At 53.9% G+C, this 211,689-nt stretch overlaps 3 protein-coding genes and 1 long non-coding RNA gene across 19 annotated transcripts; 2 read left to right on the top strand and 2 right to left on the bottom strand.

Moving 5' to 3' along the window:
* Positions 1 to 2,693: 2,693 nt before the first annotated feature.
* Positions 2,694 to 73,904, top strand: ARHGAP23 (Rho GTPase activating protein 23). Of its 5 annotated transcripts, none has more exons than XM_020280935.2 (24): positions 2,694 to 2,790; positions 27,668 to 27,829; positions 30,036 to 30,063; positions 31,274 to 31,369; positions 31,569 to 31,647; positions 31,806 to 31,860; positions 34,749 to 35,913; positions 37,537 to 37,692; positions 37,916 to 38,027; positions 38,178 to 38,235; positions 39,261 to 39,404; positions 44,299 to 44,613; positions 45,808 to 45,869; positions 46,140 to 46,270; positions 46,798 to 46,919; positions 47,638 to 47,793; positions 51,327 to 51,405; positions 54,795 to 54,868; positions 55,116 to 55,205; positions 55,889 to 56,014; positions 61,774 to 61,815; positions 62,054 to 62,150; positions 64,204 to 64,235; positions 71,701 to 73,904. In XM_020280935.2, the coding sequence occupies exons 1-24, from the start codon at positions 2,728 to 2,730 to the stop codon at positions 72,742 to 72,744; spliced, it is 4,488 nt and encodes a 1,495-aa protein (XP_020136524.2). In that variant the 5' UTR covers positions 2,694 to 2,727; the 3' UTR covers positions 72,745 to 73,904. The 5 variants fall into 5 exon arrangements, with proteins under 5 accessions (XP_020136524.2, XP_075850637.1, XP_075850638.1 ...); XM_075994523.1 differs by lacking the exon at positions 2,694 to 2,790 and adding an exon at positions 23,752 to 24,179; XM_075994522.1 differs by lacking the exon at positions 39,261 to 39,404.
* An 8,390-nt stretch (positions 73,905 to 82,294) lies between these two features.
* Positions 82,295 to 150,413, bottom strand: LOC105872139 (SRC kinase signaling inhibitor 1). Of its 10 annotated transcripts, none has more exons than XM_075994528.1 (22): positions 150,043 to 150,413; positions 141,638 to 141,700; positions 126,278 to 126,582; positions 122,878 to 122,976; positions 116,253 to 116,273; positions 112,499 to 112,694; positions 111,728 to 111,926; positions 111,218 to 111,311; positions 110,147 to 111,009; positions 109,112 to 109,204; positions 108,813 to 108,856; positions 108,317 to 108,504; positions 107,017 to 107,192; positions 102,200 to 102,330; positions 101,922 to 102,069; positions 101,391 to 101,637; positions 100,670 to 100,904; positions 98,192 to 98,346; positions 97,721 to 97,873; positions 96,960 to 97,082; positions 92,990 to 93,136; positions 84,624 to 85,661 (listed from the first exon to the last, which is right to left on the bottom strand). In XM_075994528.1, exons 1-22 carry the CDS (start codon positions 150,164 to 150,166, stop codon positions 85,527 to 85,529), a joined length of 3,939 nt encoding a protein of 1,312 aa, XP_075850643.1. In that variant the 5' UTR covers positions 150,167 to 150,413; the 3' UTR covers positions 84,624 to 85,526. The 10 variants fall into 10 exon arrangements, with proteins under 10 accessions (XP_020136511.1, XP_075850643.1, XP_075850642.1 ...); XM_075994527.1 differs by having other exon boundaries at positions 116,253 to 116,276; XM_075994530.1 differs by lacking the exon at positions 141,638 to 141,700 and having other exon boundaries at positions 116,253 to 116,276; positions 126,278 to 126,579.
* On the bottom strand, positions 93,161 to 96,176 carry LOC142861886 (uncharacterized). Its single transcript, XM_075993978.1, is given in 4 exon segments — positions 93,161 to 94,609; positions 95,653 to 95,748; positions 95,751 to 96,047; positions 96,147 to 96,176. Coding segments are annotated over 4 exon segments (1,323 nt in total). The 3' UTR covers positions 93,161 to 93,709.
* Positions 150,414 to 195,623: 45,210 nt separating the features above from the next.
* Positions 195,624 to 198,728, top strand: LOC105872137 (uncharacterized). Of its 3 annotated transcripts, XR_012912978.1 has the most exons (4): positions 195,624 to 195,788; positions 196,812 to 197,085; positions 197,880 to 197,994; positions 198,624 to 198,728. It is a non-coding gene; the product is annotated as an uncharacterized LOC105872137 (long non-coding RNA). The 3 variants fall into 3 exon arrangements; XR_012912977.1 differs by lacking the exon at positions 197,880 to 197,994; XR_002221591.2 differs by lacking the exon at positions 197,880 to 197,994 and having other exon boundaries at positions 196,897 to 197,085.
* The last annotated feature ends 12,961 nt before the right edge of the window (positions 198,729 to 211,689 follow it).

Below are 211,689 nucleotides of genomic sequence, written 5' to 3' on the forward strand. Positions count from 1 at the left end.
CGCTTCTCCAGCCGCACTTTGCTCCTCTGGGATCTCACTACAGAGCCCTGGAGGGAAGGATCCGGGCCTTTGCTATTTCTCCAGGCCCAGCCCGCCCACTGCCCTCCGCTCCCCACCCCTCATGTATCAGGGCTCCCAGTAAGCATTTGGGAATGAAGGAAGGTGACTGGGCTGGGGGCTCAGAAAGAGGGGGCTATAAAGAGCGTCCTCATGAGGGACACGCTCCGCTCCAGCCTATGTTGGGCTCCAGTGCCCCAGAGCCCAGAGGAAGGTGAACCAGGGCTAGAGTGGACTTGGGTGGACGGCGGGATGCAGGGAGTGAGACACCAGAGTCAGAGGGGTCGGGGAGGCAGATGGAGAGGAAGGGTGGGAGGAAGGTGGGCGGGAGGGCAGGGACAGGATGGGGGTGCGGGTCAAGGTGCAGGAAGGGGTGGGAAGGGCAGCAGGGTGGGGGAAGAGCCACACACACTTTCTGGGAAGTGGGAGTGGGTGGGGGAGGTGTGCGTAGTGCATTGTGGAGGGAGGAATTCGCCTGCCGGTCACTGTGAGCTCATTTCCTCTCACCGACTCCTGCAGGGTCTGAGGGCATCAGGCTCTGGAAAAAGTGAGCCAGGGGCACCCCAGAGGCCACCACCCTCCTCTCCTCCCCCACAACCTCAGGGCAGTCTGGATTTCAGATGCCACCCCTTGCCCTTTACAGAGACAACACTTTGTTATGGGAGGAAAGGACCCCTGAGCCAGGGTGGCAACAAGCCTTGGACCACTGGAGGAGCCGCAGGGCAGAAAGAGGCAGGAACAGGGGACCTGGCTGAAGAGTGAGCAAGAAAATCCAGACAGTATGATGGATTACAGTTAGACAGCAGGAAGGACTTTGCAGAAGTGGGGGATAACTGTGGCTGCACATGACCTTGATGAGGAAGGGAGAGGAGTTATTAACTGTCCCTCCATCATTATAAATAAGAATTCCTTTCTATTGCCTGCCAGGGCATTTAAAATAAGTTAAATAAAGCATATGATTTAAAAACCAGTCAGGGCCGGGCGTGGTGGCTGACGCCTGTAATCCTAGCACTCTGGGAGGCCCAGGCGGGCGGATTGCTCAAGGTCAGGAGTTCGAAACCAGCCTGAGCAAGAGCGAGACCCGTCTGTACTATAAATAGAAAGAAAGTAATTGGCCAACTAATATATATATAGAAAAAATTAGCCGGGCATGGTGGCACATGCCTGTAGTCCCAGCTACTCAGGAGGCTGAGGCAGGAGGATCGCCGGAGCCCAGGACTTTGAGGTTGCTGTGAGCTAGGCTAATGTCATGGCACTCTAGCCTGGGCAACAGAGTGACACTCTGTCTCAAAAATAAATAAATAAATAAATAAATAAATAAATAAACCAGTCAGTATCTCGTCCTCAGGCTCACAGGAGTAGGGGTGGCCTAATTGGTGTCTAGGCCACCCCACCCTCTTCAGGACACAAGTTCCTGACCCTGATTAACAGCAAAGGGGTAGTGGGCGGTTGGGTCTGACTGGCTATCAGGAGTCAGAGTGGTAGTGGTGACACAAGCCGATTTCATGAGGTCTTCTCACCACAGGAGGGGGTGACTCCAGTAGGCAGAGGTGGCCTTCCCAATTTATTGACTCCCCTTCCCAAGACCTATTTCTATGTATCTGTGGCCTCTGCCTTCATTTCTGCATAATCTGGGAAAAGGAATACAGAAGCCCCTTAAATCTGCAAGGCAGCCTGCGAAAGAGGTAAGCATCGGCTGTAGGAGATAAGGAGTAGGAAGGATGAGAGTTAGCAGAAAGAACTTTCCAGCAGAAATGAAGGACAGAAGGACTGTCCTTCCTTGGACTCTCAGGGGATGGGCTGGGGGACAGGGAAATAAGAACCCAGCTCAGGGCGCAGGATGTCTCTTTGGACCCAGCTCAGAGTGAAGCCAGCGAGGGTGGCTATGGGGAGCTGGTGACTCAGTCCCTGCTGTCACTGTTGTCTACTGCAGTGGGGTCTGTGGGCTGGTCCTGAGACCTGAGCCACAAGACTGGCTGGGTAGGGGTCCCAGGAGCTGGGGCTCCTGCCAGACTCTTTTCTAGCTGCAATCCCCCGCCTCTTTGGCGCTGAGACTGTCCTAGATTCCGGGGCAGCCCCCAAGCACCGTAAGTGTCGCACTTCTATGAGTCTCTAAAGGGAGGGCTTCCTAAGCTTTTTCTGTCATTCCCTCTCTTCCATCCTGGGTCTCACCTTTGTTTCCGACTTCTCTGCCTTTCTCTCAACTCTCTGTCTTGGCTCTGCCTCCCTCATGCCCCCCGGGCTTCTATGTCTCCCATTCTGACCATCCCTGTCTGGCTGTTTCTCTTTGCTTCCTTCTCCCTTCCTCTCCCTGTGCCAGTTCTGGCTTCAGCGCCCTTGCCCTCTTTCCTGGGCCCGGATCACCGTCTATCTGGAACGGTACCCTGGAGGCTGGCACAAGCTGTCTCCTTGGGACCCCTCTCTTCCTCAGGCTGTGTTCTGACCTCCAGCTCTGCTGCCAGCACAAACCCCATTATCGGTGTGCGGCCCTTGGGAGAGGCCGCCCGTGCGCCCCGACGGGAGCGGGGGTGGGCTGGGGGAGGGGCAGGAGCGAAGGGGCGGGACTTGGGGGCCACCCGCGCTCGGCCCCGCCCCTCCGGCCCCGCCCCTCCCGGGTCCCTGTCGGCGCCCCCAGCCGTGCCCCGGCCGCAGAGCCGCCGCTGCCGCCCGATGAATGGAGTCGCCTTCTGCCTGGTCGGGATCCCACCCCGCCCGGAGCCCCGGCCCCCCCAGGTGAGGGCGCTGGGCCAGGGGAGGGGGCGGGGCCGGGCGCTGTCGGGGAGCGGGCAGCAGGGCCCGGGTCGCTGCGCCCCAGCCCGCCGGGCACAGCCTGGAGCGCAGGGCGCGGGCACCGCGGGCACCGCTGCAGGGAACTTCGGCTGGTGTCGGGCAGGGGAGCAGGGGAGCCGGCCGGGGCAAGAGCTGCTTCGGGCAGGGGGGAGGGAAGGAGGGAGGTAGGCAGGGGGCCAGGACGGACACCAGGCTGCCAGGGCAAGGGGCGCCCACCAGGGTGACGGTGCCAGGCCCCCCGCGGCCGGGCAGCGGGGGCGGGAGGCCCGCGCCTTTTGTCCGGGATTTTCAGGCGGGGCGCCTGCCGCCGTTTCCTCTGCCCGAGTTTTCGTTTTCCGTTGGCGAGGCCCCTGCACAGCTGGAGCGAGAGGGAGTGGGGGAGGGGGTTCCCGGAGCGGGACGTCCTCCGCCTAGGCGGCCGGCACCCGCTCCCCGCGCCACACTCGCCCCCTGCGGGCTCAGACTGCCAGACGGGCTTCCAGGCACGGGTCCGCCGCCCCGCTGGGTCCTGGGGAAGAGAAACGGGCCCGGGACCCCCGGACCGGACCGCAGGCGCGGCTGCCCTCCCCTCTGCCCCCTATGGCCGGCTGTGGGTGGGTCTGGGCGCGGGGTGCCAGGGGCATTACTCAGCGCTGGGCTGCTTTGCTTGGGTTCTTTCATCTGCCAGCTGCTGAGGCTGGGGAGGGGCCAGCAGGGGCCTCATCCCTTCATCAGGGCCAGTCCCCTGCCTCTGAGCCTGGCCGTCTATAGCCCTACTAAAGTACCCAGTGCTAACTCCCTGCATCCCAAGATGAGGGTTGAACACTGTCAGGCCAATAGTTTTCCTGAGCTTGGAAAAGAGGTTCCCTAGGGTCCAGGCTGGGGTCAAGGCCTTGGCTGAGGCCTCTGCCTTTTTTGATAGGGCTAAAAGACCTGGGGACCCTCCTCTCTAGCCCTCCCCCCAATATTGGAGGTGGGGTCTGGTGCTTTGAAAACTTTTTCTGAGACTGATGTGTTTCTCGGGTGCTGGATATGTTCAGTTCTCCCTCAGTCTGCATCTCTCTCTCTTCAGCCAAAGTGTGTTTCCTAATTACAAACTTGAAATTCAGGATGGACAGGGGGCGGGGGTGGAGGTCATTAAGCATGAGTCCCTTGGATTCAATCCCCCACCAACTACACATACTTCACCTCTATCCCCTTACAATCTCTGCCCCCACCCCGTGGCCCAGCTGGGGGTGGATGGCTTTTGATTCCACGTGGTTCTCTCCTCCTGCCAGAGCAACAAGCTCCATTCCCCAAAGTGGTGGCTGTCGCTGAGATGTGCTCATTGGCATGCGATTTGAATCTCAGTTATATAACCAGTCATTTTGCCTCCAAACACAGCCCAGAGGTCCCTAGCCTTTTCTTCCACTTGCCCACAATGTTGTTGGGTCTACCCCAAGGTGGCAGGGAACTCCAAGGTCCTGAATCCAAGGCCCTGCCCTCTCCTTGGGAACGAGGAGAACAGTAAGTCCCCTACATTCAATGCTGGATTTGAGGGCCTCAAAATCCCCTGTAAGTGGGCAGGTGTTGGCATCCCATTTTACAGAGAGTGTCTGAGCCTACACAGTGACAGTGCCAAGGCTAGAACCTGGGTCTCCTGATGGTAATTATGGCTTAAGATGAAGTTTGGGGAAGAAAGTTGCTAGGAAGGTGGCTTTGTGACACCCTAGGGAATGAGGGAGGCTTCTGTGGATACCAGCCCAAGCAGAGAGGTTCTAGACGTGGGGACTAGCCTTTGCGCTGGGCAGCCTGGGTGGGGCCTCTGTGTTCCCCTCCTAAGGACAACCTTGAACTCACGTGGAAGGAGTGCAGCATTCTTGGTGTGGGCAGGAGTGAGGATGAGTGCAGGAGTGGGCAGTGGATTGCTTCATCTTTCATTGCAGGGATACTTAGAAGGACTTCTTGATGTGTAAGGTTAAAAGAGAGACTACAAAGCAGAAGGATGGAATAAGTTACAATGTGAGAGATTGCAGTTAGATATTCAACAGAACTTCCAAGAAGAGATTTGTGAGCTGCACGGTCCCAGGCTAGCCTGGAGCATCATGCAGGGAAGTTTTCTTCAGTACAGTGGGTCAGGTGGATTCCTATGATGTTGGATTCTGATGTAGAAATCTGGAGCTATTCATTGGCCTGCACATATAATCAAATGAGCAGATACATTGGTGCCTGGGAAAAAATGTGTTTTTAAGGAAGGGGAATTGCTTTAATTGTATAGCTAATAACTAATATAATACATAGATAGCAATTACTCTGGGCCAGCATTTATACAAATTACCTCATTTAATCTTCACAATATACCACGAGGTGAATACTATTATCCCCATTTTACAGTTGAGGGCACTGAGGCAGAGAGAGCTAACAGTGTGGCCAAAATCACGTTGCTAGTAGGCTGTGGAGCCAGGCTAGGAGCCCTAGTAATCTGGCTTCAGAGTCCTGCTCACTGTCCAGCTTTTTAGGACCTACCGTGTCCCACTGTCACTCCCACCCTGAATCCTGGGCCACCGTGGACACAGCCCAAGATCAAGGTCAACATCTCGCTGGAACGGAGCTTGGTTGCTTGTCTTTCTGCTGGGACAGGGATGGGGAGCACTGGCCTCAAGGGTGGCGAGGCCTCAGGTGGCCCCTGCCCCCATGGTTGATGAGTGGGAAGCAGCCCCTCCTTCAACCTCCCCCACCCACCCTGTGCCCACAGCACTTGGGCGAGGGCTCAGTTCATTGGTGGTTTCCCTCCAAAGGGGCACCAGCCCAGCTCTGTTGGCTGCAGGGGTTCAAAGGTGAGATATTGGCTTGGTCAGGGATTTGGACAAAGCCTGGTTTTAATTATCCTGCTCTCTCACCCTCCCCAGAGTGAGCTGTGAATAGGGCCTGTGGGAGCTGGTGCTGCCTTTCTCCTAGCACCCCACCCCTTCAAACAACCCCCCCTTTGATCCAGGGCCCCCTGTTTCTTGTGAAAGTGCGCCAACTCGTCAGCAGGGCAGTGCCAGTGTGTACCAGGCAGCCATCGCCTCCCCACTGCCTCAGTGGGACAGCAGGCTGAGAGGCTTTGGGGCTGGGCTTTGGGGAGAGTTTAATGGCCTGTGTGGGTGGGGTGTATTCATCACCTGTTAGAGTGATCAAGACCAAAGGGGTCATCTTGTCCATCTCCCTCCTGTGGGGAGACATGCCAGCGAGCACCGAGGTTCCTTAGCCGTGGCGGGCAAGACCCCAGGTCTTCTGACTCCCAGGCTCCAGGCCCTGCCTTCCCCCCATGGCTGCTTCTGTCCTTGGTGGCCCCTCAGTGCAGGGTTCTTGGACTGAGCCCCAAGAGGGAGAGGGAGGGCAGGGAGGAGTAGGGACAAGTGGACAATGTGTCCTGTTCATCTCTGTGTCCCCAGTGGCCGGCACAGCGCCTGGCACAGAGCGGCTCTCCATAAATGTTTGTGAAGTACAAACCAGGCAGCAGCCCCTCCCCGGGCCTCCCAGGGCACTCCATGCCAACTCTATCTCTGGCATTGTGCTGGGTGAGCCACATGTCAGTCTACCTCACCACTCTGGAGTTATTTGAAAGCAAGAAAAATCATAATGGCAACTGCTTCCATAGTACCTACCACTAGTAGTCACATCACCATCACCCCATTCAACAGATGACAAAACTGGCACAAAGAGATGACATGGCCTCCTAATGTCACACAGCAAGTAAGTGGCAGAGCTGAGGAACTGACCATGTTCTTAACCTCATCCCAAGAGGCCCTAGAAATGTCATTTTTGTCTTGGTATCTACAGGGCTTGGCACACAGCAAATACTCAGAGAATGTTTGTTGACTGACTAAATTTATGAATGATGGGACAGTGTATGGAAAAGCCACAGAATCCTGTAACCTAACCCTTTGGAAGTAGGTGGGGCTGGGGTCTTCGGAAGGCAGCCTGGAGGTGCCTCACTGCGTTGTCTGAACCAGCAGTCCCTGAGCCAAACCTAGAGAGGAAGGGAGAGCTCACTCACCCATAACCTGTCCCCTGTCACCACTGCCTCCAAGGCTTGGCAGGGGCCACCAGGGCTCCTCCTGTTTTCTGGGGTCTCTTTTTCTCTCACTCCCTTCCTGCTTCCCCTAGCATTCTGAGGGGACAATGATGAGGAAAGGGGACGTGGGAAAAGACTACAGGTTGGCATGAGGAAGCCTGTTTGTTTTTTCTTTCTGGCCCTGAGATATTCAGTTCAACTCATCACTAGGTGGTGGAAGATTCTGTCCCTTTCAAGTTGGAAGGTGGACAGAGCCTGGTTTGGGGCAGGGTCTGTCCTGACTGTCAATTCTCCATCTCTCATAAGAAAGGGTCTTAGATTTCTGACCACCTCCAATCCTGAACGTTAAGCCTAGGGACATCTCCAACCTTCTTGTGGAGCTGAGGGGCCTGGGCCTGGTCTAGTCCTCAGCACCTGGGGAGGCAGGAGCAGCACCCTGTGGTTGAGTGTATGGGCCCTGCCTCTGGCCTGCTGGGGTTCAAATTTCAGCTCTACCCCTTATTCACTGTATGACCTTGGACAAGTGACTTAATTGTTTTGGCTTCAGTTTTCTTATTCCTGAAATGATCCCTCAAAATAATTGGGAGGACTAAGTGACATTTGGTAATCTCAACTATTGGTAGCAACTATTATTAAACAAACCATAAGCAATAGATAGAAATGAGAACAACACACTTTTTTTTCTTAATCCAATCCCTAAATGGAACCGGAGCAACACACTTTTGACCCAGTAAAAGGAATCTTTTATGGTCAACTAATCTGAAGAGGAAATGAGCTGCCTCACTGCAGGCAGTGAGCATGCATCACTGGTGGTAGGCAAGCACAGGCTAGACAGTGACGTGGACCAGAGGGAATTCAGGTATTGGGTGAGGAGGGATTGGTACAGAAAACCTTAAGGGTCCTGCACTGGGATCAGCACTATGTGATAGGAAATTAGAAGAGCAGGTGAGACCTCGTTCCTGCCATGGGGATCAGGAGAGAAGGCAGATACCCCAGCCTTCTGGGAACATCAGAGGTTGGCTGCCATAGTTTGGGCTCCGAGGAGGAGAGGTAGTCCTGACAGGCTGCCTGGAAGGATGGGTATGGTTCTGATGGGTAGGAGAAGGTGGGAATATATTGTAAGCCCAGGAAGGGCTTGGTGGCCAAGGGGCAGGGAGGAGGCTGGGCCATTGGTCCTGAATTCAACCCCAGGGTTGCATCATCATCCTGGGTGCCCAAGGGGTTTGGGTGTATAGTGGTGGCGGTGGGGAAACTAGTAATTCCCTGTCCTGCCACCCCCCAGCCGCTCCTGTAGGAGGGGCCAGGGCTACTCGTGGTGGCAAGGAGCCCGGGCCTGTAAGGAGCGGAACTGGGGAAAGAAAGACTTCTTATGCCCAGTGCCTTTGGGGGCGTCTGGGGGTCGGGGGAACAGTGGCGCCTTTGTCCCCAGCCGCCGGGAATCTGGCCGAGGAGCTGGCCCTGGGTCTGGCTGGGCCCTCGGCAGGCAGGTCCTCTTTGAAGTGACCCTTTCACAGCTCAGCCTGAGTCCCTGGGAGGGGAGACAGCCTGGGGTGGGGCGTGGGGATGACAGGCCCACAGGCTAAGGCCTGAGGGCTGGAAGCAGACCCAGTGCTGGCCTTCTGGGGCCAGAGGAATGTGGTGGGCTGGGGGACATGTGGGGGCCATGAGGCAGGACAACCACTCAAGGGGTCTTGGCCCCAAGTGGGGGTCCGACGGGGAAGGCACAGTCCATTTCGGCCCCATGCCTGGTTTCTATCAGTCTGCAGTGTGATTTCTGTCTGACTCTGGGCTCCTAAATCAGCAGCTGCTTCTTCCTTTTAATTCCCTCAAAAAGTGTGAGAAGTCCTTGGAAAGAATTGGGTGTGCATGCAAGACTTCGAGCCCTTGGGAGGAGGTGGGGCGTTTCCGGCTCCCGAGAGCCACCAAGAAGCTGGAAGGGGAGGAGGCTGAAGTGGAGACCCCCACCCTCCACCCCAGAGGTCCACTCATTCTCAGTGTGGAGAAGCTCTGTGTTGTTCCCAAAAAGGGAGAGGAGAAGCCACCCAGAGAAGGGACGCCTGCCTGTGTTTCAGCTGGAGGAATATGACAGGCCACCCCTTCTCTGGTCTCTCTATTTGCATCATGGGGAAACTGAGGCCTAGAGAAAGGACAGGTCAAGAGCATAGAGGCAGAGAGAAAGGGCCAAGCAGGCATGGGAGGAAGAGAGAGGGCAGAGCCAGGCAGGAAGAGGAAGGGGTTCAGGCTGCTGGAGAGAAGTGCGGAGGTGCCTTCAGCTCCGGCCTGCTGTGAGTCCATGGAAAGGGGGAGAGGTAGGGGGTTCTGTTGGTGGGTTCCTGAGGTTCAAGTAGGAAGGGGGACTCCAGGGTCGTGGACTGAGCAGTGGACAGGGGAGCCCTTGGCAGCCCAGGTGAGAACCTGCCCCCCATGCTGTTTCTAGTTCTGCCCCCACATTCCCACATGACACTCTCTGTACTGGGGAAGATTCTTCTAAATCTCCCTATCCTCTTCCTGAGGTGCAGCAGGGCTGGGGGGGGACGGATGGGGGGGGAGGTTCCTCCCAGAGAGGGGGATGGAGCTGCCTGACTCTGGGCTCTCCTGTATCTTGTGCTGGCATCTGCGGAACTGAGCCCTCATTAGCTCTAATGAAGCCTTGGCACTGTGTCCCCCGCCCCCCGCAGCACCTGGGGAGGGGAAGGTGAGGGGGCAGCTGAGGTTGGGCCCAAAGCCCAGGAGAGGGGGGCATGTCTGCGAGAGAAGAAATGGGGGCTACCAACCAGGCTGGGCTGCTGACAGGAGAGAGAGACGGGCCCCTCTGCTTCCCACTGAGACCCTTTCCTCCTCCAGAGGCCTCCCAGGTGCTAGGGAAAGCCTTATCTGAGAGGTCGGGTGTGGCCTGGGGACCCTGAGGACATTCCCAGGCCGGGCTTGCATAGAGTGTCCCTCCTGCCTGATCCTTAATTGCAGCCTGGGACAGAAGGACCTGACACCCACACGAGAGGCTCAGTGCTTGGGACAATCAGGCGGCAGGCCAGATCTGAATGCACACTGGCCTTCAGTGTGTTCCAGGCTCTTTCTGCAGCTCTTGGGAACTGGGTGAATACGAAACAGCCCTGCCCTTAAGGGGTTCCTTGTCTGCTTCTCCTACCACCCAAAAGACAGACAAAAAGTCTCCACTAATATTTTATAACCATGGGTTCTGAAATTTTCACTTACACTATCTGCTAGTCCATAACACCCCTTGCTACCCACCCCTGCCAAAAATAATAATGTATTAACAAAAATGGCCCGGTCTGACTGGGGACACAGATCCATAGCAGACACAAGCTAGTGTCTTCACTGTGATCATCATTTGAGTGTGAGTGTGGTCACAAAGGTGTTAACAGGAGTTTAAAGATGGAAGCAGACTCTCCGGGTGGAATTGCCATGGGGCTGGTTAAAAACCAGTTGGTGATATGATTAATCTCCTTTCTCTCATCTCTTATTTCCAAACCTGTCATTAACTTGAGGATTCTATAGTGAAATGCCTTTTGATCAATTTTCAAGGGCCATCATGAAGTGGTTGTCCATTTGAAGACGCACGAACTAGCCCCTGAGCAGGTGAATAACTTCACCCAAGATCACCCAGCATCAAATTTAAAGCTGGATCTTTGAATCCTAAGCCTGTCCTTGTGGTCACTGCTATATTCCCTGACAAGGAAGAGGCTGGGAGGACACCCCCCACCCCAGGAAGGTGGTCCCTCCTCCCCATAGCTGAGCCTTGAAATCCGAGCAGGGCTTGGCACAAGGAAGGTGTGGGGAGGGCAGACGGAGTTGAAGGTGGATGCAGAGAGATGTGAATTATGTTCTGCTTCTCTGTGACTCTTCTGTGACTCAGGGTGGAGTCTGGGTTTGCCTGAGTGGCGTGGGGGACCCTAGGGCTCTGTCAATAGACATGGCTTAGCCCCTGCGTCCTCTAGAGATGCTCCAGCTCTGAGAGGAAGAAGGCTTCACTGAGGAGGAGAGGCTTGGCAAAATGTTTGCTGGGACAAGAGAGGGACAGATTGAGAAGGGAGAGAAGGGCATTCCAGGCAGAGGGACCCAACACAGCACAGGCAAGGAGGAGTGAAACGGCCTGCCCTCTTAAGGGATGGATGAGTGCAAGACAGAGTAAGGAGCGGGGAGATCTTCAAGACCAATGAGGGCCAGCTCCTGCCCCGCCCGCCGCATCATGGTGTAGCCCTCCTGCCGTGCTAAGGAACTTGACTTATTCCCATAGCTACCATGGAACTATGTAAGGGTGTCAGGTGGTGGAGGCAGCAGACTGGGTGAGAGAAGATGAGAACTGAAACTGGAGTTGGAGGTGGAGAGGACAGAGCAGTAGTGGAGTATGTCACCCTCTTTCCCTTTCCAGAAACTTGCCATACCATCTCTTTCCCTTGTCTGGAATTTTCTACCCTACCTTTTCCATTTCTCAAGCTCCCAGTCATCCTTCAATACCCAGTTCAAATATCCTTCTCTATGAATCCTCCCTTCACAAAACCCCCTCAAATATCCAGGGACTTCCTCCTCTGGGCACTAGACCTTAAGCCACATGAGGATAGGGACTTTGTCCTGTTCACTGCTCCATATGCAGCTTCTAGGCCTTGTTGACTGAATATTGTGGAACGATGGACTGAATGTTTCCATAGTACTTGGCACTGCATTGCAAGAACCACAATAATAATAATAGGAGTGCTAGTTAAAGCTAACATTTACTGAACACTTCAGTGCCAGACACTGCTGTGCTGAGCGCTTTACACACACTATCTCTTTAATCTGCACAACAAGCCCACGAGCGATGGATTATCTCTATTTTATAATGCTGAAACTGAAGCTCAGGAAGGTTAGTAACTTGCCCAAGGACACACAGCTAGGAAGTGGGACTGAGTTGGGATTCAAACCCAGGTTCCTCTGAATCCTGTTTAGGAACTTTTAACACTATGTGTTCCAGCTCCTTTATTTGTTGCATTTTTGTCTCTTTGATCTGTATAAAATCAAGGACTGCTTTTTTTTTTTTTTTTTTTTTTGAGACAGAGTCTTGCTTTGTTGCCTAGGCTAGAGTGAGTGCCGTGGCATCAGCCTAGCTCACAGCAACCTCAAACTCCTGGGCTCAAGTGATCCTTCTGTCTCAGCCTCCCAAGTAGCTGGGACTACAGGCATGTGCCACAATGCCCGGCTAATTTTTTCTATATATATTAGTTGGCCAATTAGTTTCTTTCTATTTATAGTAGAGACGGGGTCTCGCTCTTGCTCAGGCTGGTTTCGAACTCCCGACCTCGAGCAATCCGCCCGCCTCGGCCTCCCAGAGAGCTAGGATTACAGGCGTGAGCCACCGCGCCCGGCCTGGGACTGCTTTTATTAATTTTTGAAAATCCTTTGTGGACTACTGAACTAGGATTTGTTGTGCAGCTCCTACGTGCCAGGCCCTCGACCCTGAGTCTTCTCAAGGACCCCATTTACAGCTGACAAGACTGAGGCTTGGAGAGGGAAAGGACTTACCAGGGTCACATTGTTGGAACCTGAGGCCTGGTCTCTTTGACTCCTTTTTCTCCAGTGTCACTATGTGTCGCTGGGCCCCCCGACCCAGTGTCAGGCCCTTGATCACACCCACTCAGTAGTCCCGGAATAAAAGAAAGAGGAGTCAGCTCTGAAGTTGGCTGACTTGTTTGGGGGCATGCAGAGGCAGGATAGACAGGGCCATGGACTGGGTCTACTGCCCCTAAGTTCCGTGCTGTGCAGGGGCTGCACAGCATCAGTGCAATTTTGGCCATGGGGTGACCAGAAGGGACTTCCAGGCGTGAGCAATGCGGTCGCGGGGATGGGGGTGGGGTGAGAGCGGTGGGGGAGAGACGCTCGTGTGGGCCGGGGCGGGGGCACTGCCTCTTGTTAAGTGCCCATTTAGCCCAGGTTCGCGACCAGCAGGGATCCACCAATCAGAGGCGCCTGCGGCTCTTTATTTGCATGACCGCACCCCTTCGTTTCGGCCCTTCAGCCTGTGTTCCTAAAAGTGTGCCTCCTTGGCCCTCTGTGCGTTTCAGGGCCCCTGTGCAGAGCTGTCATGGGAGCGCAGGGGTGGGGGCGGCGGGGCGGCGGGGCGGGAGGGCCCACCTGGGCTGCAGCCTGGCGCACTATTCATAGCTCAGGGGCTGGCGTACTTCGCATACTTGGCGTTTCTTACGTCTGGCGGGCGAGGCAGCCGCCCCTCGGTTGTCCTCCCCTCCGCCCTCTGCCTCCTCCCCCACCTTCGCCCTGGCAGCCAACCGTCCTGCAGTCTACAGATGTCCGAGCTGCCCCATCGTGGCTGGGCCTACATGAAGGAACTGGGAGGCCCCAGAGAGGGCCGGGCCGAGAGGGAAGATCTGGTAGAAATGAGGCGTATGATGAGGCTGCTCTGCCCGCAGCTTCTTTCCGGAGCTGACACTGGCTGGGCCACCCCGGCAAGGTCCTTAGCTTGCCAAGTTAGGGAAGCTTTTCAGAAGGTCAAGCTGAGACCTGGAGGATAAAGGATCAGTCACGGGAAGATGGGGGAGGGCACAGGCAAGCACTCTATTATATTCCAAGGAGAGGGGACCCTGGATGTGGTAGGCGGGCCCTGAGTCTGGGACAAGGGCTTGGCATGTTTGAGAACCCACGAGGAGGGCTCGTGGCTGGCACGTGGCCAGCTGGGGCGGGCCACAGACCTGCAAAGAGGATTAAAGCAGCTCCCCTTTCCTCTCCACTCCTTACTCCCGCACCTTAACCTCTTGGATCTGGCTTTCACGGCTGAAGGAGTGGGGGTTCAAAAAGACAAAGATCTGCCCGTGGTGGACTCCTCGTGGGGACAGGGGTCTGGCCACCTGAGACTCTCTCAGAAGCTCATTTGTTCCTCAACATTCATCCACGCTGGGCCAGGAGCCAAGGATTCGACCACCAACAAAACAGACATGGCATTGGCCTTCCAGGACTCACAGCCCAGGCAGGAGATGTTGGTGAAAATAACCTCAGAAATAAACAGATACCAACGAGAGGGTGTGCAGGGATCTGACCTGGTCTGGGGCCAGTGAAGCTGTGTCTTGGGCCATGACAGTTTTGTAGGAGTTAAATAGGGTGTAGGTTGCATTCCAGAAACAGCATGTGCAAAGGACCTGTGGCTGGAAGGGTGCCTGGTCATCACAGGAACTGGAAGAGGGCCAGGGTGGCCAGAGCACAGAGCAAGGGGGTGTGGTGGATGTGGAGGCTGAGGCACATCCCATAGGGCCTGGCGGTCATAATACTAGAACCATCAATCTGGTCTATTGGAGGCCAGAGGGGTGAGGGCAGCTTGAAGTGGGGCAGTGGATGTGCTAATGTGGTCGGCCTCCGGGGACATTTGGAAAGCAGAGTCCACGGTGATGGTGGGATGTAGGGCTGGGCCATAACATCCCCCATTTCGTGGTTCCCAGCAACTTTGTAAGGCTGCTATTCATATATCTTCTTTTTTTTTGAGACAGAGTCTCACTCTGGTACTCAGGCTAGGGTACAGTGGCCTCATAATAGCTCACTGCAACCTCCAACTCCTGGGCTCAAGCAAGCCTCCTGCGTCAGCCTCCCGAGTAGCTGGGGCTATAGCATGTTACTGCACCTGGCTAATTTTTGTATTTTTTGTAGAGTCAGGGTCTCATTCTTGCTTAGGCTGATCTTGAACTCCTCACCTCAAGCAATCCACTTGCCTCAGCCTCCCAAAGTGCTAGAATTATAGGAGTGAGCCACTGTGCTTGGCCCATTTTGTAGCTGAAGAAATAAGAAAGCCTGTGTGACCTGGACTGATGACCTTGAAGTCACACAGCCAGAAAAGGGACAGGGTCAGGGTCAGGGTCAGTACCAATGGCAAGTGGCCCTTTCTTCATATCAGCCTTCTTGATGCTGGGACAGTGGTCTCTTTCTCACCAGCCTCCTATCCCCTACGCCTCAGTGCCCCTGTGGGTTAGCCTGGCATTCCCTACCTAGCGCAGACGGGGTGGGGGGCCAAGAGGTCCAGGTGGTGGCTGCTATATGCCACCTTTATTTCCACAGGCTGTTCTGCCATTAAGTGAGCTAGTGCTTGTGCAGTGTGCCTGGCATATAGTGAGCACTAAACAAGTATTAATGACTGTTATGGCTGTTATCATGTCCCCAAATGCGAGGCCAGGCAAACTGGCAAGGGGGGAGGGTCTGGAGCTGAAGATGATGCCATCTGTCCTCTTCTGACCAAAGAGCAGCCCAGAAACCATCCCAGCTCCCTCCTGGGCAGGAGCCCAGAGGAGGCTGTCCCTGCAGAGCCACCATCCCTTCCACCCCTCCAGCTGCCTCTGGGGCATCACAGGCTGGATTAGGCAGAGGTTCCGTTCATAGGCAGGGCCACGTGTGAGGGGGAAAGCCGAGGTAACCCGGGTGAGTTGGGCTGGGCTGGGGTGAGGGGGTGGGTGGTTTCAGGGGTGGGGCTGAGAGCCTCTCCCTGCAGGGAGTCCCATGTGCCCTGGGGGAAACTTTCAGAATCTGTTGAGACCTGCCCTGGGAGGGGATGTGGTCTCAGTTTGACTGAGACTGAGCTCTCCCCTGAAAGAAACCAGTGTGTGCACCTGTTGTCTCTGCCCAGGTGGTCAGACAACAGGAAGAACTTCTGGAGAGGGGGACTATAGAGTGATTCACACCCAGATCTCTCTCAGTCTTTCTGAAACGAGCTGCGCACGTGTGGTTGGGGAATGGATCCGATGATTTTGGAGAAGAGTCACTGCAGGCATTCTGCTTCCAGGAAGTACTGTCCCTAACATGGTCTAGTGTCTGAAAGGGGGCTCTGGCCTCTGTCCAGTACTCCTTGGCCAAAGGAAAACCCCAAGTTTCCTCGGTTGATCTGTCCTTCTGCAGGGGACCCTTCTCCTCCGTGGGAGATGGGGAGGGGGTGATCCCCGGGCAGGGTTGGAGCTTCAGGGTCTGGAGAATGCAATTGGTGGGGAGCCAGGTTGAGGGAATAAGGACCCCTTGCCCCCTCTGGGCTCTAAGGGCGATCAGGCATGCCAGCACTGGGCCAGCAGGGGGCTCTGCAGCCCAGGGGACCCGCCTGCCGCTGTCTCCAGCAAGCCTATGCCCCTTCAGTGTGCCGGCTCATTTTCCTTGGAGTGCTTGTGAGGACAGGGACGCGTCTCTGTGTGCACACCCTGGTGTGAATATGTTACAGGTGGTGTGTGAGCGTGTGGGGGGTTGGAACAGATGTGTGTGCTCAGTGGGGTTGGGTTTCAGGGCGCAGGACCCCCACACTGAGCCAGGCTTCTGTCAAGAAAACTCCTCCAAGGTCCTGCCATCTTGGCGTGTGGCAAGCAAGACCTTGGAAGGGTTTGTGTATCCACTGGTCCAGCCTCCAATGCATAGTGGGTCCCCGTCGAGGCCAAGGACCTACTGTGTGCCAGGTTCAGACTCCCCTGAGGCCCCAGAGATGACAGCAGGGACTCTGAGAAGATGCAGTGGAGAAGGGTGCCAGGGAAAGGTCCTCCCGACAAGAGGTGCCCAGCTGTCCTGGGCAGCCTCTATGGGCAGGGCCTGCTCCTGGGTGCCAAGGAGAGACCTGTGCATTTGTTCCATCTTCTTTCAACTTTTTTTTTTTGCATTTGAATTCTGACTTTGCCTTTTTAAAAAATTGTGGTAAAATATATATAATATAAAATTTACCTTTTTAATCACTTTTAAGTTTACAGTTCAGTGGCATTAAGTACATTCATATTGTTGTATAACCATCACCCCATCCATTTCCAGAACTTTTTCATCGTCACCAACTGAAACTCTGTACTCATTAAACAATAACTCCCAGCTGGGCATGGTGACTCACGCCTGTAATCCTAGCACTGTGGGAGGCCGAGGCGGGAGGATCACTCAAGGCCAAGAGTTCAAAACCAGCCTGAGCAAGAGCAAGACCCCGTCTCTACTAAAAATAGAAAGAATTAATTGGCCAACTGAAAATATATAGAAAAAATTAGCCGGGCATGGTGGCACATGCCTGTAGTCCCAGCTACTTGGGAGACTAAGGCAGAAGGATCGCTTGAGCCCAGGAGTTTGAGGTTGCTGTGAGCTAGGCTGACGCCCCGGCACTCTAGCCAGGGCAACAGAGTGAGACTCTGTCTCAAAAAAAACCAAAAAACAAAACACCACAATAACTGCCCATCCTCCTCTCCCCCTAGTCCTTGGCAACTACCATTCTACTTTCTGTCTCTGTGGATCTAGGTACCTCATATAAGTGGAATCACATAATATCTGTCCTTTTGTGTCTGGCTTATTTCATTTAGCATAATGTCTTCAAGGTTCATCCTGTAGTCATGTGTCAGAATTTCATTCTTTTTTAAAAGCTGAATAATATTTCATTGTATGGATGTACCGTATTTCCATTGTATGGATAGACCTCATTTTGTTTATCCCTCCCTCTGTAGATGGACACCTGGGTTTCTTTCACCCCTTGGCTATTGTGAATAATGCTGCTATGAACATGGGTGTACAAATGTCTATTCTAGACACTTTTGTTAGTTATTTCGGGTGTATACCCAGAGGTGCAGTTACTGGATTATATGGTAATTCGAGGTGTAATATTTTGAGGAGCTGCCATACTGTTCTCACCATCTCACACTCCCACAAGCAATGCACAGGATTGGAATTTCTCCACATCCTCTCCATCAACGAATAATTCTTGAGACTCTACTATGCACAAAGCCCTCTAGTAGGGCAAATCCAATTCTGAAAAATTCAGCAGCCATTGTGGAAGCTGTTGGTCTTAGTCTAATGGGGGAGACTCAGGCCATGCCCTGAGCACTCTCAGTCTTAGGGGGAAGACACAGCCCTTGCCCTCTGGGAGACCCTACACCCATGTGGGGCAAAAAGTCCGTGCTCTCAGGGAGCTCCCCGTCTGATGGGGGAGGCACAGCCTCTTCCCTTTGAGGAGTCCTCAGACAGGCCCGCAGGCCAGAGTGGGTGCATGGAGGGCCAGGGGGCTGCTGAGTGGGGTAAATCTGGGAGTGGAGAGGGTCTGGGCCGGGCCCTGTCCTACGCTGGCCTGCGGTTGCCGGGGCAATGGCCCTCGTGTTTACTTTGTGGTTGGCTCCAGACTCACCCTTTTCTGCAAGTGCTCATTTCCCACCATGAGAAAAGATACTCGTCTTTAGTCTCTCCTCCCCCTGGTGTCCCTGAGGAGGGAACTGGCTCTCTTGCCGGGCGGGGACCCTGCCAGCCTGGCACCTTTGCCATATTCCTTGCCTGCTGGGCTCTCACGTTGCCCACCCTTTCCCCACTCCTAAAGGGGCCACGAGACAGTGCTCTGGGCTTGCCAAAGTTCTGCTAAGGCAGGGGGAGGCTCGTCAGAGCCTGGGGTTGGCAGGGGCAGGTGGGGGCTGGGTCCATGAGCATGAGTCTGTCTGGGTCTGTGAGCGTCTGCATGTGTCACTGCGTCTTTGTGTATACGTGGCCGAGTGTCTGCATGCCTGAGTGTGAGTGTGACTGAGTATGACTATGCCAAAGGCAATCAAAACAGCTTGCATTTATTAAACCCCGACTGTGCGCACTGGGTCTATGCTAAGACTTTCTTTAACTTACTTAATTCTCCCAACAAACTCTGAGGTAGGAATTATGTCATTCCCCATTTTATTGGTGAGGAACCAAAGCTCAAAGAAGTTAAAGAACTCACCCAAGGTCTCACAGCTAGAAAGTGGTAGGGATGGGACGCCATAGGACTCCAGAGTCCACGTGCTGCCCCTGGAAGAACTTGGGGGTTTGTGCGGCTGGGGATTATCTCTGCCCTCCCTCGGTGGGGGCGGATGTCTGGCAGGGCAAGTGCTTCCTCCTCCCCTCCCTCGGACTCCCTGGGCTCTGGCCCAGTTTGAAGGACAGGGAGTGGCATGTCACAACCCAAACCAACCAGGGCAGGAGTGGCCCTAGAGAGGGAGAGCACGGGGTCTAGGGAGACCCTATGACCCCCTTTCCCCAAGGCCAGACAGAGTGCCAGTGCGAGGTCCCCAGCGATGTGAGGCTATGTGCCCACTGAGGGTGCTGGGGAGAGCAGGCTCGTTTGGCCGGCTCGTCAACTTGGCCTGTTGGGGCACGTCAGGCAGCAGCCTGCACACAGGCAGTGCTGGGAACCAGGCACCTGAATGGGGCAAAAGGGTGGAGGAGGCCCGAGGGGGCAGCAGCCCTTGACTGAGGAGACGGAGCAGGGCTCGGAGGCGCGGGCGTGGGCGGGAGCATGCGTTGGGTATCGCATTGCCCGCGTGCCTGGGATGCACGGACCGGCAGCATGATCTGCACGGTCTGTGTGCAAGGTTGTGGGGCGGTTACGGGTCTGTGTTTCTTGTGCCACCCATGTATGGGACCAGGCAGAGCTTTAAAAATGCCGGATAATTCTCTTGGGATGGGGTCATTGTCACCTTGTGGTTTGGGGCCTATATTCTGTGAGGGGTCGCTGAGCAAACCTAAGGAAGAAGAAACAGACAGAATGTCCCTGAGCGCCTCTCTCCCTTCCTGAACCACATGGCCTGCGATGATGTCAGTTTCCCTCTTTCTTTTTTTGATTTTTTTGAGACAGAGTCTCACTCTGTTGCCCGGGCTGGAGTGCCATGGCGTCAGCCTAGCTCACAGCAACCTCAAACTCCTGGGCGCAAGCGATCCTACTGCCTCAGCCTCCTGAGTAGCTGGGATGACAGGCATGCGCCACCATGCCCGGGTAATTTTTTTCTATATATTTTTAGTTGGCCAGTTAATTTCTCTCTATTTTTAGTAGAGACAGGGTCTCACTCTTGCTCAGGGTAGTTTCGAACTCCTGACCTTGAGCGATCCTCCCGCCTCGGCCTCCCAGAGTGCTAGGATTACAGGCATGAGCCACCGCACCCGGCCAGTTTCCCTCTTTCTGACATCCCCTGACCCCCAGGCCCCAGAACCTCCTCCCCTTCCCCAGTGCCTACTTGTTCCCGCTCCTCCAGCCCAAGAGCCCCTCTCCTGGGAGAGCTAACCTGGGAGGTATCTGGCTCTACCCTCAAAACTGTCACCTTTCAGAGAGAAGAGGCCCTCCATACCAGATGTACCGGTATGTGGGGGTCTCCCTTGGTTGGGAGGTGAAGGCTGCTGGCTCCTGCAGGAGTCTGGGACTTGGGGACCCCCAAAGGTTTCAGGAAATGGGACAATACTCCTGAAAGAACTGTCAGTGCCCTGAGGGCAGAGTCTGTGCTGGCCTTGGAGAACAAGGCGTCCCAAAGACAGGGTTGCTGAATGGATAAATGGGAGGGTGAGGGACAGAGACCTGGCAAGGGTTAGAACCAGTCACTCGTTCTCTTTGAGCCTGTTTCTTTCTTTCTTGAGACAGTGTCTCACTCTGTTGCCCTGAGTAGAGTGCCCTGGCATCAGCCTTGCTTACAGCAACCTCAAACTACTGGGTTCAAATGATCCTCCTGTCTCAGCCTCTCAAGTAGCTGGGACTACAGGCATACACCACCACACCTGGCTAATTTTTCTTTTCTTTTTTTTTTTTTTGAGACAGAGTCTTGCTTTGTTGCACAGGCTAGAGTGAGTGCCGTAGCATCAGCCTAGCTCACAGCAACCTCAAACTCCTGGGCTCAAGCAATCCTCCTGCCTCAGCCTCCCGAGTAGCTGGGACTATAGGCATGCGCTGCCATGCTCGGCTAATTTTTTTCTATATATATATTAGTTGGCCAATTAATTTCTTTCTATTTATAGTAGAGATGGGGTCTCACTCTTGGTCAGGCTGGTTTCGAACTCCTGACCTTGAGCAATCCGCCTGCCTCAGCCTCCCAGAGTGCTAGGATTACAGGCGTGAGCCACCACGCCCGGCCTAATTTTTCTACTTTTAGTAGAGATGGATCTCCCTCTTGCTCAGGCTGGTCTTGAACTCCTGAGCTCAAGTGATCCTCAAGCCTTGGCCTCCCAGAGTGCTAGGATTACAGGTGTGAGCCACTGCGCCCAGCTTGAGCCTCAGTTTCTGTAACTTAAAAATGGATATAAAAATAGTCCTTGGTTATCCAGCTCTTAGGGTAAGGGTCAAATGAGAACAAGTGCAAGTGCTTTGAAATAATAAAAGATTATTATCTCTTTCAGAGAGAGGGGAGTCTGGATGCCCTCCCTTTGGGAGGAGGTAGCCTCCAAGCCCCTACTCCAAGGACCCTGGGCAGGATGAGGCTGAGTGGATTTTGCAAGCTGGTCAAACTGGAGGGGAATGGGAGGGGCTGCTCAGCAGGGTGATTGCTGATGTGGGGGAGGAAGCTGGGCAGGGTGTGGGGGGAGGACTCACACTAGGCAGGAAGGCTTGGAATAGAATCTCAGCTACGCCTGGTATTTCCCAGCCCGAGGCCCCCTCCCCCACTGCCCTCTGGGGCCCACCCCACATTCCTTTCCTAGAGGAAATGGGGGAGGGAGCAAAGAGGCTCCCCAGGCCTGGAGGATCATTTATTCGAGCTATGTATAACTTTGAGGCCCTACTGTGTGCACCCAACTTCCGAAGTCCTTGGGTGTGAGGCAGCTGGGTGTGGAGGGGGTGGGAGTGGGGAAGGTGTGGGTTGTGCTGGAAGAGTCTGTCACCTCCTTTGCTGGGCCTTGCTGTCCCTGCCAGGTTCCAGGGCAGGAAATGGACATTGTATATGGCTGGCTGATGCTTTTCAAGGTCTCTGCAGCCCTGGCCCTGAAAACCCATGCTGTGTCTCCACCTCCCCTCCCTGCAGCCCCTAGAACCCTCAGAAGTTTTGAGGGAGGTACGTTCTTCTTGATCTGGGGACACAGCAGCACCTGTCGGCCATCAGTGGCTCCCTGAGGTGTGAGAATCACTCCTTTTCCTCAGACCAGGGGCTGGACTTTCAGCAAGAGGAAAGCAAGTTAGACAGCTGGAAGGACTTACTGGCTGCTTGCTGGGAGAGCAGGCCACCCTTGGAGCCGTTGCCCTCCACTTGGTGCCACAGAGTCTGACATGGCTGAGGACATCTTGATGGTGCTTCCAGCTGGTCTGTGAGGGTCTGGCCTTTGGGGAGTGTGACAGGGAGGCCCAGGGCTGTCAAGGGCAGGAGTGGTCCTGACACAGAATCCTTGGGTTTCTGGCGACTGAGGGGCAGGGAGAGGGTGCAGAGACACACGTGGTGTCCCAGTCTCCCTAACTGCCGTCCTTTTCGTCCTTTTCCGCTCTCCCCCAAGCCCTCCTGACTCAGCTCAGGGCAGCCTGGCTCTTCCCGTCTGGCTTCCGCCAGGGTGGGGGTGGGGGTCCAGCTCATGCATGGGGGGCCCAGCACATGGCAAACAGGAAACAGGAGAACAAAACCCGCTCCCTGGCTGACACAGGCAGCCCCCACGGGCACCTCACCCTCACCCTTCCTCTCCCTTCCTTCTCTCCCTCCCTTGATCCTGCCCACCCCCACTCCCCACTGTGGTCTGCAGCCTCCTTTCCCATGCCTTTGCTCCTCCACCTTCCCAAAACTTGTCACCTCCCAGCCTCCTCCCCCTCTCTGCCTCTCCTCCTCCCCTCCCCTTTCTGGATCCTCCCAAATGGGCCACCCTACTGTCCTGGCAGGTCCTGCTGGGGACTTCAGATGATGGAGTGGGACTCCTGACTCCTCTGCTTGGTTCTCCCTCCTGGTAGCTGCCCAGGAAGGCCCAGCCCCTAGACAGGGAAGACCCCTCCTAGATTCAGGAGCAGGGCTGGGCTACAGTTGACCCCTTTCCTGGCTGCTGGCTGGGATTTGGGTGTGGGATCCAGAGCTGGAATGAGCACTCTGGAGTTCCAGGCCTCCGACTCCTTCTCTACAAATTGGGCCATAGTAATGGCCCCGGGCCACAGCGAGTGGCTGTAGTGACAAGCACATTGTTCAGGAACAGTCACGTGGGATAGAAATGGTGGTGGTGACTATACACCTACTAGCCAGGACCTCTGCCAGCTCCACCCGGGAAGGGTCCTGGGAAGGAGGAGAGCCAGGAAAGGGGGTGGGGCAGGGTCTGCCACCAACAGGGGCTTCCTGTCTGACTCACATGTGTGGGGGGGATAGGGGCCAGCTTGGAGCCCATTGTCAGCTTGGTGGCATCCCTTCTAGGTAGACCTAATGGACAAGGGGTCCTGGGGACGAGAGTGGTCACGCTTCTCCCTGGGAGTGGGGGCTCGCTGTAGCCTTAGGGTGTATGGTTTTTGCTGGTGTGGGTGTTGTGGGGGCGAGCACTCACTCTGGGCTGGGCAGTGTGTGTGTGAGGCCTAAGGGGTGTGGCATCAACGCCTGGCGCCCGTGCTGTGCTGTGCAGTGTGTACGTGCCGCCTACCTGCCTGCGTAGGGTTGGTGGTGTCCGCAGTGTGGGTGCGTATGTGGGGTCTGGTGTGCTCTCTGCGCGATGCTGTGCTCGCAAATGCGGCTCTGCAGGGGGAGCGTGGCCCGTGCATACACACATAGGAGGGTGTCCGAGGTGTGTGATACTGAAGGGTGTCACAACACATGTGTGCGAGAGGAGAATAGCGTGTTTCCATGGGGTAGGTGGACGGGGCGAGAGTGTGGGTGGGGTGGGGGTGTCAGGTGTGTGGACGTGTGTGTGGTGTGGGTCTGTCCAGAGCGGGTAGGCTGTGTGGCTGTGTGAGGGACAGGAGTGCACCGGGACTGTGTGTTTCTCTGGGGTATACGAAGCCGACGTCTGAGCCGTGCTGGAAGGGGCACACGGGACACAGTGTGTGTTGGTGTGCGGGGTGGTCTGTGAGTGTGTGCGGTGGGGTGTGAGGGTGTGGCTGTGCGGGGACTGTGCAGCGCCTGTGGTGTGGGGGGTGTGACTGTGGGATCTGGGCGGCTGCACACAGGGGCCGCCCCCGAGGGGGAGGTGTCTGCCCTGCACGACTCACTGGCTGGCGTGTCGGGGCTCAGGCGCCTTCAGCCGAGAGAGGCGCAGGAGGCGCGGAGCCCTGCCAGCCGTCCTGCCGCCCTCCGCGCGGGCCGTCCGTCCCCTCGGGGCCCCTGGGCCGCGGGCCCGAGGCTCCGGGGGGCGGGCGGGGACCCCAGGGGCCCACCTGCCGCCCCGGGGGACGAGGACACCGCCCGCCAGGACTCGAGCAGCGGCCCCGCTCCCCCGAGGGGCGCGCCCCGCTCCGGAAGCCCAGCCCGGGGCGCGCAGGGGCCGGGCTCGGGGGCCCCCGCCGGCCGCTGCGCTCGTGGGCAGCGCCGTGTGGCGCGTGGAGCGCGCGGGGGCCGGGGGCTGGCGCTGGGAGCGCGCCGTCGGCGTGGACTGCAGCGCCCCGGAGCCGCGCTGCCTCTGGCTGCCCTGCCTCAGCCACTGCGACCGCCGCGCGCCCGGGCCGCGCCGCGCCAGGGTGAGCGCCGTGGGGCTGGGGCCCAGGCCAGGGCAGGCCTAGTTGGGGGCTGGGTGAGACGGGTCACCACCTCCCTGCGGACCTTTGAGCTGTGTGCGCCCTTCTTTCCAGGACCGAAGCCGCTGGAGTGGAGAGTGAGGAGCTTGAGCCATGGGGCTGAGGGTGGTATTGTGTCTTGGAGCTTTCTCAGGGCTTCTGGGATGACAACCCCAGCTGAGTTGTGGCCTCTAGTGGGCTCAGCCCTCTCAGTTTACAGGCAGTGTCAGGATGGAAGGGGCCAGATTGTTTGAAGAGCTGCTAGGACATCTAGGAATCCTAGAGAGTCTGGGCCGGCAGGGACCCTGAGTCACAGCTAGGCAAGGGTGCCACTAAATGGAGCAGTGGGCGTTACCCCACCCTCCTCCTGATAGGAGGCCAGGACAAGAGGGCACGTGAGGGTTTCCTAGTGGGCAGAGGAGGCCAAGGTGACAGAATGGGCCCCTGTAGCTAGTGAGTGGCCTCAGGGTGAGGACCCACAGGGCTGGGGGCCGGGTGCAGTGTTTCTGATGTCCGAGATCGACCAGGCTGGTAGGGCGTGAGTCACAGTGGGCGCCATGCCCAGCCCAAACACTGTGCTCCCTGCGGTGACCTCTTTATGCTCCCGGGGGGAGGAGCAGTTCTCCTGGGTTCTAGTTCCTGGTGTTGCCAACCCACCAGGTGTCCACTTCTGCCTAATTTGTGTCCTGGGTCGTCTGCCCTCCTGCCACCATTGTTGGTATTTCTGGATGTCTCTTTCTTTCCTGACATGAGGGTGTGTTTGGAAATAGATCTAAGCCAGGAAAGTTTAATCAGTAATGTCCCTGTGCCCCCTGAGTGGGTCCCTCTGCATCTCCTTGTCTCTGTGCATCTGTCAGAGAGGCAGAGCTGTGGGTATGTGAGCTGTACTCCTCCTCAATCCAATCACCTTTCTTGTCGTCGCTGGCTCCTTCTCTGTTTCTGCGTCTATCACCTCCCTTCCCCTCAAGATGAGAGCAAGACCCAGAGTTGTTCCATGTCAGAGGGGAGGAAAGGAAACATGCATGTATAATAGCATGAAGGACTGAGGTTAAACCTAAGGAAGAACTTCCCACAGGGGAGACGCCGGCTCTGGCTGTTGATAGGGCCTGTGGAGTCTCATTTTCAAGCAGGGGTGTGGTAGTTCTGGCAGGGGGATTACTGACATTCTCAGGAGCCTAGTTGGAAGCAGTGGGTGGAGGGGGGCTGGAAGGAAGGAACAGAGGAAAGGGAGAGGCAGAGATAAGGGAGGGGTCGCCAGTTGTACTTGGGTGAAGAGGGGACCTGGGAGAGGAAGGCGTGCCTCTTGCCCTGGATTGCATGCAGCCCCCCCAGGGAACAGCACCCCTGGCAGCTGGCAGCTCCAGGCAGGATGTGGGCTGGGGGAGGGGTGGGGGGCGTGCGGGGACCTGTCCCAGCCACTTCTCATCACTGGGGCAGCTGGTGGCTTAAACCTTAATCCAGGACACCAGCAAAACAATGGGCCCTGCAAACAGCCTCAGCTCTGAGCCCAGGTGGGGGACAGGCAGGGGGGCAGCCCACACTGGGGAGGAGCAGGGGCTTCTAGCTGGAGAGGGCAGTGGGGGTCCCCCGGACCCTCTTTGCCTCCTGATCAGTTCCTTGCCAGGTCAGCAGAGATAGGAAATCCAGGGGATTTCAGACCTCAGCAGAATTCCCAGAGAACTCTCTCCTCTGGGCTCCCGAGGCGCCATGGGGATGTGGGCTCAGTGGGGGAGGCTAGGCTGGAGCCACAAGTGGAAGGAGCTGAGAGATGTCGCTGGACTTCCTTGTGTTTTGAACCTGGCCCTGTCCTCTGGGGCTGAATGAAACAGGCGTATTGCTTCTGACACATTTTTCTATAATCTGCTGAGAATTGAGGATATATCCCCTTCTCAGGGCTGATTGCAGCCCAGGCTCCCACCCTGTGCAGAACTCGCTTGCAGGGTGCTGGGCATGTGTTCTAGCTTCCCCTGCCCTGGATGTGTGAATAGGAGGGCGGGTGGATACATGAATGAACATCTTAGCGTCAGTACATTTGAGTGGCAAATGTTTTTGAGCTTTCTCCAGCTATTAGGAGACAAAAGGGACCTTAATAGTGAAGTGGGCCCTCCACCCCCAACCTGGTGGGGCTCTTCCCTCAGCACCCAGCCCTGAGCCTCTCTCCCCTCGGCTGACGGCTCCTGCCTGGCACCAAAGAGGAGTGAGGGGGCTAAGGACTGTTGAGGGTGGAGGTAACGGCTTCTTGCCCTCTGAGAGGTTTGGATGAGGGCAGCAGAACCTGAAGCTAGGGGTGAAAGGGTCCCCGAGGAGGCCTCCTGGCTTTTCAAAACCAGGCAGTCCCCACTCCCCACCTCTTCCCCAGCCAGCCTCTCTGGGCACGATCTGTCTGACCCTTCCTGCTGCCCAGTTCCCCCTCTCTGTGTCCCAAAAGTGACCTGAAGGGAGCCCTCTCTCAGGCACTGTCTGTCCTTTTTGTTCTCTTACTCCCCAGACCCTTGTCTTTAGACTCCCTCTGCCATGTCATCTGGAGGAATCCCAAGTATTCCTGCAGGTCTGACAGAGGGCAGAGTGTCCCCTACCCCCAGCCTTTCTGGTGAACCAGCCAGGCCTCTGGGCCGCGTTCTGGAGCCTCAGGAAGTCCCTTCAGTTGTCTGAGGTCCAGTCTGCTCCATGCAGCTCTTGGTCCCCTGTGTGTTCCTGCTGCTGCTCCTGAAGGATGTGTGCATGCCAGTGTGTCTGTGTGTCTGCGCAGGTCTGTCTGTGATGTATGTGCGTGTATCTGTATGTGCATTGTGTGTGCAAGACTCTGGTTATGTGCGACTGTGCATGCATGTTGTCTATGTGTCTGCGTAAGCGTGCACATGTATACTCATTCGTGCGTGCATCTGTGTCTGTATGCATGTTTCACATGTGCTTGCCTGTATGTTTGTGGTGGGTTCTGTCCTTATGAATGCATATGGATGTGTCTCTGTTTGCGTGTGTGTGTATGTGTCTGTGTGAGAGTGTGACGTGCACGTCTGTATGCCCGTATCTGTGGCTGTGGGTACATGTGTGCATGAGCGTGTGTGTGCGAGACATTGTGCACGAGCTATGCAGCAACAGGCACTCCCTAGGCAGGAAGGCCGTGTGCCCAGTGTCCGGCACATAGGTGCTCAGTGAGCATTTGCTGAGCTGAACTGAACTGAAGGAACTCACTGCAGCAGGTTATTTCCCTGGAGGCAAAAACATTGTGAACTGAGAGGAAAAGAAAGAAGGAAGAAGCTGAGCTGATGGGGGTGGGAGAGGCAGGCAGGGGTGAGGAGGAAGTTAGGGGCAGGGAGGGTGCCTAGCACCCTTAGGGCAACGGGCCCCTTCCAGTGCCCCTTGGGTCCTCTGGGCTGCAAGAGGCGGCGTGCAGAGCCAGGAGTGCCAGCCACACGAGCGAGCGCTCAGCCTTGTGTCCCCGTCTCCCACAGCTGCCGCTGGGCCCGAGAGATGGGTGCTCTCCTAGGCGCCCCCTCCCCTGGCAGGGGCCGAGGACGCTACTGCTGCACAAAAGTCTCCAGGATGGCTTTGGCTTCACCCTGCGCCACTTCATCGTGTACCCACCTGAGTCAGCCGTGCACTGCAGCCTGAAGGTACGCCCCCGTCGCCACTGCCCTGGCTTGTTCCTGGAAAATTTAACAGGGGTGGGGAGAGCCCTTCTCGCTAGTCTCTGCCATGGTATTTTGACCTTCCCAGAGAAGCAATCCTTCCTGGGGTCCAGCCTCACTCCCTTCTGCTGGGGCCTGGGGAGGAGGGCTGCAGGGGGGAGTGCCAGCCCTGGCTGGGCCATTTGCGCTGTGTGCCAGTGGACAGACCCCCCCGACCACTGTGGACTGGGTCTTCTCCGGAGAGGTGGAAGGGTGGCTGGTTCACGGCAAGGGACCTAGAGGTGGGGAGCCAGCACACCCCAAACTCTTGGTCTCTGGACAACTGTCTCGGGAAAGATGGAGTTCCCGGGCCCTCCTATTTACTGGCTGTTTTTAAGCTGAACCTGCTGCACTCCTCCCTAGCCTGAGCTCTCAGGGATCCTATCCTAACATATCTTTGGGACCCTTCCCAGAGTGCCTCTGGGGTCATCCTGCACATCTGCTGGGGGACTCTCGCTTGGGGACTTTGGTCCTACCTGCCAGAGAACCAGACATGGGATTTCACTGTGTGTGTGCTTGCATGTCTCTGTGTGCACACGTGCTTGCCCTGTGTGCTGGGCATGGACATGCATGTGTGCACATATAGTGTCTGTAAATACGCGTCACCTGTACATGTAACTGTGCCCCTCTCATATGCTTGTCTGAACGCGGGCACCCCCATAACTCTACCAACTGGCTGCAATTGTGCTTAAGAATGTGAGTGGGGCTGATGGTGTGTGGGAGGGGGCACCGCCCCATCCCTTGATGCCCAAGGACACTGGCCCCTTAGTTCCCTGGAGCCCCTGTCCTTCCTTCCCTCCTTCCCCAGAATGCCACTCCTTCTGGTGCTTGCCATCTTCTCTCAGGGGACCCTGCCGAGGGGTGACAGGGGCACAAGCAGTGGTTGAGGCTGGTGGGAAGCCCTTGCTACCATGGGGAACTGGAAGACCCTGGGGTAGGGCAAACTAGGGACAGGCTCCATCTTTTTTCCAGAGCATGCCCAGGGCTGGGAGGGGCCTCGGCCTGGAGGCTGGAGGAGGCTGAGTTCTTCCCTCTTCCTGCTGCCGGCCTGGGAGCCTGCAGGGAGCTCAGCCGTCCAGACGCATCCGTCTGTCTCTGCCACCCGCTCCCCGTGCTGTCAGCTCGCATTGGTGTGTGCACCCGGCCCGGGAGGGCACGGGCACAAGGCCCCTCCCCAGCAGTGCCCGGCGGTCTTGCTGCGGCCCACCCTGTCCTCGCCAGGGTGCCAAAGAGTCCTGGGTTCCTGCCCTGGCTCTGCCACTGAGTGGCCTTGGACATGTCGTGCGCTGTGATCTGCGCAATGGATGTATCTGTGGGGAAGGTTAGATGAGATGGCCAGAAGGTCCCATCCAGCATTAACACGCCACATCCTGCTGGCTCGTCCAGTCTCTCTGACCTTGTCCTCTTCTCAATTCCAGCACCCTCCCTCAGTCACCAGCATGACCCAGAGCCCTCCCAGTGGGTCTCCTTGACCCCTGCCCCTAGCTACCCCTAGCTGCCAGAATCCGCTCCCCTCCCCTCTCTCCCATAAAAGAACCTTCACTGGCTCCCTCTTTCTCTCCTTTCAAACTTGGGTGCTTTAGTCTGACTCTGTCACTTGTTGCTATTGACCTGTTCATGTCACTCAGCCGATCCAGCCCTACTTGTGCTTGCGTGTTCCTGCCACCAAGCATCAGAACGCGCCATCCCCCTCACCCAGAGTGCCTTCTCCCTGCTGTCCTCAAACTTGCCTCCAAAGTCCCTTCCCCCAGAGGACCCTAATCAGGCCTTCCCTTCACATTCTCTAAGGGCTGATAGCGCTGTTTTGCACTTGTCACCACTTATCTGTGCCTGCCTGGGCCTTCAGTGTGGAAGGGAGTGCCTGTGGTACTCCTCCATCTAGCTGGGAGCTCCGAAGGGAAGGGGTCGTGGGTCCCCTGTTGGATTGGAGGTTCCCAGACGGCTGGGATGCTGGGGTGGTGGGGTCAGCAGGGGTGAGAGAGGGGAGCATGTGCTGCTGGTGAACATTGCCTGGGACTCGATGCTGCAGTTGACACCCAGCCACCCTGTCGCTGCTGGGCCAGTTGGGAAGAGATAAGGGGTGGCTGCAGCTCAGCCCCCCCTGCTGCTGAGGGCTGGGCGAGGCCCACACCCGCCTTTCTGTTCCCTGCAGGAGGAAGAGAATGGAGGCCGAGGAGGAGGTAAGGAGGGAGTGGTGGAGTTGGGACCATCCTTCAGCTTCTGTTTCTCTCCTCCCCCAAGTCAGCCTTTGCTTGTCTGTGTCCCTCCCCCCTGATTCCTGTCCCTGTCTTTGGCACCTCTGGGCATCTCCTCTTCACTCACTCTGTCCTCCCTCTCTCTTCCTCACGTTGGTCTCCCTCGGGGCCTGTCCACGTCACACACGTGGTGGGCGGGGCTCTGGGCAGCGGATGGGCATCTGCGACCTGGCCCCTGCCCTCGAGCTGCCCCAGCCTAGACCAAGGCAGAGGCAGGGGCTGCAGGCCTGGGCGCTGGTGGTGAGTGCATGACCAAGGGCTGTCCTTGGGGGTAGAGACAGTGGGGTTCTCTTGGGAGGCAGGGGCCCAAGGTCACTCTCCTAAGATGTGAGCCTGACTCCTCTTGCTGTGGACTTTGCTGCCCCCAAGGGCCCCTTGCTGGGGCGCTGGCTCCTGGGGTGTTCAAGGCAGAGCTCCTTAGGCGGCCTTCCTGCTCAGCCACTGGGCTTCTGTTGGGCCGCCACGAGGACAGTGTCCTCTGGAGTCCCCACCCTGAGGCCTCAGGAAGTAGAGGGAGGAGCCAGCTGACTGAGAGCAGGCTCGTTTCTCTGATAGAAACAGTTCGTAACAGAGCAGTCGTTGGGGGTAACACAATGTGTGCCCATGTGGGGTCTTCAGTCCTCTGCTTGGAGCCCCTCGACCCTGGCAAAGTGAGTGGGTGGCAGATGTGAGTGTCGGCTGTGTCGCCAGGTCTGTGGGTGTGGACATCTCTGTAGGGGCGTCTCTCCCCACCATGTATCTTCAGGACTTGCTATGGGCCTTTGTCTAGTGGTGCGTGTGTGTATTTGTGTGTGTGTGTGTGTGTGAGAATCTGTTTCTGTCACTAAACAGTGAGCTGTAGTAGCGCCAGGACTGCGTCTGTCCATCCTTTGTAGTCTAGTTTCTAGCACGTGATGGGGACACAGTAGGCATTTCCAGAGCAACTCCGTGTGTGTCTGTGTAGGCTTCTCTTCTCCCAGGTGTGTGTCCTCTCGTCTGGTTCTATGTACCTGTGGATGTGTGGGCTTGTGTGGGCCTGTGTACCTTTGTGTCCAGGTGAGTGTGACCATTCTCTGAGTGTGTGTCCCCTGTGTGTAGCTGTGCATGGGTGTGGCCTTCAGCAGCCCCCCCAGCTAACCTGGCTGATGCCCACCAGGATCCTCCCCCCGGCCCCGCCTGGAGCCCATGGATACCATCTTTGTCAAGAATGTGAAGGATGCTGGCCCTGCCCACAGGGCGGGGCTTCGCACAGGTGAGCTGTCCAAGTTACCTGGCTCCCTGCACCCTCTGGGGCTCTGTTCCCTACTGTCTGGTTAGAATGGGATTCTTGGATCCGGGCATTAGGGAGGCTCCTGTGCCCCCACCTCATCCATACCTGGTGCAGGGGTTCTCAGGTGGGGCCGTTGACACCCCTTGGCCTTCTCACACGAGGCCCCACCCCATGTCCCCAGGAGACCGGCTGGTGAAAGTGAACGGGGAAAGCGTCATTGGGAAGACCTACTCTCAGGTCATAGCTCTGATCCAGAACAGGTGAGTGCTCCCTGCTGCCCTCCTCTCAGAATAGCTCCCGCCCACCTCGTCCCCTGCGCACCCACCCGTTGGCCCTGGGGCTGCCTTGGCCACCAGGATCCCTGTTCTCCCAGACCCTGTTGCCCCAGCCCGGCCTGACCTCTGCCCTATCTCTGTAGTGATGACACTTTGGAGCTCTCCATCATGCCCAAGGACGAGGACATCCTCCAGCTGGTGAGTCCTGCCCCTGCTGTCTGAGTGGAGGACCCCCGAGCCCTGGGGGGCAGCATATGGCCCTCCTCTGTGGGCCCTCATTCCTGCATTGCACCCCTGGGAAGCGGAGAAGGACGTGCAGGGGTGGCACAGGACACCGTTGCCCAATCGGAGATGCCAGGCCCGTCCCTGGGCTGGCGCTGGTTGTTGCTTCAGTCAGGCTGCTCTGTGCCGGGGGAGAGGGGAGGCGCTGGCCTTGGCAGGCAGAATTCCTGCCAGGGTATCTGGAAGGAGGGTGGCCCAGCGGGCCCTGCCAGACTGGCATGTTCTTTTTGGCTCCTATGGAAGATGCCTGTTCCCTGCACCCACTCCCTGCTGGCCCTGAGTGAGCATGTCTGGGGTAGGTGTGTCCCCACACACACGAGCACACCCCAGATACCCTCAGCACATCCCACCCCGCCCATCGTCATGTGCACCACTCAGTACATACGCAGAACACACCAGACACACGGCCACACGCACAGCCCTGCAGCCTCACCCTTCACAGAGCACGCACGACACATGGTGTACCGGGCGTGTGCCACCATAGCCAACCGCCAGTGCACCGCACAGGCACCCAGCACCACAACTCGCCCTCAGCCATCACAGCACACAACGACGCGTATAGCCACAAACGTCCAAACACCGCAACACGCTCCATCCTCTCGATTCCCCGCAGCACAAACAGAAGAGCGTTTCACAACGCCTCTACTGGGACCTCCCACCGCCGTGATGTAAACACACACGGCCGCGTTATCACAACACGCATGCCCGCAAACATCACGGCGTGTCCCAGCCCATCTCCGCGCACGCCCTCACCAGTGTCCCAGGATCCAGTGTACACAATCGCAGTGTGCAGTCTGAACTCGCTTCCCTCCGGACACCTCGGCGTACCTAGAACACAGCATCCAGCCCGCCACTCAAAGAGCGGGTGCCACAGACACTGCAGGAAGCATGCTTTGAACTCACAAGTGCACCCGTTTACACACACACGCGCACACACAAAATCACGTGCCCGCGCGCTCTCTCTGCCCAGTGCCCATTTCCCTAGTCTCATGGGTGGCAGCCAGATGCCAGCTTGCTTGCCCCTGAGGTCATTGCCCCAGGGGAGGCCCTGGGAGCCGCCACTCTGGCTTCTGCCTTGGCTGTGCTCTCGTAATCACTGTAATCACAGTGCCACGCTTGGCACGGTGCCCTTCTGGGAACCTCCACCCCTGACCTCGATTGTCCCCTTGGTCTTCCTGGGGGGGGGAGATAGGAGAGGGAGCCCCAAGAGGTGGACAGCTCACCCCAGGTCTCAGAGGCCCTTCCTGTCCAGCTCCCCGCCCCGGGTGGAGGTGAGGCCAGCCATAGGGGGATGGCAGGGCAGGACTTAGGGTGTCCCCCACTCTCTAGCCGGCAGGAGCAAGGGGTGAAGCAGTAGCCTTGAGCTGTGCCACCCAGGCTCAGGTGGGCCCAGATGTCAGCATGTGGGGCCCTCCACCAGCCCCACATCTCCAAAGGCGAGAGGGTGGGGCCCAGGCATTCCTGTGGTTGGGAGCCAAGGCTGGAGGCCAATCGGGCCGCGGCAGCTGCTGACGCCACCACCGACGCGGCGAGGGCCCTCCACACCCATCCTCCCCTCCCTCTGCCTCCCGCCAGCCGAGAGAGCCGGGTGGGGGCCGAGGGGCAGTGCAGGGAGGGCAGCCGGAGGGGGACGGGGCCCTGGCTAGGGCACCGCCACGGTCTGTGGGGGGTTGTCAGGGCGGGGGGAGGTGGGGGCGGGCCGGGATGCTGCCGCCACCGCAGCCGTGATGCAGGGAGCCCCGGGAGCCGGCAGGATGGCAGGAGGGAGAGGTATGCATGTCCCTGGCCCTGTGAGCGGGTCTGGAGGGGCTGAGTGTGTGGGGGTGTGGCTTAGCTTGTCCTTGTCACATGATGTTTGTGTCTGGGACTGGAGGTGTAGTTATTCGTGTGTGTGTCTCATTGTGTTTTGCTGTGTGTGTGAGTGTCTCTGGGTGTGTGTCTTCCTGTGTCTCCTTGTGGCGTGGAGTGTGTGTGTGGTTTGGCTTCGCCCTCCTGCCCTGTGATACTTCACCCTGAGAGAGGCCCCCGGGCAGCCCATCAAGGGCCAGGCTGGGCCAGGGCCACAAGGCCGCTGTCCCTGGGAGCTGCCTCCTTTTTTGGCTGGCCTGGGCGCTGGCCCTGTCACTCCTCAGCAGTGCAGCGTCAGCCTCAGCTCCCAGCGCCAAATTCCGGGCCTAGGGGTGGCAGAAGGTGGCCCAAGGCCCCCCGGCCAGTCTGGCCCCTCCTCCAAGCCTGGCCTGAGGGCGCAGGAGGCGGGCAAGTCCCTGCTCACCCGGGGCTCAGGAGCCAGGCCAGTTTCCCATCGAGGATGGATGAACAGCTGGGCTCTCCCCGCCTCTGCCTGGCCCAGCCCACCCCACCCTGGACACGCCCCTGGCCGGCTTTCTTCTGTCGGCTGCCACCTTGACTGGTCTCTGCTGGGGTTTCCCAGCTCTGCCCATGGGGCTGTGGGCATCTATGGACAGAAGGGAGCAGGGAGGTGGCAGGACAGGGGGAGCCCCAGAAAACAGATGGTGGAATGTTTGTGGCTAAGGGCAGTCCTTGTCACATGTCTTAGAGAAATCCTGCTCTTTCTCAAGTTTGTGCGCGTGCGTGTGTGTGTGTGTGTGTGTGTCTCAAAGGCCTCTCTCTTACTTCTTTGTCCTCGCCTGGACGTGCCCGTCCACCCCCTCCTGCTCAGGCCTCCTGCTGCTGGGTCCTCTCCCTTCAGGTCCCTTCTGGGGTCCTTGACCTTCCAGGGCTGCTGCAGCCCTGCCCTGTGGCACCTGTCTAGCCTGCTCACCTGTCTTTGTGTCCCCGGCCAGGCCTACTCGCAGGACGCCTACCTGAAGGGGAACGAGCCGTACTCTGGAGAGGCCCGCAGCATCCCAGAGCCGCCCCCGCTCTGCTACCCCCGCAAGACCTACGCCCCGCCAGCCCGGGTCTCCACCTGGGCCACTATGGTGCCTGAGCCCGTCTCAGCACTGCCTGGTGACCCCCGGAGTCCTACTGCCTGGAGTGACCCGGGGCCCCGTGTCCCGTCTGCCACCCGTGCCCACCTGGACAACTCTTCCTTGGGGATGAGCCAGCCCCGCCCCAGCCCTGGTGCCTTCCCCCACCTTCCCTCGGAGCCCCGGACGCCCCGTGCCTTCCCGGAGCCTGGCAGCCGGGTGCCCCCCAGCAGACTGGAGTGCCAGCAGGCCTTGTCACACTGGCTGTCGAACCAAGTCCCCCGCAGGGCGGGGGAGAGACGGTGCCCAGCCATGCCTCCCCGGGCCCGCAGCGCCTCCCAGGACCGGCTGGAGGAGGTGACTCCCCACCGCCCGTGGCCCTGCTCCACCTCCCAGGATGCCTTGAGCCAGCTGGGCAGGGAGAGCTGGCACCGGGCTCGCTCAGACGACTACCTGAGCCGGGCCACCCGCTCAGCTGAGGCGCTGGGGCCAGGGGCCCTGGTGTCGCCCCGCTTCGAGCGCTGTGGCTGGGCTTCCCAGCGTCCGTCTGCCCGCACCGCTGCCTGCGCATCTCGGGACCTGCCGGGGCCCCAGGCCCCACCCCCACCTGGCCTGCAGGGCCTGGATGACATCGGGTACATCGGGTACCGGAGCTACAGCCCGTCGTTCCAGCGCCGGACTGGCCTCCTGCATGCACTGTCCTTCCGGGACTCGCCCTTTGGGGGGCTGCCCACCTTCAACTTGGCCCAGTCCCCTGCACCATTCCCGCCAGACGCCGCCGAACCACCCAGGGGTGTGCGGCCAGAACCCAGCGCCCGGGCCCTGGAGCCTCCCGCTGAGGACCGCCGCGATGAGGTGGTCCTGAGGCAGAAGCCTCCGACGGGCCGCAAGATCCAGCTGACCCCTGCCAGGCAGATGAACCTTGGACTTGGTGACGAGTCCCCAGAGCCAGAGGCCAGTGGGCGAGGGGACCGCCTAGGCAGGAAGGTGGCCCCTCTGGCCACTACCGAAGACTCTCTGGCTTCCATCCCCTTTATCGGTGAGTGATGGTGCAGGTGGCTGTCGTGGGAGACCTGGGAGTACCTGCTGTACCCCATCTACCTGTCTACTGTGGGAAAACTCTGGGCTGGGTGCTGATGGGTCATCTTGTTTCTCTGTCCATCCACCCATCCTTCCTTCCATCCATCCTTCCATCCTGTCATGCTTTCTTCCACCCTGCTTCCCATTCCTTTATCCTCCCAGCCATCTCTCTATCCCTTCTTTTCTCCCTCCCTCCCTCCTTGCTTCCATTCATCCATCCATCCACTCTTCCTTCCTTCCTTTCTTTCCTCCCTCTCTTCCTCATTCCTTTGTTCATTCATTCATCTGTTCCTTCCTTCCTCTTCCATTCATTCGTCCATCATTCCTTCCTTTCACCCTTCCTTCCATCCTTCCATTCTTTCTTTCTCCCAACCTCCCTTTGTATCTTTCACTCTTTGTCCCTCCCGTCCACCCCCCACTCCTCCCTCCACCCACACCCATTCGTGCCAGGCCCTGTGCTGGGCTCCATGCTCTCCCAGAGTGGATGGTCAGGCAGGAACAGCCCAGTGGCCTGGGTGTGGGGTGCAGGGAGCTCGAGGAGGACAGGGGAGGGCTGCGGAGCCCAGACTGGGGCGTGGCAGCCACAGAGAAAATCTTGAGAAAACATTTTGGCGAGACTTAAAGGATGAGAAGGCGTGGGTCAGGGGGAGAATGATCAAGGAGTGATATGCAAAGACCTCGAAGTGAGAGAGGCAGGATGACGCCCAGGCTGTGAGGACCCGTCTGGGTCCAAGGGGGCCCATGGGTCTCCAGGGGTGCACTCTGTCCTGAGAGCAGAGGGAGCTCCCAGAGACCTGCCTGAGAGTGGATGTTGGAGGGGAGCAGCGGGAGAGCGGAGGCTTGTGGTGCTGGGTCTCTAGCCTGGCTGGAGGGCTCCCCGCCTCACACTGGGGTTCAGGGGGGCTGGGCGGGAGGAGCAGGAGAAAGTTTAGGGCTTGCTGAATACGAGGCGCCCATGAGGGAGCAGGGCAGGCCGGGCTGGCTCTGGGGCTTGGAGGAGACCAGGACGAGAGGCAACAGGCCTGGGAGCCAGAGGCCAAAATAGGGGCCGGAGCAGGAGGTGAGCTGGCCTGGGGCAGCCTGGGAGTGAGCGAGAGGGGCCTCCCCTGCCAGCCTTCAGTCGGAGGGAGACACAGCCCCTTCTTTTAGTGACTCCCCGACTGAGTGGGAGGTAATGTCTCTTCTCCCAGAATATTCTCTGTCTGGGGGCAGATGTAGTCCCTGCCCTCAGGGAGCCCCCAGCTGAGGCGGGAGACAGTCCCTGCCCTCAGGAGGCCCCAGTCAGATGGGGGCGTTTCGGCAGCGCCCTCGGCAGCCCGGGCTAAGGAGGGCGGCTCGGCCCCTCCCGGGAGCCTTGGTGTGAGGGGGGAGGCCAGTCCCTGCTGAGGGAGAGCGTCCACGACCACAGTCTGGGGGCCGGTGCCACCTGGCAGTGGACATGTTGCCAGCAGGATGCTGGAGGACACAGGCCCTGTGGGGTGTGGTCTGAGCCTGGAGGCGGTGGCGGGTGGTCTGGCCAGGCTGGGAGGGGAGGCAGGTTCCTCTCTCTGCCACCCTCACACCTCGCTCCCCCCTCGCACAGATGAGCCCACCAGCCCCAGCATTGACCTGCAAGCCAAGCACGTCCCCGCCTCCGCTGTGGTCTCCAGTGCCATGAACTCAGCCCCTGTCCTGGGCACCAGCCCGTCCTCCCCAACCTTCACCTTTGCCCTTGGCCGCCATTACTCGCAGGACTGCAGTGAGTGCTGGCCCCCAGCCCCACCCCGGCCCCACCCTGTCCCTTGCTGCCTGGTCCCCAGGGGTCCCTGCTGGGCCTGCTGCCTGATGTCCGGCTTCTTCCAACTGGCTTCTGCTCCCCGCGGGGCCGTGGGGAGAGTCGCCCCTTGGCGCTGACCGGAGGGAGGGCTGAGGGAAGGCCCTGGCCTGCCTCCTGGCTGACCCCGATGTGGGCGGCTTTGCAGGCAGCATCAAGGCTGGCCGCCGCTCCTCCTACCTGCTGGCCATCACCACAGAGCGCTCCAAGTCCTGCGACGACGGGCTCAACACCTTCCGGGACGAGGGCCGGCCTCTGCGGTGAGGCCTTGTCTGGACGTGGGGTGGGCGGCTGCCCCCTGGGCGGGCCGGGCCGACACACAGGGAGGGCAGTGTGCCGCCGCCCTGGAAGGCCCTGGGCCTGGAGGTGTGCCTCCCGCATCCCTCACCCTGCCCCTCGCTGCTCCCCAGGCGCCTGCCCGACCGAGTGCCCAGCCTGCGCGTCCTTCGCAGCTTCTTCACCGACGGGGTGAGTGGCACGTGTGCGTGTGCGCAGGACGGCGTCGGGGAGGGGGGCACGGCCTTGACTCCGGGACCCGAAATGAGCTGCTCTGGCTCCTGCCTCCTTCCTCTCGGCCCCTGCCCACCCCCATGTCGACCCCCTGACCCATCCTCTGCTGTGGCTCTGCTGTCACTTAAGGACGCTGCACGCCCCCAAGGCTGTCGCACTTGTCCTCCCCCCATCTGGAATGCCCCTTTCCAGGCCACCCCCCATGACCACATGAGTCACTTCTCCACTTTCTCCAGGATTTTTTAGGCCTTGACATTTCAGCCTCCGCTTCCCTACGCTACGTCTGTCTCATGTCGCACAATTTCTGTCTGTCTTCTTTATTGCCGGCTCCTCGGCTACGACACACTCAGGACCTGGGGAGACAGGATCAGGTGTGCAGTGGCCTCATCTCTTTTTGATTACAGATGGACTGGAAAAGCCGTCTTGATTTCAAACCCGCCATATCTCTGGTTATTTTAACACCTTGATGCTACTGTCACCTGGCCTGTTCCTATCACTTCCTCTGCTTACTTAACTCCCCCTAGACGTGCATCTCCGTACTGAGTCCTGTTGACATTATCACTTCCTCTGTTTAACTCCTTGTGGACATGGCTACCTGCTCCCCTAGCGTGGTCTTTGTTGATGTTCCCACTTCCCCTGTTTATTTAACTCCTTGTTCACACCATCACTTCCTCTGTTTCCTTAATTCCTTTAAGTCTATAAAGTGAAGGGAGGCTCCAGATTGGCTTTCCTAGCGTGGTGAGGCATGTGGTCTGCAGGCGGGTTGTAGCCTTTCCTCCTTTCTGGCTTCTCCATTACATATGTCTTATGACCCCAACACAAGTGGACCAGAGAGGGCAAACAGAGCCCATGAGGTCACACAGCACGCCAGGGTGTGGCACAGACATACGCCAGGCTTGTGTGGCTGTGAGTGGTCCATGGGGTTCCTGAGATGCCGGTACTGTGGGAGCCACCCTAAATTGTCCTCTGTGGTCTCCCTGCAGTCCTTGGATAGCTGGGGCACCTCTGAAGATGCTGACGCCCCTTCTAAGCGACACTCAACCTCTGACCTCTCAGACGCGACCTTCAGCGATATCAGGAGAGAAGGCTGGTTGTGCTATAAACAGATCCTCACCAAGAAGGGGAAGGTAGGATGAGTGGAGGGATGAGGTGGGGGTGGACGGAAGCTGTCTCCGGCAGGACTCTCCAGCTTCTCCTGCAGACACCCCTCCAGCTCTGGAGCCGCAGAGAACCAACTTAGGTGGTAGCATGGAGGACAGAGGTTAGATGCCAGGAAGAACTTCCTGGGGGAGACTTAAAGAACTCATGAAAAGGAGGCTAACAGGAGAGGTGGTCTTTGCCGTGGGATGATCTGACCAAGTCGTGCTCGGAATTCTGACAAAGCCATCCCATGGTGGTCGTCGGTGGGCAGACCTCCTGCAGTGGCCCCTGGCGCTCACGGAAACGAGGGCAAGGCCATGGTGAGCCTCCTCGGGGAGCTGAGGCCCGAGAGGAAAGCCCGGGCCAGTCTTTCAGGGCCTTGCAGGGCAGCACGGGGTTTACCCTGTGTCCTGAGGGCAGCTGAAAGATCCCGGGCTCTGCTGTAAGGGAGTCAGGGGCCAGGCTGGAGGCAAGAAGACCAGTTAGGAGCCACCAGTGAGATCAGGTGAGGGATGCAGGGGGCTTGGACCTGGGGGCTGCGGGAGCCTGGGGTGTGAACCTCGGCCCCAGGCTGTGCCAGGGAGCTGGGGAGGAGGGAGCTGGGGAGGAGGGAGGAGAGAGGGGCGGTCTCTGCGGCCCCACTGCTGTCTCTCCCAGCTGCCAGGTGAGGACAAAGCTGGGTGTGACTCCTGTCTGTGCCACCTACAGCTCTAGAGCTCGGGCAGCTCACCCACCATGACTCAGTGTCCTTGTCTGTACCCGGAGCTCGAGGTAATCCCCGGCTCAGGAGCCCAGCGCTGGGGATTAAAGGAGATGATCTCAGTAAAGGGTTTGCCCGGCGCCTGGCACCTGGAACTGCTCTTCCTCCACTTACTGCCATTCAGTTTCTCACCCTGCTTTCCGGAGTCTGGGGGTACCTGGAAAGAACATAAGCTTTGCAGCAGACAGACTTCCAGTTCCTGTTTGGCCACATATCAAACACGTGGCCCTGGGCGCGCCCCTTAACTTCCCTGAGCCTCCCTTTTCAGATCTGTAAGATGGGGACAGGGTTATTCCACTCCAAGGGCTGTTGTGGATGAGGCGAGACACGTGGTCTGGGCAGGACTGGTTCTCTTTCACTTGGGGGTCCTCCTGTCTCTCCTCCACTTGGGGGTCCTCCCGTCTCTTTTGAGGTCCTGGGGATTTAGTGGTGAGCGCGCCAGGCTGGCCCTACCCTCCTGGGGCTTCTGATAAGCAGGGAAAGCACTTGCGGCCTGATGGTCCCACGAGCACAGAGTGCTGTGATGGGGAGCTCGGGAGTGGGGTGGCGTAGGGGAGGGGAGGTGTCCAGAGGCCAAGACATTTCTCGTGGAGCATGGAGGGGCAGAGAGAGAGAGGAGCAGGCAGACGCCGTCTTGGAGGGTGTGGGTGCGGAAGGTGCAGGAGGCGGGGAGGGGCATGCTGGGAGGCTGTGAGCCAGGGTGCCTGGAGCGTCCTGGGCAGGAGGTGGAAGGCCGGGTGGGGATCGGGCACCTGCTGTGGCTCGTGGGCCCTGGCACCCAGGAAAAGCCCATCCAGGATTTTAACTGGGGAGTGGGGAGGTATGTGACGCCAGGAGACAAGTGTTGTGTCTGTGACAGGAGGAGCCGATGCCATTGCTGGTGTGTAGGTGAGCAAGGCAGCGGGTGGGGGAGCCCTGGCCAAAGTCAGGCGTGGGGCTGGGTGGAGGGGACCGTTCAGGGAGCAATTCCAGGGGAAGGCCTTGCTTGATGGCTGGGAGGGCAGGGGGAGGAGGGGGAGGCAGCACGGTCCCTGGGTTCCTGGCTCGGGCTGTGGGAGGATGGTGGGTGGTGGACCCTCCCTTGGGCCACAGGGCACTGGAGGAGCAGGTCTGGGAGAGGAAGCCAAGGGGTTCCCTTGGGGTTGTGGGACAGACCCCAGTGGAGGTGTCCGGGGGACAGAGGCTCTGAAGCTGTGGCACTCGGCGGGAGGCCCGCCTGGGCAGGGCCTTTGTCCGTCAGCGTGCACTGGGCACCTTGGCCTTGGGTGCGAGAGCATGAAAGGAGAAGCAAGTGCCCCACTGAGCCTCGAGAGGAAGGGGAGCACAGGGAGGTGAGGCCGGCGAGACACCAAAAAGAGAGCCAGTGACACCGGGGGTGCCCTGAGTGGAGACAGCCGTGTGTGTCGAGCAGGGAAGCCGCAGGTGGACCAGCCCTTCCAGTCCAATGTCTGAGCCCCATGGGGGCTCGTGGAAGCAGCTGACTCACTCTGCCAGGGAGCCCATCCCCCACCTCCCAGGGTCCCTGGCGGCCCGGCCTCAGTGTTTCCCGGGCAGGGACGGGAGCTGGCCCCTTCCTGCTCACTGGCTGGTTCGGGAGGCCAGGGCCTCCACTCCCTTGCTGGCCAAAACCCGATGTCCCTCATCCCCTTGGTAGCCTGGCAGTTAGAGGAGGGTCCTGGAGTCAGCCTCAGGCCCTTGGTCTGTCCAGGCTCCTGTTTCCCAGGCAGATGTCATCTGCCCCTGCAGCGCAAGCCTCTCTGTACCCCTCCCGGCCCCTAGCTTCTTTCAGGGATCGCTGACTGTCAGGCAGAGGAGGGGAGGGGAGTGTGCCTTGTCCCTGAAGCCACAGGCCCAGCACTGGAGCTGGATGCAACCTTGACGCCCAGCTCGTTCGTTGTCCCTTACCAGCTGGGGACACTGATGCCAGGGGAAGGGGCTTGACTTGTGCAAGGTCACGCAGCTGGTTTAGTCCTAGAGCAGTGCTCTTGTCACCGCTCACTCCAACACTGTAATCTCCCTGCCGGCTCCTGCTCTCAGCGTCCTTGTCGGGGCCCAGCAGCTCTGTGCTGGGCAGGGCTGGGCAGGGCCACAGCACCGATCCACTTGACGGGAGGCCAGACTCAGCCGTGCTCACCTGCCAGCCAGAGGTCTCCTCTCTGGTTTGCCCCAAGGGCGGAGGCTGGGAGTGGCCCACCAGCGGAGAGGAGCCGTAGGTCTGAGTGGAGATAGAGTCCCTGCCCTCGGGGTGCTCTAAGGACCATTAATTCATTAATTCAGTAAATATTGATGAACACTCGGCCTGCAAGTGAGGGGACAGACATGTCCCTGCCCCCAGGACAGCCCGAGGTTGCAGTGAGCACTCAGGGGAAATGAATGGGCTGGTGTGGCCCATGCAAGTCGGAGGGAAGGGCGAGTGGCCTTTAGGGAAAAAACTGGTCAGAGAAGGCCTCACTGGGGAGGTGATCTTGGTGATGTCCGGGCTCAGATCTGAAGGGGAAGAGGGAGGCAGCCACATAGAGAAGACGAGGAAGGGGCCTCAGGCTGGGAGCAGCAAGTGCAAAGGCCCTGAGAAAGGAAGCGTTTAGCTTTGTCATTGGCAAAGGCTTTGAGGCGTGACATAGTGAGAAAGAAGCAGGGAAGATGAGTTTGGAGAGAGGCAGGGGCTGGGCCACAGAAGACCTTAGATTTGATTCCAAAGGCTCTGGATGGACATGACCTCCTTTTCATTGGGAAATGATGGCTGCAGCTGCCAGCTGGGCATGGCTGCAGGAGGTGAGAGTGGGGGCTGGGAAGATCTGTGCCTTGTCCAGGCAAGAGGTGTTGGTGGTGGGACGAGGTAGCAGGGAAGACGGAGACAGGTGATGTTTTGGAGCAGAACAGTTGTCACTTTCTGATGGGTTGGATGTCAAGGGCAAGGATAAGGGAGGAGCCAGGGGCAACTCCCAGGTTTCTGGGCAACTGGGTGGATTGAGCTGGGAAAGATGGGGGTGGGGGCGGAGAACAGGTTTGATGGTGAGAAATGGTGTGGCCTTAAGTGAGCAAGGAGAGTGTAAGGTGCCTGCGGGACATGCAAGAGGAGACACGAGTAGGCAGTGGGCTGTGGCTGGGGCAGACGGTGACCAGGAGTGTACATCTGGGAATCATCAGCAGCAGATGGACTGGGTTAAGTCCACGGGCGTGGATGGTGTCCCTGAGGGAGGTGGGCGGGAGAGGAGAGCTCAGGACAAAGTCCTGGAGGTCCTTTAGCACAGGGCTCTTATCATCCACTCTTTTGACATGTAGGGCCAGACAGTTCTGTCTGGGGGGCTGTGCAGTGCATTGTGGGATGTTTACGAGCATCCTGACCTTGCCCGGCTATCTGCCAGTGCAGCCCCGCCCCCATGTCTCCAGACAAATGTCCCCTGGTGATTCACCCGGTTGGGACTACAGGTGTAGAGGGTGCAGGTGGGCAGTGGAAGGGATTAAGAAGGAGCCTGTGAAATTTCAACGAAAACCAGGGGGCGTGGGGGCCCAGACGCCAAGACAAGGTTTGGAGAGAGAAAGAGGGGCCGGCTGTCAGGCGCTGGCGAGAGGTTTGCAACAAGGGCAGGGAAGCGGCCGCTGGCTCTATAGCACGGTGGTCTGGGTGCCCTTGAGAGCAGGGGACGCTGAGTGCAGTCCTGGGGCAGAGGCGGAGAAGTGGGGAGAACACCCTGCAGTGTGGACAGCTCTTGACTAGCTTTGCTGGGGGACAGTACATGGACGGGCTGTGGACTAAGGGTGGCTCTATGAGGATTTTATGTACGGTGGGCTATGCCGGGCAGGGTCCCCTGCTGGGTCTCTGGGGTATTGCCAATACCCATAGGTGCCGATGCTGGTATTTAGAGTGGGAGAAGGTTGGGGTCCTCTGGGGGGATTGAGAGTGATGGGTAGGGCTGCCCAGGCGGGCCAGGGCTCAGAGAGAGTTGGTGGACGGTGGGCAGGAGGCCACCTGGGTTCGGCCAGGTGGAGGAGTAGAGGGGCGCCTGGTGGGCAGTGGGGGGGGGTCCGTCCCGCTGCTGTCCACTGTCTGCTGCTCCGGGGGTGGTGGCAGGCCTGGCCTCTCACCATCCCCGTCTCCCCCACCCCGTGTCTCCCTGCAGAAAGCGGGCAGCGGCCTGCGCCAGTGGAAGCGGGTGTACGCCGCGCTGCGGGCGCGCTCGCTCTCGCTGAGCAAGGAGCGGCGGGAGCCCGGGCCGGCGGCGGGGGCTGCGGCGGCCGGCGCAGGTGAGGACGAGGCGGCGCCCGTCTGCATCGGCTCCTGCCTGGTGGACATCTCCTACAGCGAGACCAAGAGGAGGCACGTGTTCCGGCTGACCACCGCTGACTTCTGTGAATATCTCTTTCAGGCTGAGGACCGGGATGACATGCTGGGCTGGATCAGAGCGATCCGGGAGAACAGCAGGGCCGAGGGCGAGGTGAGGGCCGGCCCGGCTCAGCGACCGGGGCAGGGCAGGGCGCCCCCCACCCGCTGTGGGCCTTCAGTGGCCGCTCTGAGCCTCACTTCCCTCTTCTAGAAAATGGGGCGGCAGGAGTGGACCTGCAAGTGCATCCACCCAGGTTTCAGTGTGAGGAACAATGCAGGGACAGTGGCTCAGAGCACCTGGCCTCCCTGGCGTTCAGTGTCCGGCAGTAACCATGATACCTGCAGGGACAATAGCGATCGTTATTGTTAGGACTGCCCTGGCAGGCGCAGGCACAGAGAGCTCAGTTGCAGGCCAGTCCCAGCCTTTTGCAGGAGTGGTGGGAGTCTCCCCTGGGGTACATTACGGGAGGCCCTGCTCCAGAACTGGGATAGGGCTGGCCTGTGTGCAGGGGGATAAACAGTGTGACCGTGGCCTTTGGCAGCAGCCGGGCAGAGGGCGAGCCAGGGGCTTTGGCAGAGATTTGGGGAGAATGTTTTAAAATGGCGCCCCCTTCTGGGCAGCAGTAGCTGCACCCAGTCCGGGTTCCATGCAACTCGCCCAGGAACCTGCACACAGGTGCCCTGACACCCCCGCACAGACTTACGTGGGGGCTTGGGGGCTGGTCTCTGCCAAGGGCCAGTGGGCCTGGGGCCTGGTCCAGGTGGGCTCCTGCCCTGGCCCCGGGAGAGGTGCTCGCACACAGCCCCCGGGGCCACAGACCCTCCTGCTGAGGACACGTCCTCTCGCTGACCAGGACATATCTGTCCTCAGTGCAGGGAGGAAAGTACCTGGAATCTGGGCGCTCTGCTCTGGGGCCTGGCTGGGCTGTCCCCAACAGGGCATGGTCAGGGTGTCCCAAGTCCTCTTCTTTGTGCCAGTAGCTGTCCCTCATGGGGCACCTCCTCCCTGCCTGCCAGGACTGTGATGAGTGCTGTGTGCATAATCCTGCACCCAACCCTGAGGTTGCCTTACTAGCTCCCCATGTTTATTGCTGAGGTGACTGAGGCTCAGGGAGGCCAAGTGGCTTTCCCAAGGCCACACAGCTGGTGAAGGGGTGCCCAGGAGTCCAGCCCTGGTCTTTCTGGCTCCAGGGTCTGTGCTCTGCGCCTGGCCGGTGGAGGAGAGGGGTGTGGGGGGCAGGGATGAGCCTGGGGCTGGCGGATGTGGGCACTGACCCGGTTTGCTCTCTCTCTCCTGCTGCTGCAGGACCCCGGCTGTGCCAACCAAGCTCTGATCAGCAAGAAGCTTAACGATTACCGCAAAGTGAGGTGAGGCTTAGCTCTTGTGGAGCAGTCCCCACCTTGGGGGCAGTGGGGGACTCCAGGCAGAGGTCATTCTCCTGGCTCCCCCAAGGCCAGAGGCAGCCCGCCCCCCCGGTTGCCCTCTGCTGGGGACAGGGGCATCCAGGGTCTCCAGTCCCCAGACAGGCAGAGACGAACTGCCTCAGGAGGGGGAGGGTCCCACGTGGCGGGAGGCTGGGGCGGATGGCATGCTCGGCCGCCCCAAATGAAGACCCTCCTCTCTTCTTTCCTGCACAGCCATAGCTCTGGGCCTAAAGCTGATTCCTCCCCAAAAGGCTCTCGTGGCCTGGGGGGCCTCAAGTCTGAGTTCCTCAAACAAAGTACGGCACGGGGCCTCCGCGCTCAGGACCAGCCCACAGGGAGCAAGGGTAGGAAGGTGGCTGCCGAGACGGGGTGGTGCACGTGTCTGCGTGGGGCTTGTGCCCGTGTGTGTGCCAGGGTTACCCCGTGTGCCTGTCCACAGTGCATGCCTGCCAGGAGGGTCTCAGGGCTAGAAGGGCCTGGAGCCTGTTCCCCATCCCTGACACCCCTGCTGGGTGGTCCTCCAGTCTTGGCTTGTGTCTGGGGCAGCCTTTTCCATCTTTATGCACTTTTGGCTGTTAAAAGGTTTGTGCTTTGGTTGTATCAGAACCTATGGCTCCTGCCTGTGGTTCTAGCCCTTGAGGCCATACAGAAGTCCTTACGTGGCTCTGAGCTCCTCTTCTCTGGGGTAAACACCCCCACCCCTTTGGCCTGCTCTCTTGTGACATAATTTCCCATCCTCTCACCGTCCTGGTCGATTCCTCGATGGAGTCCCCCATGTGTCCAAATGCGTGAATGTGGCAGTGAGTGCGTGTGCCCCCCCCCCCCCCGGTTGCCAAGCTCACTCTGGCTCCCTCTGGCTCCCCCACCCCAGATGACAGTGCTGCTACCTCCAAAACCCCCTGGAGCATCAACATCATCAAGAAGAACAAGAAGGCAGCCCCGAGGGCATTTGGGGTCCGGCTTGAGGAGTGCCAGCCGGCCACGGAGAACCAGGTGGGTGTCCAGTGTCTCTAGAGCAGGCAGGGCAGGGGGAGACAGCGCCAGAGGGTCAGAGTAGCAAGGGAGGGACATGGAACCGGCTCTCGCCACCTCATTGTGCAAGCACAGCTGGGGAAACAGTGCAGGGAGGGAACATCTCCCCGCCCCCCCGGGTCTCCCCCGAAGGGAGCAGCAGAGCTGAGGCTGAGCCTGGCGCCTTCTCAGCCACGACCAGGCTTTGGTGCTGTTCGTAGCCCCTAGACTGGAGGCAGCAGGGCCTTTTTTTTTTTTGAGACAGAGTCTTACTTTGTTGCCCAGGCTAGAGTGAGTGCCATGGTGTCAGCCTATCTCACAGCAACCTCAAACTCCTGGGCTCAAGCAATCCTGCTGCCTCAGCCTCCTGAGTAGCTGGGACTACAGGCATGCGCCACCATGCCCGGCTAATTTTTTCTATATATATTAGTTGGCCAATTAATTTCTTTCTATTTATGGTAGAGACGGGGTCTCGCTCTTGCTCAGGCTGGTTTCAAACTCCTGACCTTGAGCAATCCGCCCGCCTCGGCCTCCCACAGTGCTAGGATTACAGGTGTGAGCCACCGCGCCCGGCCCAGCAGGGCCTTTTGGTCCCCCACAGGGTTCCTGGCAGCACTCTGGGCCTTGCACTGTCCCCATCTCGGCCTCCCCCTCCTCTGGCCCCCAACACCCCTAACACCCGCCCTGCCTGTGTCCCCAGCGTGTCCCCCTGATCGTGGCTGCATGCTGCCGCATCGTGGAGGCACGGGGGCTGGAGTCCACAGGCATTTACCGAGTGCCCGGCAACAACGCCGTGGTGTCCAGCCTGCAGGAGCAGCTCAACCGTGGGCCGGGTGACATCAACCTGCAGGATGAGGTGGGTGCGGCTGGGGGCTGTGGAAGGGGCGCGGGGCGGTGCGTGTGGGATCCTCTGCTCGAGAGTTCTGTGGTCTGTTGTGTTGTATTCACTGTGCCCTGCGATGTGCCCGGTGCTGGGCCGGACCACCAAACGGGCAAGATGGGACCTGCCCTTGCAGGCCAGGCCTGGCGTGGGTATCAGCCCAAGGCTGATACGCAGCTGAATACGGCCCAAACGCAGCCATGCCGGGGAGCTCCCAGGCAGAGCCTCCCAGGCAGTTTTGTCTGAGCCTTTAGATGAGCAGAGTTCTCTAAAAGCCAGTGGAAGCCAGGTAAGGGCTGCAGGCAGAGAGGTTGCCTGGGTGATGGCCCAGGGGTCCTCAAACTTTTTAAACAGGGGGCCAGTTCACTGTCCCTCAGACCGTTGGAGGGCCGTTGGAGAGTGTGGCGCGCATTCCACACATGTTCATTGTGGGCCTGGGATGAGTCGGCTGCTAAGCAGGACAGGCAGCGGCGGCAAACACACTGGCAAAAACACCGGTGGGCCAGATAAATGTCCTTGGCTGGCCGCAGTTTGAGGACCCCTGGCAGACTCTGGAACTTTGCCAGGAATCAACAGATTTCTCTGTAAAGGGCCAGATAGTAAATACCGTGGGTGTTGGTTTGCTCTGTTGCAGTCTCTTCTCTTCCTGCTCTTCCTCCACCTCCTCCTCCTCCTCTTCTTTTTCATAATCCTTTAACAATGGAAAAACCATACTTAGCTCAAGGGCCACACAAAAGCAGGCAATGGCTGGATTTTGCCTGTGGACTGTGGCTTGCAGACCTCTGAGTTAGAAAAAGGGAAATCTATGATGCTTTCTAGACTGGCCAGCAATTTGGGTGGCTGCAATGTGGGAAGAGAAGCAGCTGTTCGGATGAGACGAGCCCAGCTTGTGCAGAAATCGGCCGCAGGGATAGTGGCTCCCAAACGGTGTTCTCCAGGGTGCTAGGGTTCCCAGAGAGGCTACGGGAGGCCAGGGGCAGGTCAGGACCGCCTGTCCTTACTTAGACTAGAGCAACCCCACTTTGCTCAGTCTGCCATACTGGGTTTTCATGTACAATTTTATTTGCCAAGAGGGGCCCTGATGAAAAGGATTTTTTTGGAAGCCGTGCATCTGGGCAGTGAAATCCGATGAGTCACAACCTGTGAAGACGCACATAATATACAGCAGTCTTCCCATCCTTGGGAAATGGGGGGCAACACAAGTCCCTGTGAAGTCGTGGACCAGAGAAAAGGACAGGCTCTCGTCAGGGACCAAACTGGAACGAAGGAGAGGATGCTGAGGGCTGGAGCAGGCGGTCGGATCGAGGATTTGAGTCATTGCAGGATGGGAGGAGACAGGTAGACAGGAAGGCAGTCCAGGTGGCGATGATGGTATATTCCAGAATCCCAGAGAAAATCCCCTAATCCCGGAGGGTTGGGACAGAGAGTGGACCCACCTCCTGGGGTTGGTGGGGAGAGTGAGACCCAAGGGACAGAAGGTTTTTGTGGGCTTCACTAAAGTCTTTGACCTTGACCCAATGGACAATAGGGAATGTTTGATGGTTCTTTTTATTATTATTATTATTTTTTATTTCAGCATATTACAGGGGTACAAATGTTAAGGTTATGTATATTGCCCATGGCCCCCTCTCCCCTCCCACCCGTTTGATGGTTCTTAAGCTGGGGAGGCATAAACCAGTGAGAGTGATGCTCCCACTTGTGCCCAGTGGGTGCACATCGGGAGCGCAAGTCTGGCAGAGAAGTTACTGGTCCACGGGACACACCAAGGGTCAGGCGGACTCGGTGGTCTGGGGAGTGGAGGATGGGAGCAGCTCTAGGACTTGGCTGCGTGACAGGGAGAAAGGCGGGCAGGGAAGAGCTCAAAGTCTGAGCCGGGGCTGGTACTGTCTACCCCTGGCGGGAACTGGGAAGTAGGCAGCTTGAGGAGGCTTGGGAGGGAGGGCGTGAGTCAGGGTGCACCCCGCTTGATTCGGGGTGTGGAAGTCACCTATGCAGGGAGACAGCACATCCGGGCACTAGACCAAGAGTGGACCACAGGGCCGTGGAGTCCTGCTGGGGCTTGGGGGTGGGAAGCAGGAAAACAGGGCCGGGCTCTGAGCGGGACAGGAGGGGACACCCGGGCATTTCACTCAGGAGGAGGCAAGAAGGATGGGCCCCGACCCAGGCTGGCAGCTGGGAGATGAGCCATGCAGGGTGGGGGTGGGCACTCAAGCCAGGGCTCAGGTGGGGGTGTGCCAGGTCGCTGTTCTGTCTGGGACATCATGGTGTCATTGTTGCGGGCAGTGCTGGAAGTGTGGTGGGGGGAATCCAACTCCTGTCCTGTGGGGACCATATCGTTTGTGGGATTGTCTGGCATTGAGCTGTGACCCACTGTAATGGGTGTGTGCATCTTTGTGTTGTGTCTCTTTGTTGAAGGTATTACGTCTTTCTGGGCGCGAGTTGCTCTGAGCGGTTCTGGGCAAGGTGAGGGCGCCTGACTGTGCTGTGGTGCGGGGCGGTGGTGCCCCCTAGTGGACAGAAGGGGCAACGGCCTGGCTGTTCTTTCTTCACTCTTGTGTGCGGGAACCATTTATGTACACCCCGGATTCTCAACCTTGGCACAACTGACATTCTGGGCAGAATGTTTATTTGTTGTGGGGAGCTGTCTTGTGCATCTGGAGGAAATTAGGCAGCGTCCATGGCCTCTATTCACTAGATGTGAGTGGCACCCCCAGTTGTGAAAATCAAAATGGCTCCAGGCATTGCCTGAAGAATCACTGATTCTGACCGTGTAAGTGCCAGGCTAACTGTCCCAGCTAGGTGACAGGAATACAGTGTGGGGTAAGAAGACAAGATCCCTGCTCCTCACGGAGCGTACAGTCCTGTGGGGAGAAAGGCACGAACAAGGAAACAAAAGCATGAAATAATGACAAGTTGGGGTCAGCTCCACGGAACAAAGTCAGGGCAGGGATGCAGATGACAGGGCGTCAGGGAAGTCTTCTCTGAAGAGTGACATTTAGGCAGGATGGGGGGTGGGGGGAGGAAAGTTCTAGTCGAGGGAGCCGGCAAGGGCGGAGGGCTGAGACAAGAAGGAGCCAGGCACGGGCATCTGCTCTGTCACAACTGCGTAGGCTTTGGGGGACGGAGAGTGTGTCTGGGGGTGACCCCTTGATGAGCAGGGAATGCTGGGCGGCAGGAGCTGAGCCTGGCCCTCGTAGTAGGTCTGGTGGAGGTGCGGTAGGCAGGAGGGTCTCGGGGTGGCTCTCGCTCACTCCTGTGCCCCACGGTGCCTGGCGCAAAGAAGGTAGCTGGTATTTTCTGTGGGTGGGTGTGTTGCGGGGGTGGGGGGCAGGACCTAGCAGGGGACTCTGTTCTGCTGCCGTCACCCTGATGAGTACAGATCCCTGGTCTGGGTGGAGCTTGGTGTCATGGATCCCAGGGAGGGCCTGGGCCAGGCTCGACTGGACCCTGGGGTGGCCGAGCGTGGAGCCTGGGCCTGCCTGTGGTCTGACGTGTGCCCCCTCCCCCAGCGCTGGCAAGACCTCAACGTGATCAGCAGCTTGCTCAAGTCCTTCTTCCGGAAGCTGCCCGAGCCTCTCTTCACCGATGGTGAGTAGGCGGTGGAAGGAGGGAGGGACGCCAGTCTGTGCTGCACCCTGACCACTTTTTTATTTGGTTTGTTGGCTTTACTTTTGGGTGTTTTTTTTTTTAAGGCACAAAAGAAACACATGCTTGTAAAAAACTTAGATAGCACAGATGCGAATAAAGTAAATAGCAGAGTCCTGTACGCCTCCCACCCCCTTTCTCCGGAGGTTACGGTGAACACTTTCTGAGCATTTACTGCACGCCCGGCACTGCTCCCAGCAACAGCTCCACAAGGCAGGTGCTGTTATCTCCCCTCTACAGAGGAAGAAACTGAGGCTCAGAGAGGTTAAATGCCTTGCTCAAGATCACACAGGTCGTAAGTGACAGAGCCAAGATTCTGCCCCAGGCATCTGGCTCCAGAGCTGAGCTCTTGGTCATTTGCTGAGCTCCTTATTAACAATTTGTCGTGTTTCCTTCCTGACCCTCTGAAAGATACGACAGAGATACATGCGTGCTTGCACAGGGCTTAGAGTCGGATGTGTCCAGTGCTGTGCTGTGCTCTCCAGGGGAAATAAAAAGCCTTGACTTATAGCGTTTTCCAATTTCCATGGTGTAAATACTTCCACCGTGGCTTATTCTGAGCCACCGAAATGCTATCGCCAACGTGGAAGTGGGAAGAAATGCACACAGTCCGCTCCTAGGAGCCAGTGTGAGTGGGCTGCAGCACACCTCTGGTGGAGTTGTTTCTAAACAAAAGCAGAGTTGTAATTCTGAGATTCATTCTTGTCTATACAGGAAGCTCTACCTCATTCTTTTTTAAAATTGACCACATAGTATTTCATAGTTTGAACAAACTATAATTTCTTTAATCACTCCCCTGTTGATGTTATTTAGATCATCTTCAAATATTTGCTATTACAAAACCTGTTGCAATGACTTTCCTTGAATCAGGCCTTGCACGTCTGGGTCTGTGCTCTCTAAGTAGATGCTTAGATGTACAATTTCTACATCTAAGTCCCAGTAAACACATTTGAAAGCTAATGTCAAATTGCACTCTGAGAAGGAGGCCCCAGTTCAGACTCCCACGAACAGCATGAGAGAGAGTTTGTCTCCTCATGTCCCCATCAGCATTGGATATTATTAATATTTTAAACTTTCACTAATCAGATAAGGGAAATGGCATCTCGTTATTGCTTTTTATTTTCATTTCCCTCATTACTAGGGAGATTAAATCTTTTTTTATTAGTTTATTGGCTTTTCCTATTTTCTGTATAATTGCTTGTTCGTACTGCGTGCCCATTTTTCTGTTGGGTTATTTACGTTTCTTTTGTATTGATTTGTGGGAGACAAGCTCTTGATATATTACAAATATTAGCCCTTTGTTAGTTTTTGCAAATAGTCTCTGCTCTGCCATTTGCCTTTTCACTTTTCATTACAGAAACTGAAAACAATTTTTTTTTTTTTTTTTTTTTTTTTTTTTTTTTTTTGGCGACAGAGTCTCGCTTTGTTGTCCAGGCTAGAGTGAGTGCCGTGGCGTCAGCCTAGCTCACAGCAACCTCAAACTCCTGGGCTTGAGTGATCCTTCTGCCTCAGCCTCCCGAGTAGCTGGGACTACAGGCATGCGCCACCATGCCCGGCTAATTTTTTATATATATATCAGTTGGCCAATTAATTTCTTTCTATTTATAGTAGAGACGGGGTCTCGCTCTTGCTCAGGCTGGTTTTGAACTCCTGACCTTGAGCAATCCGCCCGCCTCGGCCTCCCAAGAGCTAGGATTACAGGCGTGAGCCACAGCGCCCGGCCTGAAAACAATTTTTTAAAATGCAGTCAAAGCTATTAATCTTTCTATAAAGGATTCTGTACCTCATGTTTAGGAAGGCCTGAGGATTATAAAAATATTTTCTTATTTTTTCCCCCAGTGCTTTTATAATTTTTACATTTGGCTCCTCCATGCAATTAAATTTGTGTATGATGTAAGGTAGAAGTGGATTTTTCCCTCGAATGATAGCCATTTGTCCCAGGGCCATATATTGATGCGTCTATCCCTCCCCACTGATTGGAAGTGCTGCCTTTATCATATAGTAAATATCTGCGTGGCCTGTTTCCTCTCTTTTTGGACTCACCATTGCTCTGCTTTCCCTGCCAAGGCCAGACCGCTTTCACTGCGCCATTATTTTTTTTTTCTTTTAGTACGTTTCAGTCCTGTAGGGCAAATCTTCCTGCATCATCCTTCCTTTAAAAACCATTCTTAGCGGCTGGGTGTGGTGGCTCACGCCTGTAATCCTAGCTCTCTGGGAGGCCAAGGCAGGCGGATTGCTCAAGGTCAGGAGTTCAAAACCAGCCTGAGCAAGAGCGAGACCCTGTCTCTAACATAAATAGAAAGAAATTAATTGGCCAACTAATATATATAGAAAAAATTAGCCAGGCATGGTGGCACATGCCTGTAGTCCCAGCTACTTGGGAGGCTGAGGCAGCAGGATCGCTTGAGCCCAGGAATTTGAGGTTGCTGTGAGCTAGGCTGATGCCACAGCACTCACTCTAGCCTGGGCAACAAAGTGAGATCTGTCTCAAAAAAAAAAAACACAAAAAAAACCCCCATTCTTAGCTATCTTTGTGCATTCACTTATCCAGGTGAATTTTATTTTTATTTATTTATTTTTGAGACAGAGTCTTGCTCAGTCACCTGGGCTAGAGTGCCATGGCGTCAGCCTAGCTCACAGCAACCTCAAACTCCTGGGCTCAAGCAATCCTCCTGCCTCAGCCTCCCAAGTACCTGGGACTATGGGCACGCGCCACCATGCCCGGCTACTTTTTCTATTTTTAGTAGAGAAAGAGTCTCTACTAAAGAGACCCTTTAGTCTCTTGCTCAGGCTGGTCTTGAATTCCTGAGCTCAAGTGCTCCTCCCACCTCGGCCTCTAAGCATGTTAGGATTACAGACGTGAGCCACCGCGCCCAGCCCAGATGAATTTTAGATCAGGCTTATCATGTTCCTTCTTTTAAATTTCCCTGTGCATGTCTTCTGAAGGCAGTTGGGGGAATCCTGTTGGGGGGATATCTGAAGGCCCCCCTTTAGAGACAACCTTCTCTTTTAACCTGCCAAACATTGGTGTCCTGGTCCTGGAGATGGGGCAGGGACCCCTTTTGTGGGATCAACATGCAGTGCAGCTCAGATCTTATTTCTTCCCAGCGAACACACCTGGGCTGCCCCAGGTCAGGTACACACCTGAGTGCAGCTGTGGGGGTTTGGTCACATGAGCACAAGGCCACAGAGCCCCCAAGCTGGAACAGCACGGGCACAAAACTCAGGCCTCCCAGCAGGGCCTCGGGCCGTCATCCCGGGGCGCAGCCTGGCTGGAGGGTGGGCGGAGGGGCTGCCCCCCACCTCTCTAAGGAGCCTTCCCTGTGTTCTAGACAAATACAACGACTTCATCGAGGCCAATCGCATCGAAGACTCGAGGGAGCGGATGAAGACGCTGCGGAAGCTGGTGAGGGGAGAGAGGCTGTCAGGCTGACGGGGTGTGGACGGCAGAGCAGCCTGGTCCCACGGGTCCCCCTGTGATTTTAGAGCAGCCTTTCTCCACCCAGGGCCTCAGTTTCCCCATCCATACAAGGCAAGGGCGATTAGAGGGTGGATTCCAGATCCCTGAGGTATGGCAGCAGGAGCCCCTGTGGGGGCGCAGGGGGCAGGGGTGGCCTTCACAGCTGTTCCCCTGCCCCTCTCTCACCGCCCAGATCCGCGATCTCCCAGGACACTACTATGAGACGCTCAAATTCCTTGTGGGCCATCTGAAGACCATTGCTGACCACTCGGAGAAAAACAAGGTGGGTGGCGGCCGTGGCATGGAGCCTGGGGGAGGGAGCACAGCACCCTCTGGGAGGGTCTCAGCTTGTTCTGGGCTCCTGCAGTCAGACAAGGAGCCTCTGTGGCATGCCCTCCTCAGGGCCACTCTGTCCCCACCCGGGCTGTGCTCGCCAGTGCTTTTCCCCACAGAGATGTCTCCTGAGTTTCTGAGGGTCTTCCAGAGGCAGAGAGCCACAGCCCCGCATCTGATGGATAGCTGTCCTCTGATGTACCTCAGACCCCTTGCACTGCATTTTCCTCATTCAACCCCTTATGTCTTTTGGCTCTGCAGTGGGGAAAATGAGGGCAGTGATAGGATTTTTTCTCAGGCCTAAAATACCCTTGGGATCTACATGTCTCTTACTCCAGGATCTCCCAGTGCTAGTGCTGACCATTCAGGGCTGCCCTGTACAGGTGTGCGGATTGGGCACTGCTCAAAGCTGCTGGGCCTGGGGATGAGTGGGGCTGAAATCTGGCCTGTGCTCCACTTGCCAAGTACCTCCATGGCCACACGTGGGGGTATCCAGTCCCTAAGCTGGGAAGATAGCTCAGGACGTGGTCGGGGATGGAGGCCTTAGGGGCCTGGAGTGAGGGATCACTGGGAGGAGCAGAAGAGGTCAGAGTTCAGAGTGTTGACCCTGACCTGCTTCACTTTCCTGCCCAGATGGAGCCCCGGAACCTGGCCCTGGTCTTCGGACCAACACTGGTGAGGACATCTGAGGACAACATGACGGACATGGTGACCCACATGCCTGACCGATACAAGATCGTGGAGACGCTGATCCAGCACGTAAGCAGCTGCTCTGTGGCTGCACCCCAGCAGCCCCTGGGACCTGGGCGTCCCTCCGAGCACCTCACTCCTGCTCGGCCTGGCTGGGTGTGCTCAGGGAAGGGCTCTGCAGCCCAGGAAAATGCCACTGGGGGGAGCGAATGCCCTTGAGAAACAACAGCCTGCATTTCAAGGCAAAGTAGATTCTAGGAATGGCTCCCAGAGTCCCTTCATTCTGGGACATTGGGTCCCCAGCGGGAGAATCAGGAGGCCCAGAGCTTCCAGGATGCGTATGAGAGTCAGAGGGAGGAGGCCTGCAGGGCAGGGCAGCTTCTGCTGCGGTGGAGGGTGGGAGGGGTGAGGGCAGGAGGGTCTTCAGAAGCTGGCCCCCCGGAGTCCCCGGGCAGACAGTGCAGAGCAGACAGGTGCAGAGGCGGGGCAGAGGTGCCGCCTGGGAATCGGGCCTGGGCTCGCTTTCCCTGCCGGCCCCACTGAAGTGCTGGGGAGGTAGGGAATGGCGAATGGGGCAGGGCGCAGAGCACGGGCCTGAGGGGGGATCCTGCGCTGGTGCTCCGTGTGTCTTGGGCTGGTCACCTCCCTTCCCGTGGCTTCCTGGAGACACCGGGAGCCCTATGGTTCTGCGGATGCCCTGTGATCTGGTGGATTCTTCTTGTTGTCCCTGAAGGGAGGAGAACCCTGAGCGGCCAGCAGAGGGCACAGGAGGCCTTGGTCTTCCAGAGCCAAACCCAAAGGCGGCACCACCCACTTCTGGGGCGCTCAGGGATGTTTTCATGAATCATCTTAGATTTTCCATTTGCAAGTCTTGTTACAGCCCACAAAGGATGGGAACAGACCCTCTCCTGCCTGGAGAAATAAGATTGGCAGCTCGCCAGAGGAAGGTGGCTTGGCTCGCCTCACATCATAGACACTTTAGGGAAGGAAAGCGTCACAGGCTCTCCTCATCCTGGTATTGGGACCACCAGCCTGGACACCCACTCTAGAGCTCTCGAGGAGGCCAGGGCCACCGGGCAGTGCCAGGGATCCTGCTGTGGCCCGAGTAAGGTGTAGCTCCCCGGGGCAACAGGGAGCCCTGGAGCCGCCCAGCAGTGTGCGCTTTGGGGGACGGCAGTGGGGAGAGGAGGTGTCTGGGACTGCGGCTCCTGTGGAAGCCACTGGAAGCCTGAGGCCTGTGGTCAGCTGAGGTGTCAGGAACAGCAGCCATGAGGGAAGAGGAGGGCTGAGGTGTGTCCACTTACTCTCAGCCAGACCCCAAGGGAGAGTTCCCTCCCCGCAGGGCGGGGGAGGCGGAGCATGTCTGTCCCAGAAGCGTACAGACTAGTGCTTGGCACATGGTGAACACAGTGTCTGTGGGTGAATGAATGAATGAGCAAATTGTAACTGAGGTTATGTCAGGCTGGCTTTTCCACTCACGCATGCATTCCTGAGAACTGTCGAGCTGGTGGCTTCCATTCTCTGCCTCCTTGACCTTGGACCGTGATCAGCCCTAGGTGATTGTTGAGGGAATGAGCTACGCCCTCCGCAGGCCCCTGGAGCTGGCCCGTGGGAGCGCGTGTCCAGCCCAAAGGCGCTGTAGCCAAGGAGCCGTGTTGTCATGAACAGCGGCTGTGAGTGGACGTGTGGCAGAGATAGCTTTGGCCCTGTCTCTGGGCCCTTGGCCTGTCATCAGCTCCTGCTGGGAGTGTCTGTGCAGCCGCACCTGGCCTGGGGCTGCTGTAGACCGTGGAACCCTTGGATAGCACAGCTGGAGGGGCCTTCCGGCACTCAGACCAGCCCTCATGTCAGACAGAGGGTGACATCCAAGGTGTAGAGAGGAACAGCGACTTGTCCAGGGCTGCACAGCAGGATGATGGAACAGCCGAGATGAGAGCAAACCCAGGTGTTTGCCCTCCCAGAGGGCAGTCACCACAGTCCGTACCTGTGTCGCCGAGTCAGCTGGAACCCGGCAAAGACCACCTCAGGGCATCTGTTCACTAACGTGGTAATGCCTGTGTTTCCCAGCCTCAGCACTAGTGACCTCCAGGACCAGATAATTCTTTATTTACTGTGGGGGCTGCACCCCTGGCCTCTACCCACAAGATGCCAAGAACATCCCCCCAGTTGTGACAATCAGAAGTATCTCCAAGTAACCCCCTGGAGGAGCAAAATTGCCCTGATGTAGATGCCGAGGGCCCTGGAGCCAGCCTGCCCCTTACATGCTGTGTGGCCTTGGACAAGGGACTTACCCTCTGCCTCGGCCTCCTCATGTGTAAAGAAGAGATAATAATAGTACTAACCTCATAGGGCTGTTGTGAGGGCTACATGAGTTAATGTCTGTAAAGCACTTAAAATGGTGCCTGGCAGTTAGTAAGAGTGTAAGAATCAGCCATCATCATCATCATCATTGTCATCATGTTTGTCATGGTCATTATTCCAGGCCAGAGGCAGATGCAGGTGCTGGGGACACAGACGAATGTGACCCAGCTTCTGCTCTGAAGCAATACTGCCAGTGCCGGCAGCGTTTCCCATGCTCTGGGCTGTGCCCTGGAAGCCCCAGAGAAGGACCCACCCCAGGCCTAGGTGTAGGGGGTTCTCGAACTGTCTTGGAAGGCCACAAGGAACTTAGCCAGGGCAGAGAAGGAAGAAAGGGCATTCCAGGCAGAGGGACTAGCACAGACATGCAAAAGCAGGGTGGCATGAGCTAGTGTGAGTTCTTCCTGGCAGCTGTGGGCTGCCCGAAAGCTTCCTGTAGACTCCCTGGTGTGCAGAGCACTCTGGTTAGAGGCTGATTCTTTTGGGCCAATCCTCAGGCTCCCTTTGCTCAGCCTGTCTCTGGAAGCTGCACCTTTTACTAGTAACAGCTCACATTTATTATACGATAACAGCGTGTCGCACTCAATGCCTTACATATGGTATTGCATTTTAATCCTCATGACAAGTCTAGAAGTTGGTACTTATACCCATTTTACAGATAAAATAGACTCACGGGGGAAAGTAACTCACCTAAGGTGAACTTGAACCAAAACAGCTGACTCCAGATCTTGAATTTCTTTCTTATCTTCCCTTGCTCGTGTCTCTTCTGTCTCTTTCTTGTTTTTCTTTGTATTTCCAGTGCCGCTTGTTTGAGTCAGTCATGTGCTGATCATGATTAATAATAATAACTGGGCTCACGTGCGTGCCTCCGCAAGTCCCCTGCTTTCCCCCTTCACTCCTGACCCCCGCTGCTCCCCCTCCCCAGAGTACCCACTCTAATAGGAATATATTTCAGTCCACCTTCTGATATTTTCCTTTTTTGTTTTTTTAGAGACATGGTCTTGTTCTGTCACCCAGGCTGGAGTACAGTGGTGTCATCATAGCTCACTGCAAACTCCAGCTCCTGGGCTCTGAGTATCTCATCATTACTTTCTGATTTTCTCTTTAATCCAAGGGTTATTCAGCAGTGTCATTGATATGTTTCCAAACACATGAAGACTTAGGGAGTGTTTAGCTCTTTTTTGTTTTTCTTTCTTTCTTTCTTTCTTTCTTTCTTTCTTTCTTTCTTTCTTTCTTTCTTTCTGTCTGTCTGTCTGTCTGTCTGTCTTTCTTTCTTTCTTTCCTTTTTTTTTTTTGAGACAGAGTCTCGCTTTGTTGCCCAGGCTAGCGTGAGTGCTGTGGCATCAGCCTAGCTCACAGCAACCTCAAACTCCTGGGCTCAAGCGATCCTCCTGCCTCAGCCTCCCGAGTAGCTGGAACTACAGGCATGCGCCACCATGCCCGGCTAATTTTTTCTATATATATTAGTTGGCCAGTTAATTTCTTTCTATTTTTATAGTAGAGACAGGGTCTTGCTCTTGCTCAGGCTGGTTTAGAACTCCTGACCTTGAGCAATCCGCCCTCTTCGGCCTCCTAGAGTGCTAGGATTACAGGCGTGAGCCACTGAGCCTGGCCTGTTATTTCTAATTTTATTTTATGAGCAGAGTATATAGTGTGTATGATGCTGACTCCTGGGGAGCTATGGAAAGTTTCTCTGTGGCATAGGATATTGTTGGTTTTAAATGATTCAGTGTGTGTACTAAAAGAATATATTTTCTGTAATGGTTGAGTGTAATGTTCTAGATAGATCCATTAGATCAGACTTCTCAATTGTGTTGTTCAGAGTGTCTACATCTTATTTTTTTAATCTGGTTGATGAGCTACAATATTATATTTAATCTTCTCTAGTCTCCTTGTAATTCTATCAATTGTTGCTTTATATATTTTAAAAATGTGAAATATATATATGCTATGATTGATTGATTGATGATTTAGGGGTAAGAGTCTCCCTCTGTTGCCCAGGCTGTAGTACAGTGGTGTCAGGCTAGCTCACAGCAACCTCAAACTCCTGGGCTCAAATGATCCTCCTGCTTCATCTTCCCAAGTAGCTGGGACTACAGGTGTGCACCACCACACCCGGCTCATTGTTCTGTTTTTAGTAGAGACAGGGTCTCGCTCTTGCTCAGGCTATTCTCAAACTCCTGACCTCAAGTGATCCTCCCACCTCGGCCTCCCAGAGTATTAGGCTTACAGAGTGAGCCAGCTTGCCCGGCCTGAATTTTATTTTCTTCACATGAAAATTATACATTCTGTGTTTCATCTCCTGGAATTTACTACCTACTCACAGGAACTCATGTTTAATTGCCACTATCAATTTCTAAGGTTTATCACTATCTGTCTTCCTTCCACCACATCTAAAAGCCAAAAGTGCCTTAGTTACTTTCTCCCGTCACTGTTTCCTCCTCTGACTTTGCATTCCAGGTTGTCATGGGTATAGGATATACTTTGTGTGTGTTTCGTTGCTTATTTTGATAACAACAGCCTTTTAAACCATGCTATTTATTCATCCTTACTTCTCCCAGCTTGTTGCTCCATCCTGGGTTCATTTCCTTACTTGCTCAAATGCTTGGTTAAGAGTCTGTGTGTAGTTAACTTTCTGATGTCTTAGAACAGCTTTATGTCACACTCAAATTTAGATTAGGATTTAGCAAGGTATAAAATTCTAGGTTCAAAATGGTATTCCTTCATCATATTGAAATTATTACTTCCTTGTCTTCCTTGTGTCTGTTGTTGCTGGAAGTTCTAAGTACTTGTTCATTTGTAAGCTATCTGGTCTTTTTTTCTCCCACAAAACTTTTAGAATTTTATCTTCAAGATTCTCAAATTTCACACAATATATTTAAGTGTGGGGGTTTTACTTTATTTTTCTATCCAGTTCTGCATTTATGAGAAAGCTCTTACCTGTCTACCCCTCAGGGAACCTCCTAACACCTCTCTCCGGGCATTTTCCTTTTCTGGGCTGGGCGTGTGACACGCCCCCTTGTCTGTGTGGCACCCACAGGTGGTGTGGGACACACTCAGCCCTCACAGCCGTGGACCTAGCCGGTGCTAAGCGTGCTGCTGCCTCCCTGCCTTCCGGCTCGTGTGGGGTGTATGAATCAGTCATGTGCTGTGATGGTGCTTACTGAAAAACAGGCAAAAAGAGCAGCTCTCCCTGCGCCTGTCACCCATCTGTGGTGGGCTTTCTCCCGCCCCAGGCTGTGTTCCCCTCACAGTGGTCCCACCTTGTCTCGCCCCAGTGGTTTTTCATGGCTCGTGGGTCTCCCTCAGAGCCCGCCCCACAGTCCTGCTGGCCTGGGGTTTGTTGACAGAGGAGGGACAGATGCCACTGAGGGGTCCCCTGGGCCCAGCACATTGAGGAGCTGGTGTCTCCTTGTCTTCCCCCAGCCCCTGCCCACACTGACTTCACCCCTTCCTTTGTCTCTCTGCAGTCAGACTGGTTCTTCAGCGACGAGGAGGACAAGGGAGAGAGAGTAAGTGACCCAGGGATTGGAGGGGGTCTGGTCCGAGGTGGGCCCTAGTCCTGGGGGGGCAAGACTCACCCTCAGGACTCACCCAGCCCACCCCTCATCCCCAGTCCCGTAAGAGAGACACAATCGGTGCTTTCATGAGCCCCCAGTCCTATGGGGGAGACACGGCCCTATCACCAGATGGGGTGCCGGCAGTCCAGCCATCTGAGGTCAGCCAGCTGACCCCTCCTCCTGTTTGCAGACCCCTGTGGATGACAAGGAGCCTCAGTCAGTGCCCAATATCGAGTACCTCCTGCCCAACATTGGCAGGACAGTGCCCCCTGGTGACCCGGGTTCAGGTGAGTGCAGAGGCCTGGGAGGGGACTGGGGCTGGGGGTGGGCTCTGCCTTCCTGAGGGTCCCAGATGTCTGGCCAGACACCCAGCTTCTCTGCTGTGCCCCAGCGGGGCCCTCCCCTGCCCCCACCGCCTACATGGGGCATGCGGGGCCTTCTCCCTCCCCGGGAAGCGCGGCCTGGTGTCTGCGCAGCTGCCCCGCGCTGCTGGGTGGCAGCTTTGCCCTCTCACTGGTTTCTCTCCTGAGCCTTTAATTTCTCATGGGCTGCTGTGTCCTGGGCATGTTCCTCTTTCTAATTTTTCTTCCTCTTCTCCTTGCACCCCCGCCCCTCCCGCCTCTCTCCCCGTGCTCTCCTCCCATCCCCCATCTCTCTCCCTCTCTTCCCCACCTCCCTCCCTCCAGCGGACCTGTTGGAGATTTAAAGGGTACAGTGCGGTGTCGCGGCCTCGGTCACTAACAGTGGCGGGTGATTATAAGAGGGCTGGGCAGGCAGAAATGCCCCGGCCATGAGGACCCCACCCCAACATCCGGGTTACCCACACTTGTCACAGCTCACCCCGCCACCCCCGCCTCAGCCTCTTTCCATCCTAAAGCCCCTTCTCTGGAGGAAGGAGGTGCTCACTGGGGCCTGAGCCCTTCCCCTAGCCTGGAAGTCTGGGCATGGTATGGCTGTGCTCTCGCAGTCCCCCAGCCTCTGTGGCCTTCTCTGTGCCAAGCCTTGCCATTGTGGGCCAGGGGAGACTTGGCTGGGGACCCAGGCTCTCGGTAAACCAGGGATGCCACTCCCACGAGCCTCTCTACAGCTACAGCTCCTGCCTCCGTCGCCCCAAGGGGCTGCCTCTTCTTGCTTCAGAAACCAGGGCCCCTGTCACTCAGCCCCTAAGACCTGTTTCCGGGGCCTCTGGCCCCTCATGGCAGAGGACGAGGGTTGACGTGCTCAGAGACTAACGCACGGCCCCTCCCCTCTTGGCTCCAGCCTCTAGCTCCTCCCCCGCCGTGTTGCCCCGCCCCTTAGTGTCCCGCGTCCCTGGCGGACGCAGAGCCCAGCTCCGCTAGTTGCCAGAGGCAGGCTGGGGGAGGGGTCAGAGGACCTGGGGGTGGGATGGCAGCGAGGAGCGCCCCGTCTCTTCTAATCACCCGCCGCGCCGCCCGCCCCGTGTGTCGTGTGTGGTCAGCCCATCTTGCTCTTCTCACCGTGTGCTGGGGGAGGGGCTGGAGAGGGGCCTCTAACCTGCCTGCCCGAGAGTGTGGATTAACCGCACCTGCCCACTGCCCCGGGCCCCTGGAGACCCTTGGATCAAGCTGCTCCCTCTCCAGACTTGGGGAGGACACTGTCAGGACTTGTTTCTGGTTCCTTCTTTACCCCAGTAACAAGGCAGTGGGACCCAAGTCCCATGGATGTGATGATTTTACATGCCTTCATAACTCTGATTATAACCTGGGACCTTGCCCCATAAGGGCAGTTTGACCCCAGGTGTGGAGGTGGAACCTATCAAGGCTCTAATCGCCAGCCCACTGTACCTCCTGCGTCCTACCCACTTCATTTCTGCCCTTTTATCCATCATTCACATTGTCCCTCTTCCTTCTCATGTCCTGGGGTGGGGTGTCGGGCACCCAGCTGTCTTTGCACTGTGTGGTCTCCATTTCTCCAGAGCATCTGTGATTTGCTGTGTTTCACTGTGGTGGTTTCCGTGGACTGCATCTGATATTTGGCATTTTCTCTCCAGTGCTTCAGAGTAACAGGGATAGGAGGGGGAGGGGAGAGGAACCTGGCCCAAAGAAAATCCCCCTTGCCCTTAACCCTGGGCAAGTGAGGGATGAGTGGCTGGCAGCCTGATGTCACTTCCTGCCTCTAAAGGAAGTGGTGATTGACATCATTCCATTATCCCACAGAAAATGACATCAGAGGTCCATCATACTTTTAGGGCCTGTGGAGATCACAGGTTTCTTAACTCCTTGGTTTCTGAAGCCTTTGAGGAGAGGGAATTGTGTTCATAAGATTCAGCCTTCTCCTTCTTTGATCCAACTTTCATTTTTTTCTGTCTCTCACCAACAGATTCCACCACCTGTAGTTCAGCCAAGTCCAAGGTAAGTACCAAGGCAATTCTGAAGGCTTTATCCCTATACAAGCCATTCCACTTTGGTTTTTTTGTTTGTTTGTTTGTTTGTTTTGTTTTGTTTTTTTTCAGAGACAGGGTCTTTCTCTGTTGTCCAGGCTGCCAGTCTGGTGTACAGTGGCATTATCATAGCTCTCTGCAGCCTTGAACTCCAGGGCTCTAGTGACCCTCCTGCCTCAGCCTCTGAGTATCTGGGACTATAGCACACCTGGCTAATTTTTCTTATTTTTTAGAGTCAGGGTCTTGCTATGTTGCCAAGGCTTGTCTCAGGCTCCTGGCCTCAAGTGATCCTCCTGCCTTAGCCTCCCAAATCACTGGGACTACAGGCATGAGCCACCATGCCTGGCTCCCCACTTTGATTGTTGATCAAGGAAATAGGGAGTGTGGCAACTGAACTGTAAGGAAAGTAGATGGTGTGGGACCCGAGAGGGAGGTGGGCAATACTGAGTGTCCAACGTAGACTGAGAAGTTGCTCATTTGGCAACTTGATGAGGCATGTATCGTAGTAGAAGAATCTGGCCTGGGAGTCAGGTGACTGGGAGGCAGTATGGCTCAGTGAGTAGAAGCACAGGCTCTGGAGTCACACAGTCCTCAGTTTGAGTCCTGGCTCTGCTATTATATTTAGTGGCTTTGGGACATTGGGCAAGTTATTTAACCTCTTTCAGCTTCCTCATCTGTAAAATGTGGATCACAACAAATATGTCTGATTGATACAATAAACATTCTTTAAGGTCTCTGGAGAGCACAAAGCAGGCAGAAAGAAGGAAATAATAATAAATAAAATTGATAAACCTGTACCCAGACAGAATAAAGAGAAAGACAGCACAAATGATCTTTACCAGGGACACAAGAGGGATATCACCACAGACCCCACAGATATTAAAAGGGTAATCAGGGAATACTATAAGCAACTCTATACCCATAAATTCAATAACTTAAATGAAATAGACAAATTCTTTAAAATATTAAAACTACCAAAACTCACTTAATAGATAACCCGAATCGTCCTTTACCTGCTAAAGAAATTGAATTTATAATTAAAAACCTTCTAACAGGCCGGGCGTGGTGGCTCACGCCTGTAATCCTAGCACTTTGGGAGGCCGAGGCGGGTGGATTGCTCAAGGTCAAGAGTTCGAAACCAGCCTGAGCGAGACCCCGTCTCTACCAAAAATAGAAATAAATTAATTGACCAACTAAAAATATATATACAAAAAAAAAAAATTAGCCAGGCATGGTGGCGCATGCCTGTAGTCCCAGCTACTCGGGAGGCTGAGGCAGTAGGATCGCTGAGCCCCAGAGATTGAGGTTGCTGTGAGCCAGGCTGACGCCACGGCACTCACTCTAGCCTGGGCAACAAAGTGAGACTCTGTCTCAAAAAAAAACAAACAAACAAAAAAACCTTCTAACAAAGAAAGCTCTAGGTCCAGATGGTTTTACTGGTAAATTCTACCACATGTTTAAGGTATATTTGCATTTCAAATAATTTATTATATCGTAATAATTTTAAAATATTTTAATTATAAAATGGTACAATTTAAGATATTAGTATTTTTAGGTACTTATTTAAATGACACTTTAACCATTTAAATAATTATTTGAGAAATAATACCAATTCTCCACAAACTCTTCCAGAAAATAGAAGAGGGAGGAACACTTTCCAACTCATTTTATGAGGCCAGCGTTGCCCTGATACCCAAACCTGGCAATGTCTCTGGCAAAGATAGGGTAATTCATTTAGTCCTACCACACATACTTGCTAAACGTTTGCTACCTACCAGTCCTGTGCTGGGTACTGCGGATGTAATAATGAGCCCAGCAGCTAAGTCCCTGGCCTCATGAAGCTTATCCTGTAACGGAGACAGACATTGAGCTAATGGGCACATGAGGACTGTGCATCTGGCGGGTCCGGGCACAGGGACGGCAGCAGCCAGGTGGACTGAGTTAGAAGCACTTGGTGAGGGAGGGAAGAGCGCATGTGAAGGCAACTCCTTCAAGCCGCCTGACTCTGAAAGATGTTTAGAGGAGCAAAATGAGGAAATATGTGGATGGAGGGACACTTTCATTAAAAAATAAACTCCAGCACGTACTTGCCAACAGGAATGGTCCAGGGGAGAGAAAGAGAGAAAGTGGCGGGAATAGCTGGGCCGGGAGGGCTGGGGGTAGGAGTGGCCTGTGGAGTGGCCTGTGCTCAGAGCAGACGCTGCCTGGGCGTGGCTGGATGAGAGGGCAGGGGCAGGGTGGGCACAGCTGCAGGCGAGGACTTGGGGGCGTTCCCAGCCAATGCTCTCTTTCCTCAGTAAAGTAGGAGGTGACCTCCTCAGCTGAGCATGAAGGAGGCAGGGAAAGTTTAAGAGGGTGAAGGAAGTCTGAAATGGGTCCCAAGAAGCGAGGCGAGTTTCCTGAAGGGGCGGGGGAGCATTGTGGGCAGGGTGAGGAGCCAGTGCTTTCCCGGGGGCCCTGGCCTGGCCTGCGGGGCTGGCTCCTCCACACCCCCGGGAGAGCCCCTTCCGGCCAGAGACATCCTCATTTGCTTCCTGTGACTTCACCTTGTCTCCATAGACTTGGCACTGACCTCCACACAGCTCACAGGCCAGCTCCTCCCTGGAGCCTCCTGGAGGTGGAATTCCTTCTTCCTGAGGCACTAGCAGCTTCTGCTTCCCAGGCTGGGCCAGCCTGACCCCACATTAGCCTGGGAACCGCCTCCCCCCTGCCGGAAGCCCTCTTCTTACTCACAGGCTGGAACAATAGAACACACTTCTCAGAAAGTGTGTTTGTATTGGAAACTGAGTCAGAGACTTCACTGTGACCCCAGTGAGTTACTCAGAATCACTAGTGTGAGACAAAAGAGAAGGAAATGCACATTTATTGAGAACCTACTAGATGCCAGCAACTATGCAGAGAACTCTTGACAAATACCTGTGTCATTCATCTTTACAAAAGACCCCGGGGTTTTGTACTATCCCCATTTACAGATGGGAAAACCAAGGCTCAGAGAGTTTAAGTAGCTGGAAGTTTGAGCATGTTTTCAGGTATCAAGGGGTGGGGGCTGAGTAGGCGGCCTCTTTCCTTGGTGAATGCTCTGGGTCGTCGGAGGTCTGACTGCCTTCAGGTGCGAAGTATTTCTTGATTTTTCTGGCACAGGAACTGGATCTGTCCTGAGCATGAGCCCAAACCAGCCAGCCAAGCCCCTGAGAAACTGAGGCATGGACCAGGCTGCCAGTCTATTAAGGCCAATAATAGAGAGGAATAACTGTCATGGGGACAGGTACATTGAGTGGTGTGTGTAGCAGGTGGCCTCAGTAGTCTGATCTGCTGGGGACACGGAGTCAGAGCCAGAGAGGAGGCACCAGGTGTCTGAGAGCCTGCAGCGTCCTGTCTCGCTGTGGGGAAGGGGCTGCCTTGGGCACCAGGGTCTGGCCCCTCACTGGGCTGTGAGCTCCTGAGGGTGGGGACGAATCCTGCACAGTACTGGCCACTCATCACTGCCAACCTCTGGCTCTTTTGCCTGACTCTAAAATCCAGGTCATTGTCAAACTTTGTTCCTTGGAGCCATCGTGGGGTCATTACCACCAACAGGTACATGAGAGGACGGATAGGGCAGGGCTACAAGCCTCCCTCTCCGTCTAAGCCACTCTTTGTTTGGTTTTACATACAGGGTTTCTGGGGAGCATTCTATTTGAGCAGAGGGCTCCCAAGCTAATAAAAAAAAACATTGTTCTAGATGTAACAACCCTGTTTCCAGTCTTTCTCCAGGCTGTCTCCACGACACACAAGAGGTGTCAGTGCCCTAAATTGCAGCCACAGTCCAACCCTGTCTCCCTGTGAGGCTGGTTTTGACTGTGGGTGATGGGAGCGTGGCAGGCACACGTCACAGAGCCTCTTGGCTCTGCTGTGGGGGGTGCAAGCTGGTCTAATGCTCAGAATGCTCCCTTATCATCTTAATTGCAAGTTCTCGGGGAAGGGGGCCCCTTTGTCTTCTCTGGTGGTGCCTCATCCCCTGCCCAGCTCGCAGTTACCAGCCCAAGGCCACCGCTGGCGAAGGGGAAGTCTGGCTCCCAAGTGGCCCCGTCTGGTTTCCCCAGCCCTGCCTCATTCCATTTCACCACAAGTTCTTCAGATTCCTGACCCCAACCCCAGCCTCAAAAGTGACCTCTCCATGACCCTGACCCTGAACTAACTGGCCACATGAAAACATTTGAATTGATCATAGACACTGGAATGCAGGGATTCCCCATCTACTTTGGGTGTCAGGTTCCTCCAGGAATCAGAGGGCGGCTGTGCACCCTGGCTCTAAAAGGACACCTACATGCAAAAATACTGTAACCAATTCAAGGATTTTGTGAACCCCTAAAACCTGCCCAAGGACTCCAGTGAAGAATCCCTTCTCTAGAGGAATTTAGATGATAATTAGCTTGTTGGGCAAAGGTTGTCAGTTCAGTCATCACCAACAATGCCTTCAATCATCACGGATTCCTGAGTTCAGAATACCCAATAATATTAATCTCTACCATTTATTGAGCATTTGCTATGTTTCTGTGTTCAGAATTATTAATCTTCACTAATGCCCTGTGAGTTAGAGATAGCATTGTCCTTATTTTGCAGTTGAGGAAACAGAGGCTGGAAGAACTTCTAGAACTTGCCTTGGTCTCACAGCCAGCAAGTCGAGTGCCCCAGAGCTTGCCCTCTGGGACAGAACCCACTACAAGATGAGGGCTGCCCTGGGGGAACCCTGCCCAACTGTTAAATTAGAGCTTGAGCACCAAGATGGGTGTATGAATCTGTACTGTTGTAACAAAATACCATAGATAGGTGCCTTAAACAACAGAAATTCATTTGTCAATTTCTGGTGAGGGTTTCCTTCCTGCTTTTAGATGGCCACCTTCTCACTGTATCCTTATGAGGCAGAGAAAGAGAGTATGAGAGTGAGCATGACAGTGCAAGCTCTCTAGTGCTTCTTCCTAAAAGGGCACCAATCCCATCATGAGGGCCCCACCCTCATAACCTCATCTAAACCTAATTATCTCCCAGAGGCTCCATCTCCAAATACCATCTCATTCAGGGTTAGGGCTGCAACATGTGAGTTTTGGGGGGACAGAGTTCAGTCCACGGCAGTGGGTGAAGCCAGCTAATCATTGGCTGGTTGAGCTGGGCTCATTTTTATCTCTAAGCGTTGGCCAGGTTGCAGTGAGCACACTCCAAATGCATGTGCCTGACACCCAGCAGGCACTCAGGATGTGTCAGATGAACACACTGGACAAAAGAAAAAAGGCTGCTTTAGTCTGATGCAGGGGTCCCCTGTGACCTCTCCATGGAACCTCTGCCAGCACACCTCTGGAGGCAGGGAGCTCACTCCGTCATGAGATCGCTATGGCAGAGAGAAAGTTCATTATAGTGACCCAAACCCAGCTCCTTGTCAGTTTCACCCATTGCTCCTCTTGCCCCCTGGTTTCCTGTAGCCTCTCCTGCATTGACTCATTGGTCTTTATGTGAATCTGCTGCCTCCACATTCCCTGGGAGAGATCATTCTGACCTCATTGCTTCTGGAACCAGCTGGGGTGAGAGAGTAGTTTGATCAGATGATCCTAGTGGCCTCTCAAGTCACTCAGAGAGCACTAGCCAGGAAAGAAAGCAGTACTGGCCACCGTATGCCTCGGGCTGATTCTAGCCGTGCTGCCACATTGCACAACTTCAGGGGGCGCCTTCTGGAGTTGTGCACTGTGGGCAGCCATGACCCAGGAGCCACCTGTCTACGAATCCTGGATTCCTGCCATGCTCTGGCCTTCTTAGAACTAATTCATGTGTGAGAGAGGACAGTGGCTGCAAGAGGCATCTCTGTGTCTCCGTTCATTATTACACCATGGCTGAAACAGGAGGTGGCCTATGAGGAAGGGTCAAAGGGTAGTGTGACCTTGGCAGGTCATTCCAGCCCAGGAAGGGGACCAGTCCAAGTATCTGCTTATACAAAACTTCTTCTATTGGAGGACTCCATTCTCCCATTTGTTCCTTTGTTTAACATTTATTGAGCACCTGCTCTGTGCCACGGAGAAGCAAATAAGTCCCAGACCTACCTCTCAAGGAGGCAGTTTGGAGCAGGGGTAGGTAGGATAATGTGGCTCCACATAGGTAAGTTTTAGGTGCCTGCAGACTCCCAGGTAGAGATGGATTTGCAATTGAAGAAGAGTTCTGGCACCCCAAAGAGAGTTGGGTGTTGGACAAGGAGGTCTAGGTAGTAGCAGTGCCGTCTGGGATGGTATTCTCCAGAGAACGTGAATGGAAAAGAGAAGGGGCTAAGAACAGAGTCCTGAGGACACTGATTCTTCAAGGGGAAGAAGGGGAAAAAGAGCCTCCCAAGAGGCAGAGGAGAGGCCAGAAAGGGGGGGGGTGAAAGCCAGGCTCCAGGAGGCCATGTCATGCAGTGTAGGTTCCGCTGGGAGAGCGGAGAGCCAAGACCAAAAACAGCCATGGGTTTAGCGGTGAGAGCTGGTTCTGGTGAGAAAAGCAGCAGGAAGTTGCCATCAGATTGTACAGGATCTTTTGGTTTTTTTGTTTGGTTGGGTTTTTTGAGACAGGGTTTTGCTCTGTTGTTGCCAAGGCTTGGAGTGCAGTGTCGTCATCATAGCTCACTACAACCTCAAATTCCCGGGCACTAGCAATCCTCCTGCCTCAGCCTCCCACGTAGCCACCACGCTGGCTAATTTTTAAGTTTTTTGCAGAGATGGGGTCTGCTATGTTGTCCAGGCTGTGTACCAGATTTTCCAGCCATTTTCAACAGCAGGGCTAGCAGCCAAATTGACCTGGGGTCGGGGATTGGCTGGGCCGCGCTGGTGGGCTGCCAAGGGACAGGGAGGAAATGAACTTGGGCGAGTTGCCCTGGAGAGGCAGGTACTCACTGAGTAGGTGGGAAGCAGGTTTCCCAGCTGGGCGTGGGCAGAGAGCGAGAAGCGAGAAAGGTCCCTGCCAGGGCTCTGGGGCCTGGTCCACGGAGGCTCGGGATTACAACCCACGACAGTGTATGTGAAAGGGGTTCAAACTGGCAAGTGTTACTCCTTGTTGAGAGACTATTATTACCAGAGCTGTGTCTAAAAGGATTTATCCAGCGCTGGGTATGGAAGACGGAATGGAAATGGGGCGGCGGGCAGACCAACCAGCCCAACAGGAAAGAGCTGGGAGCCTGGATCAGGGGCAGAGAGGGCTGGAGCAGGCTTCAGGACGGAGCTTGGCTGGGGTAGTCTCTGCCCCAGCTGGGTGACACTCCAGCTGGCTCAGTGTGGAGGAGGCACGTTTTATGATGCCAGTGTCGGTGTTGGGCCTGGTCTGGACGTGTCGCGGTAGGGTGCAGTGGCGGTGGGGGGTGTGCGGGTGGGAAAGTGGCGGGGAGAGCGCGACACTGGCGCGAGTCTGGGCGCCTCCCGCATCCCGACCTGTCTCCCGCACAGGGCTCGTGGGCGCCCAAGAAGGAGCCGTACGCCCGGGAGATGCTGGCGATCTCCTTCATCTCGGCCGTCAACCGCAAGCGGAAGAAGCGGCGGGACGCGCGGGGGCTGGGCAGCAGCACCGACGACGACTCGGAGCAGGAGGCGCACAAGCCGGGGACGGGGGTGTCGGCGCCGGAGGCCCAGGGGCGGCCGGAGGGGCAGCTGCCGGGCGCCGCTGTCCCCGAGGCCCCCGGGCGCCTCAGCCCCCCGGCGGCGCCGGAGGAGCGGCCGGCCGCGGACACGCGCTCCATCGTGTCGGGCTACTCCACGCTCTCCACCATGGACCGCAGCGTGTGCTCGGGCGCCGGCGGCCGGCGGGCGGGCGCGGGGGACGAGGCGGACGACGAGCGCAGCGAGCTGAGCCACGTGGAGACGGACACGGAGGGCGGCGCGGCGGGCGCGGGGCCGGGCGGACGCCTGACTCGCCGGCCCTCCTTCAGCTCGCACCACCTCATTCCCTGCGACACCCTGGCGCGGCGCCGCCTGTCCCGGAGCCGCCCGGACGGCGAGGGCGCGGGTGCGGGCCGGGGGGCTCCCCGCGCCGCGGAGCTGCCGGGCTCGGCCTCGTCCAGCAGCCAGGAGTCGCTGCGCCCCCCGGCGGCGGCGGCGGCGCTGGGCTCGCGGCCCTCGCGCATCGAGGCCCTGCGGCTGCGCCTCCGCGGCACCGCCGACGACATGCTGGCCGTGCGGCTGCGGCGGCCGCTGTCGCCCGAGACGCGGCGGCGCCGGAGCAGCTGGCGCCGCCACACGGTGGTGGTGCAGAGCCCGCTGACCGACCTCAACTTCAACGAGTGGAAGGAGCTGGGCGGGGGCGGCTCCCCGGAGCCCGCGAGCCCGCGGGCACACAGCGACAACAAGGACTCTGGCCTCAGCAGCTTGGAGTCCACCAAGGCGCGGGCCCCGTCGTCCGCGACCTCGCTGCCGCCCGCGCCCGGGGACCCCGGGGCCCTGCAAAGCCAGCCTCTGCGCCGCTCCGCCACCTCCCGCCTCCACCAGTGTCTGTGACACCCCTCCCTAGAGCCCCTTGGGAAATGGGCGTCTCCTCTGACCCGTACCCCTCTTCTGTTGCTCCTGGGTGCATGGGGTGAGGGAGGGGGGCTGTGTGCTGAGTTGGTGGGCGCGGCCGGAGAGTGGACGGTTCCCGAGGGAATGCCAGGGAGAGGAGAGGGGTGGGCTGCTGGGGTCTGTGTCCCTACATATGCCCTGACCGGGCCCTCTGGGCCTCCTGTGGCTGGACTTAAGTACCCTTGTGGACCATGGGTGTGGCTAGGGAACCCCCAAGTTTCAGACTGAAGATACTGGGTGATGCTGGCTTTTTGCTTTCCTCTCCTCCCCGACCCCACTAGCTCCTAAGGGAGGGGGGTGTGTGTGTCTGGGGAGAGGAGGTGCAGGGGGATGGTGTCCATGGGGGAGGGGGACTTCTGTGTGTGAGTGTGTGTAGTCACTGTCTAAAGGTGTTCCAGTAGCAACTTCGACACCCCTGCCCCCTCTCTCCCCCTCCTGAGCTCCCAGCCTTAGGTGCACGCAGGGATCCTGCCCGGCCTTGTCAGAGGCAGAGAAGGGGGTTGGGACCCCTCCAAGGAGGCAGGACTGAAACCCTCACCAGGGTTACTCTACCCCCCCATCCTTCTGCCAACCTCTAAATCACACCCCCAAGTGCTGTCCCTTGGCTGGGGGACAGTCAAAAACACCCCTGGTGTCTCGTTTCACACACACTAATTTTTAGGGCCTGAGCTGGGCTGTTCCTGCAGGATAGGTGGGACCCAGCCCCCTCTTCTCCCCACACTTTGTAAATAGACCTCAGATCACCAGGCGCCCCTACACCCTCACTCCTCCCAGGGAAGCCCAGGTGGAGCTGTGGACCCCGCCACACATCTGTCAGTCCTGTAAAGTCCACTTCTTTCTCCTTCCTCCCGATCCTTTTATTGTAAATATTGTCTCTAAATGTGTAACATATTATAAAGAATTTATAAGGATTTTTAAAGATGTTTTGCTCATTTACAAAAGTGTTGTAACAGTGTTGGATAAAGCCTCCCACCCCACGTCCGCATGGTTCCTTTCACTGTGTCCTTGACACACCTCTCTGGCGACAACTAAAATTTCCTGCTTCTGAAAAGTCCTGTCTTAAAAGTACAGTCTATATCTTGGAAATAAATGGCCTTCCTTGAGGCACGAGTCAGCCGTCTCACTTGTTTTGGAGGGAGCAGAGGGCCAGAGCGGGGCTGGCAGACAGTGGACGCACCTGGTATCTGGTCCACAGAAGGAGGGTGGCAGGGTGGAGGCAACCCTCTTCCTCGTGGTTACTTTTTGTGAGCATCCTTGGAGGCTGGTATGAACACTGACATGGGGACAGATGCAAGTTGGAAGGGCGGGTGGCTCTCATTGCTACAGGAGGTTTCCAGGCACCTGTGCTCTGTTGTCCTGCAGAGCCCAGACAGGTGCACAGGCCCCTTCTTCTCAGGCCTGCCTGGACCTTCAGAATGGCTCCAGCAGTGCTGCCAGCACATAGGAGGCTTGGGCTGGTGTCACAGGCACTCCAGACCCAGATAATATTGCAAAGGACAGTATAGGTTTTGCCCCATGTCTTACATGTGTAAGCTTGCAACAAGGGTGCACTTCTTTCTATCCTGTGGCCTGTAGTTAGTTGCCCCAGCCAGCTTATAAGCTGCAGCCAGTCAGCCTAGTGTCCATCTGTAGGAAGAGCAGGTGACATTCATCGAGGAGAATCTCGGAGGTGCTCTGGAGCTAGGGAGAGCTCAGTTGCTCACTGAATCCCATCCCTGCCCCCATCCTGGGTGGTTTTTTGTTGGGCAAATGAGCTTATAGCTAGTGTTATTGTAGCCTTAGCACCTGCTTCCAGGGCTTTCCATGTTGTAAATCAATCTTCCAACAGTTTTGACCACAGCACCATTATCCCCACTTTATATGTGACAAAACTGCGGCACAGAGTCGCGACATAACTTGCCCAAGGTCACATAGCTAGTAAGTGGTGGAGCCAGGATAAGTCTAATTCCAGAGAAAGGACACAGGGATGGGGTGACCTGCGCATTGGGCCACTGTCTCTAAACTGTAGTAGGCTTTGGGTAAGAATGGATCAAAACCCTGTGCTCTCCTTCAAAAATAAAGGATTTCCCAAATTTGTAGGATCAGAGAAAATTTTAAAAAGGAGACATGAAGACATCTCTAGATAAGTAAAAACTGAGAGAATTAATCACTAGTAGATATGCCATACAAAATACTAAAGGAAGCCTTCAAGTTGAAATGAAAGTACACAAGATGGGAACTTGAATGCACATGAATAAATAAAGAATGCCAGGAACGGTGACTACATAGGCAGTATGAAAGACAAGATAAACATTTTTGTTGCAGTTCTTTTCTTTTTTGTCTTTAATTCTGTCTCTGAAGACGACTGCATAAATTACAAAACTGCATTGACATACAAAGGTGTAATTTGTATGACAAGGAGTGGGGAGGGTATGGAGCTATATTGGAGCAAAGTTTTTATACACTATTAAAATTTGGTTAGTATTAATGCAAACTAGATTGTTTTAAGTTATAATGCTAATTGTAATCCCTGGGGGCAACCACTAAGAAAATAACTGAAAAAAGTATTGTAAATGATTCAAAAAGTGAATTTAAAAGATACATTAGAAAAAAGGAGGCCGGGTGTGGTGGCTCACACCTGTAATCCTAGCACTCTGGGAGGCCGAGGCGGGCAGATTGCTCAAGGTCAGGAGTTCGAAACAACGCTGAGCGAGACCCCATCTCTACTAAAAATAGAAAGAAATTAATTGACCAACTAAAAATATATATACAAAAAATTAGCCAGGCATGGTGGCACATGCCAATAGTCCCAGCTAGTTGGGAGGCTGAGGCAGGAGGATCACTTGAGCCCAGGAGATTGAGGTTGCTGTGAGCGAGGCTGACACCATGGCACTCACTCTAGCCTGGGCAACAAAGTGAGACTCTGTCTCAAAAAAAAAAAAAAGAAAAAAAGAAAAAAGGATATATCTATTTTACGCACAAAAAGGCAGGAATCAAGGAACAAAAAAGACATAAGATATATGAAAAAATAGCAAAATAGCAAACATAAAGCCTAATTTATCAATAATTACATTGAACATAAATGGATTCAACACCCCAATCAAAAGGCAGAAATTGGCAGAATGGATTTTAAGAAATGATCCAACTAGAAGCTGATTCAAAGAACAGGAGTTGAAAGCAGAAGGATGGAAAAAGAAACCATGTGAACAGTTACTAAAAGAGAGCTAGGGTGAAGCAAAATAGACTTTAAGACAAAATTGTTACTAGAGTTAGAAGGACATTTCATAGTGATAAAAGAGCCAATATATCAGGAAGATAAAATGATTGTAAACATATATACTTCTAGTAGCAGAGCTCAAAATATATAAGGCAAAAAACCTAACAGAATGGAAGGGAAACGAGACAATTCAATGTAATAATTGGAAACTTCAATATCCCACTTTTAATAATGGGTAGAACCACTAGGCAGCAGATCAGCAGGAAGTAGAAAACTTGAACATTATAAACCAACAAGCTCTAACAGATACCGAGAGAACACTCCACTCACTAATGGCAGAATACACATCCTTCTCAAGTGCACATGGGACATTCTCCAAGATAGACCATATGCTAGGCCATAAAACAAAAACGAGCCTCAATAAATTTAAAAGGATTGAAATTGTACAAAGTCTGTTCTCCAACCACAATGGAATTAAGTGAGAAATTAACAACAGAAGAAATTTTGGGAAATTCACAAATATGTAGAAATTTCAACACACACTCTGAAATAACCAATGGGCCAAATAAGAAATCACATGAAAATTAGAAATTACCTTGGGATAAATGAAAACTAAAACATGACATGACAAAACTTATGGGGACATAGCAAAAGCAATACATAGAAGGAAATTTACAGCTGTAAATGTCCATATTGAAAAAGAAGAAAGATTTCTAATCAATAACCACCTTAAGAAACTAGAAAAAGAAGAGCAAACTAAACCAAAAGCAAGTGAAAGGAAGGAAATAATAAAAATGAGTAAAAATAAATAAAATAGAAAATAGAAAACATCAGTAAAACCAAAAGTTGGTTCTTGGAATAGATCAACAAATTGGCAAGTATTTACCTAGATTGAGCAAGAAAAAATGAGAGAAGACTCAAATAACTAAATCAAGTATGAAAAGGGGACATCATTACTAATCTTATAAAAATAAAGAGGATAATAAGGGAATGCTATGAACAATTACATGCCAGCATTTAGGTAATTAGATGAAATGGACAAATTCTTAATCTTTCTTAGAAAGACACAAATTGCCAAAACTGACTCAAGAAAGAAAACTCATAGATAATCTGAACACGGGAATAAGTTTTTTGTTTATTTTTTGAGATAGGGTGTAGCTCTGTCACCCTGGCTAGAGTTACAATGGTGTCATCATAGCTCACAGCAACCTCAAATTCCTGGACTCAAGTGATCTTCCTGCCTCAGCCTCCCACGTAGCAGGGACTACAGGCATGTGCCACCATGCTCAGTTAATTTTTCTATTTTTTGTAGAGACGAGATCTCTTGAACTTCTGGCCTTAAGCAATCCTCCCACCTTGGCCTCCCAAAGTGCTAGGATTACAGGTGTGAGCCACCACACCCAGCCAGAAAAAGATTTAATTAGTAATGTTAAAACTTTCAACAAAGAAAAGCCCAGCCTTGGGCAACATAGTCAGACTCTGTCTTTAAAAAAAGAAAAAAACTCTTTAAATAGACAAAAGATTTGAATAGATATTTCTCCAAAGAAGATATACAAATGGCTAACAAGCACATGAAAATGATGTTCAACATCATTGGTCGTTAAGCAAGGGCAACCCAAAACCACAGGAGATACCACCTCACACCCACTAGATGGCTTAAATCAAGAAAATGGAAAACAAGTGTTGATGAGGATGTGGAGAAATAGGAACACTCACACATTGCTGGCGGGGGTGAAAAATGGCACAGCCACTGAGGAAAAGAGTTTGATGTCTCCTCCAAAAGCTAAACAGCATTACCATATGATCCACAAATTCTACTCCTAAGTATACACCCAAGAGAAAGGAAAACATATGTTCACGCAGAAACTTGTACATGAATGTTTATAGCAGCACTGTTTATAATAGCCAAAAGGTGGAGACAGCCTGAATGTCCATAAATGGATGAATGGATAAACAAATCACTGCAATTTACATACAACAGACTATTATTTAGCCACAAAAAGGAACACTGTACTGATATTTATTACCATTTGGGTTAACCTGGAAATATGATGCGAAGTGAAAGAAGCCAGACACAAAACGTCACCCATCATATGATTCCTTTTGTATAATAAATATATCCAGAGTAGGCAAAACCGTAAAGACAGAACAGAGGTTACCAAGGGATGAAGGGAGGTGGGTAATGAGGAGTAATTGCTTAATGGAGATTTTTTTAAGTGGTGTAATGAAAAAGCTTTGAAACTAGACAGAACTGGTAGCTGCGCAACATTGTGAATACAAATACCATTGAACTGTGCACTTTCAAATGGTTAATTGTATGTTGTCTGAATTTCACCTCAATAAAAAAATTTAGACACTTATTTAAAATTAAGGATACTCATAAGTATAGATTAGAATAGAAACTGAGGTGAATAATAAATTCAGAATATGCCAGGCACAGTGGCAAAAGTAAATCAGAATAATTTTGGAAGATCTTTTTTGAAAAAAGAAAATCCTTAAGGGCCCCTCCCTCCACACACAATCAATTTGATTTCTATAAGCAGTGAATAATCCAAAAATAAAATTAAGAAGACAATTCTATTTATAATGGCATCAGAAAGAATAAAATACCTAGAAATAAATGCAAAACTTGTACACGGATAATGATAAAACATTGTTGAAAGAAATTAAAGCGGATCTAAACAAGTGAAAAGATATTGTACGTTTTAAAAGACTTAACGTTGTTAAAATGGCAATGTGCCTTAAATTGATCTACAGATTCAAATCAATCCCAATTAAAATTCCCCCTTTTTTTTTTCCTGCAGAAATTGGCAAGCTGATCCTCAAATTCCTATGGAAATGCAAGGGACCCAGAATAGCCAAAATATCTTGGGGGGAAAAAAAGTTGGAGGACTTAGACTTCCTAATTTCAAAACTTACTACAGGCCGGGCGCGGTGGCTCACGCCTGTAATCCTAGCTCTCTGGGAGGCCGAGGCGGGCGGATTGCTCGAGGTCAGGAGTTCGAAACCAGCCTGAGCAAGAGCGAGACCCCGTCTCTACTATAAATAGAAAGAAATTAATTGGCCAACTAATATATATAGAAAAACTTAGCCGGGCATGGTGGCTCATGTCTGTAGTCCCAGCTACTTGGGAGGCTGAGACAGAAGGATCGCTTGAGCCCAGGAGTTTGAGGTTGCTGTGAGCTAGGCTGACGCCACGGCACTCACTCTAGCCTAGGCAACAAAGCGAGACTCTGTCTCAAAAAAAAAAAAAAAAAACTTACTACAAAGCTAGAGTAATCAAGATATGTAGATCAGTGGAATCATATTAGTAGTCCTGAAATAAATCCTTCCATTTAGTGTAAAACTGATTTCCAATAAGGGTACTAAGATGATTCAATGGGCAAAGAATAGCCTTATCAACAAATGGTCCTGGGACAATTGGGCAGCCATCTGCAAAAGGAATACATTTGGACACCTCTCTCATGCCATACACAAAAATTAAATCAAAATGGATCCAAAATCTAAATGTTAGAACTAAATTAAAAATTCTAGAAGAAAACTCCCTCCTTGCTAACAGGTATGAAGAAAACCAAACAACTTCTAGAAGAAAACACAGGAATAAATCTTGGTGACCTTAGGTTAGATAATGGTTTCTTGGTTATGACACCAAAATCACAAGCAATAAAAGAAAAAAATTGGAGATTGGGCTCCATCAAAATTAAAAACTGTGTGTGTCAAAGGACAACATTGAGAAAGTGAAAAGACTGGCCTCATGTGGTGGCTCATGCCTGTAATCCTAACACTTTGGGAGGCCAAGGCGGGAGGATCACTTGGGGCCAGGAGTTCGAGGTTGCAGTGAGCTATGATGACACCACTGCACTATAGCCTGGGCGACAGAGCAAGACTGTCTCAAAAAACAAACAAACAAACAAATAAATAAAAATAATGGGACAAAATATTTAAAATATTTGCAAATCCTGTCTCTGACAAGGGACTTATATCTGGAATATATAAAGAACTCTTAAATCTCAACAATAAAAAGACAAATGAACCAATTTAAAAATGGTCAAAGGATTTGAATAGACATTTCTCTCCAAAGAAGATATGCAAATGACCAATAAACACATAAAAAGATGTTCAGCATCATTAGCCAACAGGGGAATGCAAATCAAAACCACAATGAACTCCCTCTTCACATACATTAGGATGGTGGAAGCAAAAAAAGACAGTAACAAGCACGTGGAGAAATTAGAACCCTGGAACATGGATGGTGGGAATAAAAAATGGGACAGCCACTTTGGAAAAGTTTGGCAGTTTCTCAAAATGTTAAACCTAGGGCTACCATACACCCAGCAATCCTACCCATTGGTATATAACCAAGAGAAAGAATTGAAACATATGTCCACACAAAAAACTTGCACATGAATGTTCAGGTATTAATTACCTAAATGTCCATCAAATGATGGGTGGATAAGTAAAATGTAGTAGATCCATACAATGAAAAATTATTCAGCATTAAAACGGAATGAAGCCCAGGCACGGTGGCTCACGCCTATAATCCCAGCACTCTGGGAGGCCAAGGCAGTGGGATTGCTTGAGGCCAGCAGTTCAAGACTAGCCTGGAAAACATAGCAAGACCCCCCCCCCGCCATGTGTACAAATAAAAAAAATTAAAAATTAGCTGGACATGTTGGTGCACGCCTGTAGTTTCATCTACTTGGAAAGCTGAGGCAGGAGAATCACTCGAGCTCCGGAATTCAAGGTTACAGTGAGTTATGACCAGCCACTGCATTCCAGCCTGGGTGACAGAGCAAGACCCTGGCTCTGAAAGAAAAAAATAAAACCAAACAAACAAAAGGAATGAAGTACTGCTATATGCCATAACATAGATGAACTTTGAAAACATTATGCTAGAAAGAAACCAGTCACAAAAGACTCCATGCTGTGTGATTCCATTTGTGTGAAATGTCCATATAGACTTTAAATGGGTGGATTTTATGGTGATGTGAAATATATCTCAATAAAGCTGTAAAAACAGACAGCAAACTCTGTACTCTAAAACTCACTCTGTCAGGTGGGGTTTGATATTATTTATAGGAAATATTTCTTTGGGGAACCTCCAAATCTATTAGAGTCAGAGTAAAAGAAATAGAGTTTTCCCTGCCATTCTGGTGAGGGCATGTAGGGGAACTGTGACTGTAGCCCCGAACTAGAGCCTAGAGTCTTGAGTCTGGAGTGAAGATTTCTGGGATGATGACCATGGTAGGGTGTGGGACCTCCTACCAGGTGTCATCTTGAGTGGCACCCATCAGTCAGCATTGGTGAGCTCCCAGGGAGCCTGTTGTCAGATAAGGGGCATGAGGCCACCGGCTGAAGCCCCCGCCCTGTGGATAGCTCAGTCATCCTGTGAGCTCAGGGACTGCTTAAGCCACTCAGAGATCAAACAGGAAGGGGGGACCCGAAAGAAGGTGCAACCCGGGCTCCAGGACACTGTCATTACCTTATGGGATACAAGTGATGATGTTGCAGGAGGTAGAAGAGATTCAGTAACACCCCAGGTCTCAGCCAAGCAGAAGAGCAACTGAAAGGGCAGCCTCAAGGACCCTTAGAACATTCTGGAACAGTGGCATAGCCTTCAGAATTCCAGGAAAACTTGAAAAACCCACTCAGGATGTGTGTACTCAATGGTGCATTGTATGTAGTAAGTGCCATTTCACTACAGGTGTGTGTCAGTGCCCAAAGCTTTGAGGTGTGAAATGTATTTCATACAGTTAATTACACAAGTTTGCAGGCTGCTGCTCTGGAAGGGATGGGTGGACACCACAGAGGGTTAGCCCACCCAAAGGGCAGGAGGCTGGGACCCATCACTGGGGACTGCTGGAGGTAATCAGCCTCTACTTAGTTTTGGGGGGAAAGCATTGACTTTGGGGTTAGGCAGAGCTGGATTCAAACTTACTAGTTTGTCTGCAACTTATTAGTGGTATGACTCTGGGCAAGATGCCCAATGTCTCTGAGCCTCTTTGTCACTTGCTGGTGTAGGTAGTGCCCGTGGCTACCTCACAGGTGGTTGTGAGGATTAGATGGGGCATATCTTAGAGTGCCAAGCTGAGAGCTGGCTCCTCGAGAGTCCGTGGTGCTCCTCTTCAGTGGTGTTGGTTCCCATGGGTGCTCAGGGGTAGCGCCAGCACCAGGGGCCCTGTTCTACCCCCACCCCTTTGTGCCCTGCCTGCTGCAGGGTCAGCCCCATCCATCCCCGTGCCTTCCAGGCCCTCGAGGGTGAAGCTGAGAAATAAGGAGACAGCAGCCCATGGGAAGGTGATCCAGGAAAAAGAAACAAGTTTTATTAAAGCCCCAAACACTTGGCTAGAAAAACCAAAAGGAGAGAGCAGGGAGGTGGGAGGAAAAAAAGGACATTAAAAAAGAGAGACAGAGAAAACACAGCAACCCTTTTCCATTTAGAAATTGTCAAGTTACACCGACAAAGGTCACAGAATATCCACAGAAGCCGTCACTGCTACACCAACACGGGCCCTACGGGGTGGACGGGGTGGGTGTGGAGCCGGGGCCCACCGGGGACCCCACTCAGAGCCTCGGGCCTGAGGCTCCTGGGGAAACAGCATATTGTGAAGGGGCGGGAGAGAAACCCCCCATGCGAGTAACACAGCACAGTGGGCGGGGGCCAGGGGGACCGGGTACAGGGGTCCCCCAGACGTCTTAGTTTGCTCCTGATCAAGCACACACTGATGGACAGCAGCGAGGCGCATGCAGCTGGGGGCACCGGCGTGCGGCGGCTGTGAGACGGCCAGTGGGGACGGGGCTCAGGAAGGGAGCCGGAGCGAGTGGTGCAGGGATGATGGGACACACACACGCGTGCACACGCACACACACACACGCCCACACACCTGAGTCTGCACCAGCACACACCTGGGCATGCGCACACACCCACCGCAGACACAGGTCACACGCACTTCCATGTTCACACCTCTGTCCACAGACACATGGCCCCCACACTGACAAGTCTCTCGCGCCTAGGCATGTCTGCACACACACCACACGTGTTCTCACGCAAAGCTCCTCTCACGCTAACATGCAGGTGGGCACGTGCCAATGCCCAAACAGGTTACATACAGCTACATGCACAGGCCTCCCCACACATGACAGGCCGTGCCTGCGGACGTGCGTCCCATGCATCTGCACACACGGCTGGGTGGGCTTGTGCCTGCGCGCACACACACACACGCACACACACGCAGGCTGCACACAGTTCACGCAGATGCCTCCCATCCCACACATGTGCAGGAACCAAAGCGAAAGAATGATGCAAATCCCACTGGGCTCTACTTGAGCGGGGGGCGGGGCACATGGCTCCCTCCATCTGCCCCTTCCAGGGTGGACACTGCCCCTACCCTCCTCCCCCCACAAAGGGACATTCAACTCAGGACAATGACGTGGGGCACACGTTCTGGTCACAGGGCCGAGGGTAGAGGTGGGGGCGAGTGAAGGGTAGCAAGCGAAGAGGAATGGAGTGGAGGGAGGAGGGGGCACCACTCCCCCCTCCCCTCCCAAGTCAGGGGTCTCTGTACAGCCAGATCAACCGAACCTTCACTGGACCACATGAGCCAGGCCGATGCGCCCACCCCAGCCCCTCCCCCGCCGGACAGCGGCAAGGGAGAGAGTGCCGTGGTTTTCTTTTTTTTTTTTCTTTTTTAAATATTTATATATATTTATATTACGTATATTATATATATATAATATGTAAATATATTTTTAAAACAATATAAAATGTTAAGACACTTCACTTAAATGTAAAGAGTTGCCTGCAATTAAAAGTAATTGCATCATTTATGAGGTCCTTTTTTTGTTGTTTCCTATTTTCCAGGGTTTCTTTTTTTTTTTTCTGGAGGGATTTTTTTTTTCCTCTTCTTTTGTTATTTTTCAAAAAGGCTTGCTTGCCTTGGTACAAAAATGATCCAAAGCTAGAAAACAAGGATGAACCAACAGAAGCAAAAACAAAAGAAATGAAGAAACACAGCCCAGTTTCCCTCCCTCCCAAGCCTTCAGCAGCCCCCTGGCTGTCCCTCCCCGCCCCCCCGTATCTTGGGGGCGCTGTCCTCCTGCAATGGCTTCTTGCTGTGCTTGCTGAGGAGGCTGATTCCAGTTCCCCTCCCCTGTGCTTACGCCACTTTGTGCTCCAAATGGGGACCCTCTGCCTGGGGACCCCCACTCCATCCTCCTCCTCCTCCCCCCTCTCACCATCTCCCTCTGACCCCTCCCTGTGCCCTCTTGGGGGGCCAGGAGTAACAACCAAAATTGGTCTCCCTCTCCCCATCCCCAGGACCACGACTTCCAGCAGCCTCTGCAGGCGAAGCAGGGCATCCACGGGCCACAGACTGGTGGGCCAGGCCTTGGGGACCTTCAGACATCTCGCCAGGGTCACCAGATCCCCATTTAAAACCACATCTCACCTCACCCCTTCCCTGGAAACCCTCAAGTCACAAAGAAGATGGTTGAAGGTCAAGTCACCCCACCTGTGGGCTGGAGCTGCCTGCCCCGCCCCTCCCAACCCTCCCTGCTCTCCCCTGCCCTCGCAACCAGGACCCTTCCCCACCGCCTCCAGGCCTCAAAATCTCATTTCTGGGCCCTTCATTCTTGCCCACCCCACCCCCATTAAATAAGTTAATGTCATTTAAAGTGCTAAATTAGGAAACTAAAAGTACCAAATGCCCCTCCCAGGGCTGCCCTCTCCCTAGGCAGTGTCCCCAGTGTCAGGCCCCGGTGTCAGGCCATCTGCACAACCCACCCCCACAGCCAACAGTCCAAAGGGCCTCCACCCGCTCCCCACAGGACAGAGGCCAGCTGCTCCCCAGGGACACAGACTCCCAGCCTCACCCCACCCCGAGGCCTCCTAGCCCCTGCCTCCGTGTCCAGCCCGTCCATCTAGACTCCAGGCCCACTGGGGTGAGTGGAAGGATCAGAGCAGCAGCAGAGGTCAGTCTTGTGCGAGGTTGGACAGGGAGCGGGGTGTCTCCAGGCCCCGTCTCCCAGCGTCGCGTCCCCAGGCCTGATGCTGGGGCTGGTCCAATGTCCAGGCGTTCCTCCAGGAGGTACCGAGGGAGGGGGAAGGTTTCTCGCTGCTCCAAGTCTCCGTGGCTCAGAGTTTGTTTGGAGTATTCTTGGGAAGTGGGGGGGGGGAGGGAAGGTGCGGGGACTTCAGGATGGACTTGGGAGGAAGAGTGGTGAAAGAGAAAAGGGACAGAGTGACAGGAAGTGGCCCCCAGAGGCCCTCTGGGAACAGGAGACCAGGGGGAGGTGGTGTGTTTGGTTTTTAGTTTTACTGTTTAAAAAAAGATAATTAAAAGTGAATCATTTAAAAAACCAAAAACACCAACAGAAGATGGGTGTGGGGAGCTGAGGGCCACCCCCTCCTCTGAAGGGCAAACCCCGCAAGGGGTCTGGCGACCAGGGTGGGGGTGGGTGGAGATGAAGGAAGAGAGAGAAATGGCAAGGGTCAGGGACAGGCAGGGGTGGAGACGTGAGGGGCCTTCTAGAAGGAGATGGAAGAATTCCTTGCCCCAAAGGAAGTCAATACAGGGATAGAGGTTCTGGAAGCCGAGGGCTTTTCTGAGACAGGGCTCGAGGTCTCATTTGACCCGCTCATCTCTTTAGATGGTTTAGTGGCCTGGAACAAAAACAGGGGTCAGGGGTCAGAGAGAGGAAGGGAGCGCCTTCGTGCTGGCCCCCAGCTGACATTTTAAAAATGGAAAACCTCTACAAATCCAAGAGAAAATTAACTGCAAAAGGAAGAACCAGAGGGGCATCTGCAGAGAGCGGTCCTCTGAACAGGCTGGGGGGTGCAGCGGGGGCAGAAAGGGGGTGTGGGGAGGGCCTGGGAAACCGGAGTGGGGGGCAGGCCCACAGTCACTGATGGGAGAGAGAGAAGGTGGAAGAGAGACCAGAGCAGCACAGGAGAGACCATGCCCAGGACAGGCAGGTGGGGAAGCAGGGCAGGGGGAGGAGGGGAGGGAAGGAAGAAGAAGTGAAAGGTTAGCCGAGGCAGGGGTGCATGGGCGGGTCTTAGCCCAATTGGTCAACAGCACAGTTCTTTCTGGCCTCAGTGCCGTGGCAACAGAGAAAGGAGCTTGTCCTCCCTGGCGAGCACTTCAAGGAACCCCAGTCTGGGACTGTGGGAAGAAGGCGCTCACTGCACCTAGCCTTGCACCCCTGCATAGGAAGCCCCACAGCACCCCTGCAAGTCTCCCTCCAGCTCTGAGTAGGGAATGGGGAGGCCACTGCCTCATGACGTGTCCTGCACTCACTGGTCAGCTCTGACAGTCAGAACCAGCCCCTCACCCTCCTCCCCACCTCCAACAGACTCCCTGTGTCTCTATGCCTCCGGAGCTGTGGTCTCCAAAGTGGGGAGCTATCTGCATCACTTGTGGGGGGAGGGAGACAGCATGTGACATGCACTGAAAATGCAGATTCCTGGGCCCCTGTGCAGGCCCAGGAAGGTGCATTTTAAGCAGGCGCCCCAGGTGGTTGTGCTGCACGTTTACAAATCCACTGGGCTAGTGGGACACAGACCAGGTTTTCTCCCGCAATTGTATTCACTGTCCCCTCTGGCCTTGCTTAGCTACTAGTGTGAGAACTGAATGGCCTTGCTAAAAAAGACCCGAAGGCTAAAGCTGGACACAGTGTCTGTGGCACATCACCACGTCAGCACAGGGTCGCCCATTTCCCACGGTCCTACCTTATCACCTGCCCTGGGGCAAGCCCACCCTGCTCCTGAACCCACCCCCTTGGTGGTCCTCATTTCTTCTTCCACGGTGCAGGTGGTCTGCTCAGTGATCCACCCAGGTTTTGCGTACCACACTGCTGTTTGCAGCTCCCCTTTATGGAAATCCAAACAAGTGGTCCCCATTTGGGTCCTCTATTCCCTCTCTTCTTCCCAAGGCTGCACGTCCATCTATTACTAAAAGGGTATCTAGAGCTGCAGCCATGGGATCGCTGGGGTCTGAAGTCCTGTGCCTGTGTCAGGCGTGGGCCCTGCCCTCAGGGGGCACCCGGGACCTGGGCCCAGAGGCAAACTCACTTAAAGGCAACCAAGGGCTCTCTTATACTCCTGGCTTTCCTTGGGCTCAGTCCCACTCCTACCCCACACTAGTCTTTCTCATTTAAATTCTTTCCCCCAAAGCCAGGTGGGAGGGGAGCACAGTGAACTCTCTCTGGTGTCTCTTAACATCTCACCACGTCCCCAAGCATGGTGTCCACTCCCTCCTGCCTGTCCTCTTTGTTCCGAACCAGCCTCAGTCTATTCCAAGCCTTGGTCTTTGGAACACCTACCTTCCGGCTGGCGCCTCCACGTGACGCCGTATTCACGTGGCAACATGTCCTCACCCAGGCAAGGCGCCCCTTCTCCCTCCCACAGCCAGTGCCAGGCTTCTGCCACCCGGCTCTATCAGTTTATGGGAATGCCTGACCTCTGCCCTGGCTTCTTCGTGGGGACCACGCATGGTCTCTCTGCAAGCATTTGTGTTACAAAGTCCTCTCAGGCCCCCTTCCCTCCCGGGAGACGCTGACCACTGCACCACTCAAAACCCATTCTCCCCAAGCTGAGAGGCACCACCAGCAGTGCCCAGAGACCCCCTCCTGCGAGGCTCTCGTGTGACACAGCTGCTGTCTCTCAAGGTTCTTTTCACTTCCATTTCCCCTACCAGTCCTCCCACATTGGTCCCAATTATGTCCAGAGAAGCAGGACTCACTCACTTTTGTGGCAAAGGGGAAACCTCACAGACGTTCAGCTTTGGGGGGGGAGACGTAGGTCCGTCACCCAGGCCCTGAACCCTGCACACCTGCCTCCTGCCTGGGGATCAGAGTCTGCCACCTGCTCCCTGCACCAAGCACACTGCCCCGTCCCCCATGTTCCGCTCCAACACATACGTCACCACACAGGTGTGGGTCCTCCTGTCGCCTGCCTCCTCCAGGGCCTTTCCCAGTGCCACGCCCTCCCCGGCCCTGCTTTTGCTGACTAAATCCTGCCTGGTTCAGGAACTGGACTGTCAGGAGAAGCTGGGCTTTTCCCCAGCACAGGGTGGGCGGTGGTGGCGGGGATCATGATAAATGCACAGCAGCGAGGGCAATTCCTTTCTCCTCCCAAAAACTGATCCAGGAATAGGCAATGCAGAGATGGGGGAGGCCTGTTGGGGCCTTCTGGAAAGATTCTCCTAGTTCTAAAAGAGTTGTGTGCCCAAGACCCCTGGCATGAAGTCAGCCACGAGAGGGAGGGTGGCAGGATGACAATAGGGCCTAAATGCACAAGGAACCTGGGTCCTGATGTCCATGGGTTGCTGAATTCCCCAACTCTGCAACCTCCCTCCTTCCAGACTTCTTGCTTGGTTAGACGACACCTTTCCTTATTGTTTAAGCCATTTTGAATTGGGGTTCCTGCCCTCCCAGCTAAACCCATTCTAAGTGACACCTGTGAGGCCCAGCGCCACTCCTCTATTACTCTAATCAACATTCTTCTTTTTTTTAAAGCTATTGCCTTCTAGTGTTCCCACTCTGAGGGTGATCTCACCAAGGCTGCGCTCAGGCTATGCTCCCGGCAAAGCAACAGAATCCAGCATGAAGACAGCAGAATTTGCATTAGGCAGATCTGGGTTTAAGTCCCAGTCCTGCCACTTTTTAACCATGTGACCCTAGGCAGATGTCTCTCTGGCCTTCAAGTCCCATCTGCAGGGCAGGCCCACAAGAGATGATGCAAACAGGGCACAAGGCCCAGTGCCTGACACAGCAAGAGGACAGAGTGGCGGCTGTCACTGTGATTATTGTGTCAACCTCTCAGGTTTGCTGCGTCTATTTCCATCTGGATTGCACCTGACTGGCGGCAAACTCATTAGATCATTCACCCACCCAACAAATATTTACTGAGCGCCTGTCTATGCCAAGCACTGTTCTAGGTGCTGTGGGGCTGCAGCCGTGACAACACAGATGAGTTTTAAAGTACCAAGTTGTTAGGATTGAACAAGACACATGAACCTGGCTGGCTGTTTCGAATCTGGAGTGCTGGCTGTTTCGAATCTGCCTCCCCTTCCCCTAGAATCAGTTTCTGCCCTGCTCTGTGCCCTGGGAGTGGACCCTGCCATCCCTTTGCCGACTGGCCTCTGGCTGGGTTTGGCAATGGGGGTGTCATGGCAGGGTGGACAGAGAGAAAGGGGGGGGTGAAGTTTCTTCCCTACCCCCTCCCTCTGGGAACCGTGTCGCAGGCAGGAGCTGTGCCCTCCACAGCTAAAGCTCCTGCTGCTGCCGCTCTCCGGGGCACGCTAGACACTGTGCCCCGGCTCTTCCCCTAGCGAGGCCACAGAGAGGGGGTGTCCATGGCTTCACGTCTACACCAAGCTGACATCCTCATCCCGCTGGAGTCTGGCTCCCACCCCCTTGTCTCTCAAGCACAACAATCAAGGGCTTTCTCTCGGTCATTCCCTCTGACTTCTCTGTAGTGTCGGGCTCTGTTCTTGGAACTTTCTTCCCCCAATTTCTGGGTCTGATCCTGGCACTTCTATTCCCCTCTGCTGTAGTTTGGATATTTGTCTCCCCAAATCTCATGTTCAAATTTGATCCGCAGTGTTGGAGATGGGGGCTGGTGGGAGGTGTTGGGGAGGGAAGGGGGCTCCCTCACCAGGGCCAAACACCACCATTCTGTTAGAAAAAGCCCTGCTCTCTCTCCTCTCTCTCTTGCTCCCTCTCTGGCCCTGTGACACGCCTACTCCCCTTTGCTTTCTGCCACAACTGGAAGCTCCCTGAAGCCCTGGCCAGCAGAGGCTGGCTCCACACTTCTTATGCAGCCTGCAGAACTGTAAGCCAAATAAACCTCTTTTGTTGTTGTTGCTGTTTTGAGACAGAGTCTCACTCTGTTGCCCAGGCCAGAGTGCCATGGCATCAGCCTAGCTCACAGCAACCTCAAACTCCTGGGCTCAAGCGATCCTCCTGCCTCAGCCTCCCAAGTAGCTGGGACTACAGGCATGCGCCACCACGCCTGGCTAATTGTTTCTGTATATTTTTAGTTGTCCAGATAATTTCTTTCTATTTTTAGTAGAGATGGGGGTCTTGCTCTTGTTCAGGCTGGTCTTGAATTCCTGACCTCAGGCAATCCTCCAGCCTTGGCCTCCCAGAGTGCTAGGATTATAGGTGTGTACCACCGCGCCAGCCTCAGGCACTCCTATACAGCTACGTAAAGGGACTAAGCCACCCTCCATCTCATCCTTGTCAAGGAGTGTTGGAATCACTTGAAGAGGGAGAGGCCTCAGGCACCAGCCTTGTCCTGATAATGCACAGTCCCACCAAGGCCATCTCCAGACCCCTTCCCTTTGCAGAGCAGCGTGTGGTGTCCAAAGCTCTCTCCTACATCTGGCATTATATGATCCCAGAAACCTGCTGAGTATTTTTGTCCCTGTCCCCATTGTACAGATGAGGAAAGAGCCTGAGAAGACAGAGGACTTTGACCAAGGCCACAGGCTAAGCTGGACGGAGCGTGTCCGCCCAGGTGACTCAGGCAGCTGGAGCACAGGGGGGGCATGGGCTGGGGGGAGGGGGCAGCTGGAGAGGGAAGAGGGCTGGAGGGGGAGGGGGTGCTGGACAGGGAGGGGAGGTTGGTGGGAAGGGGATCCTGAGCTGAAGGGCCCCAGGCAGCACCAGAAGGGATTCAGGCTTATCAGCCGGAGATGGGGTTTAAGCTGGCTAGTGTGCGTGCGTGCGTGCGTGTGTGTGTGTGTGTGTGTTTGTGTGTGTGTGTGAGAGAGGGAGAGAGAGAGAATCAAATCTGGATTGTACAAAGTTCCCTCCCCACCCTGCAGGTCATGGAAAACAGGTTAGAGGTGACAGAAGTCCCAGGGAGACCACAGAAAACCATGTAGTGAGACATAGATGGGTCCCCTGCTTCTTTATACTATACTTTAAAAAATTTCCACAAGGAACATGCATACTTTACCAGGAAGAAGGAATATTTTTAAGACAGGCTACTGGAGCAGTGGGAGTGAGGGGTGTAGCTAGGCCAGTGGCCGCATGTGGCAGGTCGGGAGAGAGCACAGCCGCATCTGCCCAGGAGGCGAGGGGTGGGGAGGAGCTACTGGGGAGGGGGTGACCCTTCCCCAGGGGACAGCAGTTGGGGCAGCCACCGGCCGGGGGGTGAGGGCGCACTGTGTCTGGACGCACGTGTGCAAGGCGCCTGGGGACAGCCGGGGGAGGCACACGTGGGCGACCAGAGCTCAGAACAGACCTGGGCGGGGACAGAGACTGGGTGATGCCCAAGGAGGGGAGGGGATGTGTGAGGAGCCAGGCGCGGAGAAGGGAAGAGGTGGGCAGAGCAGCCAGGAGGGCCGCAGAGGATGTGGGACTGGGGGTTCTGCACAGCCCCACGGGCATGGGGGGTCTACACGGCACATGCTGCAGGGAGGCAGGGATGGAGGGGAAGAGCCCGTCTGGAGGCCACTAGAGACCTCACGAGGCCCGTGGGAGATGGAGAGAGGGCAGGGCAGGATGAGGAACAAGCATGGAGGGGTGAGGCCCTTGGGCTGGTTTGGGGAGCCAGGGGTTGGGGGGGACCCCCCCAGGAGAGTAACTACAGCCTCGGGAGGGGCCTGCTGGGGAGGCTGCAGCACCGGTGGGTGGGGGAGGGGAGGTAGTGTGGACCGAAGCCCGGTCCCCACTTGCCATCTGTGTGGCCTTGGGTAAAGCCTCAGTCTCCCCACCTATCACACAGGGACAATAAGGACCCACCCCCTGCTGACTAGAGTGGTGAGTGTGAGATGAGATCGCACCCGTGCCTGGCACAAGCCAACACCCTTTAAATTCCAGCTGCTCTTCTGGGCACCAAGGAGGCACCAGCCTGGACAGGATAAGGGGACTCAGCCATGGGGGTGGCAGGAAGAAGGGCTGAAGGTGGCACTCACAGGGTGTCTGGGGACCACGAGGAGGGAGGTGGGGAGCTGCTGAGGCTACCTTCCTATGCACCTTTGGGAAGCCCCTTTCCTTCTCTGAGCTGTCCCCTTGTCTGTCCAGGAGGTGACTGAACTCATCCATCTCTAGCCTCTTGCCTCTGAGCCTAGAACCTTCTTAAGTGGGAGCCACCACCCTCACACCCAGGCTGGGCCTGGTGTACTGAACCAAATGAGCACCCCCAGGTGTCTCTCTCACAGCTAGGCCCGGGGACCGCCCTGCACCCACCGACAGGCCACGTGGGCAGGCCACAGCCGGGGCAGCATCTCCCACGGGTGAGGTCTGTCTACTCTATATGCTGCCCCCAGGCCCACTAATAAATCTGAAAGAGCTTGTAGTGCCCCTGCAACTCCTAACACACCCCTGCCCCTCCTGGGGGCTTTAGTACCTCCTGCTGTCCTCACCCCACGCACCTTGCGAAGGTCAGAGGTGAGCCCACTGAAACCCCAACGCAAAGCTTAAAAGCAGATGCAAAACTCCTTTCTCCCTCAGCCAGGGGCTGGCCCAAGAGCTAAGAGGGAGGCTGAGATTAGAGTGGGGACCCCAAAGAGTGGGGGGGTCCCTGAGAAGAGGGAGAAGGAAAGAAAAGAGAGGAAGGAAATGGCAGGAAGAGGAAGAACACAAAATTCCCCCTTCTACGCCCCAGAGCAGGCTGGGCCTTAGAAGGGACCCAGACAGGGGGCTGGTAGAGTCAGGAATCTGCTCTCTGGCCCCCTCCCCCAGGGGCCAGTGAAGTGCAGCTGGGGACAGGGTCTTCCCTGCCTCTCAGCAAGGGGCTCCTGAGAGAAGGGCCCTTGCTGAGCGTGCATGCCCTAAACCACATGCAAAGCGCTGGGATTAGGGGGAGGAGGGGAACTAAGGTTCAAGGATGGGTGGGGTGGTCCTGGCAGGGTCTCTCTGAGCAGCTGGCGGGTGCATGGTCCTGGGACTAGTGGCAGGAGATGCCCAGTACACAGCAGGAGCTCAGCGCACAACACCTAGGGGCCCGGTGGGGCCACCCCCCACCCCCGCCCTCACCTGCTGCTGGGCCTGGATCCGCATGTACTCGGCCCTCTGCTTGCCGTGCTTGCTTTTGTCAGGGCTGCCTGCCTGGCCCTGGGCCGCCTTCAGCCGAGAGGCCCCCGGAGTCACCACCTTCATGGGTGGCACGCCACCACTGCCACTCTGCAAGAAGATGAACAGGGCTGGTGTTGGAGGGTCCTGTGTGGAGTCACACAGAAACCCTAGGCACACACTGGGTGGGGTCTCTGGGGCTGGGACCTCCTTTGCTGGCCATTTGAAACCTGGAGACGCCTCTCTGGCTCCACATCCCAGGCCCCCACCGAGCTGAGCAGGGTTTAAGGCCTCCCCGCAGGAAAGGAGTAGGGCGGCCAGCCAGTTGCCCAAGAGCTCCCGAGAGCTTTGGTGGCTTCCTTGAGCAGCTCAGGGGCATCTGGTGCCCTCCGGGGGGCCACTTCCAAAGTGAGGGTCCCCAGCACCACCCCGCTCCGCTCCGGCAAGGGGCACTGCCGTGGACCTGGGGCGCATGCCTAAGTTTGGGGCTGGGGGCTTCTCTGCAATGGCAGACACTGGGGATTGGCAGCCCCAGGCCGCATCTGCCTCCTGATGGGAGGCTGGGGTGGGGTCTCCCCAGAGACAGGCAAGCCTGGCCCCTCGAACCCCCCAGGTGTGAGACCTGCGCAGAGGGGCGCTGGGCATCCAGAGGCGCGAGCAGAGACATGACAGAGACAGAGAGAGTCAGAGACAGGAGGGGGAGGGGAGCATGGGGGGAGGGGACAGAACTTTATTTGCTGGCTTACAGATACAGAGCAGAAGGGGAGAGGACCTGGTTCTTGCCAAGGTTGGGGGGCCAACCCCTGGGTAGGCCAGCTTCCCAGCCGCCCCGGGGCTCTGCCTGCAAACCCCTGCTTGGCACAAGGGTCCCGGGAGGGGAGCAGGAGCTGAGAGAAGGCCAGTGGGAGGAGGGGGCTGGTGTGGCTCCTGCAGCCCCCCACTCCCTCCAGCCCTGAAGAGGCAGAGACAGGAGTGTGAAGTGGGGGAGAAGGCAGCCACCTGGGGGCTGGGGGGCAGGGATAGGGGACAGCCTGGGGACCCTGCAGTGGTGGCTGTGCCCATCTCGCTGATGGTGGCTTCCAGCTCCCGGAGCGTCTCCTCCAGGCTGTCCATCCCCTGGGTGGTGGTGCCCTGCACTGTTCGGCCTGCGCTGGTGGCAGGCTGGCCCCGGTGCTCCTGGCTGCAGGTCTGGGCATTGTGTCCAGAGTCCTTGGCAGTCTCCTCTGGGTGGGTCTCAGCAGGTGAAGGCTTCTGGGTCCCATCTGGGGCTGCTCCCCAGGAACAGAGTACCCCGGCTCCTCCATCCTCTGGGCCGTAGCCTTCTACATCCAGTTTCTTGAGAGCTGTCCCTGCCTTCTCAGGTGTCACGCTGCTCCTCTGCCAGGGAGGCTCAGCTGCTCCCCCCCACAGGGTGTGTGGGCCATCCCAGCCCCTCCCGCTGCCAGCCAGGGTCCTGGGTCTCGGGGTGGGAGCTGTCCTGGGACCCGGCTCCTCAAGCCTGGCCTCTGGAAGGGAGGGGGAGTTGGGAGCACACTCTGTCAGGATGATCCGAGGGACGCAGAAGGCCCCGGGACCGGGGGCGGCCTGAGGGGAGAAGGAAGATGAAGAAGAGTGTGATCCCTGCAAACCACACTGAGCTGGGATGGGGGTTAGAGTTAGGTGAGCTCATCCCTTCCTTTCACAGATGGGAAAACTGAGGCAGGGAGGGCCCTGACTGACGTTACCCAGTAAGTTAGAGGCAAAACTGGGAGTAGAACCCGGGTCACTTCCACCATCCCCCACGGCTTCCTACGTTCTAGTAAAGATGCCAGTTTACGTGGAAGCACAGACACATGTTTATTTGGTGTCGCCGTGTCACACTCTGGGAGCAGGTCTCGTGGTTACTCCCATGAGTTTGCCCATTGGTGCAAGGGGACGCGCCACCGTGGGGTTGGTGAAGTAAGCAAGCTCACGTGGGCACATCGTGAACGCTCTGTAAATATCAGCTGTCGTGCTAAAATGAGTGACCCAGGCCGCCAGCCCTGCGCGGGCAGAGACCACCTGCCAGCCTCTGTCCCCGGAGGAGGAGGCCATCGCCCTCATCTCAAGCCAGAGACTCCTGGACCCCTGCTACTTCGTGAGCTGTCCCCAGGGGCTTCGCCACAGAAGGGGCGGGGCTCAGCCTTTGCCAGGGTCCTCCGCTGCACATGCCCGGGCAACGCGCCCTCGGGCACCTGCTTCTGTGCCAGCGACCCTGGGCCTGGCCTAAGTGGGGGCACAGAGAGACGCCCCAAGTACCGTGCCCCAGTTGAGGGAATCCTGGTCTAATTCTGAGCGCCAGTCATGTGTCAGGTGCTGTCACATCTGTCCTCACCTTTAATGTCTACTGTGACCCTTGACATGGCTATTGCTCCCATCATGCCACTCCACAGCGGAGGAAGCCAAGGGTGAGGGAGGTTTCGTGATTCACCCAAGGCCACTCACCCATAGTTACTTAGTGGCAGAGCCAGGATTTGAACCCAGATGGTCTGACTCCAAGTCCAGTGCTCTTTCCACTAAAAGGAGCCATGGGGAGATGCGTGGGGGGGCAGCAGAGACTCCAACCATCCCCTCCCCTGGCGAGCCGCCCAGCCTTGCCACCTGCTTACCTGGGAGCGAGAGGTGTAGACTGGGAAGGCAGAGAGGGTGACCTGACGCTCGGCCGGCTCCACTGCCTGACGGTGCCGTAGGATGCAGAGGGTCAGGCAGGCCCACAAGGCCAGGGGAGGCCTTGCCCACAGGGCCCTCTCAGGATTGGCTCCCAGAGCCAGCAAGGGGCAGGTGCGGGGTTAGGGGGCCACAGTGCCGAGGGCACAGCCAGCCAGGAGGCACCCCGCCCACACTGCTCATCCCAGACAGCTCTATGGGCTGCTCTGTGCCCGTCCCTTGCCCAGCAGACAGCACTGTGCCCCCATCTGATGCCTGTCTGCTCCCCCTGCCAGGAAACCAAAGCACCAGCAGGCCCCCAGCCAGGCCTGAAATCGGGTGGTGGCCAGCATGGAGCCTACCGTGGGCCAGGGAGAGCCAGACAAGGGAGGTGAGAGTGTGTGTGCACAGGGGGCTGTCCCCCCGCATAGCAGAGGGCCCTCTTGGCACACCTGACCAGGCAGAGACTCCCAGCCCCTCCCCCCATCCTCCTCCCCAAGCACCGCACAGTCCTACAGTAAGGAGTGCAGGAGACAGGTCCCCCAAATTCCCAAGAAAGAATAAAGAGGAAATAAGTGCAGCAGGACAGCAGCAAGGACTGAAGTTAGAGAGAAGGAAGAACTTCCCAATGCTGAAAGACAGAACCAGCAGCCAAGGAAGGGCATGGGTTTCTTCCACTCCAAGTCCCCTGACCAGGGGGCCGAGACAGGGCGGAGGCTGCAGAGGAGCCTTTCCTGGGTGTCCAGGCCCCCAGTGCAAGGCACGGATTGAGGGAGAAGCAGAGCCTGTCACCGGCACAGGTGGCAGAGCAGCACGGACAGAGGTGGGGTCCAGGCAAGTGCTCAAGACAAGGTCAGATTCTGAGCTGGACCCAAAGTCGTCTGTGAGCAAGATCCAGCCTCCAATCTTGGCCCAAGACAGCACCCAGGCTTCGGGCCAGACCTGGACTCAGGCCACAAACTGGACCAGAACAGCAGGCCACGTGCGCCAGACTTGGACTCAAGCCTGCGGGGACGGGACGAAGCCTCAAGGGTCACAGACACCTGGGGTGCTGGAGTCCCGGGGAAGTCCCGCCTGGGAGGCGGAGGGAGGAGGGGTTATGCGCCTATCCAGGAGGGTGGTGAGTCGCGGGTGTGTGACGCTGTGGCAGTGGCAGGACAAGACCGTGACTGGCGTTTCAGCGGGTCAGCGTGAGAGGTGAGGAGAGGAAGCGGTGGAGGGTGGAGGCACAGGCAGAGAGAGAGCCGTGAGAGGTGGGCAGCCCCGTTACCTTCCGTGTGGGGCCCGGGGCTGAGCCCCTGGGGGGCCCCAGGTCCTGGGGGGACAGCAAGGTGGGGATCTGCTGGCAGCGGGGCGTGGGGGGAAGGGAAGACACTGAGCTTCTCTCAAACACCTGAGGAGCAGAAGGTTGGGGCAGGTTTGGAGGAGGGGCACCAGGAAGGAAGGGGGTGCAGGCACCCAAGGGGAGGGTGGCCTGGATGGCATTGAGCCCCCCGCCTCACCCCTGTCCCTTTACCACGGCCACTGGCCCAGCCTGTCCCAAATGGTCTCCTCCCACAGAGACCCTAGCAATCCAGGGCTCCAGGCACCAGGGCTGGGGTGGACACTGAGCATGGTGACTTCCAGCACCGGGGGAGTCAAGGCACTTGGGCATGGGGGTCTCAGAACACTCAGGTGTGGGGGTCTCAAGCTCTAGCTGTTCTCAGCACACTCAGCGATGGGATCTCAGCACTCAGTGATCTCAGAATATTCAGGTATGGGGCTTTGAGACTATAGGGAGTCTTGGGGCACTTAGGGGGTCTCAGAGACTACAAGAAAAAAACTCAAACCTGCAAGGAGAGACTTTAGACCCCCCCCATTTTACAGTGGAGAAGAAATGGAGACAAGAAGGTGGGGGTCCTGCACAGCCAGCACTCGGTGTGGGGACCCAGCATCCATCCAGCGGCCCAATCCGGCCACCTCGCCTGCGGGCAGCATGGCAGGGGAGGGGGCCCGGCTGAGGCCTAGGGGGCCAGGCACGCCCTGACCCACCTCCAGTTCTGCGATGATGCGATCCTCATCGTCCTCGTCCTTGACGGCAGAGGCCATGATGGGCGGGGTGGAGGCCGGGCGGGCCACCTCGGACACGGCCCGGCGCAGCTTCACCTGGGGCTTCTGCACCTCCAGCTCCTCGGACTCGGCCTTCTGCAAGGCCCGGGACCCCTGTCAAGACCAGGCTCTGCCCCCACCCCCAGCCCCAGCTCACCCCGTGGGCCCCATCTCTCACCCAGCGCAGCTTCTCATCTGTCAGGCTACTGTCCCATGTAGGGGCCTGGGGTGGACTTAGGGCAAACACACACACCCAGGATGCCACGCTAGAAGGACAGTCACCACTGGCCAAGCCCTCTTTCCTTCCTCTTCGTGAGAAAGGGGTCCCTCTCCCAGCCCAGAGGGTCTCCAGAGATCACTTAGGGCTTTACCCCAACTCGACCCCCGGTCCCCTGCCCAAGGCAGGAGCAGTACCTTGATGAAGGCGGAGTCTTTCTTGCTGGTGACCACCACCTCTCCCGTGCGCGTGGTGGTCAGGCCGTGGGAGGAGGGGAAGCTTCGGCGGGGAGGGGGCGGCGGGGGCGACTTGGAGGGCTTCTCCGTGCGGTATCGGGGCACTGTCAGCTCATCTGCAGACGGCCAAGGGGCTGGGGGTCAGGGGACCTGGGGGTCTAGCGCACTACATCTGACTCCCGGGAGGACCAGGAGGAGGAGAGAGGGAAGCTCAGGGGTGAGGACAGAGCCCCCCTCCCACCTCCCCTGCACTCGGCTCTGTCCCACCGCCCCTTAGAGCACTCTGACCCCTGGCTACTAAGGGTGGCCCCTGGGCCAAAGCAGCTTGTCTAAAACGCAGCTCAGGCCCCACCCCCCTGCTGCTAAACCAGAGTCCGCAGTTTAAGGGGCCCCGGTGACTCCCCCACATGCTGAGCTGGAGACCCTGCTCTAATCCCGTTAGTCCTTTGCCCCTCAGCCCTGGGCCCAGCTCTGCTGCTTTTCCACATTGAACCCTGCCCCGCCCACCCGGCTCTCCCTTAACCCCAGTTCCTCCTCCAGCCCTGTTTCTAGGGCAACCTGCTGAGCGGTCACTCTAACTGTGACACTCCCCACCTTGATCCTCCAGCAGCTCCCCATCACCCCAAACCCTGTCCAAGCTCCTTAGCCCAGCACCCTCTGCACCTGCCTGGTCCCTCTCCCTGGAACGGCCTCTCCCACTGGCCAGGAAAGGGCCTTCTCATTTCCAAGGCTCCAGTGGAAAGTCTCTCCCTCCGTGAAGCCCTCCTGCCCTCGCAGGGCCTCCTCTAGGACTGCACAGCACCAGGGCTCGGCTTTGCTGCTGCATTTAGCACCTGCATTCTACCCCTGCTTTACAGGCTAGGTATGGCTTGGGACAGATCACTTAACCATGCTGAGCCTTGGTGTCCTCATCTGTAAAATGGGAATAATTACCATATCTGCCTGCTGGTTGTTGTGTAATTATAAGGATTAATACATAGAAGACATTTGGAACAGTTCTTATTGAATAGTAAGTGCATGATAAACAGCAACGTTAGTATTATTTCCCTCACTAAATTTTTTTTTTTTTTGAGACATTTCTTGCTCTGTCTCCCAGGCTAGAGTACAGTGGTGTCATCATAGCTCACTGCAACCTCACATTTCTGGGTTCGGGCAATCTTTCTGCATTAGCCCCACAAAGTACTAGGATTACAGGTGTGAGCCACCTTGCTGAGCCATCCCTTACTAAATTTTGAGCTCCTTAAAAGCAAGCATGTCCAGGCTGGGCGTGGTGGCTCACGCCTATAATCCTAGCACTCTGGGAGGCTGAGGCGGGAGGATCACTCAAGGTCAGGAGATCCAAACCAGCCTGAGCAAGAGCGAGACGCCGTCTCTACTAAAAATAGAAAGAAATTAATTGGCCAACTAAAAATATATAGAAAAAATTAGCCAGGCATGGTGGCACATGCCTGTAGTCCCAGCTACTTGGAAGGCTGAGGCAGGAGGATCACTTGAGCCCAGGAGTTTGAGGTTGCTGTGAGCTAATCTGATGCCACGGCACTCTAGCCCGGGCAACATAGTGAGACTCTGTCTCAAAAAAAAAAAAAATGAGGCCGGGCGCGGTGGCTCACGCCTGTAATCCTAGCTCTCTGGGAGGCCGAGGCGGGCGGATCGTTTGAGTTCAGGAGTTCGAAACCAACCTGAGCAAGAGCAAGACCCCGTCTCTACTATAAATATAGAAAGAAATTAATTGGCCAACTAATATATATACAAAAAAATTAGCCGGGAATGGTGGCACATGCCTGTAGTCCCAGCTACTCGGGAGGCTGAGGCAGAAGGATCGCCTGAGCCCAGGAGATTGAGGTTGCTGTGAGCCAGGCTGACGCCACGGCACTCACTCTAGCCTGGGCAACAAAGTGAGACTCTGTCTCAAAAAAAAAAAAAAAAAAATGCAAGCATGTCTTTATCTCTCTATCCCCAGCACCTAGCACACAGTAGGTACTTAACAAATAGGTATTGCAGGAATGAATTAATGAATAAATGATGACTGCCACTTCTGGCCCGGATTTCTGCCTCTCCATGAGCTCACAGGCTGGGGAGCCTGGGAACGGTGTGAGTGCCATTATCAGTGTTCCAGTGCGTCCCCAGCACAGCCTGGTTGGTGGCACATGCTTAGTCAAGACATCCAGGCTGATGGCTCTGACTGGACCTGCTCATCCCCATGCATGGTCCTCTCAGCAGCTCTCAGGGTAGTGGGAAAAGCCTTGGGTGGGGTCCAGCTCACCCTGTCCTTCTCGGCTTCCCCTTAGCAGGTGGCTGATGTCCTAGAGCCACCCTCTCTGGCAGCCTGACCACAATGATTCCCACTCCCCTGTCCCCCCGACCCCCATCATGCTGACAGTGCCTGGGGTTGGGGCTCCCCTGCTCTGGGCTCTTCACCAGCCCCTGCCACCCCTGTACCTGAGCCCCTCCTCCCGCTGGGCTCCGTTCGGGGAGCCGCCTTCTGGCTGTGAGGGACTTTGGGGGGCTTGTGGTCTGGGGTGGGGGCTGGGCCCGGGTGGGCTTTGCTCGCACAGTCCAGGTCAGGGATGGCCTTGAGCAGCTCCGCCTGCGTCTCCTCCAGCAGCCGGTTGATGTCCTTGGCGCTGTACTGGGTCAGGGCTGCCCTCTTCTCCTCCCAGTCTCGCTCCGCAGCCTGGAGAGGGGGCCGGGAGTCAGGACTCAGGCAGTTGCCCTGCTCAGGGACCTCTGGGGCCTCACTTCTTCCCGCCAGCCCCATGCAAGGAACAGAAAAGGAAGCCTCACATGTGATCCTGCCCCCACTCCCCCAGCACCCTCCGCCTTCTCCGCGGGTGTCACACATTGTCTCCACAGGTCAGGAATGCCACTTCATTAGGTACCACCTTCTTGACAGGCTGAGACCTGTTTCTGGACATCCTGTTCTGTCTCACTGATCACAGTCCGTTCCTATGCCACCACCACACTGCTTTGATTATTACAGCTTTAGAATCTGCTTGCTGTCTGGCAGGACTAATGTCACCCTTCTTATGCTTCTTAGACTTCCATTAGGGAACTGACCCTCCTCCTCCTACAGGAAGGACCTACACGTTTGGCGCTTCCCACCCTAGGGTGGTGAGAACGTGTGAACCCGGCCCCTACCCCCAATCCCAGGCCCCAGCACCTCAACAGACACGGCCTTGTCTGTGCTTCTCTTGCCAGGAGTGTCCAGGCCTTTGGTGGGGTTGCCCCCCTTGGGGGTAAGAGAGGCTCCCTCGGTCGGCCCACTCAGCTCATGGAGGTTCAGCGGGGGGCTGGGAGGTGGCATTTCAAAGTCCAAGCTCTTGTTGAAGTCAGTCTCGGCCGTCACCTTCTTGGGGGACTGATTCAGAAGGTTGTTGGGGGGTGGCCACACACCCTCGTCCACTTGCCTGCGGTTGGGAGAGTGAGGAGCAGCTGTGAGGCCCGCAGGGTGGCGGCCCCCTCGGACGGGAGGCTGGCCTGAGGGAGGTGGGTTCGACAAGGCCTCTGGGATCTTGCAGGGGAGGTGGGAGGGCCTGGGGAGGGGCGACTGCCCCCAGCATAAGGGAAAGCCGAAGTCACAGGTCAGAGGTGACCAATGTCTGGGGGAGTCGGGATAAGGGGTCAAGCTGACCTATGGATCTGGGCCGGGTCTGTGACCCCACGGGAAATCAGAGGTCAGGGACAGAATGACCTTCGGATCTGGGCCAGCGTGTCGGTGACCCCGCGGCAGCGCTTGAGGAGCCCATCCAGGCGCTGGGGCTCCTCCTTCAGGAACTTCACCGCCTCCACCTCCACACGCAGCACCACCCGCATCTTGCTCTGCAGGCCTGGGAAGTGAGCTGGGGGACAGGAAGGAGTGAGCTGGGGCCAGAGGTACCACTGAGGATGGGGAGGACAGAGGTAACGGCAGGAGCGCTGCAAGGACCCCCGCCCTGGACCTTGTGCCACACTGGCTGACCCCAGACGCACCCTTGAGCTCCGTCAGCGTCTCCCCAAGCTGCTTCAGCACCAGCGCCTTCTCCTCCAGCTCGGGGCCGGGCACCAGCCGGTGGTTGTGGGACATGTCCCTCTGGATCTTCTCCACCGATTTCTCCAGGTCACTGCAGCCACAGAGAGACCCTCTCAGCCCCTCTGGCCCCAGCCCAGCCCCCTGAAATTGGGCAGCTGGAAAGAAATCAGGCCACCGGTTAGATCAAAATTAAAAGCCAGCTATAGGCCACGTGCCCAAGTGAAATCAGCAACGCCGAGCCTCAGAGGGGAGGAGACCTCAGAAGAGCTCGCTGAGAGGTACCCTGAGCGCCCCGGGAAACTCTACTCTTCTGCAACATCAGCCCAAACATCCCTCCCATGACTTGCAGCCCCCAGTTCTCATTCTGCCAAGGAAGCAGCAAAGAACTTGGCAGCCTTTCGGAGAACGGGAGGCAGTGACACCTGCCCCCGAGGGGTCTCCTGTCTGAAGGGACACTATCGTGTCCACCTGCCTTTTCTCAAATGATCCAGCCACTCAGCCTCTTTCCTTGAGGCCAAAGCTGCTTTTGATTTTCATTGATTTCTGCTGAGCTTGTGTCATTTAAGACCCCACAACTTTCTAAAATGTACACCAGAGTCACCACCCTTTCCATCGAACCCTAAATGGATCCCATCAGCCTGAGGCTAAAATCCAAAGTCTTCAGTGCAGCTGGGAAGGGCAGGAGGGTCATAGTTGAAAACCTGGCTCTAGAGTCAGATAGATCCAAGCTCCAATCCCAGCTCTGCCCTTCTCAGCGAGCGATCTCAGGCAAGTTACCTTGCCTCAATATCTCTGGGCCTCAACTTCCTCATCCAAAAACTGGGGATGGTAAGAGCTCCTCACTCACAGGGACATTAGGAGGATGAAATAAGCTAATGCAGATGGCAAAGCAGGCGGCTAAGGTTCGTCCCTGGAGCTTGCTCTCCATGGAGCTGCCCACCCTGCCCCGCCTGGCTTGCTACTATTTAGAGCCGGTTAGAACTTCCCTGAGGTCCCTGCATGTGGCCCTCTCTCACCCTTTATAATGCTGCTTTCTCTGCCTAGACTATTCCACCCATCCCTACACACACACACACACACACACACACACACACACACACACAACCCACAGGCTAATTTCCACTTGTTGTCAGGAAGCTCTCCCCAGCCCCTCCACTTAGAGTTGGTGGTCTGCTTCCTGCTTCCCAAATCCCTGAAGCTCCCATTTGCTGTGCTCTGCAGCCTTCTGGACCACTAGCGCCAGGCAGGCAAGGGCCGCGTCTTCCAGATCCATCACCGATTCCCAGCACCTGGCACGATGCCTGGCGCAGAGTAGATGTCTGGTAAGTAATTGTGCAGGGAATGAACAAGTGAAAGAAGGAGCTGCTGCCCAGGTAGGCCATCTCAGTTCTGGGCCTGAGTCACTGACATCCCTGACCCACATGCGGGATGTTACATCCATTCCTGTCAAATCCCATCTGTTGGAGTTCAGCTCAGTCCAGGTGCGAACAACTTCTGAATCTCAGTTCTACCATCCAACAGATTTGCTCCCCCTTAAAGCTCTGTGTCATCAGTAAATCTTATCAGCATGCCTTGTACATCTTCATCCAACTAGCGGAGGAAAAGACAGACGAGGTTGGAGTCAAGGGCAAAATCTCTGTGACTCAGCACTACCAGTTAAACAGCTATCTTGTATTAAGCACTTACTGCATGCCAGGTGCTACACTCAGCCCTTCGGTTTCATTACCTTAATTAATCCTCAAAATCCTGGAGGTGGGAACAGTTATTAACTCCCATTTACACAAGGACAAACAGGGACTCAGACATGAGACTGCATTTCCCAGCCTCCCTTGTATAAACGGCCATTCGACTGCGGTCTACCCAATGGAATACAAGTGGAAAGGGTACATGCCACTTCCAGACCTGGCCCATTAAACGTTCCTACATAAGCTCCTCCATGCTTGTTTCTTCTTCTGGTGGGTTGGAAACTCGCTGTGTGATCATGGAAAGCACATGATAAAGATGGCAGACCTCCACCAGCCTAGATCCCTAAATGACTGCATGGAGGAGAGCCAACCTGTTAACCTACCCAATACTGTTTGATGTGAAAGAAGAAAGATATGTCTATTATTTTTGAATCATTATACAATTGGGGAGCTTATTTATTATAGCATTTAAGCTTAACTAATGAATTAGCTACCCTAACTAAGACTTTGGCATAAAAAAAGGAATAAAAGAGGCAGAGAGATTAACAACTCCAAGGTCACACAACTATTTTGTGGCAAAGCAGGATCTGCTCACATCTGACTTCTGCCACTGGTTCTGCTGCATCTCCCTTCCACACTGGACTAACATCACTCTCACGCACTCCCCCACTGTCCTATTCCAGCCTTTGCTCCACCACATAGGAAAGAACAACTCTCCCCTGCTTGTAAGTGTGACACCAGACTGGCCCAGGCTGTGCTGGTTTTGTAAAAGTGTCACTCCCCAACATCACTTCAAGGGGGAAGAGGCCTCATTTAAAGGACTCGAAGAAGCCTTCAGGAGGAGGCAGCATTGCAACCTTTAGGCAGAAGGAACCAGACCACCACTAAGCTCAGTCAGTGCCTTGATTTTCTAACCATCCAATCTGTTAAAGTTTGGGGGCCCCTAACTCGGGCAGGCTCTGCAGATGAGTCCCAGACCAGTTGGTCTAGTCACTGGATCAGAGAGTGGCTGTGCTTTTCAGACCCAGTTTAGTCCTGGAGGAGTCAAGAGGGGAGGGTCAGGACAGAACCAGCTAAATAATTTGCAAGGTCCCATGCAAAATGGAAATGGTGCCCCTAGTTCAAAAATTAGTAAGAATTTCAAGACAGTGAAGCAGAGCATTAAACCAAGCATGGGGCCCTTCGGAGCATGGGCCCTGTGTGACTGCACAGGTTGCATGCCTATAAAGCTGGTGCTGGGTTCGGCAAAGGTTGATTCAAGGACTCCAAAGGTCTCCTTCAGCAGAGGCTGCCCTTTTGGGCCATGTCCAAATAAAGCTCAAGTGTTGGGCTGGATGAGCAGGTGAGTGAGCTAAGAAAAGTGAAACTCAGAACCAGCCTTAACCTCCAGCAGGATGCCAGGAAAGAGGAAGGGGCACAGCAAAGCGCAAAAAGAGTAAGCATGTGTGGGCTGTAGCCAGATTGGGGCTCAGCAGGGCCTGCAGGGTTAATACTTGGGGTGCCTACGGGAGCTGGGGGGCGCTTCATGGCCAGGCCAGAGCCACACCGGGGCCAGTAGGCAGCCCAGCTCCCGCCCCGCCCCAAAGAGGCAGCAGCCACATTCCAGAAGCAGTAGTGCAGGTCCCCAGCTCTCTCAAGTGAGCAGTCTGAATAATGGGTTTTATAACAGGCGTGGAGGGTAGGGGGGTGCTAGGCCCCCAGGAACCAAGGATCAGACACTTAAAATGATGGTAGCAGAAATTCATTCTTTTATCTCATCTGCCTTTGTGCTTTTATATTTCCTTTAATTTTTCTTTAATGTCTCAGTAAAGTTCCTTTTGAAAATTCCAACCCAGCTCCTCTGGGCTGAATGGAAAGGAACAAGGACAGGACAGGAAAGTCAGGTAAATGGAATGCCCTGGGTGAGAAGGATAGCGGCTGCCAGTCTGCTTGTAGATCTGGCTGGAGTTGTCACTAAGCTATCACACCTAGAGTGACAGGGTAGCTGCTGCTGCTTATTTCCACACGGGGTGGCCCTTTACTTCATTTCAGCCACATGGTGTCATGGGGATCTTTGCCTTGTGCCCTGCATGCACCATCAGGCTGAGTGCGACCCAGGCTGAGGGGCAGTGACCCTTCTCAAGGAGCCTCTGGCAAGAGGTTCATTTATGACTTAGTGAGGAAGCTGGGCAGCCTCTCCCGGGTCCCTGAGCTGCTAGTCAGTATAACCCTACCCCTTTCTGAAAAGAACCACAAAAATCTTAGTATTGAGCACAAATGAGGATGTTGGGGCACAGAGAGGGGGCAGGTACTGCCCTGATCACACAGCCCCTCAGTGCTGGAGCTGGACCCCAGGTCCCCTAGTGCCCTGTGCCATGATGAAGTGGGCGCGCAGGAAGGAGCAGTAACTGACAAGGGAAAGCAGTGAGGTGGGGGTGCTCAGTCCCTGAATGGCCAGTGAAAGGCAGCTTCTCCTTTCAAAGGTGCCAGACAATGGAATCATGGCCAGACAGCCATTTGCTAAATTTGGATCAGAAGACTGTCTTCTGTTAACCCCTCCGTGTCTAAGCATTTGGAGGCCGGGTGTTCTCTGTTACACTAGAGCCCCGTTTCAGCTGCACTAAGAAGAAAGAGGGGTTTCCTTGGCGAAACCTGTCTCGGAGCTCAGGGAATTAGATTCCCAATGGTGGCTGGTAACCACCAAGCTGCATGGTTGGCAACACCTGACGCTCCAACCGAATGCTCTACCTGAGGGTCGGTTTACACAGGTCACAGGCCAGCAAAAAAGCAGACAGGGCGGAAGGGAGCCGCGCAGGTGGCCACATGAGAGTGAAGCTTCAGCCACAGGAAGGCAGACTGTGGACCATTACCGAGCAAGACCAGAGCAAAAGCAGGCGTCAAGCCAGAGAAACAGAAATCAGGACTTATGCCAGCCGGTCAAAGGTCTGTGGGTCACAGAGAAATCAGGCCAGAGAAGAATGAAATCGGGCTTCAGAACAGACCAGCGTCTCCTATGACTCAGAAGGAAGGCAGGTGCGCCTCCCAGTGAAACCAGGTTGGAGGTCACCGCGGCCGCACCCCGCGCGCTCCCTCCGCAGCGGGCCCCGCCTCACTTGAGCTGCTGGGTGATGAGCTCCTCGTCGTTGAGGTAGCGCAGCCGCTCCTCCTCCACCAGGGTGCGCTGCCGCTGCAGCGGGTCCTCCTGCCGCCGCGCCGCCTCTGACACGCGCATGCTCAGCTCCGCCTCCGTGCGCTTCAGCAGCGCGCGCACCGACTCCTGGTTCTGCAGCTGCGGGACGCGCGAGGGGCGGATGGGCCCGGGTGGGAGGGAGTGGAGCGCGCAGCAGGGCAAGGGCCGGCAGAAGGCGGCTAGTGCACAGCCCAAGGCGGGGCGGGGCTCCGCAGAAGAAGCGGCTGCTAGGCTCACCCCGAGCCGCAGCGACGGGGTGGGATGGCGGGGGGCAGGGACCGAGAGCTCAGTTCTGGGGAACTGAGGCAGGATGGCGGTGCAGAAGGTGCGGCTGCATAGCTGTGGCCACGAGCAGCAGCGAAGGGGTGGGATTGTCGGGGTCGGAAGACAAGGTTAAGTTCCAGGGAAATACAGAGGCAGGAGGGAGAAGGGAATGGGAATATTTGAGGGACGGGTGGGCCCATGTAGGGCCCTGATTACAGGATGGCTGCTTGGCTGTGGCTTGAGCAGCCCTGAACGGGGACGGGACTGGAATGAAAGACTCAGGCGCTGGGGTTTGGTAGAGTTTCTGTGGCTGGGACAGGAAGACTAGCTTAACGATGGATCTAACGCAAATGGCGGGGGTGGGCGAGATCTTACTGGTTGCCCAGATGGCAATTCTCTGCCCCATCCCCAGCCTGTCTCTGTTCATTATCCTCACCTGATGGGCCCTGGGCCCGCTCGAGGAGAGGGCACATTGATGCCAGTCTCCTGACAGGTGGGACCATCTGTCGGGCGGGGGGAGGGAGGCTGTCCCGGCTCAGGAAGGGGGAGCTGAGGGGACTTGGGGGAAGGGCTCTTGCCCGCCCGAATGGGGAAAAGGGATGCTTGGCAGAGAGGTACTGTAACTCCCCTCAGTATCCCGAGGGATACTGAGAGGGGGAGGGGTCTCAGTGGGTGGACTGGGGCTCCAGGAGGGCAGTGGAAACTTGGGGAGGGAGGGCTCAGTAAGGGGGATATGGGTGAGGAGCCGGGGCTTGGCGAGGGAGCGAGGTTCAGCGATGGAGCGTGGGAGGAGGGCTTGAGGAAGAGGAGGAGGAGAAAGGATTCTGAGAGGGGCCAGTAAACAGTGAGGGACGGCTCTGTGGGGGGTGGACGAAGGAGGAGGGGATGAGGCGCGATTTGTGGGAAGGGGTTTTGGCAAGTAAGTGGGTTGGGGTGGGGGAGCTGGGGAGGGGCTGTACCTGGAGCTTGCGCAACTGCTGCAGCTGGCCGCGCAGGTCACTGGCGCTGTTCTGCAGGCCGCGCAGGTGCAGCTGCATCTGCAGGCGGCTGACGGCAGTGGGCTGCCCTGCAGGGGTGCTGCTGGCCGAGGGCGGGGGAGGGCCGGACACTGGGGTGGCCCCGCTGCTCCGGCTGCCTGAGCCTCCGGCTGCAGAAAAGGACCACGAGGATGGGAGAAAGGGAACAAATTGTGAGCCTGGGAGGCGCTGGACAAGGTCTCACTCACTCCCTGACCCGACACGGTTGCCTGAGAGGCACATGGCTCTGACTCCCTGTCCCAAGTGGTGATCAGTCCTAACTGTGGGGATCAAAGTGCCAGGGAAAACACATCTCCGGCTAAGGTGACTCCTTATTTATCCATTGAAAACCCAATGTAGTTATTGTTTAAACCCCACTTACAGATTAGGAAACTGAGGCTCTGAGAGGACAAGGACCTGTGGGGGGAGGGTCACTCACGTGCTGAGGGGGTGGCTGCTCCATTGGAGCCTTCAATCTTCTCACTGTGGCACAGGGGGGGAAAGAGAGCCATCAGTGGGGCCAGGCCAGCCCCAGACTGTCAAAGCTGGGTAGGATCTTAGCTGTAATCTTCTCCAGCTCTCTGATCTCAGGATGGAGTCCCCAAGCAGGGAAGGGACTCACCCAGGGTCACCCAGTGAGACATTGGCAGAGCTCAGCCCAGGGCTCCTGATGCCCATCCCTGCTTTTTCCTGCCCCAACCCCAGCCCCTGGCAGTGGTGTTGGGAGAGGGGCCTCACCTGGGGGTCTCAGGCTCTGAGCCTCGCAGTAGAGCACTCTGTACCAGGCCTGTGAGGCTGGCAATCTGCTTCTCCATCGCCTCCATGCGCTCCCTAGGGAGTAAGGGAGCTCTGAGCAGTCTCTCCTTTGAGCATAGGGTCCCTCTTACCCAGTCCCCTGCCCAGCCCCCCATTGCTAAGATTGATCACCAGAACAAACACCATTCCCTACTGGGTGACCAGCACACAGACAATTCAAAGGGCCCCAAAGCCTAAGGATCAAGCCCATAGCACCCCCCTCATCTCTCACCACTGCCTCCCTAAGGCCCACCCTGACCTCTCCATGCCCTGGCACATGCTTCCCCTGCCTGCTGCTGTGCCTTTCTTCTGGCTTGAAAGCTTCAGTAGCCCTGAGGAACCCTATACCACCCAGGGGAAGTGCAAGCATTTTTTACTATGTCTCCCCACTAGACCAGGGTAGAAACTAGTTTTGCCCAACCTGGTATCAACAGTACCCAGGGCAGTGCCTGCTATGTGAAGGCGAATGGGCTCTCCGCACCTCTCAGCAGTGCTGCCCAAGGGCAGAGGTTACCTCCTCCAGCCCTGCACCCTTAGGAGAGGACTGCATGCTGGCAAGGGCTCCCTATTCCGGAAGCTAGGCAACCAGACGTGCTGCTCTTGCCGTCCCTATTTCTCACCGGCACCCTCCTCCCTAGTGGACTTCAGCTGGCCCTGTGCTGGACAGCTCTCATGGCTGCAAATTCTGTGTCCCTGCTGGAAAGGCACTAAAAGGACTGGTTCAGCCCCTCAACTTCACAGTTGGAGAAACAAGCTCAGAAAACGGATGCAAACCCCAGTCTCCAGGGTCCTCATCTTGAGACCTCTCCCCCACCCCTTCAGGTGTTGCAGACAGCAGGAAAATGGCAGGTGGGTCTTCCCAGTTCCCTCCCTGCCACATCCAATACTACTCTGAGTCCAAGACGCACACCTGCCAAGGGCTCTGTCCTGCCCCCTTTCCCCACCCCCCAGCGCTGAGGTCTGGCGAGTGTCCCTCACCTGGTCTCCGTGTCCTTGGCTGGCACTGGCGGCCCGAACCCAACGAGCGAGCGCTCCCCAGGCCCGGGGAAGAGCTCGGGAGGGGGTGCTCCGGCCGTAGAGGCGCTGCCCACGCTGCGGGTCTTGCCTCCAGGGCTCTCGGCAAAGACAGAAGAGGAGGAGTCTTTGCGGAATGACTGGCGCACGGGTGAGCCACGGCTAGGTGGCCCCGAGTAGGGGCTGTGTGGCGGAGGGGGGGCTCCAGGGGGCGCCGCCACGTCGGCCAGCTTCTGCGGCGACGAGGGCGGCAGGCGGAAGCCGTAGCCGTCGCCGTAGAGCGGGCCGCCGCCGCTGGCCGCCTTGTACAGCGAGTCCTCCAGGTCGGACTGCAGCGCGGCGGCCGAGTAGGTGCTGAGCGAGCGCACCGAGCCGCGCTTGTAGAGGCCGCCCGCCCCGGGGTAGGCGAACGGGTCGCCCGCGGCCGCCGCCAGGCTCAGACGGCCCTCGTGCAGCAGCCCGTAGGGGTCGGCGTAGAGGCCCTCGCCCTTCACCAGCACCATGCCGCCCGCCTTGCTCGCCAGGTCCTCGTCCGGCTTCACGTCGCGCCGCTCCAGGATGGCGCTGGGGCTGGGACTGACGCCCTGGGCGGCCGGGGCGCCTCCTAGCCGCTCGGCCGCGTGGTGCACCGGGCTGCCGGCATACGAGGGCGGGCGCCCGCCCGCGTACGAGAGGCGCGAGCGCGACGGGGAGCCAGACTGCAGCCCCGACGGCAGCCCCGACGGTAGCCCCGGCGGCGGCGAGCTGGAAGCCAGGTGCGGTGCCGGCGACAGGTTGTTGAGGCGCCGCGTGGGCGACGACTCCCGCGACGCGTACACCATTTCTCTCTGCGCAGAAAACAGCCCAGGAACCCCAGAGGGCTGGTCACAAAGGGGACCACTGCCCCTTACTCGAGGAGCCAGCATCTCCTCCCTGAGGCTTAGAAAGTCCCTTCCACAAAGCTGGCCTTTGTTCCCAGCGACGACTGCCCAGATTCCGCTCGCCTGAACCCCATCCACCCAGCCTCCCCAATGCCCTGGGCATCCCCAGCCATACCCGGAGGTCCCCGTTGGTGAGGTGTGAGCCAGGGAAAGCAGCATAGAGTGGCTCCTTCCTATAGATCTTGATAATACTGCGGTCCTGGATATCCCTGGGAGGTTAGGGGGAAAGAGAGGGTCACCATCCATCTTCCAGCGGTGCACACTGACGAGGCTACTCCAGGCAGAGAGAAGAGGGGTGGTGGCAAGAGGCACCAGGACCCCAGCCCCTTCCTAAGTCCTTCTCTCAGTGGATCTGGTGCCTCAGGCTGCCCGCCACCAACGCACACACCCAGCAGCTCCACACAGTCCGCTTCCTCGGCCTCAGGCCTTTTTCAAGTTAGCGCAAACCAAAGGGAACTAGCAGGGGCGTATGAGTTAGGCAGGAGGGGGCTGGGAGGACCGAGGAAGGGGGGCGGGGCGGTAGGGCTCCGGGAGGCTGAGATTGGGTCAGGACTGGGCTGGGGAAGGCCAGCAGGGTCGAGCAGCCCCGTGGGGAAGTCCACCCAGGCCCTGGGGCCCCGCCCACCGGACGTCCTCCAGTTCGTAGAAGACGTTGCGAGCCTCGTCTTTGATGAGGATGGCGGTGTTGGGCGACTTCAGCATGCCCATGGTGAGCTTCTGCGGGAACATGTGCGCGATGAGTGCGTGCAGCGTGTCCAGGCTGCTGACCTCGTGCGTGATGTGCACGCGCCGAGTCTCCTCCCCGAACTGCAGGAACAGCACCCCTGCGAAGGAGACGCCGTGCTCGCTGTCACCGCTGCCGCCACGCCGCCCGCCAGGAGAGCGAGGGGAGTCTTGGGGAGCTGCGCCGGCCCCGCAGCGGCAGGGTCTGAGGCCCGAGGCCGCCCCCGAGTGCAGGTGCACCCAGGCACCCCTCATGCTGCGGGCGGGAAGGCCAGGCACCCACTGGACCCCAGGCAGGTGGAGCTCGGACAAGGAAATGGAATTGGGGCAGGAGCAGGTGGGGCAGAAACTGAGAGGGAGTCAGGAAGGTTAGAGGCTGGTAAGAGAGAGATTGGAGAGAGTTTGAGATGGAAGAGAGGGGAGAAGTAAGGGATGAAGGGAGAGGGGGCTCTGCCCAGGGAGAGAGGCGTCGTGCAGAGAGAGGCTAGGCAGGGGGTGCTGAGGGAGAGGGGCGGGGAGAGAGTGAGGGGTGGAGGGTTGCCGGGGCAGATGGGGCTGGAAAGGGCAGCCGAGCCTGAGGAGAGACCGGGTGGTGTAGGGGATGAGTGCGGAGGGGAGAAGAGCGGAGGGAGGAGCCTGCGGCCCGGAGGGAGGGTGGATGGGCGCGCAGTACCTGGCGAGCGCAGCTTGGTCTGGCTGGCAGAGCGGGAGAGAGGCAGGCTCTGTCGGAAGCGGTTCATCCTGCTGAAGCCCAGGGGCAGCTCAGCCTCCGACATGGTCTCCAGCGACTCAGCTGAGGCGTAGGACAGCTTGGCTGCCTGGTCTGCCAGCCCCGGCTGGGCTCCCTGAGTGTGGCGCGAGCTGCGGGTCTGCAGGGCAGGGCAGGGCAGGGCAGGGCAGGGCAGGGCGAGAGGAACCAGGCATGAGCCCCTCCTTGCCTGCACTGCCCCCCATCCAGGCCCTGGGGAGACTCCGCCAGCCAGAGACACCCACACACATTCCAGACTCGCTGTGTGGCTACTAGAGAGTTCCCCAGCCTCTCTGGGGCCTTGGCTTCCCTGGACACCCAGCAGGTAAGGAGTGGGAAAAGGACTCAAGCACGCCAGAAAAGCACACAAGGAACCATCTGAGCTGAAGCCATGGGCGCACCTGCTATTTTAAGCTTCCGAAGAACAACAACAACACAAATTTGTTACCGAGGTGAGCAGCAGAATCGTTGAACAAATTGGGGCATTAGTTCCAGACATTAATTAAGTGGCGGGTTTGTGAGCGGCAAATTTATTCTTCATGGAGTTCAGAGGGTGGGGGTGGGGGCGGGAAGCAGGGCTGGTGGAGAAAGCAAAGAGAGCTAGGACCCCAGGACCCCAGCTTTGGGAGGTGGGGCTCCTTGCCTAAATCAATGTCTTTGGTTTAAGGTAACCCCTCAAAGCCAACTGGACCCCAGTTCCGAACAGATTCCCTGCCCAGTGCACACAATGTACATGCTAAGCCTGGTGTTTCAGCCCCTCCCTGTAAGGCACATGCTGCCACAGCCAGCCAGCCCCAACAGCCTCCCCAGGAGCCCCAGCCACAGCCTGTCCCACGGAGCTAGAGCTGAGGCTGATATCGGGCGGGGGAGGGGGGAAGAAGGATGTCGCAGGACAGCCTGATCACTCTCTCCTTTGGGGGAGAGGAGTCACAAGATGATTTCAATTGCACTTTAAGAGCCTACTTTTGGCTGCAGGCTGGGTTGTCACTCAGAACCAAAACCCCTCCCATTCTACCCTCATCCCTCCCCTCAAACCTGGTTGCTATACAGAAACTCATTTAAGGGAGAAGATAGTGGATCAGACCTACATCATTCCATGTAGGCATATATATATTATATGTAATGTATATACATGTATCATCAGGAAAAAATCATGCTGCCCAATTGTATTTTTCTGTAAAATAAATGGTCTATTTTAACAACAAATCACTTAAAAAACCATTAACATTGGTTATCTCAGAGTTGAGACACAGCTTTCTTTTTTCCTCTATAAATTTCTCTACAAAATTGTATGGATTTTGCACAATCAGAACATATTATTTTATAATTAAAAAAAGAGAATAAAATATCTCTTAAAAGGAATCATTTATTCTCCTCTTCAGCTCCCTCTTTCCCCAAATCCTAATCAACCCCTAATTAATCTCCATCTTCGTATTAACTCAATTTAACGTTCCAATTGCATCAGCACTCTTGAAAATAGACAGCATCTTCCTCTGATGGGCAGTGTGCCCTGCTGTCCCCAAGGTGGCCTTGAGGGCTTGGGGACATGGAGGGTCAGATTTGGGGATATCACAGGGCTTCCAGTGTCCAGCACCATGCCTAGACCAGCGGCGGGTGGGCGTGGGTCTTGGGAGAAGGAAGGTGGCATTGGAACTGGGCCCACTTGGAGGGGATGTTTGTGCCCAGACTTTAGATGCTGTGGCTCAGCCCTAGGCTGACCACCAGTGCCAGCCTGTGTCCCTTGCTCTCACCTCCAGCCCCAGCTGAAGGGCAGGGAGCTCTGCAGCAGTGTGGGGAACCAGGTCTGGTCTGGTGGTCACTGGGTTGCCTGGCAACTGAAAGGTCAGTGGTTGCCAGGCTGGTGGATGAGGGGCTACAGAATTCAAGCAGAAAGAGGCAACTGGCGAGGATGAGAAATAGGGGGTGGCCACAGTGCCAAGGGGGTACCAATGAGGTGCCAGTGAGAAGATGGAATAGGGGCCAGAATGACCGGGGCGGGGCAGGGATCCTGGGGGTTGCTGACTGCCAAGAAGGCAAGAGCCCTGGGGGAAGAGATGCCCACATCCCCTGCTCCACCAGTTCCTGTCTAGAGGAGCACACCTTCCATTGCCACAGCCTTTGTAGAAAACCCTCTTGAAGAGTGAGAACCTGTCAGCACTTCCCTCCATCCCTGGGCTGAGACAACAGGGAAGAGGAGAGTGAGACATCCAGAAGGACTTCCGACCATGGGGGAGATGGCAAGAGAACAGAACAGCTTTTCAAGCAAAGACAGGAAAGGGGCTGCCGTGGGAGGTAGTAAGCACCTGTCCCTGGAGGTGTTCCAGGGAGCAGTGATGACTCCTAGTAGAGGTCAGACAGGGGAACCTGGATTGGGAGGTCAGACTAGGATCTGAGGGTCCCAGAGGCTGTCCATGGACTTGGGGAAGAATCCCTTGGAAGCTTTTAAAAACACTCTTTCCAGGACCCCATGTTCACTGAATCAGAATCTCTGGGGTTGGGGCCTTGGGGTCAAGATCTTTGACAAGTTCCCATGGAGATTCTGATTTCCAGATCTGAGAGTCAAGTCAGCAGCCATGATTCTGGTAGCCAAGGAGGCTGGCTACCAGGTAAATGCTTGACAGGAGCCAGACACGTACATTATTGTAGTTTTTCTATCTTTATAACAACTCTGTGATACAGGCATTGTTGTCCCACTTTGCAGAGGAGAAACTGAGGCTGAGATTATGTAACTTGCTCCAGGTCACCAAGTTGGTGAGCAGCAGACTGGAATTCGGTACCAGGCAGCCTGGCTCTCAGACCCATGCATTTAACCACTGCCCTCTCCTGCCTCCTCCAAAGCGGCTGTGCTTGACACCGCCATTCTATGATTCTGGGGTCCTCTGGTTCCAGGATTTTGGCGGTGCTGGGGAGAAGGCATGCAAGTGAGACACGTGGGGAGTCTGGGAGGGACGCCTCCCAGCCCTTGTCATGATGCCTAGGACTTGAAGGGTCAGAGACTCTAGTAAGATGGCAGCAGTTGGTTCACTCAGCTCCGGGCCTGGGTGCCAGGGAAGATGGAAGAGGGGCCTGAGGGTGCTCCCCAGGGGTCCGCAGGATGCCCTTGCAGGGGGCAGACAACTCACCCGCTCATGAAAGTCCAGACTTGCCAGAGGAGGCAGCAGCCACCCATCCCTAAACTTAGGCCTGCACTTAAACAGGTTTGGGGGTGAGGGCTGCAAATCTCTTGCCCAGCACTGAGCAGCTCCCCCATCATGGGGAGAAGGGGATGAGAGACCCCTAGTAGTCACAGGGCCTCCCTGGGAGGTGAAATCTGAGTTAAGAGAGCAGGGCCCTCAATAAGATCACGGGGTCCAGGTCCCTAACACAGAGCCCGCAGTCTCTCCAGGCTGGGGAAATGCCAGGCAGCCCTTCCCATTCCAACACACCCCTGTGGGCTGCGGAAGCCTGGGGACTGAGCATCTCCAGCCCGCATTCCCACTCTGGATCCACATGCCTGGCAGGCAAACCCAGACTCTCCCAAAGCAGCAGTCACAGCCTGCAGCCCCAAGGCCCACCGCCCACACCAGGAGGTGCCCGTGCAGACGCGCACCCCGGTGCAAAGCATGTGCAAGGGAGGGGCAGGCGCAGGGGAGGGAGAGCACATGCAGTTGTCATGGAAGCAGAAGCATCACACACTGACCTTGAAACTCCAGTAGTTTGGCTGCTGATGGAAATAAGAGAAGAGATGGTTATGAGAGGGCTGAGAGGGTAGAGGAGGGGGGCGGTTAGAGACCCCTGGAGCCTGGCACTGAGCCCTGAGACATGGGCCCTCTACCCTCCCAGGAGCAGGAAGCAAGTCATGCCTGCTACATCCCGTTCTCTGCTAGGACCTGGAACACCGTAGTGTAGCCAGGATGGCCCTCAGCAGGCTGCAGGCTTGCTGGCCACGGCAAGGACCCCTTGCTGCTGGGGGAGGACCACTCCAGATCTTCACCAGCCACGCCTCCTAGCTACAGTAAGGGCCCTCAGAGAGCTACAGGTAGGAAAAGGCACAGAGGACTGTGACCATGACACAGGGAACCCATGAGACACAGTCAAAAGAGGGGCAGAGATAACACTGAACTGTAGGGTCAGAGAAATGACCTGTGGTTATGGCAGGCCAGGAAAAATTTCCTGGAAGAGGTGGCATTTGGGTTGGGTCTTGAAAAATGAGCAGCTGGAGACTGAGCAGAAAGGCACGCTGACAGAGAGGACGGCGTGGCAAGTGCCAGGCGCAGGCGAGTGAAGAGCGGGTTGACGGAATACTGCATAGTCCGTGTTGGCTCGGGGGCAGCCTGGGAAGGTGGCAGGTTAGACTGCAAGGGATGGGGGGAAGGGACTGAGGCCAGATGACAAGTGGCCTTAGATGGTGAGAGAAAGTATGTAGACTTAACTGGGTGGACAAGCAGGAAGAGCTGAGTGGGGCAGAACGGGATCAGAACTAGGCCCCAGGAGGGCTGATGGGGCAGGGAGTACAGGAGAGAGGCTGCAGCCAAGGCCAGGGCAGGGAGCCATGTCCATGACGGACCTAGATTCCAGATGCTGGTAGCCTCATGTACTGGGCGATGCACAGGCAGCTGGGGGGGACAGCGGACCTGACAACGCCCTGTGGCTGGCTGGATGAGAGAGGAGGTTCTCCACATCCCTCCTAACTTCCCCAGGACATGCAACCTCAGATTCCTTCTCACAGTGACCCAGAGTCACCCCACCCTCCCTCGAGACCAGAAGGCCCTTCCAGATGGCTTAGGACAGGGCAGGAGCAGCCCTGAGGCCGGGTTGGTTCTTGGCAAAGCCGAGGACACCCTGCTGACCGGTGCCAGCCTCAGCAGGAAGACAGAGGCAGCAGATGGCCTGGCCCTGGGGTGCCTGGCACAAGCAGACAAGATTCCCCTAGCCTCAGAGCCACTGGTAGAGGACAGGGACATCAAGGGTCCCTGATGGGGGAAGGACACCATGCCAGGGTGTCCTGGGCACCTGAATGGTTTCCTGGCAGGGAGGAGTCGAGGGGCGCTGCGGGATGGAGGCTTTACCTGAAGCAGACCTCTGGGGTGGGGTGACACAGGGCTAGGGCTGAGATGAAGAGTGTAATTTGCAAAGGCCCCCCCACCTGAGCCACAATCCCCCCAGCATTGGCTCCAAAATACAAAAAATAGTCACATGCCAGACAGGAGAAACAGACAGCAAAGTCTGTGCCCCAGCCAATGCCTGGGATAATCTATGGACAGAAGCCACACCCATGAGTGCCAGGGTGCCCACAGGTGCCGAGGGGAGGGGAGGTAAGGGGCTGAAGTAACAGGCCAAGCCACAGCTGCCTGCGGCTTGGGAAGGCGAGGTGTGACAGAGGGAGTGGACACGTGGGTGGCAGGCAGAGGGCACGGGAGGTTTATGATGAGAGCCATGTCTGCAGACCCGGCAGTGATGGACATCTGCAGGGGAGGCTTCGAGTCCCTCACCCACCACTGTCCTTACGCCAGGCACAGGCGGCACACGCATGGGCCACCCACAGCCCCTTGCCACACGCCAGCTCACGCACAGAGCCACCTTGGACTCTCAGACACATCCTTAGATAAGGACATCTCCACAAACAATCAGCACAGCAAAAACACACCTACTGAGGACCACAAGCGCTGAGACAGAAGCTCTCCTCAGCCACAACCAGCCCCAGGAGCAAACAGCAACTGGGTGACAGAGACACCCCAGGTAGACCACCCCCACTTGCATATGAAGGTGTACCCCTCCCCTCGGCCCCGGACTGTTTGCACGCACTCTCACAGGCACCCCACAGAGTCCCAGAAACACAGAGACACGATCCCCACCCCACTTGCACCGAGACACACACACGCCAGCCACAGAAAGACACAACACACACACGTGGCCTCAGAGCCACGCACATACAAAGAGAAAATCCATCCCTTCTTCCCCTGCTAGCCAGGTCAGGATGCCTCTGGCCACCTTGTCACTGTCCCATGCCTATGAAATCCTAGACATCATGTGTCAGGGAAGTGATCTCTTGATTCAAAAGACTCAGAAGATGCCCTGTCCCCTACCCTGTCACCAATGTCAACATGCTGGCTTCAGGGTACCTTGTACAGACGACTGGGACCCATCTCTTGCTCTTGGGAGGGAGACAGGCCATAGCCACACTGCCAATGGCCTCAACATGGGCCTGCTCCAGGGTCCCAAGGTTGTGTACATCTATGGGGCCGTCACCTACAAGGGTCAGGTCACTAGCAATGGCCAAGGGAGGGGACTAGATGGCATCAGTGCCATAGGAAAGGCCAGCTGAGCCCCATTAAAGGGTAAAGATAGCAGAAGAGCTATGTTTGTGCTTAGGTCACTTGGATGTATGAATGACACTGAGATCAAAATTCTGGGACATTGGGCTTTGATCTCTAGAGCACGTGAGTGAATCCTCCCCCTCCATCCTCTGTCCTCCAGAAAGTGGGAAGAATGATCCTCTTTCATGTCAGCTCCACCAGGAATGACACATAGTCTCTGGCAACCCTGTCCTTGAAGGGGGAAACCATGGCCGAAGGAGGCCTCTGGGGAAACCTTCCATCCTCTGTCTCTGTCTCTTTCCAGGGTTTTAACCCAAGGGACAGCCTTCGGTGGCTGAGAGCAAAGGGCTCCTCCCCTATTCTCTAAGGGAGGACACTCCCAGCCACTCCCCTTCCAACTTCCAGCACCTTTTACCTCCTCACCCTTTTCCTGGTTGTCTGTTCCTCCTGCTGTGCCCAACACAGTACCTGGTATATAAGCAGGCCCTCAACAAATATGTGACAATGAACGAATGCAGATAAAATAGGTCCAGCCCATGGGAGGAGGCGGCTGTCTTCAAATACTCCTGTCTGGCACCACTGCCTGCATCTCATAGCACACAGTACTGCTCAGCCTTCTGGGCCTTCTCCCTGGGAACTTCCCAGCACCAGAAGCCCCCCTGAGAGCAGGGCAGAGGGTAGGAAGGGCCCAGGAGAGATCTGGCTCCCCACTTCAAGCAAAATCCTCCACACCAAGGCACGCTGTCTCCCTCCCCATACTCAGGGAGGGGTCTCGCCTTCCCAGAAGCCACTGAGAGGAAATAAAGAGAGGGGTGAGTAGGAGAGACCCTGCTTGGGGCAACCACTTGCAGGGAAGAATCTTACAGGAGCTGGAGCAAAATGAGAGGTGTTCCAACAAGGGAAGATGGAAGCCAGCCATGTCTAGGAACCAGGCTTCCAGAAATGGGGGAGTGGGAGCTTCTCCCAAGACCCCAGGAAGCAAGGCCAGGGAATCCTCAAACTCCCTGGTGAGAAGAGGAAACATCTCACCTCCTCCCCTGTGGGTGGAGGAGTTAACTCCCTCTATCCCTTCCCAACCCTAGCCCTGGTTGGGGGGTTCTTCCTCGGCCTGTAGCTGGTCCTTCCTCCAGCCCCTGTGCCTTGGAAGGAGCAGGGCTGTGCCCCTTGGGAGCCTTCACCCAGCCAGCTGAGGTCTCCCCTACCCTGGGCAGACATCCCCTGTGAGCTAGGTGAGTGCGTGACCCCTCCTTGACCTCGAGCCCCAACGCATCCTGCAGGGAGGGAGGACCCCCAACGGCCCGCACCTGGCTCCTTAATCCCCCGGCTCAGCACGCACCGGCGCACACACCCACCTCTCAACTCGGGTGAACGGGAGTCCGCGTAAACAGCCGCCCCCCAGGCTGGGGCTAAGCGACGCACCCCCGCGGGCGCCAGGCTCCACCGCGACACACATGCACTCCCCTCCCCTTCAGGTGTGCGGATCCGCACCTCACCTCCTACCCCTTCCCAATGCAGTGTGTGTGCTGGGGGGCTGCTGCGGGACCCGCGCCGCACTGGGGGCGAGGGTGCACCCCAGGAAGGTCATGACTTTCCGAGGTTGGGGGAGGGGGCGCCAGCCGCATTTTGGAGTGGGGGCCCCGGCCCACGCGGAAGGCACCTAATGCGGTGGGGGAGGGGAGGAGGCGTTTCTCAGAGATTGGGAACCCGCAATGGCCCGAGCGTCCCCCACCCCTAGATGGCTCTAGGTGCTGTGGAGCGGCCCCCCCATCTCTGTGTCCCCGCCCCCCGCTGGACCCGAAGCGGTGATCCCGGCCCCCACAGCCGCTCCCCCTTACCTGCGGCCACAGGTGTACCCGCAGGGCCCCCAGCCCCAGATCTTGCGTCGGGCGGGGGAGGGAGGGCGGCCCCCAGCTCCCACCCGCCCGGGCTCTCCCCTCCCCCGGCCGCCTCCGCAGCCGCCGCCGCCGCCGCCGGTGCCCTTTGCTGCAATGCGAGAGCCGCCGCGGCTGCCGAGCCGGCCCGGGCCCCGGTCGCCCCGGTAACCGCGACTCCACCTGGCGCCGCGCGGCGCGCCGCCGTGCACATCCCCTCTCTCGGCCCCCTCCCCGGCGCGGCCCCGCAGGCGCAGCCCCGCCGAGGAGCGGCGGAGGCTGGTGGCGGCGTCGCGCGGTCACCCGATATGCCGGCCCGCCGCCCGGGACTCGGGTTGCAGCAGGAGGGAGGTTAGACAGCCTGGTGGAAGCGGGGGAGGAGCTGCGGCGAGGAGTCTAACCTCTGGTCCCCTCTCAGGGTCCTCTGTCCTGCTCCCATTCCTAAAGGCCTGGCCTGGTGTAGAGTAGGGGAGAGGACAGCGTCCTGCCTCCTGCTCTGCCACCGTCAGAGCCCACAGCCACTCCTCACCTGGGTCTTCCCTGTGTACCTTTGCTTTTTTAACTCTCTCAGGACTTAATCCCTGGCCAAGTCTGGGAGGTTGAGGATGCCTAAGTTTCCTTTAATGCCCTCCTGTCTGGCCCTGCTGTGTGACTCTGGCCTTTGCGAAACATCTCTGGTCTTGCACTTTACAGAAAGGAACCTCAGACTCAGGCCTGGGGACAGGGAGCACGATAAACTCTAAGTATGTGGTGATGACACGATCCTGTGCACAGCCACTCTCCTCAGTAATTACAAAGCTGGGGGGCAAAGGTCTGCTCAAGGTCTCCCTTCCTCCATCAGAGCAGATTCCAGATGTGGATGGGCCTAGAACCTCATGACCGGGACAACTAGCTCATGGAGTCCAGCCTCACTCCAATCTGTCACCCCAACCCTATCACAGCCCAAGATGCTCCATCGCACCTGTCCTCTGCCCCAGCACCATCCCCGTCCCAGCCCCACTTTGGCCTCCACCACACACTTGGTCACTCAGGACAAGTCCGTCCTACTTGCCATCCAGCCTTGGGGGCAGACACATCCTTGTTCCCCTAAGTTCAGCCAAGACAGGGCTGAGAGCCAGGAAAGGAATCGGCTGAATGCCCTGTGAGTGATGCCAAGCGTGCCAATCTGTTGCTAGACTTGAGTTACACTCAGCTAAAACATCCGCCCTATGAAGGCTTATCATTACCTGGGCAGTCACAATTTTTTTTCCTCTTAATTCCCTTGAAAAAGTCAAGCCTTGTTGTCCTTCTCCAGGGGAAGCAAGGTGTGTAAGGCACTGAGTACCCCTGCTACTCACTGGATTCCCTGCCACTGCCCTCTGCCACCTCCTGCAGCTGACCGTCCTCAAGTCAAGCCTGGGCTGCTCCCTCTCTGTTGCAATTCTGACTCCCTGGTCCTTCTCCCCGTTTGGGCCTCAGGTGCCTATTTTTCTCCCATGGCAATGTCCAGGCCTAGCTGGGCCCCCAGAGTCCCTGGGATCCTGTCTAAGTGTGCCCCTGTCTAAGCTAAAAACCATATTCCCACCAGGGACCCTGAGACTTGATGAGAAAGAGGGGAACAAGTTCAGAACAAATGGCCAGATGCCCAAGTCCTCTTAAAAATTTGAGACTAAGCCTTGCACATAGCAAGAAGGGTGGGAGAGAGACATCATGCAGAACTTCCTGATGGAAAGGCATCAGGGCAAGGTTGGGTCTGCTTGGAAATGGAAAGGTAGGGTGTGGATGGGGGTAAGATATCTTAGGTGGAGGCAGGGCTTAAGGAGACTCCAGAAACCCACGGGGCAAGGGCTACTTGCCAGGGCTACTCCTGTTTAAAGGAGCAAGGAATTAAAAAAATAATAATAATAAATCCTGAATATCCTCCCTCAAAAAATTCCTTCCCCAAAGCCAACCAAGTTTGGGGAGGTAGTGGTGGGAAATTAGACAATCAGGGGAGATGTGAATACAGAGCATAGAAGTCCCCTGAAAATGGGGGCTCCTGCCTAAAAGAGAAAGAGATGCAAAATAAAAATCCTGAATATCCCCCCTCCAAAAAATAATCCTCCCCAAAGCCAGACTCAGCCATGGTTGGGGGCTGGGGTGGAGGTGGGTGACTCACCTGGGCCGGCTGGCCAGCCCCGGAGGGGGCGGAGTCGCCATGGAGGTGGGAGCAGAGGGAGCTGAGGAGGCACACGGGGTCCACTGTCCAGCTGCCAACCTGTGTGTGCGAAGCGGGGGACACCCCATTAGGGGGAGCGGACAGAAGCCGCTGGGGGACTATGACAGGACAGAGAGGGCATTCCTGGGGCAAGCCTTGGATGGGGCACAGAGCCCCCACTGCAGAGGGACCTAGCAACGCTGGCAAGTCCCTTATGTAGCCTGGGTCTCTCTCTAACTAGTGCCCTGGGTCTGTTTCAGGATGTTTGGCTTTTCTGTTGGACCAGGGGTCCCTTAGCCCAAGGCAGGGCCTTCCCTATCAGGTATTACTGAAATCCTATCTCCAATTCCTGACAGTCCCCAGCCTCCCTGCACCTGGCTGCTCCCAGCCTTGCCCTCCTCCAGCTCTCAGCCCCTCCTCCCTGAGGACGTCACCACCTACCTCATGGGAACCACTGACTGGGCAGGAGTGGCCTCACCCCAGTTGTCTCTGTCCTGATAGTACGCCTTTACTTCCTGCATCTCAGTAGAAGTGACTTTCTTCTGCTACCCCAAGGCCACCCCACACCTAAGGCTCGAAGCCCATCCCTCCATGGCCCTCTTCCCCCTCAGCGTCCTCCATTCATCCCTCCTTCCTTCAGTCATTCATTCTACAAGCATGCACTGGGCCGGCAGGCGCTAGGCTTGGGCGCTAGCAACTGATGGCAAGAGGAATGGCCACAGGCCCTGCCCACTCACACTCTAGGGAGGGAACCGGAGCGGATGTGTGAGCCAGAGGCTGTGCTTTGGTTCCTCCCCTAAGTCTTTACTGGGTGCCTTTACTGGTCTGCAAACATGCCAGAGACACACCCACAGCTTCTCTCCCAGGCCTGCTGCCCCCTGAAGCCACCACTTCAGCTGTTCGTATCTTTTCCTGGCCAAATCTCCCCACACAGGTCTATGGCCAAGGCTCCTGGCCCCTCACCACCCCCAATCTCCTGAACCCCTGAAACTGTCCGTTATCTCCCCACACCATGGGACACAAGCTCGCACCCTCTGGATCCACAGATCCTGGCCAGTCCCAATGGCCGTTTCTCTCTCCTCGTCCCTTCTCACTTCTGAAGTGCAGGTCCCCCTCCTGCTGGCCCCTCCTTCAGGGGCCTTTTTCCACTTTTTCGTGGATGTAGAATATTCCCATCCCGGACCCCAACCATCGTGGCTCTCTCCCTTCTCAGACTCCATTCTGTGTTGATGGCCACTCTCATACCCTAATGTCCCAGGTCCTACCACGCTCCACTCTCCTCCTGAAGCTGTGGTCACTTCGGAGTTCTGAGCCACACATGTGGTACCTTACTGGCACCTCTGGAATGCCTGATCTATACCCCAAACTCACCTTACATTCCCTTCTCCAACCCCCAAACATTTCCCTTCCTACCCCCCATTTCTGTCCAAGACACCAACATCTCCCTGTCCCCCAGGTCTTTCTGTCATTGCCTCATAGACTCTGGCAGCAAATAACCCTTGCTCAGTCTTCCTTCCAAGCCCCATCCATCCTCCCTTCCTCTTCATCATCCCAGATACACTCTTGCTCTTCTCTTCCCCTGCCTCCAGCCTGCCTTTTGTCCCCTCCTGTCAGCAGCAGCCACAGCCCTCCTTGCCACCGCCATCTGATCCCACTTTTTCAGTCTGCCCCATGTCCCACTGCCTTGCACCTGAGCCTCCTGCACCAGCCAGATAGACTGTGCCATTCCCCAAACCAACTCAGGCCTAAGCTCACACCAATGCCCCCACCTCCTAAAACCACATTCTCTTCCTCTGTGCCTGTGCAATTCGTTTCCATCCTTCTAAGCTTAGTTTAGGTACCTCCTCCTCCACGAAGCCTTCCCTGATCAGGCCTGCCCACCTGATCTCCCCTTCTCTAAACCCCCTCCCAAGCTAGATGACAAATGCCCCTTCCCCTCACCTCCCCACACAAGGGGAACCACTGAGAGGGCGCCCTGAGGGTGAGGGCCGCATCTCATCTGCAATCTCCCTTATCGGTCTGCACCCTGCTCCAAGGAGGACTCTGGAGCTGGAAAAAGGCAAAGAGCCAGACAAAATTGGAGGTGGCATCAGGGGACAGATAAGCTACTAGATATGTGCTTGTGTGTCCTTGTTCCCTGCAGTGTGGATGGGGGGGCACTCCTCCCCATCCCCAGCCACACCCAGTAGTACCTGGAAAAGGGAGACAGAGCAAGACAGGTGTGGAAGCAGGGACTGACACCCCAAGGCTTGACTGAAAGGATGCTGATGGGATGTACCTCCCTCCCTATAGTCCCTCCTTCCAGAGGGGACAATGCCTGAGTCTCAGCAGCCAATATGCAAAAATCATCAGGACACCTCGCCAATGCGGGACAGACTATGAGCAGAAGAGGACTTTCTTACAGACAAGAAGCTCATACTTGGGTGGAGAGATCCATTCAGGAGCCCAAGGATATGGTGGACGAGGTTTGTTGTTGTTTTTTTCCGAGACAAGATGTCTCACTCTGTCACCCAGGTCAGAGCGCAGCGGTGAGATCATAGCTCACTGTGGCCTTGAACTCCTGGGCTCAAGTGATCCTCCTGAGTCGCTGGTACCACAGGTGTGTGCCACTGCACTCTGCTCTGCTCTGGGGACGTGTAGAAGGGAAGCGTCCCAGCCCATACAGAAGGAGACGGGTCCAGGGCCAGAGGCAGAGGCCGAGACTCCTCTCTAAGCCTTACTGAGGGCAGGAGAGAAACCAAGGCACAGAGAGAGGAAGCCTCCAGCTCAAAGTCACACAGCGAGTCTTTTGGGGGTGGAACAGGGAGGAAGGAGGTAAAAGGCCCCAATCCTGGGCTCCCTTCTTGCAGGGACCCAGCCTGCTGAGGCTCCCACGGCCTAACCTCCCTTAGGGCCCACATCACAGACACCAGCATCTCAGCTCCACCACTGGATGGACCCTCAGGCGCAGAACATCAGTCCCCAGGACTGTCCCCTCCCTTCCTCCCTACCAAACCCCTCCCTTCCCCCCTACCATGTCCTTGGCCTCCAGGGCACGTTCTTCCTGCCCTTCTGCCCAAATAGCTCCAGTTAAAAAGGCTGAGTTCTCTCTGCCCAATCACGTGCTCCGAATTCCAGGACTGCGGGCAGAGGTCTGGAGGCTGAGCCCTCAGCCCCTTCCTCCCCAGGCTCCAGAAAAAGACAACCAGGTCCACTGCCCTGAAGGGACAGCTCCCTAACTTCTCCCTTCAGCCCTCTCTGCCCCAGATGCCTCCCAGGGTTGGAATGAGCCTGGGGCCACCGATCGAGGATCAGGTCCCCTCCCCCGCCCCGCAGCCCACAGCCCGCAGCCCGAAGCGCGCAGGTAGCCCGGCACACTCACCTGTTCTCGCATCCTGTCCTGCTGGCCTCGCAGGGCCAGGGCGTGCTGGGGGTACTTGCTCTTCAGGTGGTCCATGAAGGCATCACGCTTGCGGTCGGCATCCGCCTTCTGGAGCCCGCTGAGCGCCTCCAGGCTCTGGGCCGCGATCACCGTGTGCCTCCGCTCCGACGTGTGCACCAGCCCCACGTTGGAGAAGCGCCGGCCCCCGCTGCCCCCGCCGCCCCCGCCCCCCAGGGTCCGGTACTCCCGCGGGTACTCGGCATCGTCCGCAGACAGCATGGGGGGGCTGCTCCGCTCCGGATCTGCTGCGAGAGGCAAGAGGGGCACGGCGGGGTCACGGTGCGCCCCGCGGGTCTGCGCATCCCTTAGCTGGGGTGACTGCGGGCAGGGGAGGGGGCGTGCCTAAGGGTGTTGAGAGGTGACTGGGGTGAGGCAGGAACTGGCAGCCCCCTCTAGGGACGGGAGGCAGCAGAAGGGTGGATGGGGAGCAGAGGGCACCTTCAGCCCCAAGGGCAGGTGGGGAACAAGGGCGGGATTGGACTTCTTGCTCCTCCCCGTGGGTTTGGGGCGGTAATGACTGCGGGAGGTTTTGAGGCCACGGTGCAGATGGAAGAAGGTGCGCTGGACACCTCTCTAGCCACACACCCCTCTGCATCCTAAAGCTGTGCAAACAGGTGAGGGAAAGGAGTTGCCTTTCAGATGTTTCCTTAAAAATGTAAAAAGGACCTTACACTGTCTTCCTTCCAAGGGCATCCTCTAAGGAGGGGTGGGGGCTGCCTCCTCCCTCAGACTAGCACGTCCAGGACACACTCGTCCCGAAGGCTGGGGCTGGCTGGGGGAGGGGCCAGGGCTAGGATACATGGGGTAATGGGGTCAAAGGTCACACGTGGGGTTTCCCAACTGAGGCCCAGGGTCTGGGGCAGTGGGACCCCCTTTCCTCTCCCTCCCCAGAGACAGACAGATGGGTGGACAGGAAAGGCTGGGCACAGAGAGGACAGTGAGAGATGGATTTGGGACAAACTTAAAGGAGAAAGAAAGCAGACAGAAAAGCTCAAGCCCCTTGCCCTGGGACCTTCCCTCACCTCTCCCCTCCCCTTCTCTCTTCCCCAAACACACACAAGCCCATACGAGATACACAGGGGACAACGGACAGTACAGAAGCAGGGGAAAAATTAGAGAAGGCCGGGGGTTGAGGTCCCATGCAAAACTCTGAATCCCTTTCCCAAATGCCCACCAGCCCTGAGCTTCCAGCCTCCCCCGGCTCATCCCTGCTGCCCCCCACCGTCCAGCCTCAAGGACCAGTGACCAGGGGTTCCAGAGGTCACCCATGCCCCTTTGGGGTGGGAGGAGTTGCTGTGAGCCTCCTGCAATCATATTCCTGGGCATAAAACATAGATTCGCCCTCCCCGTCCCCCAGGAATCACCCCCATTGGGAGCCAAACACCATCTCCCCTGCACATCCCCAGGCCCATAATCTACCAGCTCCAAAGTGGCACAACCCCCTCAATGTCACCTAGTACTGGGGCATCCTAGGGGACAGGTCCCGGAATGCCGAGACCCAGCCAGGCTCGCCCACCCTCCTCCTACCTCCACACATCCACTGCCCAGGAGGCCCACTGCCAGGCCTCAGCCACCCCTGCCCAACCACAGGAGGGAAATGGAGATTCAGCCCCATTTCAGGAAAAGCCACCTGCCCCAACACACACACACACACCTACACACACTCACATACACACATACTCCTCCCTGGGCTATGGCTGTGGCATGTGCATGGTGGCACACAGCCCAAGAGGACCCGGCACCTCCCACCCAAACCAAGGGAAGAAGGGCTCCACGGGCACAGAGACCCACAGCTTACAAGGGCCTGACTGCCACCATCTTGGCCAGTGCACCCCCAACACCCTGCCGGTGAGTGTTATGGTAGTCCGCATTTCAGGGGTGGCTACCAAGGCTCAGAGAAGTCCAGTGACAAGCCCAAAGCCACAGTGGGTGGTAGAGGCCCAATAGGACCCCAATATCTATTTGGTTTGCACCACCACTTTCCTTGACAGATGACGACTGTTAGTAAGCAAACACTGACAGCCCCCACCACACTGTGTGCACGTCCTGGTTTACCTGCTGGCCTCTGGGTCGTCCCTCTCACCACAGTCACCATCCTCCGCTGTGCTCCCCAAAAGGAGGTCCGCACACTCTACACGGGAGGAGATGACTTTGGGAGGAACATCGTTTTATATTTTAACAGTCAGACCTTTATTTTCATAAGGATTAGAAGAAACCTCAAGTAGAAGGTCAAAGCACTGATTCCATGGACATTGCTCCTTGGTACGTACGATAGTGAAATAAAGTTTCCTTTTAAGTAAATTTATTTAAGTTCAAAGTGAGTTGAGTTAACAACAAAAAAAAAATATTGTGTTAGCACAGTGCAAACAGTTCCCTGCTATGGAGGAAATTTGTGAAGAGGCCCAGACTGAGTGCTGCTGCGACCCTGGGGCCATCTTCCAGAGGGTCCAGTCCCTGCCCTTGAGGAGCTTGTGGCAACCCAGGGTGGCCAGAAATGTGGCTGAAAGGGAGTGCCCTGAATCATAGATCCAGGAGAAGGCTGCGGGTCTGTGGGCGCTGGAGAAATAGCCCCAGTCAAAGTCCCACAAGGGAGCAGGAGGAGACCGTCCATGTCCTAGGGCCCTGGACGCTCCCTAGCCCTCCCTCTGCTCAGGCCCTGCAGCTTCTGACCATGGCCTTGCTGCTGGAGCCCAGCTCTAGAGTCCAGCCCTAGCTCTGCCTGAGCCAGAAGGACCCCCCTCCGCTTGTGCCAGACGGCCAGGCTCATCTGCCCACCTGGGGCTCTGGGCACCCACAGGTGCCATTGGGACAGGTCTCCCATTTTCACTTCCCAGCTGCTTCCTTCCTTGTCCTCCTGGACCCCAAACAGCTCCTCACTGCCCGCCCCCACCTTGCTCCATGCCAGCACCTCCTTCCCGACCTCCTAGGGGCATCTCAGTGTGCCTGGGGAGGTGGGCAGTGACTGTGAGGGTGTCCCTGGGTCACCCAGCCCTCCCAGACAGACTATGGCAGGGAGGGGTCCCAGCTGCTGGAGCAGGCAGAGAGGAGGGCGTGGGGCTCACAGCTCCACTGTGGGACTGCAGTATCACAAATGTCACACGGACAGTGGGGAGGGCTGCTGAGGAGCAACTAACCCCCGACTGCCTCCTCAAGGCCAGGACTCACCTCTCAGGTGCCCAGGCATGGGGCAGGGGGCAGGAGCTAGACACTGTGGGGTGGCAGGGAGAGGGGAGATAGCAGGAGAAATAATCCGCTGTCTGGGGGGCAGTGGGCAAGCAAGGAGGGGCTTTGATTCAAAACGCTTTAGAATCTATTTAAGAACTTTTGCCATCCTTGGCTTTATTTAACAACAAAGGAAGTTGAGGCTCAGGAGAGGGGAGCCTGTGTAACCCAGGTGTCCTGGCTCCTGCTCCTGCTACTTAGCTTCTTTCTGCAGGGCCCCCGCTCAGCTGGCAGTACTGGCCTGGGCTTCCGCTTGGGCACCATCGTGTTGCCCTTGGGAGAGGAGGCCAGTGACCATCCTGGGTGGCTCTGGACTCAGGCATGAGTTTATCTCCTTGAGGCTGCCAGGCACTTGAAGTCTGAGCATGGGGAGAAAGAAAACCCTGGCCAGAGACACTCCAGGTTTAGTAAGCTCCTTCCCTGAGGGACCCCAGCCTAACCCTTCCTTAGTTATTCATTCAGTCAACCAGGTCTCTTCTCCTCTGAGCCTGAGGGTCTAATCCGTAAAATGGGGCTATTAACCTCTAAACCCTGGACAATGGAGGAGAACGTGCATTGTTTTCCACTAAAGACATTGCTGACCTATGAGGTGGCTCACGCCTGTAATCCTAGCACCCTGGGAGGCTAAGGCAGGAGGATCCCTTGAGGTCAGGAGTTCAAGACCAGCCTCTGCAAGAGCGAGACCTGTTCTACTAAAAATACAAAAATTAGCCTGGTAGGCCGGGTGCAGTGGCTCACACCTGTAATCCTAGCACTCTGGGAGGCCAAGGCAGGCGGATTGCTTGAGGTTAGGAGTTCAAAACCAGCAAGAGCAAGACCCCGTCTCTACTATAAATAGAAAGAAATTAATTGGCCAACTAATATATAGAAAAAATGAGCCGGGCATGGTGGCACATGCCTGTAGTCCCAGCTACTTGGGAGGCTGAGGCAGAAGGATCGCTTGAGCCCAGGAGTTGGAGGTTGCTGTGAGCTAGGCTGACGCCACGACACTCACTCTAGCCTGGGCAACAAAGCGAGACTCTGTCTCAAAAAAAAAAAAAAAAAAAAAAATTAGCCAGGCATCATGGTGTGCACCTGTAGTCCCAGCTACTTGGGAGGCTGAGGCAGGAGGATCACTTGAGCCCACGAGTTTGAGGTTGCTGTGAGCTAGGCTGATGCCATGGCATTCTAGCCCAAGGTGACAAAGTGAGACTCTGTCTCAAAAAAAAAAAAAAAAAAGACATTGCTGACCCACGCACTTGCTGGGCCCTAGCAGCATGACCTCCCTGTTACCCCTAAGCCTGTTGCAGCCGCCAGCAAGTCCTCCTGGCGGCTCTGACCCTGCCAGGACTGAGCAGCTGGGGAAAAGCCGGGGAGATCGATTCCAATCTCACAGGCACCGGCAGCCCTGAGCAGATCGATGCTTCCTGTTTCAGGGCAGGGAGTGCCACCAGGGCCCTGGGCTGGGGTCCCCTGGGGGCGGAGGACACTGAGGTAGAGAGGCGAGGCAGGGAACTCTGAGGGAAGGGGAAGCAGAGCTGGGGCACACTGGGGGAGGGGCATTGTGGCTGAAAGGCCCCCCAGGGATGGGGATGGGGGAGCCAGAGATCTAAGGGAGGGGCTCAGACTCCCCTCGCTCCAAGGACCCTCAGTGTGCAAGGCCAGCTATAAATTTAGAGTCAGAGATTCAAGCTATAGGGAAGATGCTGGGGACAGGTGAAACCAGAATCAGAATGAGGGGACGGGAAGGGGCGGCCAAGGCGGCCTTGTCACCCACCCTCAGCTCAGCCTTCCCAGCCTGGGAAATGTGAAGGTGAAAGTGGCCTAAGGCTGGGGTGACAGGGAAGTGATGGGCGCCCCCCAGTGGCCGGCCGAGGATAACAGTGCAGGTGCTTGGGAAGACAGTGACATTGTTATTTGTTCCGCCAACTCCAAATTCCACGTTTATTTATGAGCATCATTTATTTTTATCCTGCACTGCATTCTTTCCCCTGAGCTCACTGTAACTCGTTATGGGAATTAAGATCCCAGCATCTTAGTGACACCATCTTATACGCCATCAAGCCGGTCCCCACCTGACGTCTCTACCCCAGATGTCACCAACTACTCTGCCCTCTGGCGACTGACCACTGGGCTATATTCACACATGACATCATCTGTAGAGGAAAAGAGTGGGGGGGAGAGGAGAAGGAGGGAGAAGTAGAAGAGAGACAAAGGGAGAAAGCAGAGGGAAACTACAAGCTACAGAAAAGAGAGAAAGGGACTCTCTGGGGACCCTGCTGTGAGGCCTTGAAGCCCCAAGCTCAGGACCTGGAGTTCAGTTCCCTGTCTCCCTCTCTGCAGAGATCAGGAGGCTGGGCAACACCCCTCTCTTGGGGACCTGAGAGGCTGTCACATGTGTGCCCTGGACCCATTGCCTGAGCAGAGGTAGGGACCAGGCTGCAGCCCTGGCCAGAAGGGAGGGCAGGAAGCGCTCAGGGTGACCACACCAGCTCGGGAGCCCACAGGGCCCTGGGGCTAGGGCTATGCAGGCTAGGGGGAAGAGTGCAGGGAAATACCTGGAAGGGTAGTGGCCCTGCCTCAGACCCCAAAATGCTTGCCCATGCCCACACATGCAAACACACACAGCACGAGGCTGCCCCAGTCCTGCCTCTGCAGCCAAAGCAAGAGGAGTCCAAGTCACCCAGGAGGAGCCCCGAGGCACTGCCACCATCAATTGTGCCTGACAACTCCATCCTGCCAGGTGCCTGCTGCAATCAGGAAGTACACTGTGTTTGCAGGTTGGAGGTCAGAGGACAAAGGTCAAACAGGACCAGATATGTCTCAAGCTTGGCATAGGCTCTGGGTACCTGGACCAGGTGAGGGGATTCCTTCCCCCCTCCCCCAGTGAAGGAATCAGCATCTCTGTCTTTGGGTGCCCCTGGCTCTGCTCTCCTCGTGTGCCCAGGCCCCTCAGTCCCTGCTGCCTGGGTCCTTGGAGCAGAAGCCCATCTGTGTCTGTTTTCGAAAACCATCTTTTCCGCCCCATACCACAGCAACCAAAGTCATTTTCCGGGCAATTGCCTTTCTGTAAACATTCCTGTGTAATATCCCCCCAAATTGCTAATGCCCAGCGCCCTGTTGAGTGTCCTTGTCACTCCAACAGGAGCCTGGGGGGGGGCATGTGGTGGGGGAAGGGCGGTTGGTGGGAGGAGGCAGCCGCCTGCGGATTGGAGAGGGGGGATTGGAGAGGGGTTGGCACCTGGCTCCTGGCACAGAGGGTGGGCCAGGGCCCCCATACCCACCCTGCTTCCTATTCCCCACCAACCCAGCCCCACCCCCTGCCTGTCAGGCCGCTTCAGGAGACCTGTCTGGGCTGGAAAGGAAGATGGAGAGGAAGGGGGAGGGGACCCACGAGAGGGAGGGCCTGGAAGAGGCACTGATTCGAAAGCATGGGGGAGAGGGTCAGACAACAAAAAGGATGCCAGGCAAGCTGTCATCATGAGGTCTCCAGGGAAGGCCAGCTCCCCTCCCGCTGGTGTGAGAGAGATGACAGAAAAGAGGGAAGAGGCCAAGCATAGCCCATCCCCCCAGCATGGCCCTGGCCACTCCTTGGGCACTGCAGTGGTGGCGGAGAGTGGGCAAGACAAGAGGGTGTCAGGCGGTTCTTGGGCTGATGACACACTTGTTGCCCCTCCCCCACCACCCCGATCTACAGAGCCACTGCACTGAAGGGTCTGGAGCAGACTGACTCTCCTCATGGCACAGCAAGGGGCACTGAGGGCCAGGGAGGTTGAGTGAACTAATCTGAGTCTCCACACGGACTCACTCCCTTCCCCAGGGGCAGGAGGGATGAGGGGGAAGAGGCCTGTGGCCTGTGACCCCGTGGTCCCTTCCATCCCCTTGGGCAGGGAGTCCTGCTGCCCCCCAGCCCCAGGGAAGCTGGACACCCAGACTCGGGTGGGACGTGGGACGGGGCAGTGACAGCAGCTTGGAGGGAGCGAGAGCAGGGGCAGGGCCGAGGGAGGCAGGGGAGGTACAGGGCGCTGCCAGTCACAGCTTCACGCAGGCAGAAAAACACAAACCAATTTGTGCAGATTTAAAACCCACCGAAGGCCACTTAGTTGGTAAACGAGTCGGAATCTAATTAAAGGACCTTGTCACAGCTCCGGGAGAGAGTGCTCACCTGCCTGGGAGGAGCTCTTGGGGTGGGGGCCTGGGCCCTGGCTGCTCCCGGGAGAACTTCTGGGGCTTTCACAGGGAGAGAGGACTCGAGGGTGCCAGCTCCCCGGGTGGGGGCCCTGCCCTGGCCAGATGCTTCCCTGGCCTGAGCTCCCCTCAGCTCTCATCCACTAGGCAGGGAGAAGTGAGTCACCAGACTGTCCCCTGCTTACCCCTGCCTGTGACTGGAAAACCACGGAGCTCTCTCTCCAGCCAAATGTCTTCTGTAGGAAGGAAACTGAGGCCCAGGGAGCAAACCTCACCCGGTCATGCAGCAGCTGGAGGCAGAGCCAGGAACGGAACCCAGGCATCCTGCTCCTCAGGGACCAGGATTTTTCCACTCTGCTAGGCCACTTCCCAGAAAGCAGCTGCCAGGGGAGCTCCTCTCTAGGCCACGAGCCCCAGGAGGACGCAGACTAGCAACCTCCTTAGGAGGGATCAGCACTGAGGCAGCAAACACGCCACAGCAGTCTGGGCTCAGAAGAGAGAAGAGCTGGGGGCCAGGGCCCAGCCGACACACCCAAGTGCCCACCCTTGCCGGGTGGGACAATCACCACATGAAAACTGGGGTCCCCCAGGGCATGCCAACCCTGCACTCAGACAAGGCTCCCCCTCCTTGCAGAAGGGCCAACCATTGAGCCTGCCTCTTGCCCAGAATTTCCGATCTCCAACCCCTTCTTCTCCCGCCCCTCCCCTCCCACACGCAGCAGGCAGAGCTGTGACATTACCAAAAATTCTCTGCATCTGCGGGTGAGACAGCTCTGTCCAAACCCAGCTCTGCCACTGACTAGTTGTGCGACCTTGAGCAGGTCAGGTAGGGGCCACTCTGAGCCTCGGTCCTCTTATTTGCTTTAAAAAGCAAGAGCTAATATCAGACAGGCCTGTGCCTTCCTGATCCACCCCGCAGCCTGATCGCCTGTCACTCTGCCGTCAGAGTCTTGTCAGACCCAGGACTGTGGGGCTGTGAGTTTTAGCTTCTAAGGAAGATCTGGCTCATTGGCTTCCCTGGGAAGGGAGGGGGCAGAGATGTGGTGGGGACCGTGTCACCCGCAGTCTGAAGCCGGAGCTGGAAGAAGTGGAGACAGCCCTGGCGCGTGCCCCACGGTGCCGTGCTAATGAGCGAGCTCTGCGTGGCGTCTCCGCGCTCACGCGCCCAGGGAAGGTGTCCTGTCAGCTCCACATCTCCTTGGAGAGGCAGCCGGGAGGAACACAGGCCGGGAGGGAGGGAGGGAGCGAACCCTCGAGGGTGGGCGCCTGTCCTCCAGCTCTGCTGCCACCCTGCGGAGGCTGGTGGAGCACCCTCTCCCCAAGGGACATGCCAGCCTCAGAGTGCTGTGGCCCTCTGTGTGTGCGTGCGGAGGGACCTTTAATGCACTTGGAGATGCCTCCGGCTGAAGGGCCGCCCTGCTTCCAGTGGCAGAGACCCAGTCTGTTGGAAGTGAGAGGGCAGCCCATCTGTCACCCCACCTCCCGCCAGGGAAGAGTTGCTGATGGCAAGTATTCACTGAGGGCCTCGCAAACGTCCGGCAGAAAACCCAGCCTGGCTAGACTCCTTGCTGTCCTCCTCAGAGACACTGCCCTTCACGGGGTCAGGCCCTCCTTGGGAGGCCTTGTCCTGGCTCCATGACCCCAGCACCCAGTCTGCCCCCTCTGCCACCAGCGCCATCGGGGCCCCTCCCAGGTTCCAGGTGGGAGGGACCAGTGTGGCCCAGGTTCCCAGGCCACACTCAGACGCCCAGGCACACACGTCTGCGCACTGACGCTTCTGCCCGCTCACCTGTGCCCAGTCACAGATGGCCTTGCCTGCACCCTCCTCGGGCATCTACGTGTAGGGGGCACACCTGGGCCCAGCCAGCCTGGGGTCACCTCACAGACACCACTCTGCCCCCTTAGGTGCCATATGGACAGACAGTGCACCATGCACATTTAAAACCCCCCAGAGAGACTACAGTCCATCTGGGGCTCCCTAAAGTGTCAGTTTGACGCGTCTCCAGCTTGGGGTAAAAGCCAGCAGGGACCTCGATTGCCTCCCCTGAGACCAACTGCACCACCCCGTGGAGACAACTGCCGGCTCCTCCTGTGCCAGGCACAGAGTTCACGTCTTAAAGTAGAGGGATGGGCGCTGACATCAAGGCCACCCACTCTGACAGAGGCTTAACCAACGAGGCAACGCCAGTGACTGAAGCTCTCCTCTCAGATCTGAGCACCTCCAGCCCTCCCGCCACCCCTCCAGGTGCTCAGCCCCCTCCCCGAGGGCCAGGGGGCCGGCGGGCCTGTGTCCCCCGCTTAGCTCTTCCGAAAGGGAAGGAAGGGGCTCCAGGCTCAGCCTCCACCTCACCCAGAGCACACAGCCCAAGCTGCGCCCCATCATTCTCTCCCTGGGACTCAAGTTCCGTTTCCTGAGAGACTCTGGGGGCCGGGGGAGGGGAGCCCTGAGTTCAGAGTTCAGAGAAGACAGGAGGACACCCAGCAAATCTCTCTTGCGGCTGCTGCCTCCAAGCAGACCCGCAAGCCAGGGCCTGGTCAGATACCGGGGCATCTCGAGGAAGTTCTCTCTGTTGTCTACCCTGAACCCTCCCATCAGAGCAGACTGAAGCAGGAGCACAGGCTGGAAGGCAGAGGAAGCACAAACGACCGCCCCTTCCGTGTGCTGAAGACTCTGGCCTTCTCTTCTCAAGACCACGCATCCATCCTGCGTGAGGAGGTTTAACTCAGCACCGGGCTTGCCGGACGCTGTGGGATATGGACCCGCTATGCAGTGGCGGCCACCCCGATAACCCCCGACCCCATGTGTGACGGGGTACAAAGGACTCTTACGGCCACTATTCACTTAATTCTCCCAGTCGCCTTGTGAGGTTGCTCTCCCTCTTTTACAGGTGAGGAAACTGAGGCTCAGGAGAGTGCTCTCAACTGGGGGCTTCCCAGCCCAGATCCCGCTTTGTTCCGCTACACCCCACTGCCCCTGAGGAGTGACAGATTCTGCCATCAAGTCATCTCTGAGTCTCATCCAAGCCATTGGGCCAGAGCCCCACGTGCCTCCCCTGTCTGTCCAACTCCCTAGGAACAGGACACGACAGCCCCCCTTCCAGGCCAGGCCTAGGACTTGGTCCTCTTGGGCAGATCTGTCCCCCAGGGCTGGGGGGAGGGGTATGGAGATCAAAGGGTGGGAGGAAGGGCAGCAAGACCACAGCAGTCCAGGCTAGAAGAGGGGGCCCCCAGGTCCTGAAAGAACTTTTAGGGGACCCCCCTTCCACAGCCTTCTTCTCAGCCCCCTTGTATTACCTAACGCCTGAGCTGGGTACAAAGCCCTCCCACCCCTCGCCACAGGCCCTGCAGAGACAGGAGAGCTGCCGCTCCTCCCTATTTCAGCAGCTCCAGCCAGCCAGGGCTTGGATGCTTCCAGGAATGGAGAATTCACTATATGCAAGGCACCAACCATCTACGGGGCTCCTCCTTCCTTAAAATGAGCCAGAGCCTGTGCCCATGGCCCTCGGGGGGCCTGGGGGAAGGTCATGACCTCTCCCTTTGGACAGGATGGAGGCTCCTAACATAACCTCTCATGAGCCCAACATCTCAGGTCCTTCCTAAGCATCCCGGCTTCCAGCCCGGGACACTTCTGTCATCTCTGCCCTTTGTTGGGTAAGGCACGTGTTGTCACCACCCCTCTTAGTTAGTGGCCTTCAGAACTGCTCCAATGGTCTGAGAAGCCCAGATGACCCCCCTCCCTGCTTCTTTTACTAAAATGCCTTCCCCAGCGCCCCCCCTGCCCCCAGCATGTGTGCCAGGAAAAACAAACGCCCAGGGCAGAGGCAGCCCTGCTCCAGGGCCAGAACATACCTTCCTTGCCTCCTGCTCCCAACTCCAGGCCGCCCTGACCTCGGACCTCAGGGGCCAACGTGACTCGTCCTGCCTGGAATGGACGGCGCTCCTGGTCCAGTCCGCTGACACTGCCAGCTCCTCCCAGGTACTTCCATCTGCCCTCCAGCCTCTGCCTGGCCAAGGTGACTTGAGGGGTCTTCTCAGAGCCTTAGCTCCTCCCAGCAACTATGCCCCTCACTGCCCTAGCTCCAGACACCAAAGAGTGTGCCCAGGAGTCTGAGTGGGCAGCCTGCTCTGCCGGGAATTCTCTGGCTAGTGGCCTGAGGCCCTGGATGCCCTGTCCCGCAGCAAGTCACTCTGAGGACTGGAAAACCACAAGCCTACATGAGAATATCTGAGGTATATGAACCACACGGTGCTTCCTCCTCACTAACCTACTTCCTGCTCCCCAGTGCTGACCCTGCCCTGCTGCCAGAGGGCCGCAGGCTGGGAAGGAGAGGCTCCCCACCCCCAGCCGCTTCCTGCATGTGCCCCATGTCTGCAGCCCATGCTTGCGCAATGGCTAATTCTGGTGTCTCATCAGACGGTAATTATGGGGGAATCAGCAGTGCTGTCATCTCTGCAGCTCGGCACCTGTCACCACGCCGCCATCCCCAGGCTGCTGGGATGGGACCGGAAGCTGATGGAGGAGGGGCACCAGGGCAAGGGGTGTCTGCTCCCTTCCTGCCACTGCAGTCCTCACCTCCCAACTCCCAACACAAGGTGAGCAATGCATGCAACTTGGTGGCCACCAGCACACGAGTGCTCCCTGTTGCCAGGGCAGGTTCTGAATGCAGGTATCATGTGTCACATGTATGCACATCCACAACCAAATAGAGCTGGAAGGACACAGCACTCTGAGGCTCAAATTTCACTTGGCCACTTCCCACGTGTATGACCTTGAATAAGTCATTTCACTTCTCCAGACCTTAGTTTCCCCAATGGCAAAATGGGGAAAATAGTGCCTACGTTGGGAAGATGGGAAGAAATAAGGTATATAAAGGATCTCCACATGTATGATCATATATTCACTCAACACACAATTAGTGCCCAGCTCCCATGTGCTAGGCAACGTAGGGATAGCAAGTAAATGAAACATGGCTTAGCGAGGACCACACTGCAGCCACACTGGGGCACCGGCATCTTGTTTGGCTGGTGATGTTTTGTTTGTTTCTCTGAAGCTTAATGCCCCTAAGAAGCACAGGTGCCACTCTCTTCCCCACAGTCCCCACCATTCCCTATTGTCCTTTCCCACTGCTTCACTCATTCCTGTCCCTGGAGGCACTGAGTTTGCTGCCCGCAAGAGCAAACGTAGACTAGTAGGCTGAGTTATGTACAAAGCCGGTGACCATTCAAGAGAGATCACTTTAAGAGCCAGAAGAGATTTGACAGAGCCCTGGGAGTTCAGGGGGCTGAGCCCAGAGGTGGTCAGGGAAGGACACTTCAGGGAGGGGCCGAAACGGGAGATGACAAAGGGAGGGCATCCCAGGAAGAGGCACCACAGAAGCAAAAGCTCACAGAGGCGGAGGCCAGGCCCATGGCCGCTGGCGAAGCCCCCGCAGGAGGACTTCTCAGGAGGAATGGGGTTGGGGGAGGAAGGTGGGGATGACCCTCAGAGTTAAGTCTCAATGACACGAACCACGGAGGAACCCTACTTGCAGGAGCGCTCTACACCCAGCTTGAGGGACTGGCATGGGCCTGAGCAGGCTGCAGGTGGCAGGCAGAGTGGCAGCAGAGGGTGCGGGCGGGGCTGCCCTGCGGGAGACTGGGATTGTCCGTCTGACCTTGGGCATAGGGTTTAACCACTTTGGTCTGTCTCTTCCCCTAGGAAGCAGAGACAACAGCCTCAAGCTCCCAGGACAGTTGTGAGGATGAACTGAATTAAGGCATGTATAGCGTTTAACCCAGTGGCTCTCAGTAAGTACCGATAAATACTGGTCATTAGCATTTCCATTATTACCAGTGATGATTTTTTTTTTAAAACTCAGCAGCGACACAACGAGCGCCCCCGCCTTGCCAGCCCTCCACACCTTGCTCTCTCATAGACCCCAGAGGGAGCACAGGTCTCTTCTAACTGAAACCAGAGTCAGCAGTGGGGGGCTGACCCCAGCACTCGCTACTACGGCAGCCACTGCCCGGATGCTGCCTTCCCCGCTCCCACCCACACACTCACACTAGGCGTTCCAATAATCCATTTCAGCATTCTGCCAAACCCATGCACACCTTATTCCGCTCTGGCTGATAAAGCAGGACAGGGTTGTTCCACTTTTTACAGATGTAGAAAGTCAATCTGATTAGGTACTGAGCTCCCCGTCATTGGGGGCATTCCAGAAAGGGTGGGTAAAAGAAGAGTATTTAGGCCTCTACTAGTGGCCTTTGCCCAGGCCCCCTCCACCTCCCCTGAGCCCACCCTTCAGACTGAGTCTCAGCCCCTCTTGACCAGGAGGGACCAGAGAAAAGGGCTGCAGTCTCCCACTTTCTCCTGGCAGCAGCCAAAGGATGGGGGAGGGAGGGGAGCAGGGAGCAGCGTCATTGCTCTTTTAGGAAAACGGTAATTTTAATTAAGAGGCAGACAAACGAGCGCTCTGCAGATTGTCTCTGAGCAAAGTTATTAAAAAGCCATCAAGGCGGCGACAGCCACAGTGGCAAGGAAGGCTGCCTCCCCCGGCTGCACACCCGGATTGGGGCTGCACATCAGTTCAGAGGGCCGGAGAAGGGCTAGAGGATGTGGAGGGATTCCGCAGCCCCTCTCCTGAGGAGGAGGTGGGCAGCACCCAGACAGCACCCAGGGCTCAGCCTGCCCAGCCCCTGGCAGAGTGGGGACAGAAAGGGAACCAGCAGCTCCTGTGTGGGCTAGGGCTGGCCCTGCCACTGCTTTCTCTTTTCTCTTCTCAACAACCCTGCCTGGTAGGTATTCTTGCACCATTTTGTAGGCAAGCACACTGAGGCTCAGAGAGTGAAAGTTGTTTGCCTAAGGCCACACAGCTAGGAAATAGCTTATGTGAGGATTTGAAGCCAGGTCAGGCTGACTCTCAAGTCCAATGCTTCGGGCTGCTGGTCCTGGGCCCAGGAGTCCTGGGTGGACTCCTCTGCCTGTATACCCTCCCCCCACCTGAGCTCCTGGATGCCCTCTTTAGTGGCCTCAGTAGTAGTCTAACAATGCCACCCATAGTCACCAGGGACTTGGAGGCCAAGTCACTGCTTGCTTGGTGGGGTTACACTATGAGAAGGACACCGTTCAGTCATGGGACATTCTACAGGTACATAATGCCGGCAGGACAAGCAGGGACAGATGGGACATCAGAAGACATGAAATCACTTCCCTGGGATGGGGGCATGTACCCTGCAGTCAGCTGTCCAGGCAACAGCCCGAGGCCCCCACAGCTGGGGAATCTAGCCAACCCTTCAACCTCTGCTCACCACTTAAGCAAAGCATGCTGCAGCCTTATCTGTCTTGGTCACTGTTAGACTCCAAGCCTAGCCCAGTGCCTGGCACAGAGAAGGTGTTTAATACATCTTGATTGAGTAAATGGACGAATGAATGAGTGAATGATTGAATAAATGAAATGAGATCATAAGTTTTCCAGTGCCCATAAGCTAGACAAAACTGTCCCATCTTCTCCCATCCCCCAGCCCATCACAGCTGGAACATGGGCTTCCCGCCCTGCAAGAGGGGCCCCTTGCTTCTGACCCCTCTCCCCAGGCTGCCAGCCCCTCAGCAGAGGACTCCTGCTGCTCCCCCACCCCCACCAGCCCCAGACTACATGGAAGCTTCGCAGCCTGCACACACATGTACGTGCACATGTGCTTGCACGCGCACACTCACTCACATGCACACACATGCACACGCAGACACGTTCTCTGTCAGGCAAGGTGCCCTCCCCAGGGTCAGGTATCTGCGGGCCCCTCCCCTGGCAAAGGCCAGGGGCCCGTGGGGATAGCCCCTCCCGTTTCTGGCCCTCCAGGCTGGGGAGGGGCATCTGACTAAGGACATGGGCGGGAGGTGGGATGGCGGGGAGGCCTCCCTCCTGGCTTACTAACCTGGAGACTTTAAACAGAGGGAACAGAGTCCTGGAGGCTTCCCTCCCGCTGCACGCTGGAGCCCTGGGTGAGGGACAGGAAAGGAGGAAAGTCGTGAATGAGTGCCCAGACAGAGAGGGGATGAGCTGGAGAGAGGAGGGGGCTGGGGCAGGGGCAGCAGGTGCCATGGGTGGGGGGGTGGGGAGTTGGGGGGACAGGGACAGAGCAAGGCAGAGCCTTAGGAGCTGTCCCTTTAGGGGTCACCAGGGTCAGGGAGGCAGACAAGAGAGAGATTGGGTGTTGCAGGAAGAGCAGGGACTGAGGGGACAGAGACAACAGTGGGAGACAGACAGGAGGACAGACAGCAGGACAACACGGAAAACATGGGATCCCCAGAATTGGGTTCCCAGGACAGACAGCCAACAAGCCAGGCCTGGTTCTCCCCCCAGAAACAGGGGCAAATTCTTTACTGGGATGCCCAAGCAAGATCCCAAATGATCTTGGAGGGCCAAGCACCTTGGAGGGCCTATCTGCCTCCCCCATCTAAGGCCTTCCATTCTGGAAGGTTGGTGGGTCCAGGCTCAGAAGGGCTTGCCATCATTGCTCTGGTGACAACCCTCTCCCCAGCCTAAGAGACCCCCATCTCCTCCACTCACCCCCGGTGCTGAGGAAGGCCCCCACCCCTGCCAGACAGAGGAAATAGGCGGTTTCCCAGCAACAGTAGTCACACCGTGCTAGGGGCTGTGCAGGAACATGACACCCTGCCCAGACCTGCCTGCAGCCCTTCACCTAGCTCCAGCCTCCACACCCCTGACCCTCACACTGCCACGGAAGGTCCCCTGCAATTGCCACCATGCCCTCCTCTCATCCTACAGGGAAGTCCTCCCTGAATCTCTTCTATTTCCCTCATGCTGCCATACCTGTCTGGCCTTTTACCCTGGAGCATGTAGCATCGAGACCCTCTCCGCTTGGAGACACTGTGGCCTTGGCACCCACCTGGACACAGCCCTCACTCGGCTGGCTCAGACCCATCCACACCCACATCACGTCTGGCTGCGAGCGCTCTCAGAGCCCCCTGCCAATCTCATGGTTCCAATTTTCCCGCTGATTACCCCAAACGCAGACGTCCTGGGGAGAAACAGCTGTTGGGACATGGACAGGGGGAAATATCAAGAATACTCAGTACCATGTCCTGCCCCAGAGGCCTTCCTGGATGAGGTGGTGGGGCGGATGGACCCAGGGCACGGGGTGGGAGGGGCAAAGGCTCAGGAGCGGGAGCTTCCTTCTTACCACCCGCCCTGAGTGGCAGCGCCAGGGCCCAGCCCCAGACAGGCTGAGGAGAGGATCTGAGTTTTAGAAAAATCTAAAGAGGTTTCTCATGCGTGCTCTTTCCTCAGCGGAGGGTAGACGCCCATCCAATCATTCAATCAAAGAGGAAGAGGAGGAAGACAAAGAAATGACTATTTATTGAAGGTCTACAATGTGCCAGGAATTCTGCCTGAATTACCTCACTTAATCCTGGCACCCATTCTGTGAGGAAGCCACCGTTAACACCCTCAATCTACAGATGAGGAAACTGAGCTTCAGAGAGGTGAGGCAACTTGCCCAAAACCGCACAGCAAATGAATGTCAGGGCTGGGACTGCAGCCCAAATCCGCCTGACTGTAGAGCCTGAGCTCTTGACTCATGAGCCAAACTGTCTCCTATTCATCTTCCCCAGCTCTTTGACTATAGCTCATTAAGTCCCCTCTGGGAAGTTCTGCCTGAAGTCTAACTTCTTTCCACTGCATGCTCCGGCATAAACTATTTCCTAAGAGCAATAAGGTGGAAGAGAAGATTTCTCTTCAGTCTCTTTCTGCCTCATCCTAAGGGTGGGAGGCAGATTGTCCCAACCCCAGGCTGCCAGATGGGCCAGGAGAGGGGGATGAGCTGTCAGGTGGGGAGAGGCAGGTCCAGGATTTCCTGAGCTTCATCTTTAGGTGACATCTGCCTCTCCAGAAGCGCCTCTCACTCCCCCTTCCTAGAAGAGGGTCCAGAAAGGCCCACAAAGGCCCCTTCTTGTTTCATCAGCCAGAAGTCCCCAAGGCACCCAGGCTGAGGAGCACCAGGAGGTCAGGTGTTGACAAAGCAACAGTCTGTGGCAGTCCTAATGGTTCTCACTTTTCCTCAGAGCCCTAATCCTCAACTTATAAGGGGGTTAGGAAAAGAAAGGGGACCCCCAGGCCAGCCAGACCACTGGGTGGGGGTGGAGTGGGCAGGGGACCACCCAGGATGTGTCTTCAAGAGCCAATGAGCCATGGAATGCCTTCCCAGGGAGCTGGGATGCTTAATTCTTCCCCAGTGAGCCGGATGTCTGTGCCTGGAGGGACACCTGCTGCTTCTGCAATTATCAGGCATGCTGGGGGTGGAGGGAGACTGCAGGACACTCCCCCTGCACAAACCCCACTAGGTAGGCTCTTTCTGTGGGGTCTCTGGGTCTGGGAACCCCTCTGTGGGCCTCTAAGTCTGGGTCTCCAGCATGCTTAGTGGCTGAGATGGAAAAGAAGCCAGTACCCTGGGACGAGGATGCTTGCAGAGGTGAGGAAGGCGGGTATGCGAAAACCCAGCTCCTCTCCAGTCTTAGGTTGCTCCACACCAGGACATGCAGGCAACCAAGCCAGGTGGCCGAGCTAGAGCTGCCGAGAGACAGGATAAGGGTGTGGGGGGAGCGGAGCCGCCAGCTGGAAGTGCCTTGTGGCAGAAAACATGGACTGGATCATAGTCCCTTGATGGAATGGAGTGTGGCAAAGCCAGTTCTGCTGGGTGGGAGGAAAACAGTGAGTTTAGGATTCAGAGGATAGCTGAATCCTCTAGCCACTCCCTCATCCATCCCCTGGGCTGGGAGGACAGGTTTAGGCAAAGTGTGTCTTATGATCAGAAGGTGCTCTTCGTAAGATGTGAGTGTGAGTGTGTGTGTGTGTGTATACATGTGTGTGTGTGTGTTTGTGTGTGTGCGCCCGCATCCAGCATTCTCTTGGGCTAAATCTCCATCTTTTTCTGGTTTAGCTGAAGCTGGGGAATATTCTTCCCACCCTCCATGTGGCATGGCAAAGCACATATTATCTCAGGGGAGAGGAGGTACACAGAATATGCCACATCTGGTAGGGAGCTTAAAGATCCTCTAATCCCACCCTCTCTTCTTAGACCAAGGATACCAAAGACCAGAGGGGGCAACTAAATTGCCAAGGTCACACAGCAACTGGGGAGACAGACAACCTGACACCAGTCCAGGGCCTGCTCTTCACACTGCACTGTCCCACTCTGCCCTGGGGAAAGGGAGAGGAGCATCCTGTCCCCAGCAGCAGGGGACCCGTCCCCAGCACGGCCCCTTGCACTCCGCCAACTACACCAGCCAAACCCATCTGAAAGGTCATGCTGCCCCGTCCCCTGCCCCTACGTACAACATTAGCCTGCTTGTGCTCACAGATTCCCACCACAGAGGGGAAAGATGCAAAAATGCCACCAGAGCTCCCTATCTTGAAGTGACTGGCCACACACTGGGAGGTTTTTCTTCCCATCTAACCTCAATTCCTCCTACTGCAGCGTGGGCCTGTTTCCTCTCAAGCTGTCCTGCGCAGAGATGGGGGCAGGGGGAGAAGAGCAGGTTTCCAGCCTCCACACCCTTCTGTTTGCCCACCCCCACCAGAGAAGATGAGGGCAGGGTGTCCCAGGGTGGCTGGGCCCTGAGCCCAGTGCATGCGTGGGGTGTGAAGGGTGGGATGGGAGAAACGGCTCTTCTAGGAATTGTCCCTCTAACGCCTCACCCTCTGCAAAATCCTAAATCTCAGGCTTCGGGGTGGGTCTTCTCTGGGTTCAGAGACATCTATCCCTTCCCCCATACCATGTATTGACTATTTAGTATGTGTCAGGCATTGTGCTGGAAGTTTTCATCTGTTATTTCATTTAATTTTCACAACAATTCCATGATCAGAACCTAATCTGCCTCCTGGGACAGTCCTTCCCTAAGACTAAGTCTAACCTTGATCTCTCCTGCTGCATTTCCTCTGGTCCACCTCCTTGGTGGTGGAGGGCGTTTTTGTTCCTGTCCTCAGAGACTCTCATCATTACTCAGTGCCCCACATTATCTTCTCCAGGTTACCAACCTCTACCCCAGCCTTGTCCCATGCGACTGGCGAAATGTGGGTAACAGGAACCAAGGCAGGACTGAGGCTGGGATCCAGGGCACTGCCCTGTGCTGGACACCCTGGAGCACACGCCAGGTGGCAGGTGACGGGGCTCTGGGGAGGTCCCCATGAGATCAGGCTGGGCTGATAGAGGTTGGGGCAGAACTGGGGTGGCAGGTTCTCCTCCCTGATATGATAATGTCCATGAGCCCTGCAGGGGGCTTGGGACCCCCACCTTCTGTGTGGTGGCTAGGCAGGGTCCAGAGGGGAAATGAATGACCTAGTCCTTTCTCAGTGACTATCGCTGAGGCCCAAGTTTCAGCCCACTCATACCCAGAGCCCAGGGGCCTGGGCAGAAGTGGACAGGGGTGCAAGACAGCGGGACTTGCCATGGACCAAGGGAGGGAGCTGAAGCCAGAAGAGGAACTCCTACACCTCGCTAAGCTCCTGGCATCCCAAGGGTGCCTGGGCCACAAGCCCCTCTGCTGGCTGCAAGATCATGGAAACCCAGCAGTGGGCAACTTTGGTGAATCCACACACCACTTGGCAGGAGTAGTGAGGGCAGGGGTCCCCTCCACTAGGGCCATCCTCCCATTGGGCCCCCAGCGTGGCTGGAACATAAAGGCCAGACTCACCTTCCCAGCTGCTCAGGCCTCAGCTGTCACCCCTCTGGGAAATTCCAGCAGCGGAAGCATGGGCCAATGGGCAAGGGGAGGTGGGACTTTGGGGCTGGTGTGGGCGGCACCCTCCCCCTTCAAGCAGGCACTATTAATATATGCAAAGCATATGCAAATCACCCAGAAGAGAGACACAACATCCATCGCTGGAATGTCAGAAGAGACCTTGGAGATCATCCAGCCCACGCCCCCTCATTTCACAGGTGAGGAAATAGGCCCTCGCTGGGAAGGGACTTGCTCAAGGTCACGCAGACATTTGGGCACTGAGGAAGGATGAGAATGCGGTCTTGACACTCAGTCCGGTGCTCCTTCCACCACAATCTAGGGGGTTACAACATGGCAAAGGGTGCCCAGAGCCTGGATGGGGCCCCAGACAGGCCTATCAAGGGCCGTGGTGGGAGACAGGGCTGAGAGGATCCCTCCATCTCGGATGGAGGATCCCTCTCCACCTCCGAGCCCGGAGACAGCCTGGTGGCTGTGGGGGACAGTGTGCGAGGGCAGCGAAGGCCAGGGTGGAGGGGCAGAGGCTGGAGGTGAGAAGAAATCAGCTCCATAGTGGAAGCGAGCAGGGACACTGGAGTGTCTGAGGCAGGGGAGGAAGAGCCCAATGTCAGCGCAAGGTGCCCGCTGTGGTGCGGGGAGGGGACGGCGCCCTCGCCACACACACACACACACACACACACACACACACATGCACATGCCTAAGTGCTCAGCAGCCCCCAGCTGTCTGGACTCTGACGACCATGGCACCTGACAGGCCATCATAGTCAGCCCAGGCCCGTCCCCTCCGAGGCCACAGCCCTGGCTACCTCCCTCCCCCACCCCCAACTTGGCTTCTCAACCTTCCAGACAGTCCTAGAAAGCTGGGCCAGCACTGGGGAGAAGGGAAGACACAGATAGGAGGGCGGTCAGAGAGAGAAAGGGGGCAAGGAGGACAGAGGCAGGGGTTGGGTGTGGAGAGCAAGCAGGGTAGAGCAGGAGGAGCTGAGGGGAAAGGAGGAGGGGAGATGGGGAAAAAGTGGGGGAGCTTGGCTTGGGGAGGGGAGAGAACTGAGGGGCAGAGAGCACACTGGAGCCCCAGGGATGGGGAAGGGAGAACATGCGGAGCCCAGGTGTCGAGTCCAGGAGTCCAGACACTGAGGGTCTAGGCTGCCTGGCAGGAGTTGGGGACATGCCCCTGCCCCTCTGCCCACCTCCCCAGCAACTCCCCTGGCTGCCAGGAAATCAGTCCTCCCTCCTCCTTCACTGCCTCCCCCCCTCCTTCCCTCCCTCGGGGCAGGCACTGCTTTCCAGCCAAATCCAAAGCCTTCATCTCAGCTTTTCAGAGCTCAGAATGAAAGAAGGGGAAGCGAGTGCAGCCCTCAAACCCGCTGACGGCCAGATTTTTATTATCTTTGCTCGAATGGGCCCTAGGAAGCCAAGGAGGGATTCTTCAAAGAGCGTCTGAGTGCCTTATTGAAGCCTGCACCTGCACCAGCCCACCCACAGCAGGCAGCCCAGCCTTGGGGGGCACAGCCTGCCCCCAGCCCCAGCAACCCTGGAGACCGGAGCCTAGGCTGCCAGGAGCCTCACCCTCAGCACCTCGTGCCCAGGCAGGGGCCACCGGGTCAGGAAGCCAGGCTTAAAGCCAGACCTAGTCCTGCTGGGCCTCGAAGGCAGTCTCTGTCCCTCTCTGGGCCTCGAGGACATAAAGGAAGGAAGAAAATAGATCTCCCTGCCAGGGCTTGGAGGAGCTAAGTGCTTAGGATTCCTCGAAAGAGAAGCTTTTATGACAAGCCCTGGATCTTCCCTCTGAACTCTCTACCTGCCCTGGCACCCACAGGCCCCCTGACCCCCTGACCCCCAGTTGCCTCCTGACCCCCCTTTGCAGGAGCCTCCCAACCACAGCTGCCTCTTCCTGAGCCCCAGGCCCACTACTCAGGATGACAGACACCATGAACTCTTCCTCGAGCCCCAAACACAGCTCCCTCCTTCAAACCCTCAACCCTGTCTCCCTTCCTTGCCCAAAACCTAACCTGGGGGTGGGGGGCTGGGAGCTAAACAGACCTAGTACTTCAAAGAGCCCAGGCTCCTCCATCCTGACACTTCCAGGGCTGGGGCTTCAGCAGAGAATGCCAAGGTTGGCACTGGGCAGATGGCAGCCATGCCACCCCCACCCCCAGCTCTGACCACACCGTGGAGATCGATGCCCACAGCCAAAGAAGGAATCAATGGTTTTAATTAAACTCTTTTTCCAGGGTGGGTCCCTGGAGAGAGAGAGAGAAAGAGAGAGAGAGAGAGAGAAAGGAAGGAAGGAAGGAAGGAAGGAAGAGAGAGGAAGAGAAAAAGGAAGAGAGAGAGCATCAGAGAGGCCCTACAGCCCAGTGTCCAGCCCGGCACATCTTTAAGAAGGCTGGAGCCCAGCAGGAATCAGGCCATGAAGACCCCAGACCCCGGCATTAGGCGAGAAGGCAAGTAGAAGGGCAGGGTGAAAGCCTGGGGTGGGGGTAGCCCTCGGAAGGGCTCATTCTAGGGACCCTTCCCTTGGTGGAGCTCCCTCTCCCCACTCAGCGCTGCCTGAAGACCACGGTTGCCTCTTCTCCATAGATCTTCAGGGCATAGACAGTGGAAGCCAGAAAAGGGACCCTCACCCCTCCATCCCAGCCCTGAGGGTCATCACAGAGAACCAGCCATCATGGAAAGGGTGGAAGGAGCAGGGATTGGGGGGGGGGGCACTGGACAAAGACCCTCTTGTCCCCAAGGCAGGATGGCAGGAAGCCAGGGCAAAGCCTTTGCACTTGCTGCCAATGGTGCCTGGGTGCCAGGCAGTCTGGGTGGGTAGCTGGGGGAGGGGAATCTTATTCTTGGGACCCCTCCCCTTGCGCCCAGAGCCCTAACCCCCATCCCTTGCTTCTGCGCCAGGCCACCAGCTAAGTCTCTGCCCCAACAACTCTCAGCTTGCCTGGCGCACTCCTTCTTGTGTGAATGCCAGTCCCTGACACTTGCCAGGAGTGGCCCCAACACCAACCAGCACCAGCAAAACCCCTCACGTACACCATAACTGCTCCCCATATCCATACACACTCACATCCACGCCAGAAATTGCCACCATCACAGATGCCACTAGTGATGACAGAGCTCACATTTTCACAGTGACAGTCTCCATCAAATGCATCATCAATTTTTCAAGACCAGCAAGAGGAATAGGGAAGGGAATGAGAGAAACTGAGGCACAGAGTTAGACAGCAAAGCAGTTGGTTCAAGGTCACCCAGACCCCAGACTGAGATACCTAGAGTCGGGAAGAAGGTATGCTAACCACCCCCCAAAAGTGCTCAAGCCCCACCCAAAGGAACATTCAGGCCCACAAACCTGGAAATCTGCCCAGCCTCTCCCGACTCCCCACCCTCATGTTTCCCCTTCCCCAAAACAGACAGTCGCTCCTACACCTCCTTTTGAAAGGCTTCAGCCAGAACCCCCAACTCCAGGAAACCCACTTCCCCTAAAGTTGGGGGCTGCAGGACCTCCTGGTCCCATGCTATTTGATGAGAGGGGCTGGGAAAGACAGTCGAGGATCCCCTCCTTGCACACATCCCAGTGCCTGCTCACCTGGCTCCCCTCGGCCCCCAGGGTCCCTCGATCCAGCCTCCTCCCTGGGAGAGCGGGCTCTGCCCTCGGCTGTCCTCTCCCACCAGGCCAGGGCAAAGCGCCGGAGGCACTGCCAGGGCTGCATGGGGAGGCGTGGGGCTGGGGGGCGCGCACTAGCAGCCGCACACGCCCCGCCGGGCCCTGCCAGCCGAGCTGCGGAGGCACCCGGCCGGTCCCCTCTGCTTCCACCAGCATCCTGCTGCCCCCACCGACAGGACTCGGGAGCTGGCCCGGGAGCTTCTGACGTAGCAGGGGGGTGCGTGGGAGGGGAGGGGGGGCCACCGTGCCTCCCCTTCCCAGCCCCACCCTCTGCCCCTCAGCCTCCTGCAGGCTCTACCTCCTCACGCCCCCTAGATGCCCTCCCCAGTTGGGGGCGCCCTCCCCAGCCCTCTGGCCTCCGCAGGGGGAGGGTTTAAGATCAAATAGCCCCTCCCTAAGCCCCTCCCTCTCGTGGGCCTTCCCTACCCGCCAGTCAAGCGGGGAGCGGGTCCCCAGTTTCTGCAACTGCTGCTGAGGCTCAGAGGTCTCCAGGGCTAGGGCCTCGAGGTGCGGGTGGGGGTGGGGGGTGGAATACAGGCTTGTATCCTGGCAACAGCCAGCCCCAGAATGCACTCTTCCCTCCCTTCCCCGGCTGGCGCAAAGGGCCCACCAGCACCATCCCAGCGCCTGCACCCCGTTCTGGGAGCTGGCGGAGAGAGGCCTTTGATGTGCCCCTCACTTCTCCATCCCCTTCCCTTCCCCCTCCATCTTCCTCTTCCTCCACCTCGGATGGACCACTCCCCTCCCCCACTCTCCTCTCCATCCATCTCCCTTCTCTCCCCACCCCTCCCCCCTCCACACAAACCCCTTTCCAGTTTAGCCCTCAGGCCCCCTCCCTGGGCACCCTGAGGCCCTCCCCACCCTGCCTCCAGCCTCGCCACCCCTGAGCCCCTCTCAGGTCCCAGCACTCCTCTCGCCCGGGTCCTTCTCCCAAGCCGGCGCACAGCGGTCCCCCGCCCCCCACACACCTGCGCCCAGAGCATCCCTCGTCCCACCGGCCACCGCCTCCCCCGCCCGGCCGCCGCCCCCGCCCCCGGCCGAGGGGAAAACACACAAAGAAAACAGAAATACCTTCCACTTAAGCATGGAGGCACATTAGGGAGGAGAGAGACAGGGACATGCCTTGGGACGGAGCGTTCCCCATCGGGCGGGGGCGCGGGGGGCGGGGGCCCCGGGCCGGCCTGCCTGGCGCTCGCCCTCTCGCCGCCTCGCGGGCTCCTCGCTCGGCCCCAGCCCCGGGGCGCGGTGCCAGGCGGGCGGGCCGGGGGCGCGGGCCCCGCCGGGGTGGACCAGCTGGGAGGGCGCCGGCGGCCGGGCGTGTGTGTGCGCGCGCGCGCGGGCGTGTCACCGAGTGTGCGAGAGCGAGTGTGTATGTGTGTGTGTGCGCGCGCGCGCGCGCCGGCGCGGGTGTGTCACTGCGTGCGGGAGCGCGCGCGGCGCGGGCACGCGCGTGCGGCCGTAACATACAAAGGGCCGCCTGGTGTGGCAGGGAGCGGGGAAGGAGAGGACACTGCGCCTTCTGGCGCCCTCCAGCAGCACGCGGGATCCCGCGGCGCGCGGCCGGGCAGGGGTGCGGGGCGCCGTCACGAACTCCTCCCCATTCCACCTGCTTCCCCAACCCGAGAAGTCTTCGCGCCACGATAGGGACAAATACTTTGACTGGGGACCGGACTCAGAGGAGGCACCTGTGGGAGGAGGGACACCTTGAGGGTGGGGGACTCTTGGGTCCTCCAAGCCCGAGCGCGCCTTGAGGTGGAAAAGCACTCTGGGCAGGGCGGGGCGGCGAGACAGGAGGGCTGCTCTTCAGCCAAGGTGACCTCGAAAACCAGCAGCTGCCCCACGCCGGGAGTGTCTGGACCCTCCCCTGCTTCTGCCGGCGCGACCCCTCACAGCCCTCGCCCCTTCTCTCCTTAGACGCTGCTCAGCGGAGGGAAACTCGGTTCCCCGGCGCCCCCTGCTGGACTGTTTCCTCGCCCCCACTTCGGGTTGCGGCCCCTCCTGCTGGCGTGTACGGGAACTGCACGGGCGCGTGTTGGGGGCAAGGGGCGTCTATGCTCTTCTGCAAAGTGAGATTCCAGAATGGGACGCTCAGCTACTGTCCCTTCTCACGCCTCGATTGGCGACGCTATTGCTACCTCCACCGCAGCCCGCAGAGCGACAGTTTCTGCTGCATCCCCGTCTTACCCCAGCGCTCCCAGTCCCACCTTGGTTGGCTTGCCTGTTGGCTCCGCAGACTTCTCCAGCTTGGATCAAGACCCGCGCTGACCCCTCCTCGTGCTCCAGCTGCCTCCTCCCTCCCTCTCTTCTTCTGGTTCTCTGGCCAGTCCTTTCTCTCTCAAGCCTCTCTTGAGAAGAGGAAGGTGGGCTGAGTTCCCTGACCCTTCTATTTACCTCTGGCATTCCCAAAACAGCACATCTCTTCCACCATGGGCCACCAGGCAGAGTGACAGGCAGAGAGCCCAGGAGAGGAGACCCCACCCCAAGTGGCCCAAATGACAAACCGGTTTCCCTACTTCCTGGTCTACCCAGTTGCACCCTTAATCTGGGCTCTCCCACTTTCCTGTCCTCCCCCAGGCCTGCCCCTGAGCCAGCCACACCCCCAGCGAGGGCAAGGTCCCAGATGCCCCTTAGAGATCAGTCTCCAGTTGCAGCAACTCAGGTGGTAGGGCCAGGGCCAGAGGAGGAGGGGGCCCTTCCTAGCTCCAGCTGGAGGGTTCAGGAGGGCAGCCAAGAGCTGCGTTCTGGACACACCGTCTGGGCACACGACCCCAGCAGTCGGCACCCTGACTTCTCCCCTCCCGGGCCAGCTGTCTCTCCCTCTGCCAACTGGATGGTGCCCATTTTTTGGCCTCTGAGCGTGCAGTGGGCACACATCCAGCTCCCTGCCTGGCTGCCTGCCCAGGATGGGCATGGGCGGCAGCAGGCCCTGTGTAGGGGAGGGCTGAGAGTGGGTAGGGGTAGCTTCCTCTCCGCAGGGCCACCACCTCCCAAGCCTCTGGGAGCCCAGCACGTGGGCTCGCTGCTCCTCCATCCGGCTCCCCTCTCAACTACACAGGACGCCTGCCCTTCACCTGCCCCCAACTCAGATTCCCCCCAAGGGACAAGATCTCTTGTCTCCCCCACTTTGTGCCCCCTAAGGGGAAGGGAATCAGCAGCTGCTTTACCCATAATCTCTACTTTAACCCTTTCAACAACCCTACAGAAGTGGAGACTTTCAGACCCATATCAGAGATAAAAGAATTGGGGCTCAGGGAGGTATAGCCAACTGCCCAATCTAAGAGTAGCAAAGGGGAAACTCAAACCCAGATTTGCCGGTCTCTTTTCTGTCATTTCCTAGCCCTGTGGCCTGCCAGAAGCAGGGACCAACCACTGGCACACAAAGTCTCATAACCATACTTATAGAAGAGAGCTGGGACCAGGACCACGGCTGAGAGTTAAGATATACAGATCCTAGCACTCTGGGAGGCTGAGGCGGGCGGATTGCTCAAGGTCAGTAGTTCAAAACCAGCCTGAGCGAGACCCCGTCTCTACTATAAAAAAATAGAAAGAAATTAATTGGCCAACTAATATATATAAAAAATTAGCCAGGCATGGTGGCGCATGCCTGTAGTCCCAGCTACTTGGGAGGCTGAGGCAGGAGGATCGCTCGAGCCCAGGAGTTTGAGGTTGCTGTGAGCTAGGCTGGAGCCACGGCACTCACTCTAGCCTGGACAACAAAGCGAGACTCTGTCTCAAAAAAAAAAAAATAGATATACAGTTGTGTCAGTAATAAGGCACTGGGCGTTATCCCCTAGATGACAGCCGGAAAGATGCTTGTCCCCTCACATGGAGGTCTTTCTGCCCTTACACTAGATGCCAAGAAGCCGCAGGCTTGGGACTTGGTGGGAAGGGTTCTGTGAACCAGTGTCAGGGACTGGGAATAGATCCAAAGATTTCAGCAGAACAAAGCATCCATTTTCCCCCATCCTAAGGTGAGCTCCCAGACTGCAAGGGCCCCTTCGTGGGGAGGAGCTTAAATCAGATTTAGGTAATATTTTTTATTTGCATGGCTCACTTTTTAATGACGAATGAATCCTTAACATTTCTGATCATCTTCATAGCTGTGGGCTCATTGGACCCCTTCCTCCGCTCAATTCCCTAAAGACGCTTCATCCACACCTGCCCTGCCTGGGACAACTCAGTCCATGGGCCCCACAGAGGGTTGAAAAGGGACATAGCCCCTGCCCAGGAACAAAGATCCCATCGCTCCAAATTGAGCTGGAAGGCAGATGGCCTGGCACCGTCACCATCACTCTTCTTTGACCCCACCTGGTCATCTGCTCTGCCCCACCACTCCAGGGAAGATGGGTCCCTCCTCCCCCTCTCTCATCAGACCTCAGAAGGAGGGGCACCTGGTGTAGGGAGGAGGCAGGGGTGCCATCTCCACTGACCAGGGCGAGTAACACAGGTATTACTTCTCCAGCGAGAGATGAGAATTGCTCCTGTAAGCTGGCATGGTTCCCAGGCGCAACCAGTGTGCCTGCTGCCTCCACCTGAGATGCCTCAGGTGCCACCCCGCCCCCACTCTCATTACAGGTAACCTCCCCTGGCCTCCTCCCCTGTGTCTCTGGTAGTGCACTTGGTCAGGAGGGGACAGCTGGCATGTTAGGGGTTGGGAACCCCGGATCTTAACCACTCACCTTGCCTCTCTCTAACCCTAACCCTAATACCCCGCCCAGCCCTCACCCATTCTGGGAGCCTGCCAGAGGGAAGTTATGGGGGTGTACTCTAGAGTGGAGAATGAGGCTTGGGGTGGGCAGAGATAGGCACGGGGTTCTCTAGGGGACGGGGTGGGGGTGACATGGAAATGATGACTGGAACACCCTGAACTGCTCACTCTGCCGCCCTAAAGCACTCCCCTCCTCAATATCCTTGAGAGAGCCCCCTGTCACAGGGCAATTGTTTGGCCAGGGCACTTTGTGAGCCTCTAAGAAACCATCCACACTCCATCCACCAAGGGTGGCCTAAGGGCAGTGAGGGCTTGGGGTCGGTGCTGCTCTGGGGAGAGTGACCAGGGACAGTGATCTGTCAGCTGGGGCAGAAGAGGGGACACTAGGGGAGCTGAGGAGGAGAAAGGTGCTTCCCTCTGCCACTGGCCTGCATCCGGGCTTTCTGGCCACAGCCTGGGCTCCTAGAGCCCCTAAATCTCTCCTCTCACATTCAGAGCTCCCTGTTCCTCAGCCCACCCCGTAGGAGAGGAGCGAGTGGCAGTACATTTTTAAAGACCCTCCCCCATTCCCTGTGGTCCCTCAGCCCCTGCTTGTGATTGTAATGAATGCTAATTGATGCCCTCATTAGCACATCAAACCCGCTTTCCCAAGAATGGGAGAGAGAGGAGGGGCGGGTTCTCTGGGGTCGGAACTGCTGCCAGCCTCCTCCAAAGAACCGGATCCGGGTGCTTCCCGCAGGGAGGGACCTCTTATAGGGACTTGCGGTGAACAACCTCGGTGTCCCTCTCTGAGTGGGAATTTTCCATCAGGTGGCGAGGGTCCCCCTCTCCTGTCAGGCTGGGAGCTCCTGGAGGTGGGCCCCGAGCCTCACTCGTTAAACTCAGGCCGCCCTCACGGTTGGGCAGTGGCTCCCTAACCAAATGGGAAAGCGCACTCACCCGGGGCTTGTTACACCCAGGGTCGCTGCCCGCCCCTCATGGCTTCCCATTCAGTGTGTTTGAGGAGGGGCCTGAGAATCTGCTTTTCTAACAAGTGCCCAAGCGATGCAGCTGCTGCCACTGGTCACTGGTCTGGGATCACACTTGGAGAATCAGTGGGGCAGGGACTGTCTCCTTGCTCCCCCAGATTAGGCCTCTGCCCCAAAAGGTGGCTCTGCCGGCAAGTCGCCGCAGGGCCTGCACCGGGGGTGTCCCGGAAAACACTGGCGTGGATGAGTGCGCGTGCCTCTCCTCTCCTTGCCTTGAGTCACCGCCACGGCGGGCTCCCTCCTCCCCATGGACACTGAGGGACAGAGATGACCAGGATCTCCTGGTCCCCTGCCGTGTGCCACATCCAGGCTCGGAGCTGCTAGGAGAGAATAATGAGGAGGGAGAAGCTTCCCGGCCCCCTACCTCACTCCAGGGTGACCTCCCAGGGCCCAAGTAGGGAGAGGGGCTTGTGGTTACAGTCCTGGAACATGCGGAACATGCGTGAGCGTGCACGCAGCTGGCCACCTCCTCCCTTCCCACTTGGTCCCCTAGGAGGAAGGATTGGCTCAGTGGGAGAGCGAACTGCAACCTGCTCTGCTGCAGGAGTGGGGGGAAGAGGGAGAGAGGAGACCGGAACAGAAACACAGAGATGGGAGGGGAGGGGAGAGGAGGGCAGACTGAGTGAAAAGACAGGATGAAAAGAAGGTGAGAGGCAGAGAAAAAGAGGAAAAAAGGAAAGAAGACAGGAAGCAGGAGGGAGGAAGAGGAAAGAGGGAGGGAAGGATAGGTGGAGGGAGTGAGAGAGGAGAGGCCCAGGAGAGGGAAAGGAAAGGAAAAGAAAGGTGAGGGGACCAGAGCAGGGAGGAGGAGAAGGAAGGCAGTCTGTATCTATCCTTAAGAGGACATATTATGAGCTCCTGCCCAAGGACCACAAGCCCAACTCCTGCAGGACCACACCCAGCTTAGCTTTGAAGCTCTAGATTTTACCACCTGATCCACACGCCTCAGTGAAAAAGGGAAAGACCCTGTCCTCCCCCTCCAGCCAGCCACCCTCCTAGGCCTGACAAAAAGCCTTATAAACCTGCGGTAGGTGGGCGGGGAGTTTTACCCCTGCTAGCACCTGGCAACCATCTCCTTGCCTTCCAAGGTCACAGCAATTCCCTGTTTAATAACGAAAATAGGCGGAACCCTCGTACATTGGTGGTTGGGATGTAAAATGGTTCAGCAGCCGTGGAAACAGTTTGGCAGTTCCTTAAACACAGAATTACCCTACGATCCAACAGCCCAGCTGTCCTTCCGTGGATGAATGGATGAACAGATTGTGGCATATCCATACAACGGAATACTATTCATCCATAAAAAGGAATACATACTAATACATGCTTCGACATGGACGAACCTCAAAAACATCATGCTAAGTGAAAGAAGCCAATCACAAAAAGTCACATGGGGTATGATTTCATTTATGTAAAATATCCAGAATAGGCAAAGCCATAGAGGTCTGCGCAGAGGTAGAAGGGGCATGGAGAACAACTGCTTAATAGGTTTGCGGTTTCCATTTGAGGTATGAAAATGCTTTGGAACTAGACAGAGGTGACGTTTGTACAACATGGTGAAGGCACTAAATGCCACTGAGCTGTTTGCTTCATAATGGTTAGTTTTATGTTATGTCAATTGCACCTCAATAAAATATAGCAGTAACGGAAGTAGGAGTTTGCCAGGGAGTTCACTGAGTTGACCCATCTGAAAATCTCTGTCTCCCTTCTTTGGAAACAAGAGCTTTTGTCCACACGACTCGCAGCCTTTCCCAGTGCCCTGGGGCACCTGCTCTGAAGACGCTCAGAGGCTTGCAGCACCCAAGGAGGCTGTTTTCTGGCCACAGGATGCTGTCTCCCCACAGCCGCCTCCTCTGCCTGGCTCCCTCTCCACCGGAGCCTGCCGCAGGTTCCAAGCAGGTGGCAGACACGCTGCGCACGGAGGAGCTCCGCTTTCCATTTCAGCTAACATCCTGCCATCTGCCCCAGCAGCAGCAGCACCCCCATCCTTTTGCTCCAAACATAGCTTTAAAAGCCTTCTGGTTTTCTTTGCCACAGATTATGTCGATCATCCCCTAAGTGGACCTCCTGCTCTCTGAATCTCACATTTCACCCTGTCCCTTCCCCATGTGCCGGGCCCTGGGCTGGCTGCTCAGGGTGCAGGTGGTAGGGAGGTCTTCCAGCATGAATCAGGTCTTCCACTGTTCCTGCCTGCTCTAAAGCTTCAATAGATGCTTCCACTCAAAGACCTTCAATGGCTCCCTACTTCTCGCATCAGGAGATTACAGGACTTGGAACCCTTTGAGGCCCTCATAAAACTTTGGCACCCTCTCCATAGACAAATGAACATATGTGCCCATCTACAAGAAATATGTGGGCCTCCCCAACCTCTTCAGCCCATTCAAGGACCCTTAGAACAGAGCTACTCAAAGTGTGGTCCACAGACCAGCGCTGGCCACTCGTTCACAATCCAAGTACAGAAATGGAAAGCATTGAGAGACCTTTACAGCAATTGGACATTGCCACAACATCCAGGCACGTGATTGTTTTTACTGTATTTTACAAGAATATGGGTGTATAATCAATTGGAATTTTTTTAAAAAATATCCACATTACAGAATTTGAGAAGCACTACCCTAGAGATCCGGTCAGCCCGGGGAGAATGCCCGCCTGCTCAGCACACGTAGCCCGGCAGTACCTGTCCTCTAATCTTTCCAGCCTCATCTCTGGCTGCCTCCTGCAACACCACACACTCCCAAACACACCGTACCTTCCCTTCACAGGCCCGCACTGTTCCCCAACAGGCAACAGGGGCTGTCCTTCCCTTCCTCTGCACCTGTTGACACCTGACTCCCACTGCAAAGCGCAGCTCAAATGCCATTTCCTCAATAAAGCCATCCCACACTCCCCCCCTTCCCACTCACACACAGGAATGCACACACACAAACAAGTTGCAGCTGAAATTCCCTCTCCCCTGGGGTGTCATGGCACTCATGTGGCATTATTTGTGGCATCTGTCTTCTCCTAGGTGGGACAGAGCTTTGGTCTTCTTGGTGCCCTGTGGCCCCTCTGAGGTGTCCAGCACCATGCTGCATGGATTCTGGGCATGGTGTGTCCTGACTGCCCCCCCCCCCCGCCTTTCTTGTGATTGCTCCTCCGGGTCCCCCATCTCCCAGCCCTCTCTTCGAGGGAGCCCTCCCTACCACTTCCTGCCTACCCCTGACTTCAGCCTCTCTCCTTCTTAGCAACACCTGCTGGTGTATGACTAGGGACAACAATCAGTGACATCTTGTGGTGTTAAGGACTGTTAAAAAATACATTTTACTTATTTTTTGCATAGAAAATCCTATTCGCCCACGGTGCATGGTGCAAACTGCAAAAGGTACGAACAGGAACACAGAAGAAGGTGGGTTCTCACACCACTGCCCGTCTCCAGCTACCCAGGTCCTGCCCACAAGGAACTGCCACTCCCAGGTTCTGAGGCTCTTGCAGGGCTGCCTGTGTGGTTGCAGGCATTTCCTCGGGGTCCTCTCACCCAACGGCAGCGTAAGATACACGCTCAGGAACATAACCTGGATGGAGCCTGTTCTACATCAGCACATATTAGGTCATTAAATATGAAATGTCTGATTTTGAATCAAAAGTGTAGTTTAATATATCTTAAACAAGTAGCAATTAATCTAAATATGCGCCTAAACTATCGACACAGTTTTGCCATCTTAGCAGCGGTAGCTTGCTTATGCCAGCAGCGAAGAAGCCTGGAGAGCAAGTGGCGAGAAATCGTGAAAGGCGTTTCCCACAGTTTGTCGCAGATGGAATATTTTTCCTTGCAAGAAGTGGTCCAAAGCCTGGAAGAAGTGGTAGTCAGTTGGTGCAAGGTCTGGTGAGTACAGTGGATGACAGAGAGTTTCCAAGCCCAGCTTCTGTAGTTTGAGCAACATTGTTTTTTGTGACATGTGGTCTCGCAAGAGGATTGGCCTGTCTCTATTGACCAATCTTGGCTGCTTAATCACAAGTATCCTCATCATTTCATCCAGTGGGTCGCAGTAGACATCTGATGCAATGGGTTGACCAGGTTTCATAAAGCTGTAGTGGATAACACCAGTGCTGGCCCACCAGACACCATTGGCTTTTTTTGATGAATATTCTGTTTTGAACTGTGTTTCAGCACTTCATCTTTATCCAACCATTGTGCCGAATGCTTGCGATTGTCAAAAAGAGTCCATTTTTCATCACACATAACAATATGGTGTAGAAATGGTTCGCCTTTATGTTGTGACAGCAAAGAAAGGCAAGCTTCGAGACGATTTCTCTTCTGATGCTCGTTTAATTCATGCGGTACCCATCTATCCAGCTTCTTTACCTTGCCTATTTGTTTTAAATAGTTCAGTATTGTTGGAATAGTAACGTCAAACCTTGCTGCTAATTGACGCATAAGTTGAGATGGATTCACTTCCACTGTAACTTCCAGCTCATCACTATCCACCTTGGTCTCAGGTCACCCATGTGGCTCATTTTCAAGATTAAAATAATCAGAACGGAACTTCCCAAACCATCGACGTACTGTGCGTTCATTAGCCACATCCTTCCCAAACACTTCGTTGATATTTCGAGCTGTCTGTGCTGCATTGGTTCCATGACAGAACTCATATTCGAAAATAACATGAATTTTTGACTTAGCCATGGTTTCACAAAAATTGCTCTAAAAAAAACGTGAAATATAATCACAAGCCAAAATGTGCCTTTGCAAGACTGAGGATGTACCTTCACAATAAAAATAAAAAAGTGTCGGCCAGGCACGGTGGCTCGCGCCTGTAATCCTAGCACTCTGGGAGGCCGAGGTGGGAGGACTGCTTGAGCTCAGGAGTTTGAAACCAGCCTGAGCAAGAGCGAGACCCTGTCTCTACTAAACATAGAAAGAAAGTAATTGGCTAACTAAAAATATATAGAAAAAATTAGCCAGGCATGGTGGCACACACCTGTAGTCCCAGCTGCTTGGGAGGCTAAGGCAGGAGGATCGCTTGAGCCCAGGAGTTTGAGGTTGCTGTGAGCTAGGCTGACGCCACAGCACTCACTCTAGCCTGGGCAACAAAGTGAGACTCTGTCTCAAAAAAATAAAAAATAAATAAATACATAAATAAAAGAAGTGTCAAAGTGAAATGTCAGATATATCAACTGTCAAACTTAGTACTTAAGGAAATGGACATTCCATACTTAATAATCTAATATAAAGGTGCCCTGTTGATAGGTATTTAGGCTGTTTCCCATCCAGGAGATGGCCTGGTAGCTAGTGTATTTCATACAACGTGAGCAGATCTGTGGAATCAATTCCTGGAAGTGGAACAGCTGGATAAAGGGTATGTGCATAATCTGCGTTTTAAATGTGAATCATTATTTCTGTTTTTGCCCTGATTAGTGGATCCATAGCAACCAATCTTTCCCAATTCTTCTGTTTGTGTGTCATTTGGGGAAACTGAGGCAGAGAAAGTCCTCTGTAGAATCCAAAGTTGGGCAAAGGACAGGAAGAAGCTTCATCAGAATTAGAAAGAAATGCTTCAAAGATCCTGCTCACCTTGAGAAACAGGGAAAGAGGGCACATTTAGCCGGAAAAAGGAGAAACTGAAATAATGATCACCTTGTGTGTGAGGGAGGGGACAAGCCAGGGAACACCCAAGGGGTTTAGTGTCTGCAAGAGAAATTGAAATTAGCTCTGAGAGTGAACTCTCTCCATCAGTGCGGGAGGGATGATGAAGGCCTGGCACCAGGGCAAGGACCCTGGGTGACTCCCTACTCAGAGATCATTAAACCAGGATTAAGGGTGGAGGCCCAGCCAGCCCTGCTGGGAGGCAGAGGGCTGGTGGGGGTGACCGCTTAAGCTGCCGTGCAAGGGCACAGCCTAGCCAAGGGGAAAAGGCAAGGACCGGATTAATAAGGCAGGGTCCAGAGCTTTGCAGTCTTCAGAGCAGCCCCACCAAGCCTTCAAGGAGGGTAAACAGGGCTATGAGCAGCCCATTTTGCTGATGAGAAAACTGAAGCCCAGAGAAGTTAAGCAACTTGCCTGAGGCCTCACAGGTGAGCCAGGACTTGAGGCCAGGCCTCAGTCCTCAAGTCCAGTGAGAGGACCCCCACCGCCCTGCCTCCCAGGGCCAGAAGCTTCCCAGATGGGACCGTCCTTACCTGGCTGCACCCCTCCTCCCCAGGCTGCCCACTCCCCACTAACGCCCCCACCACTCAGCCCCAGAACAGGGTGGCGACTGCCGGGAGAGGCTGCAGATCCCTCTCCTGTCGAACAACTGAAACGAGGGAGGAAGGAGGTGGGAACAGGTCCCAAACTCCCATCTCACTTGTCCTCACCCATCTCCGTCTCAGACTCTCGTGATGGGAATGTAGGCCAGTTTGGAATATGTCACGGATATTTTCGACAACCCCATCTGTACTATAGCTCCGTGCACAGCCTAGCGGGGTGGAGCCAGAGGCTTCCTGCCGGATGAGGGATACACCTGCTACCTCTGGGGCTCAGAGCCCACAGAGGGGGCTGGGGATGTGCACAGGGGACCCCAGAAGGCCGAGAACCCAGCAACCTGGACAGGGTGGGACAGGAAACCAACTGTCCTCTTCCCAGGAGAACAGGAGCAGAACAGCTGGCACCTGTGGACACCACCCCCCTACCCTGTGACAGTGTGCCCAGCTCGCCTGGGGGTGGGGCACTGAGGAAGGAGCAATCATTCATCAGGGAGAGGGATCTGGAAGCTTTCTGGGAGAGGTGACTGATATTTACATTGGGCCTTGAAAGCAGAGCAGGATTTTGCTGGGTGGAGAAGAGGAGGGTGTTCCTGGCCTAGGGAGAGTTGGAAGAGCCAGGGCCAGCTTGGGGTGTGCTGGAGCCGGTATGGTCGGGGGTAGAGGGCTGGCCAGGGAATGGCAGCAGGAGAGGTGGCAGGGGCGGGCTAGCACTGGAGGCGCTGTGAGTGGTGAATGCCCAGCTAAGGAGCTGCAGGTGCGCCCCGTAGGTGCCTGCAGAGGCTTCTAAGTGACATGATTCAGAAAGAACATGTGGCTGTGGGCAGGGAGAAGTCACTGGGAGACGCAGGGATAACAGGGGGTGAATGAGTGTCTCTTCCAGGTACCAGACACCTGGACCCTGTCCTTCTCCAGTTTGCTAGCAGGGGGACCCCTCCTGATTGAGACCAGTGTGAGAAATAAGTCCTTAGAAAGGTATTAGAGACTTACTAGTTCAAAGGGGCCAAGGTCAGGTAGGGGCTGCAATTCAAGAGATTCTTCTGGAAAGGTTGATAGAGGATGCCTCCAGATACTTGTGTTTACTTAGCACCTATTATGGGCACTTTGCAACATGGCCCCATTTAATCCTTACAACGAGTCCAAGAAGCACATATGCTTTCCCCCTTTTTATTGAAACAGAAGCTCTGGGTGTCCAAGTCCCATCTCCAAGGTCCCACAGCTTGTAAGAGGAATAAGTGTAGGCTGGGCACAGTGGCTCACACCTGTAATCCTAGCACTCTGGGAGGCTGAGGCGGGAGGATCGCTCAAGGTCAGGAGTTCGAGACCAGCCTGAGCAAGAATGAGACCCCATCTCTACTATAAATAGAAAGAAATTAATTGTCCAACTAAAATACATAGAAAAATTAGCCAGGCATGGTGGCGGATGCCTGTAGTCCCAGCTACTCAGGAGGTTGAGGCAGGAGGATCGCTTGAGCCCAGGAGTTTGAGGTTGCTGCGAGCTAGGCAGATGCCACAGCACTCTAGCCTGGGCACAGAGTGAGACTCTTGTCTCAAAAAAAAAAAAAAAAAAAAAAGAGTTTAGGTGTGTGTGTCCCCAGAGCCCAGCCCATCCCCTCCCAAATAAGACCCACAGCTCCCTCCAAATGAGGACCCCAACCTTCATCCTTCTGTCACTGTCCTCACCCAGGCCCAGGCCTCCAAAGCCTCACGGCAACCCCCTGAGATAACTCCACACAGGTGAAGAAATTGAGGATCAGCAGAGTCAAGTGATTTGTCCTGTGACACTAAGTTAATTTGTGGCGGAAGCAGAATTCAGAGCCGGATCCCTTCTCACAGGTAACCATTCTGCCTTCACCCCAGCAAGCTCTTAGCCTCTCTGCCCCCCAGTTTCTTCATCTGTAAAACCGGAGGATCTGTGAGTGTACACAGATGCAAGCCATTTGCCACAGCGCCTGACATTCACTCAGCAGTCAGCAAATATTTATTGAGCACCTGCTAGGAGCAGGACCAGCTTTCAGGTGTTGGGAGGCAACTGGAAACAAAAACAAGCCCCTGGGCTTCGGAAGTGGACAGTAAGATGAGGATCAAGAGGAGAATGGGCCAAGGCACAGAGAAAGTACTCCATAAATGCTCCCCTAAGTCTCACCTACTGGCTGTGGGAGCCTGGGCCAGTCACTGTCAGTCTGGTGTTCTCATTTCTGGACCTAGAAAATGGGAAGAAGGCAGAGGGAGCTCTGCACAGTGTGGCCACTGTGTGTGACTCTCACTGCCAGCCTCCCTGGGGAGCAACCCTGCTACAACCCGGTGATACAGCAAAGCCCTTCCTCTCTCGACCAGTTTTCAGCCTGTCCAGGCCGGGCAGCACCAGGGCAGGGCTGGCCGATAATGGTGCACGCTTTGCTTCCCAGGCCCTTCCTGCCCAGGACCTGCAGCCTCCGCGCCTCTGTCCTGCCGCAGACTGACAGCTCCCCCGTCCTGAATCTGATGCAAGCTTCTTGTGGGAGGCTGGAAGAGCCAGAGCCGGGTGTTCGGGGGACGCCTTCCAGGCCTTGGCGCTGCCCTTCTCTTCCAAAGGGTGGGGCAGACTCAGCTTGGGTCGGGATGGGCTGGGCTTCTGGCCAGAATGAAGGAGCTCCTCACATAGGAACATAAAATACCCTATAAAATAATCATACTTGGGGCCATTCTTAAGCACTTAGCATATTATTTTATTTAATTGAATCCTCTGTGTGTATAAAATCCCATTTCAGAGTTGATAAAACTGAGGCTCAGAAGAGTGAAGTGACTCGCCCAGGGAACCCAGAGCTTCTGCCCTTCCCACCTCCAGGCTGCTGGCCACACTGGTCCCTGCAGTCCCTGTGCTGTGTGTCCAACTTTCCAGGCCATGTATGACCAGAGGTAGGGGAACTGGGACCCAGCACAGGGGAGAAAGAGTCTTGCACCTCCTCTTAGTCATTGCTGCCCCTGCCATCCCTTCTAGGGGCAGCCGCCCAGTCTACCGTACCCCCAACTCAGGGTCAGGAAGTGAGGCCACAGTCAGGAGGTGGGTCAGGCCCTCCCTAGCTCCGATTGCTGCTTTCACAACATCACCCTGTCAGTTTCTTGCAAAAGCCCCTGTTCTATCTATCTATGCCACCCTCACTGTGCCACCCACAGTGGCCTTGTCCACTGACCTCCCAGCACTGCCTCTCATTTGTTGAAACTTTTTGGCATCCCAATTCCTAGTGCATCCTGGGTTACTGCAAATTCCCAGCCTCTCGGTTTTACAATCTCCCCATGCCTAGTCACATCCCCCTCTATCCACACCATGTTCCCATCTGGACATTGTCACCACCTGTAAGTGCTCACATTTTCCTCTTTGGAGTATTTCTGCTCCTTTTATGCAACTATCCCTCCTACAACTGTTCTTCTATCTCCCGTCAACCGACCCTGTGTTGCTTTCCCCATTGTCTTCACACTCTGCACTGGTCAGCCCAGAGTCCCTGATTTAGCAGATCATCTTAACTCCCTACCCTCTGTCTTTTGAGTTACACTTGCCTGGCTGGCAAAACCCCAACACTGGACTTCTGATTCAAGATAGCTACCTTAGCATGTGCATTTGCCATTCCATCCTGGGCAGTCCCTTTGAAATGACAGAGAAAAAATATACTACAGTTTTAAAGCAGGTGAGATTATACCGATGGCCAAACTGAACAGAGAAGGAATCGTGACCCCATAGAGAGCTCCACTAAAAGCATGAATTTTCCCAAAAGAGTCCTAGATTTCCTCCCAAGCACAGGAACAAGGAAGGGATGCCATTTTCATCATCCTAACTCAACATCGTACTGGAGGTTCCAGCTAGTGTAATAAGGCAAGAGAAAAAAAGGCATCCAGATTTGAAAGGAAGAAGCAAAATGGTCTTTATTCACAAAAGACATGGATTTCTACATAGAAAATCGGATAGAATTTTTTAATGGCTATTAGAACTAATGGGTGAGTTTAACAAGATTGTAGGATGAAAGATCAATATACAAAAATCAATTCTTTTTTTTCAGATTTGTTAGATTTTTAATAAGAACAGGGAAATCCCCATCAGCCCTTCAACAAAATTAAAATACAGAAAGTGAAATTAAAAGTATTCTACAGTAAATGACTTTTATTTAAAAAGAAAGTAAACAGCAAACATATAAACAAACCTGTAGGGCAATTATATTTCTATATACCAGAAAATGAGGTACTGGAAATTAAAATTTAAAAAAATAATAATACCCTATACAGTAGCATCAGAAAATGATGTCTGTCCTGGTGTCACTTGGTGTTTGAAAAAAAAAAAAATATCCGGCTGGGCACAGTGGCTCACATCTATAATACCAATACTTAGAGAGGCCAAGGTGGGAGGATTGCTTGAGCCCAGGAGTTCAAGACCAGCTTAGGAAATATAGCAAGATCCTGTCTCTACAAAAAATTTAAAAATTAGCTGTGTGTGGTGGCATGTGCCTTTAGTCCCAGCTACTCTGGAGGCTAAGGCAAGAGAATCCCTTGAGCCCAGGAGTTTGAGGTTGCTGTGAGCTATGATGACACCACTGTACTCTAACTCCAGCAACAGAGTGAGACCCTGTCTCAAAAAAAAAAAAAAAAAAAAATGTCTGACTAAGGATATACAAGACCTATATCCCCAAAACTATAAAACATTGCTTAAAGCAATTAAAGACTTGAATAAGTTGGGAAATATACCATGCTCATGGATCAGAAGACTCAATACTGTTAAGATGTCAGTTCTCCCCAAATGGATCCATAAATTCAACAAAATCCCAGTCAAATTCCCACCAGACTTCTATTTTGTAGAAATTGACAAGCTGATTATAAAATTCTTATGAAAATGCAAGAGACTTAGAATAGTCAAAACAATTTTGGAAAAGAAGGGGAAAAAATTGGAGGACTTACACTACCTAACTTCAAGATTATTATAAAGCTACAGCACAATCAAGACAGTGTCATATTGGCATCAAGATAGACAAATAGAACAAGGGACGGAATAGAAAGTCCCTAAATAGATCCACGCATATATATTCAATTGATTTTCAACAAAGATGCAAAGACAAGCTAGTGGAAGACAGTCTTTTCAACAAATGATCCTGGAACAAATTAACATCTATATACAAAATAAATAAAATACCTCAATCCACATATAAAAATTAACTCAAAGCAGATTATAAACCTAAACATAAACCTAGATGTATAAAAATTCTAGAAGAAAACACTGGAGAAAATTTTTGTGACACTGGGTTAGGCAAAGATTTCTTAGATATAATACCATAAAGGCGAACATTGAAAAATTAAACTTCATCAAATTTAAGGACTTCTGCCATGTGAAAAACACTGTTAAGAGAATAAAAAGACATCCCACAGACTGGGAAAGAGTATTTGCAAAGATTATTTAATAAAGGACTATTATCCAGAATATATAAAGAACTCTCAAAGCTCAATAATAAGAAAACAGGCCGGGCGTGGTGGCTCACGCCTGTAATTCTAGCACTCTGGGAGGCCGAGGCAGGTGGATTGCTCGAGGTCAGGAGTTTGAAACCAGCCTGAGCAAGACCTCTTCTCTACTAAAAATAGAAAGAAATTAATTGACCAACTAAAAATATATATATACAGAAAGTTAGCTGGGCATGGTGGCGCATGCCTGTAGTCCCAGCTACTCGGGAGGCTGAGGCAGCAGGATTGCTTGAGCCCAGGAGTTTGAGGTTGCTGTGAGCTACGATGATGCCACAGCACTCACTCTAGCCTGGGCAACAAAGTGAGACTCTGTTTCAAAAAAACAAACAAACAAACAAAAGAAAACAGACCACCCAATTTTAAAAATGGGCGCAAGATTTGGACACTTGAACAAAGAAGGTATACAGATGGTGAATAAGCATGTGGAAAGATGCCATTAGGGAAATGCAAATTGTGGTTTCACAGTGAGATATCACTACTAGAATAGCTATTTTTTTTTAATGACAATACCAAGTATTGGTGAGAATCGGAGCAAATGAAACTCTCATATGCTGCTGGTGGGAATGCAACATGGTACCACCACCTTGGAAATCAGTTTGGCAGTGGTTTTTTTCTCTCTCTCTCTCTTTTTTCTTTTTTTCAAGACAGAGTCTGGTCTGTAACCCAAGCTGGAGTGCAGTGGTGTGATCACAGATCACAGCTCACTGAAGCCTCGAATTCCCAGGCTCAAGTGATTCTACTGCCTCAGCCTCCTGATTGGCAGAGTTTTAAAATGTCAGACAGACACCTACCCCATAACAGCAATCCCACTTGCAGGTTATTTACCCAAGAGAAATGAAAGCATAAAATCATACAAAGGCTTGTATACAGATGGTCATAGCAGCTTTATTTGTAATGGACAAAAAATGGAAATAAGTTAAGTGTCCACCAGGTGAGTATTTAAACAAATGGTGATATAGCCATAAAATGGAATGCTAGTCAGCAGTAAAAAGCAATGAACTACTGATACACATGACAACATAGATGAATCTAAAAATGATTATGCTGAGTGAAAGAAGACAAAAAAAATATCTAGGCCAGGTGTGGTGGCTCACGCCTGTAATCCTAGCACTCTGGGAGGCCAAAGCAGGAGGATCGCTCAAGGTCAGGAGTTCAAGACCAGCCTGAGCAAGAGCAAGACCCTATCTCTACTAAAAATAGAAATTAGCTGGACAACTAAAAATTATATAGAAAAAATTATCCGGGCATGGTGGCGCATGCCTATAGTCCCAGCTACTCGGGAGGCTGAGGCAGAAGGATTGCTTAAGCCCAGGAGTTTGAGGTTGCTGTGAGCTCGGCTGATTCCATGGTACTTTAGCCCGGGCTACAGAGTGAGACTCTGTCTCAAAAAAAAAAAAGTATCTCCCATATGTTTCCATATATATATAATTAGAAAGTACAACCTAATCTATAGTGACAGAAAACATCAGTGGTGGCCTAGCAATGAGGGGGGTGAAGAGTGGAGGGAGCAAGAGATTACAAAGTGACACAAGGAAATTTTGGGGGGTGATGAATATGCTCCTTATCTCGACTTGATGGTTTCCCAAGTGTATGCATATGTGAAAATTTATGAAGTTGTATATTTTAAATATGTGCGGTTTATTGTATTGTCAATTATTCTTCAATAAAACTATAAAAAGGTAAATAAAAAGAAGCAAGAATCAAACAAAAGAGTTTAAAAAAAGAAATGAGATATAAATACTGTGGAAAGAGAGCAAAATCATCACTACATGAAGATTATATTATTATCTAGTTAGAAAAGTCTAAGATTCAATAAGCTTTTTAGATCATATCAGCAAGTTCAATAAAATGGTCAGTTAAAAGAAAAATATGCAAAAATCAATAGCTTTCTTTTTACCAACAAAAACCAGTTTTAAAATGTTGAAAAAAATGATCCAATTCATGATAGCAATTAAAGCTATGAAATACATAGGAATCAACTTTACTGAGACATGTAAGACAACCTGAATAAATGGAGAGATGTATGCCATTTTCTCAAAATGGAAGAACACTCTGGAAAAGCTGTCAATTCTCTCCAAATTATTCTATCAATTCTATAGAACTGCAATAACATTCCAATGGGATTCTTTAACTGAAACTAGAAAAGATAATTCTATAATTCATCTGGAAGAGTATATGGGTACCAAGAGCAAAAAAAAAAAAAAAAAAGAGTAAAAACTAAGGATAACAGGCCAGATGGGGTTGCTTCCATTACCAGGAATCCAAATGTGCCACAAAACCATTGGTATCACAGTAAGAATAGGATTTGTCCCCTTCACAGTAGGTATTTCACAAACAAATAACCAAGTAAATGAATAGGTAAAGAGAACAATAGAATAGCCCACAAACACTCTCAAAACCCTTTTTTCATATAGTGGATATTTTAATACAAGGGTTGATCCTGTATTTCTATTAAATATGTCCTTGATGTCCACAAGCACCTGAAACTCAGCATGCCCCAAACTGACCTAACCACTTTCCTATTCATGCTCCTCTTCTTACTTCACGAGTTCGCACAACCACTCAACCAAGAAAAGTGGTCACCCCGGGTCCCTGCCTCCCACTCACTCTCTCATTCAGTTTTACTTCTTAAGATATCTCTCAATCTTCACCTCCCACCACATGGGAATTCAGCACATGATAAAAACAGCATTGCAAACTATCAAGGAAAGGAAACCGTGCTAGAACAAGAGGCTATCCACCAATGAAAAATAAATACTTAAGTTAGATCCATACATAAAAATGAATTCCAGATGGATTAACTATCTAAGTATAAAGAGCTAAACTACAAAAGCACCAGGAAGAAATATAGGAAGAATTTTTTTTCCCTCAGAGACAGTGCCAGAAGAAGGAGGATTTTTTAAATATAATTTGGGGATGAAAAGGACTTTTTATAAGACAGGAAATTCATAAACCATAAAGAAAAATATCAAAAGAATTGATTACAATTAAAGGCACCACGAAGTTAAAAAGTGCATGCTAAATTAGGAGTTTTATATCATTTAAAGCACAGATAGGGTTAATTATATCCCTAACATACAAAGAGCTCCTACAAATCAGTAAGAAAAAGTTAGAAAATCCAATAAGACAAAAGGGCAAAGGTAATAAGAAGACAAGTTATAAAATAAATTTATTAATAAAAGGTTAATAAACATATGAAAAGTTGCTCACACTAGGGTCAGGGAAATGCAAATTAAAACAATAGTGAAATACAGTTTGTCCATTAAATTGGCAAAAAATTAATACAGTTGATAATGTCCCATGTTCACATGAGTGTGGATAAAAGGGAACTTACATACATTGTTGGTGAGTATACTAAATGGTACAACGGTTTTGGAGGCAATTTTTCAGTACTTCCCAAAGTGTTAAACCCTTGGAGAAAGCTAATCCCCTTTAGTGAAATTCTGTAGTTTTAGTTCTCCTAGCATCCCCTATCCCTTCTTCTAGCAACTGCCCTCCCCTTAGCCCACAGCCCAGACAACCACTTCTCTCCTATTTTCTGGCAAATGGTTTGGTTGGGGTTGGCTCTGCCTCTCAGTTCCAGGAGTGAGTCATGTGACTTAGGTTTGCCCAATCAGTGTAGTCCATCTCCCTGTCAGGCAAATTGATTGGCTCAGTGCAAGACATGTGATCTCAATGAGGGCCGAGTTAAAGAGTCACTGTGACTCTGCCAAAGAAGAGTAGGTGAAGTGTGACCATCTTGACTCCAAGTGGAAGAGTTGATCTGAGAATGAAGCCAAAAACAAAGGAAATCAAAGCCAAGTGTGGGTGAGAGATTGTAAAGAGAAAGTTTGGGCACCTGGACCAAGCTATACCTGAAGTCAGGCTTTCCTAGGAATTTAGTTATTTGAGCCTATAAAGCACCCCGCTTTTTTTCATTGAAACCAATTTGAATTGCATTTCTGTCACTTGCAAGCCAAAAGAAACCTAACTACCGATAATATTGAATCTATCCTAAAATGTTTACTTGGAGTCAGGTTTGGTGACGCCTCTCAGCTGCTCAGGAGGCTGATGCAGGATTGCTTGAGCCCAGGGGTTCAAGGCTGCAGTGAGCTTTTTTATTGCACTCTAGCCTGGGCAACAGAGCAAGACATTGAAGACATTGTCTCTAAAAAAAGAAAAAATTTACTTGAGGCAGGAAACAGTTTCAGAGAACCATGTAGAAATATTATTTATATATATATATATATATATTTTTTTTTTTTTTTTTTTGAGACAGAGTCTCACTCTGTTGCCTAGACTAGAGTGCCCTGGCATCAGCCTAGCTCACAGCAACCTCAAACTCCTGGGCTCAAGCGATCCTTCTGCACCAGCCTCCCGAGTAGCTGGGGCTACAGGCATGTGCCACCATGCCCGGCTAATTTTTTCTATATTTTTTTTTAGTTGGCCAATTAACTTCTTTCTATTTTTAGTAGAGACGTGGTCTCGCTCTTCCTCAGGCTGGTTTTTTTTTTTTTTTTTTTTTTTTTTTTTTTGAGACAGAGTCTCGCTTTGTTGTCCAGGCTAGAGTGAGTGCCATGGCGTCAGCCTAGCTCACAGCAACCTCACACTCCTGGGCTCGAGCGATCCTTCTGCCTCAGCCTCCCGAGTAGCTGGGACTACAGGCATGCACCACCATGCCCGGCTAATTTTTTATATACATATCAGTTGGCCAATTAATTTCTTTCTATTTATAGTAGAGACGGGGTCTCGCTCTTGCTCAGGCTGGTTTTGAACTCCTGACCTTGAGCAATCCGCCCACCTCGGCCTCCCAGAGAGCTAGGATTACAGGCGTGAGCCACCGCGCCCGGCCCTCAGGCTGGTTTTGAACTCCTGAGCTTGAGCAATCCGCCTGCCTCGGCCTCCTGGAGTGCTAGTATTACAGGCGTGAGCCACCACACCCGGCCAGAAATATTATTATATTTTTAATATTAAAATATACAGTAGACCCATCTGTGAGGGGCTACAATCCAAGACCCTAGTGGATGCCTGAAACTGCAGTAGTATCAAGCCCTGAACGTACTGCTTTTCCTATGCATACATGCCTATGACAAAGTTTAATTTATAAATTAGGCACAGTAAGAGATGTACAACAATTAATAGGAGAATTATAACAATACATTGTCATAAATGTTATGTGAATGTCGTCTCCTTTTCTCTCAAAATATGTCATTGTACAGTACTCACCTATTTTTGCACCTCAGTTGACCTTGGGTAACTGAAACCGTGGACACGGAGGCTGTGGACGAGGGGAACTACTGCATGTCTGTGCATATAAAAAGGTCTGGAAACACACACACACCCTGAGCAGTAGTTGTCCCTAAGGGACTGCCAGCAGGAGCCGAGGGAATCCACTTTTAACCCTTTACATGTCTCTATGATTTGAATTTTCCTAAAGAGCATTAAATTTTTCATTCAACAAATTTTTAGCACCTGTTCTGACCAATCACTGTTCTAGGCTGGGGCCACCGCATTAAACAAAACAGACAAAATCCCTGCTTTCACAATGGGAGGCGACATCAGATTTTTTAAAATAATAGCACCTAAAAAAGTAATGAATCCAACTCTTGGCTTTCACTGTGCTGCATCCAGGGAAGGTATCACTAGAGAAAAACACACAGCTGGGGAGACTGGGACCAAAGAAAACGGTTGTCCTCTGGGTTACGGGGAACCTGAACATGGTTTGGCAATCCTGCTCTCCAAAAGTGACAGCTTCCAACATCTCCCATTCTCTTTCCTTAAACTGTTTTTATTTTTTTTTTTTGAGACAGAGTCTCGCTTTGTTGTCCAGGCTAGAGTGAGTGCCGTGGCGTCAGCCTAACTCACAGCAACCTCAAACTCCTGGGCTCGAGTGATCCTTCTGCCTCAGCCTCCCGGGTAGCTGGGACTACAGGCATGCGCCACCATGCCCGGCTAATTTTTTTTATATATATATATCAGTTGGCCAATTAATTTCTTTCTATTTATAGTAGAGACGGGGTCTCGCTCTTGCTCAGGCTGGTTTTTGAACTCCTGACCTTGAGCAATCCGCCCGCCTCGGCCTCCCAAGAGCTAGGACTTAAACTGTTTTTAAAAGAGTGATTGCAGTTGTCGTTAGGACAGTTCACCAGTATTCTCTGTCTCTTTTTTCTGGGCATACAGCAAGATGCTGCTTCCTTGTCCCCTGAAGTCAGGCGTGGCCATGTGACTTGCTTTGGCCAATGAAAGGTGGACAGAAGAGATGTGTGTTACTTCCAAGTGGATCCTCTTAGGAACTGGTGCGCAATTTGCCAGGCCTGCCCACTGCTGCAGCAACTGTGGGGAGCGTAGGTGGTGGAGGCTCCAAGCAGCCTGGGTCCTGAGTGGGGACGACGTGGAGGAGAGCCGCGTGTCAGCCCATGGTGGCCTTGTAGACCGAGCAAGAAAGAAGCCATTGATGCTGTCGTGTTGTGGGACTTCTGAAAAGCAGGGTTCCAAATGGGGTTAGAGGGGCAAGAGATCTGTGGAGGGAAATGCCCGTGATGGACGAAGAGGCGGAGTAGGCGTGGAGAGCCTCGGACCACACGGAAGCCTGGCGCCCGTGAGAGGACAGGAGGAATGGAGGCGAATTGGGCAGGAAGAGTCTCAGACTGCACCACGGTTCTAAGAAACTTTCAGGTAGGTTGTTGGGGACAGTCTCCAAGCCAAAATTGCCCACTGGGGGAATCCAAAGTCCCACGGGAATGGGCCAGCACCAGTACCCGTGCCACGCTCAGCCGTGGGCTAGGAGCAGCCCAGGGAACACGTGGCCTCTATACAAACACGCTGAAGGCTGCGTTTGGACAGCAGCCAGGCTGCCGGTCAGCCCCGCCCCGAGTGGCAGCTTCCCTTGACAGAAACTCCAGAAACTCGAGCAGCACATTTCAGTGGCCATCAGAGCTGCTGTAACCCAGGGGTCAGCAAACTACCGCCCAAATCCAACCTGCTGCCTCTGTTTGTAAACAAATATTTGTGGAGACACAGCCACACCCTTTTGTTTATATGTTGTGGATGGCTACTTCTGCGCAGGATGGCAGGGTTGAGTGGTTGTGACAGAGATTGCATTCTCTGTAGCCTGTGACGATAGTTTTGACCTGCAAAGCCTAAAATATTCACTAGCTGTCCCTTTACAGAAAAAGTTTTCTATTTCCTGCTTCAATCCACTGAAACTTGGGGGTTGTTGACTGGCATAGAAAACCTGGCCTATCGTGACTGGCATAGTTATCTAAATTTCTCTTCATTTCTCATCTCCTGCTCTGTAACCCCCTCCACCCTGGTGCCACCCTCTCCAGCTTCATTCAGATCGTTCTTCCTTAGGCTGTGGCACACCTGTTTTAGTCCTTATGTAATGGGACCTCTTAGCTGCATGCAGCGGTCACACATTTTCCTCTTCTGGAAACACACTCTCCTTCCAGCTTCTAGAACACTGTACCTTCTTGGTTTTCCTCTCAGAAAGGGAATTCTCTGATCACATTTTTCTCAGTCTTTGTGGCTCAACTCAACTATTCAACGTTCTTCAGTTTTTTGTCCTAGGCCTGTGTTTATCTGGAGTGCATTAGGGATCCTCCTGCCTCAGCCTCTAGAGTGGGTGGGACTGACTATAGGCACACACCACCACACCCCACTGTCCTTTGAATCTTAAAAACAAATGGTAGTAAGGCCGGGTGCGGTGGCTCACGCCTGTAATCCTAGCTCTCTGGGAGGCCGAGGCGGGCGGATTGCTCGAGGTCAGGAGTTCGAAACCAGCCTGAGCAAGAGTGAGACTCTGTCTCTACTATAAATAGAAAGAAATTAATTGGCCAACTAATATATATAGAAAAACTTAGCCGGGCATGGTGGCACATGCCTGTAGTCCCAGCTACTCGGGAGGCTGAGGCAGAAGGATTGCTTGAGCCCAGGAGTTTGAGGTTGCTGTGAGCTAGGCTGACGCCACGGCACTCACTCTAGCCTGGGCAACAAAGCGAGACTCTGTCTCAAAATAAATAAATAAATAAATAAACAAATGGTAGTAACATCCACCAAACTGCTTAAACCAGAAATAGAAGAGTCTTCCTTGATTCTTCACTCTCCTGCACCCTATACTCTAAAGCCAATCACTAACTTCTGCTTTTTCTACCTCCCAAATATCTAATTAGTCCACATCACTTCATCCTTAGCACCATGAAGCTGATCCAAACTGCCATTTTTACTCATCTAGACAACTGCTACAATCTCTTAACAGTTTCCCTGTTTTGGGGCATGTGTTCTTCCAGTCAAATCTTCACACTGCAACCACAGACCTTTGCAAATATAGGAACAAATAGGAAACAAATAGAATATAGTAGATTTAAACCCAACTGTATTATTATTATTTTTTGAGACAGAGTCTCACTTTGTTGCCCAGGCTAGAGTGAGTGCTGTGGCGTCAGCCTAGCTCACAGCAACCTCAAACTCCTGGGCTCAAGCGATCCTCCTGCCTCAGCCTCCCGAGTAGCTGGGACTACAGGCACGTGCCACCATGCCCGGCTTATTTTTTCTATATATATTAGTTGGCCAATTAATTTCTTTCTATTTATAGTAGAGACGGGGTCTCGCTCTTGCCCAGGCTGGTTTGGAACTCCTGACATCGAGCAATCCGCCCGCCTCAGCCTCCCAGAGTGCTAGGATTACAGGCATGAGCCACCGCGCCCGGCCCCAACTGTATTATTATTTATGTGAAATATAAGGGGGCTAAATGCTCTAATTAAAAAAGAAAGATGTCAGAGTGTATTAAGTAATCTAATTATATGCTGTTTAAAAGAAATATGTCTTGGCCGGGCGCTGTGGCTCACGCCTGTAATCCTAGCTCTTGGGAGGCCGAGGCAGGCGGATTGCTCAAGGTCAGGAGTTCAAAACCAGCCTGAGCAAGAGCGAGACCCCGTCTCTACTATAAATAGAAAGAAATTAATTGGCTAACTGATATATATATAAAAAAAATTAGCCGGGCATGGTGGCGCATGCATGTAGTCCCAGCTACTCGGGAGGCTGAGGCAGGAGGATCGCTTGAGCCCAGGAGTTTGAGGTTGCTGTGAGCTAGGCTGACGCCACGGCACTCACTCTAGCCTGGACAACAAAGTGAGACTCTGTCTCAAAAAAATAAAAGAAATATGTCTTAAATATAAGGACACAGAAAGGTTAAAATTAAAGAGTGAAAAAAGATATAATGCAAGCATTAACCAAAATGAAGCTGGTGCAGCTATATTAATATCAGACAAAGTAAACTTTAGGGCAAGAAGTATGACTAAAAACAAAGAGGGATATTTCCTGATGATAAAAGGGTCAGTCCAACAGGTAGACATGACAGTTTTAAATTGATATACAATTGATAATGGAACCTCAAAATATATACAACAAAAACTGACAGAATTAAAGAAGAAATGGACAAATCCTGACTGTTGGAGATTTTTATCACACCTCTCTCAGTAACAAATAGAAAAGGCAGATTTTAAAAATCAGTAGAGAAGTAGAGAGCAATTGAACAACACAATTAAACAAATTTCCCTAACTGACATTTATAGAATACTATATATAAAAAAAAAAAAAAAAACAACTACAGAAGGCACAAGCTTCTCAAGTACTAATTTTGACACTTAACAAAATTGACCATATGCTGGGCCACAAAGCAAGTGTTAACAAATTTCAGTTACTGAAATCATGCATAGTAACTGGACTCTGTGAAGCTGAGCTTCAAATTAATAACTAAAAGTTAACTAGGAAATCCCCCACCCAAAATGTTTAGAAATTAAGTAATAAGCCTCTAAATAAGCCAGGGAGCCAAAAAAGAAACCACGATGGAAATTATAAAATACCTTGAACTGAATGATAATGGGATACAGCCCAAACCATGCTTAAAGAGAAATGTGTAGATTAAAATTCATATAAGAAGAAAGGCTAAAAATCAATGATTTAGCCGGGCGCTGTGGCTCACGCCTGTAATCCTAGCTCTTGGGAGGCCGAGGCGGGCGGATTGCTCAAGGTCAGGAGTTCAAAACCAGCCTGAGCAAGAGCGAGACCCCGTCTCTACTATAAATAGAAAGAAATTAATTGGCCAACTGATATATATATATAAAAAATTAGCCGGGCATGGTGGCGCATGCCTGTAGTCCCAGCTACTCAGGAGGCTGAGGCAGAAGGATCACTCAAGCCCAGGAGTTTGAGGTTGCTGTGAGCTAGGCTGACGCCACGGCACTCACTCTAGCCTGGACAACAAAGTGAGACTCTGTCTCAAAAAAAAAAAAAAAAAAAAAAAATCAATGATTTAAGCATCCATTTAAAGAAGTATTAAGAAGAATAGCAGGCCGGGCACTGTGGCTCACGCCTGTAATCTCAGCACTTTGGAAGGCCAAGGCAGAAGGATCCCTTGAGCTCGGAGTTTGAGGATGAGCCTGGTGGGCAACAGTGAGACCCCATTTCTACAAGAAAGAAAAAAATTTTTAAATTAGCTGGTGTGGTGGTGCACATCTATAGTTCTAGCTACTTGGGACTAGGCAGGAGAATGGCTTGAGCCCAGGAGTTTGAGGTTGCTGTGAGCTATGATGATACCACTGTACTCTAGCTATAGTCTGAGCGACAGAGCTGGCACCTGTCTGGAAAAAAAAAAAAAAAAAAGCAATAAGAGGATACTACAAACAACTTTATGTTAACATTTGAAAATTTAGATAACATGGTTATATTTCTTAAAAGAAAACACAAATTACAAAAAACGTTGTAAGAATATCCAAAAAGCTCACAAAATATATTCTGATTTTTAAGATCATAATAGATACCTGTTAAAGTTGACTTTTTTTTTTTGAGACAGGATCTCCCTTTGTCACCCAGGGTAGAGGGCATTGCAGCCTCAAACTCCTAGGCTCAAGCAATCTTCCTGCCTCAGCCTCCTGAGTAGCTAGGACTACAGTTGGGCACTACCACACCCCACTAATTTTTCTTATTTTTTGTAGAGAAAGGTCTTGCTATGTTGCCCAGGATGGTATTGAACTCCTGGCTTCAAGCAATCCTCCCGCCTAAGCCTCCCTAAGTGCTGGGATTATAGGCATGAGCCGCCACACCCAGCCAGAAGTTGAATTTTTAATTTAAAATCTTCCCACGGAGAAAACTCCAGGCCCAGGTGGCTTCACTGAGGGAATTCTTCCAAACGTTTAAGAAAGAAATAACACCACCTTACACAAACTCTAAGAATAGAGAAAAAAGGAACATTTCCTAATTCATTTTATGAGACTTGCATAACTGTGATACCAAAAGCTGACAAGGGTATTACAAGAAAGGAAAGTTATAGGCCAATATCTCTCGTGAGTATATATACAAAATCCTACCCAAAGAAATACCACATCAAATTCAGTAATACATTTTTTAAAAGGTAATTCATATTAATGACCAAATGCAATTTTATCCACTAATGCAAAGTTAGTTTGATGTATCAAAAAAAAAAAAAAAAAACCACCATAACTAATCACATTAACAAAATAAAGTAGAAAATCTATATAACCACTTCAATAGATGCAGAAAAAGCATTTGGCAAAATTTAATACCTATTCATGATCTTTTAAAAACTCTCAGAAAACTAGGATAAAAGGCACTTTCCACAATTTGATAAAGGATGTCTCAAAAAACCCACAATTGATATCATATTTAATGGTGCAATATTAATTGCTTTCCTGCTAATACTGGGAACATATAAGGATGTCCACTCTGATTTCTTCTATTCAACATTATCCTAGGCCGGGCGCTGTGGCTCACGCCTGTAATCCTAGCTCTTGGGAGGCCGAGGCAGGCGGATTGCTCAAGGTCAGGAGTTCAAAACCAGCCTGAGCAAGAGCGAGACCCTGTCTCTACTATAAATAGAAAGAAATCAATTGGCCAACTGATATATATATATAAAAAATTAGCCGGGCATGGTGGCACATGCCTGTAGTCCCAGCTACTTGGGAGGCTGAGGCAGAAGGATCACTCGAGCCCAGGAGTTTGAGGTTGCTGTGAGCTAGGCTGACGCCACGGCACTCACTCTAGCCTGGACAACAAAGCGAGACTCTGTCTCAAAAAAAAAAAAAAAAAAAAAGAAAAACATTATCCTAGCTAGCTCAATAAAGACACAAACAAGGCCAGGCATGGTGGTTCACCACTGTAATCCTAGCACTCTGGGAGGCAGAGGCGGAAAGATCATGGCTTGAGCTGGAGAGACCAGCCTGAGCAACAGCCAGACCCCATCTCTACTAAAAATAGAAAACATTAGCCAGGCATGGTGGTGAGTGCTTATAGCTCCAGCTACTCAGGGTGCTAAGGCAGGAAAATTGCTTGAGCCCAGGAGTTTGAGGTTGCTGTGAGCTAGGCTGACACCACAGCACTCCAGCCCGGGTGACAGAGTGAGACTCTATCTCAAAAAAAAAAAAAAAAAGAAAGACACAAAACAACTTAAAGATTGAAAAGGAAGAAGTCTGTATGTGTATGACATTTCAATACATTTAAAACCCTACAGATGGCCGGGCGCTGTGGCTCACGCCTGTAATCCTAGCTCTTGGGAGGCCGAGGCGGGCGGATTGCTCAAGGTCAGGAGTTCAAAACCAGCCTGAGCAAGAGCGAGACCCCGTCTCTACTATAAATAGAAAGAAATTAATTGGCCAACTGATATATATATAAAAAAATTAGCCGGGCATGGTGGCGCATGCCTGTAGTCCCAGCTACCCGGGAGGCTGAGGCAGAAGGATCACTTGAGCCCAGGAGTTTGAGGTTGCTGTGAGCTAGGCTGACGCCACGGCACTCACTCTAGCCTGGGCAACAAAGCGAGACTCTGTCTCAAAAAAAAAAAAAAAAAAAACCTACAGAATCTAAAAAAACTATTAGAGCCAATGAGTGAAATTAGCAACAATATTGTCAACATACAAAAAAATCAATTGTCTTTCTATATATCAGAAACAAATAATTGGAAAATTAAATTTTAAAAACACCATTGACAAGATCAAAAGCCATGAAACATTAATGAATAATTTTCTGAAGGCTGTGCAAGACCTCTACACTAAAAATACAAAGCATCGCTTGAAGAAATAAAAAAGAACTTAAATAAATAGAGAGATGCATCATGTTCATAGAATGAAAGATTCAATATTGCTAAGATGTCATCTCTCTCTATGTTCTATAGGTTCAATACCATCACAATCAAAATCTCAGCAGGTTTTTTTAATAGAAATTGACAAGCTGATTTTATCATTTATATGGAAATACAAAGGACCTAGAATAGACAAAACAATCTTGAAAAAGAACAAACTTAGAAAACTGACACTATTGAATTTTAAAGGCTTACTATAAAAGCTATAGTAATCAAGATAGCATAGCATTGGTGTAGGATGGACAAATAGATCAGTGGGAAAGCATGTTCATAAACAAACCCACATATATAGATTATAATCAATTTCTGACAGAGGTATTGGGTACTTCAATGGGGAAATGAAAGTTTTGTTGTGGAACAACTGGATAGACATCAACTCTCACCTTCCACTATACACAAAGATTAATTAAAGATAGATCATAGACCTAAATGTAAAAGCTAAAACGATGAAATCTTCTAGAAGAAAACATAGGAGAATTTTTTGCAGCCCTGGAGTAGGAAAAGTTTTCTTAGGATAAAAAAGTACTAACCAGGCCGGGCGCGGTGGCTCACGCCTGTAATCCTAGCTCTCTGGGAGGCCGAGGCGGGCGGATTGCTCAAGGTCAGGAGTTCAAAACCAGCCTGAGCAAGAGCGAGACCCCGTCTCTACTATAAATAGAAAGAAATTAATTGGCCAACTGATATATATATATAAAAAAAAAAAAATTAGCCGGGCATGATGGCGCATGCCTGTAGTCCCAGCTACTCGGGAGGCTGAGGCAGAAGGATCGCTCAAGCCCAGGAGTTTGAGGTTGCTGTGAGCTAGGCTGACGCCACGGCACTCACTCTAGCCTGGACAACAAAGTGAGACTCTGTCTCAAAAAAAAAAAAAAAAAAAAAAAAGTACTAACCATAAAAGAAAACAATTTGATAAATTGGACTTAATTAAAATTTAAAATTCTAGTTATCGTATAATATCTTTATAAAATGAAAAAGTAAGCCACTGGCCGGGCGAGGTGGCTCACGCCTGTAATCCTAGCTCTCTGGGAGGCCGAGGCGGGTGGATTGCTCGAGGTCAGGAGTTCGAGACCAGCCTGAGCAAGAGCGAGACCCCGTCTCTACTATAAATAGAAAGAAATTAATTGGCCAACTAATATATATAGAAAAAACTAGCCGGGCATGGTGGCGCATGCCTGTAGTCCCAGCTACTTGGGAGGCTGAGGCAGGAGGATCGCTTGAGCCCAGGAGTTTGAGGTTGCTGTGAGTGAGGCTGACGCCACAGCACTCACTCTAGCCTGGGCAACAAAGCGAGACTCTGTCTCAAAAAAAAAAAAAAAAAAAGTAAGCCACTGAATGAGAGAAAGTAATCGTGCACATATATATGTTATAGAACTTACATACAGAATATATAAGTAACTTCCACAACTCAATAATAAAAAGACAAGCCTGAGCAACATAGAAATACACCATTTATACAAAGAAGACAAAATACAGCTGGGCATGATGGCACGTACCTATAATTCCAGCTACTTGGGAAGCTGAGGCAGGAGCATCATTTGAGCCCAGGAGTTTGAGATTGCAGCGAACTATGATGACACCACTGCACTCTAGTCTGGGTTATAGAGTGAGACCCTGTCTCAAAAACAAACAAACAGAAACAGCAAAAACAAAAACATAAAACCACACAAACACACAAAATAACAGAAAGACAAACAACCCAATTTTTTAAGTAGGCAAAAGACTTGAAGAGACATTTCACCAAGGAAGATATTTGAATGGCTGGCTAATAAGCAAATGAAAAGATGCTCAACATTTTCAGTCACCAGTCAAATTCAAACTAACACCACAACAGTATGCACATCAGAATGGTTAAAACTAAATCCTGAAAATGCTATGTGTTGGGAAGATGTGGAAACAGGATTTTCTGATGTGTAAAATGGTACAACCACTTTGGAAAACAATTTGACAATTAAAGACACACCTACGATATGATCCAGCAATTCCAGTCCTAGCTTTTGCCCAAGAGAAATGAAAGCATATGTCCACACAAAGGCTTATACAAGAATATTCACAGAAGCTACATTCTTTTGTTTGTTTGTTTTTGTTTTTTGAGACAGTCTCACTCTGTTCCCCAGTTTAGAGTGAGTGCTGTGGCATCAGCCTAGCTCACAGCAACCTCAAACTCCTGGGCTCAAGCGATCCTCCTGCCTCAGCCTCCCGAGTAGCTGGGACTACAGGCATGCGCCACCATGCCCGGCTAATTTTATATATATATATATATATATATATATATATATATACACACACACTTTAGTTGGTCAATTCGTTTCTTTATATTTTTTGGTAGAGGCGGGGTCTCACTCAGACTGGTTTCGAACTCCTGACCTTGAGTAATCCGCCCTCCTTGGCCTCCCAGAGTGCTAGGATTACCGGCGTGAGCCACTGTGCCTGGCCTCTACATTCTTAATAGACAAACTGGAACAACCCAAATGTCCATCAACAAGTGATTGAGGCCGTGTGCGGTGGCTCACGCCTGTAATCCTTGCACTCTGGGAGGCCGAGGCAGGCGGATTACTCAAGGTCAGGAGTTCGAAAACAGCCTGAGCAAGAGTGAGACCCTGTCTCTACTATAAATGGAAAGAAATTAATTGGCCAACTAATATATATAGAAAAATTATCCAGGCATGGTGGCGCATGCCTGTAGTCCCAGCTACTCGGGGGGCTGAGGCAGCAGGATTGCTTGAGCCCAGGAGATTGAGGTTGCTGTGAGCTAGGCTGATGCCACGGCACTCACTCTAGCCTGGGCAACAAAGCAAGACTCTGTCTCAAAATAAAATAAAATAAAATAAAAAACAAGTGATTGAATAAATAGATTGTGATATATGCATATGGTGGAAAAGCACTCACTAATAAAAAAGAACTAACTACTGATGCATGAAAGAACATGACAAATCTCAAAAACATGATTAGTATAAAAAAAGGATTCCATTTTTATCAAGGTCTGGAATAGGAAAAATTTAATCTATGAGGATAGAAATAAAAATAGTGGTTGCCTCTGCAGATTAACTGGGAAGGGGCATGAAGGAACTTACTGAGGTGATGGAAATGTTCTATATTTTGAGTTAGTGGTTACACAGGTATATAGTTTTATAAAAACTGTATACTTGAGGCCGGGCGAGGTGGCTCATGCCTGTAATCCTAGCACTCTGGGAGGCTGAGGCGGGTGGATTGCTCGAGGTCAGGAGTTCCAAACCAGCCTGAGTAAGAGCGAGACCCCGTCTCTACCATAAATAGTAAGAAATTAATTGATCAACTAATATATATAGAAAAAATTAGCCGGGCATGGTGGCGCATGCCTGTAGTCTCAGCTACTCGGGAGGCTGAGGCAGAAGGATTGCTTGAGCCCAGGAGTTTGAGGTTGCTGTGAGCTAGGCTGATGCCATGGTACTCACTCTAGCCTGGGCAACAAAGCGAGACTCTGTCTCAAAAAAAAAAAAAAAAAAAAAAACTGTATACCTGAAAATCTGTGCATTTTATTTTATGGGAATTAGATACCAATAAAAAATTTTATCATGTATAAGTAGCGTATCAATTATATATAACTGGATGCCTCAAGGAACTTAAAATAATTGTTTAAGAAAATTATAGTTAGCATCATACTTAGTGATAAAATACTGAATGTTCTTCTCTGAGTTTAGGAAAATAAGAAAGTCCACTTTCACTGCTTCTATTCAACATTGTATTGGTTTTAACCAGTGCAAATTAGGCAAGAAAAGGATATGAAAACTGGAAATAAAAAAGCAAAATTATAGCTATTTGAAGATGACATGATTTTGTATGTAGAAAATCCAATAGAATCTTCAGATAAACTATTAGAATAAGTGAGGCTGAGCATGGTGGCCCATCCATGACTGTAATCCCAGCACTTTGGGAGGCCAAGGCAAGAGGATTGCTTGAGCCCAGGAGTTTGAAGCTGCAGTGAGCTATGACTGGGCCACTGCAGTCCAGCCTGGGTGACATTGTCACTAAAAAAAAAAAAGAAAGAAAGAAAGAATAAGTGAAATTAGCAAGGTCTCCGGGTATAAGATCAATATCCAAAAATGAATTATTTTCCTATACACTAGCAATGAAGAATTAGAAAATAGGGTTTATCAAAAAGCACAATTTACAAGAACATAAAAAAATAAAACACCCAGGAATAAATATAACAAAAGATGTGCAAAACTTCTACACTGAAAATGAGAAACTTTTATGAGAGAAATTTTAAAAGACCTAAATAAATCAAGAGCAATACTGGCCTGGGTTGGGTGACTCATGCCTGTAATCCTAGCACCTTAGGAGGCCTAGGCAGGAGTATCGCCTGAGGCCAGGAGTTGGAGACCAGCCTGAGCAACACAGAAATACCCTGTCTCAAAAAAAAAAAAAAAAAAAAAAGCAATGCCATATTCATGAACCAGGAGACTGTTAAAATGTCAATTCTGGGCCGGGAGAGGTGGCTCATGCCTGTAATCCTAGCACTCTGGGAGGACGAGGCAGGTGGATTGCTCGAGGTCAGGAGTTCTAAACCAGCCTGAGCAAGAGCGAGACCCCTGTCTCTACTATAAATAGAAAGAAATTAATTGGCCAACTAATATATATAGAAAAAAATTAGCCAGGCATGGTGGTGCATGCCTGTAGTCCCGGCTACTCGAGAGGCTGAGGCAGCAGGATTACTTGAGCCCAGGAGTTTGAGGTTGCTATGAGCTAGGCTGATCCCATGGCATTCACCCTAGCCTGGGCAACAAAGCAAGCCTCTGTCTCAAAAAAAAAATGTCAATTCTGCCTCTAATTTTTTATCAATTCAATCAATACAAATCAAAATTCTAGAAGGCTGCTTTTGTAGAAATAGACAAACTGATTCTAAATTTATATGGAAATACAAAGGAACAAGATTAGCTAGACAATCTTGAAAAAGAGCAAAGTTGAAAAACTTAACGTATATCATCACCTAATTTACAACAAAGATTCAACTGCAATTCAGTCGAGGAAATGATCTTTTAAATAAATGGTGTTAGAGTAATTGGATATCCACATAGAAAAAACTGAATATTGACTCATATATTTCAAACATACCCCCAAATTAATTTGAGATGGATAATAGAATTAAATGTGAGATAAAAACAATAAAGCCTCTAGAAAAAATTATAGAAGGTTATTTTTATGGTCTTGGGGTAGGCAAAGATTTCTTAATCAGGACACAATAAGCATTAACTATAAAGTAAAAGATTGATATATTTTGACTTCATTAAAATTAAAATCTCTGTTCATCAAAGGACATCATAATGAAAGTTGAAAAAGCAAACCACAGAATATATAAACAACACCAACTAATTAATTTTAAAAAGTCAAGCAATCTAATTTTTCAAAAGTAGGCAAAACACTTGAACACTCTTCACCAAAGAGGATGTCCAAATACCCAATAAATACATATGAAGAGTGCTCAGATCACGAGGCATCAGAAAAATGCAGTTTATAGCCACAATCAGATAATACTACATATCGACAAGTACAGCTAAAATTCTAAACATTGGAAATTTATAATGGGAGTGTAAAATGCTATAATTATTGTGAAACTGTTTGACAGCTTCTATGAAAGATAAACATAAGACTACCCTATGATCTAGCAACTCCACACCAAGATAAGTCCACAAGAAATATAAATGTATGTTTCTAGCAAAAAAAAATATATAGCCAAAAACTGAAACAAATCTGATGTCCATCATAGAACAATGGATAAACTGTGTTAAAGTCATATAATGTGATTCTGTACAACAATGAAAACAAATGAAATACTGCTACATTCAACAATATGGATGAATCGCACAGACATAATGTTGAGTGAAAGAAACCAGATATAAAAGAGTATGGAGCTGGCTAGTGTAATCCTAGCACTCTGGGAGGCTGAGATCTTTTGAGCTCAGGAGTTCAAGACCAGCCTAAGCAAGAGCGAGACCTTGTCTCTACTAAAAATAGAAAGAAATTATCTGGACAACTAAAAATATATATAGAAAAAATTAGCCAGGCATGGTGGTGCGTGCCTGTAGTCCCAGCTACTCGGGAGGCTGAGGCAGGAGGATCACCTGAGCCCAGGAGTTGGAGGTTGCTGTGAGCTAGGCTGATGCCATGGCACTCTAGTTCAGGCAACAGAGTGAGACTCCGTCTCAAAAAAAAAGAGTATGGACCATATAATTCCATTTCTATGAAGCTTAATAACAACCCCCCCACCCCCCAAAAAAACCAAGCAAACCAAACCCACAGTGGTAGAAGTCAGAAACATGGTTACTGGAGAGCCAGGCTTAGTGAGGAGACTTCTGGAGATCAGAAATGTTCTAGATCAGGGGTCCCCAAACTTTTGGCACCAGGGACCGGTTTCATGGAAGACAATTTTTCCACAGACTGAGCATGGGGGGATGGTTTCAGGATGATTCAAGCACATTACATATATTGTGCAGTCAAACCTCTCTGCTAACAATAATCTGCATTTGCAGCCGCTCCCCGGCGCTAGCATCACCACCTCAGCACCACCTCAGATCATCAGGCATCAGAGTCTCAGAAGGAGCTGCAATCTAGAGCCCTCTGCCGCTGCTGACCTGACAGGGGGCGGAGCTTATGCGGTGCTGCGAGTGATGGGGAGCGGCTGGAAATACAGATGAGGCTTCACTGGCTTGCCCACCACTCACCTACACTGGTCTGCGGCCCAGGGGGTGGGGAACGCAGTTCTAGATCATGACCTGGGAATGCTTACACCATGTATCTGTGGAAAAATTCATCAAGCTGTGTATGTAAGATCTGTGCACTTTATATACGCATGTTATGCCTCAATAAAAAAGTTTTTAAAAGGCAAGAGAATATTATGAATGACTATATGCTAATAAATTTGTGAGTTTAGATGAAGTTGGCAGATTCTTTTAAAAGCACAACTTACCGAAACTGACACAAGAATAATTATAGAAAATCTGACTAGTCCCATCTTCGTTAAGGAGAGAAATCAAATCAGTAATTAAAAGCCTAGTCACAAAGAAAACTCCAGGCCCAGATGGCTTTACCTGTTAATTTTTCCAAATATTTAAGGAAGAGATATCTAAACTTATACAACAAACTCTTTCAAGATTAAAAAGAGGCCAGGTGTGGTGACTCATGCCACTAATTCCAGCACTTTGGGAGGTCAAGGTTTGAGGATCACTTCAGCCCATAAGTTTGAGACCAGCCTGGGCAACATAGCAAGACACTATCTCTAAAAAAAAAAATACAAAATTTAGCCAGGCATGGTGGCATGCACCTGTAGTCCCAGCTACTTGGGAGGCTGAGGGAGGACAGTCCCTGGAGCTCGGGAGTTTGAGGTTGCTGTGAGCTCTGATGATGCCACTGCACTCTAGCCCAGGCAACAGAGCAAGACTCTGTCAAAAAAAAAACAAGGAAAAATCAAAATAAAATATTAGCAAACTTAATACAATAATATATTTTTAAAAACACACCTAACAAGTCGGGTTTATTGAAGAATTCATAGACAATTTAACACTGGAAAAATTAGTGTAATTCATCTCTTTAACAGAATAAAGTACAAAATCATGTGATCGTGTCAATAGATTTAGAAGAAGAATTTGACAAAATTCAACACCTATTCATGATTATTATTTGTTCTTTCTGAATTTTTTCTTTTTCTTACAAACAAGATCGGGTGCGTTCAGGGTGGTGTAGCCGTAGACTGAATTTTTTCTTTTTCTTACAGTAAACATTGCCTGATAATCACAATTTTTTTTTAAATCTTAGCAAAGTAGGAAGGGAAGAAAATTTTCTTAATCCAATAAATGCCAAAATATCAAAACTGTTCCTCTGAGATAGAAAATAAGACAAAGATATCTCTATCACCACAGTTTAACATTGTACTAGAAGTTCTTGTCAATGTAATAAAGCAAGAAATATAACAGCTATAAGGATTAAAAAGGAACAAATAATCATTATTCACAGATAATATATGTGAACAGATAATATAACTGTGTAATAGAAAAAATATATATAATATATATTGGGTATATAGGTCTAATTAGTTAATAGTATTCAAACAATTGTTTATTCTTCTATATTTTTACTTATTTTTTTGTCTATTCATTTTATCAATTATTGAGAGAAGGAGAACCAGTTCTACTTCCCAGCCTAGAGCGGGCTGAGTGGGGGCTTCCAGTGACCTCCCGGTGAGTCCGGAGTGGGGCCAGGGCTGGGGGAGGGAAGGGCAGTGGTGCCAGGGGGCCCAGGACTGGGGAGAAAAAATAAAAAAATAAAAAAGAGAGAAGGGTGTTAAAATCTCCAATTACACTAGTAAATTGTCTATTTCTCCTTGACGTCCATCAGTAATTGCTTTATATTTCAAAGCTTTATAAATGTTTAGAATTAAGTGCTTTTGTTGAAGTGACCCTTTTGTTATTATGAAATGGCCTTCTTTATCCTTTGTAATAATCTTTGCTCTGAAATCTATTTTGTCTATTAATATATTCCTTTTCATTAGTGTTAGCATGGCATGGCATATCCTATATTAATACAACCACTCCAGCATTATTTTCATTAGTGTTAGACTGGTATATTATTTTACTTTTCACCTATTTGTGTCTTTATTTCTAAAATAAGCCTCTTGTAGAGAGCATGTCTTGCTTTTTCATCTGTTTTTTAATTGAGTTGTCTAGATTATATACTTCTATTGTAATTATTGACACAGTCTAAATCTACTATCTTGATTGCACTATATAAATTTACTAAATATCATTTGAATTGTTTTTAAAAATCTATCATTTTGCTATTTGTTTTGCATTTGTCCCATCTGTTCTTTGTTCTGCTTTTTTTGCCTTTTTCTTTTTGTTTTTTCTTACTTTTTTTTTTTTTTTTTTTTTTTTTTTTGAGACAGAGTCTCACTCTGTTGCCAGGCTAGAGTGCAGTGGTATCATCATAGCTCACAACAACCTCAACCTCCTGGATTCAAGCAATCCTCCTGCCTCAGTCTCCCAAGTAGCTGGGACTACATACAGGGGTGAGCCACCTCGCCTAGCCTCTGCCTTTTTTTAGATTGAGTATTCTCTACAACTTTTTATTCTGATATAACTTTAGGTTTACAGAAAAGTTGCAAAAATAGTACAGAAAGCTCACATATATCTTTCACCCAGTTTCTCCTAATGCTAACAATTTATAAAATCATAGTACAATAATCAAACCAGACAATTAACATTGGCATAATATTATTAAAAAATTAAATGCTTTATTCTAATTTCATCAATTTCTCCCCTAATGTCCTTTTTCTGTTCCGTGAGCCAATCCAGAACTTCATTTTTTTTTTTTTTTTTTTTTTTTTTTGAGACAGAGTCTCGCTTTGTTGCCCAGGCTAGAGTGAGTGCCATGGCGTCAGCCTAGCTCACAGCAACCTCAAACTCCTGGGCTTGAGCGATCCTTCTGCCTCAGCCTCCCGAGTAGCTGGGACTACAGGCATGCGCCACCATGCCCGGCTAATTTTTTATATATATATCAGTTGGCCAATTAATTTCTTTCTATTTATAGTAGAGACGGGGTCTCGCTCTTGCTCAGGCTGGTTTTGAACTCCTGACCTTGAGCAATCCGCCCGCCTCGGCCTCCCAAGAGCTAGGATTACAGGCGTGAGCCATAGCGCCCGGCCCAGAACTTCATTTTTTTATTGTGGTAATAATACATAAAAAATTTACCATCTTAACCATTTTTACATGTACGCTACAGAAGTGTTAACTATATACACATTGTTGTACAACAGATGTCTAGAACTTTTTCATCTTGCAAAACTGAAACTCTAGGCTGGACGCAGTGGCTCACGCCTGTAATACTAGCACTCTGAGGATCGCTCAAGGTCAGGAGTTCGAAACCAGCCTGAGCAAGAGCAAAACCCTATCTCTACTAAAAATAGAAATAAATTAATTGGCCAACTAAGAATACATAGAAAAAATTAGCCGGACATGGTGGTGCATGCCTGTAGTCCCAGCTGCTCAAGAGGCTGAGGGAGGAGGATCGCTTGAGCCCAGGAGTTGAAGGTTGCTGTGAGCTAGGCTGATGCCACAGCACTCTAGCCCAGGCAACAGAGTGAGACTCTGTCTCAAAAAAAAAAACCAAAAACTGAAACTCTGTACCCATTGAACAGTAACTTCCCATTTCTCTTTCTCCCTCAGCCCCTGCTAAGCACATTCTACTTTCTGTTTCTGTAAGTTTGACTACTTTACATACTTCATGTAAATGGAATCATGCAGTATTTGTCTTTTTGTGACTGGCTTGTTTCACTTAGCATAATGTCCTCAAGGTTCATTCATGTTGTAGCATATGACAGGATTTTTTTTTTTTTTTAGAGATAGGGTCTTGTTCTGTCACCCAGGCTGGGGTGCAGTAGCACAATCACAGCTTACTGCAGTCTTGAACTCCTGGGTTCAAGTGATCCTTCTCCATTGCTGGGACTACAGGTGCACACCACTGTGTCCAGCTAGGATTTTTTTTTTTTTTTTGAGGCAGAGTGTTGCTCTGTTGCCCAGGCTGGAGTGCAGTTATGTCATCATAGCTCCCTGCAACCTCAAACTCCTGGGCTCAAGCGATCCTGCCACCTCAGCCATCCGAGTAGCTGGGACTGCAGGTGCACTCCATGGTGCCTGGCTAATTTTTCAATTTCCTGCTCTCTTCATCTGTCTTCTCATTCAGGAACTTCTTCTAGTCAGACATGGTGGCTGCTGGTCTCCATCCACATACTTCTCTCCTGGAGAGACTCTTTAGGAGAAGGCTCTATCAGTGTTGTCTGCTGTGTCTCCTCAGAGACCAGAACAATGTCGCGCATATAACGGCGCTTGGCAAATATTTAAATGACTAAAGGAATTTCATTTCTCTGTCTTTTTGTGCTACTCTCTGGGGTGATTTTTATTTTTACCTCATTTCAAACCTTCCTACTGTATATTTAATTCAATTTCCAAGAACTCTGTCTTATTCTTTATGACTCCTTTTTCATTACATTCTTTTCTTTTATAACTATTAGAGGATATTTACCATGGAGAGGGATGTATTTAAGTTGTTGTAGGTTTTTTTCCTGTTTCTTTAGCTTTTCTTTTTCCATTTTTATTTTGTCTTTCTCTTTTACACAGGATGTGGCAGCCACAGAAATGCACCACCCAGATGTCACTTCTAGAGAGAATTTGCCTCTGGGCGTGGAGGCTCAATGCCTGTAATCCAGTTCAAAACCAGCCTGAGCAAGAGCGAGACCCCATCTCTACTATAAATATAAAGAAATTAATTGGCCAACTAATATATATAGAAAAAATTAGCCGGGCATGGTGGCGCATGCCTGTAGTCCCAGCTACCCGGGAGGCTGAGGCAGAAGGATCACTCAAGCCCAGGAGTTTGAGGTTGCTGTGAGCTAGGCTGACGCCACGGCACTCACTCTAGCCTGGGCAACAAAGCGAGACTCTGTCTCAAAAAAAAAGAAAGAGAATTTGCCACAAGGAGCTCTGTCAGTTGACACTCTCCAGCTGCAACACTTTCTGGATCAAATGCAGCGTTTGAACTGAGGACATATGTTCCCCAGGCAAATCCAGCCAGTGACTAAGCCCCATGGGGGGAATGAGGGCCTGGACATTTCTCCCCAGTGGGGTCTTTCCTGGTGGGCAATCTCTGCTTGGAAGCTCTGGCCAGAACCCTCGAGAACCCTCAGTCTGAGACTCTTCTGCTCACTCGCCCTTCCTCCTTTCTTCCTCTTCTTTCATGCATGTCATACATGTTAGTCCTGCGTCCTCACAGTCTGAAGACTTTCTCCGTCTGCTCCTGCCCCCTCCTCCCTCTAGTCCTCACCAGCGTTACTCCGATAAATCTCTTGCGCTTCTATTTGGTATCTGCTTCCCAGGACCTGAACTGACACAGGAGTCTTCATCTGCGAGGCGATCCTTGGTCAGCCATTGGCATTTAGGGGGAAAGCATTACAAAGCTGATTGGACATTCTGCACGCACAAATGAGGCTTTTTTTTAAGTGGTGGATTTTGCTCTTTAGTGATTGGGCGACAAGCCAGCTATTTCACTGGAGCTCTCCAAGTGTTAGTATGTGGAATTTTCCTCTGGAGCCTTTCAGTTCCTCCAGATTAGAGAACTCTTGTCTTCCACGGGGAGGTAGAAGCGTTGTTTCTGCCCCTCAGTGCAGGGCAGTGGCAGAGGGGGTCAACTATCCTTTGCTCACCTTCGCCCCTCTGCCCAATCCAGTGCCTCCAAATCCCCTCTCCCCTCTTCATGGTCTTCCTCTGTCCTGGTTACTAAGTCTATGGCTCTTCCTTGATCCACTTCCAATCTTCCAAAACATTGCTGAAATCCTTTATCTGCTGAGATACCATATTTTCTTTGTCCCTATGGATTTATACCTTCCTCCTTTCTTTATTACCATTTTAGTGGGATCTCAAAAGAGAGACGGAGAAAAGCATGTGCAATTCATCTTCATTAACTAGAAGGCCCTACATCTGACTTACATTGTCCAAAGGCCATCCTGGCTGCTCTGTAGAGAATGGATTGTAAAGAGGCAGGAGGAGAAGCAAGAAAGCCCGTCATGAGGCCACTGCTATCGCAGAGGGAGTGATGAGAGCGATTAGGATTGGGATAGGAGCAGGGGAGATGGAGAGAGTATCTAATTCAAGACATGTTTAGACAATAAAGCCTCGAGAACTTGCTGATGGATTGAATGGGGGGAGGAGTTAAAATATGTCCACAAATTCTTTGATATGCCTCAATTCAAGAGATGGAACTTCATTCTTCTCCCCTTGAATGTGGCTGGACTTAGTGACTCATTTCTAATCAATAGAATACAATGGAATATGGTAGAAGTAATGCTGTGTGACTTTTGAGACAAGGTCAGAAAAGGCATTGTGGCTCCACTCTGCTCTCTCTTTTAGATCACTCATTCTGGGGAAAACCGGCTGCCGTTACAGGACATTCAGCAGCTCTAGGGAGATGTCCACAGGGCAAGGAATTGAGGCTTCCTGGCAGCCATCACACTAACTTAATAAGCCTGTGCCTGAGCCCTCCCCCTCCCGAGGCAGATCCTCCATCCCAATCATGCCATTAAATGACTGCACGCCAGCTGACACAGTGACCGCAAATTCATGAGAGACCCTGAGCCCAGCTAAGTCACTTCTGGATCCTGACTCAAAGAAGCACTTTTTTATGTGAGATAATAAATGTTTATTATGTTAAGCTGCTAAGTGTTGGGGGCAATATGTTACACGGCAATAAATAATACAGGGGATGAGGGAGGCTTATCTTGGATTTTTGTGCTTGAGCAACTGCGTAGATGACAGTACCATTCACTAAAGTGGGGAAGTCTGGGAGAGGAAAAGGGTTAGGAAAGAAATCACAATACTCTTTTGGCCACATTGATTTTGAGGTAACTTTTAGACATCCAAGTAGAGATATCAGGAAGCTATTAGTGGCTGGGTGCGGTGGCTCACGCCTGTAATCTTGGCACTCTGGGAGACCAAGGCGGGAGAATCGCTTGAGATCAGGAGTTTGAGACCAGCTTGAGCAATATTGAGACCCCGAGTCTCTACAGAAAATAGAAATATTAGCTAGGTGTGGTGGCACATGCCTGTAGTCTCAGCTATTCAGGAGGCTGAGGCAGGAGGATCTCTTGAGCCCAGAAGTTTGAGGTTGCTGTGAGCAGTGATGTTGCCACCACACTCTAGCCCAAGTGACAGAGCAAAAGCCTGTCCTACACATACTCAAGAAAGCTATTAGTTATGAGTCTCCAGAAATAATTTGGGGCTAGTGTTTAAAGCATAGACACCCAGAGGGAAAAGATGAGGGATCCTGGGCCCAAGCCCTGGAGTCCTCCAAAATTTAGAGGTAGTTCAGAGGAGAAAGAACCAGCAAAGGAGACTGAGAAGAAGCAGCCAGCAAGTGGGGAGGGATCCAGAAGATGGTGGCAGCCAAAGCCAAGAGAAGAGGGGGTTTTAAGAAGGAAAGAGCTCTTGGCCTTAGCACCATCTTTGTAGAAACCTCGTCGCCATGAGAGTCAAGTGGAGGAAGAAGCGAATGCACAGGCTGAAGTGCAAAAGAAGAAAGATGAGGCAGAGGTCCAAGTAAACCGCTTGCTTGTGCACGTGTGAAGGCCACAAGATCAGAAACAGGGAGTGCCAGAGTTTGGGGATGCTGGTACAAGTTGTTGGACTGCATGCTACTGTCTAGAACTTGCCTCTCAGTGGATCTAGAACTGCACCGCCATCTGATTGCCACGGCCACCTCTGAGAGACTCATCTTGCTCATACCAAAACAGTCCCTAATGGTCTTTTGCCCTGGACCTGACATACTGGACTAGTTCTGTTCTCAGTTGTGGCCAAGTATAACAAGTATACAATAAATCACCTGCTGTTTCAGCTGAAGAATCAAAAAAAAAAAAAAAGAAGGAGGCCAGGCACAGTGGCTCATGCCTATAATCCTAGCACTCTGGGAGGCCGAGGCAGGCGAATAGCTCAAGATCGTGAGTTCGAAACCAGCCTGAACAAGAGTGAGACCCCGCCTCTACTAAAAAAAAAAAAATAGAAATTAATTGGCCAACTAAAAATATATGGGAAAAATTAGCAGGGCATGGTGGAGCATGCCTGTAGTTCCAGCTACTTGGGAGGCTGAGGCAGAAGGATTGCTTGAGCCCAGGAGTTTGAGTTTGCTGTGAGCTAGGCTAATGCCACAGCACTCTAGCCTGGGCAACGGAGTGAGACTCTGTCTCAAAAAAAAGAAAAAAGGAGGTGTGGGGACAGACAGAGTTTCCTCCAGAAGTGGGGAAAGCAAGACAAGGCCCAGGAGATCTGTGCCTTTTAACTTTAAAGGAGCAGCATGCAAATCATATTCAAAGCAGTATGCAAATGAGATGTAAATTACACCGGAATGAGCATCTGTTATTTTTGAGTCAACAGCTCAGGCACTTTTGGACGAGCCCTCCCTAGCTTTCTCCCAGGGTTGTCCAGGGTCAGGGTCCCTTGCAGGGGCTATTAACTAAACTTGAGAAGTAGCACATGCCTCCCCCAAGGCAGACTGGGCAATGGATACGGAGGGGAGCGCTGCCTACTACGTTAAGGTGTGTCCTTAATTCAGACATTCATCTGACAAATATGAATTCCCGAGAGCACCTACGGGAAAGGTGCTGAGGCAGATGCGGTAGACAAGTAGGAGACTCGTTATTTCTAACTTCCAGCCACATTCCCTCTAGTGGAGAAATAAATAGATAAAGACTCCGGTATTGTCTAGAGCCTAGACCAGGCTTTCTCAACCTCAGCACTATTGGTATTTACACCAGGAAATTCTTTGTTGTGGGGGGTTTGGGGAGCATTGTGGGATATTTAGCTGCATCCCTGGGTTCTACCCATTAGATGCCAGTAGCAACCCCTGAGTTGCAACAACCAAAATTGTCCCCAGACATTGCTAAATGTCAGGGATGGGGCAAAATCGCCTCAGTTGAGATCCACGGACCTTAAGGCTATGAGCGCTTTGGGTGAGTCAGCACACTCGGTGGGCCAAGGATTTACCTTCAGGGTGCGTGTTGTTCTATATTTTTGTATTTTAACCATTGTGGAAGGCAGTCTTTCTCAAATTTCTGATCTGATTTTTTTTTAAGAGATGGGGGTCTCCCTCTGTCACCCAGAGTGAAGTGCAGTGGCAAGATCATGCAATCCTGGCCAGAGGCCGTGGCTCATGCCTATAATCCTAGCACTCTGGGAGGCCGAGGTGGGAGGATCACTCAAGGGAGGATCACTCAAGGTCAGGAGTTCGAAACCAGCTCTGAGCAAGAGCAAGACCCCATCTCTACTATAAATAGAAAGAAATTAATTGGCCAACTAATATATATAGAAAAAATTAGCCAGGCATGGTGGCACATGCCTGTAGTCCCAGGTACTTGGGAGACTGAGGCAGCAGGATTGCTTGAGCCCAGGAGTTTGAGGTTGCTGTGAGCTAGGCTGACGCCACGGCACTCACTCTAGCCTGGGCAACAAAGCGAGACTCTGTCTCAAAAAAAAAAAAAAAAAAAAAAAAAAAAGATCATGCAATCCTCCCACCTCAGCCTCCCAAGTAGTTAGGGCTAATTTTTCTTATTTTTTTGTAGAGATGGGCTCTCGCTATATTGCCCAGGCTCATCTTGAAATCCTAGCCTCATTCAATCCTCCTGCCTTGGCCTCCCGAATTGCTAGGACCACAAGCATGAGCCACTGCACCTGGCCTTCTCATCTGATTTCTTTCCACCAAGTATGGCCTTCCCTGATGCCCCAGGCCCCCACTCTGAGCATGTGCTGTGATTCAGTCTGGCCCCCAGAGGTCACTGGGGAGGATGGACGTCACTCCAAACAGAACAGCCCCAGCCTGCCCAGCCCGTTGGATTTGTGAGTCTGCTCTTTAGCATCATTTTACTTCTTCTTCCCTTGTAATCGAGTGGGCACTCGTGGGACTGTCATATTCCTATCTCTGTTGGCCCCTATTCTCTTTGATTGGCAGCTTCTAGAAGTTAAGAAACAAGACTAGATTTTGCAGATCAGTGTTTTTCTAACTGTGCCCTGCCAGCACTGGGGGGCACAGTTAGTCCTGAGGGGGCCTCTTGAAAGCCCCTTGGGGATGGTGGTGGGTGGGAGGGTAGGAGGGGCTTCCAGGAGGCAGGAGGAGCGCAGCAGACAGGTTTCCCAGTCCCCACCCACCGTGATTGCCACAGCAGCTCAGCTGTTCTTGCAGAGTCATTGAGCAGCCTGCTCGGCTGTGCAGCAGCAAGCTGGGCTGTCCTCTGGTTTTGTTTCTCTCTGCTTCTGCATGACATCCTTTGGACAAAAACTCCCCAAAGGAGCCTGCAAACTGCTGACCTAGATGGGAGGAATTGCAAAGAGCAAAGGTCTCCCTCCCATAAAATGTGCACTTTGGTGTGCAGCTTGGTGGCACCTCTTGTGGCTCTTTGGAGGCCCTTTAAACTGCCTTCCTAAATCCTTGTCGCTGGTGGATGGTGGGGATGCCCACAGGAGAGTGTCGCTGTATATAGAGACCAAAGACACACGCATGCTTTCTGTACATGGGCAGGGAATGGACGAGAGAGGCCAGGCTTCCAGGCTCCCACATCAGACCAGAAGGCCGCAAACCCCGGGACATGAGGATGCCTCATACTGCCCCATCAATGCTCCCCTTCACCCTCCAGATAGCAGAACAGAGAGTAATTGCATTGAAGTGGCAGTAGAAAGAACTGAGGCTAGACACCAGGAAGAACTTCCCAGCTTGGCATTGGGAGAGGAGCAGATGTGGAACTGTCTAGGGTGAGATGGTGTCCCCATTGCAGGCTGAGAGATAATCACACACATCCTCCCCCACACACCCCTTCCTTGCCCCTGCCCCCACCAGGGCTGAGCCCTGCCCCCACCAGGGCTGAGCCCAGCAATCCCACACAGATAAACCTCCAGGGCCTGAAACTTAGCAGGGAGTGGGGGAAGCAGGCCCTGGGGCCATGCCCCATCCTGCTGTCTCTAAGAAGCCCTTTCTCTCTGAGCCTGGCCAGATTGCCACAGAATGTGTGGGGATCTTGTTCTCCATGGGCCTGGGGATAGAGCAGGCTCCCCCTTCTCCCCTGGACCTCCAGGCCCCACTGAACCTGCTGGACACAGACACAATCAGGCATTTCATGCCTTGCAAGGGTCAGAATGAAAGGCCTGTGTCTGTCTACTCCCCACCCCCTTTCCATCCCAGATGATTCCATCTGCCCTTGGGCCAGCGCCTCATCTCTCTCCCTTCTTCCCCCTCCTGCCCACTAAGTTCTTTACAAATATCTGGGAACAGAAGGCAGTTCTTCAATAATACTCCACAGTGCTTGCCACTGACTCGGGTCTCTAATGTGTAGGGGGTGGGGTGGGGAGGGAGGATGCCCATGGTGCCCTCTTGTCACCCACAGGAACCCAGAGAGCCCAGTGACATCCCAAGCCACACGGCACTGGCCCATCTCCTCCTTCCCACTCTGTTCTGCTCCATGGTTTGTGCTGGGGACCAGGTGAACCACCTAGACAATGAGTCACTGGCCACTTCCCCATGGAGTCAAAGGGCTTGTTCCCACTGGAAAATCCCCCAGCACGGAAGTGACTAAGACCTGGTGGACTAAAAAGCAAGTTCAAATCAAGGCTCATCCTTCCGACGCTGTGTGACCCGAGGAAGGGCAGTTCTCCGTGCAGGCTGGGGAAGCTGGTCTTCAACACATCCTCCCCAACCCCACCCTTTGGCCACCCCACCCTGATGCTGAAACCCAGACAAGCAGCCAGGAACTGGAATCACCATCCCCAGTCCTACAGACAGACGATTGTCCCACCGCCACCAGCCGTGTGCAACCATTCCAGGGCCTGACATTCTGTCAGCTTCACACAACCTCCCAGAGCCCCAGCCAGCAGCGCTTCCTGGATAAAATATTAAACATGCAAATCTGAGACAGTGCCTTAACGAGCGACAGACTGCACGACCACAGCCTGGCAAACGAGACGCACGACGTCCGGGGGCGGGGGTGAGAGGTATATATAGATATAGACTTTGGATCTATCTATGCGCTGCGTGTGCAAAGCAGAGAACAGCAGGGATGGAAAACTACCACAGTGGCCTCCAGCTGGGGTGGCCTGGGGTGGCAGGCAGGGGGCTAGCAGGGATGGAGTGGCCAGAGGAACCCCAAAGCCAGGCTCAGGGTGGGGATGACAAAAGCCCTTTGTGCTTGGATTCAGTGTGGAGGGAGCCAGGGACACATGGCAGGGGAGTGGCCATTTGATTTGGGGAAAAGAAGTTGATTAGAGGCAGGGCCTGGGAAAGGAAGCAAAGAAAGGTGAGGGACAGAGAAGGCAGAGACCTAGGGGGTCACAGGGAGGGCACATGGGGGCCTATTTCATGAGGCACCTCGCAGGCCCAGCTGCCACAGAGCTCACGTGGAATTGGGTGAATAAGGTTCCTGCCTTGGCCCGGGGTGGCGTGAAGCTGACAATGGTGCCTCTAAAACTTTCCTGTGTGCGGGCATCACCAGGGACTGTGTTGACAATGTATATTCTGATTCGGGAGGTCTGGGGTGGGGCCTGAGAGTCTGCATTCTAGCAAGTCTCGGGTGACACCAGTGCTGCTGGGTCACTGACCCCAGTCAAGTGTCAAGGGCCTACCAGGACTAAGAATGACAAGCAGCTTGCTTTGGCTCAGGCAGACCTAAGAGTACAGAGTATCTTGAAACCCAAAGCAGCAGCCTAATGACAGGTCCACAGAGTGCTGGCGATGGTGGTGTCTATCCATGGCATCCAGTGTGTCAAGGAATGAGGACCATATGGCACCTACCTTGGCCCAAACTGACACAGACCCCCAGCCCAGAGTATCGGGGAGCCCACAGCAGCTCACAGTAAAACAGGGCTCACGGGGCCAGGACGGACACGGAGCCCCAGAGGCTGGCCTGGCTGGCACGGTACCCTGTTGCTTCAGAGGATCACAGAGTCCACAACGGGTTAGACCGAAGTGGAGCCGGCGGTGGCCACAAGGGTCTGGACTGACTCAAAACCCACAAAGGACAGACCAAAGTCATGCCCACATTGGCTCAGGGTGACATAGAGCTCACCAAGACTTGGACTAATGAGGCAGCTGAGACAGAGCCCCAGACAGGACTGGGGCTCTCCGTGGAAGCTTCAGGATGCAGAAGACAGGAAGGGAGGAGAAGGAGGCTGCCTTGGAGAAGGGAGGAGAGGGGAGGGAGGGGAGGGGAGGCACCGAGCAGCGCCAGCTCCGGGGCTGCTGTGAGCCGCTTGCTTGCTGTGGGCTGGGTGCTATTTGGCTGGGCCCCGGGTTGGAAGGTGTGAGAGAAAAAGCACTGTTGCTGCTGCACAGCTCAGGCGGAGGGGGAAGTGGGAAGCTGGAGGCGGGCGGGCACGCGGCCCAGCATGGGGAGTGCATCCTCCCCATCCTCACTGGGGATGCTGGCATTGGGGAGGACCCACTGCCCTCCCCAGGACCCTGGCATTGAGACTCCCTGCTCCCATTACCACAGGGGACACGGGGGGTTATGGGGTTAGGGCTATGGACCTCAGGTCAAGATTGTCCAGCACTAGGGGAACAGACAAGCATGCCCCTGGCTGGAGGATTCAAGATCTGAAGGCTTAAAGATTCCCACTTGCTGGGATTGGAGGTCCCCTCTGTGCAGCCAGGTCCCTGGGCAGGGTGCCCTGAGCCTATCGTGTCCTTCCCCAGGGGAAAGAAAAATAATGCAGGGTGCCCCTCTCCATGTCCCTGGCAAAGACCCCACCAGGGTTTGGAGATAGGTGCCCATATCTTTGTCCTAACTAAATCTAGTGCTGCCTCCCCAATCTGATGGGATGCCCCCTACCCGATCCCCTTCCCCACCCAGGGGAGACACTCCTCAGGGTCCCCCTGCAGCTTCTCTTCATGCCCAGGTGAATGCAGAGGAGGGAGGCAGGCAGGGAGGGATGTTGCTATGGAATCTTGCTATAGCAGGTCTGGTGGTATCAGGCAGAGGGGACACCAGCCTTTTTTCCAAGGGAAAAGAGCATTTTTTGTGACCAAAGCCACAGACAGGTGTTCCATGCAGCAGCTGGTACCCCACTGCACTAGGCCCAGGCCAAGACCCCAATGTCTCCCCCTCTCTGCCTGCCTCTGCCACCCCGAATTCCTGATCCCTGTGTGATAAGGTTCTCCCCTACTCTCCACCCCTTCTTTGGCTCCTCCCTCCAGGGCAGGTGTCAGGAAGAGGCTAAGGGGCTCCCAAGTCCAGGGGTGCCTCCCCTCCCCCTCCCCATCCTCTCCCCCACTCCTACTATCTTTCCCCATCCAGCCTGGTACTGCTGAAGAATCGACCCCTAACTCCACTCCTGCCCCCACATGTCCAGGCTGACCTACTTTCTGCCTCAGTGCAGAGGGGACACATCTTTACACACTCCTAGGCACAGCTGTGCATAGCCAAGAGATGCACACTCACTGCACATGGGATAGATGCAGGCACTTACACGCTCAGACTTGGGCACACACATGCATGTGCAGAGACACCTCCGACTAATGCGCATGCCCAAGGACCCCCTCACGGACACACACACAGGGCTCCCAGTTCACAATGCCACACAGACGCACACAAACAGATGTATAGGCCCTCATAAGCCATAGACGCAATTCCCCGCAGGGGCTCCTACTCTCTCCCCAGCTCCTGCTCCCAGGTCCCCATCCTCTAGGCCATGAAAACACCAAAGGAGGCCCTGCTGCCATGCCGCCATGCTGTGGGATTGGGGATCACCCCAAATCCAGGAATGGGCTCCCAGTATCCCCTCCTCCCTCCACTGTGCCTGCCTGTGGAACTGCAGTATGTCAGTCCCATGGCAGGGCCCTGTACCTCCATGGGGGAGACCAAGGGTGGGGGGGCACATCCCTCTGCCTTCATAGCAACAAAGGTCTGTGGCCACGGTCTGTGGAGCTCACAGGAGGCCAAGACAACACTGTGGGACCTTCAGCATCCTACTCAATCTCTCTCAGCTGTGCCTCAGTTAAAATGAATACCTGGCCAGGCTCAATGGCTCACACCTGTAATCCTAGTGCTCCAGGAGGCTGAGGCCAGAGGATCACTTGAACCTGGGAGTTTGAGACCAAGCTGAGAAAGAGTAAGACCCCATCCCTACAAAAAATAGAAAACCAACCAGGTGTGGTGGCGCATGCCTGTAGTCCCAGCTACTCAGGAGGCTGAGGCAAGAAGATTGCTTGAGCCCAGGAGTTTGAGGGTGCAGTGAGCTATGTCATCATAGCCACTGCACTCCAGCCTGAGTGATAGAATGAGAACCTGTGTCAAAAATCATTGTTTATTCTTATTCTTCTGTGGATGAGTGTGGTGAGTCTCCCACCTCTGCAGGAAGTTGCTCGGCCCAGGGAGGAAATGGGGACCAAGGCCCAGCAAAGATAGGCCCAGGGCAGAGGGAAGGGGGAAAACCACTCCAGGAGGCTCACACCACCATCCACCCCACTTTCTCTGGGGGACCACCCTGGCCACACCACTGAGACTTTGAAGACACTAGCTCTTGACTCCCAGAATGTCCCCTAGCTGGACTCTTGCTGCCATCTTGGTGTCCCTGCACAATTGGAAAGGTAGGCAGCCCCGCCCTCTGGACCAGCACCCCCTCCCAGGCCTCTGCCCTTTGCCCCTGTCCCCCTCCACATTTTTTTTTTTAAGACAGAGTCTCACTTTGTTGCCCAGGCTAGAGTGAGTGCTGTGGCATCAGCCTAGCTGACAGCAACCTCAAACTCCTGGGCTCAAGCAATCCTACTGCCTCAGCCTCCCAAGTAGCTGGGACTACAGGCATGCGCCACCATGCCCGGCTAATTTTTTCTCTATATATTAGTTGGCCAATTAATTTCTTTCTATTTATAATAGAGACGGGGTCTCGCTCTTGCTCAGGCTGTTTTCGAACTCCTGACCATGAGCAATCCGCCCGCCTCGGCCTCCCAGAGTGCTAGGATTACAGGCGTGAGCCACTGCGCCCGGCCCCCCCTCCACATTTTTCAACTTTCCATTTCTTTCTATTTTTTTTTAGTAGAGACAGGGTCTCACTCTTGCTCAGGCTGGTCTCGAACTCCTGAGCTCAAACGATCCACCCGCCTAGGCCTCTCAGAGTGCTAGGATTATAGGCATGAGCCACCACGCCTGGCCTCCATTGAATTTTTGGCCTCACCCTCCCTCCCCCCAGTCCGCCACACCTGGCTTCAGCTTCCTTCCCTGACCAACCCAGACCCCTGGAGCCATCATTTCATACCCTCAGTCTCCTGGTCCTCAACCTCCTCTGCCTGAAGTAGGAAGAACTCCCTACCTAACCACCCCACTGCCTGCTGTGCCCTCCCATGGCCAAGAAATACCTCCACCAATTCCAGGTTTCCAAAGGTCTCTGAATTGTCAGTAGATTCCCTCTCTCAACCCCATAATTTCTCCCAGCTCCTCCATCTTTTAACTCTGTGGTCCCCTACCTCTGGGCCACCGGCCTGTTAGGAACTGGGCAGCACAGCAGTGGGCGAGCCAGGGAAGCTTCATCTGTACTCACAGCCACTCCCATCGCTCGCATCACTGCATAAGCTCCGCCCCCTGTCAGATCGGCAGCTGCGTTAGATTCTCACAGGAGCACGAACCCTGCTGTAAACTGCACATGAGAGGGATCTAGGTTGGGCGCTCCTTTTGGGAATCTAAAGCCTGATGATCTGAGGTGGAGCTGAGACCATGATGCCAGTGCTGGGGAACAGCTGCAAATACAGATTATCATTAGCAGAGAGGTTTGACTGCACAAGAAATGTAATGCGCTTGAATTATCCTGAAATTTTCCCCCCACCCCTGGTCTGTGGAAAAATGATCTTCCATGAAACCAGACTCTGGTGCCAAGAAGGTTGGGGACCACTGCTCTAACCCATCTGTGTCCCTCCCGCACTGCAGCCCTCAACTAAGTCTCCCAATTCTCAGGGAAAATGGAAACTGTCTAGAAGGTTCTCTCCTCTCCATGTTCCCACAGCTGCCAACTTGCCTGTCTCCAGGTTCATCACTCTTTATCTCATGCCTGTGTGCGTGTGTGTGCCCGTGTGTATATGCAAGCATGTGTACACGTGCACACGGGAGCAGGAGTCTGAGCCTGTTCGGGAACACACTTCCCCCGCTGTCCCCCTCTGTCCACCTGAGCCCTAGGTCCCAGCCCCTGCCCTCTGCAGACACCATCTCCCTCACTCCCCTCTCTCTAACTGCAACTCCTCCTGCCCACTTGATCCTTCTAGAAGAGCCTTCCCCATCTGTGCAAAATGCAACACCGTGCCCCCACGTTCTGCTTCTCAGCACATTCCTCTCTTGGCTCCTGTATTGGTTAGGATAAGTTATGTTGTATTAGGCTAATACTGTATTATGCTTTACTTTTCTATTGTATTAGGCTGATTAGTTATATTAGTCGGGTTATGCTAAACTATATTAGCTTAGTCAGGCTAAGTTGTATTAGTTAGGCTAAACTCCTAGAACAAAGAGATCCACAAAACCACAGTGCCTTGAAGGATGTAAAGTGTATTTCTCTCTCACATTCCCAATGAGCGTTCCAGGTCAGTGGGGAGCTCTTACAGCCATTGGGGAACCCAGGTTCCTTCCTGTGCTGCTCCCGAGGGCACCGTTGTTGACTCGTGACCAAAGCTGGTGACCTCCATGCTGGGTTCCAGCCAGCAGGAAAGGGCAAGGGATTACGGAGAGGGCATGCCTAGGGTCTTAAAGCCCAGGCTGGGAAGGACACCCCCTCCCCGCTCCCTGGCAGCCCACTGCAGAAACGAAATCACGTGGCCACACCTGACTGCCCGGGGAAGTTGGGAAATGAGTCCACCTGGGCAGCCATGGGGAGCACAGATTTTGGTGGACAACCAGCCATCATTACCAGAACTTCCTTGGCGTCCCTCCTTCCCCCAGCCATTCTTCTCACCTTCCATAGTGTCCCACTTCTCAGCCCACACGCATCCCCTAGTCATTCCTGTCCAATCCCATGCTGATGACTCCAACCAAACATTTCTACCTCCAGCCCAGGTCTCTCTTGGATGAGTGGTGGCCCAGGCACCAGGGCCAACATCTGGGACTCAAGCCAGATTCCTCATCTGCCTCACCCCACACTAAATTTGTCACCAAGGCTGGTGATCCCACTTTGCAAAGGCCTCTCTGCTGAGGCCCCCTCTCCTCCCTCCTGCTGACCCTGCCTTGTTCTCACAGCCTCCACCCCTGCCCCCACGCCACACCAACCTCCCCAGGAAACGGGCCTCGGGTTTCCCCAAGACCCAGTCCTGAGCCTGCCTTGCTTCTCGTTGTTCTTTTCAGTGTTTCCCGGAGCACCACATGCAGCCTCCAAGCTTTCATTCCCACAGACACCCAGGTGACTCATACGAGTAGCTCTCTGGCCCTCACACCTTCTCCAAGCACCAAACTCGAACATCCACTTGACATTTTCCCTTGGATGCCGCCAAGGGCCCTGGCTCTGAGCTCAGGATGTCTCCCCCATATCCTGTCTCTATCATTGTCAACTCTGTATTTAAAGCCAGAGCCCCAAGACTCTTGTCATCTCTCTCCCTCATCTTTACTTCATATTTGGTCAGTTGTACCTATGTCCCCACCCCTGCTGCTGTCCCCTGGCCCAGGCCACCATCACCTCTTGCCTGTACTATGACTGTGGCCTCCTAGTTAATCTCCCCACATCTGCGTTTGTCTCCATGGTCCACACTGATGCCACAGTGATCCTCTCCAAATGCAAATCAGATTATCACTGCCATGCATCCCAGAATAAGCCAAAATCCTTACCTTGGGCTCAAGGCCCCACGAGATCTGACCCTGCCCCAGCCTCTCCCTCTCCTACTCTAGGCTCCGGCCACACTGGCATCTCCCAGTTCTCTGATCCCCAAGGCCCTTCCCCAGGCATACTGTTCCCTCTTCCTCTCTTCCTGTCCCCTCTCCTCTCTTGTCATTATCTCCTAGCCGTCCTCCCAAGCTGGTCTCACTTCCCCAGAGAAGCCCTTCTGCTCTCCCCGACTGGGGCAAACCCTCCTGGCACGGCCCTTGGCCCTCATACTCCTCTCCTGAGTGCTTGTCGCAGCCCAAGATCATCAATTGCAAGCAGTGGCCCCCACTGCCAGCTTGAGAGGGCCAGACCCTTTTCTCAGTGATCGGTGTTACAGAAGATAAATAAATAAATAAATAAATAAAGAGGGCCAGACCCCTGCCTGTTTTGCTCACCTTTGTCTCCCAATGCCTGACAGTGCCCAGCACATAGTAGGTGCTCAAATTAATATTTATTGAACCAAGAATAAGTAAAGTGTATGGCTACCGAAGTCTGATTGGGCCATCCCTCAAGGGCTCCCGTTCCCTTCAGAATAAACTCCTTATCCTGACATCCAGACCTTTTTGTGATCTGACCCCTGTCTGCCTTATCTCTTGCCACATGCACACTGTGCTCCTGCCTTAAGTGCCTTTGCACGTGCTCTGTGCTCTGTTCTCAGCACTTCCAGGGCCTTCTTCACAAATTCCTACATATCCTCCGAGACTCAACTCAGACATCTCCTCCTCCAGGAAGCCCCGTCTGCCCTCCTGGTATAACACTACACAGCGATGAAATAAATTAATCGCTGCTTCACACAACAGCATGGATGAATCCCACGTGCATAGTGCTGAGCAAAAAAAGCCAAACCCAAAAAAGCACCTTCCGTTTCTATGCAGGTCAAAAACAGGCAGAATGGATCTGTGGTGACAGAGGCCAGCACGGTGGTCGTCTCTGGGTGGAGGATGGACTGGGAGCAGGCCCCACCGAGCCTTCCAGTGGCTGGAAATGCTGTTTCTCTAGGTCTGGGTGATGATCAAACAGGTACATGTGCATGTAACATTCATCAAGCTGGACTTTTTGTACACTTTACAGTAGGGAACTTCATCTCTATTTTTTCAAGTGCTATAATTTTGTAATGAATCACCATGGATGACAAATCTCCTGTGTCTAAGAGTCACTTACTGCTACAGAGTTCCCTGCTTTTAGGTGGTGATGCTGAGGCTCAGAGAGGGCACATCTACAGAGATTCTGCCCCCAGGAAGGGACTACACATCCTGTTATCCCCATGTCACTATAAGCTCCTCAGGGCAGGCTCTTTATGTCTCTGGCACAGAGCTCTATGACCTCCACCTGTTGGTGGGGGGGCTACTCTCACCCCAGAACTGGTTGCTGCTAGCATTGTGAAACATGGCAGCAGTGTGGTTGTTAAGAACCCAAACTCAAAAGGGCACAATTCTGTAACTGTATGGGCTTAACCTCTGTGCGCCTCGGTTTCCTCATCTGCAAAATGGGGTAATAAGTGTACCTACTTCATGCTGTTGTTCTGAGGATTCAATGAGTGACTAAGCACAAAGCACTCAGAGCAATGCCTGGCTCCAAGTGCGTGCCATTCCCGCTCCTAAGGGGAAACCCTGTCATACAGAACAGACCTAAACTCTGCTCCTCCACTGGCTGTGTGATCTCAGGCAAGCCAATTAATCTCTCTGAGCCCCATTGCCTCATCTGTTAAATAGATAATATCCATCTATTGGTATGAAAGCAAAATAATGCATGCAAAGCACCTGACACCTGCCTTAAGTTCCCGGTGTCCAGGGACCACGTCTTGCACATGGATCCCCCTCAGGCCCTAGCACAGGGCCCAGCACCTGGAGGCATTCAATTGCTTGGGAAAATTGATCCCTATCCCACCCTCCCTTCTCCGCTGGTCCACCTCGCCTGGTGCTAGCAGACAGCAGCATCTAGTGGACAAGCTCTGGAACTGCATTCTTGCCAAGGGCCACTCGCCTCACCGCAGAGCAGTCCTTTATATAAACCTTCCAAAATATGCCCTTGGCCCTTGGCCAAGTATTCCTTACGGTGCCTGCTGTGCACAGCGCACCGATCCAGGACCTTAAAAATTGAGGCAAGAGATACAAGATGATCATAGAGGGATTCAAGAAAAAAAAATCACAAATAATTATAACCTTGTCATCAATACCCTTTTAAATCTTAAAGAAAATATAAACACTTTGTAGAGGGACTTAGCACACTGGACGGTGTCTTCTCAGGAAGTGCTTATAATTGCAGGAGTGATTTTGAAGTGGCTGTTACGTGTCAATGACTCTTAGTTAACGCCAAGGCAATAAAATGAAGGCTTAGGTCAGACAGGTTCCACCATGAGTAGGCTGACCCCGGCTCTCCACGGAGGGAAGCACCAGTGTTTGGCTTCAAAGCCGTACTCTCCCCCGCCCCCCCCCAGGTCCACAGTCCCTCCCCCACAGACACAGAAGGGTGAAGAGGGTCTAGAGGCGGTATGGAGCACATCCAACTGGAGGAATCAGAAGACTGCATGGAAGAGATGGCATTCCAAATGGGCTTTGGAGAATGAAGGTGAAGATGGCTTTGGAGAATGAATGGGGGAGTAGGGGGAGACTGGGGAAGGAGGTGCATCCCAGCACAGCAGACCACAGCGTACAAAGTCAGGTAAGGGGGATGAGGCTGCACAGGGGAGGTGGTGGCCAAGGCCTAATCATAGAGCATCCCAAAAGACAGGCCAAGGAGGCTGCATTTTATAAAATCAGGGGACCTACTGAGTAAGAAGGTAACCCGATCGGAGTGGAGCAGGGAAAAACCAGGCACCCAGAAACTACTTAGGTGGCTACTAGGATAATGGAAACTAGAGGTGGGGGCACTGCACCGTAAAGAAGGGGAGATCATGGATGCTGGAGATACCAGGGAGGGGCGAGGAAGGGGAGGTTTGGAACTACATAGCTGTGGGTCAGATGGGAGGACCCAGCAGAGAACTGAGGGTGCTCAATCTCGGGAAGGTAATAGGGAGAAAGGCAGAGCTGTGAGCAGAATGTAGACTTGACCAGGGAGTCTGATGTTGGGCAGGGACAATGAGTTTGGTCCTCAACAGGGAGAGTATGAGTAGCCAGCATCCACGTGGAGATGTGGGACCAAAGTGCAGGAGAGGCATTGGAGGGAAAAGAGACAGGGACAGTCACTAACCCATACAGGCGCAAGCTGCAGACCTGGGAGAGGAAAACAAAGGCAGTCCTGGGGGAGATGGGGCAGAGGGCAGGTGCCACCTGGACTTTATCCAGCTCCCTCTTTTTAAAGCTTCCTGAGGAGAGAAGGAAGAAGAGGAGACAGAAAACAGAGGGCCTTTGGGGAGAGAGAACTAGGAGGCCCTCGTGAGCACCCAGAGGTGTCACAGGCCATGGAGAAGTCCAGGGCAGGGAGGATCAGCTGCATTGGTGGTTGGGGGCTGTCAGTTTCAGGGGCAGATGTCAGGTTGCCAAGATTTAAGGGGCAAGGGCGGGGGGAGATGACTGAGGCTCCCAGGAGGAGGGAGGAGATGGTAAACGGGCTGGACTTGGGTGAGGCTAGCGAGCACTCACTCTTCTCACTTTTGGGGCTCCAGCAAGAGACCCTGGTGAGGAGGGGCAGAAACCCAGAGGCTCACAGGGAGGAAACTCTGAGACTAAAGGAAAAGAGATAACCTGGTAGGAGAACTTAGAGACCCAAACCAAAACTGAGACCCTGCGACCTCCATCCACATCCCTAACAAACAGCTGTGGCTGGCGGTACAGGGGAAGGGTGGAAGCAGGGACTGTGGACACCTAGGGAGACCCGGGAGAGCCAAGGACATCTGGGAGGGAGAGCGGACTTCCTCAGGGGGCTCTAGTGTACTGTCAGGGGAGGGGAAGTCCAGGGGTCAGACTCTCTCCTGCTGCTGCTATTTGGGGACACTTGTGGCCCCAGCTCTGGAGGGGCCATACTCCACCCTAACCCCAACCACTCTATTACATGCTTCCTTCCCCGAGAAAGTCTAGGCAAGTTTCTTTTTTCTGGGACTTAGTTTCCGTGGTGGGCTGAATGGTGGAGCCCAAAAACATCTGTCCATGTCCTGATCCCCACCCCACCCCAACCTGTGACTATAACCTTATTTGGAAAACAAATTTTTGTAAATGTAATTAAATTAAAGATGTCAAGATTAGAGTGTCCTGGAGTATCGGGTGGGCCCTGAAGCCACCATCAGTGTCCTTATAAGAGACAGAAGAGGAGAAGGCCACGTGAAAACACAGGCAGAGATTGGAGTTCTGCAGCCACAAGCCAAGGAACATTGGGGCCACCAGCAGCTGGAAGAGGTGAGGAAGTTTCCTCTGCACCCCCAGAGCCTTTGGAGGGAACACAGCCTGCCCACAGCTTAATTTTGGACTTCTGGCCTCCACAATTGTGAGCGAATAAATTCCTATTTTTTAAACAACTAAGTTTGTGGTAAATTGTTAATGCAGCCCTGGGAAATTAACATAGTTCCCTATCCTGTGCCTGACTAGGTTTCTGGGGGTGCTCAGTCCTGAGTCTACCCAACTAGCCCTCACTGGGGCCAGGAGGGGAGTTCCAAGTCTGGCCAAAAGGTACCTTTTTTTAACTCACTGCCCTGCCCCCTCCCAGGTTGAGGTTTAACCCTTTCACTTGTACTGGGGGGTGGGGAGCGGTGCAGGGAGGAGGGTAGCAAGATTAACAGCATCCTCTGCTCCGCAGAGAGTCCGAAAGAGTATTTCAAGCCCATACCCCCTTCCTCCTCCGCACTCGGGCCGCAGCGCCCACTCCAGGCTGGTTGAGATTGCCAGAGTTGACCCAGAGCACGTTACTAAAAGCGAGGAGCTTTTTAAAAACAGGGAGTCTGTCTGCCTTTCCCAATTTCTCCTCACAAACATCACCCCCTCTTCACAGCGATCCTCTCCCCATGTCTCGAGTCTACCTTCTTCCTTCCCTTTTCCATTCTTGGGGGGTAAGCTAAGACAGACACCCCCCCAGCACAGGATGGAAGGCCCTCTCCCACCCCTCCTTCCTCCTCCCCTCAACACAGCTGGAGGGGGGAGGGGAGGTCAGCAGGGTTCACAAAGGCCAGATGTTAAGGAAAAAGAGAGTGGTGCCCACCCACCCCACCCCCAGCCTCACCCCCAGGGAAAGAAAAATGAAAGGAGACAGCTTTTAAACCAAACAAAACTTTTGTGGTCCAAAATGGTTTTTCTCAAGATTCTGCTCTATGCAAACAATAACAACTTTTTACAAGGCATTTTCACAGAAAAGGAGACGAGTCCTTCCCCAGTGTCGTATGTGGGAATTATTCCTCCCTTGCCCCATTTTAGGGGAAAAAGGGGGTGATATTCACTAGTGCAGGCAGAAGGGTCACTGGGTCCCTGGATTATAGGGCAGATCCAACCCCGCCCCTCAGCTTCCCTTCATACCTCAACTTGGAATGTCCCTAAGACCTGACCTCCCCTGACCTCACCTGAGTGGAGGAGAAAGCCATTCCACCCCTCTGTGACACAAGGGGATCCTCCTAGCCTGAGGGCTGAGGGTGTGATCTGGGCCTATCTCTCCCCTCCCCTAGAAAACAGAACCTCTGACCCCAGACCTAATCTCCTGGCCCTGCCCCCT

Source organism: Microcebus murinus, chromosome 18 (genome assembly GCF_040939455.1).
Source record: "Microcebus murinus isolate Inina chromosome 18, M.murinus_Inina_mat1.0, whole genome shotgun sequence".
Classification (NCBI taxonomy): domain Eukaryota; kingdom Metazoa; phylum Chordata; class Mammalia; order Primates; family Cheirogaleidae; genus Microcebus; species Microcebus murinus.

Excerpts from the sequence above, each read along its gene's own strand:
- LOC105872139 (XM_075994527.1), bottom strand. The coding sequence starts at position 150,166 with ATGCAGCCCTGGCAGTGCCTCCGGCGCTTTGCCCTGGCCTGGTGGGAG. Across the intron at positions 101,638-101,921 it reads ACGCTGGCCCAGATCCGAAG|GCAAGTGGACGAGGGTGTGT; the intron begins GTCATTCTGTCC and ends TCCCAACCGCAG. Across the intron at positions 85,662-92,989 it reads GGATCCAGGCCCAGCAGCAG|GCCACTAAACCATCTAAAGA; the intron begins GTGAGGGCGGGG and ends TTTTTGTTCCAG.
- ARHGAP23 (XM_020280935.2), top strand. The coding sequence starts at position 2,728 with ATGAATGGAGTCGCCTTCTGCCTGGTCGGGATCCCACCCCGCCCGGAG. Across the intron at positions 35,914-37,536 it reads GGCTTCCATCCCCTTTATCG|ATGAGCCCACCAGCCCCAGC; the intron begins GTGAGTGATGGT and ends CCCCTCGCACAG. Across the intron at positions 51,406-54,794 it reads CGAGCCTCTCTTCACCGATG|ACAAATACAACGACTTCATC; the intron begins GTGAGTAGGCGG and ends CCTGTGTTCTAG.